The sequence below is a fragment of the Cheilinus undulatus genome, linkage group 14 (genome assembly GCF_018320785.1).
Source record: "Cheilinus undulatus linkage group 14, ASM1832078v1, whole genome shotgun sequence".
Taxonomy (NCBI): Eukaryota; Metazoa; Chordata; class Actinopteri; order Labriformes; family Labridae; genus Cheilinus; species Cheilinus undulatus.
In genome coordinates, this window is record NC_054878.1 from 16,962,361 (window position 1) to 17,250,718 (window position 288,358).

General features: G+C 39.3%; 1 protein-coding gene across 4 annotated transcripts; it reads left to right on the forward strand.

The window, feature by feature from the left end:
* The first annotated feature begins 57,239 nt into the window (after positions 1–57,239).
* Positions 57,240–229,391, forward strand: LOC121521940 (kelch-like protein 29). 4 transcript variants are annotated; one of them, XM_041806153.1, is made up of 15 exons: positions 57,240–57,719; positions 65,461–65,534; positions 117,625–117,936; positions 145,004–145,151; positions 152,043–152,570; positions 166,395–166,533; positions 171,372–171,568; positions 173,163–173,275; positions 175,443–175,589; positions 187,662–187,860; positions 200,766–200,948; positions 202,402–202,582; positions 216,849–217,042; positions 225,253–225,397; positions 228,130–229,391. In XM_041806153.1, the coding sequence occupies exons 3-15, from the start codon at positions 117,661–117,663 to the stop codon at positions 228,311–228,313; spliced, it is 2,634 nt and encodes an 877-aa protein (XP_041662087.1). In that variant the 5' UTR covers positions 57,240–57,719; positions 65,461–65,534; positions 117,625–117,660; the 3' UTR covers positions 228,314–229,391. The 4 variants fall into 4 exon arrangements, with proteins under 4 accessions (XP_041662087.1, XP_041662086.1, XP_041662088.1 ...); XM_041806152.1 differs by having other exon boundaries at positions 65,461–65,529; XM_041806154.1 differs by having other exon boundaries at positions 57,240–57,504; positions 65,461–65,529.
* The last annotated feature ends 58,967 nt before the right edge of the window (positions 229,392–288,358 follow it).

The window sequence follows — 288,358 nt, forward strand, 5'->3', positions numbered from 1 at the left end:
TTTACCCTGAACTGTATGACCAAAACCTGAAACCACCACAGCTCCATGATTCCTCACCTTTTTCATATTAATAAAAATAAAAGCTGAATCCCCCACCCACTCTTCGAGTCACATATTAAAAAGTTACAGGAGATGCAAGTGTTTTTGGCGTATAGAAAGCAGGCCAGAAGATAACAAATGTTAATTTAAGACATTTAGAATTTTCATTTTATCTGCTATGGTCTCATGTCCAAGCTTTATCATTTTAGGCCGTACAAATGGGACATTCCCTTTAGTCTTTCAAGAATTAAAGAGACCATTTGCTTTTTCAGTCATTTGATTTACATAAGTCTGATTTCGCTTTTAAAAAAAGTACATTTATTTCTTAATTGTCTAAAATATGTCACGTCAGATTTGTATTCAGATTTTCTTGTGGTTGCCTATCAAGGAAGCATTGATTTACCCCGTCTTGTTCATAGTAATTTCTTTTACTGCAATCAGAAGAAAACATGTCTCTTACTTGATAAGAATGAAACAAACATCATCAAAGACTAATAGACTTAACAAAGATCATTACGTCTGTTTGTCTTTAAAACATGGTGTGAAATTTAAACATGAAAATGTCTTTGCAAAGAAGAAGATCAAGGATGAGTGAGACGCCTCATCTGCATCAGGAGTAATGTGCAGCTCTCTGTGGTTGCTTAATTAGGATTAAATTGAGTGAACTGATTGTAGCAGGCTTGTGCTGCATGTGCTTTGGAAACAGCACGGACAGAGAACAGAGAAACACAATGGTTTACTTTGGTTTTATGTTTATCAAAACATTTTCTGCCGGTTAGATGACAACAGAACTGTGCTCAGGGAAACAATGAGGCTAACAGACATAAAGAAGTTCAAAGTAGCCGAGCTTCAGTCCAGACTTAAAGAACTCAGTCTGGACTGCAGGGGACTGAAGGCTGAGCTGGTGGACAGGCTGTGGTAGCAGTAGAGGCTGGACAACTAAAATTACAAAATGACAACATAAATATACAAATTTCAATGACTGAGGCACTTTCATCTGTACCATCACCAACAGAAAGTGAGGTTAATGCCAGGTGTGAAATTGTCAGAAAGTATACACACTGTGGCTCACAGACAGACAGTGACACAACTCTGGCAACATAAAAACAGGTTGGAAGAGGTTTCTACGAGTTGAAAGAGGAGATTCAATACAAAAGAGTTCAGCTATTCAGGCAGGAGGACCAACATGCACCGGGAGCTGCAGCTGTGGCAGGTCCAGGCCTTGCCAAGTCATGTTTCGAGTTTCGGTGTTGAGGAGTCACACACTGACTTATTACCAGCCCCCTTTAGATGCAACTCCTACGTTTGGTGTAGCTGTCCCTATTGACCTTGGACCCAAGGCATTTAGAGATGCACTGAGAGAAAGCCTTAAGAATTATATGAAAATTTCGACTTATGCAGGGTTAATTGCCAAAGGGTCCTTATTTCTTTGGTAGAGCAATCGCCAAGGGAAATAAAGAGCACAGATGTGCTTTGTAATTGTGCACTTTTTATCCGACCAAGGATTTCTAAAGATAATGGCAACTGTGATCAGGAAATTCCTGAGGTCTCAAGAAATGCCACGGTGAGGGGGTCCAGTCATCCTGAGGTCACAAGAGAATATTTTACGTTGAGGAGGAAGTGTCAGACACAGAGATCATTTTAGCTTCTCCTCTGGAGACAGTGGACTCTACGGCTTATATCAGAAGCATGTCTTCAGCAACATCCCTTGCTGTCAGTGTGTTTAGTGCTTCTTTAGTGACACACAGTGCAGCTGGCAGTGATTTAAAATCAAGCCTTGGTTGTTTGCATGGAGTGGCTCCTCCTTGGTCTGCCATGCTAACATGAGCTGTACCTGGGTTAGCAGTGTTTGTAGCGGCCATTTTTATGGAAACTAGTTTGGCTGAAGCGTGCGTTTAACTCGGTATTTCGTGAGGTTAGAATTACTGTTCTCGGTCTTGTTTGTTTGTTTGTGTCTGCAGAGGCTCTATTCTTTCTCCCAGGATGCTGATGGGCCACTGAACTGGATGTTCACTAACCTTATCAAGAAGTTGTCTGCTGCAAAAGTGATGAGTGATTTAAATTCTCTGTAATTTTAACGGCACTAGTAACCCTTAAAGGGCCACTGGCTATTTTGCCATTTTGTTAATTTTCTTTTGACAAAATAAACCACTCAGAAAATGTACACCATGCTCATGTTTGGTATAATCTTTTTTGGCACTACCTCAACTTTATAAGATGAAAACTATATATTTTCTAAGTTTAATTACTGTATTAGATATAGGGCCTCTAAAAAACACAACACCCCACAAAAATGGATCTTAAAAAAATGTTATTCAAAACAATGTGTTGTCATATTTAAAAAGAAATTACAATATGCTTAAATTATGGAATAATACCAGTGCCAGTCCTGTAAAGCATGGTCTGCTGTTCCCTAAGTGTAACGTTCATTTTTATATCAAATTAAAATGATCATATTTCCTGTTTTACTTGGCCTATTTTACATCAAACAAAAACTCAAAGAAAGCTTAAAGATCATGTTTTGCACACAAAGTGACTGCAATGCAAAATTTGGCTTTGCATTCATGCTGGCATATGACAAAAGTAGCACATGATAAAATCATGCTGGCGTGATTTTGAATTTATATTAAAAAAATAATTAAATTTGCCAAATCTACAGTCACACAGTGGTCTAAGGATCATTTAAAGCATCATAACAGAGATTTGAGCCAGAAAACACAATTTGCCTCTTCTCTTTCACAGAGCCAGGCAGCTGCTCTCTGTTCATAAGGTCAACATTCAGATTTTAACATTTTTTAAATCTGAGAGGATCATATTTCTCCTGAGTGGGCGTGGCTTCAGCTCATTCAACTGACACGCCCACACCATCCATAAGCAGATTTTACTGCCTCATTTTTCATAATTTTGAAGCTTAATTTTGTATACTTAGAGATGTTTTAGTTGGCTGAAATTTGATTTAGGTGTTCATAACACAGTGACCTGTCATACAACAAACCTAAATACAGATTCAATTTCACTTTACAGGGTCTTTAATGAGAAAACCTGATAAAAATCATACAGTACAGTATGGTGCTTCACGTGGCTGCTCACAAAATAAATCTTTATTATCAGACAGTTTATTAGTTGCAAATTCTCATCCTGCCCTGGGGTTTGGGGGCAGGGTCAGCCAACAGGACTAGAGTTTGTGGATCAGGTTGGAGTTATATATCTTGCTTAAAGGCTCTTGCAGCTCTGCATGAACTTGAGGGAATCAGAGTTAAAGCCCTCCAGTAGAAAATACACCCTCATGTTACAGATACATTGGCCCTTTGTTCCTGAGCAGAGAGGGTCATGGTACAGTCCAACCCTGGAGCATCTCTGTTGTGATCGAAGTTGTGCAGGGCACCTCCACTGCAACAGGGTTAAAGTCATGATTCCTATTTGTGGAGAACTGTAAATCATGGCAGCTTTCTGTACATGCTGCCAGCTTACAAATTTGCCTATTGTATTTGTCATCGTTTCCTCTCCCCCCACTCCACATTTTGCCCCATCTCTCGCTCTTAAAATTCTCCTCTCTCTCTCATCGCTACTCTGTCTCTGCTATTGATGTCTGGATCTCCTGATCTCTCCTCCAGCTTTTGCTATATAAGTCAGTGGTGGTGTTAAAGAGATTGATGCTTGCTGTCCTCAGTAATCTCCACAGCAGCCATTTAGATAATTAACACACTATTCCTGATCTCATCTTATCTCCTGCCGTTAGAAGTTAAACCACACACACAGTCATACACAAGCCCACATAAACATTTATATATCAAGACATCCATTCTTCAGTAGTCTTGAATATACCAGTTTTAAGTGTGTATTAGTTCCCATAGAGAAGTAAGTAAGTAAGTTTCTGTAAGACCTCAATTAAAAAATATAACACAGAATTGTCACGTTTTTTTTAATTGACATATATTTCAATGCAAAAATTCGAAGTATTGTCTCTTGAAGTAAAGTCTACATTTTTAATCTAAGGGAAATTATTGCTTGATCTCAGTTCCCTCCTGGCTTCTTTACACATTTTATCATTTTTTTGTCTTTTGAGCAATTTGCAGTAGTGTATTATCAGAGGGGTGACTATCAGGAAGTGTTCATCTCTGGCTAAATGAGGGAGAATGTGCATGTCACCCAGCAGTGTTTCATCCATCAAAGTGTCACATTAATGTACAAAGTGTCATTTCTCATAACCACCTCTGAAACCTCAGTGAACTACCTAGCAGGCAGATGAGATACGGAGGTGGATTTAGATTAGTGTGACACACAGTGAGCAGTGACTGCCCTGTAGTCCTGTGTAAACTGTTAGCCTATAAACCTCTTTATGTTTTAGCTGCTCTATTTTAAGACATTATGTTTTGTGACGCTCTGACTCAGTGGTGTCTGTGATGTCTCCTATTATGCAGGGACTGTAGTAAAGTGTTAACTCCCCTCAAACCACTGGGATCAGTTGTAAATAGTAATTTGAACAATCAATGGAAATAATTGGCTTGTTGATTTTTATGTCAGCAGGAGGCTGCCTTTTGTTATTTCCAAATATGTTATTTTCTCCTCCTTATCAGTCTGTTCCTGGCCTCTCAAACATGAACAAACTGTTGCTGAACTCATAAAAACTAAACACAACCAGGATTTTATTCAATTTTTCTTGTTTGCATTATCCTCCAGTTTCTCTCTGTTCTTACATTTTTCCTCTCTTTTGGTGCATCCGCATGGTTTCTCTTTTGTTGGTTCTATAAGAACTAGTTAAAAGTAGCCAGCAAGCCTTGAATCTTCTTAAGTTGTGCTTTTGACCGATCAGTTTAATGGTTTGATCTCCTTTAGTAAAGTACTGATTTATGAAGAGAACATTTTTGAAATACAAATCTATGAAGGAGTGTTTGGTTTTTGCAAATAGATAACACGACTTTGTGTACATCTGTTCAGATCGGGTGTGTGTATACAGTTTCATTTTCATTTGAGTGGGCATGTTAACAAGTAAGGGCTTTCAGACTGCCTGCTTCACTGCTACATCCCATGTCCCTTATTTTGGGTCTCTGGTTTGTTTTTTCAAAATAAAAGCTCAGTTTGGTATTACTGTGAAGAAACTATCCTAGTTTGTACAGGAAGGTTTCATTCTGATTTTTCTCATTGAAAATAAGTAGTCAGTTAACATTTTTAGTCATAGTTTTAGCACACATATCAAGACGGATTTCAAATCATATACATTTTTATCACCTCCCCTTTTATCATTTATTTTGTTTATTTCACCATATCATGTGACTGCCATGCAGAAGTTCTAGTTTCAGACTATGTTTTGTCATCTGCTGGCTCTTGGTCTGGACAGTCTCCAGCTGAGAAGGAGTGTTGTTCATTATACTGTACGTGTCCCACAGGGTCACTCAGTTACAGCAATCTCATGTCCTCTGAGTTACATTACACCTACTTTCCCTGATTTCTTCCATCCAGAGTTGTTGATGGATGAACTGGTCTTTAGCGCTGACTGTTGAGTGTATCAGGTGGCTGTTTTTATGAATGTGATGAAAGCTGTGCAGTTGCTGAGTCAACAAAAGCAAACATGACTGCAGATTGGATATGGAGCCTTTCCTCTCCTCTTGGGAAAATCTTCTGTCATTAAGGATTTGAGGGTTGGGGGAGATAAAGAAAGGACAGAATGTGTCAGCAGAGCAAACATCACACCCAAAATGAAACCAGAAATTTAATTTGCTTTCTCTCTCACACTGTCTCACTGTCTCTCGATCACTGCCATGTTCGAGCCATCTGTTGCTCTCCATCTCTCATCACGTCTGTCCGCCGCTCCCTGCATATTCCCACGTGGCTTTGTTAAGGCTCTGCCATGCAGACGTACTCGACATGTCGCCTCAAAGTGTCAGATGTTGTTCTTTAGGGTGTGTGCCTCACGTCTCCACCTGCCAGATAACTTCAATTTTGTCTAATCAATCAGCTGTTTCTGAACTGAAGTTTTTAAAGACTTCTGCTGGGCTCTGCATGGTCTTAATACTCAGCTGGGAACATGCATCTTCATGCAGATGGAAGTAAAGTAATGATGTGAACTACAACTGGCTTCTACAGAAGTTTCAGTGATGGGGATTTTGTACTCCTCATGTACTCTCTTACTTTATAGCTTTTGTAAACCTAAACCACCTCTCACAGGTGTTTGGAGCATCCTGTTCTGATTTTTGACACTTCAACCACTTTAAAAGCAGGAGCCAAAGTTCGCCCCAACATCAGCGCACACATTACCTCCTCTGATGCTTTTACCTCATGCTATGACTGACAGTGCAGTGGAGATGTCAGTCTGCCGACTCATTATGGTTGATTTCTGACTGGATATTATATAATTATGACTTTATTTATTTGTTTAGATGTCTATATCCCAGCACAGTTATTGGTTGTTGCTTCATGTTAGGGTTGTAAAATAACATTTTACATGGTAAAGTCTAAAACCTTGAGGTAGGATTATTAATATTCTGACAGTATTGTATTAATTGCTATAGGCTATGACTGGAATGATGTCATTAGTGTCTCATGAAATTGAAAAGCTCTTAAAAAGATTGGCTTTAAATTCACGTCTCACAGCAAAGGTTATCATCTCTCTTCTGAAGAACTGTTTTTTTGTCCAGGCTGACAGTGGCTTTATAGGATGGGAAAGAAATGAGCAAACCTTTATTGGGACAGCGTCCTTACAGCAGCAGCACAGCTCAGAGCACAGTGTCACAGCAGATGTGATGTGTCTGGCAGAGTCCAAAGGTGTGCTGGGTGTTGATTTCCACTGGCACCTCTGAGAGCAAAACTCATCTTAGTATCCCATAATAACACACACAGCATCCACTCTTACTGGAATAGACTGCAACATATACCCCCACACTTTAAAGGACTTTTAAAAATGTTGTTAAGAAGGTAATAAAATCTGTAATTAGTTAATGAAATCCTGTAATGAGAAATATTTCAGTGGCACTTGTTCTGCAGTGATCAGTTGACATCTCCAGTTACACAGCTGGTGAACTTTAATAAGAATGACGGGGATTCATTTGCAGGGTAGTGCCCATATTAACAAGACTGGGAAACTGTAACAGGAATTGAAGGTTGTTAATGCTGTACATAATCTGCATTTGTTGTTTACTATGTTAAACAGCCCACATTTTTGCTTTGAATTACAGGAAGAAGTAGCATGTGCATTACATCTGTTATCTTAATCCTTCCGTAGCACAAGATGATATCATCTCTGTGGATCATTTTAAAATCAAGCCTTCTGCACCTAAACTTAGCACAAAAAGTAAGGAAAAATGTATTATATTGTTTCATATTTAATTCTATCATATCACATGGTATTATATTGTATCTCATTATTTCATATGGTATCGTATCGTGTTGTATCGTACTGAATTGTCTCTTATCATGTTGTACTTGTTGTATTTGATCATGTGGTATTGTATGATGTCTGATCGTATCTTATTGTATTGTACTGCATCATATCCTATCATAACATATCATGCAGTATCGTATTTTAGCATATGGTACTGTGTGGTTTCGTTTCAAATTATATCATATCGTGTGGTAATTTAATATAATATCACATCAGACCACACAGCATTCTTTTTATCAACCAGTTGGCTTACCTTGTATACAGTACTGTCTTTATTAACATGAACCAATAAGTGTAACATATATGTTGTTACCATGGTGAAAATTGACAGACTTTTCTTCATCATAACAGCACTGAAAGATGTTATTACCGTCCTCCTCATGCACACCTTAACCCTGCATTTAGTCAATGAAAATATACTGTATGTGCTCCAGGGACTCTCCTGAACCTTTCTATTTATAAAAGTACCAAGTACTTGATTTTCATTTTCTCTGTCTGTACTTTTCAGCTGTCTGAACGTTATTCCACTAAGCTATCTCTTAGGTGAGCTTCAACAAACTCTGTCCAGAGCCTTTTCTGCCCAATGCAATGAATTTCTTCTCCAGACTTCATTTGTTCTTTGAAACTCACAGGAAGAGAAAAGTCAGTTTTCACATTAAAATAAAAACTGTCTAGACTTTATGCCACAGTGAACTTGCACAATAGCATGTACATACTTCACATCTAATGAACACTGATAAATAGAGATTATAGAGAGTTAGGCCTTTGCCTTCTCATCTGACTCTTGTGGAATAATTTCCCTTTCATGTGGTTAATTTTTTCTCCTCTTCCTTTTATGTGAGAGGAATTTTCTGCTCTCCCTCTTATTTCTCAGCTGAGGTGTGGAGTTAAGCTGATAAGAGAATATTACCTGGCTCTAACTCTGCTATTGATCTGTTAGTCCTATGCCTCATTGTTCTCTCCTTCTGCAGTATATTTTCAGAGATTGAAGTTTGAGGTCATTAGAATTGGTCTTGGGGGAGAGAGAGGTTTTCATATGAGCAAGAAACAGACTGAGTGTTTGGGACTACAGAGTCAGGCTTGTATAAGATAGAAGTTAATGATGCTTAAAGAGGGAAACAGAGGCATGGGATAGGGTCTAAAGGGCCATAAAGAGAGAAACAATGAGGAAAAAGTGAGTGTTTTAGTGAATGAAAAAACAGTCTGGTGCTCAGACTGCATCGTGTAACATTAAGCTTTTCTATACTCCCATTTAATCCTGCAGAACATTTGCTGTGAACTCAGCCATTTGCATGTTGTCCATGCTGTTTTTATAAAAATCATTCACACAGAGCTGTTCACCAAGAGGTTGGCTTGTTGAGGCACTTTCTTAGTAGTGTGACCAGTGTTGGGGGTAACACATTACAGAGTACTCAGATTACTTTTTTGTTGTAACAAGTGATGTTAGTTTTACAATTCAAGTAATCCCTTACTAGTTACATTTTCTTAAAAGTAATCTGTTACTGAGAGGAAAATCCCAATATCCTTTTTCTCCCATGGCCTAAAAAAGAGAGGAAGAAAACAAGAAGTCCCTCGAAGCATCTGCTCTGTTCTTCTTTCTTCCTGTATGCGCGTAGCACCATGCTAGCGGAGGGTAAACATTCTGTGCTAATGCGCATGCATCGCTAGTTTTTGAGCCAGTGAGATGACAGAGAGGACACCATAACACTGTGGATGTTGGATTTTTTGATGAAAGGGACAAGAACATTATCATGGTGAAATGTAAGTTTAAAAGCTCAGTTTTGCTTTCATTGAATCAGCTGTGCAGCCGTTCCAATTACACGCTGTTATTACACACAGCATTTGAGTTGTTCTGTAAGCCTCTGCTCAGCTTGTTGTCAGATTGTGAGCATATTTAAGAACTGTAAAGGTTTTCACACCTGTTGGTGGTGTTATCAGGGCCACATACAGAAATATACAAGGATGATGGGGCCACTTTCATGTTCCTCACCTTTAGCATATATAAAACCAATCTAATGTAGGTGAAGATATGTAAAGTTGCTAAGTATGTCTAATTGGCTTCTTAACAGCTGACAATGAAAACAGACAATTGTTTTTCTGGATTTTGTGATTTTGGGGGCCTTGTTTGTCCCTTGCTACCACTGGCTCCACCTCTAAGATGTCACGGGTACTGCTGTTTACTGCTGTAATCCATCAGGGAGTTATAAATCAAGATATTGTTATTATTTTGGCTGAAAATATGTTCACTATTTACAGTGTTGTCCCAATTTAGTCACAAAGAAAGCATAAGTAATCTTTTGTCAAAATGTTTGTTTGCAGTGTTACCATGGTAACACAAGCATGTGCTGAAACCACTAAGTTCAATACAGTCAAGCACAATGTTCATGTTAGAATGTGGGCCATGTTTCATTTTATATTAAGAATTTGCTGAGGGCCAATCAAAAATGGACTGCCGGCCGTATTCGGCCCCTGGGCCATAGTTTGGACACCCCTGCATTAGCGTCTGTATTCAAATGCAGACGTGTGGTCGTTATATGTTGTTTTCACAACCGACAAGTGGAATGAAGTTTTAGAAATAGGTAACGCAGTAATCTAATGAGCTAGTTTTAAAAGTAATGCTACCCAACACTGAGTGTGACAGACCCAAGCTTGCACAATAAAGGTCTATCATCTGCTGTCATTCAGTCCTCACATACCTTTGGACTTTGTACGGGGGCTGGTTATGTTATCTGTTATCGATGGCTCAGGTCACACAACTTGTCCTTGAGGAGGAGATATATAGTGTCTTGGAAAAGTATTTGCCCCTTTGTGATTCCTGATTGTTTTACATATTTATCACACTTAAATGTTTCGGATCATCAGACCAATTTTCATATTTCACAAAGACAACCCAAGTAAATAGAAAATGCAGTATTTGAATGATTATATCATTTTTAAGGGGGGCTCTATGTGAAAAAGTAATTGCCCCACTTGTTAAATCATGAGATAACTGTGATTAACCACAGTTCTTGGAAAGCAGTTCAGTTTCACTGGCCACACCCAGGCCTGACTAACACAAGATTTGTTAATCCAGAAATTACTTAGTGAAGAAGGCTACAAGATCTAAAAAAGAAACGCATCATGCCACGATCCAAAGAAATTCAAGAACAAATGAGAAAACAAAGTGATTGAAATCTATCAGTCTGGAAAAGGTTACAAAGCCATTTCCAAGGCTTTGGGACAGCAGCAAACCACAGTCAGAGCCATTATCCACAAACTGAGAAAACTGGGAACAGTGGTGAACCTTCCCAGGAGTGGTCAGCCAACCAAAATAACTCCAAGAGTGCAACGACCACTCATCCAGGAGGTCACATGAGAACCTAAAATGACATCCAAAGACCTGCAGGCCTCACTGGCCTCAGTAAAGGTCAGAGTTTACGGCTCAACCATAAGAACGACACTGGGCAACAATGGCATCATGGGAGAGTTCCGAGACCAAAACCACTGATGACAAAAAATAACACAAAGGCTCATCTCACATTTACCAGAAAAACATCTTGATAATCCCCAAGACTTTAGGAGAAATATTCTGTGGACTAAAGTTGAACTTTTTGAAGGTGTGCGGCATTCGATAAAAAGAACATCATACCAACAGTCAAACATGGTGGTGGCAGTGTGATGGTCTGGGGCTGCTTTGCTGCTTCAGGACCTAGGCCACTTGCTGTGATTGATGGAACAATGAATTCTGCTGTCTACCAGAAAATCCTGAAGGCCAACGGTTCATGCCCTCAAGCTCAAGCACTCTTGGGTTATGCAGCAGGACAACAACCCGAAATACACCAGCAAGTCCACCTCTGATTGGCTCAAGAAAAACAAAATGAAGGTTTTTTGAGAGGCCAAGTCAGGGACTGAAATCCATTTTAGATGCTGTGGCGTGACCTGTGGTGTAACACAGCTCCATAACACATTCTTATGTAATACATCACACTATTACCTCTTTGTCCATCCTAGATCCCTCTGCTGGAAGAAGAGGAGAACCTCTGCATGCATGTTGGGTTGATCTGAATAAATTAAACTGCTACTGGATGTACCAGATGAGTTGTAGCTGCAGGAATATTTCTGTTCAGTGTTTAGACCTCCAGGATTATAAAACTGCTGAGCTGTCCTCAGGGAAACTGCAGTGTTTGTGTCACACTCAGCTGCTTTGTTTTAATTCCTTCTTCTTGAGCATTTATGTCCTATGTGACAGATTTAGCTCCTTGTGTTTTCAGCACTGATGGTATTTTTATAGACCTGCCTATAGCAGCACTTTTTTCTCCCTTCATTTGCATATCTTGTTAATCACTGAGCAAGCGACAGATGAGCTGCAGATGCTTTGAGCATGTTCACCTTAAGTCAACACATCCTCACCTTAAATCACTTCAGGTCTCTCTCTTTACAGCCCAGTAAATTCCTGGCAAATATTGGAGGAAAAAAAACTAAACTCTTCCTTCTGTTTTCTGCATGACAAATCTTTGTTTTTTCCCCTGAGAGAAAGAGGAAGTGATGTCACACCACAACTGCTGTTGTTACTATATGTTTACACAATCTCCTATTCGGAAGGTTTAGCAAACTTTACTAGATTAAATATACAATTTTTCCTGGTTTGAAAATCTATTTAAAGTTTTCAGCTTGTTCTTTAATTTATACTATATAGTATAAATTATAGTATTTATATAACTAGTATAGTAATTTATAAACATGGACAGAAAGAAAAGGACAGCTGTCCTTCTGTCTTTCACAATGGAGGAGCCAATCACAGCTGTGCCTCTGCCACCATCAATGGCAGTGTTGGGCAAGTTACTGAAAAACAGTAACTTCTTACAATTACTAGTTAGTAACTGAGTTACTGTATTGTAAAAGTAACTAGGTGGTACTTTTTTTGCTTGAATCCTCATTATTGTACACAGTACATTAGTTTGTGTTGCTGTGGCAGTGTGAGAGAAAATAAATCTTATTTCGTAGCACACTGAAGCTATTAGCATCATGTTGGAAAGTGGTGAAACAACAGAACACAGCAGAAATGTTTTTTATTACTTTTGACAGTAGAATTATTTATTGGCAGTGGGAAAAGTTTCCTTTCCTGTTCTTCCCGAGGAAGGAAAAGTAATGCTCGTATTTCCAAGACGGAGAGCTCGCACTCGATTGCTCAGCCATTGTGCGTCATTAAGCCTCTGAAAAAAGTCGGGACAGGGCCATGTTTACCACTGTGTAGCATCCCCTCTTCTTTTAACAACAGTCTGTAAACATCTGGGAAGTGAGGAGACCAGTTGCTGGAGCTTTGAGGGAGGATTGTTGTCCCATTCTTGTCTGAGTGAGAGTTCTAGCTGGTCAACAGTCCTGGGTCTTCCTTGCTGGATTTTTCATTTATTGATGCTCCAAATGTTTTCTAGTGTTGAAAGAGAGGCTGTTGTGTGAACAGACCAGTTCAGCATCCAGACTCTTCTATTGTGAAGCCATGCTGTTGTGATGAATGCAGTATGCGGTTTAGAATTGCCTTGATGAAATAGTCAAGGTCATCCCTAAAAGCAACGTTGTCTAGATGGGATCATATGTTGCTCTAAAACCTCTATCTACTTTTCAGCATTGATAGTGAATCCATCCATCCATCCATCCCTCCATCCATCCATCCATTCCTCTATCCATCCATCCATCCATCCATCCATTCCTCCATCCATCCATCCCTCCATCCATCCATCCATTCCTCCATGCATCCATCCATCCATTCCTACATCCATCCATCCATCCATCCATCCATCCATCCCTCCATCATCCATCCTTCCATCCATCCATCCATCCATCCATCCATCCATCCATCCAGCCATTCATCCATCCATCCATCCATCCATCATCCATCCATCCATCCATCCATCCATCCATCCCTCCATCCATCCATCCATCCATCCCTTCATCCATCCATCCATCCATCCATCCATCCATCCATCCATCCATCCATCCATCCATCCATCCATCCATCCATCCATCCATCCATCCATCCAACCATCCATCCATCCATCCATCCATCCATCCCTCCATCATCCATCCATCCATCCATCCATCCATCCATCCATCCATCCATCCATCCATCCATCATCCATCCATCCATCCATCCATCCATCCCTCCATCCATCCATCCATCCATCCCTTCATCCATCCATCCATCCATCCCTCCATCCATCCATCCATCCCTTCATCCATCCATCCATCCATCCATCCATCCATCCATCCAGCCATCCATCCATCCATTCATCCATCCATCCATCCATCTAGTGCTTTCCAGATGTGTAAGCTGCCCCTGGCACTGATGCAATCCCATACCCCCAAAGATGCAGGTATTTGAACTGTGCCAGGATAAAAAGGTGGTCCATCTCCATTTTTGGTTCACGGGACACAGTGTCCATGGTTTCCAAAAAGAATTTCACATTTTGATTCATCTGACGACAGAACAGCTTTCCATTTGGTCTCAGTCATTTTAAATGACCTTTGGCCCAGAGAAAACTGCTGTTTTTCTGTATCATCTTCACATATGGTTTCTTCTTTCGTGATGCAGTTTAACTTCTATTTGTGGATGGCAAAGCAAACTACTGACAGACAATGATTTCTGGAAGCTTTCCTGACCCCCTGCAGTGATTTCCAGTACAGAATCATGCCTGTTTTTACTGCAGTGCTGCCTGAGGGCCTTAGAAATCACAAGTATCCAATACTGACCTCCTGCCTTGTTCCTTCCTCACAGAGATTCTCCAGATTTTCTGAATCTTTGATGATATGTTGACTGTAACTGTGAGTTGCCTATTTGACATTCTTGCAATTTTAAGTTGAGAACTTATTTTCCGAAATTGTTCCACAATTTTTAGACAGTTCTTTCTCAGATTGGTGGACCTCTGCCAATGTTTACTTCTGAGAGACTCTGCCACTCTAAAATGCTCCTTTTATACCCAGACTTGTTACTGACCTGTTTCTAATTATCCTCAAGCTGTTTTTTTTTTATTTATTCGTACCACTTTTCCAGCTGTTCATTGCCTTGTCCCTATTTTTGAGATGTGTTGCTGCCATCAAATTCAAAATGAGCAAATATTTTTCATGAAATGGTAAAATGTCTTAGTTTCGACACCCGGTATGTTGTTTATATTCTATTGTGAATAAGGTATGGGTTTATGAGATTTGAAAATCAATGCATTCTGTTCTTTTAGAATTGAGTCTGTAGTTTAAGCTGCATTTTAGAATTTGGAAGCAAAGAAAATATGCAAATATGCTGCAAAATTCCTCCTATAACTTATTTCAATCTGAGTTTAGACCTCACAGTGAAACTGGACAGCTCTCAAATATCTGACCAGTTCAGTGAGGAGCCAAACTGTGTGTGTTTATCTCCCCACATAGGGATTCACTAGCTGGCTGTCGGCAATGTGTGAAAAGAGGAACCTTTTCCAAAAGAAGAGTCAGACATTTCAGCCTTTCCCCTGGCTTTGTTTCCATGGATACTGTTCTTTTTTCATTTGAACCATCAGATCCTTTGCTTTAACTTTTACTTCAGCAGATCCATGTGGGCTTTATTTCCCTTCTTGCTCTCAGTGGGGTCTGCACTCTCAGAGCAGAGGTAAACAATGCTCTGCTAATTCAGCCTGTAAGCGCACATTATTAGTTAACCAGCTGAATACACTGACCACAGACAGTAAATTTTACCCCTTTTTCATGCTGCTGAATAATTACACACTCCAACAAAGTCTCACCAACTCACTGTGGCCATTGCTGCCATTCAGAGGTTGCCACAGTAATTAGCTGCACCGTGCAGGTTTAAAGGTATTGTATAGTACAAACAGATGTATTGCAGATCTTCCCGGATTCCTGTAAGCATTCTGCTGGGATTTACTTTCTTCTATGCTCGTGGTCAGTGTTGTCTTTCTTATCTCTTTAACGTCCATGAGCCAACAATTACGGACAGATTGTGAGGCGGGTAACAGAGACAAGTAATGTTTTAGAAGAATACCCAGATTATAGTCATGTTAATCACTGCAGTCTGTAAAAACAGAGGCCTTAAGAGTTGGTCGGTACCACAGGAGCTCATCTTTCTGTCTCCTTCCTCTCTCTCTGATGTCCTCACTCGCTCTCTCGCGCTTTCTGTCATCTTCGATCAAAGCTGTTAGGGGTCACAAAGAGCCTCTGTGTCTTTGCTCTGTCCATGTCTGCACTAAAAAGCTGTCGAGCCTTTATTGATCCCCGCTATTCAGACAGTTTCTCCTTATAAAAATGGCAACAAAAGTGAGAGCATAGTTCAGAAAGTAGATATGGAAAGTCTGGATGTGACTGAATGGAAGCGCTGTTCATAGTACTCTTTGTGATCAATGCCTATATGGAGTAAGCATTTAATTTGATGGAGTCTAGTACATCACTTACATGCCACTGATTAACAAAGAGTGATGTTTTTTGCAGAATAGTTCTTTGTACAAAGTTTCACATTTGCAGAAAGGTGTTTATTTAATGTTTTTGGTAGGACAAAAAACCTTGAGACTTTGTGGTCATTGATTTTAGCCTGTCAGCTAGCTGGTGGATTTCAGCAACGCATACACTGGTATCAGAACAGCAGGTGTCATGGCCTCACTCTGAAAGAAAAGGAGGTATAACTTCTCTCAGGTTTTCTTTCTCCTTGGTGCAGCCACATCAAAACATGCACATGTTCTCTGGTAATTGGTGAGAGAAATAAAATTGTGATGACAGCCCCAGTTCCAAAAAAAGTTGGGACGCTGTGTAAAATGTAAAGTAAAAAAACAGAATGCATTGATTTTCAAATCTCATAAACCCCAAATTTTATTCCGAACAGAACATAAACAACATACCAGATTTTGAAACTGAGACATTTTACAGACACTTTCCAGAAATCACTGTCTGTCAACACAGATTGGAAAATACTGACAAAGAGGAGAGGAACCATCCAACAAAACCTGGAAAGTAAATGGTACTCATGAAAAATAGTTTGAGGAGCATCTTTCAAATAATAAGGTTAATTGGCAACAGGTTAGTAACATGACTGGGTATGTCTCAGAGGTAAAGATGGGCAGAGATTCACTGATCTGTGAAAAACTGTCTAAAAATTATGGAACAATTTCAGAAAATTGTTCCTGAATATAAAATTGTCAAGACTTTGAATATCCCACCATCTACAGTACATTATATTATCAAAAGATTCAGAGAATGAGGAGACACTTCTGTGACTAAGGGACAATGTCAAAGGTCAATATTGGGTGCTCATGATCTTCAGGCCCTCAGGTTAAAAACAGCCATGATTTAGTACTGGAAATCACTGCATAGGCTCATGCAGTCATGCACAGATGACAATTAAAGCTGTATCCTGAAAAGAAGAAGCCATATGTGAACATGATCCAGAAATACCACCATCTTCTTTGGGCAAAAGCTCATTTAAAGTGGACTGAGGCCAAATGGATAACTGTTCTGTGGTCAGATGAATCAAAATTTGAAAGTCTTTTTGGAAACCAGACACCATGTCCTGTGGACTAAAGAGGAGAGTGACCATCCAGCTTGTTATCCTGGCATATTTTAAATACCTGTATCTCTGATGGTATGGGGTTGCATCAGTGCCTATGGTGTGGGCAGCCTACACATCTGGAAAGGCACTATCAATGCTGAAAAGTACATCAAGGTTTTAGAGCATCATATGATCCCATCCAGACGTCTTTTTCAGGAAAGACCTTGACTATTTCAGCAAGACAATGATAAACCACATACTACATCCATCAAAACAGCGTGGCTTCAAAGTAGAAGAGTCAAAGTGCTGAACTAGTCTGCCAGCAGAGTAGACTTTTCACCAATAGAAAACATTTGGAGCATCATTAAAGGAAAAATCCAGCAGGGAAGACTCAGGACTGTTCAGCAGCTAGAATCCTACATCTTACAAGAATGGGACCACATTCCTCCCCCAAAGCTCCAGCAACTGGTCTCCTCACCTCCCAAATGTTTACAGACTGTTGTTAAAAGAAGAGGGGATGCTACACAATGGAAAGAATGGCCCTGTCCCGACTATTTTTAGACGTGCTGCTGACATCAAATTGAAAATGAGCTAATACTTGTCATGAAATGGTAAAATTTCTCACTTTCAATATCTGATGTGTTTTATTTTTTTCTCAACATTGAAAATCTCAACTTTATTGAAGGAACAGAAAATGTTACGGTAAATAAACATCACCTCAGAAGAGCTGAAGCAGTGGATTCTGTGTTTTCTGCAGAGCCTTTAAATGTTCATAAAGAGCTCTCTTTGTGAGCATCACTCTGTGTCAGGGAGTAATGAACAGACTCATTGTGGAGCCTGAATGACTGAATATGAGATGCTATAAAAATAAAATTTAAGAAGCTCACAGTGGGGGAGCAGGAGGGAGGAGAGTGAAGGGAAACGAGAGAGAGGACAAGGAATGGAGGGAAGGAAATCTGTCATCAACAATGATTATTTCTTAAGCAAACAGACAAAACCCCAGAAAAAAATCTCACAGCTTGAGATTTTTTTTTTAACTGATAAACATTCACTGATGAGTCATCAAGTCTGATATTACAGGTTTATAGTAAACACATTTTAAATCAGATATAAAACTGATGACAGATGTGTTATTTATCTTTCCTGCCATTTTAACTTAAATTGAAACAGTAAAGTGAATGCTGAATAGGACTTTGTATCTTCCTCTGAGGAGCAGAGATACTCTGCTGCTGGATTTGATTTATTAAACACTACTGTATGTTGTCATACTATCACAGACTCTGTGTGTCATTTAAATTCAGAGAATTCAGCTCTCAGAGGAATTTATACTGCAAAGTCAACCATGCAATTGATTAGACATACTCCATTTGTCCCTCCTTTCTGTCATTTATCATTCATACACCGTTTGTGTAAAATCTGAAGGCTTTTTGTAGGTGAGTCAAGTGTCTCTTTATTGGACTGACACTGTTTGAACAGTTATGCAATTTTAAAAACTTAGAGCCAGAGGTCTGTTGAAGATTTTGTTCTCTAAGTGGTTAAGTGATGTGAGCGTGTTGGACCATATTTTATCACTAAAAGTCTTATCTGACACTGAAAAGAATCCATCAGCTCTTTTTGCCTCATTCATCCGGTAAATAATGTCAGTATAGATAAAGAAAACCTCCAGTTATGATGAAGAAAGACATACCTCAACAATAAAGCATGACAATGTTCAAACTTCAGCTCTTTTGGTCTCTTCTGATTAAATATGTTTCCCACTGAGGTGAATGGTTATTAGTCTTTGTCACTATACTGCCTGTTGTTTGTCAAAGAAACAGTCATAGCTTAAAAACAAAAGGTAAGGAAATTTGTGTTTGGTACATTATTTCTTTGTTGTAACAATGCTTCTTGGCTATAAATCTTATACCACTGGAAAGCCCTTTTATTTCCCTTTTAAATGGTGCCACATTTGTAAGGAACATGCATTTGTGGGATGAGCAGCAGAGCTGAGTATGTGGGTTGCGCCCATGAAATATTTGCCAAATCTTCTCTGCCAGTGCCAAACAGCTTATTCTGCCATTGACTCTTGTTGGGTGTTTGGTGGATTGGATGATTGAAGTTTGAAGAAACAAGACATATTGGCAATTTAACAATTTATTCATTTAAAAAACAGGAACCTCAGTAGCGTGTGGAAGAACCATACACAGCCACAACAGCCTGACTCCTCCTCCTCCTCATGCTAGTCACCAGCCTGGTCACACACTGCTGTGGGATGGCATCCCATTTTTCAACCAGCATTTGTCGCAAGTCAGCCAACGTGGTTGTGTTGGTCACTCTAGCATGAACAGCACACCCAAGCTGATCTCTCAAGTGTTCAGTGGGGTTAAGGTCAGGACTGCTGGCAGGCCATTTCATCCTCTCCACTCCCAAATTCTGGAGGTAGTTTCTGATAAATCCTGCTCTATGGGGGCGAGTGTTGTCATCTTGGAGGATAGAGTTCTTGCTGACAGGATGAGAAAATGGTATTCTTGGGGTGTCGTCTTCTTGGGACGCCCACTTCGCGGCCTGTCTCTGACATCCTCCGTTATAAGGAACTTGGCCTTCAGTTTGGAGATGGTGCGAGGGTTCACTCCAAACAATGCCGCAACTTGATTTTGTGGAACACCAGCTTGAAGTTGCCCAACCGACGGGCCCTATCCAGATCAGTCAAACATGGCATGCCGATTCTTGAAGCAGACATCTGCTGACCACTGTAGGAGGGCCCATACTCACAGGTGCTGCCAGTGAGGCACCTGATTGGCAGCACCTGGGGGTACCAGAAGTTCGAAACAAGAGTCAATAGCAACAGCTAAATAAGCTAATTGGCATTGGCAGAGAAGATTTGGCACATTTTTCATGGGCACAACCCACATACTCAGCTCTGCTGCTCATCCCACAAATGCGTGATCCTTACAAATGTGGCATTATTTAAAAGAGTAATAAACGGGCTTTCCAGCGGTATAAGATTTATTACCAATAAGCATTGTCACAACAAAGAAATAATGTACCAAACACAAATTTCCTTACTTCTTGTTTTAAGTATACATGTCTTATTGTCTGTTTTACTTTCCACCAGTCATACCTGAATTCTTAACCTAACTTTCTATTAACACAAACATCATCAGAATGAGGACAAAACGTATCTGCTGTCAGACGTCCACAACAAGACCATATAAACTTCAGAGTGTCAGCAAAGAGCTTTAGATGAGTAGGATCAAGGATCTCCACACCATGTGGAGATTTAAAGCTTTCCACTCTGAATCAGACTGAGCTGTAGTGTTTTTTTTTACCAAACATGGAAATACAGACACATGTATTATTACATGTTAACAGTTAAACTGTCAGAAGAGGCTACAGTTAAAAGGGGAATTAAATTTGTGCCCAGTGGATTGAAAATGCACACTGAATCAAAAGAAAGTTTTTCAAAATTCTCATCGAAAAGACCTTCAGGCTGTCATGTTTTATTGTCAGTTGTGTGTGGATAGCAGGTCAAAGAACAGGTCCAGGTTAGTGTTATCGTTGTCTGTGTTGTCAATCTCTCTGTGACAGGATCTCTGGCATGTATTATCACATCCTTGTCCTCCATTTAGTCCTCTTGCTCCTCTCTGTCTTCTCTGAGGAGGAGCATAGAGGTTTTGATCCTGGTTGACTGATCCATTCGTCCAACAGACTTTTTGCCATAATCCTTCAAACCTGACTCTTTAGTTATTCTGCTTTTGCTTCACCTCAGATGAGTTTAAAACCTCTGAAAGGAAATCAAATCACCATAAAGACAGGATGTTCTGTGAAACCATTGCTTATACTGCTGATGCGCAAACGCCAGATGGGGGACAGAAAGCAAAGGGAGAGAGGGAAGGTTGGTACATTAAAGCTCTAATTGGACTCATACGCTGCAATTATCCTCAGCACATTTCGACATATTTTCTTGAGTGCAATCCCTACTCTTCCCAAACTAGTGATTTTCTCCACAGTTTAACTGATTTACCTGGTATGGAGGTGATCAATATCACAATTTACTCAGTCCTGCAGACCTCCTGGTGTCTAGAGTTGTCTAGCTAGATGAAGGGAGCCAAGAGTCTAGAGGAGTCTTGTACTGAGCCAAGAGACTAGCTGTCCCCCTTAAATAATTTTGCAACCCGCACACAAAGATGCTTTTAATGGAAACGCTGATTTACTGTTAACCAAATAAACCTTGTGGGGAAGGAGTCTGGTCTGTGGCTCTTTCAACCTCAGAGCCATAAGCTTTTTTCTTTCAACCATTTTGTCTTGCCTGGACGTTTTTGTCTTAAAAAGGTGTAAAACAGCAACGCTATGCTGACAACCTGTATGTGTGCTGCAGTAGTGTTACTTGAATTTTAAAATGTTATGGGACTATAAAAACAAAAGAAATAAACATATTGGTATTTAAAACTTAAAAACGTCTATGTATTAAACAAAATAAATATTAATAACTAAGGATTTTTTTTGCACAAACTTCTTCTCCCATCTTTTTCAGACCAAAAAATGAAAAAAAAAAAAAAAAAATTCTGTGACAACACGTCTTCAAAGCATTCACATATTTGAGAAAAAAAAAGTCTATGCACCCTCAGGAATTTGAATCAATGACAAAGAGGGACAAATCAGAGCTTCCCTGTGTCTATTTCTCTCTATTATGAGTCGTTCAGGCCCTCCTCTCCAGTTTCTAAGTTTGTGCACATGTGCTGTGCAGCAAAGTAGCCTGCCATTGGTTGTCACAGCCTGCTTCTATGCATTCTGGGATACAAACAGACGATATGGTGGCTAATCAATATTGGACTTACTGGTGTGGATTTGGTCTTTTAAGACCCCAGAAAGTTAGCCATGTTCAAGGCTCACTAGGAAATGTTCTGTAAGAGCTACAGAGCCATTGGTAGCATCACTGGAATGGCACAATAGAGGGCTGTCAGAAGAAAAAAAACAAGGAGGTGGCTATGATGTATGCTTCAAAAGTTATTCAAGTTTGAATAACAAGTCTCTTCTTGTCACAACGTTTCAGTTGCAAGCTCTCGTTTGAGTGATAGTTTTCTTTCCTATATTTTTGTCTTTATTTAAAAGGTCAAATTGGTACCAAGCCAAAGGACCAGCTCTTATTTCTGAGCTAAATCAGATATCTTAAAAGAGACAGATCAGGATTTGATGCACTGAACAATGGAAAACTGTACAGAACCAAACCAGACTGCTTCATGAAAATGGAGCATATAGAGCAGTGTCCGACTCTGCTTGTCCAGGCTTTTGATGCCCACTGGGGTCCACTGCTGTTTCTCTGTGAGCTTTTAAAGTTATGCTACACAGCAAAATGTTTCAGGAGCAGGACCACACCTCAACCATGCCTTGCCCTGCATTTCCATCAATTTAAACCTGACCATCTCCTCCCCTTTTGTTCTCATATTGTGCAACCCTCCCTCGCAACCCTTTCCTCTATTTCTCTCTTTAACCCCATCTGTAGGGCCCTAAAGGGGGTTCATTTTGTAAGAGAGCTATGGTTGACCCCCCAAGCTTTCCCCAACTGATGTCAGCAGACGTTTAGGTTCTCAAAAGAATCATTCCAATGTCAGTGTGGTCCTTGCTAGTGAAACTGTCAATTGTATTGTTTATTCTTCACATTTTGAATAGTTGGCACAGTCATAAACAGTACAAAACTTTGGTATTTTTGTAGAGCTTCTCTATGCAAATTCACTTCCTGCCCTCGATCTGAAAAGGCACTAACTGTTCCATGCAGTCAGCAACAGCTGTTCCTGCCGTCATGCATGAATCCTCATCCTCATCTCTCCATGAAATGCTCTCAACGAATCTCAATACCACTTTAAGGGAAGATCGCCAAACAACAAACCAAAACACTCAAGGCCGTGGTCAGATTCCTTTCACTCCACAGTGTGTGGACGGTTGTCAAATTTTTGTTCGATTAACTTAAGTGTGAAGAGGTCAGTGTTGATCCTGGAGTGGCTGTCATCTTTAAATTGCCGTTATCATTTGTCATTACCGCCACCACTGAATCCAACACTTCCACTTCATCATCAGGAGTAAGAAGTCTGTGTCAAAGAAGGAAGTGATATTTCACAGTCGTTTACCTCATGAGGCCTCGCTCTAGTGGGCTGAAAGAAAGATAAAAATGTTTGTGGATTCTTTAGCAGTGATCATCTTATGGAGCAATCCAGGTTGACTTTTTTTCAATACTCACACTTCAAAATCCTCAAAGTTTGCTGCAGCTTTAACTCTCATCTGTCACCTTACTCAAACTCAGAAAGACCCTAATTCAGCCAAGTATTAGCAAAAATGGATGTTATGATGATTTGAAGCTTAGCTGAGCAAAAAATCCAGAAATAAAGCCAAAAAGAAGTGTTAAATGATTCATTTAAGAATCATAAACACCAGTGCAGCTGTGATTTAGATTTTGGGATCTTTTTAAATAGAAGTGTGCAGGTGTTGGAGGTTCCCATCTCATGCAGTATTAATGTGTTAGTGGTGAATAAAACCCAAAGAGAGACTTTGTGCTTTTAGGTCAAGGCTGCCATTCAACTACTGATGTCATTGAACATTTCATCAAACGAGTGGATCAGCTATTTAGTCCTCGTAGAGAAACATTTAGTACCCACATTTCCTCTTCAAGTGATGAATCAGCCCCCTGCTGAGACCAGCTGATGCTTCTTTATCTTCTTTTGATGAGTTAAAAGTCGACATTGGCCTTTTACCTCTTAGCTCTGCTTCCTCGTTCTTTGTTCTTCTCAGTAATATCAGAATAAAGAGTGGTGGCATTTACAGAGGTCCCCATGACATTCAGAGTGCTGCCACTCTAAGGTTAACTCTATATGGAAGGTGATGGTGAAGGCAGCTTTTAAAGCCTCAGCCATGTCATGGTGAATATCAGATTTCAGTGAGGAGGAGCATTTAAGATGCACAGGTAAACAGTCCATCTCTGCAGAGTGTCTGACTCTTCTCTCAGCTTGGTCTCACTCTTGATGTTCAGGTCTGGAGCTCTCAGCATCAGTTACATGAAACTAAACAAAGTGAGGTGTTTTATGTCTGGCTGCTGTGTCTCTCAGTCAGATTTGAGTAAATGAATTCTGACTACAAAAAGAGGAGTTCTGGACGATTGCCCTCAGAAGCTGCCTGAGGCTGAATCCTGACTCCTGGTCAAAGTAAGACGTTTACTCCTTCATTATTATAGAACAAAGTGGACAAAGAGCTTCACCCGCTGTGACTGCAAATACACATCTAAAGCTTTTACTGATACATTTATTTTTCTTTACTTTGTGAGGTTTTTAGTTGGATAAAAGAGGCAATAAGTGAGGCTTAAAGCAGAAAACTGACTCCATGTTCCTCTCCTCTCCTGTGCAAGGCTGTCCATATAGGAGGAAAAAGGGTAAAGCTTTCAGGGGCCCAGAGTCATAGAGGGGCCCATGAGGGTTCTCACTGACATGGTCCACTCAAAATTTAAGCAAGGATGAGTTGCTATTTTAACCCTCTGTCACCAGCATTGTTGTATTCTTATGAAGAGAAACAGGTTAGAAAAAGTTAAATAACTTCTGAAAAATACTTTTTTCCTCTGGAAGCAGGCCATTGTGCCATTCTTATGACAACATCTTTGCTTGTGAATTCCTCACAGAAGCTTCTCTAGCGAGCCTGGGACTTGGGTGACATCCTGGAATATTTAAAGATTAAATCCACACCAGTGACTTCAATTTCTTTATATACGCTTTAACCCATTTTCAATGATTTCTGCTGCTAGCAGCTAATGCAAAAAAGCCTTTTGTATCTCAGAATGCTTTTTTGTTTGTATCACGTTATGCTTTGTAAAACTGCACAACTCTAACTTTGCAGATCCTAGGGAATGGGGCCTGAATAAGTCATAATGGAGAGAAAGATAGCCTCTGATGTGTGTCACAGCCCTCTGTGTCACAGCAGACAGGAACTGTGGGCTCAGACGGCTATAGCAATCTTCTGTACCTGTTGCTTCATATATCCTCCCCATGGAATATTGTTCCTGCCAGGTGAGCAGTAACAATCAATGCACGACATTTATTGTGGTTTATGCTTTATGTGTAAAAGTAATGTTTTAATAACTGAATCAATGTTGTTAGCATGCTAATCGCGAGTTAACCTAATCGCTAAGTAACAGCTATGCTATTTGGCTTTACATGTTGCCTTTGTTCAACATATGTAAGTGAAGTTTCTCAAAACCGCATGCTCTCGTGGTAAAGTTTTACTCGTTACTCTATGGAGTAATATGTGGTTTTTCATTTGAAATACTGTGGGCTCAGATGGCTACAGCAGCAGAAGAAAAGGCAGCACATGTGTGTGCTGCTTCTTCATTCCCTGTACCTTCTGCCCCTAAGGTTATTGGGAAGCTAGTGGGTCACAGAGCTACTGATGAGGTACAGTTAACTTTTGAGGTGACAAAAAAACCACAGAATTTTACATGAAACCACACATCATTTGTAGAAAAACCTAAATCTTTTGACTTCCTAATGTAGTCACTCATGGTGGAAGGAAAAAAAATCATGGAAACATGTCAAAATGAATGGAAAATCAACCCCAGAAAAGCAAAATAATCCGCAATTCCGACCTGAATTTTTAGTTTTCCTGTGATCCTGTGTTCTTGAGATGCTTAGGCCTGCACCTTGCTTCCAGTATGCAAGGTTGTTTACCTTCAGAAAGATCAAAAGGCTATGCACCTGGATCGTGATTCAGGGGGAATATGTGGAAATTAGGGGTAATTGTTAACCACTTAGCTTAAGTGCTAACTGTATAGATATGATGCACATGGACTGATCATATTAAAAAGCATCTGGGGAGGGGCCAGCCATTTCTACGGTCAGCCAAGCTCTGTGCTGATATCTGTTTGCTTAATTTTAAATGTCCAGTGTCTGCATCCATGCTGAACTGCAAAACATATTTTTTTCAATGAGTCTGTTGGTATATTTATGTCTGGTGGTTGGTCCAAGACATTACTTAACCATTTGATGAACATCAACCACCAGCATATAAATGTGTAGCACACATGGAAAAAAAAAAAACCTAAACAAACAGGGACTTCAAGGCATGAATTTAATAAAATTTTATTGACTTGTACTTGCCCCGAGACATGCCTGAGTAAACTTTACTTGCATTAACCACAAACAACTCTGATAAAACCCTACCAGTGCCCTAGTGGATGAATCTATCATGTTGTAACTGAACTGCATATTACACAAATTAATAAAAAAATAATTGTAACAAAGAGGGGTGTTCTTTGAGTCTGTTTAAATGTGCTAAGGTGTCCATAAACATGCCTCACATTCCTATGGGTATATGGGATAAAATTAGCAAATTCATTCCCAGTATCATGGCATCCATCTGTGCACTCTCTACCACAATCTGATTGTCCAGACCATCACCAGGTATCCCAGCATGCACTGGTGCATTTTTGAAAATTCACATCAATACCAAAGTCCACAGTGTTTGTATTCCTCCGCATTCCTGCTCTTATAACAAACCTACTAGCTATATTGCAGCTGTAATCAGATCAGAGACTTCTGGGAAATAACAGCAGATCATGTTAGAAGAGGAGGAGAGAATCCCTGTTCAGATGAGTCTGCAGATAAGACATTAAAAAAAATGATGGTTCAACAGTCTGTTTTTACTTCATCTGGAGATACAACATTTCAATGATAAACAAAACAACTGGAAATGATTACTAGAACAGATAAATCTAATGGAGTACTGTGATCATTAATATGTCAAAGCAAAGGGTCTTACCTGATAATTAGGCAAAACAGCCTTTTAATGATATTAATCAATTTGAAGCTCTGTTATGAGTGGGAAAATTATTGAGTTTTTTTTTTTACTTCATATTATTGCCAGCAGTTATACAAAAGTTATTTCAATCAACCAAAGTAAACTAATTTCACTTTAATCAATCTCTGTCAGTATAACAGCTTTATTAAATGAAGTAATGACTTTATAATTGCTTGGTGCTGAAGTGAAGCTTCTCTCCATACTGGACTGATTATGTCTTAAATTACAGAGCAGGTATGGGAGCGGCGTGTTGTGTCCTGACTCTGATGGTCTAAACAAGAGCACAAAACTTCTCATGTTGTCAGTCTAACTTGGTTCATCACCTGCTATAATCTCTCTTCGGCTGTAATAGTAATAGTATGTAATAGTTGCTTAGCAGTTGAAAAAGCCTGTAGTTACTAACAACTGATTACCTTATCTCCAGATCCTTTACTGTGGATTTTAGTGAGCTCCTCAGTCTTACTTCTCCTGTGTAGAGCAAAAGAGGAGCCAATTTAAAAGGTGCCGGTGTTTTTAATCAGACTCATAATCCTAGATCAGCACTAAAGCAGGATTAGTCTCTAAACCAAGTGACTGTTGTCACTTCTCAGCATGTTAAGGAGGCTCACTGAAGGGGTGTAATAATAAATGATGAACAATGAGCTTTCTTTGTCATCTATTTCCTAATTATCCAGGCTTTACTTGCGCTTATCGTTGTCTCTCCTGCCTTACACTCATTCCTTTATCGTCTGCTTTGACCACCCAGGCTTTCGTCACGACTACGTGGTCTGAATGACTGGATCATGATGCATTTCTGGTCATTTTACACCTGTAATTGCTGTTCACTTCAAACCCATTTACAAATTCACCCAGTTGTGTGCTTGCTGAAATATCTGATTATGACTTTGGCACAACACATTGTTAACTAGACAACTTTTTAACAGTGAGGTCACAGAGAGCCTGTATTAACGACACTTTCTCTGATCTCTAATCATTAAGGCTTACTAAGGCTTACCTTAGAGGTGTGTTTTGTCTATGCTTTACATTAACAACCATCAAAGTCACTTTCAGTGAAGGTTAATTTTTAGATTTAATGATGATTCAGTGATAGTCAGACTGCTGCAGGACCATTTAAATGAGTCTAATGACTCTCAGATACATCCAGACATGGCCAGGAGACTGTATGTCTTCACTACAAGGCCTTGTCTCTACAGAAAATCATCATTATCCCTTTAACTGCTCAACATAGTGCTTGGAAGTTCACCAAAGGACTCCTATTTTCATAGAGAATATTGTGCTTGAATGAAGAGGTTTAATCTCACATTAGCAGGGGACCTACAAGAAGACTAAACAGCTCAACCCTGCAGACTATTTAAGATTACAAGCTAGCACCAACTAGTGCACAGGGAACCAGAGTGCAGGGTTTTGAAGGGGAAATAGGAATCTGTGGACTACAGAAGTGTCTTTAAAGCCAGCCTTTTGTGGCTTCATTACCTCATTCAGATATCATAAAGGAGCTGGACCTTTAAATGATTCCCCATAAACTTCACTTCATCAGCTGCTGCAAAATAAATAGTGTAAATGCTTCATTTAATGAAGAATGTTCATTTTCTTTTAAGTCAGACTTGTTTGATTGCACATTTTTGCTCTTAATACCAGAGCACGTGGGGATACACAGAATGGAGATCTAATCTCCTAATGGCCTCCTTTAGAGTGTCTAATTGATCAGTGGATATATGATGTTTTTTCTTTTCTATGCTAGATGATAGACAGAAACACATCTCTGGTATTAAAATACACATCTTTTCTCATCAGTATTCTAGTTTTATATTTTGGCTGCAGATCGGTTTTAGTAACATGACTCATCTATGTGAGTGATTACTCATTTCACTCATAAATATTAATGCTATCAGCTGAAACACTTTCATCCCTCACTTTAAAACACATCTAAGGATGAAAAAATGAATCACTTTATGCCAGAGAGACTAAATGTTGGCCTATGATGAATCTTTCTACTGCTTATGTCCTTGTTTTCTGACCCTCGAGTTTTGTTTGAGGTTTTAGAGTCCATCACCACCCCCTCCCCATCCTATTTTACTGATGCTTCTCACGAATTATGTGAGATTGTTTAGTTTCCTTTAATAACAAAGTCAAGGACATTAGGGATAATACCTTTAAATCTAACCTCACTTTTGCAGCACACATCAACAAAATCATACAGTCATGCTTCTTTCATTTATGCAGAATTTCCAAATTAAAATTGATCCTCCCCTGGTCAGACATGGAGAAAGTCATCCACACCCTAATTTTTTCCTGCCTTCACTTTTGCAACTCTCTTCTTTCCGTTGCAAGCCAAAAATCTCTTTCCTGCCTCCAACTTGTCTAGAATGCAGGTTTTAATGATGACATCACATCGCTCTGATTTTAGCATCTTTCCTGTTAGTTTTAGAATTTATTTTAAGATTTTACACATTACTTTTAAAGCACTAAAGGGTCTGGCTCCAATCTACGTAACAGAACTTTCAACCCCCTATGAGCCAGCCTGCACCCTTAGATCCTCAGGTGAGGGGTCCTAGTTGTTCCAAAGTCGAGACTCAAAACTAAAGGTGACAGCGATTTCTCCATCAGGGCCCCTCGACTTTGGAACGACCTTCCTGAGGAGACAAGGCGTGCAGAAACAGTCACTTCTTTTAAATCAAAACTCATTTTTATAGACTTGTTTTTATGTGATGTCATTTTATTACCTCTCTTCATTCCTTTAATCACCTCTCCACCTTTTTTATCTCCACTTTTATTACTGAAGGCTAATGCCAGTACTACTGCTACGTATCTCATATGAGTCAACTCCAAAAATACAGAAATATCCCTTTAACTGGTACAGATTGATAAAAGAGATACTGTCACTCTAAGAAGTTTTCTGACCTTCTGACTCAATATGTAGTTTGTGTTGTTAAAATGGAGTCTAATTTACATAAAAATGTCAATTTTAAGACAGGTTTAAATTGAAAAAGTAAACATAAAGTGTGTTTAAACGTTGGAAATCACTCTGTAATTATTGCACCCCGTTATATCATCTTGTCTATGCAGGCTTTCCAATATTTATCCATGAAAATAATTTTCTGTTCCTTTAATGCATTTTTTTCATTCTTTCAGTTGTGATTATAATCATTATAATAATAATGAAAAAATAGACAGAATGTTGTGATTCTTTAAAGTTTTTATGCAAAGTTAATATTCGTCACTCCCTTTTCTTTTTGAAACACAGTTTAAGGTCTGTTTATTCTCCTAGTTCATGATTATTACTCACTCTTTCAGAGTCTTCTGTGTCTAATCATCCCAGCGTGTCTTTTTGTATATATCCCACCTCATGCGGATTGCTGTGTAGACTCCCTCCTATGCTCAGAACCACAATGACCACTTCTTCTTGTAGGATAAACCAGTTTTTCAGCCTCCTATCGAACCCTGGAGGAGCAGAGCTGAAACCTCAGAGGTTTAGCCTAGGCTATGTGTGGCAGCTTTTGCATGCCTTGATACAGTCTACGGCATAAGTTCCTGTCCTTGCTGGAGTAGTGTCACTTACAGAAATTTGGAATATGTTCACTTTTTAGCTTTTTGAGTTTCGAGGCTCAGATGACTATTTCTGTGTTATCAGTAAAGCAAGCAGCTGAAATAACAGAGTAGGAGGCCTGTGGGCACACTGGTAATTATAAACCTTAATGGAGTCATGAGGGTTTTGCTCAAACAGAGCAGTAATGTAGATTCTTCTGTAACTCACATAATACTTCTATTTTTTGAAACAGCAATGAAAGATGATCGGCACTTTGCACCAAAATGGCAGATTCATTTTAATGTTTAATGAGTTGATCTGAGGGGAGCTGATGAATCTGTGCTCTGTTATTATCTCAGCTCTGCACATTTGTAGCATATGCTGGCCGCTGGCTTCGCCAGCACTATCAGTTGAATTACTCTCATTTCTTGTCTGAATAAAGGGTTTGCATTCCAGGTGCTGAGGTGATGAAACACAGCGAAACGCCTTAATGTGTGTACTTCAGCTGATTAAATCCTGCCGGAAAATTAAAGAACAGGTGTAACTTCTTTCTGAAATAAATCTACTTTAATATGAAATAAACCTTACATTTTTTTCTATCAACGTACATTTTCAGGGCAGAGAGAGTCATTGAAAAGCACTTTTATCAAAACTTACTCTCATTTTACTCTGTCTGCAGGTTAATACTAACCTGACCCGCCAGATGGATGTGTTTCACACATCGATCTGGGAAAACTTCAATAGGGAACGTTTGAGAAAAGGCAGAGGCTTTGAAAAAAACTCGGAGGGTGATTGGGTAAACATTCTGTCTGTCATCTTTATGGGCCAATCAGAGCAACAAAACACGTGACGTAGCTGCTATGGAGCTGCGTGTGCACAGCTACTGAGGAATAACCGAAACATGGCGCCTATAGACATGTAAATACTCGACTTTTGTTGTTTTTGAAAAGAAAACAACTCACTGCTGTTCTTTGTTCTTCTTTTAACAAAGAAATGTCTTCAAGTTCTGATAAAACTGGCGCTTTAGCAGCTTCCACGCTAATCTCTTCCTCCATAACTGCACCGGCTCTTGCTGCTGCTTGTTTACATCATGACTCTGCTGCGCCTGAAAGTACTGCCCCTCGTCGCTGATTGGTCCTGTCACTTTCTAACCGGGCCCAAATGGTTCGGATGGGAGCTTTGCAAGATGGATTTGCCAGTGAGAAACAAGGAAACGAGCGTATCCATCTGCTTTGCAAGGTTAGGTTAATACCTGAAGAGCCTTGTGTTGGATGATGGTTACATCTTTTGCCTTGTTTGTTAGTCTCACACTGAGCCAAAAGTCAGACAGAGACATTCTCTACAGCTTATCCACTGACTTTTTATTATTGCACACATGGGCTACCAAATCTAATTAACCCTCTATGGTCCAGTGTTGCCTGTAGGCAGCATACCACTTTTTGGCCTTGTGCACTCACATAATACATTCTCAAGTATGATCAAATACTTCTAAAGTAACCTATAAAAGTGTTTTGACTTGTCATATGACACTCTGGATGCCATCTTGAGCACTTTTTGTGCAGACATTCTCACACAAAACAGCTCAGCCATTGTGCTGCTAAAAAACTACAAGAAAATATATTTTCCAGATATTTCTGAGGCTGGAAAAAAGGGTACATAATTATTTGTGGGTAAAGTTTAATTTCTTGTAGTTAAATGTTGCTTTTTTGATGAGTAAATAATGGAAAATTGTTAAAATATACATGTTGCCTTGAGGCAGCACCGCACCATTATAGAATACTGCAAACATTGTAGTGTGATGGAGTGCACAATGATACCATTACATTTGGGTATTGGTCATTTGGGTATAAATCTGTGATTACTGAAATAAAAAAAGGACAAGGACAGTGAGATTGATCACGATGAGAATGAGGATGAGGAGAGTGAAAAGTGATGTGGATCAGGATGAGGACAGTGAGGGTAAATGTACAGCAACAAATATTACCAGAATACAGTAAGATAGATATTAAAAATAATTATTTTCATCATTAAAGTTCAAATAACATGAGTTGCAACGTGTTGCAGCTACTTTGCTATTCCAGTATGCTTTAATAAACTGTTGTTCAAAATTTAAATTCTGTTTTTTCTTGTTCTTTCCATTCCTTCAAAAAAATTTTTTAAATTTTTTCTTAGATTATGTTTATTTAGTCTACTTTATGACAAAAAACAAACAAACAAACAAACAAAAAAAACACCACAAATATTTTTTTACCACCTGGCACCTGGCCATAGAGGGTTAAAACCCTCAGCACATGCAGAGTAAATACCTCTCAAGAGCAACATCTTCTCTCACATCACATCCCAAAAGCATTTACAGAGAGGGCTGGGGAAAGAATAAAGTAATAAGAAGAGGTGTGAGTAAACAAAATAAAAACTGAAATGTAAAATAGTTATTTACTGAGGCCAGACTTTTGAAGTTGCTGTGGTAAGCATTCACTGACTATTTCTCATGATTCTCAGCTCTACCAAATGGTATTTAGCCCAATATCATATTTGACCTCCAGATGGTCTGCATTGGTAAACAAATGTGAAAATTCCCAACATGGCAGTTTTGGGAAAGAGATATTGTCGGCATTCATTTGCAACATCACATCTCTTTGTCTCTGATTCTGCTGATGTGACAGGCAGAGGATATTCAGTTCCCCAAACATTCAGCTCATTTCAGGCAGGGCCATGATTGGTGCAGACCTCTGTCCCTGACTGTCTGACTAGAGCCAGTAGAGGCCAATATGGCCGCTGACACTCTCCTCTGGGAAATGCTATGAAAGAAGTCTCCACATTCAACATGTCCAAACAGGCAGCCTCTCTAAGAGGCCTCACTACTACTATTTAGTCCCACATACAAAACGTGTCCACGGTGCTGCTTCAGCCTAAACACAGAAAGGAAGATGGAAAAGGAGATGAGTTAGGTTTTCATCCTCACATCACTGATGGGATGTTCTTTAGCGGTGTCGTGTCTGTGATCTCAATTCTCTCCTTCAAAGTGTGTGCATCAAGCCAGGAGCCTGCAGAGCTGTCGGAGTGTCTTAGCTGGGGAAGTCTGTTCCCCTTCAGTTGTTTGGCCCACGGTCTGAAATTATAGACTCTGTATCTGTAGCCCTGTCTGTCGTGCATCAATAGCAGATATACACACCAGGCGCTTGGGTTGTGTGTTTTCATTGTGTTTGTCTGTTGTGCTGCTGGAGGTCAGGGTTAAATCTTACTCTCTGACAAGATCTGCTCTGTTTGGATTCTCAGTTTTGAGTGAAACCATCAGTCTAAATCAGCCCAACACCAGGCATGCTAAACATTTTCAGCATTTTGATGTTTGCTACAGATTTGCCATGTTTAAATCTGCTGTAACCCTTCAAGAAAAAGGCAGCTGCTGTAAACACTGATGTGGGTGACTCATCAAAAAAGAAAATCAACCGTACATTCAAAAATATACTAAAGATTTGAAAAACAGAATCTTTAATTTTGTGTCCTAACACATTTAACAGATGATTTCTGTCTGCCTACTTTAGATTTTAATGAGAAAAGACAAGGTTTTAGAACTGCTAAAGTGTTTTTGCGTGGTAGTTTTGCTGTCAGTCTTTTTATTGAAGTGATTTTTTTCAGTTATAATTAACCAGCTTTGATGAACAGTCAATGGTTAGATAAGAGCTGTGCTGCAGATTTTATCAGTAGCTATTTCTCTGAGTGTTAATGAACTGTCAGTTAAGATGAATTAAAAATAAGGTCTTAAAATGCCAAACACAGTACTATCAGTTTTCATTTTTTAATAACATTTATAGTGTTGATGTTGATATTCATTTAAAATTTTAGTTGCAAAATGTTGTATGTATTTCTTCCTGTCTCTTAAGTATCCAGTCCTTGAAGTGAATACACACCTTCTCCGTCTATGACAGCACATTGTTCTGCACAGTGGTGCAAAAAGTGGGTATGCACTATATCTGGCGCATAGGGGTGCCATGCTACAGGGGGCGCCAAAGCGATGGGGGGAAAATTATTTCTAATTGGCATTTTCTGTATTTAACAGCTGTTTGTGCATGTGTAAATGATATGATCAATAACAGAGGCACGTCACTGATTAGGCGCCCCTCCGCTCCTTCACCTCCCCTCCTCTCGCCCACCACACACACTATAGGCGCCCCAGTGCGCGCCCCCTCGAGCACGCGAGTGCTTTCATTTGAATCGTGTTATCATCTGATGGCAGGGAGCTAAAGATGGAGAGGCAGAAAGAAAGCTCTGGGGGGGCAAAAAACAGAAAACAGAAGAGGGAGAAAGAGAAAGATTTCGTAGGGATGAAAAAAAGCTTTCAAAGTGGTTGAAAGACAGTAGGTAAGTTATGCTACAGTGTATCAGGAGAAGGCTTGTAAATATTCAGGTTAGCTAAAGCTACTACTAGTAAAACGACAGGTTACTGTGTACTGATCAGTATTTACAACAGTGATACTCAACCTGTGACTCTCGAGCCGCATATTGCTCTATAGTGACCAGTTGCGGCTCTTTTAAGGCTTACTTAGAAAAAAAAAAAGGTGAAAACTGTCAGCAGTAAAGACTGCAACAAGTCATATCAATAAATCTAATTCCACACAAAGAAGACAGACTTTAACTGCCAAATTCAAATGAAAATGTGTGTATTATTACCGTCTGGTGCGCCCAGGATGGAGGAACGTGCGTAAAAGAGCGCAGAGGAAGTCTGCTGGTGGCGCGTCTCTTCAGTAAGTTCATTCATAGAGGTGTACTGTCTTGTGTTCAAACTGAAGCTTCTAATGCCCTTGTTTAACACATTTCTTCAGTCACTTCCTGCCAATGCTTATCCATACCCGTATTTGATGATAACTTTTGCAATGTGCATCATCATCAATGAGCCAAACACACACAGATCACATTTTGAAATACTGTAAAATTGAGTAAAACTTGTCCAGATGTGGGTGTTTTATTTGATCCTAAATGTACTAATAATAAATACTGTCAAAAGGGCAGAAACAGAAAAACAAAAGCAACAAACTGACAGATTGATTTGTGAGTGGGAGCTGCAGGTGTGAGGCAGGGCCGGCTTTAGCCATTTGGAGACCCAGGGCAAACACCAATATGGGGACCCTCCCCCTTTAGCTAAAAGCAATAATAATGAGAGGGAAGAAAACTTGAAAGCATCCCTTTAAGTTAACAGAGTCAAATAACTAATGGAAAAGTCCAAATATGAAATATAAATACCCAAACCGACACCCATTATTCATCAGCTCTTTGAAAAGCTTCTCATAGCTCTAAGTCAGCACGTTCTGATATTTTAAAAAGACTTAAGTCCAGGTGGAAATTACTTAAATATGCTTATCATCAGTGAAATATCCTTTCTTCTGACACAACACAGACATTTTTATTTAGCTTATTGCATTCTATTTAAAAACACAATAATGCACCAATTCACTGTTTCATTTCAACTATGGATAGATTGATCATCATATCCCCAGTTTTGGAATGTGGCTTTCGCAATAGTATTTCTATGACAATGTGGCTCTTGGGTAGAATAAGGTTGAGTACCGATGCTTTACACATCATAACAAGAAAAATAAAGGAACTTGTTTGTGGTTATTTTGTTGTTCAGACAGTTATCATTTTTGAAACTACATGGTGAATCATAAAACATAAATTATAGAACTTGGGAGTGATACACTTGAGTTTAAATGTCTTCACTCAGATATAACACTACAGTGCTGTTGTGATGTATTTGGTAAGTCTGATCAGATGTTGCATCCAATCAGTAACTGATACCCAGAAGAAGAAGGATATCATTTAAAATCAAAATGTGATGTTTTTTATATGTGGTTTCACTGCTGTATTTGTGAAACCTCCTTAACACAAAGTTCATGTCATTCAGGTGTGAGGATAGAGAGAAAGAAAAGAAGAAGAGAGAGAAAGAATCAGGACAGACAGGGGAAGGCGACAGGTTGATCCAATATTAGGTGGAAGTGTAGGAACAGCCACTTGATACCAAGTGATTAATTTCTAAATATTATTTGTATTAAAAAATTGCATTAGCAAGATGTGTAATTTATTCAGAGCTATTAAATAATGCTTGTTTGACCGTATGACTTAGCGGAGAAGAACACAGGCAAGGGGTGAAGGAGACAGACATGAGGTCGGTGATGGCATCTGCTATAGAGGAGACCAGTGATGACAACAGGTAGGATTCACATAACCATTAAGAAAAAAAAAAAAAAATCTGGCCCCGGCAGCTGTAATGTGTCTTCATACCCCTCAGAAAGTATGTAGTTGCACCCCTGGTTCTGCGTGCTGGAGCTCCACTGATGCTCTGCTATGTTCCAGTCTAATTGGACACAGCCGCCTGCATTCTTCAGCTCCAGCATTCAAATCCAGCGCAAACCTACTTCACATTCAGGTGTCAGCACATTGTCGGGGACCAGGAGATACCTCTATATCTCGGTTGTTCAAACTTTTTTCACTGAGGGCCATATATAGAACAAGACTGGGTGAAAACCTAGCATATGGCTGATCGCATTTATCTGGAATGCCTGTTGAAATGCTAGACTGAATTGTGTGTTCTGGCATGATGATTAGTTTTTGGGGTGTGCAATCGTGCTGTCCCCTATGTCGGTGGGTTGAGAAATGAAGGATCCTTAAAGTTTAAAACATAAAGCCCTGTCGGTAGGAAACAACCTGACATGGAAGATCGACTGAATACATTTCACAATCATCTGACATCCGGAAGGATCTCAAAGTAGAGCCACTGCGCCTTCATGTTGAAAGGAGCCATTTGAAGTGGTTCAGGCATCTGATCAGGATGCCCCTGGCACCTTCCTGTGCACATCCAACCAAAAGGAGACCCCAAGGCAGACCCAGAACTCGCTGGAGGGACTGTGTATCCCATCTGGCCTGGGAGCATCTTGGGATCCCTCAGGAGGGAGTGGAAACTGTGGGGGAGAGAGACGTCTTGGATGACCTGTTTCACCTGCTGCCACTGCGACCAGAGACAATAACCTAAATGGTTAACTTGCTGACTCAATTTGGTCGTCTCATCAAATGGTTTTATAAACAACACAGCAGTGTTGCACCCTTCAGATGAATCCTCCAGGACACGTTTTGATTCACTTTTTGCAACTTTTATTAACATAAACTTGCCCACAGTTCAGCACAAGCTATTGCCGTTTTCAGCTCTTTTTCACAGAATCTCCGCGAGAATCACGTCTTTCCCTTGTTTACATCTCTTAAAGGGGCAGTGTCCTTTTTCTTAAAGGAAAGGCTGAAACAATTTTTCCTCCACAGACAATATATAAACATCACAGTAATGCTATTTTTAGCTGTCTTTAACTTAAATATTTCTAACTAGATGTATTTCAAATGTGAATTCTCTCTTTGTAGGCAAGACTTAATACACTGACATAAAGGTAAACAAGGAATTACATCTTAGTTTTTCCAGTGCGTTACAGCAGCAAGGCTGTTAAAACTAGGGAGTACAATACAGCTGTATTAAAACAAAGCCTCTTGCTCTAATTCAGGCCATATTTCTGTTATAGAATTTGTAGAATGTTAGAATTTTATTCAGGCCAGTTTAAATTGAACCATGGACCACAGTTGGCCCCTAGGCAATAGTTTTACCCCACTGATCATTATGAGGAAATTATTTGAAAGAAAATTAGCCTCTCTACTCTTATTAGTGCTCCTGGGTAGTTTCAGACCAGAGTGTTTGGTTGAGCAGGAGGAGAGAGATTTTTTTTTCACTCAATTTAAACATACTGAAAATAGACTGTCTGTGATACAAGGTGATGTGATGGATTGGTTTGTCTCATTCTGCTTCTCAGTCTTTCATGTTACTGTCATTTCCATCATATCCATCAGCCTCCACTTTTCAGACAAATTCTCTATCTGTCTGTGCCTGGTTGGGGGGGGGGGGGGGGGGCATCTGTTAAAATTGGAATACATTTTCTTACTCACAAATTCCCTTTCTCATGATCTGTCCATGGTGTGGAAAGATGCTGTGAAATAAGTTCACGGTTGCACACAATATAGCAAAATAGCCCTGCAGTGACTGCTGTTATTAGAATTTTGACAAGAAATAAATTGTGCACAGACTTCTCCTCAGAGATAACAGTGGAAGGTTGAGGTGAATCATCTTTCTTATAGATGCATTTAAATGAAACGGTAATGGAAGCTCAAACAGTGGAGCAGCAGACATCCAGGTCCATCAGTTTGTAAAAGATGAACTGATCAGTCAATCAGGATACAGTGTGTATGTTTACAGGTCTGATTATTGTCTGAGATCACAGAGCATTAAACTCCTCATACAGTCTATTTTTTTCCTCTTGTAAGCAGAAACACTGAGACTTAAAGGTAGAACATGATTAAACTCTGTAGCACTGACCTGCTCGCTGTTATCTCATGTCCTGCAGTCGTGTTAATGACATTTGCTGAGATTAGTTTCTCTCCTTACTGCTGTTACTGACCTGCTCTCTGTGTGTTTGTGTCTTTTCCCGTTAAAGCCAAAGCTTTCCCACAACTCTTATCTCTGTTTTTTCCTTCAAAACAAGCTTTTCTCTCACAGCACGACAACTCTTATTTCACCCAGACCTATTATCGAATCTCAGAGCAGATATTTGATTTGAACAGTGTGCTGGAACATTGTTTACTCCTACAGGAGCTTGGTGTTGCATACACACCCACCTTTCCTTTTCCATTTCTTCAAGTCATTTTCTATAACTGAATTGGATGACAGAATATTCAGATTTACATACACTTGCTCATATCATATAAATACAAGCTGGAGTTTGTGTGAAGTGGTGGCTCTTTTGTAGCTCAAACAAAATTCAAAGGATGTGAGCAAACTATGTTTTTGGAAATGTGGATGTTGTAGGTGGCTCAAAGCAATGAAAACACAAAACTCTGCATCACCATGAGACCCCCTCCGAAATAAGCTCACAGCAGATTAAGGCCACAGCTGTGAGGGGTACGCTGGCCACTACAACGAGATGATAAAACCCCACAGTGATGTCAGTGTTTGCTGTATTTGAGAGAATAGCTGATATATTTCAGGTAGAACAGGACTGCTGTCACTGCAGTGGCATATTTAGTCCTGGGGCATCTTGATTTTATTTGACATTTGTGCAACTCTCAGATGATTGAGAGGAGGAAAGAAATCGGTGTAACCTCTAGATATTAGATTGGGCCCAAAAATGTCTGTATAATCTCTATCTGAGCCAGGCCCACTCATCCCTTTAGCTCTATTTAGTGGCCAATGCTTGACTTAGCTGGACATTTTCTAATAACTTGGCTGGTTAAGTGACAGTTCTGAGTTGTTTTAATGGCAGAAATCTGGGCTGACACTGAAGAGCATCAGTCTGATAACAGACAGCTTCAGTCTGAGCTGCTCTTCACTCTCTTTATTGGTAAACTGAGTTGCATTAAAACATATGAACAATACAACATAGAAACCCTTGGGACTATACATCTCTTGGGTCAAAACTAAGATCTAGGCATACAGGGATGCCTGAAATGCTGCCATCGAATCCATGTCTGGTTCACCTACCTTGGCGGCATTATCCATTGATCTGCTAACTGCAAGGTTGAGATCAACTGCAGACTTGGACTCACACACAGGGCGATGGATCTGCTGGGCAAGGCAGTGTAGCATTCACGGTATCCGAGTGTACTCAAGACCACACTATCCGAGACCAAGACTTGCCCAAGACTTTTGGGGGTCAAGACCGAGACAAGACGAAGACCATAAAAATCAATTTTTAAAAACATGACAAGGTTGAACAGTTACAGAACATTCTCTCTTTAATTTCATTTTTGTTTTAAATGAATTTGACATATAAAAACAAGCTGTCTGCAACTCTTTCAAAGCACGACACGCAAAAATCACAAACTTTTTCAACTAGCTTCGTTTAAATAATAAATCCTTGTATGTATTTAAAAGCCACTGACAAGTCTGGAATTATTTCAAATATCTGAAAATGAGATGTTTATCTAGATTTGTCAGGTGAATGAGACCTAAAGTGTTCAGAGGTATTTCTGACTAGAAATAAGATGGACTGATGTCCAACTTTCACTTGTTTTAGCAAGTGCTTCTCCTTATTATCTCATTAATGAAGTCGAAGAAAAGCAGAGTCCGAGACAAGACCAAGTCATTTAAAATGTGGTCTTGATACCAGTCTCAAGGCCAAGACTGTTCTCGAGTACTACAACACTACTATACACTTGTTAGGCCTGAGGCGCCGGCTGGACTCCTCCATGACAACTTCTCTTGGGCACATTTTTGAGTATCACTGGCAAGACTATGTGTCTAATGCTAACATACACAGGAAAGCAAGGACGGGAATGGTCAGCGGCTGGACACAGGAGCGGCAGCTGCGCTTTTAAAAGCTCCATTCCCAGGCATTCTCAGGCCTGATCCAGATCCCCACATTCTGGGTACTCAGAATCCGGGGGGTTGGACCAGGAGCGTCAGCCTAGGAGGATATCGGGAGAGATGGGAATAGTTCTGAAGGAGGCCAGGGTGATGGCCATCAGCACACCAACCCCTCTCTCATTCTCAGCTTTTTCCGTCATCACGTTGAAAATATATTTAAAGAAAACACTGTTATAATGTATAGAAAAATGGTCCTATCCTCACTTTTTTAAAAATTGTTGCTGCCATCATATTTAAAATGAGCAAATATTTTCATGAAATGTCATAATGTCTCCGTTTCAACATCTAATATGTTATTTATGTTCTATTGTTAATAGGGTATGGGATAAATTGCGTTGTTTTTATTTACATTTTACACAGCGCCCCAACTTTTTTGGAATTGGGATTGTACGCTATGTGTACACTTATGTAAGAATACATTTTCAGCCTGTTTTGCGTATGCTATGCAGAAAGTAACAAAGAAAAATCCTCTATGGCTCAATAATAATGAGCTGTCAGAGAGAAGGGCCTGGAAATGTGAAGGGCAAATAAGAGGAAATGTCAGATGATGTCACAGAACATGAAGCACCTTCCTGCCTACCTGCAGCAAGTGTCGTCTTAATAAAAATCTGTCTGCTTATTCCTGGCTGCTGCTGTGTGAAGGTGTGTATAGGCTTGTGTTTCTGTGTGTGTATTTTTCACTTGAAGTGCATTTTCTTGTCAGGATTATTCCTAGTGCTGTCAGTTTCATGATGGTCACTTAAACTTTCTCTGGTGAGATGTAAACATTAAAAGATGGATTGTTTTTCGAAAGAAATAGATTATATATGTCAGATTTTTTTTCCTGTTGTCTCTGCTATGAGTAAATGGGTGGTAGCACCTATTGAGAGATCAATCCTGTGAGATAATAAGGAGTTGTCTGTTTAGAGGGGAAAGTGAAGCATGGCTGGAGAGGAGCACAGAAAAGCTCCCAGAGCAGAGGAGGAAACATGCTCATTAAAACAAAGATTGGGACTTATGAAATCATAAAGCCTAAAAGTGGTTTGGATTTTCCTTCCAGGAGTCTCCAGTGCTCTCAGGTGAAATTTAGGGCTTTCCATGAGATAAAACAGTTCAGTTTTTTCTCATCTGTAGCTGACAGGTGGAGCTAGACTCACAGAGCTGACAGTCTGTCTCCTTCTTCCACCAAGCTTCACTCTCTCAGTCCCTCACTCAGTTTTAAACTTTGCCGTGGGAAATAAAAAGGTGACCCTTGGACCCTGCTCCAGAGAAAGACCATTCTCAGCGTAGCCAGGCCAAACTGGCAACAGAAAAATAAATCAGAAATGCTTGGTTTGGGTTGGCGGGACCAAAAGTCATAGTGGAAAAGCCCCATGATAGGCAGTCTCAATTTCGTTGAGAGCCTTTTTTTCCATGACAAAAACTAGACTAACAAAAATAGATCTGTGATGACTAAAACTGACCAAAAGTAAGTTTAGTTTTCGTCAGGATGACTAAAACTCTACTAAAAAGAAATATAGTTTTTCATTAGACATTCAAAATCTGTGGTATTTCTCCACTGTGGGTAAATCTGTCAGAAAACAATGCTTCTGTGTATCTTCTGTCTCTCAGCTGTAGAAAACGGGGACCCCAGGTTTGGCAGAGTGCAGAGAACACACTACCGTGATTTGGTACCAGATTTAGGCAAGAAAATAAATGCTTGGACTAGAAGTAAAGACAAAAAATTTAGGAGTTTTATGGACTAAAACTAGACTTAAACTAAAAAGGTAGAAATGACTAAAATGGGACTAAAACTAAAAGACATTTCATCTAAAGACTAAGACTAAAATTAGAAATAGCTGCCAAAATGAACACTGATGATAGGGCTGTAGCGAAATTTAGGGAAGCTTTTCCAGCTGCTTGGAACAATGGAGCGGGCTCTTGTCTCTCTTTTTGCCTCCCCTTCTACTCTGATAGTGATGAAGCACTCAGGCAATATCACAACTAAGAACTTTTATTATAAAGGATTTGTTGGAAGTAGCATATTCATCATTGATTTAACTTAGCTTTAGCACTGCTACTTTGTTTACAACTCTATGATGTGTTCTCCAACCATGTTTAACACCACAGCCTGCTTTTTTGAATTATCACAGACTTAAAACAAGTGAGTCATGAGTGAAAACACCTTTAATCAGTTCTTTTAGCCATTGTAATAGGAGTCACTGCAGTGCTGTGTTTAAGTCAAACCGAATCAATCCAGGGCAGCTCACAGCGTTTGTTAAAGCCCCAGACAGACCAACAGAGACGCTCTGCAGAGGGAGCACACTTGCTGTATATTGTTGTCATTACTAACATCAGACCTGTAGAGGAGAGAACACACTTTTTACATTATTACAATGATAAACAATCAAGAGAGGTTGGACGAGGGGAAAATCTAAAGGACTAGCAGGAACATTTCTGGATTAAGTCTGAGAGAAGAACTGAGCTGTCACAGATGCATTTGGAAGATGCAATTTGGAAGGTTTTTAGTAGTTTTGTGCATATGTGAAAAGGGATTTACATTGTTATGTTTGCACATTTTACCCAATCATTAATACAGTTTTTATACTTTACTTTAAGAATAAGAATCAAAGACTGATGTGGTGGATCAAGGCCCCCTGTGGCCACACATCATCTTATCTGTTTAACAGATAAGCTTATTGAAGAATTCACCCAAGAAATGTTGAAATATCACTGAACTACCAAAACACAGTATTGCCATACAGGAAAACAATGAAAACATAACCATTTTAAAGGGGTTCTATGCAAGATTTAGAAAAATGTCAGTGTTAGTGACACTGCCGGCCATTAGGCAAACTACAACAATATTGTGTTGCTCATCCACGGCGTGCTCCTTGCTCATGAACGAGCCTCCGCTTTATCAGCTGATACACACGCAGACCAAGGTGATTTACCTGCATCATGTATACGGAGGTGGTAAGTGAAGTTGAGTTGTTGAACAGAAGCAACAGGGCTAACATTGCTTAGCTCTGATAAAAGTGCCTCGATTGAGGATATCATTTGGCTAAAATTATATTTTGAAGATATCTTACAAACTAAGTATCAAAACATAAACTCAGTAAGTTGAGTCCAGTGCCAGGAAGCAAGAAAAAGATGCAATATTAAAAACACTAAATGAACAGCGTGACATTCTTGTTGTTTGGATAACATCTTTGTAAGCAAGCTAACGTGATGTAGCATATGGTTTATAGAACATAAAACACTACATTGTATTTCATGGTCCGGAGTGATGCCTTACCTTTTCAACAGAAAGACGGCCATCTCTGGATCGGTATTTATCCTGAGCCCCGAGTGAAGCTCCCTCCATTTCTCAAATGCCCCACCAATATTTACCCTCGGTTACCTCCTGCGTTGGTCACACTCTCTTTCAGCTTGACAGGCCTCAGCAGATAAAACTATCTTAGTTTTTTTCATGTTTTCACAGAGTTTGTGTGGGCTGAGCCAGCCAGTCGTTTACTCGCGGAAGCAGCCTTCTCCATTCCGTTTCTCTCTCTCTCATTTCTCCAGTCAACATGCCGTTGTCAGGTATAAACAGAGCAAGGGGGTGCGCGCATTACGTAGTACCCGATGTCACTTCTGTTGAGATTTCGCGGAAAATTCTGCCCAAGTTTTTCACAGAGAAATGACTCCACAGGCTTATACAGGCAAACAAGGAAGACATAAAGAGCCTCACTCTTCACATCGGGATAAAGTGCGCACCATTATATACTCAAAAGTGAGAAATTTTAAAGCAAAAATCTTACATAGAGCCCCTTTAATGTTATGATGACAAATGGAATGCAGCATTGTATTAGCTTTAGCTGATCGGTTGTGAGTTTAACGGCGCATTGCAGAAGTGTTTTATAGTTACAGTTCTCTCCCTCAGAAATCAAGTCATGTGGACTTAATATGAAGGAAGCAAAACTTTCCAAATGTTTGACCTTCTGTACGCTTGGAGGATAGTGATTAAGAACAACAGCGGTAAATAAATCTCACCTGTGGAGACGACAAACACACCTGAATATCAAAGGATGACCTAAATAGATTTTAAATGTTGGAGGTCAAAGGTCACTGCAGCCTTACATATGGTGAGATTGCAGATATCTTGTACCATATTGTAGCTCTTAGGAGCTGTGTCTACGTTATACATTTGAGCAGATGCAAACAATTTCAGTCTGTCATTGCTTTAAGGTGAACATAAAAAGACACAGCAGAGCATCAACAATAGTTAGTAAGGTTATGGAGGCATATTATCACATGGAGGTAGTTCTGCTCTCTCATCCAGATTTGCTTGAAAAGCCAAACATCACCTTCTCTTTCTCCACTGACAGGGCCTCGGAGGCCACGCTGCAGGGCTACCAGGTCCACATTGGCTCCAGCTTCAATATCACATGCTCAATCAAACCTCAGTATAAAGGAGGATATTTCCAGCTCATCTTTTTTGACTCCGTCACATCACAGAGCTACATCCTGACAGCTGCCAACCATTCTGCCCATTTCCTGCTTCCTCCTGCAGCCCAGAGCCACAGAGGGCAGTGCAGCTGTGCTTATCACCTCCATGTTTTCTCTCATTTCTTCTCCACAGAGAGCCAGACTCTCTCTCTCTCTCACTGTCAGAGGTAACTTCTCAGATCACCTGGGTCAAACAGATCTGACTGACTTGATCATCAGATGCGTTGTTCTGCTTGGTGGTCTGCATATAAACAACACTGCCCTCTACTGCTACCACAAGGTACTGCACACATCTTAATACTGTCTGGCATGATGTAAAAAGTTAGCAGTGATTTTACCGATTTAAACAGTGTTTTTCTGATTTCTCTCTCCAGGTCAGAACCAGACAGGTTCCCAGGGATGACCGATCTTATTTCTTGATAACCCCAAATAATAAACTGTCAGCCCTTTAGATAGAAAAAAATGCCTCAGGTATTTTGAAGTTTTCTTACCATCACAGTTCTAGCTCCAAGTCTGCTGCAGACTGGTCTGAATCAAGTGGTATCTGAAATCCCTGGAGCTGTATTTGTGTGCACAGGTCAGTCCTACTGTGCTTTATGATGGAGTGGAGTATGTGAGTCTTCCTTAAGGCCAGCTCAGACTGCACGATGTTTTTGGTCGTTCACGATGGCACCATGCCAGACTATGCAACCAAATCTTGTCTCGTCTTGGCCGACAGCCTGGCTACACTACAAGAGTGATCCACTGTCCCCGTGACTGAGTGTGAATTCAAGGGTTGTTGGGGGGTGGGCCAAAGAGTGTCAATCACTCTGCAACAGAAGCGCTAGGTGTGATTGTAGCGGTCTTCTGCTTCTAAAAAAAGTAAAATAAGAAAAACCTGTGGATTGTATTATGGATAAAAGTTATGGTAGTATAAAAAGAAGGAAAATATGGACTGGATTTTCTTCAGCTAGAACTCAAGGTATGCATGTGATAATGTAAATAAAATAAAATAAAATGTACACATTAGTTTTAGGGAACAAAAGTGGTAAATCTTGTAAATTATGATGCAAAGATAATGAGCAAATGTTCTCCTGTTGGTAGACATCAGGATTCACCTCCCTGACGTCAGGTTAGGGTGTCAAACTAGATGACGATGTCCGAAAAATTCTGACATGCTAGTCTTGTTGAATCGTGGTCGTGGGGCGTCTTGGACGTGTCATTAATAATGTCACACTACAAGACTGTTAGTCGTCCACGACGCTCTAAATCGGGCCCAAGTATTGACAATGAGGTGCAACATTGCATTCGGCCCTAAATCTGGCTGAATTCGTATAGTCTGAGCCGGCCTTTAGTCAACCAAAGCAGGTCACTGACTCAGTTTTTCTTGGGCTCAGCTCACCATCCAGCACTGGAAAGGTCTCTCTGTGGAATCTCTGAATTCCTCTCCTGGGGCTGAGATCTCCTCAAAGTCTTGGACTGAAGAAGTCTCAGACCCAACAAAAGAGCCTGACTTATAAAGAATGTCAGGGTAACATTACTTTCCATGCTAATTCTTGAGACTTGATATGAGTTTAACAATGATTTATTTTACAATTGGACATGTTTGACAATGTTTGAAATTGTGAAATGCCTTTGGTGAATAGACTCCGTCATGATGGCGGTTGCATCCACAGATAGTGGATCAGATATGGCTTTGCTTCAGCTGTCCGTGGCGTCTTCCCGTCAGACAGGATGTGCTGTCCCAGATGAAGGGCAGAATATGGCATCTAGAGCCCCAGACTCTGATGCTTCATGTGTGGCCCTTGAGAGGCGATGTCTGCTCTCACTTGGCCTAGAGGAGCAGGTGGTTGGTACCCTGCTGGCCTCTCGGGCACCCTCCACTTGACTTCTGTACAGTTATAAGAGGAGGGGGTTTTGAGACTGGTGCCATGTTAGGGGAGAAGATCCCTCAACATGTCATCTCTGTAATCCTGTCATCCCTCCAGGACCTTAATGCCCTGGGCCAGGCTGAGTCTACAATCAGGACACCTTACAGCAACCTCCACTGTCCATGACAGATATGATACCTGGACCCTAGGTGCACACCCTCTGGCAGTTCAGTTTTTAAAGGGAGTGAGGAGGAGTTGTCAATCACAAAAGCTTCTGTTACCCTCCTGGGACCTCCAGGTGGTCCTCAGTGCTCTATGCCAGCCCCCTTTTGAGCCACTGTCAAACTTTGACCTACGGCATCTCTTTTGGAAGACTGCCTTCCTTTTGGCCATTGTTTCAGCTAAACAGGTCAGTGAGGGTGCATTTAATTTAGTATAATGCTCCTGACCAGAGGGAGACAGTCACTGGGTTAGAGGTTCACTTTCATTCATAAAACCTTCTTTACATACATAAACATTTGTTTTATTTAATTCTCCTTTGATAACAATGGTTGTTACCATTCACACCAATAAATCATCTTGAACTAGACTGTTAATTGACATGATTTCCAGACAAGTTAACTTGTTAACCGGTTAAAAGTGACAGAAATAAAGCTTTAATAAAAATTGATTTTAAGCAATAACCAGAGTTGAAGTGACTGGCTTTAAAATGTAGGAGAATAGCAAGAAGTGCCATTTTTAGACCTTGATTCTAGTCTCTCCTCCATGACTTTGCCTGGATGTCATGACTTGGACCTCATTATTAGAAGACATTAAAAGTGTGAAAGTGTGGGTTACACTGTATTTACTAGGTGATAGTGTGTGAAATGGTCAAAAGAGCTGCATAAAAGGGCTGAATATTTATTTAAGAACAACTTAGCAGGGGTACGCTAGATCCCCCTGTCATGTTAGTGAGGTAACATCAGTGAAAGCAAATGAAGTATTGACATTTCCAGTGAACTTTTGAAGAAATAATAACACAGTAGTGTTAATAAAGGTATTGAAATGAATGGGATTTAATTTTATGCTGCACAACACCAAAAAAGGAAAAATTTGTTTGCATGGACACAAATCAATAGATTAAATTTCATGAAATTTTGTGAGACTGGGTTGGATTTCTTGATTGACAACCACAACTGGAATTTCTATGGTTGCAGCTAGGGGCGCTAATTAAAAAAACGCACCTATGGGTCATATTCTGAGATCCGTATAAACAACCTATAGGGCCGAATCAGTTGGAGGACACCTGGAATATATTTAATGTTTCATTATAGATGATGCTTATTCCAAAGTAGAGCTAAGATAGAAAAATACACCTTATTAAAATGACTATGGTTCATAAAGGAGACGTCAGGGGAGCTGTGGCAGTGAGATAGCAGCTGAGCAGAAATATTCCCACAGCCAGGCTTAATGGGAGTCCACAGAAACACCCAACTATATCTCTTAGGTAATGTGCTACAAGACAGAATAAGTCTTCCTCCAATCTCTTCCCCTTCTATCGAGCAAGCCTACTGTGGCATCATATGAAGCTAACAGGCTTAACCAGCGCCCCATGGAGACTCTCACTACATAGTGGCCTTACACACTGCAGGGGCCTGAGATGAGGCTTCAAAGGCCAGAATCTAAAATGGCCCCACCCTCAAGTGAATTTTAAACATTTGTGTGGGTACTAGAGTATGGAAATGAGTACTAATTTCTCTGTAGATAGGAAATATATGCCAAAACAGTGCACAGCTATGGATACATTTGGATGGGTCTCTCTCTAGCAAGGTAGATTAGCTCAGTATCCTTGAAAAACAGCTGATAAACTGTACAGAAAAACATGAAGGCCACAGGAACACTAGGACATGGACTATTGCACCACTCTTAATAAATACATCAAGTACATATACTTACCTGCAATTTCTACATAGGACAACTGAGCCGTCCTCGTCCACCAGAAGTGGGTCTAGAACGCTGCGCTGCGGCACGCAGCCCTGATCAGCAGGCAGAGATCCCAGGAGAACTGTGAGTTTACGCAGGAATAGTATGTCAACAGCGGACGATTTTACCTTTTGGGGTTAATTCATCATCCTTTTCGGTATAAGTCCATGATATTATTACTTGCTATTGCCATTGGGTGAGTACATTAGGAGGTTACAAGGTTAATGTTTGCTGAAAGGATCTGTGGTTTAAAATAAAATTCTTCAGCTAAATATCCTCAAAAGTTAACTTTTCCACATCAATGGTGCCGTTGTTGCAGCTCTGTGACCCACTGACCCTTTGGTGACCCTTTGCGCTCTAGGCACATGCTGCTGCCGGGTTAGGGTTAGGGTTAGGTGGAGCGCCAACTGTGAAAATGCTCTGATAGACTAGAGAGGGAGCCATGTGTTCCACAGTAGGATTTGCTGGCAGATCACAACGAAGTTGCTGTACGTTGAAATTGGAGCAGATAAACATGGATGAATGGATGGATCAAGCGGCAACCTCCGGTCCTGAGAAATGAAACCAATGCGGAAGTGCAAAAAATTGCAATACGGCGATTGTTCACTTGAGGCTGGCTGCAGGAACACTGGAAGTCTACAGCCTATGGGATGAATCCACAAAGTGCTATGTGTCGTACTGTGGCTGTATCACTGCCAGGCACCTAACATTAAAATGGAGTATAAATTACTTTACACCCTCTATAACATCTAGATGTGCTGCAAGTTTTAATTGTCTATTTATAATCAGAATATGGACCAAAATATTCCCGAAACTACTAATCCTCAGGTAAAACACAGATTTTATTCAGCTGAAATTCATACAGGGAAACATCCTTAACCTTCCAAAAGCACTCTGATAATAAGCTGTTGAAAATTTCACACCATGTATTTAAATCTAATAGAAAATTATCTGTTCACCTTAAAAAAGGGTTATTCTTTAAAAATGCCACAAGCCAACATTCCCCGGCTCAAACCTCCACAAGCGTGGGAGGTTCAGAGCTCAGGGCCTTTAGAGACCATTTTGGTCTCTGAACAGAGAAACGGACAGCTTTTTAGAAACATGATAGCAGCATCACTGGTCCTTCAGTGACTGTGCTCAAAAGGGCAGCTAAAGAGACTGCCTTTTTAGTTCACTGATCCATAAAGAGCTCACAAAGCACATCTTTAGCTCATGGCCTTTTTCCATATACAGAAGTCTATCATGCTTTTAAATTACCACTGACTCTGATATTCAGCAGCACATCGGCAATGCCAATACAAGCCAACTAAACAGCTGTTTTCATGACTTAACAACATAAAGTTATTCCCTGAAGGCCTTAAAGCAAGATGGTTTTTGTGCAGAATGACTGAAGAAATAATCATGGTGATATGAAAGCTGCACACAGTCAGCTGACTGCAGACAGATCAAGCAATTGTTTGGATTGTTTAGTTTTAACTCTGATACCTTTTAAACACTTCTATCACCCTGAACCAGCCTGGACAAATGAAGACTGGAGGTTAGTTAATGAAGGGCCTTTGGTGCCACATCAGAACAGTTAACCAGGGATCTTCAATTGCTTAAGATGAACAAAGTAGGTCCCACTAGAGTATAAACAGCCAGTCTTTCAACTTCAGCATGACAACTATTTCTGACTTGCTGACACTGAACATGTCTTGGAGTTCAGTTAAATCCATCATTAACAAATGGAAGGAATATGGCACATGTGTAAATCTGCCGAGCTGAGCGACCATACAAGAAGGAGAATAGTGAGAGAGGCCACCAAGACACCTATGACTACTCTGAAGGAGTTACAAGCTTCAGCTGCTGAGAAGGGAGAGACTCTGCATACAATAACTGTTGGACGGGATCTTCACCAGTCAAAGCTTTATGGCAGAGTGGCAAAGAGAAAGCCACTGTTGAAGAAAACTCAGATTAAATCTAGACTAGAGTTCACCAAAAAGCATGTGGGAGACTCCATGGTCAAGTGGTAGAAAGGTCTTTGGTCTGATGAGACCAAAATGGAGCTTGTTGGCCATTAGACAAGACGCCGAACACTGCACATCACCACAAGCATACCATCCCGACTGTGAAGTGGTGGTGGTGGTGGCAGCATCATGCTGTGGGGATGCTTCTTGGCAGCCATCATTTCAAGGCATGTAAAGATGAAGGGTAAAATGAATGTGGCAAAAGATAGCAAAATCCTGGAGGACAGTCTTATTCAGTCTAAGAGAACCATGGTTTGGTAACCTTGCAAAGCAGATGGATTCACCCGTTTCTGTGTTTCTCACTGGCGAATCCATCTTGTAAAGCTCCCATCCGACCCGTTTGGGCCCAGTTAGAAAGTGACAGGACCAGTCAGTGACAAGGGGCAGTACTTTCGGGCACGGCAGGGTTGTGACATATGCAAGCAGCAACAAGAGGCCTGTGTAATTATGGCGGACGTCATTAGTGTGGATGCTGCTAAAGTGCCAGTTTTATCAGAACTTGATGACATTCTTCTTTGTCGAAAGAAGAACAAAGAACAGCAGTGAGTTGTTTCCTTTTCAAAAACGACAAAAGCCATGTTCTGACATGTCTACAGTCGCCACGGTTCACGTTATGCTGTTCTCTATGGAGTTTACTTGTCGGTAGCAGCACACCATGGTTTGGGGCTGCGTTGTCACGTGCTTTGTTGCTCTGATTGGCCCATAAAGATGTGACATTCATCCAATCACCCTCTGAGTTTTTTTCAAAGGCTCTGCCCTCCCCCAAACGCTGTCTATGGGAGGTTTTCAAGATGGATGTGTGAAAAAACCAAAGTTTTTTTTTTTTTTTTTTTTTTTTTTAACAAGCCAAATAATATCGGCCATGATTGATTTTGATAAGATCAATAAAGGGGATTTCTCTGGCAAAGTTTTCTGGAGAGCCTGTCACAATTTCTGCTCCACCTGAGGCGAAAGTACCACTTTGATCCAAGTACAATACTATGCTGTGCATAATTTTAGATATTCACTACCTATTTTAACAGCACAGAGCATTATACAGTGTATACGCACAAAAATCAAATAGAATTTCCTCACATAACAGCCTTCTCCATGAAATCAAACACCTTTGGCTGTAACATTTACTGAGCAAAAGTAAGCAGTCCATGTTTTGGGGTCACAAATAGGATAAATGTCACTGTTAACTTCAGAATAAGAAAACCCTCAGGCCACCACTTTCTGATGAAGAATTATCCTTGATTGATTTTGTTGCTAGCATCTGTCTGGCACTGTAGATGTGTGCTGTAGCTCTTACACTCATTTCACCCTTTTGTACTGCTGCTGTGAAATCATCCACCTACAGTGACTACTTACTCTAGATATGGAGACAACTGTCAGTCAGCTCAGCTCTGAGGTAAAAGAAGTGTGTAAAATCTTTGACTGCAGAGCTGCCTGTCTATTTAGGGAGGATGAAGACTAAAGCACTTGAGTTTTTCATAGCATCAGGCTGCAACATAACAAAATAGTAAAAGGGAAGGAAGTCTGAACGCACTGTACATTAATTAACAAATGTTTTTGTATCAGGTGTATATATTGAAAGAACTAAATGTCCAAATAGTTCAGAGTGCTTTTAAAATAAAGTGATAGCACTCTTGTAGGAGAGAGTGTGGAAAGCAAAGACAGCATGCAAGACCAGCCTCCAATTTACTCTGAGGCTCTGAGGCTCTGATTATGCTGTTTACTGACCACATAATTGGGGCAGCACTGGCAAAAAAAAAATAAAAAAAATTAAAAACAAACATTTTAGGATTAAAGCACCACATTTAAGAAACTTGCATTACATTAGCTAAACATTTAATTGGGGTGATGCTATTTAAGTTTTCACGAGTACTCATGAGCCCTGACAGACTAATGACTCCCAGGCTCCTCTGAGCTGAAGTTCCTGTTATTCAGTGGACTGAACATGTTTTAAGAGCAGACGGGGGTTCATGATTCTTGGCGTGTTAACTACTAAATGACTTGTTAAGACTTAAATTCCAGATTAGCTCTGCAACACAGAAAATAAAAGGGCAGTGATTTCTTGCTTTTTCACTGATTTAATTAGGATTCTGCAACCTTCTGCTGTCTTTTCTTCTGTGTGTAAAATCTGGTGAGCCACATTCTGCTGATCATTGCTGTATAATAAACTTTCTTCACACAACTCATGCTTCCACCTGACTGAGTGCTAGGCCTCTCTGAGTCAGCCGAGGCATCATTGTCTGGTGCAAGACAGCTAAGGCCATCTGTTGTGTGGGTTTGTTTGTCTATGTTGTGTTTTTTATGCTGACCTGCCATCACAGTTTGATGTCAGACACCCAAAAGTATCAGTGTGCTTCCTGCTTACCTGTTGCCTCCTTTAGGGAACAAAACATATCCCTACAAAAGCAGCAGTGTTTGAAAAGGAATATTATACAACCAAACCAACAGTCACTCTCATGCACACCCTGATCACTTATGAAAGTGATCCTTTGTTTTTCATCTCCCTGACAAACCCTTTTATAAACTCTACTGCATGTGCTCTCAAGGTCAGGGCTGCCTACAAAGTTGGTTGGGCCCCTAAAAAAACCCAGAGAATGGGCCCTCTGTAGAATTACTGATGATATTAATGCAGATATGTTGGGTCATTAGTGTTGGCATGCGCCACATCTGAAGATATCACATTTTAGAGATGAAAAGTGTGTCAAGCTATTTTTTTTAGATTTTGGTGTAGAAATGACTTATTTTCACCCATTTTTGCCATTTTCAACCCATTTTTTCCGATATTAACCAATTGTTGCCCCTTTAAGTCCCCCTTTTACCTATATTTCCATCAATTTTGCCACTTTTTAACCCCCCTGACCACTATTTCTATTCATTTTGCCATTTGCCATGTAACCAGTTTTGTCACTTTTAACATCTTCTTGCCTCTTTAAACTCATTTGTGCCACTTTTTTGACTGCTTTTCACCACTGTTTCAATTTTTTGCCACTTTTCACTCATTTTTGCCTCTGTGAACTCTTTTTTGCTACTTTATAACTGCTTTTCACCACTATTTCTGCCCATTTTTACTTCTTTCAGGTCACATGTAACCACCGTTTCCACTTTCAGCTCATTCTTGCCTCTTTAAACTCATTTTTAACACTTTATACTTGCTTTTCACCGCTATTTTAATCCATCTTTTGCCACTTTTAACCCACCTTTAACCAGTTTTGCCACTTTTAACCCTTTTCATTACTTTTTCTTGCCCACATTTACCCAGCTTTGCAACTTTTTACCTGTTTTTGCCAGTTTTAAACCATATTTACCACTTTCTGTTGATTTTTGCTCCTTTCAACAATGATTTCATTCTTTTCCATTAATAGTGTGTCAGTTTTTCTACTTTATTTTCTGCCACCTTTATCTCTGTGCACATAATGGCTTAGCTATGAACTCTGACATTTCTTTCTTAAAGGTTTCATTTGCGGCACCCATCCAAATTGTTATCATTACTGGCAAACAGGTAATTATGTTTGTATATTGTATTACAGCATAAATACAGTGATTTTTTGTTGCTTTAATAATGCTGGTTTTTATTTCAGGAAAAAAAAACCCCAGTAGTTCTCACATCATAACTTTACACTTGACCATGGTCTCCATGGGCCCGCGATTTGCCTGGGCCCCTGCGTCAGAATATCTGGTCAGGGCCCAGGATATCAGGATCTCTGATGCCATATCTACATTGGAAATAACTCAAAAGACCAAAACAATAAGACGGTGTGACTTTGCCAAAATTTCTGAAACTATCAAAACTTCTAAGCAATACTTGGCTAGTTTCTCCAGAGTGTTATCAGCAAAAATGTCATTCTGATATAGTACAGACCAAAAGTGTTCATCTGAAAACTCGCTGCACCAGTGTCTTTACAGCAGCTGATTCACCCTGGTGTGTAAGGCTGACTCCACATGCTTGTTTTTGCTTTGAATGCCTGAATGAGTCACGTTTACAGTGCTATGGTTTTGTGATTTTCTGAGGCTTATCACAATTACAGCAGCAAATGAATAATTAAAAACAGTGCTCTGACGTTAAGACTGTCATATCTAAAGGGAAAGTGGTCTAGAGACTGAATCTAGGACGTTTCATTTCCAGACAGATATGGATTTCATAATGGATAAACAGAGACTCACTGTCTCCTTCATCTCCCTCTAACAAGATAAATGTGTTGACACACCCCTTTTATGTAATTACACTTCAGACAATATTGGTGATATAAGTCTACCAGCTCATCTGGGTCTATTTTTCAGTTATTCATAAAGACAAGTAGGAACAGTTAAGTATATAGAAACACCTTCTAAAACTAACAAAAGTATACCATAGAGTTGGATATTTGATGAAGTATCAGCAGCTACCATTGCTTTAAACACTGATGCTTCATTTCATTTTATGTTACCTTTATGTCTCCCAGAGAATATTTGATGTTATTTTGTATCATTAATGGTTCAATTTCAGTACACTTCATTGTCTTTAATAGCTGTTTGATAGCTCATGTTCTCTGCATTTTCTGAGTATTTCACATAAATTGCAAATAAAGAATGTTATGTAAAGTACTATAAAAACCCGTCTGGCTCATTCTGCCTTTGTAATCTGAGAGCTCTATTACGGTCAAGGTCAACTGCAAAGTTAAGCTGTGAAAACCATATGTATGTTTTTCTTTTACCTCAATAATGCCTTTTATCAAGCCAAGAAATGTAAATATATTTTAATTAAATTATGCCAGAGTAAAGCCTTCTTTAAATGTAACCCTCTTTTGTTAAAACAGGTTTATAATGGGTAAAACTCATTAAAATACACGGATAAAATGTTCCTGTTTATGACCACTATTCCCCGGTTCTCTCTGAGCTTGTAATAACCACAGGAACAACTTTCACAGAACCTCATACCACCCAACTTCAGAAATCCTGAAATATATCTTTAAAATGGAAAAATAGGTTAAAAATGGTATAAAAAAATGTGTTTGAAATAGCAAAAATGGGTTAAAAGACACACAAGTGTGTCTATAGTGGTAAAAAAAAAGTCAAAATAGGCAGGAAAGTAGTGGATCTCAGAATCAGCAAAGTGGCAAAAATGCCCACTAAATTGATAAAAAGTGGCAGGAAGTGGCAACATTGGTCAGAAAAGTGGTTGAAAGGGTAAAAGAAAGTGCCACCAACCCTTATTGCCTCCTTTAAACCTAATTAACCATCCATTTTGTCCACTTCAGTTTGTTCAATTCCCACCTACTGTTTCTTTTTTTAATCCCACTTTTGCCACTATCAGCCCCTTTTCACCACTCTATTAGACTTAATTTGACCAATTTTTACTGTTTTCTACATTGAAACCTTATTTCACTCCCTTTCCCAACCCTTTTAAACAATTTCAGGCCACCTTTCTATCCAATTTTCAACATTTTTTTTTTTTATTTTTTGCCACGTGCAACCCATCTTTGCCACTTTCTGCCATCTTTTTTTTTTTTAACAACTGTAAATCCTTTTTGCCACTTTCAACCCATTTAGCTTCTTTTTTAAAACTATTTAACTGCCTTTTCTGCTGATTTGTCCATTCTAAGCCATTTTTAACCTGCTTTTGCCACTTTCAACCCCTTTTCAATAATTTTTTATGCCCATTTGCCAATTTTTTTTTAACCGAATTTCATGCCCCTTTTTGCCACTTTAAGCTTATTATTGCCACTACTTGCCTATCTTTTTTGCCTCTGATATTCTATTTTTAACCCATCTTTGCCACTTGTAACCCATTTTAACCATTGTTTATCCTGGTTTTTGCTAACCTTGCAAAGCAGATGGACACGCCTGTTTTCACCGCTTTCACCACCTTCCTGAAAATTTTTTTTGTCACCTCTGATTGTTTTCAGAAAAGGTATTCACATTTTTAAGAAGGCTATATAGCCTAGTATAATCAAAAATGCTGCTTTGATAACAGTGGCTCTTATTCAGGTAAAAAAAAAAAAAAAATGTTTTGGCTTTACAGTGGACCATGATTTTGCTTTCTAGGGACCCCATTTGTCTGAGCCCCAGGGAGCTACCCCCTTCATCCCCCCTTATGGACGGCCCTGCATATGAGAACGCCTTTATGATTTACTCTGTACTGGTGTCATAAGAAAAGTTCTGCAGGTGCTTGCTGTTGCGCGTAGTGATGGTTGGGGGCGCTGTGGGCTTTGTGTGAACCGATCACGGTGAGAGGGGCGGAGCAGCATCGGGAGGAGAGTGGCCACACAGGCAGATTTTCTTATTGTAAAACAGGCAGCCGTGGCAGCCACTCTCATCACAGATCCTCCGCTTCACAGAGAGCAGAGCAGGAGACACTTGAGTACTCCTCCACCTGGAGACGTCCAGCGCGGTGCACAGATAGGATACTTTCCCAGCAGGACACAGCCGCTACCAGCTCACACTGTCGCTCCTCTTGCTGTAAAATAGAGCTGCAGTCTTCTCGGGATAAAAACCAGCATTGATTCATGAGCAGCGTCGCAGCGAAACGGGGACAAACGCCGGGGGACAGGAGCGGCGAGCGGCCGAGGAGGTAAACGCTCAGTCGGCGTAGGTGGAGGCAGTCAGCACCCTGGCTATCATGCTGTGGAAGCGTGACAGACTGTTGGATGAATGAGAAGGATCATTAGTGTCACTGCCACCTCTTTGCTGCACCATAGCAGAGGTGTGTAGGCCAGGCTGTGCTCAAGTTCACCTGCAAAGAGAGAAAAACTTTAGGTTTCTGAGGATGCAACAGTAACTGATAAGGTAAGAATAGAAGGTAGCTGCCGGGAATAAGGTTCGCCACGTTTTCTAAATAAATGTTGATCCAGTTTGTTAATACTATCCCTTCAATTGATAAAAATGTCTAAAATTAATACAATCAAATTTATGGTCTGTTTAGACATGCAAAGTATGCAGTGCCTTTTGTATCACATCCTCTTTTGCTATAAACGACCTAGCCCACACTCATCCTCCAGACAACAAAGCCTCTCCTCATAGTCCCATGTGTTGTTACAGTGAAGAGCTGTACTCCTGGATGTGAAGGAGAGCTCTGGTTGTGATGAGAGCTGTGCCTTTCCCTGGCACAGTCACAGCTGAATGCTGAATCATCCATTTACTACTGCAGACACTTACTGAAATAACTTATCCTGTGTTAAATGAGAAATTGCGGATGATGGAATGGGACTGGTACTAGCTGTGGCATTATCATTATTAATCTGTGCTCAATATGAAGGTCAATCAACTTAACACCTGTCCGTTCTTGCTAGTCTTGCACTGATCCCTTGTATCAGTCTGTTCCTACATTTTAGTAGACGGCATGTGTTCCTGTTCCTAAACTGTTGTATTGTAACCTGGTGTTGCTGTATTAACAGACCGACCATGTGAGACAGGAGCAGGACACACTTCTGCACTGATGACATTTAAAAATCTAGCAGGCTGTAGTGAATCAAAGTGAGGATTAAGGGCTTTAGTCCTAGTACTCCCTGAACAGGCAGTGCTCGCAAGACAATTCATTTGCCTCAGAGCTTGGGTCTTCTCGGGTCATCTGCTGGGTTTGATGGAGAGTTTTCTCCACATATATAAAATAAGCAGTCAGTGTGGGTGGATTATTACACAACAGCATCAGCAGCGCTACACAGAGGTGTGAAAAATCTGCATGTGATACACCCTCATTGTCAGAGTCCTGTCGACTCCGGATGGTTTCTCCACAGTCTTTGCAGCAGTCAGTCAAACTCAATCTGTCCACACCACAGGTGGTTTCGGTTGGTCTGTGTAGTCAGGAATCAATCTTGGGTAGTCTCAGGATATTATTTTGAAAATTTTCACAAGTATAGGGACTGTGTCACAGTCGACAAGTTGATCAGAAAAATCAGTGGTTTTATCCTGTGCAATGTGTTGTATTGAATGTCAATCAAGACTATGTTTGGGATGCCTACTTACAGACAGACTAGCATATTTGTTTTTTCCTTTTACCCTCTGCAATTTATTCCAACACGTCAATGACGTTGACCAGTCAGTGCACAGAGCATTTAGCAGGTGCAAAAGTCACAATGGAAACAAACAAAATGGTGAAGTAAAGAAGAAGGATGAAGTTGCTGCTGTGAAAGAAAACTTTGTAGAGCTTATCCTACCTTTATGATTTTAGTTGAGGGGCAACCACAACTAAAGAGAGTACAATTCATACGTTTATTTACAGTCTTTTCTCTAAGTGTCCTCAAGCTCAGTCCCTCTTCCTTCCAATGATATCACATGGGTTGTGATGATGGTTGGGTATCATGACTGTCCTATCTGTCCTTCAAGTCATGACATTAGTTTGCTGCAAATGCCCCCACAACATGATGCTGCCTATGTAGTTCATAGTTGGGATGGTGTTCTCAGGCTTGCAAGCTTCCCCCGTTTTATGTTGCTTTTTCAGCGATGGCTTCTTCCTCACTGAGTGGCCTTTCAGCCCATGTGGGTCCTGGACTAGTTTTACTTTGAATAATGACTCTCTCTCCTTCCTGAGCGGTATGATAACTGGACATTCCCATGGTGTTTGTACTTGTGTATAATTGTTTGATAAGATGAACTTGGCACCTTCAGGCATCTGGAAATTGTACCCAGGCATGAACCCGACTTGTGGATGTCCACAATTGTCTTCCTGATATTTTGGCTAATTTCTTTGGATTTTCCAATGATGTCACACAAGGAAGACATGTGTTTGAAGGCCTGAACATACTCGAGCGTACTGTGAGCAGAGCGGACTCCGTGCGGAGTGTCCGCAGTCATCAGAGCTTCCATAGTCGAGCGCACTGCCATGTAGTAGTTTCCTGTGAAATTTCTGTGAAATCCTACATTTCCCACAATCCTTGCATGTTGTTTACATTTTTCTGTCATGGCGTCCTACACCGATGAAGCCTGCTGGCTTTGCAAAGCAATAAAATTAAGAGGCGGGGGTATGTACGGCCATTAATTTTCCCAAGAGACGAGGAAGGGGGGTATGCCATGTTGGTGAAGACATGCGAAGTATTAACATGGAAAAACATTTTCAATACTTCCTAATGACGTGAAAACTTTGATGATCTAGTTGGGCGCCTAGCCCATCTCCTTCTTCACTCTGGGAGTCACCGCTCACCCATCCTTTCCGCGTACATTCTGCCCGAGTATGTTTGGGCCTTCAGGTGGGCCTTGAAATACATGCCACAGGTGTGGCTCCAATTAACTCAAATGTTGTCAGTTAACCTATCAGAAGCTTCCAAAGCCATGACATCATCATTTGGGCTTTCCCAAATTCTTTAAAGGCATAGTAATCTTAATATATGCAAACTTAAGGCTTTATCTAGATGTATTGATTTCTGTGTTGCTTCTCATTTTGCATCTTTTTCTTTCTTTTATTTTTATACACCACAGACTATACCAACTCTGGTTGTTATAAATAATACTAGATGGAATAAACTGTTAGCCGCACTTAAATACAAACCAGACTAGCTGTGTAGTTTTAATAAAAACACAAGTGGAAAAAGCTATGACCATCTCTGAGCTTTTATGTCAGCACTTGTGTATTTATGTCAGCTTGCTGTGTTTTGTCTTTGCTTAAATGTGCTGCTGAATGTTCAGCATCAGAGGTTATTAAAAAGCATGATACACTTCTGCACCCAGGGGGAAAAGGCCATGAGCAAATGCTGGGCTCTTTATGGATCAGTGAACTATGAGGGGTAGTATCTCTCAGCTGCCCTCTTGAACACAGTCGCTGAAGGACCTGTGATGCTGCTATCATATTTCTAAAAAGCCTTCAGTTCCCCTGTTCGGATACCAAAATGGCCTCTAATGCAGTAAGCTCTTATTACGCATGTGGAGATTTTAGCTGGTAACTCCCTAAATGTTTGTTATTTACAAAATTTTTTTCATTATTTGTCACGTGCCGCCTTAATAGCTTACATTTGTGGATGGAGAAATCTTACTGTTTCATTCATTTTAATTATTACATAATCTAGAGCACATTTGTGAATATAATAATGATAATAATAATAATAATTTCACAATAGTGAATTTCCCTTCGGGGATGAATAAAGTTTTTGTATTGTATTGTATTGTATTGTATTGTATTTACAAATAAATTATTTGTACATCAGCTGGGCTTTTCGGGATCAAGAGGATTGTTGCTCCCTGACACAACACTGACACACACAGCCAGGGCCAAGGGCAACTAACTTTATAGTGGACCATCTGAAGTCATCCATAGCTGTAACCCAGTACTGTATAATACAGCTGGAAATATTTAGTGTCTACCCAAATGAAGCCAGTTTAGCCTCTTTACGAAGATTCTAAGCAATTATCATTTTGGCATCATTGGCAACTAATATTTTAAATTCACTTGACATGTTTGTTGACAAGAGATGAGAATTTGATTTGAACTGAAACATGCGGGGCTTCGTCTTGGGGTCCCTGCAGTCTCTAAGGCTGCTGTGTGGTGAGTGGCCTCATTGAAGCAGATTAAGCCTGTCAGCTCCATAGCTGAGGGAGAGATGGGAGAGAGATGCACACAAAAATCTTGTCTATTCTGTCTCGACTAAAACTCCTTGTTTCTGCAGCTTAAGCCCGTCTGCAGGAGTATTTATATTCAGCATCTGACCACCACAGCTCCCCTGACACCTCAGTGATGAAGCATTGTATTTTTTAATATTGTTTATTTGTTTTCCATGAAAATGTGTACTTAAAATTTAGCACAAGATGAGGCCCCTAAAATTTGCATTACGTAAAGATGCTGCATGATAAACCTGCACTTGCAAAAAGGGGCGTAGTGTGTTTGCTTAAAGTAAATAAAGTACTCATGACAGTTCTAAAGTAAACACAGGGTATGCAGAGAGTACACATCTTAACTCACTAAGAAGTCTTAAGTATGTAGCTTTGCATTAGTAGGCCTTTGTGTCTCTTTGACCTGTGCAGCAGCAGTAACTTCCATTTGTTTTTGCAGTTGTAAAACTGTATTTTCAAGGTATTTGGTGGTGCCTTGATGTCATGGTTTGCTCTCTCTTAGTAATGACTGACAACCGTAGGGCCACAAGGTTGTTTCTCCCCCGACACTTTCTGGTAGTCCAATTTAAGTTCCTTGATAATTTTATTTTCGGCTGTAGTGTTTGGACTTTAGCTTGAATTTTCAGCTTTGGTACTTGAAATGTGTAATTCCACCTGTGACACTTGTCCAGTGCCATAGCTTTCGCTGCCATATTGCCATCAAATCTTCATAAGACCACAGTTCTTATAGGAATAAAAGGCGCCAGTATCTCCTCCAAATTCTCCTTGTCCTCCACCACCATGTCTTTGTTAGCTTTGTGTGTTTCAGGAGTGTGTTTGATCTGTTTACTCTGATGATTTCCCTAATATTCCACCTTTCAGCATGACAGAACTGACTAAAAAAGCAGAACATTATAGAAGGATTGCTAAAACAGCAGTGTTAATTTTGGCAGCTATTTTTAATGTTAGTCTTAGTTTTAGCCTTTAAATGAAATACATTTCAGTGTTTGTCACATTTTAGTTATTTCTATCCTTTTTAGTTTTAGTCTAGTTTTAGTCCATAAAAAGTCCTCACATTTTAGTCTTTATTTTCAGTCCAAGCATTTATTTTCTTGCCTAAATCTGGTACCAAATCGTGGTAGTGTGTTCTCTGCACCCTGCCAAACCTGGGGTCCCTGCTTTTTACAGCCGAGAGGCAGAAGACATACAGATGCATTTTTTTTTGACAGATTTACCCACAGTGGAGAAATATCATGGATTTTGAATGTCTGACAAAAACCACATTACATTTTATTCTAGTTTTAGTCATTAACTTTTTGTCAGTTTCAGTCATCAAAGATCTATTTTTGTTAGTTTTAGTCCAGTTTTTGTCATGGAAAAAAAGGCTGTCGACGAACATATTCAGTCATAGTTTTAGTCGACGAAATTAACACTGTAGAGCAGAGTGGTATAAGACTCATCTGCCCATTTAGTTGCCTTATGCAGTTCCTTTAAAGTTTATTTTACCATCATTTCTCTACTTTAGAAAAAATGTCATCTAGAATACAGCATAAGATCTTTTTTAATATGTCTATGCTGTTAAAAATCAGAATATATAGTACCTTTCATTATCAGAGTCCTCTCCAAAGACATGGATGTATAATGGAATTGTTGATTTGAAGTTAAATAATTGAATTAGTCTGGATGAGAAGTGGCGCTTATTAGGGCTAGACAATTAATTGAATTTTGATTGTGATTTCAATTTTGGCTTCTCATGATCATAAAAACATTATAATCGAAGAAAAACGATTAATGTGTGCTTCAAAGAGTATTTTTGGGTTGTGTTTTTGGCTGTGTTAGTGTGTTTTGCATGTTGCAAATTTTGCAAGTTTTACAGGAATGCATGTAGATTGGATATTTTTTTTATTTTTTGTTTTTTATTGCTATTATTTAATATTTTGTTATTATTTTACTTGTTATTAATTTATTTTTGATTGTTCTTTTAAGTTGTGGTTCAATAAATACTCAAATTTTGAAATCAATGAATAATTGTGTTTATTAATCATGATTTCAATATCAGTCAATATAATTTTGATTATTATTTTTGCTATAATCGTCCAGCCCTAGCGCTTATTAGAGGCTTGCTTGAACAGATTGATAGGCTTTAGTGTTGCACTTAGACGAGCTCAGTCTGCATGGCACAATCCGGACTTAAAAATACTCACAGAAAGAAACATTTTTGATTCATTTGTACTGTTAGACATAGTAGTACCGACATAAAAGGCACAGAGCTAATAATGGCTAACAGTAGGGTAGGCTTGAGTCTAGAGAACTGTTTAATTTTTGACCTGCTTCTCAATTTCTAAGAGTTGTAGTTTTGAGAAGCTACAGGATTTTTCGGTTCCAAGCAGCAACATAAATCATCCATAAGATTTGTTCTATAATGCAAGGACACATTGAAAAATAAGTGAGACATTGATTTGTAAATTTTCCTTTCCTGAGCAGTGCTGAGTACCAGGTGCAAGAGAGAGCCCTGACTTGTCGACATGCAAACAAACTTAAAATCGAGCATCTTATGCATCCAGTCTAAAGCAGGCTTTAGACCTCTGTCAGTTATCCAAAACACAGCAGCACATCTAGGCTTCATCCAACCCAAGACAGCTCATGTCACTCCACTGTTCATCTCTCTACGCTGGCTTCCAGTTGCAGCTCACATCAAATTCAAAACTCTAATCATTGCTTACAGAGAAGTAACACCTGGAATGTTTACCTGGTATCCCTCGTCTAGGTCTACACTCCCTTTCGCCTGCTAAGCTCTGCCAGCGAAAGGCACCAAGGACCTCCATCACATATGGGCCCTAAGTCACTCGGGATGAGTATACAGCAAATTTTGCAATGTTAAAGTAACACTTAAAGGTATACAGTACATCATTAAGCTACCCTGCTACCCCAGCGTGACCGCCTGCTGCCTAATGAAAGCCAAGAAATATAGTGTGTCTAGGTCCAGGAAAACAAGTAAACAACATCAAAGATAATCTGCTTCTATACACCATGTGCACAGCCTCTAACACTGCATGGCGACACCTGTGTCCAACTGGACTTAAAGCACTTTGTGTCCCTTACTGATGCCGTTTCCTCTGACTAGATCTGTGCTTGTGCTGTGATGTACGTCTGCTAAATTACATTGCAATATTTTAAAATGTATTTCTTAGATATTTTCAATTCAGCTTGAACTTCTATATGAATTTTTGAACTTGTATTTTCCTTTGCTCAGTCTGGCACACGTCAGAACCTTTCAGAAGTCTTCTGTGTTTATTAGTTTCATAAACTGATAAAAGAAGAAGCTGGTCTTACATCAGTGAGCTACTGTCTTCTATCATCCTCTGAAGGATGATTTGGCTGTTCCCCCCAAAAATGTCATTGTACTCTGGTTTCCAAACAAAAGCAGAGACTCTTTCATACACAGATGTGGTGACTTCCAAAGGCTGACACTGCAGACAAATCACAAGACTGCCTTTTTTCTCCACAAACACCAGCCCTGTTGTGTTCAACAATGAAGGCCTTTGAAGTGTCACATCGAGTGGAAACCTTCTTCTTTGTTGTCAACTTAAAAAGAGCGGAGCTTTCAGTTTTACATATAATTCTAGTCTTTTCTTTATTTCCACTCAGGAACTCATTTACTCGTAGTCCCGAGAGCCTTCTCTCTCCCTTCTTACCTCTTCAGTTTGCCTGTTTCCACGGCTGAATCATCCCCTGTTTACCTCTAATGTTCTCTCAGGACAGTCCTAGAAGAGTGAGAATCTCTGTGAAGTCAGTCATCTCTTCTATAGACCAAAAATTAAGCCAGTAAACCTCTTCATGCAGATTGTTCCTCACATAAATGACTTTATTCCTCATTCTTTTTGAGTAAAGCATGCCAGATATTTGTCATCATGAAGAGATCATGAGCGTAAGAATATTAGTGCCAGATTTATGGAAGTTTTCATTGAATTTCCTTTTTTAAAGCTTCGTCTCCACTTTATTGTTTCTGCAGGTGCAGACGGCAATACTCCAAAGATCTCATTTGTCTGTGATGAGCATTCCCATCCACCAGAGACCAAAGGTACGGTAAGCTATGAAAAGCTCATTATGCTGCATTATGTTTTATTATGCTGCAGACAAACCACACATGCAGATTTAAACATTTTTTCACTGAAATGATTTTGGACAACTTTAATTTTGACAGCTGCTAAACATGATTATTGATCCTTGTATTCTGTTCGTTATACATGCATTGTACGTCTAGAATTTACTGACTGAGTCTACTTTTCCACACTTCATGTGCAGTCATCAATCCTTTTCTGTTGGTCTGCTTAGGGTTGATGAAATAGACTTCAATTAAGATTAGAGTGATGCACTATCTTTGATCCCTGGGCCAGATGACAGGGGGGTAAAGTTGTTTTTTTTTTCTTCTTGTCTGTGAGGTGTTGGTACTTGTCCTGGGTCACCGATGAACAGGACTAAATATGTGTTCTCCTTGCTTGATTTAACCCTCTGGGTCTTCAGGTGTAAAGTCCTTGTCTGGATTTTTTTCCTCCCAGTGATGTCATTCATATAGTTATAGGCGTGGCTGAAAAAAAACAAACAAAACAGGTGATGTAGTCTTTTTCTTTTACATTGTGCTGTATTACCCATGGAGCTTCATGTATTCATGTAGTCTAAACTCCTGATTCTCCACTGGTGGAAAAGTTGGTCGTGAAGCCATTTTCAGTCGGTTTTGGATGCATGCTCAAGTAAATTGTGTTCAAAATGTCTATGATGAACTTTACTCTGAAAGATGTATCTCAATCACTGGATTTCATCACATCTTTTGTTCCATGTCAAGTTCAACTACCCTTTTTCATGAGAAACATTCAGTGATTTTGACAGGAAATTAAGTCATTAAAGGGGTTGCGGTGGGTCCTGACACTATACCGGTTGAGAACTACTGCTTTACAGCCATTTCACGACTTCATCTGCCCATTTTGCAACATTTGTGCCATTCTTAACCCATACCTTCTACTAGAGCCCGACCGATTTAATCGGGCCGATTATAGCGTATCATAGATTAATCAACATCGGCCAATATGTAGCTGATATATTAACCCTTAGAGCTCACTCAGCACGGATCCGTTGTGCCTTTCTAATCGGGTTTTCCAAGCATTCGTAGCTCTTACAGAACATTTTCTAGTGAGCCTGAAACTTGGCTGACTTTCTGGAGTCTCCGAGTATAGTGTTGTCCTTACAACAATACGTGATACAGTTTATAAAATCGTTGATAACTTTTGAACCGTAAGTTTTGCCGTTCATTTGCTACCATCGATGTCTCCATAGCTGTAAAGGACTCTGTTCTAGTGAGCCTGGAACTTTGGTGACTTTTCAGGGTCTTTGGAGATTAAATCCACAGCGTTACATCTGATAATAAACGTCTTTTTTTTTTCAATCCATTTTTAATCCATTTTCAATCATGTACTTTGACTTTCTTCATATTTGTTGACATGCAAAGCATTGTGGGAGTTGTAGTCAACCAACTGCATCTCTACTAGAGGAGTAGAGATGCAGGAGTAGAGAATAAACAATGATAAATGCAACTGTTAATTAACATGTCCACCATTATCTAATAGAAGACTATTACACAGCATTTTAACGTCGTCTAAGTTGCATCTTTGTGAAATAAACAAAGATAATATAAATTTAAGAATTTGTGTTCATGTACAGTATATATCCTGTGTATATCAATGCTCTTATTTCATATATCGGCCGATATATCAGATATCGGCTTTTTTTAGCCCCACATATCTGAATTACTGTCTGAATTACTTGGTTTCATCACATCCTGTGTTCCAATTTCAGTTCAAGCCACACTTTTTCATTAAAAACATTTGGTGATGATGACGCATTCAAGAAATTTGGGTCGCAATTTGTCATTTAGGAGGTTGTGGCTAGTCTTGACATATACCAGTTGAGAACCATGGGCCTAAACCATAACGGTTACAGTTTCTTTGATATAATTAAGGCTTTGTTCAGTGATGTGTTCAAGAAATAAAACAGAAAGCTTTTTTCCTGCTGATATTCACAGCTTTGTTGGTTTAACTTAGTGGTGTATTTTCAGTGAACATCAGTTGATAAAGACTCTTTAGTATTACTATAGCTGGTATGATTGAGACTGTATATTTCAGCCGTTGGCATTTGAACAGAAATGAACTGTTCTGTGTTTTTTGTAATCTGGCCTGCCCTTTGGCTTTCTGATGTGCTGTGTTTTTGGTTGTGGGGTTGTAGCCTCTGTGGACTGCTTTGTCGAGTTTGCTGGTGGTTTATTTATGTGTTATTTTGACCTTCTGACTGGCAAACCATTACAGCATTGACTGCTCACTTCTTGTAAATGTACCAGGAAAGCATTTACACTTTTAAGGCCTGTGCATTTTATACCCTTCATGTAAGCCATCTACGCTCTAATGAAAATGGCCAGAATATCTTAGTTGATTCCCTTCAGCTAATAGGTGTCACCATCCATCTCTGTGTACCCATAAAGCTCAGAGTAATTTACTTGGTCAATTGCTCTCGCACCGAACAAATCACTTCACATTTTGTTTTGAACAAGAGATGGACATAAATGTTTGGTGTGGCTGTTTGTTGCAGAGCCAATTTTTAATTCTGTTTTCTTATTAAAGAAAAAATGAGTGAGTGTTTTTAACCCACTTTGATAGTTGAGATGGGAAAACAGCATCTTTGAGATAATGTAAAGTCATAAAATCCAAATAAAGAAACATCACCGCTGCCTGTAGAATCTCCCACGTTAATTTAGGCTAAAACACAAAAGCATAAGTAGCATTTAGACACCTACCTGGGGGGAAATAATGGCCATCATCAGACTTGTTTCCCAGCAGTGAGCTGTTTGTGTTTGGCCCCCAGACAATAAACTTGATTTGTCTGTAGGAATCGTTCTCAAGGCCTCCTCAGGTAATGATAGATGACAAGCTTCTAATAGGAGGAAAACACATCTCCTGATAGCAGTGTAATTATGAAGAACCATGGAAACTGTTATGGTTAGGGATGAGTATCAAAATCCAATACAGACATGGTACCAACACCAACACATTTGATAGCTATCGTACTGAATTACAAGACAGATTTTTGTGCTTCATTTTGGTATTCCCACCCTGCCACAATCTCCTGCCACTCCTAAGGAAAGGCACCAAAAGGGTTACATAATTTAAGTGCACTCCCACTAAACATAAATATGTTTTTAATTTTGTTGTCTGGAGCAAGGTTTTGTCTCTATTTCTGTGCCTATACTATGAGCGTCTTCCATAAAGAAGTTACTCCGGTTTACTTATATGGCATCTTTTTAAGATACTTCTGATTTTTTGCTATACCGGGTCAGCTTTTATTTTCCCGCTGACTCTGAACACACTTTTTTAAATTTTAAAATTATTGATTAAGGCACTGTTTGGGCACCGCCACTGTTTGAAAAGTATTGATTTACCACAGGTATGGAAAAAAACCTAAACGTTACTCAAACCTAGCTGGGGTTCACCGAAAAATTTGGGAAAATTCAGTAAAAAATAGTTCTAATCACATTTACCTCAGTCTACATACTGGATTTTTTTAGAGTTTAAAAAAATTGTGTGCGTATCAAGAAAAGATGCACTTCTATGTGTATCTTCCCTGTTTTCTGTTAAAAACAGAAGTTTAAGGGACGTCAATCATGATTATACAAAATATAGAATAACAGAAAGTTTTCATATAAAACCTAGAACACAAGGAATGTTTTACTAATGAAATATTCGATTGTCAAAAATGTGAAAGTTTAATTTTTGTTGATTTAAAATGTCATTGTTTGACTTAATGGTGTATCTCCACAATGCATCTGTATCAAAGGTTCAAGATTTGGTCATCAGTATTTTCCTAGATTGCAGTTGGACTATTGCAAATATTATACAACCTTGTACAGTACATTTTTATGATTATTTGTGTAGTTATAACTACAACAACCGAAGGTACTTTATCCCGTGTTACAGCTGCTATTTTGAATGGATATGAATATGCAGCGCCTTGAGATTTTGACTTGATCTTAGGTGTGTCTTAGGCAAAAAAATATTGAAAACTACTTGTCTAGTGTGTGGCCAGCTTTAGGAGAAACAGACGTCTATTAATGTAAATTTTTAGCCGGGATTCAAAGTCAGTCGTGTCTTCTCTCTTTGCCCTGGTGTTTAAATATAGTCAGAAACAGCAGGTGCACTTTTGTGAAATGTAAATATAAACCCTGACTTGAATCCCCATTAGGCTGGTTCCTCCTGTCTTTATTGAAAAAGATGAGAAAGAATCTTTCTCCAGCTGACAAATCAGGGTAAATCTTTGGGAAGTACATTTATCTGGACACAGTCGAGTGAAGTTTTTAGTTAACAAGACAGAAAATCACAGGGGGAGTTCTGAGCAAAGCTGTAAGAGAGTAACGATAATGACACGATCTTTGACCCAGTCCCTGTTTGATGGATGTCTGATTGTCTCTCTGCTGCTGAGAGCGATCAGGTGTGCAGGCAGGAGGGAAAGGAGAACTGGAGAGCCAGGTCATGATTTTCACAAGCCTCCCTGCTGCCTTTCTCCTGACAACCTATGGCCCTCACAACTCATCAGGCTGAGAACATTATGATAGAAATGGAAACCTCCTTTACACAGGGATCCAGTCCACATGCTGTTCCAGTGTCGTATTGTCTCCAGTCCTCCCCTGCAGTGATTAAGATGTAGGGCTTCGAATGGGGCGGCCTGTGGTTAAAAGGGCAGAAAGTCCTAAGAGGCTGAGACACTCACACAGTGGGGGTTTTAGTGTGGCATGTCATCCAGACCAACGAGGCTAATATCTGTGAACGGGGCACGCTTGCACTTTTAGAAGTGCTATCAGAGCTGTGCCTCTTTCTTCCTTAATGTGCCCTCAGGGACTGAAGCATCATAAAGAAGAGAAAAAGTATGAAACTACTTTATCTTTAGTGTCGTCACAGAGGAGATACATGGAATGAGAATAACACTCCTGTGTTTAAAACCATTTAAGTAACTGTCAGATCAGTTTTTTGTTCCTAAGATGAAACTTCAACCATTTCTAGTTTAAAAGCTAAAACGCTGCCAGCATCGACTCCGTTTGTCAGCTTCCTGAGCTGACAGTGATGTCTAAATTACCAGTTTTACAAACTGTTTTTCAGTAATGTGTCAAAGTGGTGATTCAGTCTTGAATAAGCTACAAAAAGTTAATTTAAGTGGTAGCATTTGCATTACTTCCAACAATATAAATGCTAAATTGTAATTGCTTTGAAAATAAAATGACCTTGTCCTCCAGAATCATTATCACGTATTTTAAAACTTAAAAATTCAGCTACAAAGTCTCAGACAAGCGCAATGACATTACACAGCAAGAAAGCTCCAAAAAGCTCAACATCACCAGCTGTCCGTCCATCTCTTCATCCTGAATCCTGTCAGCCATGGTTTGTCTGAGCCCTCAGTCACAGAGGGCTCCTCTGGGTGAAGATGACTTGCAGCCTGACAGTATCACACAGACATTTCAGGTCTCACAGTGAGTCTGCCATGTCAGTTGTCTTATTTAAGAATATCTCCACCTGAGCGTCTCCTCATGCTTAGCCTCCATGTGAGTGAAGCTGCACTGATTTTTAATACTGTGTGTTGTGCCAGGTCATGGAAAGATTGTATGAAATAACCCAAATGACAAGTCTAAGAGTGAGTAATGAATAGATAGACCTTTATTGTCCCCAAGGGGATATTCATTCTCACGGGCACTGTCAAGTACATAAAATACACACATCATAGACAATTGGACACAGGACAATAGGACAACACACATCCTGGGGAGAGATGGGTGGGTACAAGATTACAGATGGTTGAGAGCAGCGATTGCAGAAGGGACAAAGCTTTTACTGAAGCGAGTCCGTTTCCACCTCAGAGTCCAGTACCTCCGGCCAGAGGACAGTAGAGAGAAGTGAGTGTGGAGAGGATGGTCTGAGTCCCCGCTGACTGTCCGAGCCATGCGTGTCACAGCTTTATGGTTGAGGTGGGAGAGGTCCGTGGTGGGCAGATTGATGATTTTGGATGCTATGTGTGTGACCTTAGTGAGTCCATTTCTGTTGAACTCATGTGATTTGGTAAAATGATTAGATCAGCAAATCAGGTTTGTTGTTTCACTCAAAGACTCTCTCAGCAGTCACAGGGCTGACATACTGAGACTATCAACCAGGTATGATTGTTCTCATGCAAGGGCTGAAAGATTTGTGGTTATTTTTAGGTTTTCAATCCAATGTATTGTTAAACAAACACAAGCAAAAAATAATTCTATGTTACAACCAGCACAATATTTGATAAATCTAACTAGGTATGAAAAATTTTGAAAAAGATATATTACTGCAATTATTTTGTATGATATTGCAAATTTGATGGCTTCTGTATTGAAGGGATGATCCTTTGTATGTTGTTTTTATTAAGAAAAACATTCAAGAACAAGAAAAGTATGATTTCTGTTAACTATTCTAAAAAAGACACTTGAATGTTGGCATAATGTATAGAGCATAACATCTTTGGTGAAAAACATATTAAACTGGTATTTTGACACATTCCAGGTTAAAGAAATATTGCACTGTCTGCAATTTAATAATTGCATCAGGCAATATTACGATTTAATCTAATATTCTATTAATTGTCCAGCCCTAATTCATGCATTGTCCTAACAGCATGCCATTTAAGCAAGATCCATTGACAGTCAGCCTGATTACATTGATTCTTGTGGTAATATCTTAACAGGATACCTGGTTACAGTGTGATGTCACACAACTTTACCCCCCCCCCCCATTGCCCTATTCCTATTTTCCTCTCTGTTGCTCACATTGAGATAAGAAGAACAAGTAGGTAGATGACAAGGCATCAGAAGCACCAGCCAGGGTTGTTTTACTTGTTTTACAGAGTGGAGGGTACATTAATAATATCCATATCTGTGTTTGAAATGTTACACTGAACTGTGCCATGTTGGCACGTCTGTTTGTCTGTATCCCAAATTAAAAGACCAGTTGTTGTATGTTTTTAACAAGGGGAAAACTTTAGTTTCATCTTTTGTTCAAGGTGTAGAATATGCGGGATGCTTTATTCACTTCACCAGTGTGGAGTGAGGGAGGTGGCCCCCACGGGCTCCACGGGCTGGTGGAGAGTTTGACTGTGGTCATGCTGCTGTCTGTTGCTTGTGACAGCATTCAAGGCGTGTCATATGATGCTATCTGATCCGGACCAGTGTTTTTTGGGCTTTACACTGCAGCCCTACTACAACACTGTGTGCTTAAAAGTGCCTTTTCCTTCTAACGTTTTATGCCTTTTGTTATTCTTTTATGTGTTTACATCAAGTCAGTGAGATTTTTTTTTGCACTGTAATTTCTTCAAGACTCTTGAAGTGATGCATATTTAACAATCTACACACTGTGTTGTGCAATATCCAAACAACTTCTTAGTGCCTCTACACTGCTGATGTTTGACAAACTTGACTAGATGTTCAGACATTTCTAGCTGATTTAAGCTGTTTACAACAATAAAAAATGTCCTTTTTTCTTTAGTTTGAGCTTTTTCACAGAGCAGCAGCTTCCTGTCCAGCATCGGTTCAAAAACTCTCTGACACTGTGAGCAACAGTCTCTCAAATTTAAAAAATACATTTGGAAAGGAACTCTTTGTATACCTGCTGTGAAACAGTTTTTAAACTTCATTACATCATAAATTTGTGAGGGACCAAATGTCTTCGGCTGAAATCATTTCCTAACAGGAACTCTGATCAAAGAACTCCTTATCATCTGTAGTCAATGTATCTTTGTGTGTCATTTACCAAATTTTATTTGGATGTCTTCCTACTCTTGACTTGAGCCTTATTGGTCATAGACGAGTGCAGCTTGCTATGGCGCATATCTTTTTCTGTGCATATGTGGCTGTTTGAATGACGTCCCACTGCTTTTCACAAGCTGAGCGACGTTGTTGTGTGAACAAACTTGAAGCACATTTTTCCACTCAAACAGAAGCTGCTACTGCTATTTCTATCAATGGTTATGTCAGAAGTCTTTGAGCAGAGGTCAGAGCTCATACAGACATTAAGGAGCTGAATGATTGCTGACATGCTACAGGTCATTAACTTTTCTACCTTTAGCTGAGCTTTCGAATAAAAAGATTTGTTCTCTAGCTTCTATAAGATCAAAATGATCCAGTCAGAAGGTTCTGCATTAATCTCACCTCTTGACTTGAAGGCTGTGCTTTTGTAAATGTATGACTATTCAGAGAATTCTCCTTTAGTTTTAATGGCCGAGCCTCATATGTACTGCAGATGTCAAAGTAATGATATAGGAGCTTCACAGAGGTTAACCACACTTGTAAAATGTGCATTCCTGTACCAAATGTGTTTTCCCTCAACTGTGCTCTGAAAACTTTTTTTTCACATCCCCACACAGGAAAGAAAAAGCTTTCAGTTTTAACTCCTATAAGCTGATCCCACAACTCAGCCGTCCTGTCCATAGGGTTTTAAACTGAAAACATGAAAACTGCTATACAGCTAAACAGCTGACAGCCACTGACCTTTTATGAAGGGTCAGGCTAATGAAAAAATAAGTCTGCTACTTTAGATGCTCCTACAAATTGCTTTTATGTATATATCTGACAGCACACTGGGATTTAAAACCAGGCTGAAGTGAGTTATCATTTAAGCCAGGGGTCATCAATTCCATTTTCACAAGGGTCAGCTTTTCCTTGACTGACGCCCATAGACTATAGAAAGAATTGGACAAACCCTGTGTGACGTCAGCCGTCTGCTTACAATAGGCGGACTTAAACGGCTCTTGAAGCCAATTCGTGGCAGCTTCCATATTGAAATCATGGTCTCAGCCGAACCTTGGATCAACCTAACGGCCCGCCCACTAAGCTCGACTACCTGTCAGCTAGCTAGCTAGCATTCTGGCCGACAGAAATGTAGCTTCTGCCTGTCAAGCTATCTGTCAAACAAATGCCAAGCAGTGTGCTATGTGATTTTTCCTAAATATCATTGAAACCATTGTGGTACAAAAAAATTCACCCCCCATACAGTGAGAGGACATGAAGACATTAGCTAATGAGACACATTTGGTTTTTTGAACCAGGCTGTAAACCAGTTTATTTCTAGTGTAAAAAACGGCTGTTTAACAGGTGTCCAGACGGGACTTCCGGTGTTCCTGCAGCCAGCCTCAAGTGGACACTCACGATATTCCAATTCTTTACACTTCTGCATTGGCATCATTTTTCAGGACCGGAGGTTGCCGCTTGCTGATGCCGTTGTGCCAGGACGTTGAAATAAACTGAAATAAAATCTATATTTTCATCCAATTAAAATATTTTTGTAGAAATATTATTTTTTTTCCAAAATTAATGAAACATAAAGGCTTTATTCTCAGAGGGGTGAAATTGCACTCTCAAAGAGCCTTATATGGAAAATTATTGCACAAACCTGCAGCTTTAACCAAGACAACAATAATAAGAATGTGTTTACCATGCCAAATTACAGAAATACTAGTGTGCTTCTTGTCTGATAAGCTGCTAGGCTGAAGGTTTTCTTTAGACTGAGAAATGACATCAAACTATAGTATGCTATATTTTTGCCCTCTCAAATTTTCAGAATTTGATCATCCTCTTGGGGCTGGATGGGAAGCTGTGGGGGCCAGATGTGGCCCCCAGGCCTCCAGACTGCTTTATCACTGCTTTAGACGGTCTCAGTTTGGTTTACCTCCTCTGCTTTTTTGTCGAACTCACAACCACCCACACGGACTCAGATTAAAACAGACATGTCAAACAACAACATCAAGTCACACGCCTGGAGCAAAGCATGCTGGGATGGAATTATGTATACAGTACCCTGTTGATCTGTGAGAGCTGAACAGGCTGCTGCTTTGAGTTGTGCTGACAGTCAGATTTGTATTCTGTCATATTAAAAAAGTTGAATTTTCCCAACTTTCCTCCAGTATTTTTATACCCTTTAGCATAAACATGACCACATCTCTGCTAAAAGTCCACTTCTCCATCATCTCTGGAGAATTAAGTTTATGACTTGCCTGCAGTGATTTCCGCACACCAAGCTAAGAGCTGACAGAGTCACCCACCTGTGAGCCTCTGCCCCTCTCCCATATGTCAAACACAAGTTTTCTACTTTTTAAAACTTTTCAAACAGTTTTACTTAAGAATAATTGTGAAATCTTTTTACCAATTCAGCCACTTGTTGGCTCAGAGAAGCCTGTTTGTTTTGGTTGCTAAAATCAGCAGAGAGAGAGTGTCAGTGTGACTCTGTCTGACGGCTGTCATCTCTCTTAAGTGCTTTGCTGATATCATCCACACTCCTTGTAGATCTGGGTCAGCAAAACTTCTCTACTGGAGCTGACTGCAGGCTGTCCTTCTCCATCCTTTTCCCTCTCTGCATTTTTTAGTTTGTCCTTCTTTCCCTAGTTGTATCTCAGTAAGATTAAAGAAAAACAGTCTGTATGTAATTAAGATGGATTGTGTGTTTTTCTGACATGTTATTTCATTTGGGCCAAAGGCGAGGGAATAAATAATGCTTTGCATTGCATGAAACCTTTGAGCTCTAGGCTATTTTTCAAACCATTGTGTCTCATCTGTACTTTCTGTCTTGAAAAGCTTATAAAACAATCAATCTCTAAACATCCTTTTCTCCAGGACAGCCTGGGCTTTAAGAATACGTGTGCTGCAGTAATGTCACTTGACTTTTAAAAACGTTATGGGACTATAAAGCAAAAAGACAAATTTAACAGAAATTTAAGATTCGTATGTATTAAACACAGTAAACATTAATGACTTAAGTATTTTTGCACAGACTTGTTCTGCCATCTTTTTTAGACTAAATAATTTAAAAAGTAATTACTTCTGACAAAAAGCCTACAAATTTTTCACATAAAAAAAAAGTTCCTGCGCTGTTGGGAAGTTGGGTTATTTTTTAAAGTGCAGTGACTCTGAGGGACCAATCCCAGCCTCTCTGTGTCTTTTTCTCTCCATTATGAGTCATTCAGGCTCTCTTCTTCATTTTCAAGTCTGTGCACATGCACTCAGCAAAGCATGACATGATGACAGAACAGCCTGCCATTGATTGTCACAGCCCAGTTGCAATGCATTCTGGGATACAAATAGACAACATGGCTAATGACAGGAACAACTGAAAAAATGGTGATTTAATTTTTGAAGTCTCCAAGGGGTCCAGCTAAGTTCCAGGCTTTACTGACATCTAACAGTTCCAGGTAAACAGCCTGTGAGCTGAAGGGAAGAGGCACAGTTGAGTCTGTATTTCTGTTAAAGAGGGAGAATATTATGCTAGTGTTGGAGCTAAAAGACACGTCCTTTGATAAAATGCCAGTCTATAATAGTCTCTTATAGTTGTATTCCGCCATACCTGATTTACCAGCAGAGAAATCAGAATAGGACAAACTACACTAATTCACAATTTGAGAAATGAACAGCAACAATATCCTACCTGCTGTGTTTAAGACTGGTCCTCTTGGCTTCAGCTTCTCTGTTGTTCACGTCCATGGTCATGGCTCCAGGTGTTTGAACCAGATAGCCAAACACAGGGAGGGGCAGGGGGCTAGTAAATGTTGTCAGCAGCAGAGCTCTGATCCAGGAACTGTCAGGACCTCATACTTTCCCTCTGCTCCTGGTTTAATGGAGTGTGTAAAGGCCAAGGTGAGCTGCCTGGTCAAGGCTCACTTCAAACGGTGAAGAGAGTCAGTGGAAGATGAAGGCAAAGGTGAAGCAGATGGAGAAAGCATTCGTGTTGGATAGATGTGGTTCCAGCCTCACTTTCCAGCTGTTTGCTGCCATAGGAATAAGACAACACCTTTTCTTAATGGCCTTTAACAATGAAACTGATTTTTTGGCTTTGCTTAGTTATTCATTATTAGGTCAAATGTTGCTCTGTACTTCTTGTATACCTGAGTGTAGCATTAACTCAGGTGTAAATGAGTTCGAAAGCAAAGCTAACACTCTCCATATTTGGACAGCCAAAGTATTTATGACATCTTCATCCTCTGGTGGGCTGTAACCTTTGTGTCTGTTGGCTCACACATTCAAAAAGGGAAAACGAAAGTCCAGCTGTTGCCAAACTGTTTGCTTTGGAGGCTCTTGGAAAAGGGGGATTTAATGCCTGTTGGAGAGAGTTTCTCTGCTTTTTTCCAACCTGTTTCATCTCACTGAATATTGTGATCTCAGAATATAGAGTTTATTATCTGCTTAAATATGCCAAAGTGTAAAACACTTCCAGGAAGTATGAACATGCTAGCTTACAAGCATGGCTGCTCAGCTGTAATAAATGAAAACTCCTATGTTTGTCTGGTAGAGGCTCATTTTCTCAATGAGCCACTATCTGTAGCCAACTCTTCCAAAACAATCTGATACAAAGACAGAGACATGGACACTGAAGTTAAATCTGTGAGTCAGATTTCCTCCTTCTCTTCCCTGCATCATAGTAAACATGTTTTGAAGATGAGCTTGTGAAGAGGCGTCTTCCCTGTGCAAGGCCACAGCCTCACAGGAGGAAATAAACAGCCGTAACTAAGAGTGAAGATGATGACAGACAGGGCTATATTAGGATGATCTTTCTATTGCTTTTTAATGGCTTCATTGATTTTTCAGCCTGGATTTATCTGTGAGAAATATGCCCACCGCCTACAGCCAGCTATCATTTTTGAAATCTTGAATTGACTCCATCAGTCTGTAGATAGGAGACGCTTCACTGACTAAAAAGCGGGAATAGGAGAAGCATATTTTTCTGACAAAAATCTCCAACACAATGATACAATGATGTCTGTGTCAAGTGGCTTTGCGGCCCTCTTTTGAGATAAATGGTTTATATATATATATATATATATAGTTGCACTGTAGATGAACAAGCAGCTTACCCAAGGGCTCTCAATAATCTGATTTTCAACTCATGACCGGTCAAAAAACTTTCAGTTTCAGGTCTCAGTGACAGAATTCAGTGAGCCAGGTAAAAATATATCCATCTACCTCTATGCTTCAAGCAATGCTTTTATTTTGAAATCCCCCCTTCACACCTCCTGACAGTTTCTGCTTCCTCGACAAGCTATCGGTGGCAACAGTTTGTTGAAGTTTGCGGCTGTGGGATAGTGGATGTCTTCTCCTCTCCTGGCTGTGTGGACATATTTCAAAAAAAGACTACACCAGGACCAGCCTTTCACTTTATTTTGCCGACTGTCTAGATCGTCATCCATCACAGTGGCCATATGAGATTGTTCATGGATGAAAACAACTCTCATCTCGTTTTAGCTGAAGTACTGTGAGTGGTGTCTAATAATAACTCCATGGATAAACAGAGAGGGAATAGATGCTGCGTGTCTCCTTTGGTACACTGATTTTATTGCGTTGTCTTAGATTCATAATAAAAGTAGAAGCTGTCTGACCTGGATGTGATTCAAGCAGGATACCTGCTCTCTCTCTATACCCCCCCCCCAACACACACACACACACACACACACAGTTGTTATGAGGCTGTTCAATACATGAGCGTCCTCCGAATAAAAGTTTGCTCTAGTCTAACCTCTCCATTTTTCAACATCAAGACTGCAATACATCAAAAAATAGTGTAAATTCAACACTATAACACAGGGGTGTCCAAATTTTTCCACAGAGGATCACATACAGAAATATATAAGAATGGTGGGGCCACTTTTAAATTCTTTGCCTTGAGGATATTTAAGTAAGTTAGGCTAATCCAATTTAAGTTAATACATGCTTAGCGATCGAATACACCTAAACGGCTTGTTAATAGCTGTCAAGGCAAATGGACATTCATTTTCAGGATTTGGGGGAGCCAATCAGATGTCACGGGGCACTGTTGGGCCCTCGTTACCACTGGCTCCACTCCTGAAATGCTGTTGGTGCTGCTAGTTGCTGAAATAGTCAACAAGATAGCGCTGCTTAGTGCTGAAACTAAAAAGTACAATACAGTTAAGCACAAGCGTCATCATCTCATGTGGGCCATATTTCATTTCATTTCTAGATTTTTGCCTCGGGCCCATCAAGAATGGTCTGCAGGCCGCATTTGGCCCCCAGGCCATAGTTTGGACACCCCTGCTTTAACAAAATACACCTCATTAAAATGTCATAATGTACAAATAAATTACACATAAACTAAATGCCACATTAATAGGTCCCTACGTTAAGTTAACTGATACAGGGCAGAAATATCTAATTCACATGTGTGTAAATAAGTTCTAGAAAAAAATCTTAAATGGGAAAACATGCCAATTTTTTAATCATAATTCAAAATATTTGCAGGAAAAAAGTCCATATTGGTGCTTTAGGGTGATCTGAGGACATGAGAAAATAAAAATGTTTGGTAGTGAAAATGTTTGCTGTTTTAAAAACAAAAATGCGTTAACACAAATGTCCATATTATGTTCCTAAATAAATGTAATCAGGGGGCTCATTTTTAAGTAGACAACATTGTAAAATGTTACTGTAGTTAAATGAGGTTTTTGTTCTTTTTGTCAGGAGATTTTTTTTTTTATTCAGAGGCCTGTCAGTAATTCAGTTAGAGAAACTGTGTTTTCCTCTGTAACTGTGAAATTTGTGCATAAAATTGCCTGATAGAGATGTACGCCCCTATATAGAATTTAATCAAAATTGTATCGTGGCAGGTATCCTTCAAATTATGGATATCGTACTGTGATGAAACAGGTGATTTACGCCCTTAGTATTCAGATAGTCTCTGGTCGTGCAAATCAAGGACTGTTCACCAGAACTCTTCACTGTAAGATACTTCACCTTGCCCCTGATCCAGGACTGATGCTGTGATGTTTCTCTTATTGGCTGAGGTTTAGACCGAGCACAGGGGTGTGATGATCCCTGATCTGTGGGAAAGTCTGATGTGCCTGCGGGAAAAAAGCTCCCCACAAAAAGACCCAATTTTCCACTGAAAGATTGAGGAGGCTAACATGCTTTGGGGAAACGGTCCTGAACTCTCTCTTTCCTTCTGTTGTCTTTTTTAAAATCCCATCAGACATTTAATTATTTCATGAACTGTCATCTTCTGTGTGTCTACTCTATTGATATTTACTTTGATGTTGTTGCTTTGATATTTAAAAAGCAGGGAAATAGGATGTCAACAGCAGGAATAAAGATGTCATGGTGCTAAGGGGTGTTAGTAGTCAGCCCAAACAGTCTCTGTTACATTCAGCAGTTGCAAATGACATTTGCCACATTCAGAGTGAGAGTAATATATTCACCTGGGTCGGCTCATCTTTGCCTTCAGCAGAGCAGCTATAAAGGCTGTGTGCAGAGAGGATTCTTGTACTGACATCAATTCTGAATGATTTTATCACCTCAGACCTGCTTCAACCTCCACCAGAAAGCAGTAAAAACCAAAATGCAGGTTCTTGTCATTGAATATTTAATTGAGTAATGGACAGGGTAACAGCATTCAGCTTGCCATAGGGATATCCATGTTTAAAATGACCAAATGGCATCTGCTTCTTACTGTTCTGATGTGTGAACAACCTGCAGAGAATCTCACACCTGTAAAAGTGTTAAAAGAAAAAAGCCACCTTCCTTCATAGGAAGAGAGATATTGAATATTATTCCACAACTAAGCCTTCTGAAACTCGTGTGTCCAGGATCCTTCCAGTTATAATTGACATCATGAACTCTAAACAAAAGTAGAATTGCACAAAACATCCCAAAGTTCTAGTTTTTAGATTGATTTTCCTCCTCGGGGAACTTCACTTTCTGCCCTGCTCCTTCATTTATTACTCGCTCTCAGCTACGCCTCCGAGAATCTGATCCCTTAAGAGATTTGTTTCTATTATCCCACCAGTCTAGAGTCTGAGAACTCAAGCTGCCAGCCCTCTCACTTACATTGGATCCTGTTCTCTTTATAAGCTCAGTTAGCTGCATTTTTAATGCTCTGCTCTCTGGAGCAGACTCTGACACCAACATCAGACCACCAGCTCCTGCAGCGTCCGATGCTTTTACCACCTTTGGTTAATTTTTCTGACCACACATATTGTGAATTCAGTGTGTTCAGGACATTCACAAGTAAAGCAGAAAAAACGTGACAGATAAAAAGAGAATATCTCTCTAAGGGCTAAATCTGATACTGCTTTGCTGCTTTATTAGTATAGACCAGTGGTTCTCAACTGGTGGGTCTGGACCCTGAAGTGGTTCCAAGTAAGATACAAACTTCTGTATCTGTTGATTTGTTTAAATTTTCAGGAATCTGGGTAACAATTGCTCATTTAGAAGGTGGTGGTGGGTACTGAGGCTAGACTAAGGTTGAATTAAAAAAAAAAGAGAATCCAACTGGTTTAATGCCTGAATTTCAGAGTTTTATAGACTATTTCCTCTACATTTTAACCTGCTTTACAGACGTTTTTGGACTTTATCTTTTACAATTTAACCTGCTTTAAATACCTTTGTAAACTTTTTCTCTAAAGTTTTACCTGCGTTACAGACCTTTCTGGACTTTTTCCTTTACTCTTTCACCTGTTTACAGATGTTTTTGGACTTTTTCCCATTACACTTTTATCTGTTTTACAGACATTTTTGGAATTTTCCTTTACATTTTTACTTGCTTTAAGTACCTTTGTAGACTTTTTCTCTAAATTTTTACCTGCTTTACAGAATTTTGTAGACTTTTTACCATAGATTTGTGACTTTTTTTGTATAAATGTTAAAATAAAGAATCCAGAACCTTTTGTCCAACTATATTATTATTATTATTATTATTATTATTATTATTATTATTATTACTATTATTATTGTAAGAAAGAGTTAACCAGCATAATGCTCTTTAATGGTTGCCTTTTTGTGAAATGTATCATTGATCATTTATATTCTATAACAGTCTTTATTTTTGTTTACTACACTCTCTCACTATCTTCTTGATTAGCCCCTTAGGAGGATTGCTAAGGGAAAGTGTACTTGCATAAAAATGTCAAGGAGATAAAGATGGCTGTAACTCCAGAGGTGGCAGTTTGCTCTTATCATCATGTCTGCTGCTGTGTATGCCTGCAGTTTCACTTAAACCAATTTTCCAGTATCAAGAATTTGTTTTCCCTGTGTCCTCTGCACGCATGTTCCTTCAAAGTGTCTGCTATCTCACTTGACTTGCTGCATTTCCCTGACTCATATCTGTAATTTACACACATATAGGTAACAGCACTTGCACGCACACTCCTGGAGCTTCACTATCCTGTCCTCTCATCTCCTGTGACTCCGTCTGGTTGGTACTTCTTGAGTGACAGCTCTTGGTTGGTCAGGGTATCCGTGGCCTGGAGGCCTGCGCTGAGGGACCTGGACCTGTCAGCACTCTCTGAATCCTGAAACCAGAGATGGATGTCCAGGAGCCTCCTCTGCTCTGGGCTCTGCTCATCTCTCCTGCTGCTCTCAGCTCTTTATCCTAGACCCTCCTTCTTACACAGAGCCAGAGTTGGCAGCTCCATACTGCTGAAAATAGAGCCAAATGAGTCATGTACCTTTTTAGGAAACAAGACAAGACAAATAATGATCTTATTATATGAGTGTGGTTATAGTTGATCCAGCAAAAGTCAGGGACTGAGCACAAGTCATGTTACAGCCATTTATAAGAGATAGCTGCTTCTATTACTCTTGAATTTTGTGCATACAACCAGGATCACTGACCCACCAGGGAGCACTACTTTACAACAGATCAAGTGTCTGTTCATCTACATTACCCTGCTGCTTCTGCTGTGTCAAACATGCATGACATCCCAGAAACTGATATTGCTTGTCACCTAGTGCCTGATGGAACAAGAGAAGGTGATGAGGACATGAGGGGAGGAACACGAGGGTTTTGGGGGTTGTTCTGGATCGGCCTAAGGGAGATCTCTCAACCGGCTAATGTAAATATTCAATATTTGAGTCTACAGTGTGTTCAAAGTAATTCACCACTTTACTCTTGATTGATAGGGTTATTGTGCATGGGAGATTTCCTATAAAGGACTGGGCGAGAGGAAGTGTGTTAAATACAAAGAAACACCATTGAAAAGGACTTTATCTGCAGGCTGTGTAAATTTTTAAATCTTCAATAAGTAACACTGCATGAAAAGTGTAAAGAGCTGATAAATTGTTGATGCATCTGGTCCTAGCCTTTAGGATTTGTCTTGCTGATGAATAGCTAGTTTGTTTTTAAAAGTTCATCTGCATAATTCTGTAAGTTAAAATCCCATTTATTTTTTCCTTAGTGGATTTGATGATTAGCCATAATGTCAGAAATACCCAAATGAGCTTTGTGGGTGTGAGAGGATATGTGCTCCTTTAGAAGTCAAAAGATTGTAAGATATCATCCTCATTTTAAGGAAAACAGAGTTTATTCACAATCTCTCTGAATCCTAGAAAGTCACAGTGATATCTCTGAGTGTTGTGGCCTACTGTAACCATGTCTAATGACATGTCTACCGCACCTGCTGTGGATGTAAACATTACATTAGTATGAAGCATGGTATGCAAGCTATGATATATTAGCATTACCATTTAAAATGTAAACACTACAGTAAACTTAAGGTGGAAGAAGTTATATGGATGGTTTGGATGTTTCATAAACTATCATTAAGATTGAAAAAAAAAGTCTCACAATGGATTGTGGGATATGTAGTGCCTTCTATAATAATGTCTCAGGTTGATGTGATTGAGTCTGCAGCTGTTTCTCAAAGCCAAGGAAACAATCCTTGAAACGGCGGTTTTTGTTGGATACTACGTCATTGACTGCTGCCGTAGGACTGTTCCAATCTCAAGGATCCTGAGTTAAAGATGTATAAGTTGTAGTTAGCGCCATTCCTTTTTTCTCCTACTGTTGCATACAGCCCTTCCAGTGATGTAATCATGCACAGTCGCTTGCCTGTTCTTAATTTGCGTCAAGAGTTGAAAGGGAAGACTCTGCCCTTGCCTCCAAGGGATCTGACTCGGGAGGATCCTTCCCACAGAGGAAAGATCCTGGACTTTGAGAAACAGCTTGTGTTTTCTTTTAGGTACCCTAGGCTCTTAGGTGATGATTCCATGGCTTTTTAAGCTCTATTTTGAGTAACTTCTAAAGGAGTTAAAGTCTGGGCTTCTATTTTAGAACTGACTATTGTTTTCTTTTGCTGCAAAGAAAAGGTGTGTTTCTGCCACTTTTTTGCCTCTGATTGATGAAATAATGTTAAATATATGCATGCATCTTCCTAATGACTTAAATCTTTAGAAAGGCTACTGTATACCATGGGGCATTGGGGTTCATTACCAGTCTTAAGTCCTTAACTCATTTTATTTCATGTGATCCAGTTGGTTGGCCTCCATTGGCTGCTTGTAGACAAAAATCATTTGAGTATCCTCATTTATAAGGCTATATTTAATCTGTTTCCCTCATACTTGTGTGATTTTATTCATGTGAAAAGAGCCTGATGACATCGTCTTTACTCTAGGACTCAGTCACAAGACTCACCTTTGCTATCCGTGCCCGTCTTGTGACTGCAGGAAAATGTATGTGTGGGGGAGCCGGTCACTTTAAATAGTTTTAAGAGTAGATTAAAAGTTATAGAGGATGATGCTTTACTGTTAGCCAAAGGTAGGCAAATGTCTGGGGCCCTGGACTACCAGGGGCCCCCTAAGACACGATTAACTTAACTCTCTCGTCTGCCTTCAGACCATTTGGAATTTTGAAGGTTTAATACACTCACTTAAATGAAAAATATTCAGTAAACTTGGTCATGTTATATTTTGTTATAAAGAAGATAATCTCAAGGTTCTAGTCCAGTAGTATTCTCATAGATGCACAGAAACAGAAACTATCCCTTTAGTGTAAGGAAAAATCTAACTCACAGTGTGCTGAGAGCCTTCTCTGTTAAATAGTAGTCCAGAAATCATTACAAATCCTGTTAGTCTTGGTATTTAGATGAAGGTAAGGGTCCAATAAACAAAATCAATACCTTATTTAGGACCAACAACACAGTAACTGGGAAAATCAGTTATAAAAGACAGTAAAAAACAATGCTTATTGTTGACGGGACATAGTGTGCGTTTGGTTTACTGTTTGTCATGTCAGACAGGGATGGGGTCTTCAAGAAAGTTCACCCTCTCACCAACTGGTTTTTAGAAATACACTTTATTGCCAAAAGTATTCACTCACTCATCCAAATAAGTGAAATCAGGCGTTCCAATCACTTCCATGGCCACAGGTGTATAAAATCAAGCACCTAGGCATGCAGACTGTTTCTGCAAACATTTGTGAAAGAATGGGTCACTCTCAGGAGCTCAGTGAATTCCAGCGTGGTGCTGTGATAGGATGCCACCTGTGCAACAAGTCCAGTGATGACATTTCCTTGCTTCTAAATATTCCGCAGTCAACTGTCAGTAGTATTATAACAAAGTGGAAGCGACTGGGAATGGCAGCAACTCAGCCACGAAGTGTGTGGCTGGGTGGCTGGGTCTTGCCGTTGCCAGGAGAATGTTACTTGTCTGACTGCATTGTGCTAAGTGTAAAGTTTGGTGGAGGGGGGATTATGGTGTGGGGTTGTTTTTTAGGAGCTGGGTTTGGCCAGTTCCAGTGAAAGGAACTCTGAATGCTTCAGCATACCAAGAGATTTTGGACAATTCCATGCATAAAGACATGGATGAGAGAGTTTGGTGTGGATGAACTTGACCGGCCTGCATAGAATTCTGACCTCAACCAGATAGAACACCTTTGGGATGTATTAGAGCGGAGACTGAGAGCCAGGCCTTCTCGTCCAACATCAGTGTGTGACCTCACGAATGTGCTTCTGGAAGAATGGTCAAAAATTCCCATAAACACACTCCTAAACCTATGGAAAGCCTTACCAGGAGAGTTGAAGCTGTTACAGCTGCAACGGGGTGGACCTACGTCATATTAAACCCTATGGAATAAAAACGGGATGTCACTTAAATACATATGCGAGTCAGGCAGGTGAGCGAATACTTTTGGCAATATAATGCGTTTCAACCCTCTTTCAGAATATTTAATCTTTTTTTTTACAGGGTACAAGTGACAGATTTACATTGACTTTGTCAGAAAAACATATTATTGTTATTCAAGTTAACAAAAAATATTTATAGTTAACAACTCCAATTTCAGTTTTTGAGTGTCTGTGGTGAATTTATGTTTGATGTTTCATGTCTGTTACAGTCCTGCAAATAAGATTCTTAATCTCAATGAGGTTTTCCAGGTCAAATAAATGAATGAATAGATAACTAATAAAATAGTAGTGTTATTGATAAAGTATGTTCAATTAGTGTGATACATTGGTTCGATGATGTGTCCATCTAATATTTTCAACACAAAATTTGAGTCAACAAGCCATTAAGTAATTAACCACCCTAGAAATGTACCATCTCTTTTCAAAGCTAGAAATATATCATAAAGTCTGGTTAACCTGTACTTTTCTGACTCTCACACTATGAAAGAAACTGCTTCCTGACTTGCTGATAAATGCATGCTTTCCATTGTAAAGCATAGTAACAGAGAGGAAACTGAACATCAAGAACAGATCTCTGAAGCTGTTCCACTTTACAATGTGTTTGATTTATTCTCACTGTTGAGCTCTACAAAGAGCTGCTCCATTGTGACTGACTGAAAGAAAGACACAGAGCAGCATTATCACCCCATAAAAGCTCAAAGCATGCATCATCTTTTATGTGCTTTGCTCTGTGACCATCTCATAACAGGGTTATTTACAGTCATTCGGAGAAAACAGGAAAGGCATAAACACAAAAAAATGAGTTCCAGAAGTATTGGAAGAAGAGTCCATCCCGTGTTTGTGATGCTTAAACTGCTCAGTGACCGTGATGTGAACTTACTCCATGCTGACATCCCAGTGAAGGTTAAAATGAGGTGAACGTGTGTGTGTTTGCGTGTGATGTTGGCTTATAGAAAGTTGCATGTGGTGACGATAAATTGGTCTCGTAACCTTGCACTCTCTCTGACCTTTCAGTGATGAGGATAACATGAGCACCGAGACTGAAGCTTGGCACGCCACAGATCTACTCAGCCCAGCTCAGGGACCTATAACTATTTAATGACCATTTCCAGAGCTGAGTTAAGCTCAAGTTACTGTGTTTGAATGAAGACATACCATGAAGGAGTGGTGACAGATGCATCATGGGAGAACTGGTACTGCTGCAGTCTGATTGTGCTCGACTTAACTGAGGAGAAATCAGTAAACACTCAGGAGCTGAATTTGTTTCAAATAACAATTAAATACCAGCTGAGAAATACAAATAAACCTGCGCTTCAGAGTACCAAAATGTCAGAGATTCAGTTGTACCTTTGAAACAGGATGGAGTTTTTCTGTCTGCTGCTCCCTCGAGCCTCATTTCTTTCTTCTCCAGAGACATTCATAAGCCATCACAAAAATACTATGAAGCACCTTTGATCAGACTGTGTGCGCCACACAAGAAAAGTGCTTTTCTTTATTTGGCCTCTCTGCTGCACAATAGTCCATCCACAGAGCAGCCGCTGTAACAGCTTTTATTAACACAAGAATCCCTTTGAGGCTCAGCAGATGGAGGACAAATGGTGGCATTTACTTGCATTTTAATACTATTTGCTTACATGTGGGGATTCTGAGGGAAATAATGAGCGTGTGTACAGCAACCCTAAGGTGTGCAGCTTCTTAAATGTCAATGTGTTGCAGAGGAAATGAGTGTTTCCCTGTAATATGCTGGAGAGCTGGGCTATAACTGCAAAAAGCTGATACAGAGTTCAGTTTTTGGAGAGAACATCAGTTCCTGAGCCCTTGATGATATTTTATTTTCAGCCAGAGAGCTGACCATGAGAATATGGTGTCAGAAATGGAGCCAAACAGCCTGAGGATACCAAACACCTACTTTCCATTTTCCCAATCAGGCTGCACTTCTTTAGGATCCTGTTTCCTTTTAAACACCACGATTTCTTGTACAGGTCATCATCAGAATGGCAATAAAATAGACCTAACACCTGCTATGAGATCTTAAGTGTATTTTTTTCTCATATTTAAGCACTGGATTATCAGTGTTTACCCACACTATGCTGATGTGCTTAAGTAAATCCAATCTACTCCTCTAACTGCAGTTATTGGGAAATGTAGTGGCACAATAACAAGAGGATTGACTTTTAAAGGCCGTAGAGAATGCAGGCGCATTAGCAGGTATTATTATGACTTCTGTGAATCCTTCATGCTTACTACTTTTACATGTGGAGTAATAATCAGGACTTCCCATGGACTGATGGAGTTGCCAGCATGTTAGAAAAAGTAGCCAGCTAGGAGGGGCCCAAAAACATGCCCCCATGTTTATCTTATCTTACTACTAGTACGGAAGCCTGCTGAAGCTACCGCAGATTTTTACTCATGTAACCATAATTACCCAGTCAATACTTTGTTTTTTGTTTTTGTAAGGACCTGTGCCATCGTAGTGTCATTGAGCATGATGGATTTTGTAATACGATAAACAAACACTGGCCCTTCACGTCATGCCCTTCTCACACAGTCCATCAGTCCTTAAAGCTGGACATGAGGATCAGTCTTCCTTCACAAGCACCTTGTCATTAAGTTAAGACATACAAGCTGATGTACCATGAAATATAAAAGATTTTAGTACATTTACTCTATATTGATTTTTTTTTTTCCACTTTGAGAAATCCCGAAAGCGTTTAAATTCATGACAACAAAGGGGAAAAACTCTAGATGATGCAGGATCATATATTTAATAATACAACATTTAGTTTTTGATTTGTATACTATTCATATAATTTTAATACATTTTTATTAATAGCTTAATTCTGTTCTATTCCATTAGGTCTTAACATTACATGGTTATTTATTTCTATAAATAAACATATATATATATATATATATATATATATATATATATATATATATATATATATATATATATATATATATATATACACAATACACACCCACATATACATACAAATTTATATATATATATCTTTGCTCATAGTATTGCATTGATATTGGCACCTCTGTATCGTGATACGTATCGTATCGCCAGATTCTTGCAAATACACACCCCTGTTTTCTATTAAACACCAAAATGTTGCACAGAGTCATCATTCGGGGACTTCTGCATTCCAAATACCTCAGAAGTCAGATCTGAGCTGGGAATGATGTCACACCCCAGTTGAATAAGTTTCATGTGTTAGATGCTTGCAAGAGTAAATGATAAAGTCGGAAAACAGCTGGACTCTGTAGAAACACGCCCACAAGGAAACATATTTGGATGAGATGATAAACCTGATCCAAAATAAGCTTTTTTTAAAGTACATGTTATTGCTCTTTTGTTAGCTGTAGTTGCTTGTGCTGCATTAAGATATTTGATTATGGGTCTGTCTCTGCATAGCCAGGATCTCATTGCAGGTGGGTCATGTGATGCTTTGTTAAAGCTCCACAAAAAAGTGTGTGCCCTAAAACTTTGTAAATAAGTCAAAAAGCATGGCATTAATGCTCAGCCATTTTGTATTGGTGGCCTATCACCGCCGAGATGCTGAGCCATTATGCAGTTATTTAGGGAAAATAGACCCTTTTCCATGCAAATTGCCCTTATTGCATTAAGCATCCAGTGTTGAGGATGGTAACGGCATGACAAAACTCAAGATTAGCCTGCTGTCTGTGGGAGCTGATGAAGTGTTTTTATGACGCACAAACTTTCCAGAGATCAGAAAACATGTCCACCTCTGTATGACTTAAAAATAAATGATTGTAGATGATGTGTAAATAAGGTTGGTAACTATTACTTTTACATTGCTATTTCTAAGCCAAAACCAGGAGTTAAATCAGTTGGAGACTCAGCTGCTTTTTTCATACATGTGTGGCACTGTTACGCATAACAAGGATGTGGTTGTTTTCTTTTGAGTTCCTTCATTTAGAGAGCAACGCCCTGCTGGAGTGGCCAGTGATGGTCAGAAATCCAGCAAGACAGGGCAAAACAGGATTAAGAAAAGTCCTGTGCAGGGTTCTAGGTAAACAAAATTGAACACCAGTAGAAAGTCTCTGTCCCCCTCAAGAACTTGAGCATCTAACTCTCAGGTCCCTACAAGTTGGCAAACGTTTAAGCAACACTGTCTGGTGGCAGTTCAATTAATACTTACTTGCAGCATAATGGCAGGTTATTTTTTTTTTACTTGGCCCTTGTAAAAATGGGATTTTTAATGTAAAACAGAAACCTGATGCGAGAATTGTGTTAATCGCTTTGAACACTTTAATAGCTCCCTCTGGTGGGGGAGTGAGTCTCTGCCCCAGGTAAGGGAGTTCAAGTGTCTCTGGGTCTGGTTCACAAGTGAGGGTAGAATTACCATGAGGTCGATAGGTGGATTGGTGCAGCATTGGCAGTACTGCAGGTGTTACTTGTCGATCTTCGTTCCAACAAGCGGCTGAAATGAGTCTTCTCTTGAGCATCTGATCAGGATGCCTCTTTGGGGCCTCCCAGTGGAGGTATTCCAGGCACGTTCAGCTGGAGGGGATTCTTTACCCTGTCTGGTCTGGGAATGCCTTGGAATCCCCTGGAAGGAGTTGGAAAGTTGGATGGATGAATATTTTTAATCTAAAAATATTTGATTCTAATATGATACTCTGTTGAAATAAAATATGAAAAAGTAGGTTGTTTCTTGAGTCCAACTACTTTAAGTCAACTATATGAAACTGTAACTGCTTGACTATTGGCTTTTTGCCTTGCAGGTAGTGCATGTTGAAAACTGTGAGTTGTGGAAAAATGTGAATATTTTCATTTTTGTTTATACAAGAGGTTGGACTGCTAAAGCTGACTCAACAAAGCTGTGCTGTACATTTTTACTGTAGTTTTGCATGTAGACTTTTCTTTTTCAGGCTGTGCTAAACTCTCTATTTTCATTAGATTAGTAATATTCATGATGTTCAGAGATGATCTGTGCTGCTGATTCAATACCATCATTATTTTGTTTTATTCTGAAGATGACTCTGGTCATGTGATATGCTTTGGGAATTTGCTCTTTGCTTTACTAAACCAACAAAACTCAGTAACTGATGTTACCAGCTACTTTTCTAGTAATTAAAATAATTATAAATTTCGAATGCATGCCTCTGTTGGCACTGAACAGAGCTTAAATTTTGAAACAAACATTGTGCTGAATTAGCCTCGGTCCACATATACACCACTTCTGCACTGGAGACAAGGCCACAATCACAAATTTATTCCTGAGCTCTCCTTCCATTTTAGGGCTCCACATGCATCCTTAAATTGATTTTGCTCCAAACCCTCTGAGCAAAAATAACAGCAGGAAAGAAAATATTGGTCATGAATTAAGAAGGGTGGCGCTGTTGAATGCACGAGACCCCACAATGGGACTGAGGTCCTTGAGTTCAGGACAGAACGAGGCTCTCAGCAAGGAAAATTCTCCTTAGTGAAGTCCAGTGGAGAGGCAGTGAGTTTGGTCTCAGGAAATCATCCATCTCATCAGGCATACAGATTTTTGCTGCCTTTTTTTTTAATATGCAGCTTTAGTAACTGTGTTTTGCTCACAGTGAAAATGCTGCCAGTTTAATCTCCCCTGTTTTTGATAGGAGGGTTCTGTGAATACATTAATATATTTAACACGCGTTTCTGATTGAACAGGCTCTCTGATCCTAATGCATATTGAACATTTTGGAAGCTGCTGATGTTTGTGTCTGGCAGATAATGTAGGGTTTTCATATCACTTCCCTCAGAGTGCTGAATCTTTTATTTTAATATCATAATTCCAAACAAATGTTAGCATGTGATGGCTGCTGTTCTCCATCCAGGAAATTATTCATATCATATTTTGGAGAGTTTAGTGGCCACATTTATATCCTGCATAATTCTTTTTACAGAACTACTGTGCAATCTAACCTAACTGGCTTCAGTCCTATATTATACTGCACATACATATCAACAACAGAGGCTAAAGGTTCACTTCTGTGAAAAAGTATTTCTCCATATGGTCAGGTGTTGTACATGTGCTAATATCCTAAAGCAAGGGTTAAGAGTTTAGAGGGCTGTATTTTTAATTTGGCCTCTCTATGACAAAATCTTCTAAGTTCAACTGTGTTGTCAATTAAGTGATATTTACATTGCTCCTAAATCCATAACATTTATGCTTGGATTGTGTTTAATGATGCAGGCAGTGTAAAAAGATGAAGCAAACATGCTTCCAGACAGACAGCAGATGCTGTTTGAGAGTGAAATCCTGTCTCCAGCTGAATTGGCTGTAGGGGAGTTTTGGGCTGTGGTTGACAGGAAGAAACCCTGACTGAGTCTGAAATCACACCCTCCTCTACACAGTTCACCATAGTGAGTAAACCCTTTTATAGTGCTGTCCAAGTTCTGTGTGAACATTATTATAACCAATATAGTGGGATATTGTTCCCTTACAATGCCTTCTGAAAAGTAGTATACAACTGATGGTGAATCAGCAGCATAAGGAGAGTACAGTTCAGCCAGTGGTACTCAACCTTATTCTACCAAAGAGCCACATTTTCTAAAAAATACTTTAGCGAGAGCCACAATCCAAACCCAGAATGTAAGGTAGGTGATAGATGAGATCTGTAGTTAAAATGAAATAAAACAGTGGATTGGTGGATAATTATGAGGATAAATGGGATGCAAATATCTGTGTAGTGTCAGAAGAACCAATATGTCACTGATAATGAGCAGTTATTTATTTTATTTATCACTGACATCAGGCTTAAACCTTGTATCTCAATTTTTCATGATTTTAATTTGTTTTTATAAATCAGTGCTATTTGTCACCCTTTACATCTGTCAGTGGGTTTTAACCAATTTTAAAGCAATAAAATATGTCAAAAGATACATTTTTTTCCTTCCCTGAAAAGTGGTCATTTGGGAGATACCAGTCTTTGGCCCAACACCAGCATTATCAAAGTTCCACCTGCCCTAAAGATTTTGTAAGATAGAATGTGCTGAGTTTGAGCAATGAGATGACTTTCAAAGAAAATAATGAATTAGGGTTGGCTATTTGGGTATTTATATGTCAAACTGGGGCATTTACTGGAGTTTTGTGGTTTTATTAACATAAAAGAGATGCTTTCTGATTTTTTTCCACTCATTATTACTTCTTTAGTTAAAGGTGGAGGGGCCTCATATTGGTCTTTGCCCTGGGCCTATAAATAACTAAAATCAGCCCTGCCTCACACCTGCAGCTCTCCAGACACATCGTTTCACCCCTGCCTCATTTTGGAGCTTTGGTTTTGTATTTCTGCTCTTTTGACAATATTTATGATGATTAGTGCATTAAAAATCAAGTAAAACACCAACGTTTAGACAACTTTCACTAGATATTAAATATTACGTTATCTCCACATGTGATCCATGTGTGTTATGCTCGTTGATGATGAAGCGCATTGGCATAATTGTCACGAGATATGGGTGTTAGAGAGCATCGGCAGAAAGTGGCTGGAGAAAAAGTTAAAAGGAGGAAATGGGAAGCTGCAGTTTCAACACAAGACAGCACACCTCAATGAATGAGCTTACTGACCGGCACTCCCTCTGCTCTCTTCTCTTACACACGCTCCTCCGTCAAGCGAATCTGAAGGTAATAATATACAAATTTAAAGTAATAAACGTTGAAATTTGGAAGTTAATGCCTGTCTTCTTTGTGTGGTAACAGATTTATTGATGTGACCTACCATGAGCCTTTACTGATGATGGTGTTTACCTTCATTAAGGTTTTACGTTAAGGTTTTTTTTCAAGTAAGCCTTAAAGAGCCACAACTGGTCACTAAAGAGCCACATGCAGCTCAAGAGCTGCAGGTTAAGTATCACTGAGTTAGGCAGGTATCACAATTTGGCCAAAAAATGACTCAGGCAATAATGCTGTGATGCTAACGATGTGGTTATTACAGCTTAACCTTACAGTGAACCTGGATTTTGGGCCCCCAGTAAGGCAGGGCCCAAGAATGCTCACCTGTTTATGTCCCTTTATGGGTGGCCTTGATTATGATTGATAATAATCATTTTGTCAATATTGATAAAAATAATTGTGATTATCATTGTCACCAAAACCATCCAGCCCTATGTGACTGCAATAGCATCATATTTGAGGGCAGGAAAGTGAAATTGTTTTTTTATGTGTTATGTTGTTTTCTGATGTGCTCACTATGAACAGCTCACTATGTAGAGAATAGAGAGTTGGAAATTAGTACAAGATTTTTGGACAGGAGCCTTGGGAGACTAAAACAACATGCTTTTACAGAGGAGGAGCAGATCTTACTTTTGTTTTATCACATACTTTAACCATAAAATGGAACTTTATGTGTATAGCTAGTGTGATTGATAGCATTTGTCCAGCAGTGTGTAATGGGTTATGTTCATTAGGGTCTGCCTTGGTAGATAATACATGCTACATTGTAATGGAATGCCTTGAGCAAGTGCTTTAACACTCCCCGGCGCCTTTTAATGGCTCTCTTAAAAAGAGAGAATTGATTTGTGGTTTCTACCCTAGAGAGGCTTCTATAGTAGCACCAAAGGATACTGTAGCACAGAGTGATTTCACTCTCTGTGTTTGTGTGTGTTCACAGTACATTGAGGGAGAAAAAGAAACACTATTAAAGAGTGAGACTTCAGTATAGGGAGAGTTCAGTTTCTCTGCAGCCCTGTAGAGTTTCCTGGTGAGTTGGCTGGAGGCTTGTTTTCTGGCACAGCAGCAAGCAGAGGTAGAGAGATTGTGACAAATCCCTTCAGACCCAGACAATAGGCGCTATAATGCTGCTGGAATTAATGACTGGCATTTCATCATTTCTCACCTGATTAGGACCCAGAGACAATCTTCTTGTTACAGTCTCCAGATGTCACCAGCAATGACTAATGAACTGCAATATCCTGCTCCAATCTCTCCCTCTTTCTCTGCCTCTCTCTTTCATGCTTTATTGATTATTGGAAAAGTCTCCTGTCCCCCCATCCTTAGCACACTCTCTCTCTTCAATCTCTTTCTCAGTGTCTGTTACTTGCTTGTCCGCCATGCTCGCTCTCCTCCCTATGCCATCCTTTATCTTGTACCATTCATTTGACTAATTTGATATTTGGGCTTGATAGAGCTCTGAATGGAGGCTTGTGTTTTCATGTACATTTTTCTCCATCTCATCTCTCATTTCTCTCTCCTTTTCTGTTCCCCTCCTCCCTCTTTCATAGCAGTGATAATGAAATCAGACGGCAGCCTTTCATCTGTATTAGCAGCATTTGCGGCTCTAAGAGAGACTAAGAGTCTGCTAATTCTCTGCCTCTGATTCAGTAAATTGACAGGCATTTGCATAATTTAGCTGCTGGCTTTCTCCTCCTCAAAGGTTGCGTGCACATCCTCCTGTCACTGAAAGCTGCGAGCTGCTTGTTTGATCAGATTTGAATGTTTGTTGAGAGATTGGTTGAATATTTAAACTGATATCTATTTTCCATGTCGCTCCTTTAACCTTCAACGTTTGCTACAATACTTCTTTCCTGTGGAAAAATGCATCAGTGGTATGGAACTAAAGGTTTAATCTTCCATGGTGCTTACACACTAGTTTTGGCATCTCTATTGCTGTTTGCATATGAGCTGTAGCATCTTGAAGCTCACATCTGATGAAGGGTGCACCTTTAAACATGCATAAGACCTGTGTTTTTCACACTTTTTTTGCCCAAGGCACACCTAAGGCTGAACCAAAATCTAAAGGCACATCATATTCATATAGATACAAAACAGTCTCTTTAGACAATATTACAGTCAAGGCCACTCATAACAGGGGGAAAAAGTGAGAGCTTTCTGAGTCCCAGCCGATTGGAGGATCATGGAGGTCAGCAAAATCATGATCCATTGTTAAAAGTTAAGCTGTGATTACCAGTGTATTTCACAAGTATAATAAACACTCTTATCAAAGCAACAAAAAAGTGTTTTATTTATCTATGCTTTGGTATGATCTAGTCTTCTCAAAAATAGAATCCCCTGAAAGCAAAATTACCTTTTTATTGTTAATATTAACACTGAACAAAATGGTTGGACAAAAATAGGGTATAAATCATAAAATAATGGCAAAAGTGGGTCAGTAAGTGGTAAAAGAAAGGCAACAATGGGTCAAGTGAAACAACTGACTAAAAACTGTGGTTAAAAAGTGGCTAAATGTGAAAAAAGAGTTCAAAGGGACGATAAGTTGGAAAAAAATGGGTTAACAGTGGCAGAAAAGGGGCATACATTGGTTAAAGTGGTTAAAGGGGGCAAATATTGGTTAAAAGTGACATAAAGGTGAAGTAAATGTGTTAAAAGCAGCTGAAAGGTGGCAAAAATGGGTTAAAAGTTTCTGAAAGTTTTCAAAAATGGGTTAAAAGTGGCTGGAAGGTGGCAAAAATGGGTTAAAAATGGCTTTAAGGTGGCAAAAATGGGTTTTAAGTGGCCAAAAGGTGGCAAATATTGGTCATAAGTGGTACAAAGGTGGAAAAAAAATGGGTTTAAAGTGTCAAAAAAGTGGCAAAAATGGGTTAAAAGTGATTTAAAAAAGTGGCAAATATTGGTTCAAAGTGTCAAAAAGCTGGCAAAATGGATTAAAGGTATCAAAAGACGTGGCAAAAATGGGTAGAAGAAAGTTGTTTAATGGTTAGTAACAGCTAAAACAAAATATTATAAAATAGCTTTTCCTGATTTTCAGAATGAGGGAACTCTTAGCCGTGATGCTAGCACCAGTACTACTGGTCCACCACACAAACATGGATATCATCAAAAAACACAACTGGGGAGGGCACACTCTCTGGGTATTTTTTTAAGAGGCCCAGCCAACTCTGTGGGAGTCTGTTTACAGTACTTGTCATTAGGCTGTAGCAATAATGTACGGTTGTATAAATGCATAAAAGACACACCTAGACTTACCTCAAGGCACACTAGTGTGCCACATCATTTGAGAACCATTGCATTAGAGACATAAGTCTGCAGAAAGTGATCATCTCTCTCTGATTGCATACAGGTGCTCCATTAACCTCCCAGGCTGATGGGGTCTCTAGGTACCTTCAGCATGATTACCTTTAAACTAGACTGCTGCTTTAACAGCTTAAACACACCTTCAACAAGCAAGGCCCTCTCCCCTCTCCTGGCCCTCATTTTCAGGGGGCACCCATAATGGAGTTGTGCTTTTCCAACACAGATAAGTGCTCTGTGTTGAAAATTACATGTCCAATGTGTGCCTCCATGCATAAATGTAGAGATGTGGAACCAGGTGCCCTCTGTGAGAGAGAGGGACAGGGGAGCAGAATGGCTAATGTGGTTTGGCATTTTAGCAGCCTCCTTTTCCTAATGTCTCTTCAGTCTCACTGGTATTATTCTGCCAACACGCTGTGTCACGCTCGGCAAACTGCACTGCACCAGAGGGAAAGGCCACACTGAAAGGGGACAGAGATCTTCAGATAGAGAGAGCAGGAAATGTTCTGAAAATGCTGGCAGGTATGCAACCTTTATCAAAGTGACGGGGCCTGAGGGAGCATGTGGAAAATAACCCCCCATACCCGTTCATTTCTCACTGCGTAGGCTTCAGAGGGTTAGAGGTGCACAGGGAACAAACTGTGAGCTAATGTCCATGGAAGCCCCATACCCATTATTATAGACAATGTGTTAAATCTTCCATTTATACAACTTAACTTCACTACTTAAAGAAGTACATCTTTAGAAATTAAATATTTCCATCAGCGTTCTTTAAATCAAATCAAACTTTTTCAGGGTGATTATGAAATGTGTCCAAAGAAAGCATTTCATACTAATGTAGTGTTCTGGAGAGAATACATTAGTGTGCCTTTCTCCTCTGATGAACAATGCCTAGAGAAATATACAAAATTGTTCTGCCTGTAGAGAGCACTTTGGCATTTTTGTATAACAGAGGTCGTACCAGCCCTGTCTTTAAACTACCTGTATGTTTTGGCTCTGCTCTCACCATCCTCAAAATGGTCACCTTTCTTCCTTTTCCATCCCTTTTTCCTGAACTTTCTTCTTTAACCCCTCCTTGACAGTTGTCTTGTCAGCCAACAACCATTCACTTCATTGCTGCAGGAAGAGCCCATGTATGTTTATGCTTTCATGCACTATTGAGAGATTAATCAGTCAATTTCAATCACAATTTTGGCCTTCCACATTCATGAGAGCAGTTAGGGCAGGACTGAATTTTGTAATGCAACATTTTAAAAAGAAAGGCATTATGTTTGAGGTGCTACTGGTGTCTTACAGTAGGCGGCGCTACAATGAAATGTGTAGAGGGGCAGGTCCTGACTGTACATGTGAGATTTGAAGCAAATCAGATGTGTCATTTGAGTTAGACCAAGTTAGACCAAGTTAGACCAACTTCCTGTGTAAAGTGGCGAAACATTGAAATGTTCGCCATCTGCGTACTCTGATAAGATGTGCAAGTGTTGTGGACAAATATCCAGTCATTCAATCAAAATCCAAGCTTGAAAGATTCAGCTCTGATTAGTTTTGATTTGTTTTTTGGCTTGTTCAGTGTGACACTGTAGTCTTGCCAGGATGTTGAAGACATAATAAAAAGTATAAAGAAATTACTACAGGTTTAAGTCATTTTACACCATCAATGCCTTATTCTAAAACTGAGATGAAACTGATGGAATTCCTGTTGGGATATGGGCATAGGTCCAATAGGCTTTTTTGAAGGTTTCATCCATATGCAAACCAAAACTCATAGGCTTAGGGTGAATGGTGTGCTGGGGCAAAAACAAAAAAAATCAGTGTAGGAGTTGTCAGCTGGGTTTCAGAAGGGGGCGCTGTGGCAAAGTAATGATATTGATGCAGGGATGTATTCAGGATGAACATGTTACCATCCTTGGAAAGTTTTAGTGATGATTTAAATAAACATTAAAAAGTTACAAGGTATAATTAGTGCAATTGTGTGCATAAAATGTACCCAAATTATTGTAAGTCTAGGCCCCTATTGGGGCCCTGCCCTTGGGTGAAAACATACAGTTCGATCTCCAGGTTGACTAAGTTGAGAAAAAAAAATCTAGTCACTCAGATAAAATCCCTCTGACTAGTTTGTTAAAATGTTCAAAGTGTCCATCAACAAAATCAACAACAAATGTGTGACCTTAAGCTGTTTGTGGTGCGTTTCCTGTACATTTTATAGGATCATCCCAAGAAATGTCTTTTGTCATCACACCTGGTATTTATGTGTGCTGATCTTCATGCTTGTAGGTTTTACCTATCCCCTAGCTCATGTTTGGGGCAAAGGATTTGCATGGTTCCACTAAAATTTCCACTAGGGGACAAATTTGGGGAAAGTTTGGTGAGTTTTTGAGTAGGTTAAGGTCCCCAAGTTAATAATTTACTAACTGAAAGAAGATAACAATAAGAATTTGAGCAATATCAGTAGGGTCCTTGCCAGCCGAGATCGGTGCTTGGGCCTTTATGATTGTGGTGTTGTGGTCTTCGCCGCTATTGGCGAGCCCTTCTTTCATGTGTCTTTCTATGGAAGTATCCTCCTACAGGACTCGGGGACATCATGTATCATATATGAACTATAATGTAGCTCATTTTTTATTCATCTTCATTTGAAATGAAAGGCAGCTGGATAAAGACTTCCTTTCAAGAATGCACTGATGGATCCTTTGCTGTCCATGGCAATCCCTTTTGATGGAAATCAGAAGAAAATATGTCTCTCATTGGATAAAGATCAAACAAAAACAGTTTGATGTGTCTCTGTTATATGTCATGGGTCTGTCACAGGCAAGGATTTAACTCAGATCATTACACCACCATGTCATTAAAATATGTAGTGTGAAATTCGTTGGAAACATAACTCTGTCTTTGAAGAGAGCAGCAGATTGAGGGAGAGTGAGATAGCTGTAGTCTGCTTCTCAAGGAATGCACTGCTCTGTGTGGCTGGTTAATTAAGATCAAATTGGGTGGATTGATTGTAGCGGGGTTGTTGATGTGTGTGCTTTGGTAAAAGCACGTTCAGAGAATACAGAAGACTGAGAGGACAAACAAAGAACATCCTCAGTCTGACAGAAGCTTCAACTGAAGAGCAGTTATATCTACCTGCCATCTGACTGGATGTAAAGGTAACAGGATTCATGTAAAGTGCAAGTAGTTGTGCTAGAAGGACAGGTCGTTTATTTTAATCATAATGAATGAAAAAGCTTCACAATATTTAAGTCAAATTTAATAATAATCTCCATTTGCCCTTTAGTTAAAATCCTGAGCCAAGAGATGCACTACAACCTATTTAGCTTCACTTAAAACAGGACTCACTCAGGTCAGTTGACAAGCCACTCTTATCACTATGATATTTGCTGAACCATTTTAAATACACAGAGCTAAAAGATGAGGATGATCCCCTCCTCAGTAGGAGACATTGAGGATGTCTTGGCCCTGAGATGAGAAAGTTAAACGGTCAACCTGCTTGTATGAAAATGTGAGGTCATGGAAGAAAACTTTGCTAGAAGGTAGAGATGCACAATATTTGATTTTTGCCAATATTTACAAAATGATTTGAGCTGATGCTGATATCAACAGTGATATTTATATGTAGTTCACATCTAAAATTTCAGTCCTTACAAGTTTGAGGATAAACAAATGAACAAATTTCAGTCCTTAAAACTGATTTTTAAGTGTAAAGAATAAGGTTCAACAGCTACTGGTTTATCAGGGCAAATATGGATACAGATTATTAGTAGTGCATCACACTGAACTGATATGCATTTGTCATGAAAAACAAAATATACTTAATGTGGCAAAAGTAAAACTGCATGTAAAAAATAAGCAATTTATCACTAGCGCTGTCAACATGAAAAACAGCACAGAACAACACTGTAAGAGTGGGAAACAAGAAGTGCACATCAAGCCAATCAGATTTTGTTTTGGGCAGGGCATTAGGTGAGATTAAAGAGAGTGAAGTTCAAAGTTCAAAAGTTCAAAATATGCTTTAGTGGCATAAATGGTTAAAACCTTTGTTGAAGCAGAGTACATAAACAAAACAAAACAAATAATATTAATGACAATCACAGTAACACAACTGATAATGATAAAATATTTACCAAAAAAACCCCCACAAAGTTATTGACTATCTCTAATCTGGTGACGTTCAGAAAGAAAACGTGCAGCTAAGTGTATATGTTGAGGTTCTTCAGCTAGACACAGTCTCATTATTTCTTCATGTGATCCAGCTGCTGTAACTTGGCTCAAAACGTTCTTTCTTACTGCTTCATACAGTGGGCAGATGAGGAGAAAGCGGGTTTCATCTTCAGTTTTTCCAAATCACAATGTTTACACATTTTTGGTCCGTAGGTTTCCAGTCTTTATGACGACCTGTTTCAAGTCCTGTGTTGTTTTTTTGAGTGAAAACAAGACCAGAGTGGAAGACACACCTTGCAGTGGAGTGGAAGTAGCACTTTTGAATTATTTTATTTTGGCAGATTATTCATAAAATGCTGTTATTGATAATATGCTAAATGCCAAATATCAGCATTAATAATCAGCAAGGCCGATAATCGGTCTACCCCTAGACCCCTGAAAAAGAAAGACGTCAGCTGACATGATCTGTTGGTCCAGGCTAAAACGCCACCAGCTCATTTGTTCATAAGCCAGTATTTATGGTTTATGAAGCGTACCATCACCATTGTTGGTAAAAAGCTGTAGCAATGGTTACTCGTGCAAAATCCTGACTGCTGTTCATCAGTGAGGGACTGCAGTCTAGCTCATGTTAACACAGGACTTTGCTACGGTGTCTGAGCGTAGCGCTTAAAAACAAGCTTGTAATTGCTGTTCTCTTCTTCTTCAAGCCCATTCATAGTCTTTAAAATGTATCAGCATTGGTAAGGTCTTTGACCCACTCTGCTTTTTGTCTCCAGTTAGCAAACACTTAGAACGTTACAGCCACTCAGATTGGCAGTGAAACTCTGGTAATTTATTTGCCATTTAAATGGTTCAGACATATTTGTCATGTGACTACATGCACATAACTGTTACACCCGTAAAATATCAGCAAAACCTTCAATATCTGCTGATACCAATAATTCACTTTTTAAGCTAACACTTGCTGATACAGATATCATGCTGATAATATCACCCATAGAAGGTGCAATAAAAAACTAGAGCTTTTGGAGCCTGGCAGTGTATGAGACGTTCTTTCTGTTCGCCTCATGGTGGAAAACTTTCCCAGACTCTAATACCCTCTAAATCGATGTGAGCAGAAGAGCAGAGGTATACCTCTGATATGAAATTCTTATATTATAGTGTATCTCTGCTGGAGGAGGGCAGCTTTTGATGCATTAAGAGTTCATGGGACAGTGGTAAATCTTCCTGTGGTAAATCACTTTCCTGTTACTGCCAGGAAAGTGATTTACCACAGTAACATTCCCATCTTATTGATTAAAATACATCTTTGTGCATGTTTCTCATATTCTCTATCTGCCATTCTCATTTTCCTTCCACCCTTTTCTTCCCATCACTCCTACTTTCTCTAATCTCTGACCCGGTCTAAGAACATGAAGTTTCTCTCTTGGCTGGACAGAGTTGCACCACTTCTCACTGTGAACTCTGGAAGACCACCGTGTGAATACAGATATGAAACGACAGACAGAGACATAGAATGACTTTTAGAGAAAGTACCCAGACATGAGATAAGTGCAGAGAAAATGGAGGATACAGGAAGGAATAATGGAGTTATCTCTCCATCACTGTTATTTTCTTATAAAACAGGAGTGACATAATCACGTCTTTGAGAGAGCTGATGTTGTCCTACACTCAGGTCACTGTGGCATTTGCCCTTTAACAGGTTGAGAAATATTTTATACTTTTTTCCCACAAATGGGGAGTCCTGCAAAGGTGGTTTGCGGTTAAATGTCTTCCTTAAAGGTTATTGGAGCTTTATGTGAACAGAGTTAAAACCTCCAGGAGAAAATAAGCCTCACAGTAACAGAGATGGAGCTAAATGTGGAGCCTTTGTTGCTGAGCAGTAACCATCCAGGATACTGTCCAACTCTGGAGCATCTCTGTGGTGATGACCGGAAGAGCAGAAACAAAGTCATGCACTGCATCTCCATGGTGACACAGTTAAGGTCATGATACACGCAGGTGGAGAACCAAATACCATGTCAGCTTTTTTATTGCAGAGGGCCATCGGCTCACAGACTCATCCGTTGTAAATCACCATCTCCTCTCCTCTTTCTCTCCTCCTCATTGTGTCCCATCTTTTATTGTCATTTAATTCTCCTGCTGTCTCTCCCATCGCTACTCTGTCTCTGTTATTGATGTCTGGACCTTCTGATCTCTCCTCCGGCTTCTGCCCTCTAAGCTGGTGGTGTTGAAGAGATGGATGCTCACTGTCCTCCATAATCTCCACGGCAGCCATTTAGATAATTAACTTCACTATTGTCTCATGTCCTGCCACCAGATGCTGAGCACCTGCAGACACAAGCTCACAAACATATTGACTTATTAAAGTTTCAGTCCTACTAATTAAGCCTGGTTTATGTAGCTCGTATCAGTGTGTCATTAGCAGTTAGGGCTGTTCTTTTTGAGAAGAAAGAAACTGGAAAATGAGAGAGAAAGAAAAGGCGACAGCTGCCATGGACCTAAGTAAAAAGTCACACACTTGCACATTAATGCACTGAAAGCTTGGCATCTTAAAACCTGCCACCCCCAAACCCCTGTAAAAAAAAAAAAAAAAAGCATAAAGAATGTTGTTTTCACCAGCCCTGGGGTTTTTCTCCAGCTTTTGTCTTGTTTTGTGGTATGTTGTGGCTTTTATTTGAAAGGCAGTTTTTCCATTTATGTAGCATCAGAGTGCTGTGGTGGAGGAAGCATTTCCTCTCTGTCCCTCAGGCTCATATTGTGAATACTGACAACTTACACTGGCAGGATGTGGATACTCTGTCATTTAAAGATTTTGAAAACACTGTTCATCATTCCTGCAGGGCTTTATACTTTACAGTGATGTTCCTAGGTGTATAGTTTCCCATCTGATTAAATGCAAATTATAATTACGTTTAAGTCAGGTGAAAACATTATGTAAACCAACTTTGCAGTACGGTAAAACAACACTGTGACACAACAGAATATGGCTAAAGTTCGCAGTGCTAGCACTGCTGCAGGTTAACATCCACATTCATGAGATAAATATCTTCACTCAGTGCTCTGACACAGTCTCTGGACAACCTCATATCTATTTTTAGATCAAAACATTGCTGGACCATGCTATTATCTATCGGTGCTATAGCAGTTAGCAACTTTTGATATCAGATTAAAGATCATTGGGACAGCAAAGAAGTTTAAAGGCCCAGAGCTGTTAATAGTTAGTTCAACCAACTCATAAATCTGAACACTAACTAATCTGGACTTTCACTGGCATTAATGTAAGCTCAGAACTGTGCAACAGGAGCTTCATGACCAAGCAGCTGCATGCAAGCCTCACATCACCAAGTCCAATGCCAAGCATCAGACAGAGTGGTGTAAAGCACACTGACACTGGACTCTGGAGAAGTGGAAACATGTTCTTTGGAGCGACAGATCACACTTCTCTGTTTGGCAGCCAGATGAGAGAGTCTAGGTTTGGTGGATGCTGGGAGAACATTAACTGCCTGACTGCATTGTGCCAGCTGTGAAGTTTAGTGGAAGAGGGATAACGGTATGGGGCTTTTTTTCAGGGTTTGGCCCCTTATCTCCAGTGAAGGCCAATCTTAATACTTCAGCATACCATTTTGGACAATGCTATGCTTCCAACTGTGTGGCAACAGTTTGGGGAAGGTCCTTTTCCATTCTGACATGCTGGTGCCCAAGTGCACAAAGCAAGGACTATAAAAGACATGGTTTGATGAGTTCAGTGTGGAAGAACTTGACTGACCCGCACAGAGCCCTGACCTCAACCCCTTCAAGAACCTTAGATGAACTGGAACGGAGATTAAGAGCAAGGCCTTCTAATCCAACATTGGTATAAATGCTCTACAGAATGAATGGGTGCAAATTCTCACAGTAACACTCCAGAATCTTGTGGAAAGCCTTCAAAGAAGAGTGAAGGCTGTTACTCCATATAAATGTACTTATATTGGAATACCATGTCACTAGGGATGTCCAGATCAGCATTTTTGGCCTCCGATCCTGATCCGATTTTTTAATGTTGAATATCTGCTGATATAGATTCCCGATCTGATACTCATAATTACCTAGATTAGAGTTTCAATTGTTACTACTAGATATCTCAAACTTATTCCGTTTAACTCAGTACAGCCAATATTGTTGTAAAAAACATAAAATCACATTTCTGCTCAGAATGGTGTAATAGCTCTGTTTCACTTTAATTATCTGTCAAAAAATGGTTTTACATATTCACTTAGTGCAGTGTTTAGTATTCAATCAGACAATCAAAATCCACTTAAAGAGGTCAGCTGAATGACCTGAGCAGTCAAAAAAGTGAACTCAACCTCAGATTCACTTAGAGGCGAAACTCAAATACAAGGCACTCTTGTTATTTCAGTGCAATTTCTAAAGTGCGACTAGAGCTGCTACGTCTCTCCCCCTTCCCTCACCTTTATTTCTCAGAGACTCAGCAGTGACATGGGGCAAACATTTGAGCTCCAAATGCCTGAAGTGAAGCTAACGGCAGTGAAGTTGCCTTTCTCTAGTATGCTATCACGTACTTTGTTGTAGAACTCCGGTAAAGCAGTGTCAGTAATGTAACGTGGAGACAGCAGGGCATAGCGTGGGTCCAAATTCTCCACCACGGAGATGGGCTGGTTGTCCAACGCGATGAATTCGACCACCTTTTCTGTTATCTTTTTTGTCTTACCCATCTCTCGAGGGTACTTGTCTGCTCTCTTAAAGTCCAGAGGTTGTTGCTTCGGTGAAGCTGCCTGTTGCTCTTGTAAAGTCCCCGTATTCAGCTGCATGTTTTGATCGGAGATGACAGATCAAATTTGTAGAATTAAACGCAGCTCTGCTGCTACCACCTCATGTAGTGGTCATGTTACAGAAGCTGCAAATGGCCGTTGGACTGTTTTTACTTTTAAGTGTGAAGTATTTCCACACCGCTGACATTTTTAAAATATGAAAGCTAATATGCTACTGCTTCTTTGTTGTTACTGGCGCCTTTACGGCCTGTTGTAAATTGTACTCCATTTACGGCAACTGATGTAAATGATCAGCTGGGCTGGTCGGATCAAATTGCCGATCGCCGATCAATTAATAATGCTTAGTACTGGCCCCAATCCAATACATGTGATCAGGATCTGGACATCCCTGCATGTCACTACAGTCCCTGTTGGTGTAATGGTCAGGCGGCCAGAAACCTTTTTCCATATATTCTAGTGTACATGACAAGTAACATTTTACCTTTACTCAATGGATTTACTAATGACAACTGTAAGAGAAGCAATATTCTGATAATCATCATGCACACAGCTCTAGGTCATCTCCACACATGTGGATGAATGTTAGAGCCACTGACTGATTTAGCCTGCTTTTATGAAGAATGTATGTCAAAGTCATATAAAGACGTTATTTATGGACCAGTCATCATTAAACACATGATATCTATGCAGCGCAGTTTCTATCCTCTTTCGGCAGATGTTAATTTGTCACTCTAACTACACTTGGCTGTTAGCTTCAGTGTTTTTGAATTAGAAGTTGTTTGGAATAAGGCTGACATGCATGTTCAAATGGCAATGTCTCCTCAAATGACAGTATAATAGCTCAACTTGTCAGTGAGCTGTGTGCACGGATGCACCAGCACACAGAGAAACTGTTTGTGCTGAAGTGTGGTAAGGGATGCTTTAACCCATTTCTGTGTCTTGTGAATGAGATAATGTGTTTTTGGCTCATTTGCACAGTTTAAGAAGGTGCAACAATTCTTTTGTGAATAATCCCACCAGCTATTACAAAGCATCACCCTGTTTGGCTGCAGTGAAGCAGACAGATGCTCTGTGTGCAGCACTTTAGCAAAATATGACACATTTTTATAACACATTTTTAAGACCCCTCATTCACCTACCCCCAGGCTAATTTGTCAGCTACTGGGAATCACTGCTGTGGATGGTCCTTCTTGTGCCTTCATGGACAGTGAGCACTGAGAGGAAAGGACAGTTAACTTCAAGAGACTCCTGAATACTCTACGTCTAAAGAAATAATATTCCTTACTTCAGTTCTTTATCAATTGTTCTCCCCCCTCCTTCCCACCCTATAAATTTTATCCCTTTTTAATCATCTTTAAATGATCTGTCCCTTGCTGGAATGCTTTATCAAGAAGTGTTGGTCTCTGATTAAATGAGGCAGGGTGTTCATGTCACCCAGCAGGGTTTCATCCATCATGATGTCAGATTTATGTACGCAGGGCCATCCCTCACTCTCCTCTCATCTGAAAGGTCAGTGGTAATCATAATTGGCAGATAAGATATGGAGATGGATTCAGATGAGTGTGACTTCTGCACACAATATGTGGTGACAATCCTTCAGTTCAGATTAGAAGCTTCTGGGTGTAGCTGTTAAAGGAAAGTAAGCATACATACATCCTATAATATCCTGAAAGGGGACATATTTGACTCTTTCAAGACAAGTTTGTATTGTTCTCAGAGGTCCCCAAACCATTCCTGTGAAGTTTGTTGCTGAAAAACACACTCTAGTATAGGATTTTTGCATGTTTATAAACCCCTCTGTTTCAGCCCTTCTCAGAACGAGCCGTTTCTGTGTCTGTGGCCTTTAACGTTATTGAGCTGTCTGACTCCACCCTTGACCATACCCCTCACAGGAAATAGATATGGCACTCCTGATGTTACAATGTTACAGACACATTTATCCAAATTTAAGGACCTGACTGGGACTCAAACCATCAATCTCCTCGACCTCAGCTGGCAGCTGAGAGGAAGATCAGAAGAAGAGTGTGGAACTTTCTTCCAAGCGGGGAGGGCCAACCAAACCTGGGGGCGAGTGTTTACTCCCTGTAAGAAGTCATGGGTGTAAAATCTGAGAACGGCTTGTTTCAGCACACATTTTCTGAAAGTTGGAGAAAGAGAGGGTGGAAGGTAATGGATTTTTCTGGTATTTGAGGGGATTGTGGACAGGCCAGAGGCACATATTTTTGTTAGAAAAGCCTGAAAAAGTGATTTTTGCATTATATGTCCCCTTTAAATGGAACCTATGAATAGTGTTTTAGTTGCTGGTCCCTGTTGCTGATGACTGCATTGTGTCCCTGGATTCCTTTCAGACCATTAATAAGGTGCATGCATTGTTGCAAGAGGGATAAAACCTCTGTAAAGGCTAGTGTCTGACTGCTCATCTCAATCTTTGACATTTATAACTCTATTATTTTAGACTGCATCTGCATCATCCGCTGGTTCTTGGTCTGTCCAGACTCCAGCTGAGGAGGAGAATATAAAAGCCTGAGACTCTGGTTTGCATTGCTCCAGGCTGTTCCTGTGCCAGCAGTCTCTGCCATTATTTAAATATAAGGATGGATACATCTGCTTTCCTGGAGGAGCTGTCAGCACATTCACTTGTGTGCAGATGTATTGGTGTTTGTATGTGTGTTATTGTGTTAGTAATGCATGTGTCTTACAGGGCTGCTCAGCTACAGCCATGTCATGTCCTTTAAAGTTACATTACACCTGCTTTCCTCCGCCCTTGTTTGTCCAATCCACATTTCCTGATGCACAAATTGTTATGATATAGACAGGTGAATGTATTACGTGGCTGATGATTTGAAATTGTGTGCAAGGGCACATTCACACTAGGTCAGTAGCCCGGTACCATTGTCCCCCCTCCCTGGTCCCCCACTGGATGGGATGAGTACTGAAATTCAGTGCCAACACATCTGATACTTACCAGGCTAAATCTGAACACATGTTAGTGCTACACATGTACTTCATTATAAGCCCAGGACACAATGCTAGTAGCCTATGAATTTTGTGAGGCTTTCATATGAAAGTTAGAACTGTTTCCTTGTTTTACCCCATGCTCTAATGGAACCTTCAAAGATATTTCTCTGAATTATGTTTAATACAGAGACAGAGTTTATTCCAATGACTTTTTATGCAAGCAAGTAGCAGATGTGTTGTTCTTATTGATTCCATAGAAGAAAATCCCCTCTTTAAAATAATCTTAATAAATTAATTTATTTGATGCAGAGGGAGGGAGGGACAGCTTAATGGTGTGCATTGTAACTTGGATCATGATTAATGTTTTACTCCATCCAGCCATTCATCCATCCATCCATCCATCCATCCGTCTTCTTCCACTTATCGTAAGGTTGGGTTGCGAAGGCTGAGCAAATAAAGCTAGACGTCCCTCTTCCCCAGGAACATAGCAACATTTACAAATTCCTCCTCAGAGATTCATGTGGCAATCCCAGGCCAGATAGGATGTGTAATCCCTCCAGTGAGTTATGGATTTGCCCCAGTGTCTTCTCCCAGTTGGGCATGCCTGGAAGACCTCCACAGCGCAGCGACCAGGAGGCATCTTGATCAGATGCCCGAACCACCAGCCTCCCTCCTGAGGAATCTCATTTCAACCACTTGAACGCACAATCTCACTCTTTCGGTCATTACCCAGAGTTCATGACCATAGGTGAGGGCTGAGAGGTAGATTGACCGTAAAATCAAAAGCTTTGCTTTCCAGCTCAGGTCCCTTTTAACCACAACGGCACAGTACAGTGCCTGCAACACTAATGATGCTGCACCAATCCACCCGTTGATGTCATGGTCAATTTTACCCTCACTGAACAAGACCCAAGGATACAAATTTTTTTATTTGTTTTCTATAAAATACATAAATACATTGCTTAATTTTATATGTCACATATAGATTACAAAGTGACAGATGCTGTTCTTTTGCTTGCAGGTCATGTTTTAACATGCCAGATAACCTTTTATTTTGGCCACGTGTTTGTAACTGAGGCTACTTAAGTCTTCAGATACAACAAACATGTCATTCACATGTAAAATATATTTCTCAGCAGTTCATATGAACTTCCAAACTTGATAACTTCTTATGTATACACTTACTTGTACTTCCTGGAACATTGTGTGCTCATTGCAGTTTCAAATCTGACATATTATATTTTTTTTCTTGACAAGGAGTCTAAACACACCCACCAAGTATTTCACCCTCAGCCTCCTCTGCAGCTTTTAACTCCTAATGTGACAGACAGCACAGTGCAGACGTCAGCCAGTCACTTCATCAGGTTTGATTGCTGACAGGATGTTTAAACTTTTTGTTTCAGACGGCTGTTCATTTTGGAAACAGATTCTTGTTGCTACTCTTTGGGTTTACAGAGTTTTAGTGCCTTTATTTGTTAGATTTACATCTCTCAGTAAACAATTCTTGGTCAATAGCTATTATTTCATGATGGAGTCTGAAGATAGTGTATTTTTATGGGAGAGCCAGATAGGTAAGATGATTAATATTCTGACAGGATTGCAGGAGCTGGAGAGCTGTATTAATTGCTGTAGGCTACGATTAAAATGATGTCATTGGTGTCTTGTGGAATTGAGAAGGCTCTTTAAAAGATTGGCTTTACATGCACACCTCACAGCAAAGGTTATCTTCTCTCCTCTGAAAGACTGTTGTTTTGTCTGAGCTGATATTGACTTCATTGGATGTGAGAGAAAATGGGCAAACCTTTATTGGCACATTGTCCCTGCAGCAGCAGCACAGCTCAGAGCAAAGTGTCACAGCAGATGTGATGTATTTAAGTGTTTATCTGCTCTGACAGAGTCCACAGGTGTGCTGGGTGTTGGTTTCCACAGGCACCTCTGAGAGCAAAACTCTTGTCAACACTGTCTGACAGAAACACACTGAACCCACTCTCAGCCTCTAGTCAAATATGCACAAACAACAACACACACACATGCACACATAGTCTAAAGTAGTTACAGAATATGAAGTGATGTAGTAAATTCTAGTGTCTTTAATTATTGTCTTCATCCTTCCGTTTAACGAGGGCCATAAATATACTGGTGTAGTGGGATTTGACTCAGTGACACTTGTTCTGCAGGGATCAGTTGTCAGCCTCTGGTTACATAGCAAATACTGATGTTTATAGAGCAAGCATGACAGGAATTCACTCACAGGATTGTGCACATATTGAAGTGCAGAGCTGAGATTCTTCTCTGGGGAGTATGAAGCATGGTAATGTGAGAGGCTCTCTTGGAGAACAACTTTTGTTGTTCATATAAACTACTTTAAACAACACACATTTACTCTAGTGTTACAGAAAGAGAATGCACAAGACGTTTAAATCAGAGAGTATGAGATCTGCAGGGATATTGTTACTGTTTATACCAGGAGTTTTGCATTGATAAGACAATTTTGGTTTATGTTCTACACTATAATAAGTTGTAAGGCTGTTGTTCAACACTGTTAGTTCAGCAGACAGTTGATCAACTGTAACATCAGTATACATCCTACAAGCTACTAAAATTTAAAGACTTTGTTGCATCGTTATGGCATTACTATACCCTTTTACTTTTAAAGTTGTGCAAACTTTAAACTGCATAAGCTCAGTGCAAATAAAACATGTGCTCCAGGCATTTCCTGACTCTCAGTTTGTCAAGGATGCAATATATTCATTCTTTATATTGACTAACTTACAAATCTAAAATTCAAAGTTTCATCCATTAATAGAATGCAAATACATGAGTTAAATATGGCACGTTGAACTCTCTTTAGAGCAAGGAGGAGCATTTAAAACAGATGTATAGTGGAGCACACATGAGCGTGGCTGCTTTGTAACCTCAGCAATCATATTGTCTATAAGAGAAGCTAATACAGACTGCACGCTTTTCAAGACTGAAGTGGTAATATTTCTTTTTTCTAATTTTGTTTTACTTGTTTCAAAGATTTTATCAAAGATGAAGACCTTAACCACCATGCTGCTGCACTTCTCTCTCCCATCATAATGGAGTCCAGTCCCGCCTGCGTCTCTGACCAGTCTCTTGCATGTTGGCCTTATGTGACGTATGTGAGAAGTTTTTTTGCCTTGTAAAACAAAACTTCTTCCTGAGTGGGCTGAAAACAGCTGCCATCAGGACAACAAATACTCAAAAATTATTTTTTTCTTTATTTCCTTATCAGAGGGATTCATTACCTCCGCCAAGGAGGTTATGTGATCGGCAGGGTTTGTTCGTTTGTTAGTTTGTTTGTTAGCAACATAACTCAAAAAGTGATGGACGGATTTTGATGAAATTTTCAGTAAATGTCAGATATGGCATAAGAAAAACTGATTAGATTTTTGGAGTGATCCGGATCACCGTCTGGATCCAGGAATTTTTCAAAGGATTCTTTACTATTGGAAGACAGGGCTAATGGTGGAGGTCTGCGCTCTCTGAGTGCTTTTCTGGTTTTATTTATGTCAAGATTAAATCAATAAAAATAATAATGAGAAAAAATATGTAGATGCCAATTTTGTTCAGAAATCTAGACCCAATTTAAAAATTACACAAAAATTGAACACTATCATAACTTGTGTTTTTTTATTTTCACCAGCTGACCTGTAACACATTTACATTTAACATCACATATCTAAATGGGAAAATCCATAGAAATATTAGTCATGAGTATTGCTTTCTCTTAATTCTTTATAAACTTCAGCTCTGCTTATGAGAGCTATTTATTTTCTTTGAAGTGTCTGCACCTGCATAAACAAAAATCTCTGTCTCAGCCTTGTTTACTTTGGTTTATCATGTCATTGGCTGTTCGAGTAATTGCTATGGAAAAGTTATATGAGTTGGTATTGGTAAAGGGGTCACAGGGGTCATGTTGATAAATTTTATTTAGCGAAGGGGTTTGGGAGTCTTTGATCCCTGAACATCAAAGACTCATGTGCAAAGTAACTGAAAAGTGCTATTTGGGGTAAACTTGTTCTGTGGGTCCCCAGAGACTAAAAATGTGGTTAGAATGGAAGTCAGTGGAAAAGTTTTGTTGTCAACAGTTAATGAGGGCAAAATCTTCTGACACAGTCAAAATTTAACAGATGGGCATATAATAAAGAAAAACACACATTCTCCCCAAATATCATGATTAGGGGCTAGGGGCAGCAAAAGTAATCGAAAAAACTCAAAACTACAAAAAGATGTCTTGACAGGGTTCAAGGGTTTAGGAATCCAGTCGTCAGGGATTAAAGGACAACATGGAGGCCTGAACCGTCCGACACCTCCGCAGTTGCCGCAGAGATGGTTGCCTCCACGTAACTTGCGTTACTGGTCATAAACCTGGAGCCTGTCATTATATTTATGTCAGTCAAGTGATGGTTGATGCCGGTCTGCAGGATCCTTAGGTTGGCAGGCTGTACTCCCTCCTCAGAAAGTATGGCTGCCTCAGGTTGCTATGGTTACTCCTATCATCTAACAGCTGCTGCACATTAATTTGGAACAGTGTAATGATTTTTTTACTGGAACTGCCTGTGACGTTCACAAGGTTTCCATACATCAGAAGTTAATGCACACCAGTGGAATTTCCAGAGCCAATCAGAATCAAGTATTCACCAAGACCGTGGTATAAATGCCAATGCTGATACGCTGGTATTATCATGCTTCCCTACTCTTTATTTAAGCACAAAAAGCTTGATTGTCATCCTTTTTTCCATGCTGCTTACTTCAGTCTGCCTGAAGGATTTTCGGCAAAGCTCTCTGTGTGGGTTTTAAAAATTTCATTCAAAGTCTTTTCCTGCACAATATAATGGATTTGTTCTCAGTGTACCCTTGTTCTTCAAGTCTTACGCAGTGTAAAAAGACTATTACATTTTTGCAGTTAATGAAGAGTTTTGGTAGAACAGTGATTCTCAAGCACGAACCCTCAGCAAATCTAAAGTAGACTCTTAAAGAAAAGACAGAATTCTGAGTGGAAATACTGTCTGCCCTTGACTCTGATTCTTGTGGAAATATTGGCATTTTCTTGTGTCCTGTTTTTTGTGAACAAATTTTCTGTCTGCCCTCTTATTTCCCTGGTGAGGTGTGGAGCATGGACTGGAAGGAAATATTACCTGGCTCAAACGCTGCTATTGTTCTGTTGGACTGGCAACCCGTCATTCTCTCTAGCTCAGGCATATTTTCAGCAAACCACTGTTTTGTGAAATTTTTAATATTTTTTTTGGAAAATGTGGCTGTTATAGTTTAAGCAAGAAGCAGTGAGAAAGAGTTGGCTCTCAGCTTTCAACCACTCTATCTGGCTCTTTCTCTGCGTCTCAGCTTGCTGTATTTTGACAGAGCAGAGATTGAAGGACAGAGAAGTGAATGAAGTTTGGAGAGGAGATTCAATGCATGAAGAAAAACGATGACAGGAAGCAGAAAAGAAAGATTAAAGTGAGTGTTTGTGATGAACAGAAGGGTCAGTGCTCCTGCTACAGGCTGCATCATGTACTGCTTACATCAAGCCTTTGAAACTAACTTTACATTTTAGTAACTGCTTGAAGACTCTCACACTACACTGGAATTATTGATGAGTCTTTTCATTAAATGCTGCATAAATCACAGTGGTTTACTTGTAATTTATGCTGCTTTTGTAAAAACTCACCCACTCATATACATAGTTACATACAGAGATGAGGCATCATCAGTGTGACAGACTCCAGCAGGACTGATGAACACAGACCTACTATATCTCTCATTACAGACCTTTGGATATTGCATAGGATGTGGCTGGTTTGGAATTGTTGTTTCATTTCATCTGTTAGGGGCTCAGGAAGCATAACTACTCATAGCAGACATTGCTTACATTCATGATATTATATACAGTGATACTCTGCTCATGCTACACAATAACTCCATACCACAGGCTGATTTAATTCAACTCAGTGTCGCCTCTTTGACATCACAGCTTCCTCTGCTCAAAGAAGGTGGAAAACTCCCACTGCATGTCTAATGTGATCTGGTTGAATTGAGCAGCTTTTAGATGTTTGAGATGAGCTGTAACTGTAGAGTATTCCTCTCTTCAGATGTATGATTTTGGACTGGAGGGTCACAGTACTGCTGTGCTGTCCCCAAGAAAACCGGACTGAGAGTGTCCGATGCTCCCCACAGGATTATAGGGGATCATAGTGGGGGGACCTCAAACCTTCTAGGGGGGTTTGGGAGTATGCTCCCCAGGGGGAAAAAATAAGGACATTTTGAGGTTAAATGCACCAATGTTGGTGCAATTAAATAATCATTCAGACACTGCATTTTCTGTTTACTTGGGTTGTCTTTGGGAAATATAAAAATTGGTTTGATGATCCGAAACATTAAAGTGTGATAGATATGCAAAAAACTTAGGAATAAGAAAGGGAGCAAATACTTTTTCACGGCCCTGTACAATAAGATGAAGACGAACACCTGAAATGTTTCAAGGCTTTGTCTCCTGTCGCTTGAGTGTCTGAAGCTCAGTTCACAGCGTGCAGAGCGTTCATCTAAGCTGTGCACATACCGGTTAACTGTTGAGCATGCCGACAGGATATCTGCTTTATGAAATTCTACGTTGGTGGGGGAAGTTAGACTGTAGTGATCAGGCCCACCCACAGATTTGGTTGGGCCCTTTGTTGGATCAGTAGCATTGGTGCCAGCATCCTGGCTAACAGCTATCTCAGTTTGGAGATAAGGAAGTGTCAACCTGTTGTTGGGTTGTGATGGAAAATTATTTCATTGTGCCACTTTTTAACCCGTTAAACACTTGCCTATTTTTTTACATCTTTCCATCTTTTTCTAACAATTTTTCCTATTATTATCAATTTTTGCCACTTTTTAAATCCCATTCCATCACCTTCTCTGGCCATTTTTGCTACTGTTTAGCCATTTTAAACACTTTTAAATCATTTCCACCACCTTTCCTGCCTGAGTTTGCCATTTTTATTCCATTTTTGTCCTTTCCCCCCATAGTTGCCTGTGTTGACCCATTTTTGCCACGTTTATGCCCTTTTAACCACTTTAGACTTGTAACCCCTTTTTCACTTTAATTTTTTCTTCTGTTTTCCCCCCTTTTGACCCATTATTGCCATTTTAACCATACATTTTTGGACTCTGTTAACCAATATTTGCCAAATTTAACCCTTAAATTTCACCACCTTTTTCACAAATTTTTACAACTTTTAACTGAGCTGGGCAATTAATCAAAAATTAGATTAAAATCGCAATATGGCCTGCTGCAATTTTCAAATCACAGAAGGTACAATATTTCTTTAACCTGCAATTTATGATAAAATACTGGTTTAAACCTTTTTATTGCAGTAGAAATGTTAGTCATTGCATAGTTATGTAATCATTCAAGGGCCTTTTTTTAGAATAGTCAATAAAAAAATCCTACTTTATTCATTTTTATACTGTTTTTCTTATCAAATGTGAGAATGACAACACAACAATTCATATCAAGTTGGCAACTCAAGTCAAAATCATCACAAATAAGTTTTTTTTTTCTTTTTTTTTTCAAGATTGCGTTGGTTGTAATATAGAATGATTTAATTGATAGTGTTTGTTGGAAAATACATAAGATGAGGAACTTAAGGAATAATCACATTTGAAATTGCCATTGCAATATTGGGTAAAAAAAAAATCGCAATTAGATTATTTTCCCAATTTGTTCAGCCCTACTTCTAACCCATTTTATTTCAGTTTTAAAAAGAAGTTTACATTTGTAAGGAGGCTATATACCATTGCATGAATACATTGAAATAATATATTTGCTGTTTTGAAAAGTATTTTTATTCAGGTAAAAAATTATGGATATCACAGCTTAACTTTACAATGGACCATGATTTTACTGACCTCCATGGGCCCCAAGTTTGGCTGGGTCCCAGAAAGCTCTCCCCTTTTGGTTGGCCTTCATGGTGATAGAAATTAGACTATGGCTGAGTGCAAAGATGCTTCACACAATAGATTTGGCTCATCAAGGTTTTGGCAGTGATAGTGTTTTTATAGACCTGTGTTGCTGATGTCTCTTCCTCTTGTACAGATCTTGTTAATGACTTTAAGATAAAAGAATTAGAAGTAACAAATGAGCTGTGGCGTGCTCAATTTAGTGTGGTGCATTTGGAGCAGATGTTGTAAGCATCTACACCTTAGCATCATGTTCTCTTCTAAAACCACCTGTTGTGTTCCAGCTCTGCAGTCTTCTACCTGCGTTTTCATACTTGCAGTGAAATAGATTCAAAACAATTGATGCCCTTTTCTTTCTGTCTTCTGCAGGACCACTTCCATTGTTCCCTCTGAGAGGAAGTGGAAATGATGTCACGCCATCATCATCGCTTTGAGAGAGACTTTAGGGGACCCTGGGAGAGGAGAGACATCTGTCCTCCAGTCCTCCACAATGGAGGAGCTAATCACAGCTGTGCCTCTGCCATCATTAATGGGAACAACCGCCCAGGGCTCCTTCCTCTCCCTGTCACCCCCTCCCTCCTTCCCACGCCGATAACAGTTGCTGTGACGACATCAAGCAGCAATATAGCCATTAAGCGTGGCACGACAACAGCAGGATCGGTGGTCCCGTCCTCGATCAAGGTAAGAGACTCATCCAGTCAGATTCGGCAACGCCTGTTGTCTCTAAAGCTGTAACATATCTGTCTCTGTGACATTTCACCTTGGAACAACATGGAGTGTACAGGGTGCTCCGTGATATGTGCTGTCATTGGAGGTAGTAATAACTGTGATATAGAAGTGAAAACAGGATCAGCTGAGCCAGCAGCATGTCTGACTCTCTCACAATGCCAAAACACAAAGTGAATTGTTAGAAGTAGACACAGCATATCACGCTCGGTGTTTCCTCCAGTTCACCACATTTCTTTATCTGTGTCTCTCCCTGTTGAAACTTTTAAATCTGTGAAAACTATCCAACTGGACATTTTCTCCAACTTTCTCCACGCTGTTCAGGATTTCAACTTCATCCTCTCTCTCTCTTTCTCAAAAGTTTCTGCACTGACATACTTGTCTTTATGGTTCAGATCTCTCTTTCTCTGCTCCCTTTAGCCCTCATTACTACCGCTCTCTCTCTCTCTTCAACGCTTCATTCTTCTAAATCATTACAAGTCCTAAGTTGTGAATTTTGGAGAGCCAGGGTGCACTTTCCTAATATATATCTATATTTATATTAGATATAAAGATTAAAGAAATGATCTACCAAACACAAATGTATTTATGATAGGTTTAGACTCACAGGTCACATCAAAATCACAAATATTATTCAAATATTTTGACACAATTCAAAATGTCAGGAAATTGATATGGTTGATGTACCTTATTTAATCCTCATTTTCATCAACGGACAGTTTGAGTCCAACAAACCAGCTGCTGTGGTTTTCTCTGTGCTCAGTTTTCACCTTCTCTGGAGCACAGATGCAGCAGGCTTTTAGCTGCGTTTGGATTGACAAGGCTTGCTTTTAGTGTCTGTAATGTAAACATGAATGTATCTGACATATTGATACCCTGTCTGAACTATCTTTGGAGCTGTGAGTTACTCAGCCTGTCCCGTCTCACTGTGAATTGTACCATCCCTAGGCAGGAGATAGTCTGACTTGATGGGTATGCTAAGTGTGCTAAATAAAAGCAAGAATGAATTAAGAAATCTGAGTTCACATCAGACTCCACCACCAGGAGTTATGACAGGCAAAATAATAGTGAAAACCTGCTGTACAACATAGACAGTAAAAACAGTCAATGAAATTATAGGATCCATTGTCAGTTGTATCTCAGGACAAGTGTTGCGCTTTAATGAGTGACCATGTTAACTGATGCATTTCCTTAAATGCATATCTGCCAAGTTCATTTTAGATCTAACAAGAAGCATTCAGTGTTGTTTTTACAGTACACATGTTGTAACTAAAACAGCCATCAACACTTTCAGCTGGAAGTCACCACTTCGGACAGTTACCTGTTAAACCATAACACCTGCTCTACTACAGCATCTGCGAAGCAAAGGTTTTAGTTCATTCTTCACTGACAAGTTTCTGATAAATACTTTACTTACTTAAGCCCACCAGTTGTTCAAAGTATTTTGCAATTTAAGCAGAAATGATTGTTAGGCTATATGTGTTTTGTGTATTTATATTGTTGTGATCAACTGATAGAAAGGCTGAAGATGTTTACAAAAATTTTTGTGCTTTATAATGGTTAAAGAATTCCAGCTTTGTAGTGTAAAGTAGGCTGTAGTTCAATTTGTGTTCTTCACCCCATCACCTAGGATTCATTAGCTAGCTCCCTATAGGAGTGTGTGAAGAGGGGGGCCTTTTCCCAAAAAAGGTTGGATATTTCAGCCTTTCCCCTGGCTGTGTTTCCATGGATACCATTCCTTTCTCTCTTTACACTTACTCTCACTGTCTGATCATTTGCTTTAACTTGAACTTCAGCACTTCAATGTGGGCTTTTTTCTCTCTCTCTGGCTGCTTCTCGTTCTCAGAGCAGAGGTAAACAATGCTCTCTTAATTCAGCCTGTAAGTGCACATCATTAGATACCCTTCTGAATGCACTGACCACAGACACTAAATCTGCTCTGGCACCACATCAGCTTTTCTTTTTGTGCTGCTGAATAATTACACACAGCCTGTCAAAGTCTTGCCAGCTCATACTGTGGCTTGTGTCATCATCCAGTGTCCTCCACACGTATTAGGTGTATTTTCTTCCCACGTGCTCGTGCAGGTCTTTGAAGGTAAAGTGTATGCAGTCATGTGGGTAAATGTTTGAGCAGCTGTAGTGTGGAACAATCCTTTTTCATAACCCTTCTACTCTTCTTGAGCCATTTTAGTGCAGGTAATAGACTTTGCTTTAATAACAGCCTAGAGAAGATGCAGAGGTCTGAAGGAACCATCATTACCAGAGTAGTCCGGGGCTCTGTCTTCCTCGTCTCTGTCTGATGTCCTCTCACTCTGTCAACTTTTATCAAACCTGTTCAGGATCACAGAGTCAGACGGATGGATGCATCTCGCTCTCCCTTTTACTCTGCTCTGCCCATGTCTGACAGGCTTTTATTGATCTCCACTGTTCAGACAATCTTTCTGTATAAACCAGGTGGCTGACACTGTGCTCTGACAGCAGGTGAGCATCAGATGTCTTTTCATATTGCACGACGGGGCATGCTTGCTGTCCACATTACATTTATTAAATGTTAACCTCTCTGCAATACATTTTTTTTTATTCTTACCAAAAGTTTGACACATGTATGGGTTATATTTTGACAGTGAAGAAAGAGAGGTGTGGCCCTTGTGGCCCTGGGCTGTCTCTTGCCTCTGGCAACACAAGTCAGAGCATATGTGAAGCGCAGATATGGATATTCTTTTAAAAAAATTCTGTATATCCTTCAAAAATCAATCACTCCTCACCTTTGCGAGTGAGAAAAGTAAAGAAAATAGAGACAATATTCCTGTCAGACACTCCTGGTCCTTTGTCATCTCCCTCTTTCTTCATTCCTCATCCATGCTATTGTCAGAGGAAGAGAGGGAGATAGAAACAGCGCCACAAAGTATTAACAGCATGTGATGCGTTACTCTTGTGCAGTGAGGATGCTGTAATAGGAATCAGTGTTGCTGATGCTTACTTGAGATGCATGCTGTTCCTGTTAGGTGAGAGCACAGTCTGATGGCTTTGATACACAATGTATACAACGTAGACACAGTGTTGTTGACTTGAAGCTTTTGCATACTGTGAAGTAAAAAATCTAGTACATTTGTTATCCAAACTAAATTGACTCCTGCTGAAGAACAAAGGTTTCATGCATCAGCAGCCACAAAATGTAGAAACATGTTTGAAATTGGTTGTAGACTTTTTCTGAAAGTTGTTCTTTGGTAGATGTCATGAAAAAAAAAACAAAAAACATTTTAATATTTCTTGCACCAATCAATGGAGCACATCTAGAAACAAAATCAGACATTGTGACTTTGTGGTCATTGATTTGAGCCAGGGCAGCCTAGCTGATGAGTTGCAGCAGAGCTCTCACTGTGACCAGAGCACCGCACAGCACAGCAGGAGTCATGGCCTCACTCTGACTCAATCAGAAAAATGAAAGAAAAAAAACGAAATGTGAATCCTGTGAGTGTTTCTCACGTTTTTGTTGTCTTGTAACTGGTGAGATAAAGATTGCAATTACATTTTTTTTCTTAACATTGAAAGTCTAACATTTGTAGGACAGTTCCAGTAAAGGTAGAAAAAGAAGCACTAATTCAGCTGTTTAGAAAAGCTTCTTTTGAAAATTGGGGTAACACTGTGATGAGCTGCTGAAAACTGTACTGAAAATGAGATGTTTAAAATTTAAGAAGGTGAGCAGTGGGGGAGCTAGATGGAGGAGAAAGAAGAAAGAGAGGAGGAGAGGAACGGAGGGAAGCAAATCTGTCATCAGCCATGATGACAATCAACAAAGCAGACAGACACAGCAAGGTGTTAAAGAAAATCTGCTGCATTATGAAGCAATCCTCAGCTAGTGATTTTTTATTGATAATAAACAGATGATTCATCCAGTCTGATAATAAAGAAGGTTCATAGTAAACAAATCTTTCAGATATAAAGCTTTTGAAGGGGGTTGTTTTCCATTCCTGACATTTTAACTTAAATTGAAACAGTAAAATGAATGGTAAATCAGAGTTTTTATCTTCCTCTGAGGAGCAGAGAGCTAAACAGTCTTCTTCACCCTCTGCTGTTGGATTTGATTTATTAAACACTACTGTGTGTTGTCATCCTATCACAGACTCAGTGTGTCATTTACATTCAGTAAAAATGTAATTTAATCTAAGCTACTATACACTTAATTTCTCCCCTCTTTTCTGTCATTTATCCTTCATACACCTTTCTGTCAAACCTGAAGTCTTTTTGCAGGTGAGTCACGTGTCTCTATTGGACTGACACTGTTTGAACAGTTCTGAAATTTCAAAAACTTGGAGCTGGAGGTCTGTGGAACATTTTGTTCTCTAAGTGGTAAAGTGGTGCGACTGTGTCAAAGGATGTTTCGCACTAAAAGTCAGCGTGTCAGACACCGAACTGAGAATCCATCAGCTTTCTCAGCTTCATTCGTCTTGTCAATAATGGTTTGCATAAGAAAAAAGTTCAAGTATGACAGATGACAGTTTTGTAACTGCAGCTCCTTCTTTCTTCTTATGATTAGATTTTTTCTCACTGGGAGGACTGGTTACCAGTCTTTGCCACTTGCAGACTGATTTTTATGAACAAACAGTCAAAGCTTGTGTGGTTGGAGCCACACACCTGATTTTAACTGAACCAACAATTCTAGTCTCTCCTCTCTGTTTTACTTGTCATCAGTCATCCATCAGTTCTTGTTAATGTAATTTTCCAGAAACACAAACATCCTCAGGCTGTTTGTGGATAAACAGTTGTACAGTCATTAAGACACAGTCAACCTCAAGGGGGCAAAGTGAGGATTAGGTTTTGACTTAAGATGAGGTATAAAAACATGCGGTTGTAAGCTAGAAGCTGTGATTTTGTGTCCACCTGGAGTGATTCTAGTGCAATCTGTATGTCTCTGCACTATGTGGAGAGAATTAAAGAGTTAAGCCCTTTTCACACCGCCGCGCGGCAACTTGACGCCTCCACTCATTTTAATGAGGGAAGGGCAGCAGACGGGAAGCAGTTTTAACTGCGGCGGTAGGACCCAGAAGCGGTTGCTGCCCACGTGAAAGCGCACAGATTTTGCCCTGCGGCTCGGAGTTCAGCATGTTGAACTTTCTGGCGGCAGCCGCCTGGCAGCAACCAATCGCATCGAAGGAGGGAAAGAACCCGAAAATAGCAGGCTTTGTGGGTCAAAGCAAACAATGGAGGAGCTCATAATGTTGGTGTCAGAATATCCTGAGCTCTAAAACATTTTCTCTTAGTATTTGAAAGTAAGTGGATTTAAAATGAGTCATTAATTCAAAGACAGTTTTTCAAAATCGCATTCACATACGTGTCACTAGGCTGCCATCTTTTATTGTCAGATGTGTGAGGATAGCAGGTCAAAGAACAGGTTCAGGTTAATGCTGCCTTTGTCTGTGTAGTTAATCTCTCTGTGACAGGATGTTTGGCATGTTTTATCACATCCTTATCTTCCATTTGGCCCTAATGTCTGTCTTTGTGTCTTCTCTGTAGAGGTTTTGATCCTCTTTGACCTTCTGCACTAACAATACAATCATCCATCATTCATCTGAGCCCATCTCGCTGTCTCAATCCTGCAGACATGGCCAATAAATGTTTTTGTCTCTGCCTTTCATTGAAATCTGCTTCAGCTCAGCTGAATTGAAATGCTTTAGAGGAAACAAAACATGCACAAAAACAGGTTATTGTTCTGTGAAACCACCCACAGCACCTATAAAAGGTATTTACTCCCTGTGAAAAGTCAAAACACATTTTAAAAAGTAATGTCAACGAAATAAAAATATGTAATGTAAATAAATGACTGCATAAATATTCACCTCCTTCATGTCAGTATTTAGTAGATGCACCTTTGGCTGCAATCACAGTACTGAGTCTGTGTGGATAGGTCTCAATCAGCCTGGACGCTGCAATTTTACTCCATTCTTCTGTGCAAAACTGCTCAAGCTCTGTCAGGTTGCACTGGGATTGGGCGTGAACCCCCTTTTCAATTTTAGCCACAAATTCTCTATTGGATTAAGATCTGGGTTTTGACTCGGCCACTCTAGAACATTCACCTTGTTGTCTTTAAACCATTTCTGTGTAACTCTCGCTGAATGCTTCGATCGTTGTCTTGACTGAAAATAAATAATCTCCCAAGCCGTAGTTCTCTTGCAGACTGAATAAGATTGTCTTCCAGCATTTCCTTATATTTTTCTGCATTCATTTTACCCTCTACCTTTACAAACCTTCAAGTGCTGGCTGCTGAGAAGCATCCCCACAGCATGATGCTGCCACCACGGTGCTTCACAGTGGGGATGGTGGTTTTGTGGTGATGTGTAGTGTTTGGTGTTCTTCAAACATAGTGTCTTGTCTGATGGCCAAAAAGCCCCATTTTAATCTTATCAGACCAAAGAAATTTCTTCAACTTGATCGTGAAGTTTCCCACATTTCTTGGTGTAATGGTAGCCAGGAATACTGATTGACTGGACTTTCCAGACACAGGTGTCTTCATACTACAATCACTTGAGACAAATTCACTGCACTCAGGTAATTCCAATTTCACAAACTATAAGACTATTAGCTCCAATAGTTGAATTAGATGAATTAGGATTCAGAATAATATATCTTGTTTTGCTTTGTGAAAGATGAGATAAGACCCTCATTTCCATTTACATCATGACTTTACAATAGTGTGAAAGAGCAGCAGAGTCTGTTGTCATCCAGTACTGTTTATCTTCTCTCCCAGTCACAGTAGTATGTAAGTGAGAGTTGAGCCCACTAGCTATGTGCTTAAAAAGTGAAGACAAGTCTTTAAAACTATCTTCTCCTGTCTGCTCTGAGTTGTGTTGATAAGTCAGGAGATTCGTCTTCACTCTGCAGCTGGTCTATAAATATACTACACACTGGTTGAAGACTCTTTGCCACTTTATAACCTCCTGTCTGTTTATAACTGATTCCACCTTTTCCATCTAACTCTCCTGATACTTTATATAACTTCTCATTTATGTAGAAGTGATCCTTGTTCCTGCGTCAGCATCACCTCTTTCTGAGCAGCTTGTGTGAAATTGGATTGCTGATCCGTTGGCGCTGAGTGGCAGAGATGTAATATGAGATCGCAGCAACCACATTTTGGATGTTAGAGACGGCTAAAATGGGACATTAATGGCTTAGAGATGACTCTTGACTCCTGGTCCTCATCTTTTCAAGGCTGGAAACGCTGCGGAACAACAAATCCAACACAAAAGGCCGTGGTCAGACACTTCACAGTGTGTGGACGGTTGTCAGATTTGCTTGATTAGCTCAGGGGTTAGGGGTCATGGATGATACTGAAGTGGCTGTCGTCTTAGATTTGCTTTCATCTTTTGTCATCGCTGCCACCTCTGAATCCCACATCTCCACTTCTTCATCAAGAAATTAGTGTGACACAAGAAAGTGATACTTGACATAAGTTCAACCTGATTCATTGACATGAAGAGCGAGAGAAAATTATTTCCTTTTCGAAGACTATTCAGGTAAGCTTTCTTACAGCAGCTTTCTAAGTAGGATACACTTTAAGAGTATTTATTGATTATTCTATGCAGAAAAATCATGATTAAATGCAGAGAATAAAACTTTGAGACACATTTGATCTAATCCAACATCACTCTTGTTTCTGAGGCTGCTTGTCAGATTAAAATAAATGACACGCTTTATAAAGAAAGCTCTTTCTTTTAATATTTTTAGATAGCTGCTATGTCCTGATTGTAAAACGCTTTCAGTTTGTTTGGTACAACACAGTCTTTACTCCGGTGTAGAAATAAGCTCAGACACTCCTGAAAGTAAGTCATTCAGCCATAGCAACAAAGGTGATGTTATAATGATTTAAACTTTCTGTAATGACCAATGTCTAATATTCACTTTTTTCTGGCATTAAATTTAACACTCATTGTTAACTCTAAACTGCCACTTTAGCTGTGTAGGCCTCTTATGTCACACAGTTACTCCCTCATCTCTCTCATCTCTCTCTTCCTGTTTGTTCTATTCAGTAATATCAGAATAAAGAGTGGTGGCATTTACAAAGGTCCACATGACATTCAGAGTGCTGCCACTCTAAAGTTAACTCTATATGAAAGGTGAAGGTGAAGGCAGCTTTTAAAGCCTGAGTCATGTCATGGTGAATATCAGATATCAGTGAGGAGAACTGTTTAAGATGCAGAGGTAAACAGTCCATCTCTCTGCAGAGTGTTTGACTCTTCTCTCAGCTTTGTCTCACTCTTGATGTTCAGGTCTGGAGCTCTCAGCATCAGTTACATGAAGCTAAACAACCTGAGGTGTTTTATGTCCGGCTGCTGTGTCTCTCAGCCAGATGTGAGTAAATGAATTCTAACTACAAAAAGAGGAGTTCTGGACGATTGCCCTCAGAAGCTGCCTGAGGCTGAATCTTGACTCCCGGTCAAAGTAAGACGTTTACTCCTTCATTCTTATTGAACAAGGTGGACAAAGAGCTTCTGTTGCTTTGACTGGAAACATATATATATATATATTTAAATAAGGCATTTTGATGGTGACTTTTGCCTGTTATAACTGTGGCATACGTTATTCTGTGTTCTTCAACAGTTTCTGGCAAGACAACAGTATCACACTGAACACACCGTCATGCAAACATCTCATGAGATTGCCCCCTACTGGCAACAGGAAGTGACTGATTAGGGTAATTTGTTTATTCTTCCTGTGCTGAAACTGTCAAGCTCAGATTTAAGATTCATTAATGGACACCTCGCTGGAGACATCTCGCCAATTTCACAGGAAGTTGGCATAACTCATCTGACTTCAGGCATATTTCACATGCATAATGAAGGTCTGCTCCTCTACACATTTACAGGTTGATTTCATTTTTTTTCTATAGCAAAACCTACTGTAAAAGGCCAGTAACACCTCTAACATAAATGTCCAATCTTCTTTATATTTCAAATGATAAAAATATCAGTCCTGCCAAAATCACATCTAGAAATCGGCATCTTGTTTTGCCATTTTTGAACCTAAGTTTGACTACCAGTACTATCTATGCAAAGTGTGATATGCTTAGTTAGTTAGTTTTCTATTAGATGACAGTCCTGGGAGGATCTGCTTATCTCTCTGCTGTGCTGCAGCAGACTGCACGATTGTGGCGTCACACCCAGACATGCACAGACTGCGATGGCCCTTCAGTGCCGCTTGCAGCCCTAGTTGCCTCTAAAATTTTGAGATTAGAGCAGTTGATACCGATATTATTAAAAAACTGCATCTAAATGATAACTATATGTTTCTGGAGTCTTTTTTTCATTACATAACCACATGTTAACAAAATTATTCTCAGTATAATAACATCTATCCATCCATCCACTGTGCACGCCTTTATTCCTGTTGATCATCAGGAAGTGTCCCGGCATGTACTGTCTGGTTACATGTTTTGGAAATTCTTATCAACACTAAAGGCTAAACCGTTTTTATTTTTTGGTATTTCTGCTCTAAATCACAAACCTGCCAACTATACTGCAGCACTAATTAGATCAGAGACTTCTGGGAAATAACAGCAGATGATGTTTGAGGAGGAGGATAATATCCCTGTTCATCTGGGTCTGCAAGTTAGAAATTATAATGAAATACATGTTCTGTTCAAGATATTTTACTGAATCTGGAGGCAAAGCAATCCAAAAGTAATTAAAGCAATTAGACAATAATTACTAAATATAATTAGACTGCTGAATTTCACTATTTTTTGACATTTTCAGATAGGTAATTTTGCAAATACATTTTGCAAGGAAACCTGAAATTGTGAAGACAGCAGACACAGAAATTTATTTTAGTGTCATAATGCTAACTACTGTAGGAATTTCAGCTCTTTTAAAGTGATGTTTATTTCTGGAGCTCATCTAGCTATGCAATCAGCTATGCAGTTATTCTCAATGAACTAGAAGTAAACTAATTTCAGTGTAATCCATCTCTGTCAGTGTAACAGCTTTATTAAATGAAGTAATGACTTTATAATTGCTTGGAGCTGAAGTGACGCTTCTCTCCATACAGGACTGATTATGTCTTAAATTACAGAGCAGGTGTGGGAGCGACTTGTGTGTGTCCTGACTCTGATGGTCATGGCATCATTAGAGAACTCAACACCTCTGATAGCAACATGTTCAAATGTCCTGATCTCTGTTAGCTCTGATTCAGTGTGGTCAGTGCTGACCTTGTTGAGACAGTTTTCTATTAAACCTTTGTTAATCAATGACACTTCACTCTTAAATTTACTTTTTGAAAAGATGTACTCTAAAAATGTGTCTGTTCAGATGATCTGGAATTCTAAAATGAATCAGAGATTTTCTCCCTTTTTGGCCAGTTTTACATTAATGTTTGTTCTACTATGACCATTGTTTATTACAACAGCCCTTAAAAAATCTGGGTTGAACTACTGTTACCAATTAAACTATATGGACAAAAGTATTCACCCACTGACCATTACACCAACAGGAACTGTGATAATATTGTATTCAAATACATGTACTTGAATGTAGAGCCCCCCCCCCCCCCTTTTGCAGCTATAACAGCCTCCACTCTTCTAGGTAGGTCTTCGACTAGATTTTGGAGTGTTTCAGTGGAAATGTGTGCCCATTTATTCTGTAGAGCAGTGGTTCTCAACTGGTGGGTTGAGACCCAAAGTGGGGCGCAAATGTGTGAAAAAAAATTGTGGCAAATTTTCTTGCAGTACATTCATCCATACCATTTGTTTTAATGTTTGATTGTGATAATGGGTACATTTAAATGGTTTATTATTTCAACTCATTTACCTCCTTTTCTTGCAATGAAAAAGCTGCTTCTCTAAGTATTTTCTCAAGATCTCTGGAAAATTAGCAAAAATCATGGGGAAAGGGAGTATAACACGTGTCAGTTTTGACCTTTCTCTTAAGCCTGTCATTTTGTTCAATACAAAGTGCAACATTTTTTATTAACTAAAATGCATTTTGAAATTTTTGGGGAATTTGTCTTTAAAGAGAATGGTGGGTCCTGAGGCCAGGCCAGTCAGAACCATTGCTGTAGAGCAGTGTTACTCAACCCTGCTCAACCAAAGAGCTAAATTGTTGAAAAACACCTTTGCAAGAGGCACAATGTAAGTGGTGAAAAGTGGGTGAAAGTGGCAATAAAAATAAGTTAAAGCTGGCAAAAATGGGTGAAAAAGCTGCAAAAAAAAGTTGCCAAAAATGGGTGAACATGGGTAAAATAGGCAGAAAATGGAAAAAAAAAAATGGGTGAAAAGTGACAAAAAATGTGGAGAAAAAAGTGGCAGAAATGGGTGAGACGTGACAAAAAAATGGCTTACAGGTGGCAGTAATGGGAAAAAAAAGCATAACATACAAAAAAAATAATGAAAAGTGACTAAAATTGGCAAAAAACAGAAAACAGTGGGGGGGAAATTGGGAAAAAGTGACATGTAATGGTAAGAGGCCCCTTAAATGGGCAAAAAGTGGCAAAAAAAGGGAAAATAGGCAATTTGCGAAAAGCAGAATAAAAGAGGCAAAAACCTGGGAAAAAGGGCAAAAATGGGATTAATGTGGCAAAAAGGGTTAAAGAGGGCAAAAATTGCAAATAAGGGCAATGGAAATATACAGACAAAAAAATAAAGGTTGACAATTAAGTCTGACAATTAAAGCCTACTGTATAAGTGTGTGAAACAAATTGCAATGGATAATTCTGAGGTCAAAGTTTCCCTTTTTTATGGTTTTCCAATTTAGACATAAAAGAGCCACATGTGGCTCTAATGTTGAGTATCACTGCTGAAGAGTGTTTATGAGGTCTGGCACGGATGTTGGACCAGAAGGCCTGGCTCACAATCTCCATTCCAGTTCATCCCAAAGGTGCTCATTGGGGTTGAGGTCAGGGCTCTGTGAAGGCCAGTCAAGTTCTTCCACACCAAACTCATCAAACCATGTCTTTGCTTTGTGCACTTGGGCACAGTCATGTTGGAAAAGAAAATGGCCTTCTCCAAACTGTTGCTACACAGTTGGAAGCATAGCATTGTCCACAGTGTCTGAAGGTAGTTCAGGTATGCTGAAGCATTAAGATTGGCCTTCACTGGAGATACTTACTAGAATATTGGGTCAAAAACAGAAATTTGCTATTAATCATGTGCCAATAGTGAGGAGGAAAAGAAATGTTGTCATTCTAATCTTGTAAATTTGCACTGAGTGAGGCTAAGAATATGACTTAAAATCTATCAGTGTGTAACCTTCATATTTTCCTGCTAAATGAGACATGTTAAATAAGGCACCAAAGGGAGAATGGGTCTATTCAAGCAGCTCACACCGTTCAGATCATCGCTGATAACCAAGACCAGAGACCCCATGTAAGGGATTTTTACCATGTGCTGAATTTTGGCAGAGCTGCACCAGGCTGTGGCAAACATCAGTAAAATAGGGAAAACCTGCCAGAGGGGAAAGAAAAAAATACTTAGAGCTCACAAAGCCAACAAACAAGATCTCTTTATATCTTCTACAGTTTAAAGAGACAGCAGTTATTAATGATTCATCAGCTCATCACAAGATCCTTTGCTCTGAATCTCTTGTGAGCCCCTCCTCAGTCTTGGTACTCAACAATGGTGAAAAGAGAAGGCACTTTCATCAAAAACAAAGAGGTGGGGTGTTATTAATTCCTGGTCACATCTGTCTGTATTGGATTCTGATTCATCAGACTGGAGCAACAAAAGGAGCAGCGTTTTTAATCAATCATAATCCTAGATCAGCACTTAAGCAGGATTAGTCTCTACACCCAGTGACTGTTGTCACTTCTCAGCATGTTAAGGAGGCTCACTGAAGAGGTGTAACAATAATTGTGGAAAAATGAGATTTTCATTACTGTATTTCTGTGATGTCAGCTGTTTTACTTATTTTACAGGCATTACTTGTGTCATTTACTTTGTCCTTGATTGCAAAAGCTGCTGTGTTGTTCTTACAGTGATTCTTTAGAGTTTGGCCGTCATTGAAGGATGTCAGTCTATCAGTAGATCATCATCACTTGTCAGGTGGTCAGTTTTGTACTTACTTTAATTTTGAACATGTGATTATTTATTCACTTGTTGCATTGTTACTAGCTGTTGCTGTTAGCTGTTACTCTTTTAGTTGCATGAAGAAATACAATGTGAAAGTAAAATGATTGTGTTTAATGTCAGTTTTAAGTTAGTTACTCTTTATGGGCAGTGATAGAGGGCGTCATGAACTGTCTGCATTAGGCTGATTTGTGGCCTCTATAAATGTCTTACTCAGGTTCATTTCCAGAGTTATTGTGTACTCAGATGAGCCTTCACAATGTGAAACAGGGAGCTCTTCCTTTTGTTTCTGCACTTAAATATACAGCTTTATTTTACTGGCTAAAAAAAACTAATTTAAAGGGGGTTTAATGGCTCACAGTAATGTCCGGGCACGGTCAGGAGATTGTGACTGCTCTCACAGCAGTGTCCTCTGCATGTGTGCTGATTGTCTTCATTATGAGCCCTGGCCTTTGTGGAAAACAACAGATTTAATATCCGCTTTCGTTATTTCACATTAATATTGATGTAACTCAGCAGCTTCTTTCACTGTTGACACTTTGCAGTATCTGAGGACATTCAAATCCACTGCTTTGTATTCATCTCTTCTACAAAGCAGTTCAGTCAAGAGGTGCTATTACATCATTCAAATTTATTTTTTTATTCATCTATTTTGCAATATAATGTTTCAAAATATGTTTAGTGAATACTTTAAAGTTGAATGCATCTATTCACTCAGTTTAAATAAACCTACTTGTTCCATATAGTATATTTCTTTCTAGCCTTATAACTTTTAACAGCTGAACTAAAGTTCACAAGAACTAATTACACAGCATAGCTCCTTCAGACTCACAGAAAATGGGTGGCAAAAATTGAGATTTTTAATCTCCACATCCAGGCAGACTAAGGGGCAATTCCATTTCTACCCCTTAACCCTTCCCTTTAGCCCTTCCCCTCTGCCTTCACCTTCGCCTTGCCCCTTGAAACAGAGTGGTAAGGGGTAGGGGTGAAAACCTTACCATAACAAATGAGACAACACTTGATTGCTGTTCATCATCATGCATTGCTGATAAATAGCTGTGTCATCAGAGGTGACATTAAATCGCTCATACTGTGGATCTCCATGTTGATCTTCTCCATATATTTATACAGTTAATAGCCCTGGTTTACACATGCACATACTGAAAATACAATGAACTTCATTTCCTAGGAGCTAAAGATTAGATACATGAGAAAACACAGCTATTGTATAGTCTACAAGCAATGTAGAAGATAGTTACATTTATTCGCCTCCTTCGTAGTCCATTGTGCCATTTAGCAAGTGAACACAGTGCATGGTGGGAATTTCATCATATCCCTTGGTTTCAAGTGTCTTCTTGAAAAATCTTTGTTTCAAGGGCTATGTAGCCCTTGGCGCATGGCCCCAGCCCTTGATTCAAAAGAGAGTTGTTGTTGTTGCTTTTATTATTATCATTGTAATTATATCACTATGTGCAAGATCTTCCCTCCTTTGCCATAATTCCATTGTTAACATTAGTTAATTATTAATTATACATATCAATTTTATTAGTAGTATTATAATCATAAATATTATTATTGTTGTTATTATTGTTCATGTTATTATTATAGTTATTGCAATACATATTATATTATTGTTATTGTTATTGTTATCATTATTGCAATTCTTCTTCTTCCCTTTCGTCTGCTTATTATTATCAAAAATCAGGCTATCAACTATGATGATATGGCCCACTGTCCATTGCCCACTTCTGTTGTTTTACATCCGTTTTCTGCTGATCTCCAGCACGCCTCACTACTGGATCAAAGAGGAGTTTTTTTTTTTTTTTTTTTTACTGGGCAGTGGAAGTCATCTGTCGGCCAGACATCCGTATCAGTATTAGCCCCAATTTTTACATCAGGCCCATCTTTTTATATTTGTTCACTCGTGGATTTTAATGTTGGCTCTGTGTTTGTAGAGCTGAAACACTTTCATCCTTATCTTTCTAACACAATAAACACTGAAAAACACATTAAATCATTTTTGAAACGCCAAAGTGACTAAATAGTGGCCTCAAAAGGCATTACAAAAATGTTTGCTTATGTTGTCCCAGTTTGTCCACAAGAGCCAGTTATCTTAAGAACAGGATTTGCTAGACATAACTTCTTTAATTAAAAGCAGTTTTGTCAGTAATATTTCTGCAGACCAGCTTTTACAACTGCTTGTTTTGTATTTTGTTTAAAAATTGTTTTATCTTTAGAAAAAAAGCATGGCGATATCATGAAGTCTTGAGAAAGATCTTGATTTTGTTTGCTGGACTCAGGACGTGGAGCTTGAAATGAATCTTACCCTCTGTTTAGAACACATTAGCATTTAAAAAACCCTCAACTGTAGACCAAATCAAGAGGAGCTCATTCAGAGGCAGTTATAAAGGAAGCTCTTTACAGACTAAAAACCATCCCACTATTCAAGTAAAGGTTTGTTTTTCCTCCTGCTGCAGTGCAGTTCATGGTTATTACTCACTTTTTTTTAAGAGCCACTGTGTCTAATGCTCTCAGCATGCCTCTCGGTGTATATCACACCTCATGCAGAGTGCTGTGTTTGGGCTGTGTGGCTCAGAGCCACGCTCACCGCTTCATCTTGTGGGATAAACCAGTCTTTACTTCTCCTGTCAAACCGTGGAAGAGCAGAGCTAAAACTCCAACACTGGACCCGCAAAGATTAGACCAGTGACATGGGTTACACACGTGGCTACTTGTTCACAGCTTTATGTGGACTCATGGATTGGCCAAAACTACGGCAGAAGTCCATAACCCTGCTGGAGTCGTGTCACTTACAGAAAATAAACCTACATTTAAATATGATCATTTTATGGCCTTCCTCCCAGGCTCAGATGACTTATCCAGTGTGTTCAGTAAAATAAGTTGCAAATAAATGCAATAGAGGCATGTGGGCACACTGGTAACTATAAACCTTAATGGAGTCATGAGGGGTTTTGTTCTGACAGCACTGCAGCATAATCTGCTGTATCTGTATTCATACTGCTATTTCCAGGAGCTGCAGTGAAAGATGATAGGCGCGATGCAAAACAGCCAGCATCTTCATTTCATTGTCTAAAGTTCATCTGAGTGGAGCTGACGAATCTACTTGTTCATGTTACTGGCCATGAGCTTCTCCTTTACACTTTGTTTAATTTCTCACACAGTCTGGAGATTTTCCTTTTCAGATGCTGAGGTGATATAACCAAGTAAAATTAAGCACTTTACATTACCTATAAAACATGTTCATCCCCTTGGATGTTTTACCCTTTTATTGATTTAAATCATCATGGTCAGCTCTGTCAGGTTGCACAGGGATTGGATGTGAACAGTCCTTTTCAAGTCCAGCCACAAATTCTCTGTTGGATTGAGGGCCTTAACTCAGCCTCTCCAGAACATTCATCTTGTTGTCTTTCAATCGTTTCTGTGTAGCTTTTGCTGTGTGCTTCGATCATTGTCTTGATGGAAAAGAAATCTTCTCCAAAGCTGTAGTTCTCTTGCAGACTGAATAAGATTGTCCTCCAGGATTTTCCTATATTTTGCTGCATTTATTTTACCCTCTTTACAAGCCTTCCAGGGCGGACTGCTGAGGAGCATCCCCACAGCATGATGCTGTCACCACTGTGCTTCACAGTGGGGATGTGTTTTTGTGGTCTTATCAGACCAAAGATCTTCGACATGATTATGGAGTCTCCCACATGCCTTTTGGCAATTTCTTTCCAGATTTATTCTGAGTTCTCTTCAACAGTGGCTCACTCTCCCATAAAGCTTTGACTGGTGAAGAACCTAGCCAACAGTAGTTGTAAGCAGTCTCTCTCATCTCAGCTGCTGAAGCTTGTAACTCCTTCAGAGTAGTCATAGGTGTCTTTGTGGTCTCTCTCACTAGTCTCCCTCTTACATAGTCACTTGGTTTGTGAGGACTGTCTGATCTAGGCAGATTAGCACATGCAAAATTCCTTCCATTTCTTGCTGATAAATTTAACTGAACTCTGGGGGATGTTCAGAGCCTGAAATGTTTTTGTATCTATCGCCTGACTTTTACTTTTCAGTAGCCTTTTTTTCTGATTTGCTTGGGGTGTTCTATTTCTTTGTGGTGTAATGGTAGCCAGGAATACTGATAAACCAGGGACTGGACCTTCCAGACACAGGTGTCTTTATACTACAATCACTGGAGACACATTCGCTGCACTCAGGTGATTCCCATTTCATTAATTGAGAGACTAATAGCACCAGTTAGCTGGACCTCTGTTGAATTAGGTCAGTCACTTTAAAGCTGCTGAATATTTATGCAATCACATACATTGCATTTTTTTAATTTGACTTTTCTTTGTAGAAATCTGTTTTCACTTTGACATTGAAGATTGGGTTGTGTTTTTGTCTTAAAAGCCTGACTATAGTGACCATAATTGATTTATAAAATCAATGAAAGGGTAAAACATCCTAGGGGGTGAATACTTTTTATCAGCACTGTAAAAGGAGAAACAAAATCCAGACCAGCTTGACTGAAGTGGTGGTTTGAAAATAAACAACACTGCCTAATTGTTCCATTTTTATCGTCACAATTGACCACAAAGAGCTTTTTTGTCAGTCCAGTTTTCAATGCTATTTGACCTTTAACTCTATTTTGCCAGTGTTTTATTAAATACATCAAGTCTTGCAGATGTCGCATAAAGCAATTCCTTAAAGATAATCTCCTGACATCTCATTCTTTTATTGCACACGCTGTCTAACAAATTTAATTAAAACTCTCAATGCATGCAGAGTAATTACCTCTCAGGGGCAACATCTCCTGCTCTCACATCACATCCTTTTAGATGCTACTGTTATTAAAGAATAAGCTTAGAGGGGCAGGAGGAACGCTGTCAGTGTTGTATGGAGGTTTGATGTGTTTTTAGCTGACTAAGCACATGCTCTTTCATACATGATGTACTCTCAGTAATGCCAGCCCAGTAAATCAGCTGAACTGCTCTTGTAAGGATGGACAAATGCAAGAACACACCACACTGGTTCATCTGTTCTTCAGACAGTGTGACTCCACTGAATTTGTAGCTCTATTTAAGTCTGTGTAACAAGCGTTCACAGCATATTTCCCATGATTCTTAGCTCTGCCATATGGTCGTCTATTACTTTCTCTGCCAAAACATCCCAGTATTTGGCTTCCAGATTGTCTAAATTGTAAAATGACTTTAAAAAATCTCCACACTGCACAATTGGCAAAGCTTATATCATCTTCATTCATATTGTTATGTCAATCTAAATTTAATTTATTCTTTAGTACTAAACAGCTGTTTCCCACTCTGCTTTCATTTATTGCCTTTCATACACACAGAGCCACACACATAGTTATTTTCACTCAGTTTAACCACAAACAAGAACTCTCCAGTAGTCTCTGATTCTGCTGCTGTGACAGGCGGAGGATATTTAGTTCCTCCAGCAGTCACCTCATCTCAGGCAGGGTCATGACTAGTGCAGACCTCTGTCCCTGACTGTCTGACCAGAGACAATGGAGGCCAACATGGCTGCTGACACGCTCCTCCTGGAGGTGTTGCTATGACATAGAGAAGTCTCCTCCAGGAGGTGTTGCTATGACATAGAGAAGTCTCCACAGCTCACATGTCCAAATACTTGTCAGCCTCTCCAAGAGGCCTTACCACTGCTGCTTAGTCCCACATGTAATGCATGTAACACAGCTGCAGCCTCCAGACACTTGAGAAAACAAGATGTAAGTATGAAAGGTTTAGGTAGTTCTTAGAGGGCAACCTGCAACCTCATATTACTCATGGGATATTAGTTCAGGTTCCCAGCCCTATATTTCCACTGATGCTTGCCAGCCTCGCCCCTGTGATCACGCTTCTTTCCTCTCAAACATGTGTGCATCTAGCCAGGAGCCTGCAGAGCTGTCAGGGCATCTTAGCTGGAATTTCAGTAGAAGTGAAGTCTGTTCCCCTTCAGTTGTTTGGCCTGAGGCTTGAAATTATAGAGTCTGTATCCGTAAGCCTTCTGCAATGCATCAATAACATATGTACACACCAGGCGCTTGTGTGGTGTGTTTTCATTGTGTTTGTGTGTTGCACTGCCAGGATTCTGCATTAAATGTTTGTCTGGAAAGATCTGCTTTGTTTAGATTTACAGTTTTGATAAAAACAGTCAGTCAGAAACAGTCAAACACCAGGCATGGTTAACATTTTAAACAGTAATGCTGCTGTTTTGCAGATGATGGCAACACATTTTTTTTTTTAAACTGCTGTATCTCTTTAAGAACAAGGCATGGGTCGCTGCTCTTGTCTTGTAGAAATAGAAATAAGATGTCATAAGATCATTTTGACTTTTTTAATCCATCAATAAAATGTTGATTTCTTATCTACTTAGGACAATAATATTTGATAATTTAGAATAAATACATGTTTTGAGTGAGTTATATACTTATTATGTCATGCAGTCCTATTACAACAAAAATTTAAATGGTAGCTTTGCAAAAAATGTGCTGCATTTATTTCATTTCATTTCATTTTATCTTTTTTTTTTTTTTTTTTAACCAATGACCATTTCAATCAGGTCTGATCTATATTTCTAGTGCATAATTATGACTTGTCTAAGTTTAGAAAAGAATCAGAAATGTGAAATGTCCTTAGAGAACAGACTGTTGTGATGTCTTCATTTATTCAAAGAAAAAGTGAGGATAAGCTTGATTCATATACTGATGAGGTGGACCTGAAAACTGTGAATGAGCGTGGAACAGTCTTCCTGCTTGAACTAAAGCCAACCTTCATTTTTCTTGTTGTCAGTGCTATTTATCCTATAATTTAGACTTCCTGCCTGTCTTTTTATGCTGAGTGTACACCCTCCTCATCTTTGACATCACACTGTTCAACAGCTACACTCCACTTGAAGATGGCCGCCAAAAACGGTGCAGTAGTCTCTTTGTTTATGATGTGACGCTCTGCTATGTTCCAGTATAATAGGTCAGACACAGCTGCCTGCATGGTTCCAGCATTCAGCACCATGATCACCAAAATCCAGAACAAATCCACTTCACAATTAGCTCTCAGTGCATTGTACAGGGTTCCTGCAGATCCTTGAAAAGTCTAAAATGGTCTTAAATTGCACAATTTAAAGTTAATGTCATGAAAAGTCTTTTACAGTCTTATATTTATCAGTGAGAGGTCTTACATGTTAGCAGGCACTTTGACCAAGACATGTCCTTATCAAATCTTTGTTTTCTAGTCAACCATGTACAATTGTAATGATCTCCTCACACAAATTATTGCAGAAACATTCTCCATAATTCTGGGAATTCAGTGATGATGTTCTAGATTTCCTGGAGGAGGACCCCAGAGCCCTCTCTAATTTTGACTGACTCGCTGTGATTTAATAAACTGTGTCTGTGGTGAAACCCTAGTCCAGTTCTCTAACATCTGGTCTACCAGGCTGCCCACTAAAACATCAGTGCAGCCAAGCCTTTTTTTTAGGTCCTCCTGACAAAATGTCTTTTTCTGTTTTTTAATAATTTCACTGTGCAGAGTTGGCTCAACACACCTGCAAAAATGAGTTAGGGTTATTATCACTGTACAGCGTATTGATAGAATAGAGGCATCAAATGTGCCAGAAATCATAGAATTTGGCTGCTTTTGCCCTTTTGCCATTGATAATTCCTAAACATTACATAAAATAAGAACATTTAGCCCTGGTCAGGCATGAAATCTCAGGTCTTCCATTTTTGACAGTTTATGGTACAAAAAGTGGCATTAATTTTTCCCAGGTCAAGTCTTATAAAGTCTTAAAATTTCCTTTTTATAAGTGTGTGGGAACCCTGATTGTGATGGAGAAGAAATACCTCGATCCAGTAAGTTAGGGATGTCCAACTCTGAAATCTGATTGGCCCCCCAAAACCCTTTTAACGATTTGCTATTTATCTTTAACTTGCCATTTAGATAGATAGATAGATAGATAGATAGATAGATAGATAGATAGATAGACTTATGTATGTTTTTGTTTGTTTGTCTGTTTGTTTATTTTTGGTGCAATAATATATGCATAAACACATCTGTTAATGCTAACGATGTGCAATAGGGCTATGTGCAATAATATTAGCACTTAACTAACCAGGCCAAGGGCGATGTGCAAGTTCTTTTTTTAAGCACAGTCATGATCATGTGCAATATATCAGCACACTTGCACTTTAGCACTAAAGCACTTTATCGTCTGCCTTATGCACTTTAACTACAATGGTCACTTTATTTCTGGTATTTCCTAAGCTAAGCATCATTATATTTGGGTCTTTGTATTTTATTGTACTGTCCATGTTGTCTGGTTTTGGTGTTATATGATGTTTATATAGATTTTTAATGTACTCTTTGTTGTATCAACCTCCCGGGGACGACAGATGGAAACTAGCCTATGGCTACAATCTGGCACATTTACATGTTCATGTCCATTAATGTGCATTGTCCCTTGTCACAAATAAATAAATAAATAAAATAAATGTATTTATACTCAATCAATAAACATATGGCCATGTGATCAATGGGGTTTCTTGCTTCTCTTTTTTTTTTTTTTAATTCTGTCTATTTCCTGTAATTTCAGCCTATCTGTCTGAATCTGTCCGTGCCTGGTTGAAGGAAAAGCCATTCTGTCGTAGTTGAATTTCATTTCCTTGTTTGCAGACAGTTTTAATCTTTTTTGGTGGTTTAACATTACAATTACTACTAAACACAAAAGCAATATAGTGTTGCAGGGTCACTGCTACTGGAATTTGGAGAAGAACTAGGCTAATATATGCAGGTAGATGTTTCTCAGATGCATTTGTTAAATAGTGATAGTGACATTAGTGATATTAGTTTGGAAGACAAACTGATCAGCCTATCAGGATACAGCATTCACATGAACAGGTCTCATTACCAGCTGAAATTACACAGCAGTAAACCTCCCCCTGTTCTGAGACATGGTTGTTAAAGACATACATACCTCTTTTTTTATTGCTTCTCCCTAAGTCCAGCAATAAAACATTTCTAGTTAGAGCCAAAGCTTATATATGTTATGTAAGTTCTCTTTAATTGGAAGCCTGTTACCCTACTTTGTCTTACTCTAAGCCGGTGTAATACCTCACACAGTCAAGGACTGACTTACACTAAATCAAAAGACTAACTCCCAAAGCTTTGAGCAAACCTGCTGTTTGTTTGAAATGTGGGTGTTGTATGAGCTGCACAGTGGAAGCCAGCAGTGTCAGATAACTACTGCCTACAACTGTAAGAGTAAAACAACCACAGTTACAGAAATCTACCCTGTCTAAGAAAATCGACAATACATTCGAATAGGACTGCTCTGTCCGTCTCCATTTAACTTAACAGAGGAGGACTAGTTTATGTTTAGTCCTGATGCATCTTGATCTTATCTTCTTTTCTTCAGTGCAGTGATTCTGACATTTCTGCACCACGCACAGGTTTGAGAGGAGGAGAGATCTGTCTAAATGCTTGTGTGTGCACATTTGTGTCCATGTGTGATTGGACAGTAGGAGCAGATGGATAACAGCAGATCTAAACTACATAAAAATGAGAACCAGTATTATTTCCCAAGTCCCCACCTATGTTTGATTTTATGCAAATCTAAAGTACAGTATGAAACAAAAGTACAGCTTCCTGTATATTTGCATGTCAAAATGTTTGCAGCATGTTGATGATATGCTCTAGATAGAAACATAACACTGGCAGAGAAAACATCTGCTGCTCAGTGATAATGGGCGGCCTGGGGAGGAGGAGACTGGGAATGTGAATAAAATAGAGAGAAAATGTCAGACACCGTCACAGAACCTGAAACACCTTCCCTCCTACCTGCAGTCGTCTTAATAAACATCCTGTCTGATTCTATCAGCTGCTGTGTGTGTGCATTCAGCCTTCTAGTGTGATAGTGTGAACATCTCTGTGTGTTTTCTGTCTTTCCATGATTATATTTTTTTGTCTGGATTGTTTCTGAGTCCGGCTGAGGTGCCATCAACATGATGAGTGTTTTTCTCTGTTTTCCTGGTGAAACTAAAACTGAGACAGATGGCGGGACTAAAGCAGAACAGTAGAGTCCATGCTGTGAGTTAATGAGCAGTTTTCTGTAGAGGGGAAGGTGATGCATGGCTAGAGAGGGATACAGTAAAGCTCACGGAGCAGAGGAGGAAAAACGCTCATTAAAACAAATATAAAAAACAACTCCTCGGCTATAAAACAGTCTGAATGTCCCTCCTCCAGGGCTCTCAGGTGGAATTGAGCACAGAGAGATTTCTCTAGCTCTAGTTCAGTTTTCTCTGGTCTGAAGTCGACAAGTGGTGCTGGAAAGAGCAGACAGTCTGTCTCCCTCCTCCATCCAGCTTCACTCTCTCACTCCATCACTCTGTTTGAAACTTTGCCTTGGGATGTTTCTCTTAACTTTGTGTTTTTCTTTTTGCCCCCCAGCTCTTAAAAACTGTCTGACAACTTTCAGGATAGATTTATCAAGTCAGTGTCACTCAGCGTCCTGACTAAGATGTTGGTAGAAAGCAGATTCTGTGCTAGAGCTGTGTGCTTCAAGGTTTAATCCAGGGGTGTCAAACTCAATCACAGCAGGGGCCGGATTCAGGATTCAGGATTCAGGATTCAGGATTCAGGTCTAACCTAGGGGAATAACAGGATTGCCTTATTAACCATAAACTGTCAACCTCATTTCACCAGTAATAAAAAATGAAGAAGAAAAAAACTTGGCACCAATGTTAAATGATTTTGAGGTTAAAAAAGTAAGAAACGTAAGTTTAAAGGCCCCTAATTTGAGAAAAGTAAATTTATTGGTTCAAAAAGGTCAAAACATGAAACTGCAATTGAAAAAATGTTTTTAAAGGCAAAAATGTTAGAAAGAAAGTCAAAATCATGAGTTTAAAAGGTCAAAATATGATTCAAATTTTCAAATTAATGGTCTAAAATGTCAAAATATAGGATTATGAAGTCAAAGTAAGGAGTTGAAAATATCAGATAAAATACAAAATAATTAGTTAAAAATGTCAAAACATGACTTAATATTTTAAATTGTTAATCTTAAAGCTCAAAATTTCATATAAGAAGTCAAAATTATGAGTTGAAATGCACAAAGTCTGAAATATAAAGTCAGAATCCCAAGTTTGAGTCCTTATTGTGAGACACAAAATTGAAAATATGAATTGAAAACACAAATCAATTTATTTTCCCACATTCCTGACTTTTTGTCTAAATATTTTTATTCCTTACTTACTCAGATTTGATGACTTAACAAGAATATCTTAAATCATCAAGGATACAGTGACAATATTTTTACTTGAGAAAATCTGCATACTGATGGGCCAGTTATAATACAAAATATCATATGATCTTGTAGGCTGGATTTAACTGTTCCACAGGCCAAATTTTGGCCCCGTGCTTTGAGTTTGACACCCCTGGTTTAATCTATTTTTCTGTGAATTTCAAATATATGCCAGAAAGTTTCATTATCAGTGGGCTATTTTCAAATAATTAAACCATGCTATGATAATTTTTAGCTTCCTAAATGTAAGCAATTTCTATCTTAGATTATGTAAATGAAATCTGTAGTTTTGATATTTTGGTTTGACAAAAACACAAACAAAATGAAAAGATAATTTAAACCATTGCGGGTAAGCAAATTGTAAGAAACTTTCAGGCTTTTTTGTAGAATAAATCAATTCAGTATTCTCAAATCAGTAATTTAACAAAATACAACAATAAGTGTATTTTAGCCCTAAGTTAGCCCTAGCCAGCTGTGCTGTGCTGTGGCATGCGAGGATGTGTTGATACCCACTCATCAGCCACGTTATTAGGTACACCTTGCTAGTATTGGGTTGGAGCCCTTTTTTGTCTTCAGAATTGCCTCAATTCTTTGTGACATAGTTTTAACTAGGTGGTTGAAACATTCCTCAGAGATTTTGGTCTATGTTGATTAGGGCTGGGCAGTTAATTACAAATTAGATTAAATCACAATATGACCTGCTGCAATTTATGAATCGCAGAAGTTGCAATATTTCTTTAACTTGAAATGTGTCAAAATAGCAGTCTAATACACTCATTTTTGCAGCAGCAGAGATTTATGCACATCATGCAAACATTGCAGTGTCTTTTTTTTTTTTTTAATGGTTTACAAAAATCCTCCTTTTTGTTTTTTTTTGTCTCAGTCAAAATGAGTGGCATAAACATGATAATCTTTAATAAAGCAGTTGGTATCAAATTGCAATATGAGCAACAATAACTAGTTCATTCTCTCTTATATTGATGAAGCTTAGCATTAGTTCACGGAAGTCATATCCCCAGCAGCAGTCAGCTAATAGCCAGCCTCACCTCTGCCACCCCAGCTGCCTCCTTTATAGCTCTAAGCATGTTGCACCCTCACATTCAGATTCATGCTACTATGGAGTAATTGCGTCTGAAATTCATTGTTTTCAATACATATAGTCATTTATGTATCCATCTATATGGGGATTTCTAGCCATGTGCTCCCTGGAAAGTCAAAGCATGCTGCTTGACTAACCCAGGGAGCATCTTTTGAGCAGAACCTTCTCTGACAAGTAAAACTGTACATTTAGCAATAAATGGAAAATACACTATAAGTGTTCCTGACTGAATGTAGGTTATAATATACAATGATTTATTGCTTGAATTGTTCAGAAATGCATAAGTTGAGTAACTTAATAGTAATCACATATTAAATCTAATCGCAATTCTGGGGGAAAAAAAATCACATTTGGTTAGATTATTTTTGCAAATTGTTCAGTTTAATGGTTGAATTAATCTATCAAATTAGCCATGGCAAGATTTATGGGTCAGTTAAACTGATTACCTATCAATTTTCATAAACACAGGTTTGAAGCCGAGGCTTCAGTGCCCTTTTAAACTGTAATGAAACCTCTCACCACTAGAGGCCGCTGTAGCTTCAGTTAACCCTTTAACTTCCACACTGAGAAATCCATTTGCAAAAAAATATTTGTAGGTAAGACTGTGTTCACACCTCTTCATGGAACAAGATTTCAGAGAGTAGAATTTGTTTAGATAGCGTTTCACTTATTCAACAAATGTATTTCTTGACTTATCTGTAAATATAAACTGGTGGTTAGAGTAAGCACCCATATATGGAGACCATAGTCCTCGATGCACTGGTCGTGGGATTAATTCCCCATCTTGGTGCTGGTTGGTGGATGTCTCACCCCCAGTCTGTCTCCCTATATTTCCTGTCTTTTTAGCTGTCTGTAAGGGATAAGCATAAGCCCCAAAAATAAATCCAGCGGTGTGTGTAAATTAAGCCTGGACATTCTTAACATGTTCCCAAAATCAATCATTGGGCAGGCTGAATAGTTAAAGCCACAGTTCCCTGACACTAACTTTGATGATACCCTGTCGTGGGAGAGAGATCGCGTAATAATGTGGGCACTCAGACATGTGAACTTATGTCCTCCCGCTACCATCATTGTCACCCAGCTTTTTATTTTTGTTTTTGATGCACATTTCTAATTTCTTTCAACCTTGAAAAAGTGGTTTTACTCTGATATTTGTGTGTTCAGATACCAGTTATCTCACTGGACTTATTCATGCAAAGTTAAGATACTCATTATCTCTAGAGGAAGGATTTGAATTTATCCAAAACAAGAAAAAACTAATTTGATTACAAAAAGGAAATATTGGCCTTTCTACAAAGACTCCTGAGGCTGTTGTGACAGATCATTATTCCATGTCCCTGCTGCATTAAGGCTGTAATCAGCACTCACTCACTGCTGAATGTAGATTAAATTACTTTTTCAAATATTCTATTTTTTTTTCAAGCCATGAAATATTGGTCTAAACCAAGAATTTAAAGGTCATGATCTTGTAAGCTCCATTGAGACAGTGGAGATCAGTGTGCGTGGAGTTGTTTGGCTTATTTTTCACACAATGCTTTAGTCGATGATGTTTGTTTTTTGTGTTGCAGGTCTCAGGTGTGTCTCCCGTTGACACCCAGAGCTCAGGTCTGCTGATGACTCCAGGGGTGAGGTGGGGACAGACGCCCATTAACCAGCTCACACCTTGGGATACAGATGAGCCGCCTGCCAAGCAGCATCGAGACAGCGAGCCCAGCGGTAATGAATCTTAAACACAGCATTTACATAAACACTCTGACATCCACTCCTCTTGATGCGAGTTTACACTGATGCAAGTTTTACATCACAGCTCAGCCTTCACATAGCAGCATTTACACCACAGGCACACGCTTGGATGCTTCATCCCACAGGCCTCTAGACGAGCATCATATGTTAATAAGACATTTTGGCTGACTAAGCCAAGATTAAAACAAGCCTTTCCTTCACAACATGCATACCGTACACATGCAGTCATGAATTATTAACATCTAACAGTATTTTCGCATGAATCTGATTTTATTAACAGATATGTTATTCTCATTTAAGAATAACATTGGCACACCAGAGGAAACTCAACAAATCCAGACAGATTCTGCAATTCTGCTCTGTTAGCAACACCTACTACTGCCAACACTTGGCTCTTTTGCCTAACTTGCATATAGATCAGTTTGTGTTTGAATTATTTAAGTCCTAGTTTGTAACTTGAACAATGTTACTGATTTAAAGGGCTCTTATGACAGGAGCATGCAGTTTTGATGAGAAAGCATACAATGTGATGGTTGTGTCCAACCCCCCCCCAAACCTAAAGATATATGCTTCGGGCCTTTGCCTTTATTTTGATAGGACAGCTTAACCCTGGTGCCCTGATCAGACATTTTTTGTAGTATTTGGTTTTATTGTTGTGATAACTTTGGCTGTGCCTGTCCTTGATCATGATATTTGGGAAGAATGTGTGTTTTTCATTGAATTTTCGATTTTTTTAATCACCTTCAATTCCACAGTTTTTTGACTGTGCCAATAAATTATGCACTCATTTACTGTTAACAGCAAAATTTACTCCATTGACTTCTTTTATGACCACATTTTTTGACCCCATCTTAAAGCTGTAAGCAAATAATGATTTTGCCTGTGATTTCCTGTTTTTCAACTCCATGAAGTTGTGTTAAAAAAAAAAAAAAAAAAAAAAAAAAAAACTAAATCTGAATGTGTTTCACTTTCATCTCCTGCCCCACTCACCGCTCTGGTGGGCCTTTGAGATGAATTGGCAAGACTCTGAAGTTTACAGCTGCACTACACACTAGTGTTATTCCTTTTTTTTTTTTTTTTGTAAAATGGTCTTTATGGTAAAATCTTGTTTCTGAGTCTGTCTGTGTGTAACCGAACCAGAGGCACTAAAATCCTCATGGAAAGGGTAACCACAAAAGCTGTATTTTTCTATCACATGTATTCCAGATCAGTATTAATTCAGGCTTTTGAACATGTCATGCATTTATCTTGAAGGTAGGATTTAAATTTTTCCCTATATCTGGTTGATTCATGCATTTTATAGTGTCCTACTAAGGAACAAATGTGCCCTAAGATGCAAAACCAAAAAACACATGAAATTTGATAATTTGGTCAGAAATGAAGATTACATGCCATTGTATCAAAAAACAAAACCGAAAATATGGGATATTTTCTCTGATATGGATGCCAGAGGCTGATGATTGTGTCTTCATGGACAAATAAGAGTGTGTGCATGTGGGCGTGTTTGTGAGTGCGTGCAATAGATTTCTGGGCTGCAGGTCAAATATCCCTTTATCTCTCTCTACCCTCTCTTTTACACACACACAAACACACACACCCATATGCACACACCCACCCATACGCTCACACTTACTTGTTTTCTTCGTGTAATAACATCACTTTTAAGTCCCTCTGTTCATGTGTCTTTGAAGCTCAGAGATCAAACACTCCCAAACCGCTTCATAAATAAAATTCAACATGACCCCTGTGACCCTTTTGGCAATACCAACACACTAAAATAATTCCTAGGACAGCCAATCACAAGGTAAACAAAAATAAAAAAGGCTGAGACAGAGATTTTTGTTTATGCAGGTACAGACACACCAAAGACAAAAAAGTGTTGCTCATGATCAGAACTAACGTTTTTGAAAAAATAAAAAAAAAGATGCAATATTCATGACTAATATTTCAGTACATTTTTCTCATTGATGAATTTGTTGTTAACATTAAATCTGTTGCAATTTTGTTAAATCTTACTTGGAAAAAAAAGAAAAGAGCAATTATTTATCAAAATGTCTGTTCCTGTTCATCATTGAAACAGCTTAGCTGGTGAAAATACTGACAATTAATAAAACGTTAAATATTAGAATACTTAATTGTGTGTGTTTTTCACAATATGGTATAGATTTCTGAACAAAATGGGCATCTAAAGGGTTTTTTTCTTTCAATTTGATTGATTGAATCATGGTATAAATTAGATAACAACCCTTTGATAAAGAAAATAAGATTTTTTTTTTTTTCTAATATTGTTCTATCACAATTTTATCGTGTTTCAGCTGACTACAAAATTGGCCCTAACAGAAAATGTTTGACAATTTTGCAAAACCTGGCATGGTGCAAAAAGTGTAAATGCACTAAAGTCAATGCTTTACCCTATCATTTAGACAGGTCAGCAGGTGATAATAACAAGAATAAAAATAATATTTGTTCCTAGAATATTATATTTCTTTTTTGTTATAGTATTTAGTCGTGGTTGATCAACCTGGCATCTAAAGGCTGTGTTTTTTAATTTGATTGACAAAATCATACATTCAAAAACTACACTTCAGTAGGGTAAATAAGAAAAAAGAATGTAAAAATCTATTGAGCTATTATAATTTGATTGCATTTTAGCTGACTCTACAGAATTTGTTCTTAACAGTGAATAAGAAAGTTTTTAAGTCTGGCATTGCACAAAAAAATAACGATGCAGCAAAGTCACTGTTCTAGTTCATCATTTTGCCAGGTCAGCCAGTGTAAATAGTAACAAAAAAATAAGTTATGAGAATATTTAATCAACTTTAAAGAATTTGTTCTCAACAGTAAATGAGTGAGTTTTTCTTAACAGGGTATAAGGATTAAGAGAGACAGCAAGCATGAAGAGAGAGAGGAGGAAGACCGACACTAAACAGTGCTGGGAAAGGGATTAGATCCTATGACCATTGAGTCAGGGACTGCAGCTTCTGGATCTGGGTACCTGCTCTATCAACTGAGCTAAACTGGCACCAAAGAGGTTGCATTTGTGTGCCTGTGGGTGTTTGGGGGTGTGTGTGTGTGTGTGTGGTGGTGGTGGGGGGGGGGCTTGGCTTCCTTATCCTCCTCCTAACACCACAGTTCTCAGCCTGCAGCTGAAAGCAGTGTGAGGAGAGTGAGATATCTGCGACAAACCATGCTGTCACATGACACTCAGAATCCCAGCTTAGTGTTGAATATTGATTTTTGCGTCTGTGTTATTCCTAACTGTCACAGGCGTTTGCAGTGAAGCCAGCTCCTCTCCACACTTCACTGAGCTGTTTCCAGAAAGTTCTCTGCCAACTGTGCCAGAATTAATCAACACTTTCTTTTAACAGAGACTTCACCGTTCAACAAAGTTAGTTTTTTATTACAACTAAAGTTTATTCTTTCAAAAATACTTTCTTTGTTTGATGCCTTGCCTTGGAGTTAAATAATTTGTAAGGTTTTAAAGTAAATGGTGCAGTTTTGAAAAAACATGATTCTGCCCACAGAGCTTATGCACTCCTAATATTGATATATCATTCAGTTTTATACACAAAGCATAGACTATAGAAAGAATTGGACAAACCCTGTGTGACGTCAGCCGTCTGCTTACAATAGGCTGACTCAAACGGCTCTTGAAGCCAATCCGTGGCGGCTTCCATATTAGGCTATATGCACACATGCTTCTGTATTCGGAGTTAACCAGCCCAGCTACTTCCGGTTGTCATCCCGTCCCTTTGCAAGTATGGCGTTTTTTACACAGTCTCTCCAAGATGTCCTGAAAATAATAGTGAACGACATGAGCCACATGATTCAAACACTATCCTGCACTGCAACAATGAAAAAGGAGAAGGGCTTTAAACTATACGTTTCAAGCTACATCCACAACTACTGGAGTGTAGTTCCAGCTTTGCATTTAGCTTTAAAACATCTCCGTCTCGTAATGTTCCATGATTATTTCATAGCGTTGTGAATGTACAGGTCACAACTTGTCCATGAGAGCGTTTTGGAGTTGTTGGATTGTGTATTTGATGAGTTTGATTAGGGAAAGCCGGAATACCGTCTGCTTACATTGAGTTGGCACAGCAGGTCTGAACTCGGCAGCGCCCATCTAAAAATAGCTTGCACCGACAACTGGAGGTAACGAACCTATTACTAAGACTATAGGAATTATGGCAATGGGTGGAATTGCCAGAATATTGAAGTATGCCTTTAACATGTGTCTAGACGGGACTTCCGGTGTTCCTGCAGCCAGCCTCAAGTGGACACTCATTGTATTGCATTTTTTTTTTTTTGTTTTTTTGTTTTTGCACTTCTGCATTAGCTTCATTTTTCAGGACTGGAGGTTGCCGCTTGACACAAAGCCTATTAATGTATGTCAGTGTCAGGTCATGGTGAAGTTCATTTCTTATTAAATGTACATTTTTCTTCTTAAAGACTCAAGAAAAAGTACAGGAATATTGAATAGGGCATAGATAGGATAATTGAACATCTTGTCTTTGCCATCACTTCATTAAAAATCTTAATACTTGATAAGAATTAGTCTGAGCCATTTGATTAGAATCATTTTATCAAGATGAGCCACATAGGAAGGAAAATGAACAACAGTGTGGAGAAGATTAGCTCAGTGAGGGGGGGAATTGTGCTTTTTCCTTGGGGGTCTTTTTTCCCATCCTCATCTCCTCTTGCTGTCTTTCTTTATCTCTCTGTCTCCATCCATCTCTGCCTGGATGATAACATCAGCAGAGCTAGTTTCATGAATATCTGTGCTCCTTTATTCTCTTTAGTAGCTTTTTTTTTTTTTTTTTTTTTTTTTTTTGCGTGTGGCCTATTTTTAGAGCTTGGACCCTGGCAGAGGGAAGTAGAGATAAGGGAGGCCATGGGCAGGATCAACACAGTTTCAACATCACCAGTACAGCCTCAACATTTCACCTCAGAGTAGAGAAATCTTTGGCTCTAAATTTCTGGATTGACAAGGATTCCTGTAGGAAATGTGGTTTCACCCCCAGCATGTTCTGTATGTTTACACATTTCAAGCATTGATCAACATTTTGCAAAATAAATACCTTTACTGTCATATAATGATGATCTTGCACACTAGATCTGTACATTATTTCAAATGATTTGTCTCTGCTATCCTGGCACTGTTTAAGTCCCTGTAAAGTGACAAAAAAATCTTTATTTTAGGTTTATTGTATGACAGGCCACTATGTTATGAACCTCCAGGCTAAATTTCAGTATGAAAAACATCTCTATGTTTATGAAATTAAGCTTCAAAATCATGAAATATAAGACAGTAAAATCTGATCTAGGATAGTGTGGGCATGTCTGTTAAGTAAGCGGAATCCACACCCACTCACGAGAAATAAGATCCTCTCAAAATGAATAAATAAATAAATAAAAATGCTACAACCTGACTGGAAGAATCATCCTTCTGCTATGCTGCTATTTTCAAGCTCTCTTTTTAAGACAGCAGAGAAAATGTCGCATTTATGTCATGACAGCCAAACCGTTTGGAGATTAAAAGTCCCAGGTTCATTTTATCATCATGTATTTAACACTACAGGTATTTCTAGTGTCTTTATTCTGAGTTATGTGAAGTTATATCTCTCTTTTGTTTATGAGACTCTTTGGTGTTACATTGGTGCTGACAACACTTCATTTGCTAATGTTTCTTTTCAAAATAATAGTTGTCAATGATGACTAATATTGGAGGCTCTTATTGTGACAGACTAGACAGGAATAGACCATGTCTATTAACAGATACTTTAAAGATTTACCATTGTCCTGCTAACGGACAGGAGGGATTGAATTGTTGCTGCTTTGAGAGAGACAAAGCCACAATTTGCTTCTTTTAATCACCCAGGACTAAAAACCAGTAAAATATGGAATAAAACACACCTTAACCTGAGTAAGATGATTGTTTCTGCTGCATCTGGTTCAAGTAAAAAGTAGACAAGCACTCCAGCAATTAGCCTGCCCCATGACCTTACGGTGAACTCTGATCAGAACTCAGCTGCCTGGCTCTACAGAGAGACAGAAGGTGAGGATTAAATTTATTTTTTTTGGCACAAATGTCTTTGTCATGATACTTTTAATCACCTATAGGCCACTGTGGCTGATAGATTTGGGAAATTTATCTTGCAGTGAACAAGAAAAAATATCGGCATGTAACTGGCTGTTAACTTCAGATGAAGGCAGTGGCATCAGCTAATAACAGACTGTCCTGAGATTAACTGCCCTGTGATTTTATGTCATTGTTGTGTTAGTGGAGCGGGGTAATTCCCCCATAAACACTTGTGATGTCATGGGCCCTTGCCCTGCTCAAAAGAGGTGAACAACTTTCTAAATCCAAGATTCAGTCACACAGATCTCAGTGTTTCACTGTTTCAAGCAACCTTATTCCAACATATCTAGTCTGTTAAGACACAAAGTTTTGATTTCACTGTACAGGGACTTTAAGTACATTCCTTCCACTACTCTCTCTCTTTCCCCACATTTCCTGTCTCTCTTTGGCTGCTCTCTAATAAAGGCGACAACCCCCCCACCCACCCAGAAAAGTAGTTTTCTTTTTGTTATTGAGTGATGAGCCAAAACTAAGTTTTACTGAAGCGTAGCAGAAAACTGACAGTTGCAGCTTGAATAGAGAGCTGGAATATTTCTCCTTGCGTGTTTTTTGTCTTTTTTTGTATCGTCAAATATCAGTCTTTTTTTTCATCTACACCTGCAAAATTACCACAAATCAGTCCACAGTTTAATATAAGTGTTTTTGTCTTTCGTAGTAGAAAAGCTTTGTATACAGTCAATTAACCTCCTATTTCTTTTTAATCTGCCTCTTCCTCCCCTTAGGTCCAACCTGGTCTGCACCAGGAGCAGCAGTGAGTCAGCCCAGCCTCCTGCCCCATACCTACACCCTCCCCCAGCCGCCCTCCTTCAACCACAGTGTGACTGCACAGTCGCCCATCATAGGAGTAACCCCACCCATCCAGACACCCATTCCCCCACAGCACCCTCTCATGACGGCCCACTTCCAGCTGACACCACAATCTACCCAGCAGCCGCCCCTGATGGTTCCAAGCATGCCGGGTCAGTCTCCCTACCCCTCTGCTCAGCCCACCATTGCATTGTCAGCCCTTACTGCCAGAACCAACCAGGTGGTTCACCCAAACCCTCACAGTGTGATCAGCAACGGACACTTACCCTCTCACCCTGGCCTAATCCAGCCCCCTGCCATGCCTCCGACCAATGGACAGGCAGCAGCAACAACACAGGATCTGTTTACAGCTGCAGCTAATCAGGACGGTCCAAATGGGCTGCAGATGCTGCGAACAGTAGGGAGGGGAAAGTACGAGTTCAGCGACCCAGGACATCCTAAAGGTAAGCACAGATAGTATAAGCTGATGCGCTGTCCACAGGTGTTTTTTGGCATATTTTGTATCATGATATGGAATCTGTCATAATCATAGACAGAATAATGAACTTGATGAAGTCTGAGTGGCATCACCTATTGGTTGCTGAAGTCATCTTTAGAAGCACATCTGTAATTGTCACTGAAAACACTGTTTCATACTAACATTTGTCAACTCTGTAACAGACACAGAGGTCGAGCTGAGGTGGGCTTCTGAGCCTTCAAACAGCTATGATATACTGGCTTACTGTTGTGTCAGCCATGCCTTTAACTATGCCTAATTTTTATTCTTCTTAAATCAAATCAAACAGTGTTTTCCCAGGAAAACCTGAGCCTAGACATTCAATGCTCCTGCAGTCAGCCTCAAGTGGACACTTGAGAAACTGCAGTTTTTTATGCACTCTGGCATCGGCTCCATTTTTTAACACTGAAGATGCGTATGGTCACAGATCTATCAGACCAGATCTGTTCAGATGAGAACCTGAGCTCAGAAGAGAATCCAAGCCAGGGAGCTGTTAGGTTTTAAATCAGTGTTCTCTGAGCTCCCTGTTCCTCTGACCTCCCTTTATGTGAGGCCGTGCTGGAATGAAACATACAGTCCCCTCCCTTGTCCTCTCTGTCTGTGTACCAGAGCAGTTTCAGATGCCAGCAGTCATAAAGAAGATCGCAAACACGCAAGCAAGGAGCTGTTAAAATACAACCAGAGCCAATTCAGTCCAAAGCTGCTCCAAGGTCTCAGAGAACAGAGGTGCTAAAATAACCTCTGCTGCTGTACGGGGATTCTTTATAAAGAACATCTTTTATCTCTTCACTGTTCTTATTAGAAGATGCCTGATAAACATGAGGCAGGGTTTAGTCTGTCCTCACTTTTCTCTCTCATTTATTTAAGCCTTGTTGACTCTCTCTGTGTCTGTGAAGGTTCTTCAGAGCTGAGACTCATGGCTGAGTGTGTGAGCTGTAAATTGGTGTTTGGTTCGACCTTGGGGAGTTCATGACACAGGGAGCCAGAAACAGATGTTCACAATTCCAAGACTAATTTTCACATTTAATGAAGCTTTTAATTTAGGTTTAGGGTTTAGATTGTTTTCTGTTTGTGATCAATAAAATGAGCACAGTTGAACTTGTAGATTGCAGAAAAAGCAATTATTTTATGGGCTGTTTGTGAAACATTGAAATGAGACTGCAGGTAGAATCAGAATGGATAATTAGACAGGCTGGTCAGCTTCTGTGTTTCATAGACTGTCTTCAACCACTCACAATCAGAATTTTTTGCAGGGGTTTTGAGGTTACTGCAGCTCTTTTTTTTTCTGAAGTGAGGATAAGAGTCTCGATATATCCATGCAGCAAACAAAGTCACAACATTTATACAAATATATCAAAAACACACACACACTGAGTACATTTCATCCAATAAATTCGTGCTGATAAAGTGCAAGAAAAAATTGGTGCACTCAACAGCATTACTCCAGTTTTCTAGTTCTCAGAATGTGAAATGAGCCAGGGGCTCAGGTGTGAATGCCAAAAAGTGAGAAACAATGTGTCTAAACTCACTGCCACTTACTGGGATATGGAAAATTGAATCGCTGATGACTTTTCATTCTGAGAGACATCCAACATATCCTCTAGCTTTGGCAGTAACTTTGAGATTTTGTCCTGTTTTCTGTTGTGGCTCTGTTTCATCATGTTGGGGGGTTTGCTGAAGTGATTGAGCAACAAGAAGATTTGAAGCTAAAGCCTCTACTCGATTTAATAAAGGAGAGCTTGAGCCCTTGGACAAAATGCAAACAGGCACTGATATGCAGATGAGGTGTTGTGGTTTTTGTGATGGATAATCCCTGGATCTATGAGGAGCTGACAGAGCTCTTCAGCTTAAATCCAACTACACAACAGGCCACTGTATGTGTGTAAAAGTGTGTGCAGTTGCCCAGCTTCCTGGGTGTGACTTCATGCATGTTTTGTCAGATGTCAGCCTCACTGCCTTAAAGCCAAACAACACAGTGACAGAAATCAGACTCTGTGTTAGATTTGTTATGCCTCGAAAAGGAGAAAATTGTCTTCACTCTGCATGAGTGATCCTCTCTGTGTGGGTCTGATTTCCTTGTTTACCTTCTGCTGTTGTGCAAATGCTACATAGTGTATGATAATTTACAGAGAGCAAGATGAGGCCAGCTTTAACCTCATTACCTCCTGAGGTATTTCAGTCCCCCTGCTGTGATCTGACTACCTGTTTCCTCCATCAGCAGCAGCCTTTCCATCAGAGCTGGCTTCAAAAGTGAGCAAGTCAAACTCCATACCTTCTCAACAGTTAATATCTTCAACACCTCTCCCTCCTTGCTCATTTTTCTATTATCTTCTTTTTTGCTGAAGAAAACACAATTTGTGTTATATTGCAAATTCTTTTGTATTATCTTACAAAAAGTGAGCAGAGGTCAGTCAATTAATGTTCCTTCCACGGTTCCAGCAAGTTATAAGTCTTGTGGAGTCAAGATTCAGCCTTAGGTTTAGAGCAGGGCTTGTATTGTTGATCTGAGGCAGTGGGCTTTAAAGCAGCACCCCTGTCCAGATGATGTTGAAGAAAAGAAAGAATTCTTGTACTGCTGAAGTTGCCAGACTTTTAACTAAAACCTGGATAGACTAAGAAGCACAGTGGAAGGCAGCTGGTCTGCTGTTGTGCAGGTGATGGAGCGGTTGAGAAACTGAACTGTGAGCTGAAACAATTGCTGCTAGCAGGGCTGCAGCTGTGCTGCACACTAGGGATGTTCCTAGGTGAATAATTTCCAAACCAATCAAACGTCAATTATAATTCTGTTTAGCCAATTTGTCTAAAGTCATGTAAATTCATTCTGTAGACCAAATTTACACAACAGTGGCAAAGCAACACCATAATGGTGCCAAGTTGATTTACAGAATGTGGCTAAAGTTAGTAGTGCCTTTAAGCCTCCTTGCAGATTTTATATTCACATTGTTGTGCAGAATATCATCGCTCAGTGCTATAACCTGACACGACCTCTGGGCAGCTTTATCCCCATTTTGTAGTTAAAAATTATGCTAAACTGCTCTGTCCATGGTTGGTATTGGAGCAAAAAGAGCATTGTGGTCTCAAAGCATCAGTCAGAACAACAGTGGTGGGGCTGCTAGTGGCAGGCATTGCCAGTCTGAGTTACACTTTAGAGGGAACACTTGTTGGCCTGAAATAATCGAAAAAATAATGATTAATGTACCTCACTTATAATTCTGGTGCTGAATACAAAGGGATCTGACTTTAACCATTTAGCCTACTAATCATGTGCATCCCTACTACACACTGTGACTCAGAAAGAAATGATTTGCCTGTGAAACGTAAAATAATGAGCAGGCAAAAGTCTCTGAATCTAGTAGACCTCGATCCATATTTATGTTTGGCCACCTGCTGCTGCGCTGAGCATGTGCAGCTGCCTCTCTTTCCTTGTCAAACATTATTTTAGCACTTCCTTATTCCTCAGTGGCCTTCACTGGTCATGCCTCTTTTTTATCACACACCTGAACACTGGGAGAAACTCCCATTTTCACAAGACTAGAAAACACACAACACACCACAGTGAGACAGGAACATGAGGTCTGTTGTCACACACATCCAGCCTCTCTGCACAGGAAGCTCATCTTCCAGTTGGCTCACATCAGCTCTGGAGCTGCTGGTGAATGTCATTAAGGTGGTTCTCTGAGTTAAGATCAGTGAGTTAGTTACAGAGTGTACAGGATGATTTGAGGTTAATTAAAGCCATTACTGTGTTTGTGCCAAGTGAGAATGTTAACTTTTGGAGGCTCCTTAAGAGCCCTTGAGGACCAAAATCATCCATTTCATACATAAGGCTATAAAAATATTATACATTACTATATTTTAAACAATTTTTTGGTTAATTTTCTAAACTAACCCCCCTCTACTCAAAAGAAAGGATTATCATAACTTACAAGAAATTTAACCCGTTAAATGCCTGGTGCCTCCTGTGATTTAGATGTGAAAAAGTGAAAAAAAAAAAAAAAAAAAAAATCCATGTTATACATGCAAAGTAGATTTTTTTTTCTTCCTGGTCAATAAAGCCTGGTATAATTTTTGGCAATATTGATTTTTATGAATTTTTATTTTTTGCGCAATGTCAAAAAGTGACACCTAAAAATAGCTTATTACATACATTAGGCTTTACAATGATATACATTAAAAGTTTTTTTTTTTTTTTTTTGTAAATCTTTCAAACCATCCATCTGTCTACTCATAAAAAATCCTCCTAAATTTGAGGGAAAAAAATCATTATTTTTCTGCCATGTTTTTAGTACAGTTCCCCTCTGTTTTCCAGGTAGGAAAAAACAAAAAGTACTGAATTTGTGGTGTGACTTTTATGTTTTTGTGTTTCAAATTTCAATTTGCATGCAGTTGAATCAGTGTCTGTAAGATAATATGGTTAATCAAAGCCACTGTTGTGCCAGGGGGATATCTCAAAGCTATCCACATCAGGATCAACTAAAGCAGAATAGTGTCTTGGTTCTGAAACAAGCGTATCTTTAACTTTCTTCAACAAGATCATTAGATGTTGCAAATAACTAATAAGGTTTCAATTTATTTCAATCACGCTCCATGCATGGACGCTGTGTGGCTTATTTTCTTAAAAGAATACTATACAAATTTTTCCACAGCTTACCTTGGCAAATGAGTCCATATGGGAGCTATACTTCTAACATTGGCTCTATCATCCAATCTAAAGGCAGAGAATGTGCTCATGTAGCTGAACAACTTCCACATCATTGGTTTGCCTGCTGAATTATTAGAATGTACAGTGAAAACTATACATATTTACTACCCCGTGGAGAGAGCAGAATGAGGGAGAAGAAGAGACAAGGAGAAAATGTGATGCCAGCATGACACAAGTGGAAGAAAGAAAACCACTCACCCTTCTTTATTTCCCTCGTTATCATATTTTAAGGAAGACGAGCCTCTTCAGGAGCCCTATACATTATATCTCCCCTTACCCTTCATACAGGGACAGAGATAGCTCATTAAGATTGATCATTCCTGGTCCACTTCCTCCACCCAGAACGCTGCAGCAGCTCCTTCATTAATCACCAGGATTTTCCAGATAAAGCTCAGTGGCAGCACAGTTTCAGAAAGCCCCGGCTTCTACGTGTATAATCAGAGATATGATGTAGCCGAGGAGCAGCTGCTGGGCTTCCTGCTGCACTAGTGGTGCACCACATCCACATTTCCCTTCCTCCTCTTTACTCCCTTAAACCTATACTCACCTCCTCCATTCCTATCTCCTCACTGTAATTGTTTGTTTCTCTCACTCCCATGCTGCAGATCTTGTTCAGCCCCCCCTTCTTCTCTCGCTCTCTTCCTCCTTTTTCATATTCTGTTTTGGCTTCACTTCACATGGAGTAATGTTGGCGATATACTCCGCTGCACTTCTCTAATGACGTTCAGCACTACACCTAACTGCATGTTTGAATTGGTGTGTAAAGTTTCAGTTTGTATATAGAGTTTAAATTGACAGAGTTTTCTCTAACTGCCTGGAGAAATAAAATATCCAGTCTGACGTTTCATCATCTAAAGCAGTGCCTCCTGGTGGGCTCCAGAGGTACTGCAGGTGGACCACAAGAGGATATGACAAAAAATTAAAAACAAAAACATAACAAAAAATAAATGAAACCATACATGTTTTAATAAGGTTTGAAACTAACACATACAGCCAGAGGCTTTAGCTTTTGACACTGATTTAGAGTGTTACGATTCTTCGACAACAGAGTTTGTGGAAGAGATGAAACTTATCAGGAAAATAAAGAGGATTTTGCAGATGCCTAATCAAACCTAAATAAACATCAGTTGTTCACTCATTGGACTTTTCTGTTTAAAAATGAAAAACAAAACAGAATAACAAGAGTTTCTTCTGATTTTTGAGTCGGAAATGGATCTGCCAGAAATATATCTACCTTAAAACTGAGAGTTTGCGTTGAAATTCTGTTGATGAGATAAAAATATGAGGGTAAATACTTTGAGTCTCGTGTGGTTGTATGAGGTGGATCGTTGACTGTTGTCAAGTTTCAAATTGGGCTGTGCCAGAGTTAAGTTTGGGAAAGGCTGATCTAAAGTCTGAGTTTAAAGCTGAGTGTACAGGATTTCTGACTGAGAGCGTGCAGACAAGTGAAGTATTTGTTGTAGTTGTGTGACTGCAGAAGTGATACAGGGAAACCTTTCGACAAGCCTGTATGTGTCTTTGATAACTAAAGCCTGGCACAAATTAAAAGCTTTTTCTTTAAATCCTTACTGATTTTGGAAATGCGAGAAACCCCAGACATGCTGACAAATAACAGATTTAACATTTTTTTCTTATAGTGTGGTGTGCAATGACTCAGTTTGAATGTGTTATGTTTTACAGGACACTTTGAATAAATTGTTGCCTCATTGCCAAGGCTGTGTTTGTTGTGCTCTTCCTTCAGTTACCTTGCTTCCTGAATGGCAAACAGTCCTATCATGTGACTGGAGATGTCATAAGCCAACATCACATACTGTGTGTGTTGGATTCTAACACTTCAGTGTGGGTAAAAAGCTAGTTAATGTGTGAAAAAGCTGTTAACAGACAGGCTACAGCTCCTGATGTCACAGAGTGATCACTAGCTTAAAGTCATTAAGAACACAGCACGGGTCCGACATTTGCTTTACTCCTCTTTAGTTTTAGCCAAAAGAGACAGAACTTTTCTTTCACCCCCCTTTCATCGTTTGAGAATAACAAAACAGATCTTAAGTTATGACTTTTAATTGTTTAAGACAAAAGACACAACAAAACAGCTTTTAACCTCATTGTTACCACTTTTTTTCTAATCTACCACCATTCAGTCTGGAGGTTTATTTCCACCTGAATGGGGGCGTGGTCACATTGGATAACAGAAAGTGACTTTGCACTGCTTTTATCAATTACTCTGTCCCATGTAAGAACAGCATGTTCAACATTTACAATCTGAAGTCGGAGTAGCTCAGATCATTTTCCGAGCAGATCAGAGAGGAAAAACACATCACATCACAGAAGAATCTGTTAAGATAATGCTTGGAACCATCAGATAATCAGGTCTTTAATAATCAGGCCGACTTCTGTCAGAGGGGGACATTTAACCCTATACTGGCACGGTTAGATTGTATTGTATGCCAGGCTTAAGTCTCTGTTCTGCTTTTAATTCAAAAGTTATTTCTATTTATTCTGAAAAGGTTAAATTTATATAAAACTCTGTTTGTGTTCAATTGATTAAATTTACTCTGTTAACCTTTATAATGGGGCATTGCTGTAATTTCTATAAAACGGTAACTTTGCAGTTTTAATGAAGCAGGAGGATGGAGACGTTCTGCACACCACCTCAGTCCTAATGAAATCTCCTCCCGGCGTACAGTATGCTATCTACACAGACCACACACTTCTCATTAATGCTACACTGTAAATCAGAGGCATTCTCCTGTGACTTTGTCTCTCTGTATGTTTAGTGTACTGTATGTGTGTTTTGCTTCTGCACATGCCTGGCTGTATGTTTGTCTCTCTGCATCGTGTTTCTTTAAGATCAAAGTGTCATCTCTTCTGCGTTGGATGAATAACTGAACCCTGAGCACAAGGTGTCTGCTGAGTCTTTGCTGATCTGTGAAGGGCCCAGTCTACTTTATTTACTTTTAGTGGTGAACTTTTACAAACAAACAAACAAACAAAAAAATAGAAAGTCCATATGGCATTTTGCCTCCTTGGCACTCTGATAAATAAACCAATTCAAAGCTTTAAAGCCTGGTCTGTGGATTAAAAAGTGGCTTTCTAAGCTTGCATGCCTTCATTCCTTCAGCTTTTTATCACTGTTCCCCAAAGCTGTTCTTATGAGAAGTATATTTTATTTAAATAAAGCCTCCCAAGGCAACTTTCATGAAATACTGGCATAAGAAAATAAATCCACAGGAAGGCACTGGGTCTTGATTTCACCACATTTTTACAAAAAATTTCTGTCATTACTGAATGAAGTCTTTGTCTTGTGATGTGTTTCTGACCACTATTATCCCTTAAGCCCTGTTAAGAACATTTTTTTGTAAAACCAGTTAAATACAATAAAATAATACTAGGACAATATTTTTCCTTTTTTTTTTCAAATTTGCTTTTCTGAAGTTTGATTATTGAATGATATCACAATATTTTCAATCAAATTTAAAGATTTATCCCTTTAGGTGCCAGCTTGGCTCAAATATGACTTATTGCTAGTCTCAAGCATATAGAAATAAATAATACTGTAACTAATAGAATTTATGTTGTTATTATTACCACTGGCTGATCTGTCTAAGTGATAAACTAGAGCATTTACTTTGATGCATTTTTGCTTTTTGCAAAATGCCAGACATATCAAAAAGTCACACATTTACTGCTAACAACAAATTTTGCAAACAGCAAAAACTACGATAAAATGATGATGAATCAACATTTTTCAGAAATTCTCTTTATAATTTCCTATTTTGAAGGGCTGTTATTGATGATGAATCAGGGTGGCGTCTTTGAGGGGCCCCGAGTTCCTATCTCAATCCCCTTTTGCCCGCCACAGCTCAGTCGAGGCTGTTTAACTGCAGGCTCAAGAAGCTCAAATCAGCAGATCGGAGCAGAGGGGATATAAAGCGTCCTCATCATGGACTATAAGGCTAATGGAGCCACTGCTGCCTTACAGACTGAAATCAGGGCAGAGAGAGACTCAAGAGGTCTGTTGGACTTTAAATCCCTGGGCTGATTTTCCTGGAGTAGCTGGCTGTTGAGACGTCTGCAGATGTTAACGAGATTATGATTTTCAGAGGTAGTTTTTATATTTGATTAGAGGAAAGCCCAGACTAGACAGACATGAAGCTGTATGTTGAATAATTAAAGAATCTGTTTGAGTAGCTTGATCTTTTTCATGATGGGAAAAAAACTTTTCAAGCCTGATATTTTGTTACTGAAGCATTAACATGAACAGCTGCTGATGTTAAAAATAACGCTTTATAGAACATTTGCTTTGGAAAAGTGGGTTTCCTCTTTAATTTAATTATACTCAAGGGCTGCCAAGATTAATTAAGTTCATCACAATATACTAATGTCCACAATTTGTGCACTAATTTTGATTAATTGCATTAATTTTAACACACTTCGGTTAACGTACATTAGAATCTCCCTGCGGCCTCAGTGATGTTGAATAAGTCCACCACTGCTCCCTATTTCTCATTCCACTTTAAAAACTCACAGACAGTTCAGAAGACAAGTCGGAAGTCATTTGGACCTTTTTAATGTTCTCTTATTTCATTTTCAGTCCATAACAGTTTTTTTTTTTTCTGTGATTAGGTTCATGTTATAGTCTTCAGTCTACCCCTGAAAGCTGGTCTGTATATTAAAAAAGTCAATTAAAAAGATCCAAAACTAGACCAAAATGGTTTGAAATGCTAAATAGTGTAATTCTTGAATACTATAAAAAGGGTGTGATTAATCGCAATCAGTGACATAAATTTTGTAATTAATCACAATTAAAAAAAATTTGATTTTAAATATTTGACAGCACTATTATACACAGTTAAGTTCCACTTCATTTTGAGTTTCTGCTAAAGTCATCCTTTCATGTAGAACACAATTAATTTAGGCATTTAAAAATGGTTTGAAAAAAAAAAAACCTCAGCATAAACCCAGGTTATTTTAAAAAACAATGTATTTCTTAGGAATCACAAAACCGTGTAGATAAACCAGATATTCCAGAATTATTTAAAATGTAAAGCAATTCAACATTAAAATTAAAAGAATAAATGAACAATCATTTAAACACTGATTTTGTTTTATTATTATTATTTGTTCAGATTTTCTTTAATATTTTACCACCAGATAATTTATAGGAATGACCTTAATTAGGCCTGTTAACCTTGACCTAAGTCTATTTTATTGAAATAAAAACTTCCACTGTAAGTTCAGAAATGATGTACAATTAAATGAATTAATTCTGTTTAATTTTTCATTTTGTTTCTCTTCTCCTCCAATTCAAAACATCTCTAAGGAAACACAACAGAACTGAAACAGAATTGAAAAGAATCGGAATAGACGGAATCAGGTAAAATGTCAGATAATTGATGATTTATTTCTGTCTCTTTAGTTACAATCACACTTAACCTCTAATGAGATACAAGATAGAAACAGTTTTTTTCTCTTTCACACAAATCCAAGACCATTCATTGATGAAAGATTTTTGACAATCACTTTTTTTTAATGTTTATATTTTGGATTATTTAATAACAAAATCGAGTTCAAATAAATTAGTTAATATAACTGAACAGATTTTTTTTCTTTCTTTTCTTCCACATTAGTTTACATTTTTTACATTTGCATTATTATTTCGATTTAGGTGTTATTTAATAGATTTATTATAAAATAATACTATTATTTTATTTTTAGTATAGATACTAATGTTGGTATACTTTTACATCATAATCATCAAAACAACACATTTCTCATAAAATGAGAAAAATTCAGCAAAGAAAATCCATGACTGTGGAACAGCCAAAATCCCAGTTCAGATAAGAATGGGACAGCATTCCTCTTCTGACACACGTTTACAGACTGCTACAAGATGGTAAACATGGCCTTGTCCCTTCTTTTTTTTTTAGATGTGTTGCTGTAATCAAATTCAAAATACGCTAATATTTTCATGAAATGGTAAAAAGTCTGAGTTTCAACATCTGATATGTTGTTTATGTTCTATTGTGAATAAAATTTGGGTTTATGAGATTTCCAAATACGTTAACAAAATAGAATAAAATAATATAAATTCTATTTTTATTCTTAAATGCAGTGTTTTTTCTTCTTTCTTTTAAAATTAATACTTAATTTAGTCAGCAAGATAAGAAAAATGTCCGGTTTTATCTTGAAGACTTTATTAATAATCACATACTACAGAGCCATTTTGCTGTAATATTGAAACATTTCTACATTTTGCTACAGTTCTTTTTACACATTGCACTTTGTAGGTAAAGAAAAGCACGGCATTCTTCCTACCTCATGAGAAGTTTTCTCTAGTCAAAATTTTGATGTGAAAACAAGATGTGGATTTCACAGAATTACAGAACCCTAAGATGGCTCCTAGTTCAACAACCAATAATGTTTTGCCTCGCCCTTCTACGGCAGCCAATCACAGCTCAGTGAGAGGACTTACTACACCTTATAGTAAAGAAGACATGCTGCGCTACGATAGGTTACTGGAAACTACACTGAGGACCTCATTGGCCCCAGTGTTTAAATGTTTAACAGTGGAGTTGCTAGGCTGAGCAGCAGAGTCGGGCCTGTTGTTGTTCCCCCCCATCAGCTGCATCGACCAATCAGGAAGAGGCAGCTCAGACCTTCAGTACTATAAGGAACTGATTGGAGGAGTGATTTTCACACTTTTTGCCCAAGGCACACCTAAGATCAAGCCAAAATCTCAACGCACACCATATTTGTATCCATGTAAAACAGCCTGTCAAACATGTGTTGTAGTTTCTTTAGCTGTTGTAAAGTTGTAGTAACAATATATGGTTGTACAGATTCTCACGGCACACAGAGACTTGCCTCAAGGAACACCAGCGAGCGCCACAAGATTAGAAGATGGAAACTACGCCAGTGTTTCAGTACTGTTTGCAACTGAAAGTTGTGCAGAAGTGCTGCACATTTTCCCTCAATGATGACATCTTTGCTCTCTCTACAAAAACAACCCACAGTACTTCTTCATGTGTGCAGATTCCCTTGAAGAGATTTTTCTCTTAATGTATTGAGACGTCTGCTGTTTCACAGCGGCTGTGGTCCCACTAAGAGGCTCAGCCTCACATACTCCATACCAAAGCAGAGAAAGAGGACGCCATTAGCAGTTTCATGGTCTACACTGTTGATGAGGAGTTCTGGGGGGGGGGTCATTATTATCTCTTCCATCAGACATTCAGGTGTGTCTGCACGGCTCTGAGGGAGGTGGCCATTGTTTGCCGACAAGCTGAGTTCTTTGTCTCCTCCTCTCTCCGTCTCTATTCTGGAGGCAGTTTGTTCTCTCTGTGACTGATTGGAGGAGAGAGCCGCAACGGTGTCTAATGCAGACTCAAAGTTACTGTGAGTTCAGTATTAAGAGTCCGTGCTCATGCAGTCATCAGATAGCTGCATGACTGGCATGCAGCAGACGTGGAGAGAGACGTTGGGGGTTGAGACATTAAAAAAGCTGTATTGATGATGAAGAAGCCTTTTGTTTGCATATTTACGTACGCCCACTGTAGCCCATGCTGCTCTGCATCTAGTCCAATCACGGCAGACGTGTAGTCAAAGACTGAGTCTATTGTTTCCCTCCTCATCTGTATTCATCATATTTAAAAGCAGCACCTTTCTTTCTGCTCATTAATTCTTTGATATAAAAACTGTGAAGGATGCATTGAGAAAAGACTTTTCTCAATGCACCTTGTCATGTGTCTTTATTCTGTATCATTTCATCTGCTGAATGGATTCAGAGCTGAGCTCCCAGTGTCAGTCAGCAGAATGAAGGTGCTAAATGAGAGCAGATTCAGTCAAATAAAAGGCTGAGTGTTATTCTAGGTTTAATTAGATTTCAGCTTTGAATCTGACGTGAGCTCAGACCTCTTTCAGGATGATAAAGACCAACTCCTTTTTTCCAGCCCCAGTGTATCACTGGTACAATCTCAAATCTTTTCAGTTATCCTGTTTTTTGACTGGCCTGGTAGAAAATTGAGCCTTTGTGCCGATCAGGCAGGATTTTCCACCTTACTTACTGTATCTAACCACCATGTACTCCAACCTTATCCTCCCCCAGCAGGGAATACGTGCCTTTAATTTAGACTGTCCTCTGTGCCAAATAGATGTTTACCATGCAGTCTCTGTTCACTCTCAGGCGACAGTATGGAAGCTGGCATTCTCAACAGCAGATTAGCAGAGCTACAGTGTTGGTTCTCCCTCCTGAGGCTGCAGAAGTTTCTTGTCTCCTGCTGATTTTCCCTCTCAGCTTCCCCTCATGGTGCCTCATTAAGACACAGAAAAACAAGAGCCTCCAACACAACGTTACAGTAAGGTCAAGCTTAACATGGAGCTGCTGCACCACATTACATGAGTTTCTGTGTACTGCAGCCTGCAACAGCAAACTGCTTTGCTCTGAAGATGTTTTTTCCCATTATGTTTTTAATTCTCGCTGGAGAGGAAGACAAGGCGGATGGGGAATTACATTTCCTAAGAGCGTTTGGAGAATGAGCAGTTGTTTTCTCATTGAGCCACATTTGAAGGTCAGCTCTTGGCTGACTGTACTTTTTGTGAAAAGTTTATTCATGCAACAGTGTTTGTTTTCAGCCCACATCTCCTTTAGCAGAAATTAGTATCAGTCGTCTTCTCGTCATTGAAGGCATACCTCTGTAGTGTACATGAAAGAGGTCAAGTATGTTTTTATTCAGATGTCTCCCCTTAATAATGATGGCTTTTCATCACATACTTAGAGCTACCTTTTTCAAGCATGCTTAAGGTATTATGTCTCAGAGTATTAGCTAATGTCCCCTTTAAATGCACACTTTTTTTTTTTACGTCTAATTCATGTCATTTTTAATTCCTGAACAAATTCCTTCTCTTTTTTCAGATATTGTGCAAAATGCTTAACACTGTGCAGCAGTTGTGCTCCACAATCTGCACTTTTTCCATTTTGTTTCTTGCTGTCATGCTCTCATGTTTGCACAGGAGGGTGAGAAAATATGAAACCATAACTTGTAATTGTTTGTCTGTTTTTTTCTTGTTCTCCAGAGATGTTGAAGGAGTTGAACCAGCAGCGCAGAGAGAAAGAGTTTACAGACCTGAAAATAATAGTTGAAGGCAAAGAGTTTGAAGTCCACCAAAATGTTCTAGCTTCCTGCAGCTTGTATTTCAAGGACCTGGTGAAAAGGTTTGCCTTCTCTTCCCCCCCTCCCACCAGCTCTTGATCCAATCTGTTCTTTTCATAGGGTGCATTTGTGTCGCTTTTCCCTTCCCCTCTCTCTCTTGCAGGTGTGTGAAGACTTTGGTTCCTAGCACAGGGCCAGCAGCCATTCCTTCCTCTTCCCTCTCAAATGAATGTATCTGAAAGCGGATTATAAAGGTCACACTTCCTCATCACCTTTCCTCCTCATGTAGAGTGATTTAACCACATTTCTTTAATGAGCAGTGAAAATGTTCCATGACTGGGGATATTTTAAACTCACCAAAGAGCCAAAAAACAGAGGAATCAAACATATCAGACTTTGGGTGGTAACTCACCAAAGTCGCGCTGAGTCCTGTGGACACAGGAGCCTTTGTCTCCAGAGTTGTTTTATTTTTTCTGATACCAATTCTTGAGATAATGCAGAAAAAAAGAGAAGAAAAAAATCATAGACCAAGTAGTCCTAACAAGTGGAATGAAAATGTATTTCAGAGTAAAAAACTAAGGATAAAGAAATTTTAATGGAAGCCCTCAATGCTAATACAGCTCTTTAAAAATGTTTTAATGACTGAAGAATTAGCATTATTTTCCCCTATATGCTCCATGTTTTTGGTCTGCTTTCTTGTTTTAAAGTGTGCTTGTGTGCATATGTGTGTGTCAGTACAAGTGTCTAAAGCTTAAAAGCCATAATTTCATCATGTCCTCATCCTTACTTTAAATCCTTGCAGGTGATTTTTATTGGCTTGATTGAGCGTCTTCCCAACATTTTTTTGCTGCTTTAAATGTGCCTCAGACTACCTGACATGAAGCTTGTATGCAAGTTTTTTTTTTTTTTTTTTCCCAAGCATCATTTATTTGTGTGTTTTTGTCTGTTCTTCTTTATAATCATAGGAGACTGCAATTAGTCAGAGTGAAAGCAGAAATGTAACCCTTTTTAAACAGCCCACACAGGCCAGATGACTAACTTAAAAAAATTTCAAAGCTTTTCTGGCAAAGTACTGCATGAAATGGAAAAATCATCACAATAATTAGTTTCCAAATATTCTTTTTAGGAAGACACTTCTCTCTCCAGTGTGCTCCAGCCCTCATAATTCTCAGATTTAGTATTCAGACCTTTCTTGGTGTTTGTGTTTGTGGCTTCTGCAATCTTGTGTTGCTGCCTGTCTTTGCCAGGACACTCTTTTAATGACTTTGTTAATTTCAATGACATTTTCCTGGTTAAACAAATTTGAATAATTATCTTAACCAATGATACCTTAAGTAATGTTTCTCCCCAATCTGTGTCTAAGAACTCGCATCAATTTTCTCTTCAGCCTGTCTTTTATACCAAATCCTAGCCAAGCTGGTTAAGTCAGTTTTTCCTCTGGTTAGCACGTCCATTCTGGACATAATAAATATGCCATTATTGACAGGATATGTGCCAATCTTTTAAAGTAGCTCTAAGGCTTGATTCAGGTACCTTAGTGAGGTAAGTGTCTTGAGATAACCTTGGTTACGAATTGGAGCAATACAAACAAAGATTGATTGATTTATGATTGATTGATTATAGGATGTGATGTTGCTTTAAAAATGTTCATGCACACCGACCCAGCATTAAACCTTTTACCCTCCCTTTTAAAGAGCAGGACGATTTATCTCAGGTGATTCCATTCTGTCTTTGAGTATGTAAGCTCAGCAGACATTTAATTCAAGACCACTGCATCTCTGCATTACAATGTAAAAAGCTTCTTTAAATGGTCCAGACACATGCATTTTAGCTTTGTTTTTTCTCTGTCAGTTCAGGAATTTTCCTCATGTGTGAGTCACTTAGCATTTTGACTATAAGCTGGTAGAGAGCAATGTTAAAGCCCATTACGCCCAGGATGTACTTGTCTTAAATTCCCATACACAGACACATGTTGGCTGCCATGCATCCTCTGCATCAGTTTGACACATCTGCTGTGCAAATCCTCAAAAATAAACGCAACGACGACCCGAGAGGTAGGATGCAACTGTGGTGGAGGCAGAGGCAGTGTGATAGTCAGCACAGCCGCAGAGAAAACAGTGGATGACTGTTAGAAAGACACACTGATAGTCCAAATGTATTATAATCTACATATGATGTGTTATTGTCAGTGCACAGGGAGAAAAAGGTCCAGCCAAAAAACTAGGGACAGATGCATTTGATTGCACAAGTGTTTACACTGCTGAACAATTTGGGAAACTAATCTAATTGCGATTTTTGTTTACCAGTATTGCAGCTACTTTTAATATGAGATTATTTTTCAAGTTCCTCATCTTATGTATTTCTCAATAAAAAACAATAAATAATTCTACATAATAACAAACACAAGATTTGTTGGGTTAAACCAAAGATTAATAACTCATAAATATGTATGTTATTGTGATTATTTTGCATTTTTTGACCCATTGTAAATTCAATATAAATTGTTGTTTTGAATAGAATGCTGACTTTATGGCTCTCATTTTTAAAAAGACAAAACATTTTCAAAAAAAACAAAAAAACAAAACAAATTGGATTTTCCTGCAAATTTATCTAGAAGAAAATGACAGTTAAATGTGTGCATGATTTGTAGAGCATAACATTTCTGCCTCAAAAATGTATTAAAACTGGTATTTAAAAAAACATTTCAGGTATAAAACACCCTCTGAGGGACATGTTGCGATTTAATCTAAGTTTTGATTACTTGTCCAGCCCTGGTCTCAACCTAACAAATAATTAAAATAAAATCAGCACTATAGACCAAGGTGTCACTGTGTAAATTGATGACTTTCAGCTGAGTGCATCGATGTTTGTTTGTATAATTTTAATTTTTCATTAAATATATAGCTGCATTTCACATGATGACAATTAAAACCAAACAAAAAGTCATTCATGAGGACTGTGTCTATTTTTATCAGCTGCTGTGATGATGTCCAACAATGCATTTAGCTCAAAGTCATCAAATAACATGGTCACCAATTAAAGCAAAACGTCAGGACTGTGGCGTCCATACATAGAGGGAAATGTTGTTGAAATGAAGTGCAGATGGAGTGTTTAGACCAGCAGTCATCAGTCTGAGCTGATTTAATGTTACAGTTGATAACTCATGTCAATATTATGTTTGCTCTGATCTCAGTATTAACTGTATGGTGAGTGTGTCCATGTTTGTAGTTTACATCCTACACACCAGGTAGTCGTACACGGCCTGAGTTCCCTCATATGCCCTCCAAAGGTATCCTCCAGTAACATGTCATGCATAGACAAGTTAATTTACAAGGATGCTCATGACGCAGCTGGACACTAACACAAGGTGACACAATATATCTCCGTACACTCAGCCCTCTACTGCCCTCAGCCTAACGAAACACTGCACTTTCTAATACCCCCTCATATTTCTATATGAACCGTTTTGACCCACTGTAATTAAAGTACTTTGTCTCTCGTCCTCCTTTTCCTTCCTCCACAACTTCCTCCCTCACTATTGAAATTCAAGTCTGTAACCAGACGCAGCATAAACATGCGCTTTCTTTTTTCCTTCAAATCATAGGAGAAACTCATTTCCTAAAGCATAGGTGCTCAGAGAAAATAAACTGCCACTTGAGCTGCTTCCTATTACACTAATTGGACAGGTTGATGAGCATGCTCTTTTATTTTTAGCTCTTTCCCCTCACTCTTTTCTTCCTTTATGTCTTTGACACTGAACCACACTTCCCTTCCTTCCTTCTACCCCGCTGTCCTCACATAACACTTTGTGGTTTCTTACTTTCAGGAGGAAAAAGGGTAACTTTCTTGGATTTTCCAGCCAAAGTCCATGCAGAGAAATGTCTTTTCTTTTTTTTCCTGGACGCCCTTCTTTTTTCCCCTCTCACCTCCTGAGTTCTGCTTTAAAATGACAACTAATGTCTCCGTTCATACACTACAGGCTGCTGATGAGTAATGTAGCAGGGATTAAGGTTCTGTTTAGGTGTGATGGTGGATTTTTTTTCTGGTTGGGGGGTTATCACAGTTATGGAACACCCCAACCCCCCTCTCTGAAGGATGGCTGCTGGCTCCCTGTGGAAGGACCGTCTCACCCTGCCTCCCTCTCCTCTCTCCTCTTCTATCTGACCATTTCATCCTCCTGTCTCGTCTTGTTTGTTTTTCTGTCTGTGTCTCTAAAAGCTGACTGTTTGTCCTGACTTCTAATCCAACACACAGAAAAAGAAGATATACACAAAATGAAGACTCACAGAGACAGACAGAGCTGGATATTTGTTATACCATGAGTGACAGCGTCAAACAGCCTCCATCTATCTTAATGCACACTGCTTTTCATGTTGAGCCTACAGCCACAGCAAGGAGAAACATACGTAGTAGTGCAGGCACACACTTTCATGAGCAATCACACTCAGCTTGAGTACAGCACACTTTAACCAGCATCCATTATATTCAGTCGTCTGTCAGTGTTTGAACTGTGCTTTCACTTTGTTTCTCTGATTTCTGTCTCATAGCTCATATGCTCCTGCCATGTATGCATGTCCACCTCTGAAACTATGCATACATGAAAAAAACATTTAAAGAGCATGAAGCATAGCAATAATGTATGTCTAATCTTTGGCTAGAGAGATTTTGTTTCAGATGCAGCAACATAGTTACATTTAGAAAAGTAGAACGATCCAAAGTTGTGTCTGTCCCTTTTTATTTAAGTTCTTCTTGTTTAACGACTTACTTTTTCCAAACTCAAACTGACCCAGGTGTGTTTTAAGTGTTGTATCTGTGTCTCTTTTCTCTTCTCCTTTGTGTCTTCGTTTGTCCTCTCAGAGCACCCCTAACTCTCCTCTCTCTGCCGTGATTGGTTGATCAGGTCATCAAAGGAGGCAAAGAGCGGGGAGATGCTGGAGCTGAACATGAGCAACATCAGCGCCGACGTGCTGGAGCAGCTGCTCGAGTTCGTCTACACGGGATCACTGATCATTGACTCGGCCAATGCCAAAACGCTGCTGGAGGCCGCCAACAAGTTCCAGTTCAATACCTTCTGCAAAGTCTGTGTCTCCTTCCTAGGTAGGAGCAGCTTACAGCACAGGACGGTGTCGTTTGTCATTGTTCATCACTGTGCACATTCTTACTGAACGTCTCGGACATATAATTGTTGTCGCCATCTCTTTGGTGCATCAACCTCCTTTTAATAATTTCTCCAAAGTGTGCAGCCAAGTGAGAATCCTGCTTGTTGATGCTCTCAGTCAGCCTCTGATTTCATCCTAGTGGATGGGGGACGCACAGGGAAGATTTAAAAAAATGTCAGGGAGCAATTGTTACTTACATTTCAAAGTGTCTGACCTGGATGAAATCCAGAAAAAGCCAAACAGATTGATATGTAGACAAGCTGTGGAAAGAAGAGGATGTAGGGACTTTCTGAAGAGAAATACAAAGTCATGTTCAAGATTAGAGTGGGTCACCAAGAGCTGCAAACATCAGGTTTTACTTCCCATATGATAATTAGTTTTCATATCATCATTATCAATTTGCATTGTCTTCACCAACATATATTGCAACAAAGTGCCAAGTGCTGGGTCATTCAGAAAGAGCTGAAGCCTAAAAAGAAGTAGATTGGGACAGCAGCAGAGAAGAATCTAGCTAAGTGCAAAGTGTTCTCTAAAAAGCTGGGTCTATAGCTTTCTCTTGGAGGTAGAAAGGGACTCTGTGGATTAAATAAAGTTGGGAAATTCATTCCACCACTGAGAGACAACAGAGGAGAAGAGTCGGGCTAGTGACTTAGGGCCCTGATGTGACGGAAGTACAAGGCACCTTTTGCTGCCAAGTGCAGTGGAGAGGGCGAGTAAGCCAGGTTATGAATTCAATGGAGCTGAAGCCAGTGTTTAGAGATGAATGGAGGAGTGACATGAGCCGTCTTGGGTTGGTTGCTGCATTCTGGATCACCTGCAGAGGTCTAAAGGTGCATGTAGGGAGGCCTGCCAGGAATAAGTTACAGTAGTTGATGTAGGATATTACAAGAGCCTGTACCAGGAGCTGTATTTATGCTCTGTCAGGTAGAGTTTGATCCTCTTCATGTTATTGAAGGTAAATTTTCATGGCTGTGCAGTCGAGGCCACATGAACCTTGAGGGTTAGCTCGTCATCAATTATGATAGCCAGATTCTTAGCGGAGTTAGTAGGCATGACTTTTAATACATCATTGCCAGTGAGACATTGGAAAGTTCTAAAAAAATCTCTGCTTTAATCTAATCTGAAAAGAAGAAAAAGGTGAATTTTGTCTCCTTGAGAAAAGACAAATTAATATTGTGCCAAAAATCATTTAAGTTTGTCAGAGTAGGAACAACAAAACATCTCCTCAAATGTATTTTACCTCTTTGACTTTTATTTACCAAGTTTCAGACTCAAGAAAACAAAAAAGACTTTCTTGTGTGAATTTGCCCTTCTAGAGATCCGGACTCTTCTGTACTTGATCCTCTTTAGACTCAGGCAGATACACAGCCTGTTAGACTCTGAGTCTTTGCAGCCTGCAGACCATTTTCTGTTCCAGGTTTTATTACATCTTTGATATTCGTATGTTTGAATGATGTTTTTTTTTTTTTTTCTGTCTTAATCTTCCTATCTCTGTCTCTCTCTGTATGTCTGCCGTTGTTTATTAACTGCAGAGAAACAGCTGACTGCAGCTAACTGTCTGGGAGTGCTGGCTATGGCTGAAGCCATGAGTTGTACTGAGCTCCATAACATGGCCAAAGCCTTTGCACTGCAGAACTTCCCTGAGGTGAGTGGAGATTATTCATCTATCTGAGCTTTCCAATGTTCCTTAAATACTTGAAATGGCACACTACTGTAAAGAGTTTGAGAGCAAGTAAAAACAGAGTTCCCACTAGACTTTTTGGTCTCTGACTGAGCTGAGCTTTTCCTTACATACAATACATGCAGTCAGTTGCACAATATGTGCCTGTGTTTAACACATTAACAAAATCAACAGCCAAATACCATCCTTCGCTGATAACACCAACAAATCCTCCAAAAAAATAACCAACCAGTGCTCTGTTAACCATAACACACCTTAAAAGTTTGTATTACAAGTGAAAAATTACCATCAATAATCCAGTATTAGTTCTCAAATACTGATGATCTCAACTGTAACCTCAGCTAAAACAGTAAAACCCAACCATCATGGTCTCTTTAGAGGGGTCACAAAGAAAGACCAAAGCGTCCACTGTTGATAGTTTGGTCCAGTCCCCCTCTCATTGATGGGTCTTTCCACACTGCTGCTGCTGATTAGCCAGGATGCCCTGAGCATGAACACCCAGCTACTCGGAAGAGGGGTAATGCTCTTGCCAACAGCTCCAAGCAGACCTTCTGCACAATTGTGATTCTGTGTTAATTACAGTTCAGCTTCATCTGAGAATTGGTCATAGATACATTTACCCACTCATGGAAGTCCACTACAGATCTGCTTGGCATTGGCACATCCTTGTCCTGGCCACTTTGTCTGTGTTGAAGCTGCTCAGCTATCAACAGTTCCTTTGTTTCGCCTTCCTTATAACCTGTAGCTATGACTAAATCAAAATCCTTTCATACCACTGATTTGTTTAACCTTTATTTAACCAGGAAAATGTCACTGGGATTAAAAGTCTCTTTTTTAAGAGTGTCCTGGCCAAAATGTCCCTGCATAGTTTTCAGTAGCTAAACTTCCCTAGTGCTAGGCTTTGTTTGACATTATCCACGTTGATCACATGAATATTCATGTGACTAAGTAGCCATGTGCTTGCTGCCTGAGTAGATAAACAACATCGGCACTGCAAGTAAAGTGGGTTGTAGTAAAAAAAAGTAAAATTAAAATTCCTTTGAGTCTGTATTAGAGGATTATTTCAACACATCTTCCAGGTAACAGAATATATAATATGTAATTATTCTATTACTATTTACTTATTTGGCATATTTTTCAGTTTGAAATGTTGACCATTAATAGTTTTATCTGCCAAACTTCCACCTGTGAAACTGGCCAAAGACCAGTAAATACCAGCTATTGGTAGCTCAGTAAAACTGTAAACAAATGGCTCTTGAGATCTGGTTAAATTGGCGCTTATTGTATGAATAGGTGACTCAATTTTATGTCTAGTTTTTAGACCTAACATTGATTGGGGGAAAATTCTGTTTTCCTGAAGAGATTTCAGATCATTATTTGAACACTTTTGTTATTGACAAGTCATGCATTTTTTAGTTTAAACAAGTCCAGTACATGGAGATGAAAGTAAAACACAAACAGTGAACATTTCAAATTACCCCCTTGTATCTCTATTTTAGCTTTAACCTCTCTCAGTGCCATATTTGTGTGAACAATGGTTCAACGCCTATTTCCAAGCTGCTGTCTGATAACACACAGCTAAAATGTGTACATTATTTTGAAACACAGACAGAAGAAACTCAGCAGTGTCAGCTTTTTTGTGGGTTAGAAGGAGACTGAATCACTCAAAATTAGATTAGACAGAAAATTGCTTGTAAGAACTTCAGGGTTTGGTACTTTTCTTCCTGAGAGTTATTGATGCCAATGGGATCAATAGCACTCTGGAGTGTGCCCATGAAATCTGAGAGTGCAACCAGAAGAAAAAAATGCTTGGCTTTGGATAGCTTTTGCTCAAAGAAGCAAAGTTTAATAGCTACTTTGAATCTGCCAAATCCCTCAAACTATGTCTACTTTCACTGCCAAAGCTGACTTAAAAGCTGTGTCGTCTTTTTAGTGAGGAAAAAAAAGGTGAAGAGTTCATGCCCATATGATCAACTCTACTGCTTTGCTATGCTTTACACACAGAAAATCTAAATTGAATCCAAACACAATTATGGAATTAGAAATATTGAAAAATGTGTTTTTAATGACTTTGCAGTCAATAAATAGATTGTGAACCATGCATGATTTATGGCAAGTTGCTTTTCTTCAGGTGGCGGGACAGGCAGAGATTCTGAGTGTGTCCAAGGATGATCTGGTGTCTTACTTGTCCAACGACAGCCTCAACACCAAGGCTGAGGAGCTGGTCTACGAGACGGTCATCAAATGGATCAGACAAGAGCCAGACTCCAGAGTGGAGGTGAGAAAAAGAGAGCTGACGACTGTGTTTGTGAAGAATCTGTCTGCTCAGTGTCCTTTAAAATGAGCACACATGTTTGAGTATCATTAGACAACAGTGTGAGGTAAAGCTCCTTATCAACTACAGATGGAGGTAAACACAGCAGTAGATTATAATCCCAGGAGAGATTTTTCCTCAGAATGAGCTCTATCCTTAGTTTGTGACATACTTGAAAAACATCCACAGTCCTTTTTCTGTTTATATAACAGGTGTTTGATTTATTCCTGAAGGCTGTTAACCAAAGTCCAGGGTTTCTTCCTGTGGAAATGTAATGCAATGAAATGCAGTATGTCAGATTTTAAAACCAAGGAATCAACAAGCCTTGAAGTCAGGCATCAAATTATCCATGAAAAGGTAAATGGACTGCACTGATGGAGGAAATCCATCCTGTAGGTAAAATCCCTCAGTTTTTCAGATTTTTATGGATTGAAATATAAAACCATTACTTTGAGTCCAATGATCTAAAGTTTTTATAGCTGTCTTAAAGAGAAAGTGGGATTATTTTCAGATAAATTACAGCAGTCCATCAGTGGAGGAGTCGTTCATTCAGAGTAATGACTCCTCATCAAGCAGCAAGACAGGAAAAAACTGCCTCATATCAATCTCACCCCAGCGACACTTTCCAACTCCCCCTGGGGGGTTCTGAGGTGTTCCCAGATCAGACAAGATATATAATCCCTCCAGTGCGTGGGTCTTCCCCAAGGTTTTTTCCCAGCTGGATGTGCATGGCATCCACAGGGAGGCGACCAGGAGGCATCCAGATCAGATGCCAAAACCACCTCAAATGCCTCAAATACCTCAACTGCCTCATTTTGATGCATAGGAGTAGAACTATACAGTACACAGGTGTGATCCTCTTCCAGTTCCCAACCAAACTCCAAGAAAGCTGTATACTCAGAACTGCTGTTCAGTTCATAAGCACAAAAACGGTCTGAGCCTTACTCCCTCCCACTGTTAGTCACAGAGAGGCAAGCCCTTCGTTCACTGGGAAGAACATCAACATAGTGACGCTCAGCCAAGGGCTTGTGAGTATCCCCACACCTGCCTGGCATCTCTCATCCTTGGCAACTCTGAAGGAAAGAGTCCAGCCCCTCTCCAGGAGTTTGGTACTGGATCCAGAGATGTGTGTGGAAGTGAGCCCAACTCTATGTAGTCTGGATCACTCTGACTCCTACACCAATATTGGCTTCTTTCCCACCAGATGGGGGAAATTCCACATGCCGATGGTCAGTCTGTGCACCGGGGGTCAGCATGCCAAGGCCCCATAGAGAGAAGCCTGGCAACCAGATGCTTGCCTGTGGCCTGGTCCAGCTCCAGGGGGGGGACACCCCTGGTATCCTGGTCTGGGTGAGGTTTGCTGGTTCATGGTGGGTGTTTTATTTGCTTTTTTGTGTGGGCCCTCCCTGGGACCAATTTGCCTTGGGAGACCCTACTAGGAGCTAATGCCCCTAACAACACAGTCCCCAGTTTCAAAGGATCACACAACCCCCTCCATCATGATAAGGTAGCGATTCAATGACAGCAGTGATACCTGTTAATTGTTACTGTACATAGAGACCTGAAATGCAATAAAAATAGGTTTTGAAGACGTTTTCGTCTTAAAATTTTTATATTGTTGGTAACTCTAAAAGAAATCTGTCTCCTGTAATTCTAATATTTCTATCGAAGCTGATGACCAGTTTGTGATCTTTGTCATTTTCATCAAAAACCTTAAACTAGCTCAGACTGACAGACTACTGCTATCTCACTCTCTAGTGGAGAGGTGCAGAGGTGACTTACTCAGAAGAAGAAAGAAAAGAAGAAAGAAATGGGACTTTTTTCTTAGTTGTCTTTCCAGTGGAGTGTGTTGATTCCTGAGAGGAGAAACTAAGGGTGTACTCACACTAGCCCATCCGTACCGGGCCTGGGCCCATTTCAGCCTAAAGTCCGGAATTTTCAGCCAGTGTGAGTGCAATCGTTTCGTGCTTTGGCACGGCACGCTTTGCAGCCCCAGCACGGATGGACGAGGTGGGCCTAGGCACACACGGATGCAAATGAAGGAGCACAATGAGGGAATTTGATGTAGCGTGAAGTAACAACAAGAGGGCCCGCCTCAGAGAGCCCACCAGGCAGCGGATGCATGCTAGAGACAGCAGGATCCCAGTCCAGTCCACATTTCTGACCAGTTTCTGGCAAAGTCAGGCTTTAATGACTGTGAGACGTTTTTTGGTTTGTAAAATAAAGCTTCTTCACTTGTTTTAGTCCCAAACAGCAGCTCACAGGATAACAAACACCTTTCATCCTCCGTGCGTAAAGGAGAGTGCCAAATACACAGACAAGTGTGTGCCGGGGTTAACCACATGGCTGATTTAACCTCTCTTATTAAAAAATTATAATGCCAAACTATCATCCACTGAATTAACTTACCTCTAATTGTATTTCATGTCACCAAGAAGTGAAAGTGGGATCTTGATCACTGACATTTGAACGGATCATCGTTTATTAATCCTGAGGCGTTTTTACCTCCAGCTCTCATCAGATGGTTAAAATTGCTGTTGTCATGGTAAAAAAAAAAAAAAGAAGAAAAAAAACTATTAACTGATATTTAATCCTGCTCTGGACACATGAGAGCTTGTTTGGTGCACCAGGCATCCAGGATTACGCTGAGAAAAGGCACAGTTTGTGGCGTATAAAGGAATGCCAAGGGGATTCAGATAGTATAAGGACACGCAGGGGAATGACTGTAGGGGCTCATACGAGTTAAAAAGTCTGGGTTTCATTCAGCAGAAGTGCTTGGAACTCTGATCAGGCTCCAGATTATATGCTGTGAGCGATAACTCTCCGCTATGAACCGCTTTTTCTCTCTCTCTCTCCTCACTTGGCTCTGTATAGTTAATGTAGCTGATGATCAGGGGAAATAATTCTGGTGTCAGATCAGATATCGTATAAATCTGTAACTATTTTACAGCCTAAAAACAACACTTATGCATACTGAGTCATCAACGGTGGATGCTTCATGTAATGACGTCGGTGCGTGATGTATCCGTGCCCAGGCCTAGATGTGTTGAGCAGTGTGAGTGCGGGCCAAAGGGGGGACAGGGGAGGGGGTGAAATGGGCTTCAGCGTGGTTAGAATACAGCACGGTATGGATCGCCTAATGTGAGTACACCCTAAGGTCGTCCCCTCTCCAAAGAGAGGAAGGTGTGTGTGGAGGAGGGGGGCAGGTGAGCAAGAAATAAGGAGCTATAGCGGAAAAGAGCCCCCTGTGTTCTAGTCTGATATATCCAGTGAATGGTGCCTCTTTGCACTGCTATAAACTCCAGGCAACAGAGATGTGATCAAGCTCTTGGTCAAACTCAAATCATCCGTGTGAGTGTGACCAAGAAAAACAACCAGCAGGCCTGCAGAGAGGACAAGAGAGGAAGAAAGCAGAGACAGTTTTAGCTCCCATCATGCCTCAAGAGGAAGTTGTATGACCCCCAGGATTCAGTTTACACGCATGGCCCAGCATCAGCCCAGCATCAGCCCATCTCTTCTCCCCTTATGAAAGCAGCAAATCTTTCCCCCCAGAGCCTGTGACACTTTTTAATGGCATGTCAGGAAGAAAGTCACAGCTAAACTAAAGCATGGAGGAGAAGTAGATTGATGCCTTCAGCTAAGTTTGTGTGTGCCTCTGTTCATCTTTGTGTCTTTGCAGACTTGTGGGAGCTGTGAGTTTGCCGTAGAGTAGAAAAGTGGCATATTGAAGGCAGTGGGTAAATAATATGCAATTTTCTCTTTCTGTTGTGCTGTCTCTAATCTGATAGTACCGGGAAACAGCCTGGACATCGCTCAGAGACAGAGGGAGAGTGTTTGAGCGTTAATAATAGCTTGTTTTGAGAGAAACTGAGTGAAGAAAGAGAGCTGTTTCGGTCTTTTTTAAATGATGATTGTTGAAGGTTTGTCACCCTGCAAGCATCTGCATATGTCTGAAAAGAGAACTTAATAGAGAAGAATGAATCTTGTGCTTTTTTGAAACCATGCATACCTCTGTTAAATCATCTGTGGAACAAATTGTGTTATTTATTGTGCTATAGAGCAGGGTTTTCTGTTTCTTCTCATTTTTAGGCGCACTATATTAGGAATAATGGAACCCAGAGACCCACACCTCCCAAAGTCAAAATTTTAAGGGTTCTTCCTCAGCTTTTTCATGTTCACCCAAGTAGTCAGATTGTTGCTGGAACAGTTTTAAAGTAAAAATAAAAGTTTGACTGACATGTCCAGGATTTATTTGACACCCTGCAGAATGTCACTGAGGCTATTATTCAAACAAGTTAAATTTAACACTAGTCTAGTTGTTGCTTCATATTACAGTGAGACAGAAGTTACAAAAAAAAGTATTTTTCCAAATTTTGAAATACTCCTTAAATCCAAATCTAGACGTATGATAAAGCACATAGAAAGTTCAGACAACAGAAAGTTCACCAAAGTGCTGTCGATGAACATAAAAATGACACAAGACCCATGTCCAAGTCTGCAGACTGATAGATTAAACTGCCAAGGTAGGTGAGCTGCTCTTCAACTTCCAAGCTTTCACCAGACACAGATTCGATGGCATCATCCAGGGCTGCCCCCAAATACCTGGATCTTTGTTTTGGCTCAGGAGACATGCATTCCCAACATTTCAGTCTCTTTACTTAGGAAGTTAAGAGCCCCCACAAGGACATCTTTAGTCTCTGCAAGGATCACAGCATCTTCAGCAAAGTCCACTCCATGATGACACGCCACAGTTCTCTGCCTGTTAACCTCCCATAATGCAGTGCATACAGGTACTGAAGAGTGTAGGGGCTAAGACTTACCCCTGCCTCACCCCAGAATCATCTGGAAAGAAGTCAGAGTTGGAAGCACCATACTCCACAGCACTTTCTTGTACCATAACATAAAATATATTCAAAGCATACTCTTTCTTCTTTTTTGCTCTGCAGACATACAAAGATCTGCTCTTACTCTTACTCAGCAGTCTTCCCTGTGATGACCACAGATACAAGCTTCAATTATTACAGGTCATACTGCCAAATCCCTGAATAGGACTTCCATCAGACTTTACTGCAACATCATTCAGAAGGGTGACTCCACCTACTAAAGAGAATGATTAAATACCGCCGTGGAAATTAATGGAACAGCTAAAAGAACAGTCCATGGTGCATTTACATGATAAAAGTCTGTCAGTGGAGTTATCTTGAGCCATCTGTCCTCCAACCAGAGCCTACTCTGACATTTCCTGCTCCCTTGCAAATAGAATAGAATAAAAGTTAATACATTGTACTTTTCTAAATGTATGAGTTATAATTCTCAGGGTTCTGTATAGCTGAGTCTAGTAGTGGAGTGATTTGATTTTGTGCCTCTAGCACTCATTTAAGAGGAAAAAGAAATTATTTTCCTGAACAAATGATGTTATGATTATGTAGTCAGAGCAGACCGTTATCAAAGGCCAAACATGCTTTGAGGCTGTTTGAGGATATAAACCAAGTTTTCCTCAGTTTATGATTCATTTACCTACTAAACCACAAATGACCCTTTCATCACAAGCATCATTTTTAATTAATAAACTCAAAATTCAAAACAGGGACTTTTTAACTTCTGCATCCTATGAGAAAATGATAATTAAGATTTATTGGAAGTGCAGCTTTATTTCAGATTAATCATCCACCATTCAAAGGAAAGTAAAACCACTGAGCAAGACTGAATAAACTTGTAGGCCATGATTGGTGTGAGCTGTGTCGGGCCCTAAAGGAGAAATGGAGGACGATGCAGTTAAGATTTTCTCTTTTACTCTTTCTGACCTCTTCTCTCTTCATCTGACTCACATGCAGCACAAACAGCTCATCGTCAAACAATCAATAAAACTTGAGTTGCATAGCATAGCACCAGTTCATAACAGATGCAATCCTATTCAATTTTAAGATCATATTCAAAGATCTAGAGGGCTATACAATGGAGGTACTATACTTTACTATGGAACCAAAGTACCCCCCTTGCAGCTATAACAGCCTCTACTTTTCTTGGAAGGCTTTCCACAAGATTTGGAGTGTTTCTGTGGGAATTTGTGCACATTCATTTTGTAAAGCATTTATGAGGTCAAGCACTAATGATGGACCAGATGGCCTGGCTCTTAATCTCTGTTCCAGTTTATCCCAAATGTGCTCGCTAGGGTTGAAGTCAAGGATCTGGTGGGCCAGTCAAGTCCTTCCACAACAAAGTCATCGAACCATGTCTTTATAGTCCTTTCTCTGTGCACTGGGACAGTCATGTTGGAATAAAAAAAAAAGGTCTTCCTCAAATAGTTGAAAGCATAGCATTGTCCAAAATTTCTTGGTCTGCTGAAGTATTAAGACTGACCTTAACTGGAGATAAGGGGCCTAGTCCAAACTCTGAAAAATACCCCTATGCCATTATCCCTCCTCCACAAAACAACTGACACAACGCAGTCAGGGAAAGTAACATTCTCCCGACATCCTCCGAACCCAGACTAACTCATCTGACTGCCAAACAGAGAAGCCTGATTCATAACTCAACAGAACACATTTTCACTGCTCCATAGTCTGGTGTCATCGTGCCTTACTTCACTCCATCTGACGCTTGGCTCGACCATGGAAACCCATTCATGAAGCTCCTGCTGCACAGTTCTTGTTGGTACATGAATACCACTGGAAGTTCAGAACTCTTCAGCTATGGAATCAGCAGATCATTGGAGACACAACATGTGCTTTAGAAGTCGTTGACCTCGCTCTGTGGTCTTTTGCTTTGTGGCTGAATTGCTGTTGTTCCTAAATGCTTCCACTGTATAATAATAACACTTACGGTTGACTGTGGAATATCCAGCATGGATGAAATTCCATGAACTGTCTTATTGCAAAGGTGGCATCCATCACAGTACCACGCTTGAAGTCCCTGAGCTCTTCAAAACGACCCATTTAGGGTCATAAATGTTTGTTATTAGAGGCTGCTTGGCTATGTGATGATATTATACACCTGTAGTAACAGTCTGATTGAAATACCTGAACTCAATGATAAATAGATGTGGCCAAATAATGAGATGCATGAGAAACTTGGTAATAAACTTAACCGACAACGCTCTATGTCAAACAAAATTCAGTCATTTGTGAAACATGACAAAGACATTACACGTCAACGCAGAGCGAGCAGTCATTCATTTATATATCTCTGAAAATAAATGTGCTAAAGGAATCCTTCTTTTGAATGCAGTCATGCTGAAATATGTCTCAGAGAAGGCTTGCAACCTGTCAGTCATTGCTCAGGGAAGCAGTCAGCATCTGTCATTCATCGCTCCCTATTCCCCCATCCATTCTTCCAGTTGGTCAACACGCGTATTTGTGCAGAGGCGTCAACACACAAATATCCTCTCTGTAATCCTCACTTGCAGCCAAATGAAGTGTCATTTTGGAGAGCATGTTTTACCTGTCCGATATGTGTCACCAGAAGTAAGATGCGGAGTGGTGATCATTTCATCTGAGTGGGTTTGTTAGTGCTGCAAGGCTCAACATGAGAATTTCTTTATTTAATGCACACTAGTGAGTCAGATAGTTTTGCTCATACGGAGCTATTTTTAAAGCACATCCTTAAATATTAAGCAGACGTACTCCTGTCTGCTTTGAACAAAGCACAGGGATATGACATCAGCCTTTTTTATTCTGTGGCATTGATTCAACACACACAACTCTTAAACACGTGAAACATGAGAGGTGTTAGTCCTCAGTGACAGCAGAGAAATAGGAAAAGCTCAGTGGACATTTATCATCAGAGTCAGAGGATGGCGTCTTCTCTGCTGCCTCTGACAGATCTGAGAGCCTCCCTGTTAGACACACTATCCCTGCCTTTCACCTCACTCAACCCATTCACATCACCTAAAAGAATCTTTTTCTTTAGAGACGAGATTTTCAGCAGTATTTGTTTGTCATAGATGTGTTGTGACAGGGCTGCGGGCATGTTCAGCCACTGGCTCTGACACTGTTGACTTGGTATGTTTGTGGTTGTGCAACATAGAGACCACCAGAGAGGTGAAGTCATATCATGGAATCTGGCTTACATAACCTTAAGTAGGTAAGCATATGGACTCTTTATACATGATCCCGGTCAAATGAAGTAAGAGGTGGTGTATAGGTGGTGTCACCATACGTCCTCAGTCTCAGTTTCACTCTCTACTCTTTCAAAACATTCCAAATGTTACACAACACATTTCCCTCATTTCATATAAAATAGAGCATCATTCATTTTTCTTTAAGTGAACAGAACTTTGTGTCTTTAAAGGGGACATATTGTGCCCTTTTAATACAAGTTTATATTGGTCTCAGAGGTCCCCAAAACACACCTGTGAAGTTTGTTTTCTGGGAAAACACTCTATAGGATTCTTGCATGTCTAAAAACACACTCTGTTTCAGCTCTGAGTGAACAAGCTGTTTCTGTGTCTGTGCCTTAAAATGTTAGCTGTCTGACTCAGCCCCTTTCAGGAAATGGATGTGGCTTAATGGCTGTGGCTCTCCTGATCTTCTTCTCAGCTGGCATCTGACTGGAAGATCAGGAAAGGAGGCCAGAACCTTCTTCCAAGCGGGGGGGAGGGAGGGCCAACCGAGCCTCCCCACTTGACATAATGAGGGGAAAATCTGAGAACAGCTTGTTTCAGCACACATTTTCTGAAACATGAAAAGGGGGAGGGGCTTTTCTGGTACCTGAGGGCATAGTGGACAGGCCAGGGGCACATATTTGTGTAAGAAAAGCCTGAAAAGTGATTTTTGCATAGTATGTCCCCTTTTAGTTGTCACCGAAGCTTTTTTGAGATTGATGTTGAATATCACAAAGTCTGCTTTCAATGAGGAGAGGAAACGATCAATATACTAAGCCACACTATTTGTATGCAGAGACCCACTCTCTGTGGCTGCCTGTGCATGAGAGTTATCACTTGAGAGGTTGTTGGAGACAAGTATCCATCCAGTCTAGTTATTGAGACATGCCAGTCTTGATCAAAATGAATCAATGGGCTGTGTGCAGAAGACATCAAATCACAGCAAAGAACTCCAGCTAGGGAGCAGACAGTGATTATCAAAGAAAAGTGCTATCAAAACGCTACTTTTGAGTCCTGAGAGATTTTATAACTACAAGTGATTAGTAGGCCAGAGACACAGGTTCACAGGGATATTTAAATGCTGTGCAAAGCAAACATAGAATTAATCCTCCCACACATGGCTGATTAAATGTGTGTGACTGAAAGGAGACACCATTGTAATTATCAACACAAAAGAATCAATACAGTGACCTGCCAAGTCCTACATTATGCATAAATTTGATTTGCATTAATACATTACATTAGTCAAGGAGGTGCTACAATTAATCAGAGCGCTGTTTATGCACAGAATGTATCATAGACAGATATTAACAATACTCTCATCATCCATGAGTAGGTAGGTGGCAAAAATACACTACCAGTAAGAAACGTATGTTATATTGACAGAAAAGAAAGGAAAGTGAAGCGAAGAAATGATGCATTTGTTTTGTAATTCAACATGTAAACAAGAACACTGAGTCAAAGTATCTGAAATGATTCCTACTTGAATAGTTCCTTTCTTGTTGGTGTGACACTTCTGAGTTTGAAATTTAGCCGTGAGTGTTCAACTCTCACTCATTTCCATCCTGATATTTATGCATGTGTGGGAGGATGAGCGAGGAGCAGGAATGGAGTCAGAAAGTTTAAAAATTCAGTGGTAGACTGAGTTATTAGTAATAGAGATAGTTTTTCTCTAAACAGAAGGACAGAGGAGGAGCTGGAGGATGAGAGCAGCAGTGGAGGAGAGTTGTGTGAAATACGACTGAGTCCATGCTTTTATACTTAACAAAAGGTTAGCCTCAATGACCTTTATTTACCCAAATCTTTTCAATAATCTGGAATACACAATCCAGATCAACAACAACTACGACCACTAACAACACACAATTATGAAACAGTACAGTCATCCTAAAGGATACACTGCTGAAGTTCATCCATCTGTCTATGCCTGCATTCACATCAACAGATCTCTGGACTGTGTGGGTGTGTTTTATGTGGCAGCACTCACCAGTCTCTTTGAGGTAGTTTATCACAGTTTTAAAGATGTTTGGCAAGAGATGAGGCTACAACAGATGTGGAAACACATGGAGTTAGGACTTACAGATGGTACAAAACGATGCTTTTTCTGCTCTGTGTAAAGGTAGAGAAAGTAAACTTGGTGTGTGCTGTAGTATTGATCTGAGTTTAGTTTACTGCCAATACTGCTGCTCAGAACAACCATGCACAAGGTTTGAACATGGCTTAGCTTGTCTATTAAGGCTTGAAATCTCTTAACTCTGAGCCCTACATGACCATTTCCCATTCTCTTTTATTCTTTTTAAGATCATTGTCATTCATCTCAGCCTGCACTGCACCTGCAACAGATACATTCACAACTATCAGCCAAGTGTCTATAGCCCATCTGCTATAGACTAGTGGAGACTGGGGAATTTGGATGGATTTCCTATAACTTTTAAAACATGAACTATGCAAAAAAGATAAAGAGTAGTTGAAATTCAAGACTGTTGTCCTGCTGTTCCAAATAGAAGCAAAAATTCTGCATGCCCTCTCATATTTCCAACACATTTATTCCCTCTGTGCCTCTAAGGGCACCACCTGGCTGAAGCAGCCCCAGATACAGCTTAAAATGAGCACACAGGGTCAGAACGGTCAGCTATTTCAGATGACCGGCAGATGCTAATGTATCATCTAAGGAGCCAAAATTGACTTTGAATACCTTCAAATAGAATTTAATATTACAGAAATTAAAAAAGATGCATTCATTAAAAGGAGTCATTGTCATACTTATTGTCTACACAGGATTACATGCATTAATGATAATGTATTTGAAGTAGTGGTATGTGATATGAAAGACCTGAAGAAAAGTAGTGTGTAATCAGAAAGTAAGAGCAGTAAGCCTGCAGCTTAAGTCTCCTTCATTCGAGTGTGACATGACTCAGTAACTAGTGGGGCAAATCTTCCACCATGGAGGCTCTTTAATGAAGTAGAAGTTACTCTGAAGGATATCCCAGTGTTCTCTGCAGCCTGCTTTAACTTCACCTTAATGCTGTGGTGCTAGTAGAGATCACCAGTGTTTATGTCAGTGTTGAGCTGTTTGTGTGTCCAACTCTACCTTGTGTAGAGACGGTGAGATGCTGTGAGCATGAGTTCAAAGAGGCAGACCCATTGGCAGAATGGAGTTTTGCTCTGAGCCCAACCAAAGAGGAGTCGTCATGAGCGGATTACCTGAGAGGCATCTGGCTGCAGACCTCTACACCAGGGCGAGCTCAACCCTAAGGGTGGGAAGTGACATATGAACCCTTGTTGTTGTTGTTTTTTGTTTGTTTGTTTTTTTTTTAAACAACCGCCCCTCCACCCCAGTAAGTTTTTTTTTTTTTTTTTTTTTTTTTTTTTGTTAGTTTAATTAATGAAGTTCTGCAGCTGTAAAAAATTGTCACATCACCTAACCTCCGACAGAGAGGGGAAAATATATGTCACTCTGGTTCAGGCTTGGGAAATGTTTGTCACTTCCCACTCCATGGTTGAGGTTGCCCCATGTAGAGGTCTGCAGCCAGACAGCCAGATCCTCTTGGATTACCCAGACAACATTTGGATGGTTGCATTTTCTGTCTCTTGTTCTCATTGGCACTAAGGATTATTGGATTTATCTCATCTTGCTTTAAGCTACTCCATTGTACTTTTTTGAAATTTGTTGCTGTCATCAAACTCAAAATGAGCTAATATTTTTCATGAAGGGGTAAATTGTCCCAGTTTCAAAATCTGATATGTTGTTTGTAACTGATCTAATGGTCTCACTACTATCAGGTCTTCTTTTTCTTACAGCCCAGGCTTTTGTTAAACATGGCAGCTGCTTTTCTTGTTTTCTTATGTGATATAAAGAGCGGGCCGTCACTCATTTACAATGGCCCTCAATGTCTCATACCTCCCTGTTTTTTTGTTTGTGTCTCTCTTCTCAGGATTTGTCAGAGCTGCTGGCAGTGGTGCGGCTTCCCTTCATCCACCCGTCCTACCTGCTCAATGTTGTGGATAACGAGGAGCTGATCAAATCATCAGAGGCGTGTCGGGATCTGGTCAATGAGGCCAAGCGCTATCACATGCTGCCCCATGCACGACAGGAGATGCAGACGCCGAGGACTCGGCCCAGGCTATCTGCTGGTACATTCATGTATACTCACAAATACACATGCTCACACAGAGGGATAAATTGACATTAATCATTTTTGGTCTGTGAAAGCAAGAAGAAGGTGATGTGATATGCCACAAATCCATGTTCTTTAGAGGTCAAGTCTTCATGTTGAGACCTTGACCTGCCTCTGACTTATATGAAATTTAGCCCATTACTGGAGAGAAGAGATCGAGAGCTCCTTCATGCTTCCAAAACACTTTGTTCTTACTTTGACCCATTGCTCCTGAGATGCATGCAGCTCTTTTAAGTCCTATTTTAAAAGAAACTGGAAGGGTTAACACTGTCACCAAAATTATTTATTCCAAGTCTATTAATCTCTCATACCCTCCACCTTCACCTCTATCAAACAACCAATCACAATACTCTAAAGGTCATGTAATGATTTTATTGACATGTGAGACAGCTGCAAACCCAATGGGAAAATGTTCATATTCTATTAAATCTCATTTGTCGTATAACTTCATGTAATATCTCAGATATTTTAATAATTAACTGGTACACAAACATTACAGTGTATTCCTTCTCTTGCTGCTTTGCCTATTTCATAACTAGCTCTTGTAACACTGTTCCAAGTATAGAATCCATCTATCCATCAGACCACCAATCCATACCATCGATCCTCCATCCATCTATCCATCATCCATCCATCCACCGATCATCCATCTATGCTTCTATCCATCCATCCATCCATACCATCCACCCATTATCCATCCATGCTTCTATCATGCAGGCATCCATCCATCCATACCATCCATCTATCTATACCATCCATTCATCTATTCATCCATCTATCCATCCATCCATACCATCCAACCATCATCCATCCATGCTTCTATCCATGAAATCATCCAGCCATCCACCATGCATCATTCCATCATGCATGCATTTATCCATCCAGCCATACCTTCCAACTGTCTGTTGGCTGAGAATATTTTTTTCGTAGCTCTGGAAGTTGTTGGTTTAACAACCATGAAATACCTTTCAAACTTCCCAGCATTTGTTGTTTGCTTCCTCCATGCTCTAAAAACAGGAATGCAAGCTGTATTTATCTCCCTCAAGGAATGGCAGTGTGGATCAGCACATTGTCTCTGATATCCAGTCTAGCTCTTTGGGTTTGGATCTGACTAAAAAATCAAGGAACATAGCCCATCCCTACTAAATACTCATACTCATACTCTCCATTTCTTAATAAGCCATTTTTATCATCGCTGTTCTGACTGGTTTTAGGGAATAAAGAGAGATTTGGATTGTGGCGCTTATGTAGGGCATGGTTGAGTTCTGCTGCTCTGAAGTGTAATCCTCACACCAATCCAATTTCTGAATGTCAGCACTTCTTTTTCTTCCTTCAATAAAATAAATGACAGCTGGAGAAGGGCTTAATTGTTACCATGAAAGTGGAAAGTTGCCAATCATAACAGCTTCTGGGTGTTTAATGGGTGACAGAAAAGCACACCAGGTCCGAAACATTGCTTAACAACTTTCAACACCAGTTTAGCAAAGTTAAGTCTGCTTTTGCCTCTGAAGTTACTGGCAAACCATTCACTGTCAGACTTTGTTTGTGCTTGTTGTAAAAATTAAAGAAACACCTCTGGCTGTTAAATTTGTTCTCAGATCCTCCAGGACTCCACTGTGGCCCCCTGTAAAGAGCTTCTTAATGTTTGTGCAGTATTATGAGCCTAAACAGCAGCACATCTTGACATTTATCACAAGTTATTTTCTGCTTGGTAGGATAAAGAAAATTGCCCAACAAATGGCACTTTATGGAGAGATCAGTTTACTGGCCAATAGTGTTGTCCAAATAGTTTATTGACCAGTAAACAAACATTGGGGAAATGTTATAATGTCAATGTTTGTACCCTTAATTGGCTGTAGAAATGCAGGACAGTGATGATTCTTTGTGAATCATTACTCTACTGAGGATAGTCATTTGTGTTATTGTTATTATGCTCAGCATCATCCCATTACTGGTGCTCAATCCAATAGTTATTCTGTGTTCTCAGCACTTTCTTTAAGTATATTCTGCCAGGGCACATTTTCACTGTTTGCTATGTGCATATCTTCTGCTTCCTACGGACTCATTATGCAGTCTGAACTGTGTATGGATTTTTAACAACTTGTGGCTCTGCACATCAGAATAACTGTATATAAATGCATAAATGCTTCTAGGATGAATACATTCATGAAACATTATTCATCTTTATGGGCGTAGCATTTTGTGAATGTGTTTGTGATTATTTTCAGTGAGAGACATAAAGAAAAACTGTTTTGATGCTGTACTCAATTAGGGATTTAGATAAACATGAATATACCTTTGTTTTTTTTTGTCTGGATATATAAATGTAGGAGAGATAAGGATGCACATGGTAGGAGTCAGCAATGACGTTTGAAAAAGACATTTGGTTGAATTTGTTCTTTGAGCATGCTTCCTGTTATGTAAATGCTTAGGGACTGTGAATGTGTGCATAGTGAGTATTTTGTGAAAGCAGATGGGACACCACCTGAGCTTTGTTGATAAGTCTGTCAGGCAGAAAAAGAAAAAGGAAAACTTCCATCCATGAAGCATTTCTGCTGAGTGCAGTCAATCTGGTAGCTGGGGTTGGATGCATTTATTATGTGGGGATTTAAATGTCAGTCTTTCTGACAACCCTGAGTGTGCTCACACCATTTCAGCCTTGAAGACTTTTAAGAAGAAATGTAATTAAATGTCTGAGAGAGATTTTGAACACTTTGTCATGTTAAGACATCAATCTGTAAATTTAGCAAAAGATAATTCTCACAGTCTAAGTTGTTCCTTTTCATGTTTTAGTTGCAGCAAAAAAAAATGAAAAGAGCTCTTAAATTTGATAAAAAGAAAACATCTGGGAGATCTTGAGTTCTGTGAATCCTGTTTCCTTGTTTCTTCTCCTCCACTGTGAGCTGCTGGGAGATTTTGTGAAAGATTGTGGGGACAGACTGGACTTGGGCTTTGGGGGCCGGGGCTCTGTTAGTGCTTCCAGACAGACATGGTTCTGGTTTTGGTTCCGGTTCTGGTTCTTGCTCTGGCTCCATTCTGAAGTCTCACAACCTTGGTGATTTCTGGTGAACCAGCCCACGTTCACACTAGTTTAAGTGGAACCACAGTGAGAGGACGTTACTCCATGTTATTCAGGCAGAAGTAACAACACAGGCAAAATAGAGGATCACATCGATTATCTGTTATTGCTATACTATTATTATATGTTTTGTCGTATTTATTATTATTAATTATTTAGTCTGGTGTTTGAGTGAACTGGCACGGAGCCCTGCCGGTCTGAAAGGCCTATGTGAGGGCAATGCACCTCCTGGTCTGTGTTTATAGAGAACTCTTTTGCAGCCACTTCTCCACCAACTGCTTGACTGAGCCACTTTTCAACTCGACACCTTTAGGAATGCTGTATATCTGTAGATCAGTGGTTTTCAAAGTGTGGGAGAGTGAGCCTCCCCTAAGAAGAAATTATTCATTTGGTGGACCCCCACCCACATAAAGATTTGGACTGGGAAAAAAAAAAAAAAAAAAAAAATGAACAACCACATTTTCAAACATTTATGTCTAATCTTTAAATATTTTACATTAATATATTTTTGATGTTATGGTCTGTAAATGTCCTTAAACATCAGCCTGTCCCTCTTATTTAGTGGGAACTATACGTTTTCACCTGTACAGTTGATGCAGGATTGCATAACAGCAGACCAGCCTTGCTTTTGATCAGTGACCGAAATTCCTTTCACTTCCTAAAAATTCCCCTATTTTGGTCTCTAGACTTTTTGCTCAGTCTTAAGATAACCACAAGATTTACACAGCCTTATGCTGTCATTAGCTTGTACATCTTTGCAAATTAGACACTGTGACTTGACCATCATCGGGACCAATGCAGGAAAATCCTAACTTGAATAGCTGACTATATAGCATAGTCCCTATAGTAACTATAAGTCTATCCATTTTGCTCCATGCACAGCTGAAGTTAGCAAAGCAAATCACCTTTTTTCTGGTTTATTGTTCCACGTCTCCCCTGAAGTTTTGTGGCACCCCCCAGGGGAGGCCTGCCTCACACTTTGAAAACCACTGCTGTAGATAATTCAGTCCAGACCTCAACTCTAGGTTGTCTTTCTTGTTCATCATCACTGTTTGCTCTTTAATTATTGCTCCTCTGGCACCATTTGCTTCACTTCTCCATGTCTCAATGTCTTCAATGTGTTTCAAGACAACTCTCAGCTTTTCGTCTTGCACTCCTAATTCTAGGTTTATTTTAGTGCATTTCTGGTCAATGTCCCCTCTTAGCTCAGTCAGTTTGTTTCTCATTTAGACAGTAATGTCATCCATGAAAGTTTGTTTCCAGATTGGTTTGCATGATTTGAATCTCCTGGTTAGTACAATCCAGGCTGCTCTACAAAGAGACTACGTTGTTTCTAGCTTCAGATGTGTACATAGTTTTTCTCAGTGGTGGAGCACTTTTTCTCTTTACCTTAGATGTCTGGGTTTCTTTTATTCTTTGTTCCTGTTCAACCTCCATTAGTATTCAAAAGTCTAGTATTTTCTGGTTTGGTGGCATTTTTTTCCTCGTTGGCTTAGAGGAGCTCACGATTCAAGCATCCATGCTGCTCAACCAACCTACTAGACGACCGTGAGTGTGTAGAAGCACTGGTTCCCGTCCTCTTAAGAGTGCAAGGCCGTGTGTGTACCAAGGTTCTCAAAATTACATTTACATATATTATGTAAATCATGAATAAACACTTATTAATCAGTTTATAAAAAATGTCCTATGGTCACATTAAACGATGTGCGCTACTAGCCACTTAAATGGCTAAATTTCAATGCCGTTGTTTTTAGCACTAGAATTACAAATAGGTTAAAGACCAATTATTCATATTTTAATCACTTTGTGATTTCCTGTTACGCTAAAAACATAAATAAATCAGAAAAGTCAGGGCAATGTAACTGAAGTCTTTTAACAGTCTCCAGTCTTCTAATTTACCCAGCAATGTGTCTTTGAAAAAAGTGAAAACTGGGTATCTTATAATGAGTCCACAGTGTTTTGGGTATTTGTTAGCTGCTAATTGATTAATTAATATGTGGATGTGAAAGTATTTTCCATCATAAAACTTTCTGAGGGATTTAACATCAAAAATTCATAGCATGCTCTTTTATTTGCGCTGTCTTTATGTATTTCATTTAGGTTACATGCTGTGTGTAAACACACAATAGGAAGCATGCATTCTCTCCCTATTTCTCTCTCTACATGTGAGGCTGTGCTTGGCTTAGTAGAGAGAGGAGAGTGTCAGAGTAAACTGTTAAATCAACCCAGCCAAGTGGAATAACACTCAGACAAATGAGCTGTAATGGCGAGGAGACACAGGGGTCCAGCTCGACTCACAACCATGTACGCTTAAACAACTGCACTAGCAGCAAAGGAGGTACCCTCTAGAGCTTTGTCTTTTTGCAGGGTTTAATGTGCTTTTCCATCTGTTAGAATGTAAATATGAATGTCAACATCCATATGAGATTCCTGCATTATAATACAAGCCAAATTAAACTAGTTTAAAAACCTGGATTTCACAGCCTCAGAATTCTGTTTCACTTCTCAAACTAGAAAAACAGGATGCAGGGGATTCTGTGAGAGATGTTTTTATTACTTTGTTTGACAGAAGAAGATCCTTTTCTGATTTGGTTGCTAGAGTCAGAGAAATTTCTGTTTATTCCAAATCCTGCTGAAACTTACCCAGGCACTTCCAGATTTTGACCTTACACACATTTCAAGGCCAAATGTGAGTGAAAAGGCATAGCCATGACATTTTTTTGTTCGCCATAAATCAGGAAGTAGATTATTTAAGGTGATCAACGTACTTGTACAGCCATGAAATTTGGTGGGAAAATGCCCTGTGAGAACCTGAGGAGAGTGATGTGGCTTTTGCTGTTGGGTGTGGCCTGTTGGCAATTTAGTAGGCATTTGTGTCATTCTAGAACCTTCAAAAATGCCTCTTGGACCCTTGTTGTCATATCAACAGGAAGTCTGCATTTTGATTTTTTTTTTTGTTTTTTTTTTTTTTGGTGACAGCACTGGTGAAACTAACTACTTCCAGGGGTTCTTCTGGGGTGATCTCCTTCAAAGACATTAATCTGGTTGACTTGAAAAATGGTTCTCAGCTAGAAGAGACCTTTATGAAATAAAATATGGGGCTTTTTAACAAAACTCAAAGGTCCACCAGAGAATGAAGCATGGGTTTCTGATATTCCTGCAGCTTATTGGTTAAATCTTCAGCAAACACATTCAATTTCAGCAGTAAAAATATCATGTCAATCCATTTAACCTTGGCTCTTGTCTGGAAGTCAGAGCTGCAGAGGAAGAAGAAAATTGCTAAACAATCACCATGGTTTTAGTAAAAAACATGACCCACTCTGTTCTTCAAGCTGCAGTTTGTGCTCAAACTCAGAGCGAGCAGCTTTTCCAGGAACATGGATCAACCTCAACACATTGAGTCGCTGTACCTCCTGCAGAACTGGAGGGCTGCTTCATCAGTATTCAGCAGGCAGAGTGAACCTGGTTACAGCAAGATCACTGCATGTGCCAATTAAATGGTGCAGCTTAGGACAGTTAATGCATGTGGTCCTGCTCTATTCATTCATCATGTGAGAAATTTAAAGAGTGAAATAGGTCATTCATCCAAACTGCATGTGAGAAAATTCATTTAATTTTCTTTTATTTGCTGCTTGCCTTGCAGATAACTTTGATGTTATATGCCCTGGTTTTCAGTTTTAATTCCCTTGTGTCACTGTCTTCTTGTGGAACATGAGTGGGAGGAAAATATTCTGTGAACCTGGATGTAAAATTTTAGGAGGAACAACTCTTTCCAGTAAGATTGTCCCAGAAAATCAGCAGAAGAAATCCTGAAGAGTTTCTCCTCAGGGACTGATTCTTTGGTAGAAAGTAGTTCAACCAAAAACTCCCAGCAGCATCTGTGGATCATCCCAGGTTTTAGGCACACTTTTTATAGAAAGATGCATTGCTGTTGAGTTTCCAATTTATTTGAACAAGAAAAAAAGCAAACAAAAATCATCCTGGTTAGAAATTAGGGCAAGGAACTCATAAATAACTTAGAATTAAATCAAAAGTACTTGAATAGCTTACTGCTTAATCTATGCAAGTTTTAAAAAGTAACTGAGCTCCTCAATGAAAAAGCTCAGCCTCAAATAAATCATGAGAGAGCTAAATATTCGCCCAACAGACACATGCTAATGTGCATACACCTCAATTGGCACAGTTACACCTATTGCACTTTCCTGGACTCTGAGCTTTCTACCTCCTGATCCTCACTATTACATATTAACACCCTGGGAGCAAAATCAAAGGATTAGGGAGGAAAAACCCTAAAAAGAGATTATAGAGAAGAGGCTCAGATAAGAGATAATGTTTTTGGACCCAGAGTGAAATATAAAAGCCTCTGACTCTGACAGACAGACAGCTAGTGTCACTGTGATATAAAGAAGACATGCACAGTCCTGGTATACTGTGTATAAATATATTAGAATGTATAATTTAACATGTGACAGCTTTAGTAAAACCCAAATACTATTGTTTGTCAGAGAGACCCATCCACATTTTTATGGTTAGTCATTTGATCAGCTTTCTTCTGGAAAATGAGATGGCAAATATTGTAACTTATAACCCCAGTTCCAAAAAAGTTGGGTCACTGTGTAAAATGTAAATATAAACAGAAGTTGATGATTGCCAAATCTCATAAATCCGTATTTATTACATCACAGAACAGAAACAACATATCAGATGTTGAAACTGGGAAACTTTAACATTTCATGAAAAATATTAGCCCATTTTGAATTTGATGGTGGCAGCACATCTCAAAAAAGTCTGGACAGGGTCATGCTAACCATTGTGTAGCATCCCCTCTGCTTTTAACAGTCTATCAATGCCTGATTGAGGAGGCAAGTTTCTGGAGTTTTGGGAGAGGAATGATGTCCCATTTTTGTCTGATGTAGGATTCTAAGTGCTCAACAGTCCTTGGGCTTCTTTGCAGGACTTTTCCTTTTCTGATGCTCCAAATGTTTTCTAGTGTTGAAAGAGAGGCTGTAGTGTGAACAGACCAGTTCAGCATCCAGACTCTCCTACTGTGAAGCCATGCTGTTGTGATGAATGCGGTATGTGGTTTATCACTGTCTTGCTGAAATAGTCAAGGTCTTCCCTAAAAGCGATATTGTCTAGATGCGAGCACATGTCGCTCTAAAACCTCTTTTTACTTCTCAGCATTTATAGTTCCTTTCCAGATATGTAAGCTGCCAACACCACAGGCACTAATGCAACTCCATACCATCAGAGATGCAGGCTTCAGAGCTCTGCCAGGATAACAAGCTGGATGGTCCCTCTCCTCTTTAATCCACAGAAAATTTCAAATTTTGATTCATCTGACCACAGAACAGTTTTCCATTTTGCCTCTGTCCATTTCAAATGAGCTTTGGCTCAGAGAAAATGTTGACATTTCTGGATTGTGTTCCCATATGGCTTCTTCTTCAGTGTAATCCCTGTCACACAGAGATTTCTCCAGATTCTCTGAATATTTTGATGATATTATGACTGTAGATGGTGGGATATTCAAAGTCTTAATAATAATGTTAATGTTGAGAAACATTTTTCTGAAATTGAAAAATTACAGGGTTTTTTTTGCAGATCAGTGAACCTCTGCTCCTCTAAATGTTCCTTTTATATACAGCCATGTTACAGACATGCTGTCAGTTTACCTAATTAGTTGCAAAATGCTCCTCCAGTTTTTTGCATTTCAGCCGTTTGTTGCCCCGTCCCTACTTTTTTGAGATGTGTTACTGCCATCAAATTCAAAATGAGCTATTGTTTTTCATGAAATGGTAAAATGTCAGTTTCAATATCTAATATATTGTTTTGTTTTTTGGATAAAACATGAGTTCATGAAATCAGACAATCTTTGCATTTCTGAGTTTTATTTACATTTTACACAGTGCCCCAACTTTTTTGGAATTGGCGTTGTTACAATAAATGTAGTCTGAAATGATTGCTGTATGTTACAAACATTACTTAGGTAACCTACTTTATTAAACATGTTGTTTTTTATCTATCCATGTATGGATCTTTCCATCATTCTATTCATAAATCTTTCTTTCCAGTAATAACAGGTGAAAAAATACAACAGAACTTGAGTAAAAATCAGGCAAGGAAAATATTTTCTGTCCAAACTTTGTCAGAAACAAACAAGAGCTGTCAAGTCTTGCTTTTCCCCTAATCCCCAACCCACCGTCTCCATCCGTCTACCGTCCATCCTTTCATCCTTCCACCAAACTTTTACCAAACCTTCAGCTGACTGACAGTCAGCCCTGAGAGGCTGCATGTCTGAGTGAAAACTCATACATAAACACATCAGCAGTGCTCCTCTCCTGTGCTGTTGTTTTCTGACAGGTTGGTATTGGGTTGTGTTAGCTTGTGAATGAGTTGAGGGGCTGAAGATGACTCTCTCTGACTTGCCTGACCAAGCAGAACACACTAAACTCTATCTGAATAAGGTGAGAATTAAAAGCTGCATATAAACACACAAAGAAGCATGCATGGAGTGTTGCATAGGTTTGGAAAAGGTGTTTAAAAATGCTGGAAAAAATATCCCCTTCAGTGCTGATTTTCAACTCAGAAGTTGTTAGAGATGACTAAGGTACTCAGATGTGCAGTTCATTAAAAGACTTAATTTAATGGAGGCTAGAGACTTTTAAAATCATGCCAACAACCTGAAGGTCTTCATCCGAGCAGGATGTTCACCTGCCGGTTGAAGGCTGTGATTTTGAAATAAGAAATGGGTGAATTAGCTTTAATCATATTTGGCAAGTATTCAAATGGGCATCTACAAGCACACCTTCTACTCACAGAAAAAGGAAAACTGGCAACAACACTTTACGTCTTTCACATTTTGTCATGAACAGCCTTTTTTAGCTCATGTCCAGACCTTCATCTTACACTGACAGTCACAACTTCTCTTTGAGCCTTAACTCTTTTCAAAGGAACACAAACACAACAATATTACCATGAAAAATGGAAAGTTTGCTTAATGTTTGCCATCAAGAAGGGGTTTCTAAATTTTTAAGCCCCTACAGTGCCAAAACCTTGGGATCCCTATCAGGGTTGCCAGGTCTGGGTGACAAATATAGCCCAATGGCCGATAAAAACTAGCCCAAAACCAGCCCAATGCTGAAATTAGAACAAAAATTAGAAAAATTCAACATAAGCCATTAAAGCCTCTGCAACATTACATATATTGCTTGTGTGCGTGCAGGTGTGCTTCTTCTGTATGTCTATGTGCCAATGTGGCACAGCAGATCTTTGGTTGTGTGCCATGTTCTGTGTTTTCCTGCTTCTCTGCTCGTTGTTTTAGTTGCATTTGAGGGTAAATAAAGTCATTTATTCTGCTTTGGTTAGTAAATACACATACACAAGAGATCAAAAATGGGTCTGCTCAACCCGCGGACAAAAAAATCTACCCGCGCCAGTACGTAAATAGTAGCCCAATTCTGCCAGAAAACCGCGGACCTGGCAACCGTGATCCCTACTTTCCTGGACAAGGCATATGATGCTGCTCTCTAAAAGGCTTTTACAACACTAGTATATGGACCACACAAAATAGTGCAACAAGCTATAAACCATAATTTAATTTAATTTATAATAGGAAAAGGCAGAAGCAGAATACAAGTAATGTACTGTACATGCATAGACTGTAGCACAGACATACCAAATTTAATGATGAACATTTAAAGTCTGTATGTATCTAAACAGCAGCACACTCCAGTTTAAAGTTTATTTTGAATTTAATTCATTTTATGTATTTATTTTAAAAATAATGGATAAAATATACCAATCAAATAACTTAAAACTTTTCCTTCTTTTTCTGAATGCATGTTGCAGGTCTGACTTAGTATCATATGAGTAGTGCTGCAACTTGTCTACCTGCTAAAGGTCTTTATACTAATATTTTTGCTCATTTTAAGCCCACCATAGTTAAACAAGGCCTGAATTCTTGAAGAGATTGCAGAGATCATACTAATTAGGGATCTCAAAAGATTAACGTTTTTAATACTGATTCATCGAAGAATTTCTGTAGTTTATTTTGATTAATCGCACCCATTTTATCACATTTTAAAATTCCAGTGTTTTGCTTTTGAACCTGTTTCTGTGTCATTTTTTTTAATTTTACCACTGTCTTAAACTAAAGTATTGACTTCCTGCTTACATAGACCTGCTTTTATTGGTTGATCAAATATTTGAACATGAACTTAATCACAGAAAAAGGAACTTGAATTGGAAATGAAATAAAGAGAATATTTAAAGGTTCAGATGACTTTTGACTTGTCCTCTGAGTTGTCTGTGAGGTTTCTTCTTAATGAGACATTAAGGAGAAGTGGTGGACTTGAGCTGTGACTGCAGGGAGATGCGGACAGGCCTTAACCAAAGTGTACTGAAGAAAACTATCAAGCGTGGGATTAATCAAGACTTTGCACTAATCTTGATCTTGATTAATCAACTGGATTAGTCTTAACAGCTCTAATACAAATCAGTATTCTTTTATGTTTAACACACATAATGGAGAAAAATGCTGCATGAATTTACTGCGCCACCTGTATTTCACGGAATAGATGTCTGCATGGGCAGGTAAGACAAACTGGTCAACAACATGGTTTAAAATGAGCAACAGTTTTGAACATCGTTTCACTAAACTCCTTAATTTTCGTATTTTAACTCATCTCATGCTGCTGGTTAAAATAAAGATAAAATATGTGATGGCTGGTAGATTTATGAATCCACCAGCCAAAGTGACAGGTAGGGCAAAAAGTTAATGTACAACCCTGGTACGACCTCTGCTTTAGTTTAAGCTGTGGATCTGAGTCAGTTTGAGACAGCTGTTACAGCTCTCTGTGCTAGCTTAGCCTCACCCAAGCCCATTGCAGCTTTTTTTATCTTCTACTTAAACCTAGTCCTCTTTCTAACTGTTGTACCAACTTTGAAAGAAAAAAATAAAACGGGATATTTTTTCAAACAGAAATTCTGAGATATAGAGACACTTGTGGATACGTCTGTTTGGACAGAGACTGTCTGAAAAGTATTGATCCACTTAAGTGAAACAGTGTTCAGCCTTGGTTTGGAGTATAGAAAGATAAGCTGTTGCTCCACTCTCTCGTTTTTCCCACCTTATTTTTCCTCTCTCCTTTTACCCTTTTTTCCCCTCTGCCTGCCTGCAGCTCATAAATACACAGCTCATTTCTGTCTGACAGCTCGTCATCTTATTCGAACTTTGGTTCCTGCTGCTGAAGACAACCTGAGAAACATGTGGCAGCCTGCCAACCTGTTTATCTGTTTTGGATCACTGGTGTCTTTACCCAGCAGCGCTGAGAGTGAATGAGTTTGCATTTTAACATGTGAGAGATCAGATCAGGCAAGGAATAACAGGGATATGTGTACCATCAGTCTAGCTATTCATTACAGTTAAGACTTTTTGGTGAGAAAAGTTTCTTTTTTTGCATTTCTCAACCAGCTCATTGACTTAGAGAATGCAAAAGCTGGTCTTAATTTGATATAGCAGACCTATAATCTATGGCTGCTTTTGTAAGTTGGTGTTCCCAGTCGACCAAACGTTTTCTCTAAGCATTATACTACTGCAAAATGTTCACTTTGTCTTTAAACCCACATACAAATACTTTAACATCAACATTATACCTGTTGGTTACTGCACTGGCATCTCAAAGAGTCTTTTAGAAACTTGTGGAAACCTTCCCTAATGATCTGCTCTTTCCTCTCTCTTTTCTTTCTTTGCCTCCTCCCTCCTCCTCCTTGTTGCCCTGTAGGTGTAGCAGAAGTGATTGTTCTTGTTGGAGGGCGTCAGTCGATCGGGATGAACCAGCGCTCCCTGACAGCAGTCACCTGTTTCAACCCTCAGAACAGTAAGTGGTACCCACTGGCCAGCCTGCCCTTCTACGACCGAGACTTCTTCAGTGTCATCTCAGCTGGAGACAACATCTACCTGTCAGGTGAGCTGAATGGACCACTGCACCGGCACAATAAAAGCTTTTCTGTTGCAGTTATTTAGAGACACAGCCTGTTAAACCTCTAAATCAAGGAGGTCTATTAACACTCTTTGGAGAATTTTTAAGCTTTCTTTCTTAGTCTGGCTGAAAAGTCTTTGCATTGTTGTACAGATCATTTTGTTCCACTGTACACTCTGTTTCTCCCTGTATGAAACACCTTTAAGTTGTTTCTCCAGTTCCAGACTGAATTTCTCCCTCCTGTGCCAGAATCCTTGTGACTCTGTGAATGTTGAGTGGTCATCAGAGTAACTCTGTGACTGTTAATTGTTCATCAGAGTGACTCTGTGACTGTTGAGTGGTCATCAGAGTGACTCTGTGACTGTTGAGTGGTCATCAGAGCAACTTTGTGATTGTTGAGTGGTCATCAGAGCAACTCTGTGACTGTTGAGTGGTCATCAAAGTGACTCTGTGACTGTTGAGTGGTCATCAGAGTGACTCTGTGACTGTTGAGTGGTCATCAGAGTAACTCTGTGACTGTTAATTGTTCATCAGAGTGACTCTGTGACTGTTGAGTGGTCATCAGAGCAACTTTGTGACTGTTGAATGGTCATCAGAACAACTCTGTGACTGTTGAGTGGTCATCAGAGTGACTCTGTGACTGTTGAGTGGTCATCAGAGCAACTCTGTGACTACTGAGTGGTCATCAAAGCAACTTTGTGACTGTTGAATGGTCATCAGAGCAACTCTGTGACTGTTGAATGGTCATCAGAGCAACGCTGTGACTGTTAATTGATCATCAGAGGTACTCTGTGACTGTTGAGTGGTCATCAGAGCAACTCTGTGACTACTGAGTGGTCATCAGAGCAACTTTGTGACTGTTGAATGGTCATCAGAGCAACTCTGTGACTGTTGAGTGGTCATCAGAGTAACTCTGTGACTGTTAACTGTTCATCAGAGCAACTCTGTGACTGTTGAGTGGTCATCAGAGCAACTCTGTGACTGTTGAGTGGTCATCAGAGCAATACTGACTGTTAATGTTTAACAGAGTGTAATCCTGGGGAAAGAACCAGTTTCTGTGTGAAGTTGTTGCTTGTTTTTGGCATGCAGTGCCCTGTCACGCCTACCAGAAGGATTTTTAACAGTTTCTGCCTCGGGTGGTGATGTGACCTGTAAGTTTCCTGTGTGGCTGCAAGCTTTTTTGTGGCTCGTCTGGATCACTTGTCAACACAGCTGCAAACAACCTTCATTAAAAAGTAGTCTGAGTCTCATATTATGTTTAAACTTCTGAACAAAAGAAATTGAATTCAATGTTTAGATGCCAACATAAAATTGAGAAGATTTTTAAAGTTGAAAGGTAAACAGTTCTGTTTAAAGATTTGAATCAATGTCTTTGCATGTGATGCTAAACAAAGAAATATCATATGCCCTCTTTCATATGCGTTATTACATATTCCAGGAGGCACAGAGAGTGGTGTGATGGTGGCTGACGTTTGGTGCTACATGTCTCTGCTGGACAACTGGAACCTGGTATCCCGGATGACGGTGGCTCGCTGCAGACACAACAGCCTGGTGTACGATGGAAAGCTGTACACCATTGGAGGACTAGGAGTATCAGGGAACCTGGACCACGTGGAGAGGTGAGAGTCACACAGCGTCAGCAGCTGCCTGTCTCCAAACAACAGACATGTCCAGCAGCTCCCAGCTGGTGTCTGCACAGTGACATAAAGATGATTCTTCAGGTTCAAGCTGCACAGCAAAACATAGTAGATAGTATTGCATGCTGTAGTATGGTGTAGCATATTGCAAAAGCATTAAAATTATTTGGCTGCCACTTTCTGTGAGAGCTGAAGGGTGCAGAGGAATGAATGTGAGCCAGTATTCAAAAGTCATAGCAGTGCAGCAACTGAGCACCCTTTACTTAAAAGTGAGCCTGGTCTGAGTATGAGGATTTTTGTTCTTTTTCAGAGAGCACTGTGTCTGATTCCATCCACTTCAGACACATCGTCATCACTTCATGTGAAGGTCATTCTCAGCTGGCTCTTTACTTCTTATATTTTCTGTTTTTCGTTGGCTCTCTTCATCATAACATCAGATACTAGTATAGACAGTTTCCTCTTGGAGTACAATTAATCCTTAGTAACATGAATAGAGATTATTCAGTATTAATAGTCTCATTCAAACCTCTGGACTTATGATTCTTCTCTTTTCTTATTTCTCACCTGGTCTGAGGAGTGAGTCTGAGCAGAGCATCTTGTCAGCGTGAAATGAACCAAAACAATCAAATGAACATTACTGGGTTTATTAGAGCAGTCCTCTGCTGCTCATTACCTAGCAGCTTTAGTGATATCCAAAGATTTTGACAATGCACAGCAGACCTCCAAATGAAACAGACTAATTTGATACTTCCCATATTGCTGCCACACAGTGTCGTTATGATGGGGTAGATGGAGAATTTGCCTCATAATGGATACACATTTGATTCCTCCGTCTCTGAGCTGCTTAATTTAACAGCTGCTGGTGTATCAAGGGCGTTCACGGCTCTGAAGAAATCAGTGTTTGTCTGTTACCATGAAGCTTCTCTGAGTCTGTAGACTCAATTATAAGCACCGTAAATCTTTAACCTGCTTTGCCTCAGTCCAAGATCTGCCTGAGGCCTCCTCTGCTTCATACTCTAACATTACTCTCAGAGGTACAGTGGCAAAAATCCTCACACCAAGAAAATAAGTGAATTCTAATAGAATAAAACGTTGATGCAGGGCCTGAAGAAGTCCATTTGTAACTTAAGTTCAGGGTCGTATACACCGGTCTGATCATTTAAAAGCTAATGAGTCTCTCAGGCTGTTTGGGAAATATAGTTGGAGATGTCAGAGTTTTTATTTTGAACTAACTCTGGCTTTTATTTTATCTTTCAGGGACGGTTATGGAGAGCAAGAGTCAAAATAGAGTCAGATCTTAAGAAGTCTTAAAATTATAGAAATGAAATTCATGAATACACAGAGGTGTTATGTTGTCTCAAAGTGAATTTCTGTTTAGTATTCATAGAACTATCTCAATGCTGCAAACTTAAATTGATATTTTTCATGATAACATAAAATAGCCTTATTCATTGTTTCAGTATTCAGCATTGGTTCAGCAGTTGTCTCTTTAAGAAGAGCAAATTTGCTATCCGTATTAAATACGTAGAATTTGATGGCTTTACTGGACAGAACAGTTAAAATTTGACTTTATTCCTGAAGGTAAAGTCTCTTTTTATCCATAGTAAAACACCTAGAGCAGTGGTTCTCAACTGATCTGGCGTCAGGACCCACCACTCTGCCTTACGACAGATCGCAACCCAAGTTTCCAAAAAAATTTCAACAACGCATGTTTAGTCAATTGAATATGTTGCAGTTTTGGAGCATGATTGGACCAAAGCACCTGATATAAAAAAGAAAAGGGACAAATATGACCAATTTTATACCCTCTTTCCCCATCATTATTTGTTAAATTGCCAATTTTCCAGAGAACTTGTGAACTTACTTCATTATCATGGGAAAAGTAGCAAGCAGACGAGATAAATTAGTTTAAATATTGATCAAACATTTAAATGTAAACAATTTCCCAGTAAAACCAGTTAAAATAAAAGGTATCGATACATGTTTAGTTAGGACTTCAGGACTTGTGCCACCATTTTTTTTTTCAGACACCGAGTCGCAACCCACTGGAACCTGTTCGCAACCCACTTTTGGGTCCCAACCCACCAGTTGAGAACCACTGACCTAGAGCAGAAAGTGAGAAAAACAACATTCATCACATCAGGGACATTTATATTCTTGTAAACTATTAAAACATTCAGATGATAATCTCCATGCCTCCAGGTATAAACCACATTATTTTTGTGAAGTAAATCTCAGGTGCTATATTGTAAGGCATTTATTTCAAAATGTGAAAAACAAGCTAAAGCATTAATACACAATTTCAGACCTGAAATTGATCTGGCTTTACTTTTGTTCTTTCACACAACCAAGAATAAACAGTAGAGTTCCTCAAAGACCTAACAAGGCCTCTTACGTGTATTTGTTCTCTGTAGTTAGATAAGGTAAGGCAGCAGCTGGTGAAATGGCTTCCTGAAACACCACCTTAGTAAGTCTCACTCACTGTCTGATAATCCCACTTACTAAAAGCAATGTTACATCAATCTTTTAGCCAATGTGAAGCACAACCTCTCATCTATGCAAGAACAGGAATCAAGTTTTGGACAATCAGCATGTTAAAGTAAGACTCTTTGACCAAACCTTATTTAAGGAAAAAAATCCCGTCATGTTCTGAGAGGTTTTGCCTGAATTAGATATGGAAAATTAAAGGCAGACATAAAACTTGGGGGAGGGAAATACATAAACTACATGAATCTTATTAATCAGGTTTTGAACTTAATTAAGTTTGAATGCAACCTCATACCAACACACCTATGTGCAGAGGTGTAATGCAGGGTATATGCAGTTATATGGAGTATACATGCTTTTTTCATTTATTTTCTGTGTTTTACATCAATGGTGTTGTTTCATTCAGAGCCACGTTTTCCCTTTAGATAACCTACAAGTACCAAAGTAGAAAATGCATAAAATACAAAATACCCACTTATTTATTCATCTAGAACGAGTATACCTCTTCTAAACCATGTCTGATGCACTACTAGTAGTAGTACACTGCATTTCTATTTCCTATGATGGTGAAGACATGAACTGCCTAACTTCTGACTGGCCAGGACTCATGATTGCCTTTGTTGGTAAGATTTTTAGGGGTGAGCCAATCATAGGTGAAGTAGGCAGGTTCTACTTTGCAGTTCTCTGGGATAGCTAGTAATGTGCACTAGAGGTGTGGATCTTTAGGCCTCTCACGATTTGATTACGATTCATTGGGCTATGATTAGATTTTATTTGTTTATAGATGCATTTTGATGCACTTGTTTTTTTACATTACTGTTGTTCTCACTGTGTCATACATTTGTGTTTAAAAAAATAGATTACTTGAATTTCCACTGTCCTCTAATGGGAGATGTGTGTAAACTTACATTTGACTGAACCAAAGGTAGTAGCAATTCAAACATTAAAATGTCATTTTTCACATATGAACAACTGGTAATTTAAATCTTGCTGTTCTGTGCTGCGTGTCAGAGTTCCACTTTTTGTTCCTGCTATTCCACAGTTTTAAATGTTTAAATTATCATGATGCATCCGAAAATGGACTTTGACCACTACTTTCTATCAGCTTGCTCCACTCATTTTAATTCCATAAAGATTTTATTAGCTGAACTCAAACAGCAGGCGTTTTTGGTACATACAAATACAAATACATACAAATACAACAGACCCTTTTTTTAAGGTGCACTAAGTATATAAGAGTAGCCTGTAACACTAGCCAGTTATCTTTTGCTAAATAGGTTGCTAAAAAAACAACTAGAAAAGGAGGCGTCAGTACTCAAAAATGTTTTTTAGGTAGTTTTATTTAGGCACGGCACAACGGACGCGGTTTGACACGTGGTCTTCTTTGTTAAACGTGTCCGTTGTGCCTTGCCTTAATGAAACTACCTGAAAGGACATTTTTGAGTGCTGAGGCCTCCTTTTCTAGTTAGTCTTTTTTGTCAGGCACCTTGAGGAGTTTATTGATTGATGGGTGCTCTGTTTTTTGCTTTCTCTTCCTAAAAAAATAAGTCATGGAGCAGAGTTAAGAATGCACCCACCTCTACAGACACCATTACACTGCTTTCATGTATAGCAGCTGTTAGCTTGTGGTAACAGTTAGAAAACAAACTTGAGGTGACTGTGGCTGAGAAACTGTTTTTTTTTATATGGAAATCACCAAATAACGAAATGGTTTTGACTTTAAAAGTTCATTTTTGAATGAAGAAGCCCTGAAAGTTCCCCTCTGAGTCATACTTGGATTTCTTACATAAATCCAAGAGCTACTGCAGATTTTCCCAATCACTTACAATCCATTTCTGCAGACATTTTTACTTACTTGTTCAGACGAATGAGCTCCATTAACTGCTGATCCTTTCTTTTGTAGCTCACCAGCACATTTGGGAGGTGTGTTTCTGCTGTGAGACTCAGTTGTCTCTGCTGCAGCTCAGCATTGTTGGACCAAAACTCAGTAGAGACTCCAGCAGGGAGGCAGACAGGCTACAGCAGGACTGCACCCTGGACAGAGGAGATAAGAAGACTGTCACTTAAACCTTTTCTGTCGCCTTTTCACAAAGGGAGAAAACCTGCTCAGGTCCAGTTTGTGGTACATAGAGCAAATAATACTCAAAAATCATTAGTCATGTGTAAATAGCTGCCCTGTTTGATATGGAGACATCTGGATTGTATCTGAATTCTGAGGAATGTCATCAAATGTTGCATCAGTCACTGATGATCCACTCTGCTCATCAAGTTATTGAAGCAGATTCTTTACTGACAGCTCTGCCCATGTGTTGTTTGTACCACTTGCATATGTTTACCACCATGCACACACTTAATTTTATTTTATGTCCATATTCATCATCCAGCTTTAGCCAGAGCTCCTAACCTTCCAGCACCCTGACTCCTTCTTTGCAGTCCTTCCTCCCACCCTCCCTCTCCCTCTCTTTATCCATCTAAATGAGAGTTTCATGCCCCTGAGCATGAAATTCCCCCACATCCACAATCATGTCTTCAATCAGAGCCATCTCAAAGCTGGTTGGATGCAGCCTGTCTTTGGGAACAGCATGAGGTCCAAATCAACACTCAGAGGAGAGAGCAGGCTGATTCCTGTCTCTGCTCTCCTCACTCATGACTGACAGATTTTTAGGGATGGAGCAGTCCAGTTTCAGGAGGCTTTAACTTGTAATCAGGTACTCTGTCTGGACCAGCTCACTCCTCTGTTGTTCCTCTGACAAACTGATATGATTGTAGATACTGAATGATCCGTGAGTGTCTAATGATGTGTCAGTCATAGATGCTTTTGCTTTATTTATTGTCCACTATAACCTGGTTTGTTCCTCTTCCAGGTTCTATTGCAGGTAAATAATGCATCAGGGCTGTTAGCGACATGATGCAAAGAACAGAGGCAAAGTTTTCTCATTAGGGATGTTGAGCTGTTTGGCTAACAAGTCAGGAGAAGAGAGGAGACATTTGCAAACACCATGTCCTCTGTCTATTTAATGGCTTAAAATAAGCTGTTTGCTTGTACAATATAAAACCACGACCTTGTTAAAAGCTAAGAAGAGAACTCCATTGTTCTTTATCCTCCCCTGAAAACAACCTTCCTCTATTTTTCTTGAGTCTTACTTTCCTTTTCCTGCTATTATCTTGCAACCCAACTTAACACTAGCTCAGGTGGTCATTTCTAAAGACTGTGGTACATCTGAGCCTGGAGGACAATCAAAGACCTCCAGAATCATGTGTAGGAGCATCTAATCACTCCTGTGAAATATCAAATCAGCCAGCAAGGAAGATGCTGCAGGAGAAGGTTTTCACTTGGTGGTTTTATCATGTTCAACGCAGTTTATTAGTTTAGTGGGCTTGTCCATCAACTAACAAGTCCCTGAGTGCTCAATGTAAGTAGAATATGAGGCAAAAAATAGGCAAACATGTTAAAACTTGCAAAATGAAGTGTCAAAAAAGAGTGAAAAGCAATTAGAATGGATGAAAAGCGGCAAAAGTGGGATATAAATGCCAAAAGGAAGTAGCAAAAATGAATAGAAAGTGGCAAAATTGTGCCAATAAGGGTGGCAATCAGCCTTTTTTGGGTAAAGGTGGCAAAAATTGTCTTAAAGTAGCAAAAATGGGTTAAAAGTGGCATAAAAGGGCCATATCAGCCCAACTGGGTACTGGTAAAAACTAGTAAAAAATGAAGTGCTAAAAATGTTTGAAAAGCAAGTTGTATGGATGAAAAGAGGCAAACATGGTCATTAAGTGGCAAAACTGTGGAAGAATTGGATTAAAAAAAAAAGATTCGGATGATTGAATTAAAAAGTGACTAGGAAGGGCGAAAAAATGGCAACAATGGGTTAAAAGTGGCAAGAAATGGTGTAAAATGGTAGAAAAGAAAATAGTTTAAAGTGGTGAAAAGGGGGAAGAAAAACAGCCAAAATGGGTTAAAAAAGAATTGGCTAAAGTGAGTAAAAAGTAACTTATGTGGGCGAAAAGCAGAAAATTGGGATACAAAGGCCCGAGAGAAGAGGCAAAAATGGGCATAAAGAGGCAATAAATCGCAAAAAAACACCAATAATGGGTTTAAAGTGGCAAAAAAAAGCAGCCGAAATGGGTTAAAACTGACTAAAGACATAGCAGAGGTGTGTGAAAAGCAACTGATATGGGTGAAAAGTGGATAAATGTGATATGAATGCCAGAAAGAAAAGGCAAAAATGGGAATAAGGTGGCATAACAGTGGGAAAATGGGCAGTTAAGGGTGATAATCTGCAATAATGCAGCTAAAAGTGGTAAAAATTGGTGTTAATCGGCAAAAAAATCAAAAAACAGCCAAAATTAGTTAAAACTGGCAAAAAGAAGTAGCAGAAATGGTTAAAAATGTGTTGAAAAGTGCTTCTAAAGAAGCAACAAGAAATGGTTTGAACATCAGAACCCAGTTACAGTTTGACTGTTACCAGTTCTGCACATCCAACAAACATGCATTGATATCCTCAATAAATCACTGTGGAGGGTCAATTCTGTGGGCACCCCTGTATCCATGTATAAGGTCCGAAAGCTCCAGGAGATAGATTAAGAGTGAGAGTAAAAGTGGGTGGTGTGTACAGTCATCCAGGAAACCCCCACAGCAAAGCACTGATGATGGGGATAACAGGCCCTCTGAGGCCTCTGCTGAGTCCCTCTTCCTGCTCAGATAATCCTTGCTCCTCAGGATTAACCAACTTCATAGCACTGGTCCCTACCACAGTCATCACCATGACCAACACCCTTCACCTACTGTCTGAACCTGAACAGGAACAGTACAGGTTCTTTGTTGTGACTGTTCAGAGCTTTCAGTCTGATGATTATGCTGAGGCCTGGAAGGCAAAACAAAACTAAGAGGCAGCTAACATTGTACACTACTTGGCAGGCTGCATCAGCATTTGATTCTTGTTCATTCTTGTGTGAATGCACCAAAATTCCAGATATGTCACTAGATAATGGATGCATTTGGGGCCTGCAAGGCCAGATCCGTCTGAAGTTCACAAGAAACTTCAGTATCTACTCTTCATGGTTGTATAACTGGGCTCTGAGGTCTCACAAACCGGAGGTCTGATAATGCTCAGAGCGTGCCTTTGTCTTTATGACAGTACGTCATTGGTGACAGTAAAGGTGGGATAGATGTGTCTGTGTGTCTGCCAAAAGGTTAAAATTCCTCAATTCAACATAAGCTAAGACACAATGCTTTTTTTAACTTCTTACATGTCTGTACCAGATTCAAACACTTGTTGTGCACCACGTGGCATTTATTTATTTATGTATTTATTTAAACTGGACACATTTTTCATCGATTTGATTATCGAAACTAATAGCAATTCCATCTTAGTAAAAAGCATCTCTACATGTATGCACTGGATGTGCTGCATTAATGCAAACTCAAAGCTGTTCCTGCATGAGTTAATTCAAATGTTTTGCAGTCATACTTGCAGCGTCGCCCTAAGGGATGATAGTGTTGGTTTGTCTGTCTGCAGGTCCCATCTGAACATTTTGTTCAGTGCTCATTAGCAAATTGTGCATACATGCTAACATACAGAACTAACATGGTTGGCATGGCATACATTATATTTGCTTATTAGCAAGGTAACAGGCAGTGTATTTAGTATTCAGACATTAGCATTTAGCTTTACACACTGTTGTAGTCAAGTAGAGCTGCTAGGATGGCTTGTGCTGCTGCTTGTTGCACAAATATGATTTAAGATGCAGAAACTTTATGAGCTGCTCCTCAAGAAACCTTTTCATTTAGTGTCACAGTTTTCAGACGGTAATGTAGTTTTTAGCCGTAGCCTCCTTTTAACACAAAGACACATATCTCTCAAAACTCAGGGTTCAGATGCAACTGAAACATGGGTGTCAGCAGGTCTGTCCACAGAATTAGCTGTGCTCCTGAAAAACCAAGAGAATGGGCCCTCCTGGGTTGTGATTTACTGATGATGTCAACGTGTTAGATCATTGGTGCTAGCATCTGAGCTAACAGTTACCTCACTTTGAAGCAGAAAAGTGTGTTGAGCTATTATTGGGTTTTAATATTGATACTGCTTATTCATGACACTTGTTAAACCCTTTTTATCACTGTGACTGCCCCTTTTCTCCACAGTTTTTCACAATTGACCCCTTCTTTCCTCTTTTAACCAACTTTTTTTCCACTTGTTGCCCATTTTTGCCACTGTTAATCTACTTCTAACCACCTTTCATTTCCTTAACCACCCATTTTTGCCATTTTTTGCCCACTTTTTCTTTATGTAACCCATTGTTGCCACCTTAATCATTTTTGCCACCTTTTGTCCATTTTTTGACACCTGTAACTCATTTTTGCCACATCTTTAACATCCTTTCACCATTTTCTGCCCATTTTGACCTTTTTTTTGCCATTTTTAAGCCATTTTTGCCATCTTTTGTCCATTTTTTGACACCTGTAACTCATTTTTTCCACATCTTTAACCTCTTTTACCATTTCTACCCATGTTGACCCTTTTTTGCAATACTTAAGGCATTTTTGCCACCTTTATACCATTTAAGCCTCTTTTAACCCATTTTTGTTAACCCTATTACCACTTTTTTCTGCTAATGTTTGTCACTTCAACCCATTTTTGCCATTTTTTTCTTGTCTCTTTTTGCAATTATTTACTTATTTTTCCCTTAAAGTTATTTCAGTTTAATTAACTTTATTCTTTGGCATCCTGACATTTGTGCACATCATGGCTGAACTCTGAACATTACTTTCCTAATGGTTTAGTTCAGTTTACCCATCCACATTTTTAAACATTACCAATTAAAAGGTAATTTTGTTTTAAGGAAAGGGGTTTACATTTTGAAAAAGCTATATTGTACTGCAACATAGCTAAAGATAAAAAGATAAAATTTATTTTTTGCTTTGTAAGAGTGGTTGTTGAATATGGTTATCATAGATTAACTTTATCATGGATCATGAAAGCTCTCCTGTTTGTCCCCCTTTATGGGCAGCCTTGGGTGTTTTTATTTCAGTGCCTACTCTCACAACAGCCCCTCACCACATAGAGCTGCTCTATGTGTAAGCTATCAACACAGGGGCTTATATTGGGAATGAGGAGTCGTTCAATCAAGTCTTCCATCTCCTGTGTAGTTTTAAAGAGCAACCAACAGTGATTGATGTTCAGCCTAAACACAGGCAGCACTGATGTCCCCTGTCCTCTGTGACATTCCCATCCAATTAATTCTGCATCCTCTTACACACTCAGACACACTAGAAGAGTGCACACGTTATTATCATAGCTCCTTAAAAGTCTTGTCCTGGCAGTCTTTCAAGGTGCCTTTAAAGTGTATTATTTCTCCATGCTTTCAACAGCCAAGGCTGGTTGCATTATGTTTAGGGGACTTACATAGGGGTATACACCTTGTAACACAATACAAACACTCTGAGAGATTTTCTCCAATTTTGTCACAAATACAATACAATACAATAACTTTATTTATCCCAGAAGGGAAATGTATTTGTCTGGAGTCTCATCTGTTTATGGTAGAATTATATAGTCTTATCGCTGATGGTATGAAAGATCTTTTGTATCTTTCTGTCCTGCAGCGAAGAGAGAGGAGCCGTCCACCACCATTGTTTCTTTGGTCAAATGCCAAGCATGCCTCAAGGATAAAAAGATTAATATTTGAAGATAACGTCAAGATTCACATTTGACTTGATTTTAAATCCATTGCTTATGAATAAGATATCTCAAGAATGTTTGGAGGGATTTTTTCAAACTCTGCATGAATGTGCATAAACCTTGTGAGCACAATAATTCAATAATGCGTTGGAGGATTTTTGCAAAATTTGGCACAGACCTACACTTGGTTTTGAGGGTGAACTGATACGATTTTGGAGGTCAGGGATCATTGCAGCCATGCATATGCTGAGGTCACAGTAACCTTGTACCATATTGTAGCCTCTTAATAGCTATGCCGTCCTTATGCATGTGAGCAATTTAAGCAGTGTCAGTCTGCTTTTATTGTTCTGTACTGAAGTAGGAGGCAACAATGATAGCTCCCAAGGTTGCAGAGGCATATAACAGTAATACCTTGATTGGCTCGTCTTGAATGCAGTCCAACAGGCAGCTAGTGTTCATGATTATCCCAGCATCACATGGCAGGTAATGATTATTTCATTACATCCCAAAACAGATGTTGTACACAGCAAAAACTGGAGTGTCTATATTTCAGGGTTAAACATTCTTACGTTTACTGCTAACTCCATTCTGAGTGAAATGATCTTCAGTGTTGGAGTTATCTGACAGAGTTGATCCCTTAGTGTTCTTTAGCTCTTGTTTCTAGTGGACTGTTTTTTATTTGAAATACATTTGCACCATGAGTTCAGCTATCCACTCAGTTAAAGTTCCTGTTTGGGACTTTAGGTGATCCCAAAGGTTGCATAGTATCCTTCATCAGCATGAATTGTCCTGCCATGAGGTTGACTCTCTGCTGACCACAGATTTTCAAGAGATACTGCAGCTCTGTCATACTGTAAGATATTCAACTCTTGTAGATTAACTATGTGACGGGGTGGGCTTCAGTACACGTTTAATTCTACTTTAAATTTAGTTTTATTGTAAAATAACTTTATATTTTAAATTAGTCTCATTTTGGGGATTTGTTTTATTCTTGAAGTGGTTTTATTAAGGAATTCTTTTACATGGAAAATAATTTCAATTTTGTCCAACAACGAATTACACCCCCCAGGACATTACCCAGAAACACACTCAATAGAAAAGGTCACACAGGTTCAAAACTCATTCGGACAGAGATGTGTTCCAAAAGAATTAACAACTTTTATTAAATGTTATATATCAATTTTTAAAATGAGTATTTCTATAAAAAGTTTCTCTATCAAAATTAAATTGCACAGTCTCAGGTGGCCCATAAGTTAACTGTTTGAGTATGAGGGAGCAGGGCTGAGAGCTTACCAGAAGCGAGGACTGAGTGGGAGGAAAGGGAAGGGTCCTGGAGCTATCACCACACGTGCAAACCACACACCACCTGAACTGAAACCCAAGTGCACTCCTGTACCAGACTGTGAAGGGACCACCACCGGGGAACCGTCCAGCCGCCTGCCTAACAGATCCAGGAACAGAAGTGCCGAATCACAATGGATAGAGGAGGAGATGCAGAGCTGCAGAGCTGCAGAGCTGCAGAGCCACAGCACGGTACTCAGAAAGCGACAGAAAAGCGCAAACCCAGCACCACTCACAGCTTCTCTAGATTTCACCAGAACAGACGGATACGCCAGACTGCTTACACCAATAGGAGGCACTCTAAAAGAAATGGCAATCAATGAAGCCACGCTGACCATGGGCATGCCAGCCGCACCAAACCACGCCAAACAATGCGGAAGTCTGTCTCCAGGTAGACACCAGGACACACATCCGAGGCATGGCACACCCACACACCTCTATTGCCGCACCGCACCGCCTCGCAATCAAGATGCCAATTGGTTAATCACCTGCAGCCCCACTACACTGAAGGTAGTGGGATGGGGAGAAAATTCACCCTGCCACAACTATATGTAGGATGGACAAATATCTACACTTTTAAGTTATAACTTAAACTCTATATGAGTTAAATGTCAATTTTGCTGTGTAAAATTGACTTTATTATAGAGGTGTGACTACCCAAACCACCTGGTTGGAATAAGGAGTAAGGAAAGATCATATTTTATGGCACAAGTCCTCAGTAACTACTCAGAATTTAAAGAAAACTTTGAATTACATACTTTTACTCTTTCTTAAGTAGGTTAATGGACCATTACTCAAATAAGTTTAAACCAACATAACAGTACTTTACTTAAGTACAACAATTGTGTAATTTTTTCACCTCTGTATTTTGATCTACGCAAATTATGCAGTTATGGTTTTAATGATGTGCACTGACTTTGGCCTGCCTTTGTAGCCCAGCAAAGCTTTTTTTTTTTAAACTGCTTAGAAGACTTAAAGTGATTGCATTCTAAAAAAAAAAAAAAAACTAAATAGGCTTTGTTCTAGTTTCTTCTTTCTCATCATGAGCAGCTGTTTGCAGTCGTCCTGTTGATCTTTTGTTGATCTCTTAATCAGCTCCACTCAGCAGTGTCTGATCCTTAAATTTCTGAACCTCCTGATGTGGTCAGAGAGGTAATTACAACCATCAGAGACTCAAACAAGTGTTAGTGAGTCTTCTCAGCAGGGCTCAATACTCAGCTTGATTCTGTTGTCTGTGGATGTGGATTTAACCAGGGTTGATTGGCACTCCTGAATATTTCAAGAGTTGGTTCTGTGTCACCACTTTCTCTGGCTACTTGTCGATTTAAACTCGTCCCCTCTACAGCTAATACCACAAATATTATCATACCCCCAAAGAGAAAGTTTTTAAAGGCTAATCCGTATGTCTACTCTCATTCTTTATCCAACAGCTGGAACACAGCAAAGCGGATGCAACCAGTGCTTCCAGGTGTCATTCAAATTTAGCTTCAAATGCCACAGAAGAATAAATCAAAAACTCCTTAGAGTGCCCACATTTTTTTAACTTTCACAGGTACACTGTTTAAGAAAAGTAAGAAGAGTATAGACACTTTGGATTTAGTTTTTTTTTTTTTTTCTAGACAGTGATAGATGAAGATCATAAAGTACAATGAAATAGCATAGTGTAAAATATGAATGAAAACAGAATGAAGGGATTTCAACCTATGATCAGTTGAATATGGCAATAACAGAATATCTAATGTTACTGTATTGTAGTGTTCAAAAAGTTGGGACAGAGGCATGTTTGCCACAGTGTTACATCACCTTTTCTTTTAGCAACACAATGTAAGGGTTTGGGGAGTTATATCTTCCCCATTTTTGCTTGACAAATGTCTTGAGCACTGGTACTTTCCATTGCCATAGTGCTTTGAAAATGCCCCTTCCATAACTTTGTTTGTAGGGAGACAGGTCTGGTATGCATGCAGGTCAGAGTACTGCCCGTACTCTTTCATTGTGAAGCCATGCTGTTGTATCTTGTGCAGAATGTGGCTTTGCATTGTCTTGCAAGGACGTCCCTGACAAATATGACATATGGATAGAAGCAAATATGTACCTATATGTACCTCTCAGTATTAAATAATAATAATATAATATGATATATAAATATTAAGGTAGATATGACCTCTAACAGGTGAAAAATCACCTAAACCAGTGTCCTGCTCCTGTCCTTTCAGCTGGCAGTGTCCAGCTGAGGATGGCTCAGTGAGAAAGGTCCAAAGCTCAACACTGAAACACAGCCTAACTCTAGAGGCTTATGTCTTGTAGCTTCAAGCATATGTTGCTTTGTGTAATTGCTTTAATTGCTGTCACTGGACTTAATAGTTGGTCTTTTTCATCTTCCCTGGTGGTGTAGGCATTCTGCTAATTATGTCTGTCAGCCCTGCAGCCAAAACCAGCATTTCACTGTAGATTGAGCTCAGTGGGAACTTTAAATAGAGTCTTTCTGTTAATTATTGGTGTGTATTGCTATAACTGACTCACTGCAAAGTGTTGAAATGTTTTATGAATCATTCAAGCTCCTGAAGTTGTTAAAGACTTTTCAGATTGAACTTTTTTATTGAACGTGAGGAACTGACTTCACTGACGAGAAGATTTGTAAAGCCTCTTGATTTTTCTTCTTTTTTGCTTTTGTTTATTCTTATTCATACAAGGTGGAACAACTCTATGTCCAAAACTTAATCAGAAATTCTCTTCTTCCTCTTCAGGTATGACACAATCACCAACCAGTGGGAGACGGTCGCTCCTCTTCCTAAGCCGGTCCATTCTGCAGCAGCTACAGTGTGTGGAGGGAAGGTCTATGTATTTGGAGGAGTGAATGAAGCTGGACGCTCAGCAGGGGTCCTCCAGTCTTACGTACCACAGAGCAACACCTGGAGCTTCATTGAATCACCTATGATAGGTAAGATGGGATAAAAAACACAAAGTCTTAGTGGATGCATTGCCTTTTGCAAACAAGTCTTTGCTGATTTTTAGTTTTAAATCACTGTTCACCAGGTTTTAATCTGTCTTTCTCGTTATTTATGACTTTGCAGTTCCTTTTTTTAAAGGAATTACATTATTTCTGTATTGTCATTGTTAGCCCTGTTAAGACCAAAAATTCACTCATCCAGCTAATGTCTACTCTATATTCTGGTCTAGAGAATGTTGTGAAGTATGGTGGCTCCACTTCTGACTTCTTCCCAGTTGATTCTTGTATGAGCCAGGGGCGCGTTTTAGTCCCTAAGCTCTGCAGTATCTGTAAAGACTGGATAATGGGGTCAGTAACAGAGGCAGCAAACTGTTGAGTGTCATTTTGCGATGTCCACATCACTGATCTGGACTTTGCTGATTGTGCTGTGGTCCTTGCTGAGTGAGGAGGCTGAAGTGTCGGGAATGCACATCTCCTGGGCCAAAAAAAACATCCAGGCATTTTGGGATGCCTTGGATGCTACCATCGAATCTGTGTCTGTGAATGGTGAGAGTGTAGAAGTTATAGAGCAGTTCACCTATCTTGGTAGCGCAATCCATCAATCCGCTGACTGTGAGACTGAGATCAACCGCAGACTTGGACTTGCATATGGGGCGACTGTTCACTGAGCAAGACAGTGTGGTGCACTGGATATCTGAGCAGTCGGTCAAAAGTCTGGGTCTTTCGGTCCTTGGTCCTAGTGGTCTTACTCTACTCTTTTGAGGCCTGGACGCTGACTGTTGGCTGGAGGCACCACCCAGATTCCTTTGTGACAGCTTCCCTTCGGAGTATCTTTGGGGATTATTGGCAAATCCATGTGTCTAATGTTAAAGTGCTCAGGAGAGTGGGGATGGGAAGGGTCAGCTGCTGCATGTGGGAATGGAAGCTGGCGGGTTTTCCCTGGCCACCACATACTGGATGCTGAGGATCTGGTGGGCTGGTCAAGATGCCAGGGGTGACCATGTGCATCACGGAGGGGTCAGCTGGGAGGATACCTGGAGAGATCGGGGTATGGGCCTGATGCAAGCCTGGAGTATGGTCGTCAGGAGGCCAGAGAAGTACAGGACCAAGGTGACGAACCAGCGTATACTCCCATACCTGACCTGACTAAACCTGTTATTGTTGATCATTTGGCTAGCAACAATGCTCATAACTCTCCACTTGAACACAAAGCATGTCATTTGTTGACTTTATCTGCTGAACGTCTCATGTTATGTCCAAGTTACACTTCATATACGGGAAATGCTCTTCACTGCAATTCATGCATTTCTACGATTGAAACATTTTAACTTGTCTTACTCTAGTCCTTCTGAGATTTTTCCTTTGTTCACCTTACAATGAACATACTTTTGACATGTTTGTCTAAATGATGTTTAGAAAAGTTATTGGTCAAAATCCAAAGTTTTCCACTTCACAACTGTGCACCTACTTTCCATTTGGTGCCACCAGGGACCAGTGAAGGATGCATCAACAAAAGAAACACTTTAATCAAACTGCCATCTGAGGTAGCAGGATAGAAAAAACACTGAACAACTCCCTGTTCTACGAAACACTGACACCCGTTTTTCTGTGCAGAAATGTTATCTGGAGGCAAGACTAAGGCATTCTAGTACATTTTCAACACAATTAAAGTTTCTGCATTTGAAGCAGGATGACCCCATTTAACACTCTGACAAATAGTGGATTCTAAGGGCAAAGATCTGTCAAAATGCTTTACAAATTAAGGGAATGGAGTTTTTAAACTGTGGCATACTGTTGCTGCAGGCGGCTCTCAGAGCAACTGGCATCAGAGAGAAGCACTGGGTCATAATTGTGTCTGTACTCAAACGTTTCCTGACAGAAAGATGCTATGGTGTCATTATAGTGTCAGCATGGAGGCACTTCTCTCAGCTCTGTAGCCCAAAAAAGTTTCTCTCTGTTGTTTATTCTAATGGAGACTGAGAGCTAAATTATGATTATGCAACACTGTTGTTTGCTGAATGAGCTGGCAGAGCAGCTGGTGGAGGAGGAATGGGAAAAAACACACTGAGACAGACACATCATCCTTTTACCTCATGTCAACTCTGCAACCCCCTGAGACACCCAGGCACACAATCAGGCATGGATTATGTAATGGGGTTACTCCACATGTGAGTTCCTTCATGCTGTGTCTGAAAGACTTGCATCAACAGACATCCATCAGCATGTAGATGAGTCTGCCTCTGACAGTCAACCAGCCATCAGATAATGGACGGGTTTAGAGCTTCCAGTGAAACTGGGCTGGTTTTAGTGAGCCAGCAGGAGCGCTTCTAGATCAGCCCTCTCTCTCTCTCTCTCTAATCCCCCTCTTCATCTCTCTCTACTATTACTGCCTCTGCCTTCACATGTCGCTCATAATCTAACACTATCTCACCCACTGACACAAATTCAGCTGTGTTTCCTGTGACCGCACGTCTCAGTGTGGAGGATCTCCTGCATGAACTGCAAATTGGTTTCACAAAAACTTATCAGGGATGAATTCCTTTCTCCCACAGAGTGAAAAATAATCAAACTTGTGCCAAAAATAGTCCCTTCGACAAGTCTGCTGAGAGATTGTGCAGTTTTGCTCATCTTTATCTTCCTTTGTCTTTGGTGTGTAATTCTGCTCAGTAGTGTATGTACTAAAACATGGAAGCGTAAATGAACCCCTCTTAGCAGGCAGTGAACTATTTATGAAGCCTCATAAATACTGCACAGTACAGTGTATTTTGTTTTTTATGACAAGTGCTTTATGATTTTAATGTATAACTATTAGTAAAACAGCCTAAGGGTTAAGTCTATGAGGACAATGAAAGGAGCACATTCAAGCAATTTTACCTGTAATGGTAAACGACCAGAAGAAATACTACCAACCATTTATTTTTAGTTGTTACATTTTTATCCTACAGTCAGCACAAAAAATGAAACCATTTCACTAATGTAATGGATTAGAAATTGAAAATGCGATGGGGGTTAAAAATATATTGACAGGTTGATAAAAAAGTATTTAAGTATTAAATTCAATGCCATATTTTCTGTATATACCCTGTGTAGTACAGTAAATACAATAATGTTTGTTTACAGTCCTCTCTTTGGCTGTTTTATAACCCCTCAGCCTTACAATGTAATTACATTGGTCACAGTGACTGATCATTTACTGCTTTGTAGTCTGTCTTATCTTTCAGTCAATCCATGTCATGAATTTATGGCTCTATAGTCATGTGATGATTGCTGTAACAGACCAAAAAAAAACACCTAGTCTGACCTCTGCTTATGGAGGAGATGGGTATTTTGTTGTTCTTTAAGTTAATTTTTTTTTTTCAGGAAAAAAGAGCAGACTGAACAACTGATACCAAGGTTGCTTAACTGGTGATGTCAGCAGATTACATCTTGTTTCTTCAACCATTAAAGCACATTCCCAAACCCAACAAGAAAAAAAAAACTGATGCAAGAAAAGTGAGCACATGTACAACCGTTACATGAGTGTTGTTTCCTGTTTTATTTTGGTACTTCCTCTGTTGACTTCTACTGATTTGTTTACACCCGTGGTCAATTACCCAGAGTCTATTTAGGCAGGACCTGCTCCCTCTCTATGCCCACCTTGCAGTAGCTGCACCTTATTTTTGTGCTAACAGGTTTTTTTCACTTATTTTCTGTTTGATTCTTTAATAAAAAGAAATACTATGATTTTATTCCTTTTTGTGGTTTCCATTGTTATGTTCAGCATTTGACCCAGCCATAACAACAAGCTATTCACTTTTAGAAAGAAGCTAATTAAAAAGATGAATGGCTTTAAAATCCATCCATGGACCTTAAGCTGCACAGGCCAAACATGCACGGCATGAGAGAACCATTATGGGGGGGGGGGGGGGAATGAGAGTGGCAGCGATGATGGAGTGTTTCCATGGATACCTGATAGGTCATGCTCCTCCACATGTTCTCCATCAAATGTAATCAATGTACATCACCATCTACAACCTTCCTGCTGCTCCTTCATTCTCTGTTCAGGGACACAGGAAGCAGCAGAGGACACTCAGGACCTCATCCTCTGTCTTTCTGAGATGCTGACAGAGCAGTCCATACAGTATACAGTGGGGGTATAATGGAGTTATCTGTATGTGGTGTCTAAGGTGTGACTTCATTTGCTGTCTGACCTTTAGCCTTAGCCCGGCCCCAGACTTGTTGACTAAGGTGTTTTGTTTGTGAGTGTGAGGATCCTTTGCTGTTTGTTTACTTTGATTTTTATCCATAATTAGAGTGTGTAGTTAACCAGCACAAATCATCATATAAGGAAAAATGTGGCTCCACATCACCATTATTAAGGTGTCAGATACTGCTTCTCTTTTTTCTACAAATGAAGGATTTCCATCCATCAGGAAAAACAGAGGATGGTGGTTGAGTGTTTGTGCATCATCCATACTGTTTGTAAAGTGGTGGACCATAAATCCATTGCTCTCCTCACAGCAGAGCTGCTGCTCACAAGCTGCAGGTTTCCAATCAAAATGTTCATTATGTGTTCAATCATCTGTAATGGAATTGCTTCAATAACTGTCCTTCTTATGCGCTGTAAACTGTATCAGACTGAATTGTAAAGTATGCAGTTTGCAATATGTCACATGTTCAATGTCCAAAACATATGCATCTTGTTTTTTCTTTGTTAATCTATGGATGTGTCACAGTTCAAAATGCAGACATGAATTATTGGGATTTAGGCAACTCTAAGTGTTCAGACTCCCTTCATTTTTTTCAGTTTTGTCATTTTGCAGCCTGATACTACAGTTGTTTGAAATTTATTTTATTCTCATTAATCTACATTCATCCTGACAAACTAAAATCAGATTTTTTCAAGTTTATTAAAAATAAAAACTGGGGGCGCACAGATAGTCTAGTGGTCTAAGGCACCACCCATGTACGCCCCTTGTCGTCAGTGGTGTAGATGGTCTGCAGTCTTTGGCGATCGCATTAGCAGGGTTGCCAACTCTCACGCTTCTGGCGTGTGACACACGCTTTCACCTCCTGTCTCACGCTCACACGCCAATCAAACTATTCTCACGCCAGAATCAAACGCTTTGGCGCTCTCAGATTACTCTCTGATTGGTGTGCAATGTTTATCCCCGTGTTGATTGGACGGCTGCTCAAGGTAACGGCCCTAGGCCTGTGAATAACTAGCCAATCACAGCACAGTGGGGCGGGAGTTGACGTCCAGCCACTTCAAAACAGCGGCAGATCGCAGCAGCAATTGTACAACAGTAAACAATTAGTCTGCGTCTTATGTCATGGTTTAATTATACAACGGAACCCAGGGCGTAACAAACTATATAATTTTTGTTTTGAATAAATCAGTGATACTCAACCCGCAGCTCTCGCGCCGCATGTGGCTCTTTAGTGACCAGTTGCAGCTCTTTTAAGGCTTCCTTTAAGAAAATCCTCCTGAAATCCTCTATAAATATGAAAACTGTCAGCAGTAAAGACTCATTGCAATAAGTCATATCAATAAATCTAAGTCCACAGAAAACTTGTGTTTTATTACCGCCGGGTGAGCCCGGGACGGCGGACCATGTGTAAAAGAGCGCAGAGGAAGTCCGCTGGTGGCGCATGTCTTCCGTAAGTTAATAGAGGTGTGGTGTCCTGTCTCGTGTTCAAGGTGAAGCTTCTAATGTCCTCGTTTTAACACATTCCTTCAGTCACTTCCTGCTGAAGCTCTTCCATGCTCGTATTTGATGATGACTTTTGCGATGCGCATCATCACCAACGAGCCAAACACGCACGGATCACATCTTAAAATAATGTAAAACTGAGTAAAACTTTTTTCAAACGTGGATGGTTTATTTGATCTTAAACGTACTAATGATGAATACTGTCAAAAGGGCAGAAACAGAAAAATGAAAGCACCAAACTGGCAGGACAGAAGGATCTGTGAGGGGGAGCTGCAGGTGTGAGGCAGGGCTGGTTTTAGCCATTTGGAGGCCCAGGGCAAAGACCACTATGGGGACCCTCCCCCTTTAGATAAAAGTGATAATAATGAGAGGAAAAAAATTAGAAAGCATAACTTTAAGTTAACAGAGCCACAGAACTACAGTAAATGTGGATATAAATATGGAAAATATGGAATATAAATACCCAAACAGACTCCCATGATTCATCAGCTCTTTGAAAAGCTCCTTAGAGCTCTAAGTCAGTACATTCTGATATTTTAAAAGACTTTAGTCCAGGTGGAGCTTATATAAATACAAACATGCTTATTATCAGTGAAATATCTTTTCTTCTGTACAGACATTTTTCTGTATTTCATCCCACTGAACAACACAATAATCCACCAATTTACTGTTTTATTTCAACTATGGATAGATTGATCATCAAATGCCCGGTTTTGGATTGGGGCTCTTGCAGTAGTATTTTTAAGACAATGTGGCTCCTGGGTAGATTAAGGTTGAGTACTGCTGGAATAAATGCTCTGTAAGGTACAAAGGATATTAGCTGAACAGGCTAACAGTTAACCACTAGCTAGCTTACGTTAATGTGACCAAACGTCCTCTTTTGCTCCAGTAGTAGTAAGTTTTTCTGTGCAATTGATAATGTAGCCACAATGTATGTTTTGAAGAAAGACTTACCAACTGTGTTACCGCAGATGAGCATACTGAAATACTTTAAGAAGGTGAGAGAGAGGGAAAGAGACGAGGGACTGGCACTAGCAGACGGAGGCAGCAGGAATGGGACATCGTCAGAAGAGAGGGAAGATAAAGATGATAAAACTCAGGTACAGTCTTCAGAAATGAGACCATCGCAGGTGAACTAAGCTCACAACACCATCTAAGATTTCATAAGTGGCTGACCTAACAAGTTTTTTTCCCCAATTAAATTTATGGCATTGTGAGCATGGCCTCTGCGGTCCATATCTATTTTATTCAATGTTTGCTGGCAAATAGCGAAGCACAGTAAATTGTTGTTTATCACACTCATATCCTTCAATAGTTGTTGCTATTATATGTGTGTGTGTGTGTGTGTGTGTGTGTGTGTGTTAGGGCCTGTGTGAGACACATACTTTTTAAACCCTAATGGTGAAATGAGTCCAAATATGTCGCCATCATTGAGTGCGCGCATGTATAAGAACAAAATCTCACTCCAGCCAGGAACCCAAAGTTGGCAACCCTGTGCATTAGTAAGCTTAGATGTTGTCGTTTTGGGGACAAATCTGGGTCTGCTGGAATGCGCTGGTGTAGCTTGGCATTATGGCTTGACCCCGTGTTGTGTCTTTGCTAACATTAGCAACATTAGCCATCATGCCTTGATCAAGTGTTGTTGTTAGCATCTTTGCTAACATTAGAACATTAGTTATCATGGCTTGATCCTGTGTTCTTGTTTGCGTCTTTGCCAGCATTAGCAACATTAGCTATCATAGCTTTATCCCGTGTTGTTGTTAGCATCTTTGCTAACATTAGCAACATTAGCTATCATGGCTTGATCCTGTGTTGTTGTAAGCATCTGTGCTAACATTAGCAACATTAGCTGTCATTGTTTGATCCTGTGTTGTTGTTAGCATCTTTGCTAACATTAGAACATTAGCCATCATGCCTTGATCCTGTATTCTTGTTAACGTCTTTGCTAGCATTAGCAACATTAGCTATCATAGCTTTATCCGGTGTTGTTGTTAGCGTCTTTGCTAACATTAGAAAAGATGCATTTTGCCAGGAGGTGGTACTTCAGACTCATTGTGCTCCGGTGTAAAGACAGTTCATCACCCCAGTATGTACACACAACTTTTGTGTCATCCAGACCATCCATTAGGCAGCTTTTTAAATAAAATTTGCCGTGAAGCTGACCTGGGTCTGTTGCCTCACTCATTACTGCTGGCTGCGTTTGACCCACCTTTAACCTTTTTATCCCAGAGATGTAAACATCGTGTGCAGGAGGACTACGAGAGGAAATTGTGGTCAAACTTAGTCATATGATTAAACTGGGTTATTATTTTTTTAACCCGTTAAGCTTTCTTGATTAATCACGAGCGTTAACGCGTTAATATCAACAGGCCTAGTTTTTACAATGCAATGACAATAAACAACTACCTATCTACTATCTAAAGACATCCGTGCTTTCCTTAACTATGTCTCTCCTTTCTCTCCCTCTCATCTATATCCATTTCTCCATCTTTCTCTCTACATCTTTAGATAACAAATACGCTCCTGCAGTGAGTCTGAATGGTTTAATATTCATCCTGGGAGGAGCTTATGCTCGAGCCACCACCATCTATGACCCAGACAAAGGAAACATCAAGGCTGGTCCCAACATGAATCACTCTCGACAGTTCTGCAGGTGAGACATTATTAACAGAGCAGAGCAACATGAAGTTTGTCTACCTCACAGACTGTGTGAAAACCATCATGGTTAAAATGGTGAAGCCAATCATGAAGTGCTTGAAACCAGCAGTCCTTCTAATTAACAATAAAGGGAAACTCCATTAATCAAAATAAGAGGCCTGATTGGATGACCTTACTTCTCTTGATCTACTACCTTTGTAAACATTTTCTAATCAGTTAGTGTTTTCAATCAATACTTAAGAGTGCTCTCCAGCCCAGCATGTCATCAGATTTGTAATCATAGTGATGGGGACAAAATGAAGAGACAAGTACTGACAGTGTTTCTTGCAAACTGCACTGAAATTGCCAAACTTCTCACTTAGTGAAAAAAAATCTTTTCAAATCTGTGGGTCTAATTTGGGAAATGAGAAACTCTGCTTAATTTGATAAAGTTTTTGTGAGTATTTCCATCTTCTCTTTGTTAGGCTTCATACTTATTGTGAGAGTCATTTGTGTTTTTTTTTTCTTTTGCAGAGTGAAGGGGTGTATTTTTTTTAATTTTTTTTTTTTTTTGTAAAAAACAAAGTCTAGTAATATTCTTCATTTTTACCACAATGGGATCACACCCTAACAATCCACTCAGCTCAAACCACTAAGGTGTGCAGTCTGCAGAATAATGAGTCTGCTGCTTTCAAGACCACTGCACTTTTTATTGCTTGCTTTTAGTTTTTTCATCTTTTACTCAGCTCCCTTCAGATTTATATAATCAATAAGATAAACATAACTAAATAAATAGTTATGACCCTTTGTCTGTCCAAAATCTCAGACACATATGTGTTCACACCACACCAACTCTGTTTCCTATTTCACTGGTAAAAATATTATTTATTAGTGTTGCACAGTCACGTTATTCTGTTTGTTCTTAAGATTGTAGGAAGAAGGCAAATACTATACATTGTATCTACGAAATGTCTATTTATTTTATGTTCCTTTAACAAATCTACATTAAAATCACTGCTCACAAAGATCAGCTTTTTTATCATTTCTCTTGTCAGACAGTTCAACCATCTTGTTGTTTAAATTGATTATCGGTGCAATACTCACAGGTGCAGTTAAGTTTTATTTATTATTCAGGTTTATTCTCAGGTTCAGTATCATTCTCCATTTCATAAGTTTGTGTTCTGAAAAGTCAGCAGTTTGCAGATTCAGGATGTGTGAATGATTATTCACAAAGTCCGGTGATCCAGCCTTTCTGACGTCATCACAGTTCACGTCTTTAAATGGGAAGGAATAATCCTCATCCTCTCTCACAGTAGCAGCCATACAGCAAACAAATGAAGCACTCCCATACAAATCTTGATCGAATGTACACACAATGTTTAACACACAGCTCAAAAGTCCCCGATGCCACTTTTTCAGGAAATAGTACGTGTGTGTGTCATTGTCTGCATGGATCCAGGTGTGGATATTGTATTTTGTTCTGCTTCTTAAGGATGCATGCATGTCTTGCAATGTCAGAATTCTTTTTAGTTAAGTGTTCATTCAGGTAGACTCCCGTGCCAGACAGCTTCCTCGCTTGTCTTAACAGTTCAATTTAGCTTTTTATGTTTGCAAAGCGAACAATGATGTTCAGCTTTGCTTAAGAGTCCGTTAAAGCATGTGACAGGCTGAGATGTTTTTGCGGTTTTTGCTTATCTGCTCCATCATAAAGTTCAGGGATTTCTTTCTTTCCTCCATTTCTTCTTCCGTTTCAGTACCACCTTGACTTGTCTTTGCTGGCATTCCTTCTTATTTTATCTTAGTTTTTTAATTGTTTTCTGGCTTATCTGCTGAGCAGCTCAGAACGCAGCATACAGACGCAACACAAGGAAGGAAGGAAAGAAGCAGGTACATTTGGGAAGATATTGCAGAAGGTGATTAAAAATGTGGAATGTGACTCATAAATCATGTTGTCAGAGCTATTGATAAGCTGCAGCCACACACCAGACAGCTGTTCTGCTACATTTAAGTTTTACACCAGAGCATGCATGAAGAGAACTCACACAAACCCTCAGAAACAGCACTATGAGAGGATGAAGTCCAGCAGGGTCATCATGCAGGAGAGCTGATATTCTCTCCTCACTGAGTCACGCTCTCTGCAGGCCCCTCGGTTTATCAAGAAGAGCAGCTCCAGGCCTTGACCTGCTGAGCTCTCTCTGAGTAGATTTCGGCTTTATGCAATAACCTTTTTCAGCCACAATGGTGATGCAAAATTTTTGCAATAGTTCTGCATGCAAATGTATGTAAATGCAGATTGTTCCAAACCCCAACAGGAGTGTGAAGCCAAAACCAGCTTGCAACCAAAGTTTCAATCCTCTTCACATGCAAACTCTTGTTTCTTTTCCTCATGTCAAAAAGAACATTTGTATAGATATTTACTCTTCATCAGTTATCTCTCCAGCCCTGAAGAGGAGAGATAAACCAGTAAGCCTGCTGTTTTTCCTTAACAAAGAAGCCTGCTGAGAGTATGGCTGAATGTGATCAAACTAACTAAATATTCATTGATAACTACTGCTTATCATGTCCACTCAGGTGTGTTTACAGCAGTTTCTGCTTTTGAGGAGATTTTAGCTGCAGGAACATTCTCCATGAATTTGGGACCTTTGCAGCTCTGTATGTCTCCACCACAGGCCCCAGGATCTAAATGAAGTCCTGTGGGTATTTTAAAGGAGCTTACTGAAATAAATAATGTTCTGTCTTCTCATGCAGCGCTGTGATCCTAGACGGGAAGATCTACGCCACAGGAGGCATCGTGAGCAGCGAGGGTCCCGCTCTGGGCAACATGGAGACCTTTGACCCCAACACCAACACATGGACGCTCCTGCAGTCCCTGCCCTGTCCGCTCTTCAGACACGGCTGTGTGGTCATCAAGAAGTACATCCAGAGCAGCTGAGAGTGGCTGGGACTCAATCAGACTGGGTTCAGTGCCAAAATCTCGCTGAGCTCTGATATAAGGACGTGTTTGACAGCTGCTTTGGGTCAAGGTTGGACTTGATGCCAGCATCTTCCAGCCCTTCTCCTGTCCCAGCCTTCAAAGATCCCTGTGCAGAATGTACTCATGCTCAGCTACTCAGCCATGTCACATAAAGATGCCTAGTGTCTGTACTGTATGTGTCATGGTTGTAGTTCATCCTCCACCCAACAGGCACAGGGACTGTCTTGATTAACTTCTTATTTCATTTGTTTGTTTTAAACCTCTTTGAAAGCCATGCAGGGTAAAATGTCTGTCATTTTTGAATGTTTTGTCCAACAAGTGAAGGTTTCGGAGTCAAATGCCTAGAGAGCAGAGTTTCTTTTCTATGTTTTAACACTTTTCATTAAACCTCAAGTAAAGGATATGTTGTTTTCCCCCTTTTTATTTGAAATAAAAAATCTCTTCTCTTCACTTTGTTAGGAAGTGGAATTCCACTGAGTGAATTTGAGTTTTTCAAAAGATGTTTTAGCTCTGTATCACACAGTTCTTTTGACTTGTCTGACTGTGTCCATAAATATTGGACTGGTGGGGTTTAAATGGAAAGAAAAAATAATTTTCTTTGTCAATCATGTCTGATTTTGAAATTATCTTGTAGTTTGTTATTCCTTCATGTGGTGTCTACACTCTGCTCTTGGGACAAAGAGGTTGTATAGAGAGATAAACAGTTTCTAAAGCGAAAAAGCACAATAACCATCCGTTGTATGACTTTTCTGTTGATTCATGCTTTATTCAATATATCACTTTCCCCCATATTTTCTTTTTTTCCTATATAGTGTTTTATCACACCCCACAAAGTGAGTTGGGTTTTTATTCTGTAAATACAGGAAGTATATATAAAAACCTGAATGAAGCTCTGTATAAATGTTTTATAACAGAAGAAAATATTGTAAATATGTTTTTAGAGATAAAAGTTCATTACAGGTATAACTTACACTGAGGTTACAGTTGTGAACAGAAGATTTAAAAACAGAACAGAAAGACTGTGTAGACTAAATAAACTGACAAGCTGATACTGTTGTCAACCCTTTCTTCCACCTGCTGTCTCTCCATGATTTCTGTGTTTAACAGGCTATAAATACATTTAAACAGAACATTTTTCAGGTGCTCCACATAAATCTGTCCAGACAACAACACAGCTACAGGGGTGAGAAGTAATTTTTTTAAAAATCGTTCTGATCTGTCAGATTTTTACTTTCTTTGCAAAGTTTGAGATGTTAAACAAAGATTTGAAACAGGAGAGACCTAACACAAGTTTAACAACATTTTTTAATATAAATTTTAATGACAGAAAAATACGCAATGTCTACATTATTAGACTCCATCGTAAAGACTTCATGCACTGGAAGGGGTACTGGTGACCCTGGTGGTGGTGTTGATGAGGGAGGCAGGGTCAGAAGAGGAGGAGACTGTTGAGAAGCTGGACCAGGAACCAATGAGGTGGCTTGGAGGAGGAGACTAAAGTATGCAGGATGAGATAAGCAGATTACCTATGATGATCTGGATTCAATGATGATGAACTGAATGGAGGTGGCTGGGGTGGAGGAGGGTTGCACCATTCACATTGAAATGACAGGCTGACTTTGGAAGAGGTTGTGTCTTCATGTAGTTGTACCCCCCCATAGAGTCTAGACACTGCTGGTAGTGATGAAAGGATGTAGGATGAAATGAGGAGCAACTTGTGAGGAGCTCCACCCAGACACTGATGAGATGACTTGGAGGTCTCAATTGAGGGATAGAAAGTGGGCTTCTGAGTATCTGTACTAGATGCTGATGAGATGAATGGAGGTGGATGGGTGGAGGAGGGTTGAAACCACAGGTGAAAGATTTAAAATATGTCATCACTAGATGTAACTAGAAATTCCTGTTTCTTATTTCAGTTTGATATGAGGTTTGAAATAGGCAGTACTAACTTTTTTTCCAATGTGCCCTGCTTCCAGTTCCTCAGTCAGGTGGGAAAATCAGCTGGTCAACAACTTGACAGGAGGGAAAACATTTAAACTGTGAGTGCCATGTTGAAAAGAGGGGTCAGCTACCACAAACTATTTAGAAAAAGACAACCTGCTAAGACTGAACACCAGTGACCTGCAAACATTGAACAGCTCTCACACAAATCAAGAGGACACAAAGGGTTCATGTCCTGCTGTGCTAACCTCATCGACCAGTCCGATACTTTGTAAATTATTATTCTGAGGGACTATCCTTGATGCTGACTCAGACCCTGAATTAATCAGGAAGCTAAAATAGCAGAAAAAATGAGCTGAGTAATCTCAATGTGACGACTGGCCTGTGATAAAGCGTTCCACTTGAGGGTGAGATGGGCTCAGCGACAGAGTTTAGTGATTCAGAACATTAACCATCCTCATTTCCTGTGGCTATCTGCATTTGTAACTCTGCTGGTGAAGATCTGAATGTTTGTGTTTTCTGATGAGAGCTGGACTCAGACTCTCCATCTCTCTCCCCCATTTAGTTTGTGTCTTTGTGGTCCCAGGCTGTTCAGGATGAACCTGAAAGGTTTTCTCTCCGTCTCACAGGGATGTATCAAAATGCTGGATTCTCTCCTCCATCTCCTGCAGATGGAGGACACTGACTCAATCTGAACAGAGCCGCAGGAAAAGAGATGGATGTTAGCCTGCAGTAGACCATGATTAATGCATTGAAGATGCTACACTGTGTGCCAGTCTCAAGACTGAACCACTGTAACAGGAGTAGATCTTGTACTTATTTCAAAATCTGTAAGTAAAGTATTTAACAAAAAACTATATAGTTCAAGAAAATGACAGTCCTGCCTCACATGAGGCATCTTCAGCATCTTCTGTTTCCACCTAATGAAGCTCAGCATTAGTTCATGCAAAACAGGGTAGTCATACGCCCAGCATGTCTCTCCCTTATTCTCTCTGAGTGCATTTTTTGCTTTTTGACCATTATTCCCAACCACAGTGCAGGAAATTATTAAACTGGTAATTAAGTTTGATGATACTTTGATTGAAGCATGGCCACTTGTTCATTTGTAGATCTAGACACATTGAATCACTCTCATTTAATCCTGAATACATTTATAAGGTTGAAGGTCTGCTGCTGTTCTACACATCATTTAACTTCAAATCACTCTCTTTTCTAGCATCACTTAATCACAGCCTCAAAACTATCGACAGCAGGTCAGAAAAGCTTTTAACTCCTGCTGTAAAAAGATCTGAAAGACAAAGCTAATGTGAGACTGAAACAAAGTCTCTCTCTTGGAAAATTCCCCGAAAGCTTCAGCTCATCAGGCTGTGTTTAGACACAATGATGCTTTTAACACACCTCTGTTTGCCGTGTCTCGCTCTACACCCACACACCAACATGCATATAAACTCTTCACTGCTTTGATGCTTTACACCTCTAACCCTGAGTCTTTCTGCCTGAAGCCCTTTCACCTTGTCATCCCTGAAACACAGGAGACAGTCTAACAAACCTCTGCACCTACATGCTGAGTCTGAACAGACTCCATCTAACACAATAGAAGAGCTCTCTTCCTCTCTAGGTAGGAGAAAGTTTGATTCCTGTAACCCTTAATGCAGGGATGTCAGGCTAAATCACAGCAGGGGCCAAATTCTGAACTTGGGTCCACATTTAACAATAAACTGTTTTCACCAGCAATGAATTATGGGGGTGAAAAACCTGATAAACTGATGATAAATGATTTTGAGATTAAAAAAAGGTGAAAATGATAAGTGTAAAGGCCCAAAATCTGGGAAAAAATTCAAACTTATTAGCTCAAAAGGTTCAAAACATGGCATTTAAAGTCAAAATAATGTTTTTGAAAGGGAAATAAATGAGATGGAAAGTTGAAATCATTTTTCTTGACAGTCAAAATATTAGATATAATCAAAATCAGTTTAAATCGTCAAAGCGTTAAGGAAAAAAAGGATATAAAGGTCAAAATGTGAGGAAAAAAACAAAATAATGAGTTTTAAAGGTCAAATTATTACTTAAAATTTAAAATTGAGGATCTAAAGGTCAAATTATGAGATAAAGGTCAAAGTAAGGAGATAAAAAGGTCAAAATGTGAGAAAAAACATAATAATGAGTTTTAAAGGTCAAATTATTACTTAAAATTTAAAATTGAGGATCTAAAGGTCAAATTATGAGATAAAGGTCAAAGTAAGGAGATAAGAAGGTCAAAATGTGAGAAAAAAAACATAATAATGAGTTTAAAAGGTCAAAATATTTAAAATGTTAATATTGGGGATCTAAAAAGTCAATTTTTGAGATAAAAGTCAAAGTAAGGAGCTTAAAAAGTCAAAATGTGAGAAAAAACCCATTATCATGAGTTTAAAAGGCCAAAATATCAATTAAAATGTTAAAATTGGGGTCTTAAACGTAAAAAAAAAAAAAAAAAGATAAAATGTCAAAATAGTGAATTGAAAAGGTCAACATATGAAATAAAAAGTTAAAACCATAACTTTGTGTCATAACAGATGCAAAATTAAGAAAATGACATGAAAACATACATTATTTTACTACATTCCTGACTTTTTATTTAATCATTTTAACTTTTTAAAACATTTTTATGACTTAACAAGATATTTAAAATCATCATGGTGAAGTTTACATTTTTAAACTAGAGGAAATCTGCCCTCAAACCAGTAGACTAGTTATGATAAAAATATGATATGATCTGGTGGGCCTGGTGTAACTGTACCACGGGCTGGATTTGGCCCAAGGGCCTTGAGTTTGACACCCCTGCCTTAATGGGTTTAAAAACATCAAAATAGTGAGGCTTACTCCCCAGAAGGGCATCATTTCTACTCACAATCAGAAATACATGAGGAAATTTACAACACACTGTAAAAATGTCATCAACTTCTGATGTCCAAGTTGTTGCAACAAAAATGTTCAAAATATCTTTGTGCATCTGCTGTGTTCGAACTCATCTTTTTTACTTTTGATATTTACTTTTGAGAGAAATTGAATTGTGTTTAAACAGCTAGATCATTTTTTCCCACCAGAAAAAAAGATGAGAAGAAAGAGAACAGTGTGTGCTGTATCTAAATATCATTTATTTCCCAGCCTACAGACAGCAAACTTGCAGATGAAACCTTAGGCGAGATTAAACCCTGTTCCACAGAGGCTGCTGTCTGAGGTTGTTATGTCTTTTAACACTGCAACAAAAGCATGCGTGCACAAAGAGCTTTTGTGGCCTGAAGTCACCCAGATTATAAGAGAATCACTCACAATGAGATAGAAATAAATCAAACAATACTGCTTCTGAAAAACAAGGAAGGAAACCGATATTAGATGACCTGCAGGCCAGACTTTTCAGCAGCAATCCACAAATAAGCAGAGGAATAACCTTACTTAATGATGACTGGTTAATGTGACTAGCTGCTTATAAAGCCCTGCATTGTACACATGGGTACAGTTTGTCTGCTAAAGGTCTGCTCTCCGCTAAGATCGAGACAAGCTGAACCCAGAGGAGGACAGGGGGAGGAAAGGGACAGATTTATGAACACAAACATGAGTGCAACATTAAAAGGAGCTGGCCTCAGCAGCCAAACAGAGCATCAACAATGCACTGGTGTGTTACATGTAAAGAAACAAGGAGATGACCTGCTGCCGAGGCATGATGTGTGCAAACAAAACACGTGCTGACATTTCTGCTCTGCAAACACCAATTTAGGCTGGCAGGATAAAATGAGCCCAGACACAAGCCCTCCCTTTCTCCAGCATCCAGCAGCAGCAGGCCTGTGGACAGGCGGCACCACCTGGCTGACTGCTCGCTCCCCTTCTTTCTCTACATTTTCCTCTTTCTGACATCCTGACAGCCAGCTCTGGCTACCAGGATGCTGCCAGTCCTGACCAGCCATCTCCACTGACATGTACGGAAGCAGCACATGACCAGATGGGATTCTGGGAAAATATGATATCATGTATTCTGTGCAAAACATTCTCAAGACAGCTTAACAATGGAAAGAGAAAAAATGGCTTTATGCTGAGGAGCTTTCTGTTTGCTTTAAGTTATGGGATAAAGGGCTAAGAAATGTACTTTTGTGCAAGTTACTGATGATTTTTTAAAAGATGAGGTTAAAAAAATCAAGATCGTACTCATCTTAGCATCTTAGTGTCATACAGGCTGCATTATATAAGAATGAACAATTGAATTCAATTGTTTTAGCTCATACTGCTTCAATCTTTTTCAGTTCTTAAAACAAAATGTATAACAACAATGCTCTTAGGAAATGTTTTCCTCAAAGTCAACTATTATCCCAATCCAGATGATGCTCCTAGTTACAACACATCAGTATGGATCTTTTGGTACAGCCAAAAAAATGTATCAGAAGGCTTTCCACAAAATTTTGTGTTTCTGTGGGAATTTTTTCCCATTCATTCTGTAGAGCATTTATGAGATCAGGCATCGATGTTGAATGAGAAGGCCTGGCTTACAATCTCCGTTCCAGTTCATCCCAAACTTTCTTGATGTGGTTGAGGTCAGGGCTCTGTATGAAATGCCCCATGCCATCCCTCGAACACCAAACTTCACAGTTTGCACAATGCAGTCAGGCAGGTAATGTTCTCCTGGCATCCACCAAACCCAGAATCGCCCATCTGACCGCCAAACAGAGAAACGTGAGTTGTCACTCCACTGAACACGTTTCCACAGCTCCACAGCCCAGTGTTGGTGTGCTTTACACCACTCCTTTTGATGCTTGGCATTGGACTTGATGATGTGAGGCTTGCATGCAGCCTCTTTGGCCATGGAAAACCATTCATTAAGCTCCAGTGGAAGTTCAGAACTCTTCAGCTATGGAATCAGCAGAGCATTGGCGACTTTTACACACCATGAGCCTCAGCAGTCATTGACACTGCTATGTGATTTTACCTGGTCGTCACCATATGGCTGAGTTTCTGTCGTTCCTAAATGCTTCCCCTTTCTAATAATATCACTTACAGTTGACTATAGAATATCCAGCAGGGATAAAATTTCACGGACCATCATATTGCAAAAGGGTCATCCATCACAGTACCACACTTGAAATCAATGAGCTCTTCAGAATGACCTATTTAGGATCACAACTGTTTGTAAATGGAGCCTGCATGGTAAGGTGCTTTATTTTCTACACTTGTGGCAATAGGTCTGAATGAAAGAGACTAATAGCTAATGTTGTTGATGGGAATAAAGTATTTGTCACTGCAGACACTGCAGAAAAAAAGAGGACAAAGAGGAGAGAGATAAGGCAAAAACAAAAAACACTGAAAAATTACAAGATTTAAAGGTCAAAGAGGAGCCAGGTTACCTGATAATATGCTGTAGTACTCTGGTGTCTGACAGTTCAACCCCAGGTGAGGAGATCTTGATTGTCTAGGATTAGCTGCAGCCGTGACTACCCACGACTGATGGCGGCTGAATTAAAACTTGAATTGGTGTGGTTAAAGCTTTACTCCAGAATTTCATCTGTTTATACTCCAACTATGGTTGTGGCTGGTGATTAATACACTAAAAAAAGTGTAAATCTTAATGTTTGTGAGTAAAATATGTCTAACTCGGGAAAAATTACCCCTCAGATTTTCCTGGGTACTAGACTGGCCTGCATGGAGTCTTCCAGTGAAAATGTATGGTGCATTATGAAGCAAAAATTGGCAGTGGGACCACACACTGATCAGCAACTTAAGGTTTATATCAAGCAAGAATGGGAAGTGACTCCACTTTTTAACACTGCTGGGTTAGAAACTTGCTTTAACTTCCAAGGCAAACCTTTTATCTGCACCTTTTTTTAGTTTGTAAAATGTTTTGTAAGTACAAATGTTTATAAGTTTTGTAAGTACTTTTCTTACCATGAATCTGTGGTGGTGACCTCATCTTAATGCTTTTATTCACATATTGTTGTGTAAGGACCTTATAAATCTTATATCTGTGGAAAAAACACCTCATAGGTTAACTGTACTTCTTGTATTGAATTACCGTCTCAAGGTTTGGTGTATTCATGTAAGTTAAATAGCCGAGTTTGTTCAAAGTCATTAAGGAGAGGAAAAGAGAGAACTTTTCATTTGTTTACAATGAAAAAAAGTTTTCAGTCGTTTCACAGCAACTTTACTTCCATCAAGTGTTGAACACACTCAGTCAGAGAAAATATTACCTTTCAAACTGTGATTCTTCCTGGCTCTGCAGGGCGGAGCATGCTTTTGATAAGAAATTCTCCACCTTGCAAGTTCAACCATCAGTCCTTTTGCTAATAATGTGGAGATTCACTCCCTTCAACCATGAAGAATGCCTGTAATCAGAAATCATATAAAAGTAATTTGCCATTGCAGCCTATTCCACAACTTCTTGTATGGATATAATTTAATGGATCCAGTTTGCACTTTTTGTGGAGTAACTCTGTTCTAACACAAAGGAAGTTCTCAGGGTTTTTTTTTAGTTCTGTGAAATCAGCGTTGAAATTATAAAATAGATGAAAGGAGGACATCCTGGTGAGATGCCAGTTTTAACAACAGAAGCATAAAAGCTTTAATTAGCATTATTACAACCAATGTCACACTTGTGTAATGACGTTAAAGTCACGGTGAGACACTGCTGCTACCTTCCTTTCATCCAGCTGTAAATTCTGATCTCTTGTTTTACTTCAATCACAATACAATTTCTCCATTTTTTATCCTTCATTTCAATATGTCAGTGGATTTCCTTTTTAACGTTTCATCTTTATCCCTCCTTTTCCTCCTGATGTATTTGTCTTTCTTCCCTCTTCCCTCTCTCCTTCCCTGCTCATTGATTCTCCTGTTACACTAAGCCGGCTGAGTGCTCTTGTGTACTCCTCAGCCTCTGTCGGTTTGATCAGCAGGTCTGTGACAGTGTAAATGGTGTGAGTGTGTCTTACACAAGACTCAGTGATTGACCGAGCACAGTGCACACATTAGGACAGTAATCCACACTCTAAGTTCTGCTCCTGACATGGACCATTTAACCTTGAAACCCCTCTAAACTCCATGTTCCATCTCCCCTCCCAACCTTCACTATCATCTCTATCCATTTATCTACTTCTTAACATAGCAGATGGAGGTAAAAGGCCTTGGGGCCTTAGGATTTGCTTCTGCAAAGGACAGCTGGCTGCACAGGAGTTACTGGAGTGTTTCCTGTCTCACAAAACTCAACAGCAGTGCTTTGATTCTGGTCTTGATAAAAACAGGGATCATAACCAGCAGTTGAAATATCATCCCAAATCCCTTCCTGACTGTGGAAAAGTCACACAGGATTTCAAGCAACTTTGATTCTGTGACTCCAGAATCTTAGACTTTGATGTTCAAAAGAAATACACAACTGGATTTTTCTGACTCTGAATCACTGAAGAAACAATCAGTTGCTATATAATCTAATGGCTTTGGGCCTACTTTATCAAGTCTTGAGTCAACGCAGCTTCCTACCAGGAGATTTTAGAGGCCTTCATGCTTCTGCCTGCCCATGAGCCTTATGGAGATATGGATTTTGTTTTCTAGCAGGACTTGGCACATGTCCACAGTGGCAAAACTACCAGGAACTGCTTTTCTGACTATGGCAGGGGTGTCAAACTCAATCACAGCAGGGGCCAGATTCTGGATTTAGGTCTAACATGAGGGCCTAAAATGGTCAACATTTAACTATAACTGTCAACCTCATTTTCACCAGTTATAAAATATGAAAAAACAGCACTGATGATAAATCATATGGAAACTCAAAAAATTAAAAATGATGAATCTAAAGGCTCAAATCTAAGATAAAAATTCTAACTTATCAGTTCAAAAGATCAGAACATGATATTAAAAATAGAAAAACAATGTTTTTAAAGAGCAAATAGTAAGAAGGAAGTTGAAATCATGAGTTTAAAAGGTCAAAATATGAGATCAAATTTGAAATCATGAGTTTAAAAGTCAAAATATGACCTAAATTTTAAATTGTAGGACTGATAGGTCAAAATATGGGATTAAAAAGCCAAATTTAGGAGTTAGAAAATGTCAAAGTATTAGCTACAATTTAAAATGATGACTTAAATTTAAAATTGGGAGTTTTTAAGGTCATAATATGATATAAAAGTAAAATGTATTCATTTAAAATGTCAAAATATGGGAAAAATTGAAATCATGAGTTTAAAAATCAAAATATGGGATTAAAAAGCCAAAGTAAGGAGTTGAAAAGGTCAAAATATGACTTAAAATTTAAAATTGGGAATCTAAAAAGTAAAAATAGGACATATTAAGTCCAAATTATGAGTTGAAAAGGTCAAAGTATGAAATGAAATGTCAAAATCATAAGTTTGAGCTGTAATCTTGAGATGCAAAACTGAAAATATGACATAAAAACATAAAATAATTTATTTTCCCGCATTCTTGACTTTTTATGAAATCCTTCTCACTCTTTACTTTTTCAAATGTTTATGTTTCAACAATTACAGTTTAAATATTCAAGGTTAAGTTTACATTATCATACTGGAGGAAATCTGCAGACCTCATACTGGTGGGCCAGTTATAGTACAAATATGATATGATCTTGCGAGCCGGATATAATCGCTCCATGGGCCAGATTTGGCCCCCGGGCCTTGAGTTTGACACTCCTGGACTATGGAGATAAATCTAAGGTCGCTATCAAAGCACCTGGACATCCATAGCACTGGAGCAGTGCCACAGGTTGATTGGCTCCATAGAGAGTAAGACTGATGTTACTTTAAGCACTAAGTACTTTTTTACTTGGGGGTGTGTTTTACTCAATCTAATTCAATATTAACACCTGTTAAACCTGTGTTTTATTTCTAATGTGAAAAATTAACAAAGTACAGCTCCCAACTTTTATATCATGTTGGAAAAATTCACTTTAGGAAGTGCTCAAGGAAACAACTTTATTTAATCTGTGATGATCATGATAGACTTGACATGTTTTTGTCATTGCCATGTAAAATCAGCCATGGAAATTGGAAACTGCAAGACTTTATGCGGAGCTATCAAACATAATCTGTACCGACTACGGTGGACAGATTAAGATGTAGTTATTAAAAACATGGCAGTTTTCAGCTGGAGTAACACAGTTTATGTGGTGTTTATTTTGTATTGAATATTTTACTTTGTGGTACTTCCGGTTTCCGGAGCTGGTTGCTGGCTGCTAACTTGACTCTGTTTCTCCTGAGGCGTTCACCCTGCCCCCCTGGTGCTGTGGAGAGGCACACCTGCAGCGAATCCTCTAATCACACCTGCTATTTAAGACTGGCTGCAGCTCTCTACAGCGCCTGAGTCTTGTCTACATTACCTCACGGTAAACGTCGTCTCCGGGCTCCTTCTCGTGATCCTTCAGAGAAGTTCTTTGTGCTTTTGATGATTCCAGTGATCTCTAGTGTTTGCATTTTGTGTACATTGTCGCTAACGTGCCTCTCCTCCTTTTTTCCAGTGCCTCCTGCTCAATTCACCACAGCCAGCTCCAGCACTCCCTCACTCCCTCCTGGATTCTTGGAATCCCCTTCCCTGGTGCACTTATCCTCACAATAAAACTGTTAAAACTGCTTCCGTCTCCGCACCTGAGTTCAACCCTTACACAAAACATCACAGTTTACTGCCTACTGATCTCTGTCACCAGCTTATGCTTTCTGCCAATCAGCAGCTTGATTTGCAGAGATTTGTGCGGCCTCTGACACATGCACACCCTCTAAGTCATGCTGCACTGATGCAGTCATTTCTGCAAAAAGAGCCCAGGCTGAGTATTGAGTGAAAAGTTGCCCATGTTATTCAGAAGGTTTATATTTCAGTATTAAAAATCCCTTTATGATCATTCTGTAATATTATTTTAATACTTTGAGATGCTGCATTTTTGATTTTCATGAGCTGTTATCATCATGAATAAAGCAAAAAAAAGTTTGAAATATTATATGTAATAATCTATCTTTATGATCTAAGATCTTTATGTCACTTTCGGATTACAGTACAAGATGAATTAAATTTTATACCTTTTTTTTTTTCTTTTTTTTTTTAGCTACAACAGGAAGTCGGATGCAGATGGCCTAGTGGTTTATGGTGCGGCCCATGTACACGGGCTGCTGAATCCAACCTTTTCCGCGTGTCTTTCGCTGCTCTCTCATCCCCGTTTCTGACTCTATCCACTGTCCACAAAAAGACCAAAATAAATCTTAAAAAAGAAAAAGATACAACAGGATTAGGATTAAGTTTTAACATCCTACAAAATCCCATAAAGACAAAAAAGATATAAATGCAAATAGTGAAATTTTAAATGTTACTAAAGCTAAAAGAGACAGAAATAGCTATATTAATTTGTATTAATGACAAAAAACATTCTGACATTAATCGTGATTTAAGAAATAAACTTTCAACAGCCCTAATCGAGACCTTGAATTGCACAAAGCTTGTAAATCATACACGGTTGTTAAAATGAACAATGAAATGTTTCAGCTTCTCATGTTTGTGCCTTTTTAACTGAACATCCATCCCCAAAATCTCTGAAGCCCAACAGTCACTGTCAACAGCAGCCATGTATATCCTTGTCTCTAGCATGAGCATACAAATGAATAATAAATTATTCTGATTTGTCTTTTGCCCTGAATACTATGACTGCCTTTAGTGAGGGCGGTGGGTGGATGTGACACTGGTGGATGGTGATTCACTGGGGGGAGAACATCAAGCTGCAGCGGCTCATAATGTATCCCACGGGGCGCTCGGTCACACAGGTAATGTAATATAGATGGTGGTACAGGGGTCAGAGACATGACCACAAATCATATTAGCATGGTTGTAGGACATTGTATGAAATGGTCCTCCTTTCAGCGGTGCATTCACAACCTGCTGGGTCACTGACTCCTCTTTAAATATGAAACGGGCGCTTTCTGTTCTGAGCTATCTGCTGTGGATTTTTGATATCTGTGTTTAGCTTACCCCCCATACACAGACTGAATACATGACCTTGGATACTAAGATATGAGTAGTTGATCAATTTAATACCCCTAAATGTTGAACAAAAATCAACATAGGACTCCTATCAAGTAGATAAAGAGCTTTGGGATTAAGCTGATTTTTCTGTGTAGGATATAGCTGAAATATTGCTCAGGTGGATCAGGACCGTAAAGTGGGTTGCTGAGCTCTCTTCAGTGAGTTGCCAATCCCTGGAAAAACAGCATCAACATGTTTCAGTTCACTTAGTTTTAACTGGTAAATTTGGTGTCTTATTTTTTCTATTATCAATCTTAAATTGGTGAAAAAAAGGTCATTTTCTCTTTGTAACAGATCAGGAGAAAGAGCTGTCCAACTCCAAAAACTACTTTATAGCAAAAACAGCTGAAAAAGAATGAAAGGATCCACACCAAGACTTGTTTGCTTACATTTTGAGAATTTGAAAGAACACACTATCAGCTTGTATAAATCAGATTCCCTGAATATCAGTATTGGTAACAGCCTTCAAATTTCAGCATCTACCAAGCTACACTAGGTGTTAAGATTAATTTCAGCCATCTGCTGAATAAATACTGGTCTGTGAAGGTGAAATACAACCCCAGAATATTATCAGAAACAAATCTGACCAGGACTCCAAAAATAGCCCATGGTCAAGTCTAGGACTGGAAAATCTACCTTGTCTCAGGACTTGCAGCCTGGGTGAAAATGTAGCTTAACAGAAATTCTAGCAGGAAGATGGTTTCCTTTCCATTTATCCTTTCATTTGTTATCACATATCTCAGTTTTCCTGCTCTGGTCATCAGCTGGTTATGGATGTCTGCTTAAGATTTAAACCAATGGTGTTCTGCCATGACCTCTCTCGATACAATTATCCAGCTGTTGTCATTTTTTAAAATCTGTTCTCTCTTCTTTGAAATCAGTCTGTTGTTTCAGAGTGACCAGTTCAACCCTCCTCCACCCCCAATTACCTCAATTACATCTCATCTGCACCCAGTCCAGGTCTAGCTCCTCATCTCATTCTACATCTTTCCATCTACACCACCAGTGTCTAGACTTGACTCTGCCTCTCCTTTCCTTCTGTTGGTCTCTCTACCCCTTCAAGTTCATAAAGACATCACAATGGCATCTATTCGCTAAAGAATTTCACAATTTCAAAGATTCTGAACCTTTTAAAACTTGTAATACAGATTACTGGTAAACTTGTATTTACCAATTCCTGATTGAAATGACGTAATGAAAGCTTAGAAAGCTTAGATTATATCTCGAAAAACTTCAAATACTAAAATCCATCCCCTGTTAGAGCCAAACAGTATTGTAATTATTGTCACCGATGTCTGACTACTCCCAGGTGTATAATACTCAAGTGTGAGCTTAAACTGCTGATGAACTATAAAATAAAGGATCAAGAATCCACACTCTTCTGTTTCAGTGGCAGTGCAAAAGTTTTGGAGACTAAAAAATCTATTCAATGCTATGAATAAGTTCGAGCAAAGCAAGACAGTGGATAGGCTGCAGTATTTTATGCATTATAGACAGCAGAGATCAAATATCAGTGGATAATAAAGCAGGAGAAACTCAGCATAGACTTTATACAAATAAATTTTAAAAATGCCTCCATGTAATCCACCAAATTCACCTGATGCACATCTGAATTCAAAAAAATTCTCCAAAGGCAAAAACAGTGACAAACAAATTAAAACAGACAACGTTGGGGTTTGTTCAAGGTTAGGGAGAGGATAGGCTATTGATCTGCTAAGTCTGAACTTATTGTGAATGTCAAGGGAATTAAAGGTTAATCAATGCACTGTCCTTTACATGTCGAGTGTAAACATTGTGTAGTACAAGTGTATAGAGAGTAAATGGGGTAAAGGGTAATTAACGATAAACCATGCTGACATATGCTCTGATTTGAATTATCAGATTATGCTTGCAGAATATGTAAACATGTACTGCCTGGAAAAACAGAATACATTTAAATATGAACAGCTGCTTAAGCACTGCAGTCTATTTCTGTTATGAAGTCACTGTTGTCTTAAGACTGCAAAATCAATATATCCAATATTTACCTCCGCCAAGGAGGTTATGTGATCGGGAGGGTTTGTTTGTTTGTTTGTTTATGAGTTTGTTTGTTTGTTAGCAACATAACTCAAAAAGTTAAGGCCAGATTTTCATGAAATTTTCAGGAAATGTCAGAAATGGCATAAGGATGAACTGATTAGATTTTGGGAGTGATGCGGATCACTGTCTGGTTTCAGGATTTTTTTTAAGGATTCTGTACTATTGGGAGATAGGGCTAATGACGGAGGTCTACGCTCTCCGAGTGCTTTTCTAGTTTACCAACTGTTCTATTGCTTCTCTGACTCTGATTCCCATTTTGGTATTTAGTGCTGATAATTAAACAAAAATATGCCTTGTAAAATACGTGACTGCATAAATATTTACCCCCTTTGACCTAATTCAATAGAGGTCCAGCTAATTGGTGCTAGTAGTCTCACAATTAGTGAAACAGGGATCAACTGACTGCAGTAAATGTGTCTCCAGTGATTGCAGTATAAAGACACCTGTGTCTGGTAGGTCCAGTCATTGGTTAATCAGTATTCCTGGCTACCATTACACCATGAAGACAAAAGAACACACCAAGCAACTCAGAGAAAAGGCTACTGAAAATTATAAGTCAGGGGATGAATACAAAAACATTTCCAAGGCACTGAACATCTCCCAGAGTTCAGTTAAATTCATCATCAAGAAATGGAGGGAATATGGCACATGTGTAAATCTGCCTAGATCAGGCCGTTCTCACAAACTGAGTGACTGTGCAAGAATGAGACTGGTGACCACCAAGACACCTATGACTACTCTGAAGGAGTTACAAGCTTCAGCAGCTGAGATGGGAGAGACTCTGGTTAACAACTGTTGCCCAGCTTCTTCACCAGCCAAAGCTTTGGGAGAAAGTCACTGTTAAAAAAAATCTGAATAAATCTGGGCTAGCGTTCATCAAAAGGCATGTGGGAGTCCCTGTTGTCAAGTGAAAGACAGTTTTTTGGTCCATTGAAACCAAAATTGTGCTTTTGGCCATCAGACAAGACGCTATGGACACCAAACACTGCGCATCTCCACAAACACATCATACCCACTGTGAAGCACAGTGGTGGCGGCATCATGCTATCGCTATGCCTCTTGGCAGCTGGCCCTGGAAGGCATCCCCATAGGTAGAGGGTAAAATGAATCCAGAAAAATATAGGGAAATCCTAGATTTTAATCAGTCTGCAAGAGAACTACAGTATAGCTTGGGAGAAGATTTATTTTCCAGTAACACGATCTAACATACAGAGAAAGTTTCACAGAAGTGGTTCAAAAACAACAAGGTGAATGTTCTGGAGAGGCAGAGTCAAAGCCCAGACCTATGGCTGGACATGAAAAGGAATGCTCATGCTCAGTCTCTGTGCAACCTGTGCAAAGAAGAATGGAGTAAAATTGCAGAGTCCACATGTGCAAGCCTGACTGAAACCTGTCCTCACAGACTCAGTGCTACAACTGCATGTCTACATCATCGATAAAGCTGAAAATGCAAGAAAATACAGAAGACTTGCCACACTGTCAAAGCACTCATTTGGATGGGATATGAATAAAAGTAAAAACTCAAAAACTATTTTGATAGCCAATCATAGTCTAGGACAGCACAGCTTTGAAGCTGTTGTCTTTCAACACACAAGCAACACAGCCACTTTACCAGAGGCCCCCCCTCACTTTTCTAAGTAGTTAAGACGAAGAAAGATGAGTAGAAATGGATGTGGACCATTTCTGTTGACAGGCCTGTCTAAAACAGGAAATCCTGACATGCTGTAACAGCAAAGCATCCATCCAAAAGACTCCATACTGTGCCAGCAGCAACAAAAACTAGCTGCTTGTGGGCAGCTGCTGCAGAAAAACTGCAGAGCAGGCGAGAATTTTTGTGTTTCAGTAGATGGAGGGAAAATTGTCAGGCCAGATTGGATTTCTTGTTTCTGAATTCTGATCTGCAATCACCAACAGCCCCAGTTAATCTGTGGGTAAGTGTGTGACTACTGATGAAAGCAACCAGCTGACTTTAAGAGATTTTTTTGAATAGTACATAAGCCTCAGGACCTGTTTATTCATGCTGAGATATTCATTTCAGTCCAGACAGCGTCAGGCATCATTTCAGTCAAACTGGCAATAACAAAACTTGATTTGACAAAATGTATCAGAGCAGATCACCATGCAAAGGCTCTGTGAACACAGAGAGAATACTATCTCTGTCTGTCTGTGATCAAACTCACAACTCTGATTATATTTGATTTTAGAGAGGTTTCAGAGTCTCTTCCATCAAATTAAAAGTCAGGAATAATGAGCCCTCAACAATCACTGAAAACAACCGGAGGAACATTTCATCACTCACCACAGGGCCCATCATGCAGCGTGCCAGCCTGAGCCCTGCCAGTGAATATCTGTCTAAGCGGTGACTCTCATCCTGCTAAACTGTATATTAAATTTGTTCCTTGAGCCAAGGATGAAAAGGCAATTATTCACAGTGTCCTCTCACCAGGCTAACACATAAAACCTCCAGATTAGCTCTGTCTGTTCACAGTGACAGCCAGCTGAGAACATGCTGACTAGTCAGTCACTGTAAAGATGGAGTCAAGATCAGGAAGGCACGACGTGTACCCGACCATCTCCATCATGCACAGGGACACGGTTAAAAGCCACAAGATAATGACTCGATAGTAGGATGTCACTTTGGAGCATGGAGGGAAGAAGTCAGAAAACTCTTCTTTACATCAATTGCTCTTCACAGAGCGCCCTAAAGCCAAACTACGGCCCACCCAATCAGTGAGAGGAGCTGTCACTGAGCCCACTGAGCCGAGGCTCCAGTTTACACTTGGGGTATTAGGTGGGACCCCAGCGTGACCAAGCAAAGTACATCAGAGACGCTTCACATGCTCTCTGTTCTTGAACACATGCGGGGATGAGTTGGAGGATGTAGTGAGGCAAAAGTAAGCTCATGTTTGAGTCATAGCCTTGTTTACTTCAGATTTTAGGAAACAACACATGTAGATTGTGAGACAGGGACATGAGCATAGTTAAAAATGGAAGAACAGAGTTAAACATGACAAAAGAGTGAAGAGAAAGACAAGATAAGCCTCAGCAGTCAGAGTTATCCATCTGAGAAGGCCAGTGTGACAGCATCAGCTCCACCCTCCTCACATGAAGCTTAAATCTGGTCACCCATGGTTGAGTTCCCTCTTCTTCCTACCTAAAGTCTCATTTCATGAAAACTTCTAGTGGCTGTGCTGTTTTCTTAGTGCCTGTTAAACTAATGGTAGACGTCTCATTATTCAGATACAGAAGCTATAGAAAGGATGAACGACAAAGCCATGGAATAATGCCAAATACAGAGGCTTCTAGATGAGCAGCATACAGCGCATGTGACAGTCCACGCCAGGAAGAAAATGTGTAGCTTCCTCTTCTGGCTCACTAAAGATAACATGAATGGTCAAACGGACAGAGGCTGAGCTGAATATGATGGTCAGTGCCATTTTTAACATCATCAGCAAAAAGACATGCCAGAGCTACTTCATTCAGCAGCTTCTGCATACAAATGTCTGCATACAAAAAGCTATTTTCTACATAAAAGGAGCATAAGTGACCGCTGCAGAGGACAGAAATGGACTACAGCTGTTTCTTACACAGATGGGAGGGGAAGGTAGCCAAAAACCCTTCACCCATACAGCTGACTTGATTTAAACAAGCACCTGTATGAACTCAAATAGGATGAAAAGAACAGCATATTGATGAACATCTTGAGAGTAAAGTAACACCTTCTCTGATCACAGTCTAAGTAGGAAGCTGAAGATTGGTGACAGTTTTTAACAGCTGGCTCCGTTACATATTCCAGTTACTGGAAGGATGTACGGCTGTTTACATTGGCTCAAAGTATCTTCTGTTGTCTATGTTATGTTAAGTGCATTGGCTCCCAACCTGGGGTCTGCTCTGATGTTGTCAGAATTGGATACGTACATACTTTACTTAAATCTTGATAAGAAACTTAATGTACGGTAGTGTATTTAGCATCTGTTAATTTTTGAGAATAATGTTAACATTTTTATATAATAAAGTCTTGCATTCACTAGAAACCCATCTCAGAATTCTAAAGTGAAAAAGTTGTAAATAAATAAGAAAACAACTTGAAAATTCTCTAGTTTGTAAATCTTAACAATGGGAAAATTTAGAAAATTAAAGTTCTAAATAATCATTTATGACAGTGTAAAGTCAAAATTTACAACAAACTAAACCAAAAACAGCGGTTCAATTTTTGGCTTTACAATCTCAAGAACTCTGAGTTTTGGTTTATGACTCTCAAAGTAAAAAAAAAAAAAAAAAAAAAAAACATTGTAAATTTGAAAATTTCTTAAAATCAAGAATTGTGGGTTTATTGTTGTATAAATAACAGATCCTCTTTATTGTTTATATTTTCTAAAGTAGCTCTAATATGCTCTTATAATAACTGATAGTTTTTATTTAGATCTTTTAGCAAGAATATGTTTAATGAAGATGTATAATGTTTGGATTGTTTCTGATAAAAATGATCAAAATTGATGTTTAATTTTTTCCATGTCGTTTGTAGGGGTGGACTGCAGTCAGCAGAACCAGTAAGGAAGATTTCATCCTTGTAATCACAGTGTAATTTTAGTTTAAATAAGTCTTACTGCAGTACAAGATGCACAGAAACTGAGACAAGGCGGTGTCTTCTTCACACAGATCCATCGTCACCCTCACATTTATAACCTGACTGTATTTAATCATATAATTGAACAAAGAGTATAAAATGAAGCCAGCCTCTCACACGTATGCGTATTTGCAGGTGGATCAGGATCTATAAAGAGGATTGCACGTAGATGTGTGTGGGCAACGTGTAAATAATCTTGATAATTTGTGACGCATGTGCTGTTTTAGTATGCACTGTTTTATAAATGACACTGCAGCTCCACAGTTCTTCAGTCCTTAAAGCTAAAATTCTTGATAGGAACAAAGAAAATATCACCACCATACTTTGAAAGTACAAAGCCATACCAAGATTTTTGTACAAACAAGCTGTTCAAAAGTTCTGCTTTTCTCTCTTCCAGATTTTTCACACTGAAGAAATAATGTAAATATCTTACATTTCAGCCAATAATCTCACGTTGAAGTTTGTTTAACCATTTATTATGCAACATAATATGTTTGGCATCAGGCTGCGACTTTATCACTCCTCACAGATTTTACATACAGTATTTGAGGAGTGATAAAATAACAGCTTTAACCCCTGGTCGCAGCCAACAGGTGGATGCTGGGGTGGAGGTGGGTTGAAGGCGAGAGCAGTGTTGATCCAGGTGCAGCGATGCAGCAGAGACAGAGAAGGAAAATCTTCCAGCTTAAATAGCCCTCTAGTTTAGGAGGATGTGAGTCATGTGATTTGATTGAGATGTACGTCAGGTGTGAATGATTGTGCTCGAGATTACTGGCAGAACTAACTCGCAGCCTTCGTTTCATTTTACACAACTAAAATGGAATCATCTCACATTAGGGACCACAAGATATAGGATTTGGGTGTTAATCCAATATGTTGGTATTTTGGATCAAATTTTGGTCAGCTACAAAAGCTATTAAAGATGTATGAATACATTATTTTTTTATCTAACTGTAGAGAACATCATATCTTTCCAATAGTGTAGTTTACATATTTTTGCAACCCTTTATTATGGCAAATGGACAGATTAAATTTTCAAAACATTGCAGATTCATGGGGAAAAATAGACCTACTTCAGCTAAGCAAGCCCAAAACATGACATTTTTATGTAATATATGTAAAGGGCTACATGGCCATCTACAGTGTGTGTGCATTAGCATCTCTTCTCTGTTATACAAAAAAATCCTTCCTTTGAAACCTATGCTAATAGTTCATTTTGAAGCATCTGACAGCCAATTAAAATGACACGCCTATATTATCACGCATCATTCAAACCTAAAGCCGTCTGAAGCAGTGAACAGAAAAAAAGGTTAAAAGTTCGTCCTCATTAAAAAAGAATCAAATATAAGTTACACTTTGACATTTTTATGATTGTGTTTCTCTGCCAGGTGTCTGGTTAAAGTCTCTGAATTTTCACATTATCTTTGAAAAATGCTGAAGACAGACTGCACAGTTTACACAGTTCAGAAAAAGTACATGTGCAAGGAGGCATTAATGACAGCTCTAGTCTATGAAAATGTCCCTTCAAATCTTTACAGAGTAAAACTAACATTTATGTGCACACAGACAACAGATCATCATGTACTATTATAAAATCTAACTTTATGATTTTAATTTACTCGAAAAAAAATAGTAACAAATTTAAATGGTGAAAAATATTAGCAAGGTCTAGCAGGCTTTATATGTTTAAAAATCTGTTTAAAAAATAAGTTATTGGAAATTTAGTTAAGAGTAGAAGGTAGAGTTGTTAGTAAAAAAATACTATTTACAAGAGTTTGGTTATTAATTCTTAAAGTGATGTGGTTAGTTTAAGGCCATTTTTGTTACGGTGTTTTATGTCACAAATCACTGCAAAGAAAAATTATCAGTATCAATACAGAGTGACAGAGGAGTAGAAGACTATTTTATATCTATCCTCTTTCCTGTCTGTTTATAACAGTGCTTAGGAATCGCTATGATGGAAATAAAAGGCTGTGCTCAATTTATAATGGCAATAGACTTTGTTGTATTAGGCGCCACTGTTTGTTAGTGTTTTGTCATGGTGCCATCCTCTGATCGCTTCTCTTTATCCTAGCAGCAGCTTCTATTCACCACAAGCAAACCACATACTTGTAAACAAACCAGTAGACTTGTTACTTATCTCTGACTCCAACACCATGGAAGAATATTTTAGGACTTGTGTCTGAAAACCTATCTATGAGGGTCAGACATAATCACTTGAGTTTCTTCCTACCCTGGGCCACTGGGAAAGGAGCATTTTTATATTCTGTATCACTGGTGTTACATTATTCATGCTCTGTCTTTTTCCAAAGATAAATTGAGAGTGAATCTGCAGAACTGGATAATAACCAAAGCACTTATTTGTCATCTTAATTAAAAGATTGGTGAACCACAAACTGCATGCATGAGATTTATCCTGTGAATGAGCTTAATTGGAGATTAAATTAGCAAAAACATATAGAGACCAAAACAGTGGTTGAAATCTTGCCCTTACTTCTTCTCAATCCCACTGAGGTGCTGGTTAAAGTCAAAAAATCAACTACTGGAAAAGGACTGAAGGAAACTTTGGTTGATGGGTTCTTTAAGTATCCGTAGGACTGATAACAATGAAACATCACTTGATATTCACCATGAACCCCGCACTTATAAAAGACCTCACAAGATCAAATGTTGTAGACAGATCTATGTTTCATTCATCTTGACAACCCTAAGAAAATAAAAGGCTACTTTTGCAGTTTGAAAACACTTTTCTTTTGTCAAAAGTAAAAAAAAAAAATCAAAATATTTCACAAGCTGACATATTTTGGATCCTTTTTTGGCACAGCCTCAAATATATGAAATGATGATTGTTGGCTCATTTCAGCTCTATCTTGCTACTGTTACGGCATGTCTGTCTGTCTGTGTCCATTTGCACACCACACTGCACTCAGTACCTCTCAGACGACACCTGGAAGATACTGGTTCAAAATTGATGCCATAAAAAAAAATGGGCCAACACAATTTTTTTGTTATGTTCACTTAGATGACAAGTCCAGCACTGAGGGGGCAGAAAGCAGTACCCAACAGATACCAACGGAGACAAAGGACAGCCGTCCACAAACATCCAGAGAGCCACTAAAAAAATAAGCTTAATGTGAAATCAGGGCTTAATATAGAAAACTGATTTTTAGGTTCCCTTTTGCATGGATTGGATTTTTAAGATGTAGTGGAAAAAATAAAATAAAAATCTTCAGATTAACAAACTGTTTAAAGTTATTGGGCATAAGAGGTCCAAAGAACTAACCATCTTAAATGAATGTTGTTCTTTCTTAGTAGTGAAGATGATTGAATAGTATAACATTTGGCCCAGTTTAATGTTAGCAGTAGTTTATACACGAGTAATTGTATATTTTTTAAATGTAAACTGAGTGTATTAGGTGAACTTGCTCAATAACAAAATGTTAGAAAGGAAAATAATGTAATTTCTGAAGTGTTAAAGTATTGAAAAAGATTTAGACAAAATAACTGCTTAGTTTTTTGGACCAACACCAAGCTCATCTGTGTATGCTAAAGTTAAGTCCAAGATGCCCATGCAAATCAGAAACTCCTCAAAACATTCAATAAAAAAAAAAAAAAAAAAAAAAAACAAAAAAAAGCTCAAAGTGATTGACGACTCAGTCTAAGAATGATAGCAGATGGTCTCCCTTGAAAAAGAAACAGTTTGACAAATTATGCCTTAACATTTGAACATTATAAAAGTGTGTGCCAAAGTTGTCCCAAAAATTCTGACTTCTGATCAAAATGGAAAAAAAAAAAAAAAACCAAGACAATTTGTGGTGACATTTTGGAGCAAACTTGAAGAAACCCAAATTATTTAGGAGTGATTACATCAGTGGCAGCTGGTCAATAGGGGGAAATGGGGCACTGTCCCAACCCCCATCACTCTCTCCACAAAGACAGGACAGATCTTAAGTTCACTGAATACATTTTTTAAACATTTGCTTTAAATATCAATAATATTATTGGAATATACTATGATAAGAGTTAGCTACTTGTGGCTGCTGATGACCCTGATTATAGCAATCTTATTCTAATATTTGCTCACCAACCAAACAAATGCAGATGTAAAAAGAGGCATATTAATATAACTTAAATCACGGTGTAACATCTTTTGATATACCTTACATGCGTAACATATCAAATTGGGATTGTGTTGTAGCAGCTGGGCCTTGGGATGTGTTTCATGAAAAGAAGACACTCATTTGTCACCCAGTGTGACGCTTCACTCTGACATTTAATGAAATGTCCAGATCAATAAATGATCCCATCCTTGCTTCTTCAAATGGAAGAGATCAGTCACTTTGGTGGTTGTGTTGTATCCTTTCTTTTCTTTTCTTCGGAGTCTTTTCACCTAAAGGCCGAACCCTCGTGTCTTGCTTAAAGCTACAACGACAGTACAGTAAAGACAGTACCTGTTTACTGTATGGGAAAGAGATAAATGAGATTATCAAAAGCATTCTTCACACATGGGAAAAAAGTTTATAAAAGATCAGACACAAAAGATAGCACTAACTGGAATATCATTGGTTTGAAAAATACGGCTAAAAACAAATGGACACCAGGTCCAAAAAAGCACACAAAGACATGATAAAAGAACTGTAGGTGTATTCTATGTCGTCTCCTATCTACTGTACAGTAAATGGCTGCTTGGATGACCAAGTGCACCAGCAGCTCTAAGTAATGTTAGAGTGTCAGCCTATGCACATCAGCACATACAAAGAAGGATATGAAAGCCTGGGGGAAAGGTCTGTCCCTCACAGCCAACAGACACATTCAGATGAGCTGTAAGACCGGAGCAGTGAGGTACAGAGATGTGCAGTGTTGGGCTGGCTCATTTGACAGATATACAGTGCTTAACAAATTTATTAGACCACCCTAACCCTAACCAAAGTAAGGTTTATGCCACAGCTGCCCTAAATTAACAGCACTGGTAATTACCAAAATCATTTTTTTATGTTTCTGCAATGGTTAATACACCAATATGTAGAAGCTCTTTAACCCAAATGATATTTTAAATGCTAAAATAAAATTATTATTGTTAGCCATGAATTTTCAAATTTACTGATTTACAAAAAAACCTGAAAAATAGTAAAGCACATTAATATTTCTTGATTAATATGTCAATTTATAGTTATTTACTTGCATTCCTGAAGAGAAAAAATGAGTTTTAGTGGCTGAATGTTATGCTTGATTAATTTCTGACTTCTCAGAGAAGCCCAGTGAGCCAGCTCAAATTTAGGTGAATTCAGTTTGAAATTCCTCATTCCTGTTCAAAATGGTAAAACATGGAGAGCTCACTGAATGAAAGAGTCAGCATCAAAGCACTTCATGATGCTGGATGGTCTTTGAGACAAATATGACAGGTGGTCTAATACATTTGTTAAGCACTGTATATATGAGTTTCACACCTCTGTATAAGAGAACACACCCCTCCAAGGAGAAGGAGACTGTCAGCCTTCTGATTTAATGAAACACTTCTTGAAATCCCCATTTGTTCACAGCATTTAACTTTAGGACCCTGACACCAGCGATGGAGAACAAGATCATCATCATACAACAGTTATCCTCCCTACTGTATATTTGTACATAAATGTGTGCATAACCGTGTTATATCACCAAAATTAATTCCCTGAATTCAACATTGTTTGGAATAATAATGCTCACACTCATCATCAGACAAAGCTGTGATGTGTAGGTGTATCACATTCACTGTGAAGGATAGCTATTGTACTCAGGACTCTCATGCTTGTTAAACTGATTAGATTAGTGACAAATTAGATTCCATGTGGGCCTGCTAAAAAATTCAGGTCATCACAGATGTATTATAACAGGAGTTGTCAGAAAGAGTTATTAAATTAAACACTGTGTACACGGGGGACTCTTCACTCTACAAAGACACTTTACTGCATAGACAATACAATTCATTTTCTTCTTACATAACTGCTAATATTTGCTCTTTTTCATTGGACATTTGGACAGTGGTTTGATTGTACAGTGGGTCCACTGCTACCACTGCAATATCCCCAAGCCTTGGAGAGGTATCTGGCTGCAGACCTCTATAATGGGGCGACCTCGGCCATGGGGCTGGAGGTGATGTATGAACGCCTGTAAGGTTTTTCCTTAGTCTGTGGAGTGTTATTTTTAATATTATCCCCCTCAGTAAATTTTCAATTTTGGTTCATAAAATTCTGCTGTTGTGAAAAATAGACACTGTAACATCTGACAGCAAGCGGAAAATATAGATCATTCAGTACGTCATTCTAGTTCCAGCTTTGGTAATGTCCATCACTTCCCACCCCACAGTTGAGGTCGCCCAATTGTAGAGGTTGACCTCGACGACTTCTGGGTAGGTTGACCACTTTTCCAAGATTTCTCCATTTGTGGATAATGGCTCTCGCTGTGGTTGGCTGGAGTCCCAAAGCCTTGGAAATGTCTTTGTAACCCTTTCCAGAGTGGTAGATGTCAATGACTTTGTTTCCAATCTGTTCTTGAATTTCTTTAGACGGTGCCATGAAGTGTTGCTTTTGGAGATCTTTTAGTCTACTTCTCTTTGTCAGACAGGTTCTAGGGATTTCTGGATTCAGCAGGTCTGGCAGTAATGAGGCCTGGGCGTGGCTGTTGAAACTGAACTCAGCTTTAGAAAAATACTAGTTAATCAGAGTAAATTCATGATTTAAAAAGAGGGAGACAGTGACGTTTTCATGTAGGTTCAGGTAAGTTTGGATGGCTTTTTTTCCTTTGTGGTGGTGTTGCAGTAGCAGCTAAACAACTCTCAAACTGGAGGAATGATTTACAATATTTTGATTAAGTTGTAATCATTAGAGTCTGTTAAATAGAGAGCCATATTTAGTCCCTCATTGCATGTTGATGACAACAAATGATTCAGATCAGGGAAATAATGATTTTTTGATTCATAAATCAAAGCATTCAAAAGCCTGAAGTAGTGGCAGATGAGCCGACGGATTACGTAACTGCCCTTGACTTCAGTGACATATCTTAATGAGTGTTTGGTTTAAAAGGGGCAGTTATGTTAAGAGGAATAGCATCTCATGTCTGGGTTTAATGGTGATATGGCAATTAGCCTGGATAAGTGCAATTAGGAGTTATTTTATGTGATTAAAAACCTAATCTGCACTCATTCCTTTGAATACAGCAGACTGATGAGTCCTCTTATGTGAGCATGGGTGGGTGAGCTGAGTTTATAATTATGAAAGTTAATTTCCACCATAGAACAAGTATACATGAGTTATAGACTTATGTTCTAAATCACACAAAGAGCTGCTAATTATTCAAAGCTTTGCTACATTCAAAAGAGAGCCTCAGTACATAAGCTGGCCAACTTTTAAAAAGTGCATCTTCTTAGGAAGCAGATACTAGCGCCTTTCCATTTTGCTCTCTCTGTACGGCATTTGGGTGCAATCAACAAATCCATAAGTCATTTTAACTAAACAAGCACTAAGTAGTCATGTTGGTGTCAGTCAGTTACAACACATCACAACCAAACAGAGAGAAAGAACACAGCCATTAGGCCGCTTTGTGCCCACTAGCATCTGATGTGTACAATGCTACAACGGTGAGACAGAGTATGAGAGTAAAGCCCAGGAGGCCTTGTGTAATTATCTCTGGAGTACAGCCTAAATGTTGACAAAGAAACATGATTCCTTTATCACTGACAGCATCAGACAGATTTTCCTAGAAAGGAAACACAGGAGGATTTTCAGGATTTAGACATTGTATGAAGGCTGCAAAACAATTTAAAGCTCTGACATCAAGAGAAAAAAACAAGTAGAACAATATCCACCATACACACTGTGGGGATTTTACCCAGTCTTGTCAAGTATAGTTTTTAACACTTTGGCCAGCCTCTAAAAAGACTACAGCCATTTATCAAAGCTTGACACGGTCAGCGTTGACTCTGTCTTGCATTTGAACCCTTTCACTAACACTCAATCACGCTCTTTCCTGCACCTTTTAGCACCTGTTTGCAGCTCAGCAGTCATCAGGCACACACAGAGGCAATGAGCAGAAACTCTTAATCATTCCAGCATAACTCAACAGGATTATTTGTGGATATGGAAGTCATTTCCAACAGTAGACCTGCACACAGATCTGGCTGGGCCCCTGAAAACCCAGAGAATGGGCCTTTCTCAGTTGTGATTTATTGATGATAGCAATTAATCATTAGCATTGGTGCTGGCATTCTGGCTAACAGTTTCCTCAATTTGGAGCTGAACAGTTTGTCAAACTACTGTTTGGTTTTGAAGATGGAATTATTTATTCCTGCTACTTTTAAACCATTTTCACTTTTTGTTTAACCTTTATTGCCTTTTTTAACTAATTTTTGCCTCTTCCATTTGGCACTTTCTGTCACGTCCCCTGGTTGGCTTAGTTAAGTTTTCTTTTCTTTTTTTCTTCATGTTTCCTACTCTTGTCATTTTCTGTTTTATTTTATATACTTACCTTGTGTCTCTCTTCCAGATCCGTCTTTCCTGCCCATCCCTACCTGCTTCCTGCATCTGCAGTCACCTCATGTGTTTCACCTGCGTGTGATTGTCTGAGTGTCTCCGCCTGGTGATCCTCGTCTGGGCTGTCTTCCCTCTCCTTGTGTATATACAGTACATACCACTCACTCCCTTTCTTCTGTGCGAGATCGTCTTGTATCACTCCCAGTTTGCATTACTTTTGAGCCCTACTATCTGATAGATCCCTCCTGCTTTGACCCAATTTCAGTCCTTAGTTTTCTGAGTTTTTGCTTGCCATTTTTTGTACCTTTGCCTGAGCTGATTGATCTCCTGTGTACCGAACTTGGCCTTAATTAAACAGATCGTGACTTTTTCTCTGTGTCCTGAGTCTGCTTGTGGGTCCTTTCACCTGGCTTTTCGTTACATTTTTATCCCATTTTTGCAGTATTTTGCCCATTTTTTACAACTTTGAATCATTTTTTTGCTGCTTTTTGCTCTTCATGTTTCTTGGTCTTTCATTTTCAAACACTACTGGCCAATTTTTTACTACTTTTGTGCTAATTTTGCATTATTTGCCCATTTTCGCCTTTATTTTCTTGTCACTTTAATCCTTTTGCCACCTTCTGCTTATTTTCTTGTAACACTTTTCTCACTCTTAACCTATTTGCTCCTGTCTGCTCTGACATTGTGCCATAATGCAGACTGATTTTTCCAGAGACTGTATCACTGATATTAGCTCATCACAGTTTTTATTAATGGGTGCCACAGGGTTTCAGAGTACAACATACAGTAAGATTGGTTTTGTCTGATAGCTGAGGAGCTCCGGGGCATCAGTGTCCAAGTCCAGTTATGAATAAAAACATTACACATTCATGGTTGAGCAAGACGCTTTGTTTTATGATGTTGGCCATGATTTCTTTCTGATTGTGTCTCTGAGGCCGCTGAAGAAATACTGAATCCAAAGGACAAGATGGTATTTATCCCTGGAGGTCTGTACTAGAGTCTGTTCAGAAGGTTTCTGGTACATGTAGAATCTACAGTGATGATGTCTGATATTGATATCTAAACTGACATAGTGTTTTCTTTCAATACTAATAATATCAAAAAATCAATGATCTATTTTGAACACAGGGAATCTAAACATATTATTTTTGTGTTAAACATGCTGAAAACTGTAACTCAGGGATTTGGTGACAAAGAGAAAAGAAAATGCTACAGCTACAGGGAGGAATGTTGTTGAGAAAAAAGACTGTTGTTAAACTTTGAAAATGTTCGTTGTATTGAGAGGAAACTCCCAATAAATATTATTGGGAGTTACTGTTACTGTTATTTTATTTATTTCTTAAATTTATCTTTAACAGAAAATGAAAACGCCAGAAAAACAAGCCATTTTCTTTTTTTGTTTGTTTTCTGAAAAAAAGGAAAAAAGATCTGTTTTCCTTTTTTTTTTCTTTTTCATTCTCATTCTGGTCACAAAAACGGAAAAACTAGTAACAAACTTTTTTAAATAGGAATCCAACGGTCGTTTTTTTTTTTTTTCAATCCTGTTATTTTGTTTTCTTACTTCAATGAAAAACTTAAGAAAAAGCAAATAATGTGACCAAAAGGGAAAGGTGAATATTTCAAAATAAAAGCCCTCGTGTCAAAATTAAAGCCAACATAGCCATTCACGTGTTCTACAGTATAATATTAGGTCCATTTGCTCGGTCAGTATTGAAAATAATGTTAATACCAAAGGTATCACTGAACTAATTTTTGTAACCTGAACAAAAAAAGGTAAAACGTCTCTCTTTTCCACTTTTTTTTTATTTTCTGTCAAAAGTAGAAAAAAAAAACAGAATAGCAAAAGTTTCTTTTGATTTCTGAGGTGGGTTTTAACCAGGAAATGGAACTGCCAGAAAATACACTGAGCCCTGAGGCTAGAGCAGTTGAGAACCCCTGATTTAGAACATGTGCAACTGCTGCTGATGAAATTGCAGTAATCTGTGTGCAAAGTAAAAATAAAGATTTAACAGAGCTGTATTTAGTTTTTGAATAACCATGAATGTGTATTTGAAACAACATGAATTAAACCATTTTGGGTTATTACCTGTTCCCTTTGAAAGCCAGGTGTGCCTGCACCTGGTGCATTTCAATTTGAATGAAGGATCTGGCAAAAGAGAGAAAAACAATCAGATCTGCTTTTTCATGAGGTGAAAGCACATAAGCAGAACTTCCTTTAGAGCAGCAAGAGTAAGACTATTTATAAAACTTTTCCCTCATAAAGATTCCACTGTTAGTGCCTAAGATTAGCCAGGAGTTGGAGGCAGGTGGCAGGAAGTAGATCCTCATTATCCGGCATTGCTTGAAATGCAGAAAAATACTGCATTATCAACTTTAAGCAAAGTTCTGGTTGATAACAGGTTGATAACAAAGGTCCTTTTCTGAACAACAACATAAGCAATCGGAGTGTCTTTAACTGTGCTTTGTGTTTCTTGAATGAATAAGTGATTTTCTTTTTTTTGTTGTTCATTTTTAGGTGCTCCTTGAAGATACCAGTATGTCTCAGGCTGTGTGCCTGCTGTCTTCTCTCTCCATGGTAAAAAATACAGGCCATCCTTTTGGTAACAAATTCAACCTGAGGTAAAAGAAGCTGTTTATTATGACTTTAAATATCCCATCAAGGTCTTGTAATGGACTGACATTGACAGTGAGGAGGGGAACAGTCTGTTTACTGTGATGTGAGATACAAAGCCGCTATAGAGGTGAGAAACAGCGATGTTCCATCTACATGAATGAAGCCTGGTCGCTGTAACCTTGGGCATGCATTTGAGTGACACAGAGTACACATTATGCAGCACAACATCATTATTATGTTTTTGCACAAATGATTCAACAGCTGAATAAGGTGCAAGCTTGTCAACAGGAAGCGGAAAAACACCTGAGAGCGATGCTAAGAAAGGCGTAGGAGAGAAGCACACCTTTTCTCCTGTCACATCAGAGTATGAGATTAAAAGTAGGAGAAAAATCAGACATTGATATAAAGTTATGCCACCTATCTAAGCATTTGTTGAAAGCCACAGGAAAAATAAATGATTTAAAATAAAGGTCAGTTATTCTCATGGAGCAACAGAGAATAATCAGAGTCTCATAAGATACTTCACATGAACTGTATCCATTGTGTGATGTCCTTCATTTGAACCCAGATCTGGCCCTGGTGATGGACCTTGTGTTTGAGCGCATGTTGAATGATATTTTGCTTCTCTTTTGAAGAAGTGTTAGAAATGACAGAAGAGGCAACAGAGAAGGGCTGCAAGAGACAAGAAGCTGAGAAAATGTAACATGGAAACAACATCCTTAATTCTGTTTACCCTAATATCAACATCATCTTTCATAATCCTTACTGTGACTGACTTGGCATGGCTGCCCAGGCCTTCAAGATTTTAACTTTTCCAGAAGTCACTGCTTTTAACGCTTGATTCAGAAATACACAACTGTAAGTAATATTATTAGAAAGTGGAAGTGTTTAGGAACAACAGCAATTCAGCCATGAAGTGAAATACCACATAAAATCACCAAATGTGGTCAACGACTGAGAAGGTCTATGGCGTGTAGAAGTTGCCAGAGCTTTGCTGATTCCATAGCTGAAGAGTTCTGAACTTCCACTGGCATTAAAGGTGCAGTGAGTAAAATTGGGACTATCAACATCTAACAGTCAATTCTGGAGTGTTATGCTCATTTCTCTGGTGATAACTGTGGGAACCAGTGAAGTTTAAAAATCAATACATGCTTAACTGTTATTTGGTTCCTTCTATGATGCCATAGAAACAGGCAAAATGCAAAAATCCAAGATGGCAGCGTCCTTAGAGGGGACCCTCCCTATGTATGAATAAAAGGCTTATTCTGAGTTAATTTAAAACATAAATTTAAAAAATGTGTTATCAGATGTCAACACTAATTTAGATCAATCTACTTATAAATGTTATGTTTCATTTTAACCAAGCTTGTTTTGCTAAATGCTAATAGGCTAAATATTACACACTGCACCTTTAATGTAAGCACAAAAACTGTGCAATGGTTGCTATGCCAAGTGTCAGATGGAGTGGTGTAAAGCACACTGGCACAAATCTCTCTGTCTGGCAGTCAGATGGATGAGTCTAGATTTGGTGGATGTCAGGAGAACATTACCTACCAAGTTTAGTGGAGGAGGGATAATGGTATGGGGCTGTTTTTCAGGGTTTAGGCCAGGTCCCTTACCTCCAGTGAAGGCCAACTTTAGTGCTTCAGCATACCAAGACATTTTGGACAATGCTATGCTTCCAACCGTGTGGGAACAGTCTGGAGAAGACCCTTTTCTATTCCAACATGAATGTCCCAGTGCACAAAGCAAGTACTATAAAGACATGGTTTGATGAGTTCAGTGTGGAAGAACTCGACCGACCCACACAGAGCCTTGACCTTAACCCCATTTAGCACATTTTGGATGCCTGGAACGAAGATTAAGAGCCAGGCCTTCACATCCAAAATAGTGCTTGCCCTCATAAATGCTCTGAAGAATGAATGGGCACCAATTCCCACAGAAACACTCCAAAACCTTGTTGAAAGCCTTCAAGAAGATTTGAGGCTGTTATAGCTACAAAAGCAGAGCCAACTCCATATCAAAGTACATTTATCTGAATACAATATCATTGCAGTCTCTGTTGGTGGAATGGTCAAATACTTTGTGTGTTCAGCTTTTAAAAAAACTTTTGTCCAACTTTTGCCAAGCATGGTGCACTAGACTGTTCATAATGGAGCAGCTGCATTTTAAAGGATAAAACCAGCCATAGCCCCTCAGTGAGCGTGTGTGTGTGACACTGGTTTTGGCACTGATTCCTGTTAAAGAGTATAGTTCCATATTTAAATCAATTTCCCTTTATATTTACTGCATTTACTCTTGTGCTTAAACTGATGTACTCTTGTGTTGTTGTTGCATTAATGGGCAAACCATGTGCGGCAGCAGCAGGACATTCCTCTTCACTTGTGGAATTTGACAACCTATTAAACAACTGTGGATCAAGGTGGGGATTAAGAGCTTTAGTCCTCGTCCTCCCTGAACAGACATGCAGCTCCACACTTGATGAGAGACACAATTCATTTGCCTCTGAGCCAGGAGAATTTAGCTGGCGTCTTCTTGATGGAGAATTGTTCCACACATATTTAGAATAAGTAGTCACAGTTGGTGGATGGTTACTTAGCAGCATTGTAGAGAGATGTAAAACAGTAGAGAGCCTCATTGTCAGGCAAGTGTTACCTCTGTGGATGTATCATGGGATCTCTAGTTTATCACACAATTTCCTGAATTAAGGTCAATGAAAAACATTATTTCTATACAGCACATGATTTACATTAGCCTGCTGTTTTTCACTCAGCAGAAGAAATATTCATATATGAATGTAGATGTTAATCACTAGTCGTACGAATGTGGAGATTTTCCTGAGAGCAGTGAGTGTTTTCCATTCCTATTCTTTGTCTTTCCCTGCACTCATGCTGCAGACCAAAAGAGAAAAATCCCAGCTGTAGGATCTTAAATTATCTTTCCCAGTTGGAGGCAATGTCTGCAGCCTGCAGCTGGCTCAATGTTATGATGTGACACCAAAGCAATGTTCATTTGTGTAGATCAAATCTTTCATTGACCATGTCTAGTTTGAGGATTTTCTGGCCATGTTTATGAATGTATCAGAGACATCATCCTTGGAAAGACAACAAGCTGTATAAATGTTTGATCAGTTATGTGAAGGTCCAATATAAACATGATCAATGGAGGAGGATTAAATGTTTCTGCTAAGACCATCTTTTGTTTAAGATGCCTTTCTTCACGATCAGCTTCTTCAAATAACATCTGCGACTAATTTGCAACAGCTTAGTAAGGAATTTCTGCTGCTGAAAAGCATTGTGATGGTCTTACCAAATGAGGACTTATGTATTTTTAGTGGCAGTAGCTTGTGTGTTGGGTTTTGTGTTGGGAACTGGAGGGTCAGTGGTTAAAGTTCTAGTACAAACCAAAACATAGAATTTGATGGTTGTTGCTGGAGTGGGACCATATAAGGGCCTGAGCACTGACCCTATTGTAACTGTACACGTTTCTATTATTTTTCTCTCTAAACAATTGCTATTTTGGGGGCCTTAAAATTCTCAAAAACTTACCAAACTTTGCAGATAAATCAGTCCTAAATCAGTCCTGGTGAAAAACCCAGACATGCAATGGGGTGCGAGAGCCCAGTGTTGTTTACAGCCCTCACTGCTGTTTGCTTCTTTCCCTAATTTCATCAAAGGAAAAACTACAGTTATCTGATTGAAGAAAATGTGCATAAATTGATGAAAGAAGCAAAAATGGGTTAAAAGTAGCAAAAAAAAGGCAGAGAAGTAAAAAATTGGTTAAAAAGAGGCAAAGATTGGTAAAAGTGGCATAAACAATTTAAAAGTGGCAAACAATTTAAAAAAGTGATGCTAAAATGCATGCGAGTGGTAAAAAGTGGTTATAATGTGACAAAAAATGGATTAAAAGTAGCACGGGGGGGATTGGCATATATGGGATAAAGAGGCAATAAAAGGCAAAAAGTGGTGAAAATGGGTTAAAAGTTGTAAAAAGGCCAGATAAAGGAGTTAAAAGGCAAAGATTAGTTAAAAAAATGGTGAAAAGAGGCAAAAATGCAGTACATAGCTGCAAAATTGGACTGAAAGTGGTGAAAAGCGGTTAAAAAGGTGGGGGAAATGGGTTAAAAGAAGCAAAAATGAGGGAAAAATGCCAAAATGGGGTTGAAAGAAGAAGCAAAGATTAGTTAAAACTAAGAAAAAAAGTTGGCTAAAATTAGCATAAATGGGTTAAAGAGAAAAAAAAGGTGATGATAAAGGGTTAAAAGTAGGGCTGGGTAATTAATTGCAAATTAGATTAAATCGCGATATGGCCTGCTGCAATTTTCAACTCACAGAAGGTGCAATATTTCTTTAACCTGAAATTTGTGCCAAAATACCACAGAGTTTCTGCAGAAATCAGCCAGTCAAATTTAATGCTTTTTAATGCCATTTTAATGCAAAACACATGCTAAGTAAGTGAATGTACTTGGAAAAACAACGCCAAAAGGCCAAAATTACAGCTCTCATTAATGTCTACCAAAGCAAACAGCCATTCACATAGAAGAGAGACGCTGATGGTTCATCTCCACATTCAGACACAAAACAAGAGCAACATGCTGGAAGCTGACCAAATTTACAGAAGTGTGGTACTTGAGGATGATAAGAGCAGTATGATTTGGAAATCAGACTTTGAGATCAGCCAGAGGAGCAAATAGGCTCAGTTTGTGCTGCTATTTGCTGCTGGAATCCTTTTGTTTGTATTCATCTTTTTTTTTCTACTTTTGGCAGGACTGAAAGACAGCAGAAGTCTTTTTCTGTGTTCATCCTTATAACTTAAACTTTGTGTATTCTAGAGACTGAAGTATGTTTCTTTGTTCATCCTTAAACTGTGTTTCAAGGACTGGAGTGTTAGGTCTAAACTATATTTATATATTGGTATTGATATCAACTAAATTTAATTTGTAAATATCCCCGTATTGTATAAACCCCAATATTGTGCATTCCTAGTCAAACTAAGAAATATAGTAAAATTTATGTTGTTATGTGGGCCTTTTTAATGGATTTCTTGCAGGCCAATTCAAAGGGACCAAGGGCCACAGTTGGCCCACACAGCCCATAGTTCTCTTATTGTCTTGTTAACCAAACAGCAGCAGTTATGATATTAGTGGAGAAAAAAATGCATCATTTCATACATTACTCTAAAATCAGAAGTTAGCGCAGACTGAGAGCTGCTTGAGTCTAAAATGTTCCAGAAATAAGGAATAAATGGACTGGGCATGAAATTCAAATCTCAAATCAAAGTGGAGTGAAGTTTCTGGGGCAACAAGTCAAACCTAAAGTCTTATCTGCGTGTCTGGCATGCACACACCTCTCTCACTTTGTCATAGCACCTGTGCAATGAGGAGTGAAAAACTCTTAGCACAGACCAATTTTCTCGTAGCATTTGCAACATATATGTCTCACTGTACAGCCCTGCATTGCATTTTTCCCTGTATCTTTTCCTTAAAGTATTTGACTTTGTGATTATTTGGAAGACGTAGATCCTGAAGACGTAGATCCTGAAGACGTAGATGCTGAAGATGTTACGCGGTTGTTCATGGAAAAGTAACTAGCCACAGATAACCGTTGCCTGCTTCTAATAGCCAATTTGTGGCTGTCGGACTGCGTGTGAGATTTCACGGTGTTGACACCCATTGTACCAAGATTAAATTTTTTTTTTTTTACAAGCACTGCAAAATCCTTCTTCTTGACCACCAACGGGCTGGAGCAATTCTCTGAATTCCACGTTTTCTAGCCATTTTTGCTGGAATTTGCATTTCCCCATATCCCTTCTCTTCATCCACCTGATCCAGCCTGCCAGCCACTTTCCAAACATCCAGTTGTACGGCAATTATACCCGGCGGGCCAGAGACAATTATCGCAATGGTTCCGCATGTTTACGCAGATGTACATATCTGATGAATCACAGTTTACAATTATATATTATATTATTATTACTATTATATATCAAATATTTTTCTTGAAAACTACAGAAAGAATTTTTAATGCCACTGAGAATCAAATTTAATGATTTTTAATGCCATTTAAGGCCTTAATTTTCGCAAAATCAATTTAATAACTATTAATGCTTTTTAATGCCCCGTGGAAGCCCTGTACCAGTTTTCACGTGTTACTTGCAGCAGAGATGGTTTGCATTACATATCATGCAATCATTCAAGTGACTTTTTTTTTTTGAATAGTCTACTGAAAAGCCTACTTTCTTCATGTTAGTACATTTTTCTTATTGAATCTGAGAATGATGTAGGAAATTACCACTCCTTTCAATTAAAAATTCATATCTGATTTGCAGAACAAGTCAAGATCAGCACAATAAGTTATCTTTTGGAAGTGACATAAGATGAGGAACTTCAGAAATAACTGGGGGGGGAATCGCAATTGGATTATGTTCCCAAATTGCTCAGCTCTAGTTAAAAGTAGTTCAAAGTTGCAAATCTGCCAAATTAAGTAGTGAAAATGGGTTAAAGAGGCAAAGAGGAATATAAAGTGAGAAAAAAATGTCTGAAATCTAAATACGGTGGCACAGATAATAATTTCACCTTCTGAACCCAATAATGCTTTTCAGGTCCAAAATGGTTACTGTCAGCCAGGATGCTAGCACCAGTGCTACTGATCAAACACATGTATTGATATCATCAATAAATCATAATTTGGTAGGGCCTATTCTCTGTATTTTTCAGAGTCAGAGTCTGGGCCAAAATAGGCAACCTGACACCCACAACCAAAACCAAAAGACACATTTACAAGATGTTACCAATTCATTTGAAAATGTTAGGTGACACAGAATGAAGATTTTGTTTGGACTTAGGCCTGTGAGGCTTTGCCTTAGGCCCCTGCAGTCTGTGAGGCTGCTGTGTGCTGAGTGGCTCTTGGGAGGGCCTTTTAAGCCTGTTAGCTCTATTTGATGCCACACCTGGTTTGCTCCATGAATGAGGGAGAGCTGATGTTGAGTTTTGTGTCGTCATTCACATATTTAATTCATTTCACATTTATTTTTGTATGCACTTTGAAGAACTATATGTTCAGTTTTACTTTGAAGTGCTGCATGACTTTGGTGATGTTACACTTTAAACTGATTTTGTATTGCTTTACTCCTAACAGGGTAAATGGGACATTGCCATGACTATCCATGGCCACTGATGTGATGCAGATTTAATGACTCGATATAATGTTAACAAACAACATGTCTTCACGACATTACTGATGAAGAAGCCAGTCCAACAGATGAGAATGCAGAGTACGCTGAAGTCTTTTCATTCTAGTTGCTTGGAAGCACAGTCACAACTACAGCCATGTTTAGTTGTTTCTGCAGACTCCCATTAAGCCTGGCTACAGTATTTCTGTTCAGCTGCTATCTGGCTGCCACAGCTCCCCTGACATCTCCTTTATGAACCTTAGTCATTTTAATAAGGTGTATTTTACTATCTTATCTCTACTTTGGAATAAACATCATCTATAATGAAACACTAAATCTATTCCTGGTATGTCTGGGCTGTTAAATATGCAGAACATAGTCACCATTATCAGAGACTGCACTTGCTCCCTTATTATGCAATAATTAATTTGATATTGAATAATTAAATAAGCTGAGAGGAGAGGGGGGGGATAGAAGGACGTCTCAGGTTTTAGGGGATGGAACCAGCTCTGCATGAAGTTAAAGATACTTCAAATTAATTGGGAAATTAACATTTTCTTTCAAACACTAAAGCCACCATGAATTACATGTGAAACCACCGTGGATGAAGCAATGACAGAGACTTCCAGATAGCTCTAGAGGAAGAGTACTTGTATTATAAGACACTGTATAACAATGTGAAATAGGGTGTTTAAAAAAACCCTCTGAAATGTTGCCATTTCCTGGGGTCCTTCTACGGTTAACTCACTTAAGGGCATAACTCCAAACCCGAAGAAATTTGCCTCACAGAGACTTGTCTCATTTTTCTTTAAAATGCCTTTAAGGAGTGACACATATAAAAATCACAAGGACAAGAAAAGGTACTTTAGTTTTCTCACTGAGGATAAGAGACATGGAGTAACAACACTCATGTTTAAAATCCTTTCACTAACTGTCAGATCAGTTTTGGCTCAAAGGATAAAGCTCATAACTTACAGTTTAAAAGCAACAACACTCCCTTCATTGTCTCCTTGATGTCAGCATACTGCACTGAAAGGTGAATTGCATGTTTAAAAAGTTATTGTGCAAAATTTCAAAAGAACACTCTTGCTCAGAGGCAATAACAAGCCTATTTTATTCCCTACAGCCATAGAGCTAGTATGAAAGCATCAACTCAAAGGAAATGGGCTCCACTCAGACAATAGTACAAAACATTTATGCTTCATTTCACTTTCAACAAGAATACCTCTCTTTGGCTTTGTATTACTGAGCAACATGAGAGGCTATGACTGTTAGCTGAAAATTAACAACATATTTCAAATGCAAAAGTACAAAACCCAACAGGTTAGGTAGAAATATCCTACTTTATTCCCACTCTTAAGCCTTAATGCAGCAGAGAAATGACAGACACACTGAATCATGGTCAGAGAAAACTGACAAAGGCTCAGCATCACCAGATGTTTACATCCATCTACTCATCCTGACTCCTGTCAGCTATGTTTTCTCTGAGCCCTTTGTCATAAACCCTTCATTTCCTTCTTGGTCCAGATGCTCTGCATCCTGAGGATATTGTGGACATATTTTAAGGATCACAATAGATCTGTCATGTCAGCTGTCTGAATATCTCCACCCAAGTGTCTCTTTGTGCTGTTTGACCTTGATGGATTTGATGCCACATAGATTTTTAGACAGTCCTCACTCTGGTCAAGGAGTGCGGAGGAGGATTGGAGCCACAGGAAAAAAAAAAAATATATATATATATATATTAAGACAATTTTTTTTTTTTTTTACTTGTGAGAAAAAATTCAGAATCCTGACTTTTTTCTCACAAGTAAAAAGAAACATTTGCATCTCTTTTTTAAAAGATTTATATTGGGCATTTTTGTGCCTTTATTTTGATAGAGGAAGGACAGTGGATAGAGTCAGAAACAGGGACGAGAGCAGGGGAGAGACATGTGGTAAAGGGCCTCAGGCCGTATTCGAACCTGGGCCGTCCACGTACATGGGGCACGCCTCAAACCACTAGGCCACCTGCGCCCCATTAAATTTTTAAAAATAAAAATAAGAATCCTCTTCTGTAAAGGAGAGATGATAAGGTACAACCGACACATTAAAACTTATTTGAGTTCCCACAATGTAGTAAGATTATTTCCACAGCTGATGAGGTGTTTTGCTTTCGTTAATTTCTCAGATAGCTGTCAACTTTATCTTTCCACTCTACAAGATTAGAGTTATTGAATATTTGTTTCTTATTATGACAGCTATTGCATTTTATTACATTACCTTTCAGTCTGACATTTTAATTACTTATTTCTGCCTAATTTAATGGTATTTACATCGAGTCAGATTTATGTTTTTACTGCACTGTAATTCATAGAATTCTGCAAATGATGCGCATGTGGAAAAACAATCTGCACTTTGTACTTTAACAACTTACTGGTGCTCCTACTCCTTCATGTTTGCCAAACTTGACTAAAGATTCAACCATTTTCAGCTGACTTCAGCCATGTCATTTGACAAAAACACTGATTTAGCCTCTTTTTGCCCTCCTTTTGTTGTTGCGCAGAGCAACATCAGTCTATCTGTGGCAAAGTCAACATCATGTTCTGACACTTTTAGCAGCAGCAGTCTGTCTGCTGACAGATTTGGAAAGATAAATCTGTAAGGAGGCAATTTTCATTGCTGCTGTAAAAACTCCTTTTTAACCTTCATTACATCTCTAAACTATGAGGGACCAAATGTCTTCTGCTGAAATTAATCTCCCAACAGGGACTCTGATCAAAGACCTCAGCTGTACCTTCATATCACTGCTGTCAGAGGGTCTGCTGGAGAATTTACTCTGAATTAATTGCTGGCATCATCTGCCAAATTTTGATTTGGATATCTTCCTAATGTTGACATAAGCCTTAATGGCCATCTGCAGAAATATGGCATATCTCTGTCCTTTTAAACGAAGAAAAATGTGTTCTCCAGCTTCTATCAGCTCTGAATGATCCAGTCAGGTGGATCTGTCAGTTAACTCACCTCTTGATCTGCAGGTTGGAAATTTGTTGTACACCTATTGAATGGATTCTTGAACTGTTTCCATGCCTGAGACTCATGAACAGTAATCAAAGTAATGCTATGAGTTTCAAAGAGGTTAACCCACACACGTCAAAAAATACATTTCTGCCCTGAAAGCTTCTTTCAAAATCCCTGACTAAAAAACAACAAATCAGGTTTTAGTTTCAACTCCTGCTGCTTTCCAAAATAATCAAAATTCATGCTATTTACCCATGTTCTCCTCAGAGTTTTAAACTGAAAAAAGAAAGCTGCTGCTTCTCAACTTGATTTTGTGATTGAAACAGGAATCCCTGTTGACATGAAAAGTTAAGAATAGTTAATGTGAGCAGAGAATTTTGTGAAGGTTTTAGATGAGCAGTGTTGGCTTTGGAAAGCAGTTAATGAGTCCCCCTTCACACGTACCAACCCCCTGTAGAGAGACGAGATGAGGCAAGGAGGAACAAATATGTCAAAGATCAGTGGACTAAAATCCTGTTGATGTCTCAGGTTCTGTTGCAGGAGCTTCTAGAAACTGTGTTTAATGCAGTGATCTGACAGCTCACTGCGGGATTTTAAATCAGCCTGCATGTGTTTCCTTAAGTCTCAAACCTTTTACTGATATTCCATCTCATCATTTCACTTCTATTCCTCTCAGCTTTTTTTGTACAGTTTGATTTACCTTCTCTGCTTTTTTTTGTCAGACTTCAACCTCTCATTGTGATCTTATTGAAACAGAAATGTTGAGCACAACAGCATTGAGCTGCATGCCTGGAGCAAAGCATGCTGGGATTGAAAGGCATGCTGATTTAATGACTACTGTCCACTGTGGTAGCTGACAGCCAGATCAGGATGTATGGTTCATGTTCGTACATGATTAATCTGATTTCATGACTTTTTTTAATGTTGTTTTTTTCTCTGCTTGTTTGGTAATGAATGTATCAAACTTGTGCTGAAAACTAACATGGCTTATTGCTTTTTATCTTCAGTTTAAATCGGTGACATGCTTTGGGATTCTGACTTGTTAAGGACTGAACAGTTATAAGGTTTTCTTAATCAAGAGTTCAGATAACAGTCACAGTGTGTCAGAAAAAAAAACAACTGCCATTACCAAGCACCTAGCCCTGCTTAATATAAAAGAAAACTTGCACTATCTCTTACTGCATTACTGTAGCTCAAATACTGTAGGAAGCTAACTTTGGTAAAAGCCTCACCTCATATGCACATTTTCATGGTTTAATATATTAACTGAAACATTTCTAACTTCATATTCATATTGCACTCATTTATCTATTAACTTGTAACTTTAACTTGCATTGGTAAAATGCCTCACCTCATTTGCACTGATTAATCCATTAACTTAAAACTTAAATCACTGCGGTACAGTGTCTCACCTCATATGCACATTTGTGCTAATAAATCTATTAACTTGTAACTTTAACTCACTGCAGTAAAATGCCTCACCTCATATGCACATTTGTACTAATTAATCTATTAACTTGTAACTTCAATCAGTGTGGTAAAAGCCTCCCCTCAAATGCACATTTGTACTTTTAAATTTATTAACTTGAGGTTTAAATCACAGCTATATTCACATTGCACGTATTATCGTTAACTTATAACTTAAATCACTGCGGTAAAATGCCTCGCCTGATAAACCCTACGGCAATTCACATTGCACTCATAACCTTTAACTTATAACTTTAATCACTGCGGTAAAATGCCTTGACTGATATGCACATTTGCATGAATTAATTTTCAACTTGTAACTGAAATCACAGCAGTCACTTTCCGCCATAACTTACCCCACTTTTAGCTACTGCATCCTTCTCCTTAAACGACCCTGACTGGTCCATTCACTCTCAAACCAGTCACAATCATTTCAGACTAAAGCTTTGGAAGATGGATCTGCCTGATTACAGACATGGGATCTGGGCAGTCTAGCGTCCCTGCTCTTAAACCAGGAACAGTGCACATATAACTTGTGTTTGCACTATTTCGAACTAGAACGCTGAAGAGGCCTTATTTGATCCTGTGACGTCTTCTCTAACTTCAGGTTCAAGGTAGAAAATATCACATCAATCCAAGAAAGTTTTGGCAGAGTGAAGGAAAAAAACCCAAAATGTAACTATAATGAGTCAAACTTTTCTGAGGTAGCTGAGCTCCCATGTCATAGGTTTCATCTCTTTCTTATAAAAGTTTGTTAAACTTTCTCCCAAATTTTAAGATATTTTATCCCCACTGGCAAAAACATGACCAACTTATGAGCTCAAAGTTCCACTGCTCAAACATCTCTGGAGAGTTAAGTTTGTGACAAGCCTGCGTGATTCCAGCACATCCAAGCTAAGAGCAGACAGGGTCAGACATCTTGCATTAGCTTCATGCAATCTACACTTTTTTTTTTATAATACACACCTGTCTTCTTAATCTTATTTTTAGAAAAAATATTTTACCACTTTTGGAATCCTATTATTTTGGTTGTGAAAAATCAATAGCCATTAAAGAGAATAGAGATTTCTCCCTGTCAGTGTGACTCTGCCTGACAGCTGTCATTTCTCTTAATTGCTTTGGTAATATCATCACCACTCACCACTGGATCTGGATCAGCAAAGCTGCTATGCTTGAGCTGACTACAGGCCGGCGTTCTCACTGCCTCCCTCCTCCCTCTGCATTTTTACTTATATATAAGTTAAACTGTTATTCAATTGGGTCTTTCATTCTTGTTGTTTTCACCCATTTTATCGGAGTACCTGATATTTAAGCATGCTTGAGACAAAATCAAAATGTGACAACAACATTATTTCACAATTTCATTATTATGGAAGTACAACATGATTAGCAGCACTTACCTTCATTGTTGTGTTTAAAAGCTCAGTCCTCTTGGCTTCAAGTGTCTCTGTTATTCATGTCCACAGTATGGGCATCTGCTTTGAACAACATGACAAACCACAGAGAGGGACAAGGGGCTAGTAATTGTTGTCAGCAACAGAACTCTGATCCAGGAACTGTCAGGACCTCATACTTTCCCTCTGCTCCTGGTTTAACGGAGTGTGTAAAGGCCATGATGATCTGCTCCAGTCTTGATATAATAGACTACATTCAAACAGCCTCCCATCAGTCTCTGGTAGCATCAGTGGAACAGAAAAACTGAACTTGAGAGAGCGTTAGTGTAAGACCTTTCTGCACTGTGAAACCAGACTAATCAAACATACTCAGAAAATCAAAGTTTTTAAATAGAGGAAAGACATGTTTTGAGTAGATTCAATTTAAAGTATATAGTTGAGACTGTAATCCCTGATGAGTTGATAAAACTCAAAACATTTGGGGCAGTTGTGTTAACGTAATTTTTTAAGTTAAACTACAGTGTGGAAAGTTTCCTACACTAAAAAATTCTGTTTAAATCCAACTTAAAACAACATATTTGGGTATCTTCTGTAAAGCTACATTATACATCTATTGTAATTTTCCCTTATTTCTATCACATACTTTAATCTTAAATATTTATGCACTTCAAGGTAGCCTAATGTTAGGGACTACAGTTGACACCCCAGTCTCACTCCAAATGGTGGAATACCTGCGTTGGTCCACAGCTATAAACGTAGTCATCTCACAAAAACATCTCTTAAATTATGACATGGGTACGTTTTATCTGTACTGTTTTCTGCAAGCATTCTTTAGGTCACATGATTGCCGAGTTTCAAAAAGCATGGCGGACATCCCTTCTATTTTCGGTGGAAATTGCTATATTTTAATATAACCTGTGGCTTTAGCTTCGTTTTGATAACTTTTATGGTGAAAAATGTACACTTTATTTTTATAGTATCCATTCGGTTTATGTATACGATCTGTAGTTGTTTCGTTTTGATGTACATTCTTTCACGTCTCTCAACGAAATTGTAGGAACACTACATTTTTGTTGTTGCTACGGTGGTAACTACGGACGCTATTGACGACAAACCGGAAGGAAGTTGATGTTGCGTCACGGACTGAGTACTGGTTACATGACTGGTTGATTATTTCTATTCCTTTACATTTTAATGTATTTCTACAGTATTGTTCATGAGTTTAAAACCTTGTAATGATGAACTGTTGTTATTTATTTATTATTATTATTATTTTTTTAAGGTTACTTCATTTATGTAATTTTATTTAACAAGATAAACATATATCTTAATGGTGTTGAATTATAAATCTTAATAATAGAGGGAACGACCGGCGATAAGAATATAAACTACGATTAAAACTAGTAGACACATTACACTGACGTCACATTCGTGACGTAGTGAAACTCGTCACTTACGGGCGACCTGTTAATTAAATCATTTCATGGAATATTACAGGGATTTACAGATTTACAGATCCATTATTAAGTGAAACAAAACAAACTTAGATCTGTGTTAATCACAGATATTATTCCAGGAATCTAAACTAAAGCCCATTTAACAAAGCCCTCTATCTGCCATGGGCTGCAAGTGCTGTTGACATTCGCAGCTGCCCAGTGACGCCCACTCCAAATTTAAAGGGATACTTCAACATTTTGGCAAATTCGCCCATTGCCACAATTCCTATAGTCTTAGTAACAGTTTCATTACCTTCAGTTGTCGATGCAAGCTATTTTTTAGATTGGCGCTGCCAAGTTCAGACCTGCTGTGCCAACTCAATGTAAGCAGACGGTATCCCGGCTTTCCCTCATCAAACTCATCAAATACACAATCCAACAACTCCAAAACGCTCTCATGGACAAGTTGTAACCTGCACATTCACCATGCTATGAAATAATCATGAAACATTACGAGACAGAGATGTTTTAAAGTCAAATGCAAAGCCTACTAGTAGTCTACTAGTGGACAACAGAGTGTGACTGAGACCATTCAAGACATAGGTAGATTTTTAGCCAGTGTTCTTTATTTTCCCTCTTCTTTTTCCTTGTTTACCTTGTTGTAATCAGCTACTTTTACCTATGCTTAATAACACCCCCCCCCCCCGTTTTCAAGGCTCCCTCATCCACGAAGTACAAGACCTTTTGGGACCTGCTGAAGACCCAGCCCCTTCACATTGGAAGGATAGGAAAGCTTCCACTTTTGAAAAGTGGACTGTGTTAAGACCTTTTATGGTTAATAAGATGTTATTATCTGAGAGGCCTAAAGAGGGAATTTGCCACCACTGTAGATCCAAGGTTGTAATCGTGACATGTCATGATTGTTTGCCAAGAACACTTCACCGTGCAGCCTGTGATCTTTCCATACACGACTCCATGGTTATCCATAACAGATCATCCATGGTAGAGGGATTCTACAGGCCACTGCCACCAACCACTCACATCAGGGAAGAAGAGGGAGGAAAATTCTCCTACCATGAAAGAGGTACTTTTTGCGTTCAAGATCATATAGGCCTACTAAAATTGGTACAATGTCTCAAGTCCAAAAAGGAATGTTGAGTTAAGTTTCTGTATTTAAAGTTTTTCCTAATTGAAAAAAAAACACCTTCACTGTTAGAAAGTTTAAATATATTTTAACAGTAATGTAAAATGTTTGTTTTCTTCCTTCCAAGAGTGCTTTTTGCCAGTAATGCTTCCCTGCTGCGACTGCTCTACTGGGCAAACAACTGTTTCTGCAGGAAAGCAAGTAATTTTGATTGGAATGAATGGTACAGTTTACTCCCTCATACTGTCTTTTAGATTACTCGTGTATTAGATGATTACTATTCTATTGTTTTTTAAAAATTTTTACATATATTTTTCAGAACGATACAATCTGTCCCTTCAGCTGCTCCTGTGGAAAGACTTGGGATTTAAGCATTAGTGATCTGGTTGAAAGTGGCTATTGGTCAGCCACAGTCCATTCTGAGACTTTGTACACAGTGGATTTGTTTACTACATATGGAGATCTCAAGATTACTGCTCCAGGAATGTCACGGCAAGCTTTTGTTGGCATGCTTGAACAGCGCACTAAACTCTTTGGTCGGGTGAGTACATCATTGAAGCAATTGTCTACTACATTGAATGAGTTTAAGATGTATTTATTTGGTTTTATGATCTATTTTGTTTTCCTTTTCCTATCAGAGTGGTAAGATATGTGGAAACACCATGCAGAAATCATTCCTGGAATGGTCTTATGCAAAATTTGAGGTTGAGAGGCTATCTCGGGTGCATCAGTTTCAGTGCCCTGCATGCACACCCTCCATGTTGGCTGTTGCAGTGGATGGGAACCGCGAGCTTTACCACTTTAAGAGCCAACCGGGATGTGTAAAATTCGTGTCAACTTATATTTTAGATTGCATAGATGTAACTTTTGTAAGTTTAACCCCTATTCTGGTTCTTTTAGACCTAATGGATTTTTTTGAAAGTGTGTTTCTGGCCAAGGATGCTGAGGTGACCTCCTTTGTCGACTACATCCATGGGTCAACAGGACATGTAAAGTTTATTTACATTTCTCCTTGTTTTATAAATGAATATAGCATACTTTCTGCATATCTGTTGTATTTACCCCATATAACATCATATTGCCAAAAGTTAAATCTTAATGTACAACACTTTGCTATGTGTCCATCTCTGTGTTTGTCTTAATCTGTAATAGAATCCTGGGAAAGGGAGGTGTGGTACAGGCGAGTGGGTGGCAGCATGAGAGTCCTCGAACAAGTCTGCAAGCAAAGTAGATGAGGAAGGTGTCGAGGTTGCGGACTGCAGTCATGGGATTTTGCTGAAGGGACTGAATATGTTCCGTGGAGAAATATTTGCATATCCCTTATATCTCCAGAAACAGCTTGCTTCACAGAATGTGCAGATGTGGTATGCAAATACTGGCCATATTTGCAGAGGACTGTGGGCCACTGTCCTGAGTTACAGGACCTGTTGAACATGTGTCCCTTTCTCTCTATCATGCATGCTAAAGCACATTCCTGGATGTGTGAGGTAATGATTGCCCATGGCTTTTATTTCTCATTATTACCGTTGGTCCTCTTCCAACCCCCTGTCTTCCAAATGGTAACATACAGATTTGTTGTAGTTGCAATAGGGAGGACGAAATCAAGAGGGAGCAGGAACAACGATAGGGGAGGAGGTTGAACAGGTGAACAGCTTCCTCTCTCGAGCAGCCATATGTTCCAAGTACATGTCAAAAGCTGGTAAGTATTTTTTAGATGCATCTAACTTATTTCGTTTTTGGTTTCCTTGCCTTATACGCATTGTGTATTAAGTCCGTACAGACATCCTTACCATCCAGGCCAGTGGCTGGAACAAGCGGAAGGCAGAAATTCTTGACTGGACATTGGCCAAACGATACATCAAGGTAAAGACCAGACTTATGTTTTTCATGATGCACAGACTTATTTCTTTCAAATTTGGCTCAGCGATTTGTTACTGCAACATTGATTTTGACAGACTGTACAAAGGATTTCCGAGGCATCTGAGGACCTTAAGAAGCTGACTACAGAGTTGTCTATACAGGAAGACACAGTCCAGCAGGGGGTGTCTGATGTTCAGCAGTGGACTGCAGGACTACTGTGAAAACCTTTGTAATTTTATGAACAATTCAAAGAGTCACTTTTCTCAGTTCTTGTGAAAGTACGTTGAAAAAAACTTGGATTGTAAACTGATATTGTGAACTGATTTTATACATCTCTCCTCACAAGGAACAACCAGTCAAAATGACCTGGAAAGAACCACTGAAGGACTGTACCAGAGCATCAAGCAGAGAAAATATCAGCTGTATCGTCAGGCTGGTGAGACAAAAAACAAAAAAAACAAAAAAAAAAACCACCACTAAGACAGATTTTTTTATTTACCTGACATGAAAAAAGGCATTCTGTACTTAAAAAAACATACAGTAAAAGTACAGTTTGTAATAGCCTGGACTTGCTTAAATTGGTGTTCATTAATCTGTAAGTGAGCAAGCATACACTAAATAGTTTTTTGTTTCACATTCTAGATGGCAACATGCGGAGACATCAGCTAAGGAAAAAGATTGCTGCAGAAAAGAGAACCTTAGAAGATGCCATCACAAAATGTAATGCTGTTATGTGGGAAACTGACAAACTCCCTCCTCCCAACAAGCTCTTGGCTGAGGAAAACTATTCCTGGCCTTGGGAATGTAAGTACATAAGACATGAACAACTGTCTTCATATCCTGTTTGCTTACTTAAATTCCAACAAAAGGATTTAGATAGCGCAGTCAGCCACCTTTGTCTGTTGGTGTTGCAAAGATTGGGATATTGCTCTTATTGGATCACACAAGCCAGGGAGACAAAGAACTTCCTTTTTCCTATTGATTTGTGAATGAACTTATGTTAGGTGGAGTTGCAGATACATGCCTCACTGTCCTATTGTAATAAAATTATTGTCCCTCTGGAGAAGTAGGATAGCATCATGGGAGAGAAGACTGGCAGTGTAATTAAAACCCCAAATTCCTATGAAAGTACACGTTGAAAGACACTGAAGAAAAATTTACGCAACTTTCTAGAAATGTAAGATAACTGATAAAACTTAATGTGATGAATTGCAGGTCATGGCTACATGGTAAAGAAAAAAAGGGTTTACGACAAGGTAATACTGCTGACCAGACTGAAAGAAGAGGAGGTTATTGTGGTTCATGAAATCAAGCAGCACTAGGAGTACTTGAGGAGTGTGGTTGGAGTGATTGAAGAGCTTCCTCCCAGCTTTCTGAAGAGATCACCTAGCAAAGTAAAAAAAATATTTTTTGCAATTTGCATGGATGTCCACAGCTTGTAGCATTTATTTGTTTTCCTTTAATGTCATTGTCAGGTAGCACTAAGGCATTGACGGGGAGAGGACATGAGGGGCTACTCTGTCTGCTGAGAAGGAGATTGTCTGCAGTTCAAGCTCAGCAGGGTGCCGCTCGCACAACATACCAACATGTTTTGGGATTGCAAGCATTGTCTCTGTATGACTTCTCCACTGATGATGAGGAAAACTTGAACAGTAGATCCTCCACTGATGAAGAGGGAAACGTGGACAACAGCTCCTCCTCCTCTGATGAACTTTGAACTCCCTCAAAAACAGTCACTCTAGCACCCAAACATGCATGCATACAGTATATAGGCATTCCAGTGCCCTCTAGCTGCTCTTTCCCATAGCCCCAGCTGACTTTTTCCCACAATGGTTCAGCAACTGTGCAAGGACGGCCAAGACCGTAATACTGATGCCTGTATGGAAAAACTAATATTGAAATTGTACTTTGATTATTGTGCAATATGAAAAATAAATTCCTTGCAATTAAAATTCTGTGTTTTTTTCTGCATTACACTATTTTAAATTGCTATATGATCTTAGACGAACATGGTCGCCACAGCTGAGAGGAGTGAGCGGCTTTGTTGAGTACTGGCGGTTGTAGAACCTCTCACAGGACTGCTTGGCTTGGTTGTCGTTCTGTCTCACTCTCTCCAGATCAGGCCAGGCAGGTCTTAGATTTTCCTTAAAGGTCGGCAGAGTCATACGTAGACTCTGTCCTATCATGCATTTTGCAGGGCTCTCCCCTGTTGGCTCTGTTGGCATTAAATGGTAGCTTAAGAGCAGCAGGTGAGGGTCATCCTGCTTGAGAATGGCTTTGGCTGTCTGGACTGCATGCTCAGCTACACCATTAGACTGGGGAAGATGAGGGCTGGGAGTGACATGCTGAAAATTTAACTCTGCAGCAAATTTATCAAACAGTTCAGCGGAGAACTGGAGGGAGTGATGTCACAGTAGTGACGTGTGCAAGAGGTCTATAGACAAGATGTTATCTTGCTCATTCTGTATAATGGACAAGAAAATGGCTTCACACTTCCACTTCTTGCTTCAACTTGACAGGACGACCCAAGAGAGACATGGAACAGGGGGAGGGAGAATAGAGGAAAACATGCACAAAACCATGCCAGGGTTGGGATCTGTTCCTGTAACCAGTGCATCAAGGACTTAGGCTTCTATAAATCTCTTTAAATTCAGGTCAGGTCCTGATCTCACTGACAGTTTTCTAATAAGTTAGAGGCAGAGAAGGAAGATATTACATTTCTGTGTCTGGTTAATCTCAAGTTTGAACCAAAAGTAGTGACATTTATTGCTCTTCAAAGGATTAAATATCAAGTTTTAAATACATCTCAGACAAAGAACACAAATCCTGAGCCAGGTCTGATAAAGCAATTCCAGTAAAATATCTTCACGACATTACTGACATCACATTATAGCTCTTCCTTTTCCTTGAGTGTTCCTGCACACTATAGATGTTCTACTTTATTTTCCCCTTGGTTTTGATTAATCTGGGAATCCACCACAGTGTGTTTATTACTGTTGTGTCCAGATAGTCCCTGATCAGATTAATGTCTATGAATCACTGCTGACAGTGTTTGAGGCTCTGTCAGCGACTGGTCGTGTATATCAAGGATTGTTCTTCATAGTCTTTGTTATATGAGCAACACCGTAGAGAAAGTAGCCTTGATCCCTGAGCACAGGGGTGTGATGATCCCTGATCTGTGGAGAAGTCTGTGATGTGCCTGTGGGGAAACCGCTCCCCAGCCCAAAGTCCAATTTTCCTCTGAAAGACTGAGGAGGCTAACATGCTCTGGGGCAAGGCGCTGAACTCTCTTGTCTTGTCTTTTAACCGCACCATGCTTTTATTTCATGAACCCAAATGCAGACCTTTATTCTAACCATTCATGAAGAGCGTGAAGAGATTAAAGAGCTGCGATCACATCTTTGGTCTCTGAGTGACACATGCAGCGTTTATAGAAGAGACTCTTGTTATATCAAAACACTTTTGGTAATTATGTAAAGGGAGGTGTTGACTTTGACTGATAATTTACCCTTACAGCACAACCACACATGTACACAAAGAATTGATGAATTATACAGTGCATATTGGACACAAACTAATCAATTTAAAATGTGTTGCTTAGGTATTTATCAAAGATGTGGTTCACGTTGACTGTGAAGGAGAGATCACCTCACACTGAGGTTTACAGGTTGAGTTTATGACTGAATGTACATATCCATCAGACTACATGTCCACTCCTACACCAAGTTTAGTATGTCTTTGTGCATCATCAGTGATCTCACTCTGGTGCTCTGAGAAGTTTCTTTAATCCACCTATAGATGGATAGAGGGACAGATATCAGACACCTCTGTATTTACACCATGCTCATCTTGTCTCTGTTAGCTTGGCTCTACGCCCCTAATCCTGACAGGTCAGGTTGTTAATGTAGTATGTGTGGGCTGCTGCCTGTGATACTGAAAACCTGTGAGATCAATACACTACTGCAACACTCTGCCAACCTCTTACCTTCAAAAGGTCAGAGGCAGCCAAGTCTTTGTACTCATCCTTGTTCAGGATCTGTGTCACGTCCATCTCTTATGATCTGTGTCTAGCTAAACGACCACCATCGACACTCCCAGCTTAAAGATAGATGCTTCTAAAGTCCTTGACAGGCCTGCAATTCTTGCTGCCATCCCTGCTCTCATCCTGTTCTCAGTCTGATGGCAGCAATGCCTGCCCTTGGTCGTTCATGCTGGTCGGATGCACAACATGAGGACAAACCATCCATTGATGTACAAATCCAAACATGAACTGAGGAGCAGAAAGATTGAAAGCTGGTTCAGGAGTAAATACAGTCAGATTTGTTGGCAGCTGCATGAAATGACCTGTCTTTGATGTGTATAATCTAAAAGTCCATAGAAAGAATAATTTTTGTTTATGGTGTTGATGATTAGACGTCATGTTTTAAGCATTAATGGTTGCATGCAGAGTTATTTAATAAATAAATATTCCAGAGTCTAAAGAAGTAGAAATATTTTCAAAACCCTCTTCCTGTTTTTAGGTTCTGTGTTGTTGCAGTAAAAATGTTTTAATGGTGCTATTTATTCACTCTCACAGAATATTTCAGCTAATTATGCAGGCTATTTTGATAAAAACCTTTCATTAAGCATGAACTGTCTTCATTGAAAAAATAATTGGATTGGTCTTGAATCCAAACAAATGATACCTTCAGGAGCTTGTTCTTTTTCCGGGTTTAGGATATTTCCTAATTACATCCTTATCAGGTCCAAATTGATAACACTTCAGTTCCTGGACTCTGATCCCACAGGTAGCTCTGTATGTTCTCATAACATCCAGAATTACAAAGAGTGGAGAATCATGAAGAGATACAGTGATGACAGCCACACTGCTGCCTGAACAGCTGCTGGATAATGACCTTGGCATTAAACATTCGTATCAGAGAATATGTGAAATTAACGGCATCATATTCTATGATGACTGAGCTCTGTTGAAGCAGCAGAGTGTGCTTCTTTTTTGCTCTTTATGTTTACAATTTTCTGAGACAATAAGGCTTTGCAAGACCAAGTAGCCACTGGTAAAAATGGCCAAATCTCCATCACCACACTGCAGAGTATAGCTTATTTATTTATTTATTTATGTATTTTTTTGTTGTCTTGCAGATACACTTATAGGCCTGCTCTCAGATTTGGCTGAGTTCCTGAAAAACCCAGAGAATGGCCCTGAACCAGCTGCAATTTATTGATGACATTAATGTATGTGTGTTGGATCAGTAGCATTGGTTTAAATGTGCTGGCTAACAGTTCCCTCTCATTTTGGAGCTAAAAGTGTGTCAGGCTATTTTTAGCTTCTAATGTTAAAATATTAATTATTCATACTACTTTCAAAGCAATTTAACCACATTTGCTACCCATTTTGCCAATTTAAACTCTTTTTTTTTGCTGTTTTTTTGCCCTTGTTCCCCTCTGTTTTTTACTTAAGCAATTTTTGCAGAATTTCAGCACATTTCTGCCCTTGTTGCCAACCTTTTTAGCCACTTCTAACCCAATTTGCTCATTTGTTTTTAACCAATTTTGACACTTTTTGCTACTCTTAACCCATTTTGTTCTTTTTGGTACATTTTTGGCACATTTAACCCAATTTGGCCCCTTTCTTTTGGCCAACTGTGGGCCTTTCTTGTGACGTTGAACCCATCGTTGAGGCTTTTGCCCTTGTTTTCTACTTTTTTCACTCTTAACCCATTTTTTCTGCTTTTTACCCATTTTCGCAGCTTTTCACAAATTTTGCCAGTTTGCCCATTTTTTTTTACCCTTTTGCCACTTTTGAACTCATTTAACTCTCTTTCTTTGCCATTCTACACCTATTCGTTTGCTCCTTTTAGCCTTTTTTCCCCTTTTTTTCCATTTGACCATTTTTTCCTGCTTTTTACCCTTTTTTCCAGTCATTTTGCTACTTTTAACCTATTTTTGCCAATTTTGGCCACTTCTTTGCTACTTTTAACCCATTTGTACCATACTGGAACATTTTTGCCACATTTAACAGATTTTTACCTCTTTTTACAAATGTGGCCCAGTTTTGTCACTTTGAACCATTTATTACTATCGCTTTTTTTCCATAATTATTCAGTTTTTTTTCTAATAAAGTTGTCTCAGTTTCTGCTACTTTATTTTCTGGCACCCTGATGTTTTGCACATTATGCCTAAGCTATGAAGTTGACTTTACTTTCCTAATAATTTTTTTTTTAGTGTGTCCATTCACATTGCTAACAAAACCGACAATAAGGTTACCCTTTTTAAGGAGTCTACATTTTTTTAGATGGCCATAATGTACCAAAGCATAAATAATTAAAACTACTTTTTTTGACTTTGATAAAAAAAAGAAAAATTCTGGTTAAAAATAAATTATGGATATAAAAGCCCAACTTTTTTAACAGCTCCCCCCTTTATCCCCATTTTTAACTTCTAGGACTTCTAGTGTCTCTTTTTTATTGATATTTATTGATTTAATAACATGTGGGATATTTGTTTAAAATAAAAAAAAACCAAAAAAAAACAGAAATACAGGATCTTAACAGCAGGAATAAAGATGTCATGGTGCTCTGAGGTGTTAGCAGTCAGCCCGAACAGTCTCTGACATTCAGTGGTTGGAAATGACATTTGGGACATTCAGAGTGAGAGTAATTTATTCACCTTGCTTGGCTCATCTCTGCCCTCAGCAGAGCAGACAGCAGCTATAAAAGTTGTGTGCAGAGGGTACTCTCACGCTGACAACAATCCTGAATGATTTCATCACCTCAGATTGAGACACAGGAATCTGACTTCGGTAAGAACTGTTGCTATATGGGTATTTTAAGTTTTTTAAATGTTTAATGTATGCAAACATTTCATACTTTTCCATTTTGTGGGGTAGTTTTAATTTTCTCTGCAAAAAATTAGAACTGTTTTAATCTCATACAAGATGCACTGAAGATGTGGCAGAAAGCTATCTTCCTGACGTCTGTAATGAACACTGCATTTGAGATTTCTTTGAACAGTTATTTGATAAACTGCACAGTCTTTAATATTTTCTGCCACTTTTGTTCTTTTAGATGACTATTCTTACAGTACTTGTCTGAAACCTAACAGTGAGCAGAGCACAAACATTCAAGTACAACTGTGTGGGGAAAACAGCCACTCACCTCAAGTCTTTGAGATTTGTGACATTTTTACTGCTCAGCTCAGTCTAAGAGACTTAAAGTTTACTTGAAATAAATATGTAGTTACAGAGGGCATATAATCTGTTTGTTTTGGTCAAAGTAGCATCTCTCCCTCTCACTTAGCTGTGCCTACAGGAAGCCTTGTTCTTCAGAAATTTTCTTGCTCTCCTCTACGATCCTACCAATCTAAAATCTGTGATCTTCAATCTGCCAGTTCTCTCTCACATGGGATCTAGTTCTCGTGAACAGTTTGCTGCATTTTCAAAGTGCTGCTTTCTCCGGGTATCCTACTATCTTCTCCTTTCACAACACACATTGTCACCCCTGGCGTCTGGACCAGCCCACCAGGTCCTATGTACCCAGTATGCAGTTATGCAGTATGCTAATCAGCCCAAAAGCACAGTTGCTGTTCCCATATTAGGCAGCTGACCCTTCCCATCCCGCTCTCCTGAGCATGTCAGTATTAGACACACGTTCTTGCAAATGACACCCAAAGATGCACCAAAGACAAGTTGTCGTAAAGGACTCCGGTCAGCGCCATCAGTCAAGGCCTCACAAAAGTATAGTAAGACCAGAAGGACCAAGGACTGAGAGACTCTGACTTTTGTCTGCATGCTCAGATGCCAGGAACGCCACAGTGTCTTGCCCCAAAAACCCATCACTCCATGCGCAACTCCAAGTCTGTGGTTGATCTCAGCTTCTAAGTCAGCAGATTGATGGTTTCCGCTGACAAGGTTCTGTATGTGAACTGCTCTACAACTTCCACGTTCTCACCATGCACAGACACAGGTTTGATGGCAGCATCCAAGGCATCCCCAAACTAGACATCAAAGTTAACGGCCTCAGTGACTACAGCCATAAACAACAGAACACATACTGTAGGTATGTAGTACAAGAGAGGGAACAAAAATGAAGTTAACATACAGATTAACATCTGAGAGATAATCCTGGGATGTCTTCCACTGACAACAACTGCTGCTGCAGATTATCTACAGTGTCTGAAGGATGCCTGAGCACTCTGCTATGTCTACCCCAATCCCTGAAAACATTCCAGCCAGATAACCTTGTAATTTGAATGGTCATAACTGAAAGCAAGTATACTAAGGACAGCATAGAAGTTGGAATATGTCCTTTTTCCTGCCTCCACTCTGCTACTGTGGAGATGTGAGTGACTCAGAAATGGAAACTCAACAGAACAATAAAAAGAGAAACTGGTAGAACTTGTTCCATTGCAGCCTTGTAGAGGGCAGCATAGTATTTTTAAAAACCTCACAAGTAAACAGACTCTTCTCTAATGCTCCATCCTGCTCCTCTGCCAGAGGATTGAGAGGCTACACAGTGCGATGTCCACAGAGGATTCTCAATACTGCTGTGCACTTTACCCCTTGTAGAGCAATCATTTCCATCCACATAACTATTGTGTCTCCCTTTAGGCTGCTGGAACTGCTGAGTCAGCTCTCATATGTAGAGCGGCTCCCTGAGCCCAGACGTTCATGATTTGCCTTGTTTTTAAGGGGGGAGTCTTCCCATATCTCTAGGCCAATATTTATTGAGCTGCATAGGCAGAAACACCTCAGGGCATTGGACTGAGAGCAGAGGGAAAAAAGAGCATCACTCTTACTATTACATTTTGAATGCAGACAGGAACATGATGGAAAAACATGGCTAAGTGCTAGATTGGAGGAAAAAGGAAGGAAAATATAAGCAGTACATTCCTGTATGCAGAATTATATACATGTTTATTAAACAGTGGAGCTTGGTGGTGGATAAAACTCATGCTGAGGCTGGTCTGGAGAAGTGCAAAAACATCACCACAAAAAGCTTTCACTGTGGCTCTTTGCTTGTGATGTTTAGCTGACTAGCACCCAGGAGCAGAGTATGAGCCATGGTTGAAAGTGAAATGAGCCTATTAACAGGAAGCAATGGTGCAAAAACGATGGTGAGTTGCCTGCTGGTGCCATGCTGAAGCACTGGCAAGATATGGGTGACACTGTAAGACAACAGAACAAAAAATCTCAACAAAGTAAAACAAACAAAAAAAATCACTAAAAAGCACACTCAGTCAATGTTGAGAGAGCTGGGTTACAGCTGAGTGAACACTCTGATGTCTGAAGGCTCAACACAAGGTGGTAAAGAAGTGGTGTTGATTGGTTGTTAATTAAAGTCTCTATATTTTGGAAGCAGCGTGAAAAGAAAGAGAGAGAAAGAGAGAGAGAGAGAGGGAGAATATGAAACTGTTATTGTTGCAAAAATATTCCGAATGCCTACAAAGATCTGTGCACAAATCTGCAAATATGTGCACAAATCTGCAAATTTGTACAAAGATCCACAAATATGTGCACTAATCTGCATATATGTAGACCAATTTGTAATTGCAGTTCAGAATGCTCACTTTTTACTTCAAGTTGTCAAAATACTCATAAGCAATCACTAACAAAGGTAATCTGCAACTAAGTTGGCTGTCATACACACGTGACTTTTGCAAGACTTCTGATCATGGTGCAAACAGCCAGTTTTGACATTAGAAATAAACTGGTTTACAGCCTGGTTCAAAATACCAAATGTGTCTCATTAGCTAGTGTCTTATTTTGCTCTCACTGTAGGGGGGGTGAATTTTTTTGTACTACGATTGTTTGGATTATATTTAGGAGGAAAGCTGATAGGCGCATCTCATTTAATTGACAGATAGCTCAACAGGCAGAGGCTCCGTTTCTGTCAACCGGAATGCTAGCAGGCTGACAGGAAGTCGCGCTTTGTGGGCGGGCCGTTAAGTTGTTCCAAAGTTCGGCTGAGACCACGATTTCAATATGGAAGCCGACACGGACTGGCTTCAAGAGCCGTTTGAGTCCGCCTATTGTAAGCAGATGACTGACGTCACAGGGGGTTTGTCCAATTCTTTCTACAGTCTATGGTCCAGACGGGACATCCGATATTCCTGCAGCCAGCCTCAAGTGGACACTCATGGTATAGCAGTTTTTTGCACTTCCTTCATTTTCCTGGACCGGAGGTTACCTTTGGCCATCACTCAAAAACTTGTGGGCCAACAGAGATATGCCCCAGAAAAGCCCGCCTACACGTGACATTTGTGTCAGAACTGACACCAAAATTTGAAGAAATGCAAACAAAGGATCAGGCAGCGCAAACGCAAAACCGAGAAGCGAGAGCAAAAGTTTGATCACTGAGAGCGAAAAACAGGAACTCTAAACAAAAAGATAGATGTTTAACGTTCAAAGACTAACAATTTGGTTGCTATTTCAAATTTGTCATCTTGATGTGAACATTTTTTTGCTTGGATCACATTTTTTTGTCCTCAAATGCTAATTTTGGTTGATACTGAAAACGTTTTGTTTGAATCTTTTTGACACAAATTTTATTCCATATGCTTACCTCATTGTCTGCTGATCTTCTCTTTGTCTCTCTTCACAGCCCAGTCTAACTAAATACTGTGACATACTCATGAAATGTGTTCTATTGATTCGTTGTGCAGCACGAAATTAAATCCCATTCATTCCAATAGGCATCACCTGTTGTGCTGGCAACATGTTTTCTTACAGAGCAGGAAGAAGCTATATTATCCCATAAAGCATAATAACTTGGCATGTTGATAATTATGTTATTAACTGCAGTTATTATGAGTTATGAGCTGATTTAAAAAAAAAAAAAAAAAAAAAAGCAGGTCAGTAGCAGCTATGTTACGCTTTGTTGCTCTGATTGGCCTATAAAGATGTGACAGAACATTCATCCAATCATCTGACAAGTTTTTTTTTTCTTTTTTTCAAAGACTCTCCCCTTTTTCAAACATGCCAGGTTACAGGAATTAAACATTGAGGACAAAAACAAATTAACTGACAGAAGTATAAAAAATAAAGGATTAAATATGCACAAGCTATTGTTTGTATTTTTTCTACAACATACATGTCCATGAGCATTGTTAGTACGGTTGCAAAATGCAAAAAGGATGCAAAGATGGTGACTAGACGTGGTAAGAGTATAAACACTTGTATCTGTTTAAATGGCTTTCAGGGCTCCCCTCAACACCAAGGGCCCTCAAAGCCGTAACGTCATAGAAGAAAGCCTTGCCCATACCTTTGGTTTAGTGGGTAATTACTGAGAAACAAAGGTAAGGGAAAAACACTTGATAGAGGATTTAAGGTGTTTATCTTTTTTTATTTCTACCTAACAAGTGGCTCTTTTTAAATTATGGGTTCAGAGGGGTCAGGAAACTGATTTCCTGTTTTGGCGAGCATACAGAAACCGCTGTATGTGGAAATTGTGTCAGTGCTGGCAGCTGCCAAACCACGTCAATTCCCATTGATCAGAAAGCTCCAAACAGACAGTCACAAGTGTAGAATATCCAGTTCTTTAAAAATGTAACACAATGCACAGACTCCCAATTGCAAATCATCATTATATCAACACTACATCTCATTCTACAGCGACAGGACACACTTCCTTTTTTATCTCATTAAATAATATTTAAATGAACATCCTAGGCACTCAGTAGTTATCCATTATTAATGACAATGAAGTCTTTTAAATGCATTTCTTTACACTTTAAATAATTCTA

What these genes read in the sequence shown, in the direction of transcription:
- LOC121521940 (XM_041806153.1), top strand. Translation starts at nt 117,661, where the DNA reads ATGATGTCACGCCATCATCATCGCTTTGAGAGAGACTTTAGGGGACCC. An exon ending in CACTGCAGAACTTCCCTGAG is followed by an intron (nt 173,276 to 175,442) that starts GTGAGTGGAGAT and finishes GCTTTTCTTCAG; the next exon opens with GTGGCGGGACAGGCAGAGAT. An exon ending in AGCCAGACTCCAGAGTGGAG is followed by an intron (nt 175,590 to 187,661) that starts GTGAGAAAAAGA and finishes CTCTCTTCTCAG; the next exon opens with GATTTGTCAGAGCTGCTGGC.